General features: G+C 40.5%; 1 protein-coding gene, 1 long non-coding RNA gene and 4 pseudogenes across 5 annotated transcripts in view; 2 read left to right on the forward strand and 4 right to left on the reverse strand.

Moving 5' to 3' along the window:
- Positions 1-33,036: 33,036 nt before the first annotated feature.
- Positions 33,037-34,483, reverse strand: LOC132229728 (tubulin alpha-1B chain-like; annotated as a pseudogene).
- A 19,946-nt stretch (positions 34,484-54,429) lies between these two features.
- Positions 54,430-104,118, reverse strand: LOC132229729 (activated RNA polymerase II transcriptional coactivator p15-like; annotated as a pseudogene).
- Positions 104,119-104,314: 196 nt separating this feature from the next.
- On the forward strand, positions 104,315-240,402 carry ZNF644 (zinc finger protein 644). Of its 3 annotated transcripts, XM_059688880.1 has the most exons (5): positions 104,315-104,625; positions 104,813-104,916; positions 152,182-152,242; positions 237,860-237,962; positions 238,716-240,402. In XM_059688880.1, the coding sequence occupies exons 3-5, from the start codon at positions 152,221-152,223 to the stop codon at positions 238,906-238,908; spliced, it is 318 nt and encodes a 105-aa protein (XP_059544863.1). In that variant the 5' UTR covers positions 104,315-104,625; positions 104,813-104,916; positions 152,182-152,220; the 3' UTR covers positions 238,909-240,402. The 3 variants fall into 3 exon arrangements, with proteins under 3 accessions (XP_059544863.1, XP_059544862.1, XP_059544864.1); XM_059688879.1 differs by lacking the exon at positions 104,813-104,916; XM_059688881.1 differs by lacking the exons at positions 104,315-104,625; positions 104,813-104,916 and adding an exon at positions 105,009-105,366.
- LOC132229730 (high mobility group protein B1-like) lies at positions 114,614-132,941 on the reverse strand (annotated as a pseudogene).
- LOC132229731 (small ribosomal subunit protein uS15-like) lies at positions 135,826-136,345 on the reverse strand (annotated as a pseudogene).
- A 40,791-nt stretch (positions 240,403-281,193) lies between the features above and the next one.
- The window catches only part of LOC132230820 (uncharacterized), a 16,315-nt gene continuing 9,150 nt past the window's right edge, over positions 281,194-288,358 (forward strand). For both annotated transcript variants that reach the window (XR_009451940.1, XR_009451939.1), the window contains exon 1: positions 281,194-281,332. This is a non-coding gene — a long non-coding RNA (uncharacterized LOC132230820). The remainder of the gene's footprint in view (positions 281,333-288,358) is intronic.

The following is a 288,358-nucleotide window of genomic DNA, read 5'->3' on the forward strand; positions in this document are numbered from 1 at the left end:
GCAAAACCTGGCTTCTCCAGTCACTAGTGCTGTGTGGCCTAGGGCGAGCAACAGAACCTCTCTGAGCCCTCCCTACCTCTTCTGTAAAACGAGGCTGATAATAGCATCCGCCCCACAGGGTAGCTGTGAGGCTCCAATGAGGGGGACAGTGCACATAAAGGACGGACTAAGGGGCCAGGCATGGAGTTAGCATCCCTTAAATGGCTGCTGTCGCTAACCGCAGAAACCTGGGCTGCTCCCCACATGTCTCATCCCCAGATAGAAGCTCCCTCTGAGGACAACTGCTTTTCCTCAGCTTACACGCCCAGCCCCGAGGATGGTGCTGGATACACAGTAGATGCTCAAATGTTTGTTGAGTTGAAGGATTTGATAGCACTGAGTTCCTTCTTCCCATTGAGACTTTATCTTTGTTAAGGATAAACATTATATGTTGGTTTGGGGTTTTCTCTTACAGCATGACCTTTTTATATATTGTGGTAAAATATGCATATACAATTGACCATTTTGACCATTTTTAATTGTACGGCCAGTGGCATTAATTACATACACATGGTCTTGCCATCATGTGGTATTTTTTTTAAAAATTCCTAACAGCTGCCTGCAACCAGGAATAGAAACGGAATCCACACAGACTTTGTGGACGTGAATGAGGAAATCCTCCACAGCAGGCTGGCCGCGTCCAGAGAGGGCCCGGGCCTGGCCCCACCACTCGGCACTGGTCGTATGGCTCAGTAATGTGAGTAGAGCCGCCAGCGGAAGTTGCAAGGTGGCAGGAAAACAGGACGGGTCCTTAAGACACGTTGCTCAGGGCCCAGAAGCTTTTTTGTTTCTTTGCCTTTTTAGTTTTTAACAAGTTGCTCTGAGTAAGTTGCAGTCTTACAGGCGAATCCGCCTGTGGAGCGCAAATTAGAAGACTGGCGACTTCGGATGTGTCTTGATTGGCAGCACCTGCCTTTGCTGAGTCACAGCTACTTCTGTGGACGGCATGGGTGCTCCCCAGGCCACTGCGGTCCCCTCGGTTACTCCTCTGGTCCCTCAGGCATCGGAGGTTTTGGCCCCTGCGTTAGAGTCAGATGAACGGGGCTTGCCATCCACCTCCCCAACTCACTGAAGTCAGGCAGCCCTTTGAGCCTTCGTGTCCTCATCTCTAGGATGGCAGATGGCAGTGTCTTCATGGGGCGCCTGTGAAGAGCATTGCTAAATGACACATATGAAGGTGCGTAAGAAAATGCCAAAGCTCTTCTAGAGACGTTAACCCCAAGTCACGGGCCGGCTGCTCCCAGCCCTCTGTGCTTGCATCGAGGATGTATGGAGTCGCCTGCGGTTTGGCATCTCCAGGTTTCATACGTCGAATACTTGTCTGGAAAGACAGCAGCACCTGGAAAAGCGAGGGCACAGCTGACAGGTACCCCCAGCCCCTGCCGGTCATCTTAGGGCCATTGCAACGGCCCTGCCTGGGCGGGACACAGTCAAGGGCCAGTCGCCCAGGCCCAGGCCTGCTCTCCAGCATCTTCCATCTGAGAGCCCTCGACACACTGGACAGCAGCCGACTCCACGTTGCAGCCAGTGCAGAAATGCATGCACCACATGGTAAAACCAGCTCCCAGAGCACCACCGGTGCCCTCTGCTTCCTCTCCCTCGAGCTGGGGCGTGGCTTCTGGGATAACTTTTCCACCTCAAAGCCTGGAGGAAATAAGGGCTCTTTAAAGCCCTTTCAGTCTTTCTTACAAACCCCTTCTCACAATTCACCTCAAAACTCAGGTCAACTGTGTTTCATTAGTAGCAGCTTGATACTAAGAAAGAGTTCAAGACGGGCAATAAATAGGAAGGTAAGTCAGGTGACACGGTTTTGAAATGAAACAAGTTTGCATCGTAACCGGTTCCAGATTGCCTTACAGTCTCGCCTGGCAGGTAGAGATTTAGCCCCGATAGCGAACCAGATGTCACACTTGCTCTTCTAAGACATTTGCTTTTATCTCCGGCAGTTCCTGATGGAATAGATACGAAGAAAAGACAAGAGCCTGTTGAAGCAGGGAGCAGCGTGTTTCCATCCTGACACCGGAGAGGATCTGATCACCGGGGCGCTTCCCATCTAGGTCTTCACAGCTTTCAAAAACCAAACAGAACCAAACGATGTAAAACCGGAGCACAGAGAGGCCGTCACACATTCTGCAATTGTTGGTGTAAGGCCGTGGTGCTCAACCTTCTGGCCCTTTAAATACAGTTCCTCATGTTGTGACCCAACCATAAAATTATTTTCGTTGCTACTTCATAACTGTAATGTTGCTACTGTTATGAATCATCATGTAAATATCTGATATGCAGGATGGTCTTAGGCGACCCCTGTGAAAGGGTCGTTCCACCGCCGAAGGGGTCGCGACCCACAGGTTGAGAACCGCTGGTGTAAGGAGACAAAACGTGTCCATGACATAAAAACCACCTGCAACAAGAGGTGCTTTTAGAAGAAAACAAGGCCTCCAACACGTGGCTAGTTGGTTGTTTGGTTTTTTTTATAGAGAAAACAACCAGTCACTTGGCCATGTTTCACTGTAGCCAAGAGCCCAGACACTCCTCTGAGACTTGTCTTAGCCAGGCCGACGGCCTCCTCCCCTCCGCCCTGGGCCTCTTCTGCACCTTCCTTCCCTCCTGCCCCCCAGGCACAGCACTGCTCAGACTTTCTGAGTCAGCAAACGTAAGTGCTCGGGCTCGTTGGAAAGTCCTGCAAACCCGCTGCAAACAGTGTAAGGAAGAGCAGCACAGTCCTTAGAACCCCAAGGCTCTGGCCCAAGGACCTCTCTCCAGACTCCGTCAGCTCCCGGAATCAGCTCCCAGCCCCCGGTCCCACTTCTCCCGCGTGGCTCCCGTGTCCATCCTGCTCCAGGCAGCTCCACCCAGGTAGGAAGGCTCATCCTGGAGTCCCCGCAGGGCTGTAGCGTGGGCCACGGGCTGGCCAGGTGCTCCGGGGGAATCGGCCAGGCTCCCTGACTTGGCCTTGATTGGCGGCTGTGGCGGGGGCTGGAGGTGCTGTGGAGAGTGACTCCCGGGAGAAAAGCATGGTTTATGGGGAATGGGAGATGGCATGGTGAACTGAGGGGCTGTAGTGGGGAGGGGCTGTGTTAGTGCTCTATTACTGAGATAACAAATGACTGCAAACAGTGAGTGGCTTAAAACAACACAAATCTTTTGCTGTCTTACTGTTCTGTCGTTAAGAAATCTGATAGGTCTCACTGGGCTGAGGTTAAGGAATCAGCAGGGCCTTTCCGGGGAGAATCTGATCCTTTGCCTTTTGAGGCCACCAGGGTGTTCTTGCCTGTAGCACCTCCCTCCATGTTCAAAGCCAGTGATCGTGCCCTTATCTATCCCTCTTCTGTCGTCACAACTCTCTCACTGACCACAAAGGGAAGGTTTCTCCACTTTATTTTGGTGATCCTCACCTGAGGACTTTTTCCCACTGATTTTTTAGAAGGAGTGGAAGGGAGGGAGGAGGGGAGAGAACACGATGCAAGAGAGTCACATTGATTGGTTGCCTCCCACTCTGCCCGCCCCCCACCCCCCAACTGGGCCAGGGAATGAACCTGCAACCCAGGTACATGCCCTTGACGGGGAATGGACTCCGAGACCGGTCCACAGGCCAACACTCTAACCGTGGGGCCCCACCAGCTAGGGCAGAAAGGTTTCCCACTTTATAGGACATGCAATAGATTGGGCCCAACGAGATAATGCAGGATAATTTCCCCACCTCATGGACCCTAACTTCAATCATATCTGCAAAGTTCCTTGTAAAGGGCTGAATTGTGTCCCTTCTGCCCCAAATTCATACGTCAAAGTCCTAAACATAGGCCTCTGTGGGCGGGCCATTATTCTCCTTACCACGGGTTTGACCAGGGAATCTCAGTCGACTGTTACTTGCTTGACTTTGTCTTGGGACTGTATACCACACAGCTTGTATACCACACAGCTCGTGTACCATAAGCGAAGTCATGGACTGGACCACAGGCTTGTGCTCACAAACACCCCGAAAGCAAGAGAGCAGACTCCAAACAGTACGTCTCTGTGCAGGAAACATGATCCAGCTTTCAGTGCTCCACACATTCAAGAATCTATCCCAGTGTTTCTCGAAGTACGGTCCCTGAGCACCAGAGTTAGCATCCTGGGATGCTTACGAAAACTCCCAGTCTTACCAAGTCAGTCTTTCAACAAGGACCTTTAATACCTTCTATGCATGCATGGATGGGGGCTGCTGATCTAGAGTCGTGGACTCTTCCCCTGTCTCACCTGCCCTTCTCCTCGTCCACTTCTCTCGAGGCATTGTTTATACAGCACCTTCTTCTCAGAAGCCAAATAAATTGCTCCCCTATCTCTATTCCCTTGGCACTTTATACAGACCCTCAGAATACAGCTTTGTTTTACAGATGTTTGCTGTGGATCTGCTGGATTATGTTCTATTCGTCTTTTCCCCTGAGTGACTATACAATTTCTCCATTTCTACCCTGGGAGATGTGTAACCGACCATGTTTCCTGTTCCCTAATGCACTAGAGTCAAATTCACAGCTCAAGTATCACAATTGTAAAGGCCGCCATTGGCTATGTATCCATGTCCTCTTTTCCCCTGGATGCTACCTATTTTAATTTATATTCTCCTTGCCCCAGAATATTAAAAACCTATATTTGGCCATTTTATTTTATATGTTTCTGCTACAAACTGCCTCAGATCCTTTCTGGAACAAGATGCAGAGATAAATTATTCATCTCAGTATTCCTACCACCCAGGACAGTGTCTGGCAGATAGAAAATACTCAGTAACTGTTTGCTAAATTTAATCAAAGAAAGAAAGTTATGTGGGTTCTGTGACAGCTATTTTACTCATCCCTTAGGAGATTTTGGTTACGTCTGATTTTGATCACAGTGGTCAAGAGCTGAAGCTGCTAGAAGAATTCATGATGGGTAAGTGCCTGTTCTTATACAAAATTCACTTGATTTCACAACCTAATCATTTTAATTCTCCTCCTCGATCCATGGCCAAGCCATCTTAGGGACTCAGGCTACTCATGAACTCTGTAATATGGAATTAATCTTAAAAGATGGTGAACTGGCAGATTTCTGCTGGGCATTGAGAAGGGGAACAAGGACAATGTGTCTGGGGGAGCAGGGAGAGCGGTATTAAATCTGACTGTGCAAGGATGGCGCCCCGGAGGAACACAGGGTGCTGAGGAAGGGATGTGAAAGCGCAGGGGTAGGTGCCAGGCTCTGTCTCCTGACAACAGCACCACTGTTATGTCACCACGTGCTGGTGGAGAGATGTGTGTTCAAGCACATAGTTAAAGATGTCAACATCAAATCGCTGCAAAATAAAATATAAAAACTTAAGAGAAAATCTAGAGAAAAGAAAAAAAATCACTTTTTATACTCATTTTTCTTCAATTTACATCTCACATTTCTTCAAGAAAAATCATCTTTTCTATCTTTGTGTCTTACATCTGAAGAAATAACAGCAGCACTCAAGTCTCTTTAAATTGGAGATTTTTTCCTAGGAAAACACATGAGCATGTGTAGTCTTGACTTTCAGTTGTCACCTCAGCTTTCTAAACAAGTCCCTCACACTGTTTTCAAAGCATCATTCGACTGGAATTTCTTTCTTTTGCAGAAAAATAAAAAGATGCTAATCTACCAGTTGTTACACGTAACCAACTACATGTAAAACCACATGCCTAATTTAAATTTGTTTCCAACATCTTTGCTTCAATCAAAAGCACCAATACAGTGTGTTTTCCCCATGAAAACCTAGAGAATATGAGATAATTCTTTGAACAACCTAATAAATAGATTAAGATGGAAAGTTTATAGGAACCAGTTTGGTCACATTGTTACCATGCGATATACGATGTGACAAAAATCCTCGTCTGTTATAATAAAACTAGAGGCTTAGTGCACGAAATTTGTGCACTTGAAGGGGAAGGGGAGGGTGGTTCCCTGCACCCTCTCACAGTCTGGGACCCCTTGCTCCTTACTGCCCACCTGCTCGCTGCTCCTTAGCACTGCCAGAGGCGTTGAGCGTCTGCCCCCTGGTGGTCAGTGTGTGTCATAGCTATCGGTCATTCTGCCATTCAGTCAATTTGCATGTTAGCCTTTTATTATATAGGATATGTCTCTTTCCAAAAAATGAAATTAATAGAGGAGCTGATATTATCGTTTGGAATATCTGGAACGTTTATGTTCCTGGGTGAGTGAGCTCAGTACTGGCTGAGAGTTTGGTCTGGGCCTCAAAGGGTTAAATGTGAATGGCAGGACAATCACCCAGTCAGCTGAGGCATGGACGCCTGGTTAACCAGTGACCTGAGGATCAACTGGCAGATTCTGTGAGAATGAGACCGGGGTCAGAGGGTATGTGCCAGCCCTCTGTGAGGGAGGCCACCTGTTCAGCGGCAGCTGAGCTGAGAGTCAGGCAAGTCTCTAGCTTGTCATCCCCAGTCCTAGCCCATGGACCCACACACTCTGACTTGTAGGCCTAGCCTGCCCACATCTGAACTCATGATCACACATATATACAGGCAAGCAGTGCATTCAAGGGGACCCAGTGCAGGGTGTGAGATTAGTCTGGCTGCTCTAAGCCTGAGTGAGGTGGAGGCAGCCTGGAATCTCCCTGTTCTCGCTATGCTATCCCAGCTTTCTTTGAACCCGTCTGCAATCCCCCAAGTCTCATGACTGCTTCTGTTACCTCCATAACGCTCTGGTGTCCCTTCTGGGCCCTCACCTCCTTTCATGGAAGTCCTGACACCTTGTCAGAGTTCGGCCAGCCCCACCCCAGAGCCTGCAACCTGACTTGTTGAGAAACAAACACACCATCCCGCGCCCACATTCCTACTAGGGGCCTGTGTGGTTCGTCCTCTCTCCTAGTGCCTAATAACTTCCTTTTCATGCTGCCTTAAGCCTCACAACTACTCCTGCTGGATGTCAAATCATAATAAATAATACAAGCTACCATGTCTTTAGCTCTTGCCATGTGCCAGGCAGTATGCTCAGAACTTTATATACATTATCTTGGTTCATCCTCACAACAACAGGATGAGGTAGGTACACTGTATTACTTTTACAGCTAAATAAACTAAGGCTCAAAGAAGTTCAGTAGCTTGCTCAAGAGAACAAAACTCTTAAGTGAGAGAGCCACGACTGAAATCCGGGGCAGCAAAAGGCCAGGATCACAGTTTCTGCCTCTTTACCCCTTACAATGAATTAAAAACAGTGAGACCATAGACACAGTCTGGGATCTGAACGCTGTTCCACTGAAATTGTTGTAGATGTCCATGTACCACTCCAAGTACCTGCAACCCTACCTCTTCCTCCAGCCACCGAAGAAGCGACGGCTTCTGTGCGGGCTTTAATCAGCTTCACCCACAAGCACCCTGGCAGTGGCTGGCCTCAGCCTGCGCCTCATCCTCTCACTTTCTGCGTTATGGCTTCTCTGCTATTAAGCCATGGGACAGCGTGGCACAGCATTCCCACATGGACAGCTCAAAACGCAGAAGAGTTAACACCTGAGGCCACTCTTGACTAGGGGCAGATCAGCACTGATAAATAAATGTTTCCTGCTTTCATCCCCCATGGATGTTCCGAAACACATTTCATATGGATCCTCAGGGTCAAGCCCTAGATGCCCATCAATTCAACACTTCCTTACCCGCGTTTTCCTTTGTCTCTGTTGCTTTCCCATCACTTCTGCCTCCCAGGATTACATTCCCAAGACAAACTGCTTCTGTCTCAAGCGCTGCTTTTAGGGCAGCGGTCCTCAACCTGTGGGTCGTGACCCCTTTGGGGGGTCGAACGACCCTTTCACAGGGGTCGCCTAAGACCATTGGGAAAACACATATATAATTACGTATCGTTTTTGTGATTAATCACTATGCTTTAATTATGTTCAATTTGTAACAATGAAAATACATCCTGCATATCAGATATTTACATTATGATTCATAACGGTAGCAAAATTACAGTTATGAAATAGCAACAAAAATAATTTTATGGTTGGGGGTCAATACAACTTGGGGAACTGTATTAAAGGGTCGCGGCATTAGGAAGGTTGAGAACCACTGTTTTAGGGGAACCCAAATAGGTGGACAGAGAAGTGCTCATTTCTCAAGAAAGCCAGTCCATTCATTCATATATTACTCTCTGCTAGTGACCACAGTGGTTTTTCTCTATTGCTGTTCAATTAATTGCTTCATCCTGGGGACATGATGGGATCCCAAATCGCCTTCCTTTTCAGAAGTCACTCCTGACTGAATTGTCCTGAAGAGATTAGGAGGAAGATCTGACCATCCCTGAGCCAAAGCCGTAGTAAGGGCAGGCCTCCCACAAGGCAGATGAAGAATGTGAATCTAGACAGAAGATAAAAGCCTTTCTGGCTACAATGATAGAATCGTTATTCTGGGAAGAAGATTCTCTCAGAACCAACATACAAAGATCACACAATTGCAGGCCTCTGGGTTGGGGCTGCAAGTCTACCTATCTCTATCCTGCCCACCAGGCTTCTCCCTGTAGCGGTCAAGGTTCCAGGCTCCTTGTTCCTTTTCATCAGTGTTGCCTCTTCTCCCCACATACATTCTCAATGGGGAGGTCAGTGCCATCACTGTCAGCCTGAAGATGTGCCAAGGGGAATCAGAAAGATGAAATAAGTAAAGCCAGTCCCCCTTGCAGCCTCTTATCCCAGCAGCAGAAGCAGGTAGGGGGCATCCCTGAGTGCCCTACTCGAATTCCTTCCATCTTCTTGAGCACAGGCAACACTGAGGAGTGTGCCTGCCTCTTTTCCAGCCCTGAAAGAAAAGTTGTTCATTTCCCCAGATGTTTATTTAGAGCTGGTTTTATATGGAGACTTTCTGCTAAGATAAGCTTTAGCCTTTCACTTATTTTCATTCTGGTGACCCTTATTTGCTTTTAGATGCAATGACTTACTCTCGTCTTCTGAGAAACCTAAACTTTAATAAGAGCAGGGCACCTCTAATAAATCACACAAAGAAATGGCACTTGGTTTTGCTAAACCTAGTAACAATATAATACAAGGGTGAGGAACCTTTATTCTGCTAGGGGCCTTTTGGATATTTATAACATTATTCGAAGGTCATACAAAATTATCAACTTAAAAATCAACCTGCTCTATTTGGTCAAACCTTTAATTAATTCACCCCTACTGCCTTGGCAGGGCCGGACCAAATGATTTCATGGGCCTTATATGGCCCACAGGCCAGACGCTTCCCACCCCTGATAATGATTGCCTACAAATATCCTAAACCACCATAGCAATAATCCAATAGCCATTACCCTGAAGGCTGTGTCCCAGGGCATGTGGAGCTATTACAAGAGATTAAATATATCTGATGCTCTCTTTTGTATGTCAAGCATAATTTGTGGTCTAAATACTTAATACCTATTGCACACATATGTATGACTTTTTCAAAGTATTTTTACATGCTGCTGTGATAAAATGCAAACCCATAGATTTACTTCATCTCAACAACTATAGTGGTGAGGCTGGATAGTTTTTTAAAAATGTTTTCAATTTTAAACTGAGGTCCCAGTATCCCAAAATATCAGGGTAATCAATGCCATGGAAGGAAGTCCCGAGGTAGGAGTCAGTAAAGACTCAGGCCTATGTTCTAGCTCCATCATTGATGGAAATTTAAAGAATGTGTCGTCCCCCAAAGATTTTGATTTAAAAGCCATAGGTAGTATCCAGGATTCTATATTTAAAATATCTTTAGCTAATTCTGATATAAAACTACCTTTGAAATGATCTACATAATAAATGTGGGTTAAATTCTTTTGAAGTTGTACACTGCTATGAAAATAGAAAAATGTTATTACTAATAAGTACTAGTAATAAGGAAATTACTAATAAGTAATTAGTAAAAATCTCATGAAACTGCCCTCGCTCAGTGGATAGATCATCGGCCTGTGGACTGAAGGGTCCTGGGTTTGATTCCGGTCAAGGACACATGCCTGGGTTGTGGGCTCAATCCCTAGTAGGGGGCGTGCAGGAGGCAGCCAATCAATGATTCTCTCTCATCACTGATGTTTCTATCTCTTGCCCTCTCCCTTCCTCTCTGAAATCAATAAAAATAGATTAAATAAATAAATAAATATCTCATGAAACTAATATTTAAGGACTTGTTTTCCAGCAAAAGACCCTGTAGGATCCTGGCCAGTAGGATGCATCCGAGATAAGTATTTCAGCACACCAGTTCCATGTTCTTTGTCCAGGGGTGTAGAAAGCAGGGAAAAAATGACTATGTTTGAATCAAGCAAAAGAAACAGGAAGAGAACTACACCAAAGCATATCATAATCAAATTTCTATAAACCAGTGGTAAAGAGACAATATTAAAATTAGCCAGAGATGTAGAGTGGGAAGGGGAAGAGCGTAGAAAAACAAACTAGATATAAATGAACAAAAATAAGAATTATTGCAAACTTCTCATCAGAAGCAGTGCAAGCCAGAAGACAATGGAGCAACAAATTTAATGTACTAAAATAAAAAACTATCAACCTAGTACTTTATTTTTTAATTTATTTTTTATTTCAAGAAAAATTATTTTAAATATAATAATGTTACATGCAATAAACATTAATATTTTAAGAAAAATGATCTTGCCATAACCGGTTTGGCTCAGTGGATAGAACGTTGGCCTGCAGACTCAAGGGTCCCAGGTTCGATTACGGTCGGGGGCATGTACCTTGGTTGTGACACATCCCCAGTAAAGGGTGTGCAGGAGGCAGCTGGTCGATATTTCTCTCTCATCGATGTTTCTAACTCTCTATCTCTCTCCCTTCCTCTCTGTAAAAAATCAATAAAATATATTTTTTTTTAAAAAAGAAAAATGATCTTAAATATACTAAGACACGCAATAACCTAGTACTTTATACCCAGAAAGAATATCTTTCAAAAATGAAGAGGGGAGCCCGGCTGGCATGGCTCAGTGATTGAGCATCGACCTATGAACCTGGAGGTCACCGGTTCAATTCCTAGTCAGGGCATATGCTTGGGTTGTAGGCTCAGTTCCCAGTGGAGGGTATGCAGGAGGCAGCCAATCAACAATTCTCTCTCATCATTGTTGTTTCTATCTCTCTCTCCCTCTCTCTTCCTGTCTGAAATAAATAAACTCAATAAAAATATTTTTTTAAAAAATGAAGAGGGGAAAAACCTTTTGTCAGGTAAATGAAGCTACTAGAACTAATTACGTGAGTTTAGCAAGGTTGTACGATACAAGACACATAAATCAATTACTTTTCTCTATACTAGCAATAAGCTATGAAAAATTGAAATGAACAAAACAATATTATTTAGAATGCCATCAGAAGGATGAAATACTTAGAAATAAATGTAACATACTGCATGCAAGATGAAATCAATAAAAACTATAGATTATTGTTGAGTTAAATTAAAGAACACCTAAATAAATGGAGAAATATACTATATTAATGGATTAATAGATATTATACATCTTTCCCAAATTTTAATCTATAAATTTAATGTAAATCTCATTCAAATTACCATTATCTTCTTTTGTAGAAAGTGACAAACTGATTCTTAGACTCATATAAAAATACAAAGGGCTTAGATTTACTATGAAGCTACTATTATTAAGGGATTGTGGTTTTGGCACAAAAATGTACATAAAGATCAACACAATAGAACAGAGTCTAGAAATAGACTCACACATATAGGGTCAATTGCTTTTTGATGGAGATACCAATGCAATTCAATAAGGAAATAATAATCTTTTCAATAAATGGTACTGAAACAACTAAATAACCATACCATCTGCAAAAAAAAAATAAATGATTTTGACCATTGCATCATACAATAGAAAAAATTTTACTTTGAAATGGATAATAGACCTAAATGTAAGAAGTAAAACTATAAAAATTCTAGGAAAAAAACATAAGCCCAGTTGGCATGGCTCAGTGGTTGAGAGTTGACCAGGCGGTCATGTTTTGATTTCGGGGTTGTAGGCTCAATCCCCAGTGTGGGGCATGCAGGAGGCAGCTGATTAATGATTCTCTCCCTCTCCTTCTCTGAAATCAATCAATCAATATATATCTAAAAAAGAAAAAAAAAACCCGTAAGATGAAATCTTAATTTGCGTTTGGAAGATATGACTCCAAAAGCACAGAATATAACAGGAAAACATCAATAATTTGGAATTCAGCAAAATTTAAAATGTTTGCTCTTCAAAAGGTAAGGAAATAGCAAAAGGTAAGGAAAGGTAAGTCATAGGCTGAGAGAAGTATTTGAAAAACGTATGTCCAACCAAGAAACACCTATTTTACATAATGAACTTTCACAGTAGTATTTTAGTTTATTTGCACTGCCATAACAAAATGCCATAAACTAGGTGGCTGAAACAACAGAAATTTATTTTCTCGCATTTAGAGTCTTGAAGCCAAAGACCCAAGTACAAGCACAATTGGGTTTTTTTTTTTTTTTTACTTTTTTTTTTTTAATTAAATCTTTATTGTTCAGATTATTACATTTGTTCCCTTTTTTTTCCCCCCCCATAACTCCCCTCCTCCCAGTTCCCACCCCACCCTCCGCCCTCACTCCCCACCCACTGTCCTCATCCATAGGTGCACGATTTTTGTCCAGTCTCTTCCCACATCTCCCACACCCCTTTCCCCCCCAAGAATAGTCAGTCCATTCCCTTTCTATGTCCCTGATTCTATTATAATCAACAGTTCATTCTTTTCATCAGATTATTTATTCACTTGATTCTTAGATTCACTTGTTGATAGATGCATATTTGTTGTTCATAATTTGTATCTTTACCTTTTTCTTCCTCTTCCTCTTCTTAAAGGATACCTTTCAGCATTTCATATAATCCTGGTTTGGTGGTGATGAACTCCTTTAGCTTTTCCTTATCTGTGAAGCTCTTTATCTGACCTTCAATTCTGAATGATAGCTTTGCTGGATAAAATAATCTTGGTTGTAGGTTCTTGGTATTCATCACTTTGAATATTTCTTGCCACTCCCTTCTGGCCTGCAAAGTTTCTGTTGAGAAATCAGCTGACAGTCGTATGGGTATTCCCTTGTAGGTAACTGAGTTTCTTTCTCTTGCTGTTTTTAAGATTCTCTCTTTATCTTTTGCTCTTGGCATTTTAATGATGATGTGTCTTGGTGTGGTCCTCTTTGGATTCCTTTTGTTTGGGGTTCTCCGCGCTTCTTGGACCTGTAAGTCCATTTCTTTCACCAGGTGGGGGAAGTTTTCTGTCATTATTTCTTCAAATAGGTTTTCAATATCTTGCTCTCTCTCATCTTCTGGCACCCCTATAATTCTGATGTTGGTACGCTTGAAGCTGTCCCAGAGGCTCCTTACACTATCCTCGCATTTTTGGATTCTTTTTTCATTTTGCTTTTCCCGTTGGATGTTTTTTGCTTCCTCGCATTTCAAATCATTGACTTGATTCTTGCGCTCCTCTGGTCTGCTGTCGGGCGTCTGTATAATATTCGTTATTTCAGTCCGTGTGTGCTTAATTTCTAGTTGGTTCCCCAATATAAGATCGAGGGTCTTATTAGTTTTCGTGTAGATCTCATTAAGTTTATCGGCAGCTTCTAAACAGTTCTTGAGAGACCTTAAAAGTGTGGTTCTGAACTCTATTTCTTCCATTGACAATTTTGTCCTGTTTCTTTGTCTCCGCATTTTGTTATGCTTCCTTGGTGCACCCCCTAGTGGTCTTTGTTCGCAGTCTTATAGATAAATCTTGATTGTTGTAGCTAATTCCAGGGAGGGTTTGACCTCCAGGCCAAGTGGCTATGAGAATCAGCTGTGTCAGCAGTGAGAGAACTTCTGTCCTCTAGGGAGGTGCTAATCTAGCCTTTGCCTGAGGCTATCCGGCAAATGCCTCTGTGCAGGGCGTGGGCAGGGCGGGTCGCACAGGATCAACAGGGTGGGCCGGAGAGAGCAGTTATGGCGGCTCTCAGTCCTGTCCCCAGGGGCTCTGCCTCTCTGAGTCCCAGCACCCGCTGCAAAGCTGGGAGAGAAAGCTGCACTCGCTCTGACCGAAGCCAGACAGTCCCGCTTCTCCCGTTTGAGTCTGGGTCCCTAAAGACTCGCCCGGATCTGGAGCTCAGAGTCTGCGACTCCCTCCTGATTGAAAACACCAACCGCGCCCTCGGCCGCCAGGCCGCTCCGCGCACTCCGCACCTCAGAATTTGACTTCAGCACTGCGCCTCCTCTGAGTGTCCGTATGCGTTTCTCTTTCCTCCTAGTTGTAGGACTTCCACTCAGCCAGCGTTCCTGTGGTTCTGGGTGATGTCCGTTCCGTGTTTTAGTTTCACTTTTGAAGTAGTTGTTCAAAGCAGCAAACTCCGGCGTTAACCTATGCCGCCATCTTGGTTCAAGAATGTCCACAATTGGGTTTTGATGAGGGTGCTTTTACTGGCTTGCACATGGTAGTGTTCTCACTGTTTTCACATGGCAGAGAGAGATGCTAAGCTTTCTGGTGTACCTCTTTATAAGGGCACTAATTCCATCATGAGGGCCCCACCTCAATGACCTCATCTAAACCTAATTACCTTCCAAAGGCCCATATCCAAAAACCATCACATTGGGGGTTAAGGTTTCAACATATGAATTCGGGGTTGGGGGACACAATTCAGTCCATATCAAATAGGAAGACAACCCAATTAAAAATGGGGAAAAGTTTTCAACAGTCGCTCCAGCAAGAAGATACAGAGATGGCAAATGAGGACCTGAGAGATGCTCTGCATCATATTAACACTAACACAAGACACAACTACATACTTACTACAATGGCTAAAATTTTTTAAAAAAAGACAATACCAAGTATTTGGAAGATGTGGACAAACTGGAACCCTCATACATTACTGATAGAAATGTAAAATGACACAGCCAATTTGGAAAACAGTTTGGCAGTTTCTCAAAATGTTAAGCATCAACTTACCATATGGGCCAGCAGTTTCACTCCTAGATATTTACCAAAGAGAAATGAAAGCATATGCCCACCCAAAGGCTTGTGCATGAATGTTCAGAGCAGCATTATTCATAATAGCCAAAAAAAAATAGACACAACCAAATGTTCATAAACATGTGAATGGATAAACAAATTGTGGCATATTCATATATTTAAATTCTACTTAGCAGTAACTGGGAGCAAGCTACTGATAAATGCAAAAATACCAGTGAAATGTCAAAAGCTTTATGTTAAGTGAAAGAAATCAGACATAACAGACAAGATATGTATAATCCTAATGATATGAAATTGTCAAAAGGGAAATTCTGATAGAAAGCTGTTGCCAGGGGGGTGTTGACAGGCTTTTCTGGGATAATGAAACTCTTCTATACCGTTATTGTGGTAATTACATGACTATATACATTTGTGAGACATTATCAAATTACACAGTTAAATTAGTAAGTTTTATTATATGTAAATTATACATCAATAGATTTGATAAAGAAGGAGGAGAAGGACGGGGAGGAGCAGGAACACCATCACCACCACTACCACCACCAAGGAGGAGAGTTACCCTTGAGTTCAAGGCTTTCTATAAATGTATAGAAACCAAGACAGCGTGGTATTATTGAAAAAACAGACCTAGAGATCAATGAAACAGATTGTCTGGCTACCAGCAACTCATTCCCACAGGGCCTATGGAAGGTGGTGGTACATGTTATGGACTACTGAGCACTGTGTTCATTTATTTTCTCTTTTTAAAATGGGGATTAGAAGACCCAACCATCATACCACCAACAAAAACAAAGGTCAACACAATCTTCTTGACTAGAATGATGGACAGATGATAGTGACTATCTAGTTTACTACCCAGGAGTCCTGCATGTCCACAACTGTTAGGGTATAGGTATACAATGTCTAGGACTTCTCTGAGAATGGGAGTCAATTCACAGGAGTGCAGAGCTAAGAAATGGAGGTAGGAACGGAGTCTCTTCTGTCATATTGGTCATATTGGGCTCCTCGATCTATCTATACTTGAAACTGTCTCCTTGGTCTACCTAATTATTTGAACTAATAAGTTCCCTTTCTTTCTAAACAAGTTTGAGTTGGGTTCCTTGTAACAGACAGTCCTGAATAATGTATGTATACTGGAGAAACACTGACTTATGCACATACCTAAGTGGGTGCACCCAGGCAGATCTTTTAAAAGCTCTGAATTCAGCTTTCTCATCTCTTCAGTAGAAGTAGTTGTATTGGGACAGTAGTTTCTGGGAAGAGTTGACAAAAGTGAGGCACCACAGTGACCTCAATAGGAGATGAGGGAGAGGCACAGCAGGGACCCCAGCCTCTGCCCCAATTAAACCAGAAGTAACCCCTCCTTTTAAAAATCTGTTTTAGACATTAGAATTGCAAGAGAGTTTGACTTGAAAAAAAATTCCTTTATTAAAAAAACAAACACACCACACACACACACACACACACACACACACACACACACACACACACACACACAAACACCTCTGTGATCTCTTCCAGTTTCAAAACATCTACTATTCTCTGTTGATTGCTGAGAAGCAGTGTAGCATTGAGCATTGCATTACAGTACATCAGACTGCCTGGTGTCTGAATCCAGCTCCACTTTTTATGAATAGTGTAACTTTGGGCAAGTTTCTTTGTTGCTTGGTTTCCTCATCAGTAAAATAGGAGAATGATAACACCTACTTCAACGGGTAGTTATGAGGATTAATTGATAATGTATATGAAATCCTTCCAACAGAGCCTGACACCTGGTACATGTTCAACAACTGCTAGTTATGGTGAGATTGATGATGATGATGATGATGATGATGATGATGATGATGGGTCTGGAAGATCTCAGTGAATCTGGTTTGCCTTTGTGAATTTCCCCAAAAAGTAAGCTGGGGGAAAAAATAGCAACCTAAATCAGGTCACCACCTTGTTCCCTGCAATTGTGTCAATAGTTTAGGGGTAGTGAAAACTTTGGTCTCTGTTCTTTGTTTTCTGAATATAATCATCTTTTTAACTAATAACGATCCCAAATTTTTTGTGTGTGGTTTAAATAAAACTTTTCCTGATTATATTAATAGTACATATGCAGTGATAAACATTTGAAAAATTAATTTAAAAAATAAAATATGAAAGCATGGGTAATCTTACTACCAAAATATAAATGCTGTTAACATTTTGATTCTTGCATATTTCAACTTAGAGTGTTTTCTTCTGGACTTCCTTTTACACCATTTAAAAAGAATATATAAACACACACACACACAAAACGTTATCTATGTATATGTGTGTTTGTGTGTGTATAGTTTTATGTCCTTCTTCTCTCAAATAAGGTTATATTGTAAGTAACATTCCATGACATTGAATATTCTTTGAAAATAACGTTTATATGGCTTCTTAATAATTTATCACATGGCTCTAACCATGAATTATTTGACAAGTTTTCTATAATTGGACCTTTTAGTAGTTTTTAGTTTAGAGCTAGAATAAATAATGCTATATAAACATCCTTGGATATTAATTTGAAACATATCTGATTAGGGTACTATACCTGGAGAAATTTATGAATTACCAATATATGGTCATTTATAAGACTTCTGATATGTATCTATATAATAAAAGCCTAAGCGACCACTATGGCAGAATGACCAGAACAACCGGTCACTATGATGGGCATTGACCACCAGGGAGCAGACACTCAAAGCAGGAACTGCCCCCTGGTGGTCAGTGCACTCCCACAGGGGGAGTGCCGCAAAGCCAGAAGCTGGGCTCACAGTTGGCAAGCACAGTGGCAGTGGCAGCAGTGCTAAGGAGCAGCCAGCCAAGCGGTAAGGAGTGAGCAGGTGGGTGGTAAGGAGCGAGGGGTCCCAGACTGCAGGAGGGATGTCCGCCTGCCGGCTTAAGCCCGATCCCCAGGGGAGCGGGCCTAAGTCAGCAGGCGGACATCCCCTGAGGGGTCTTGGACTGCGAGAGGGTGCAGGCCGGGCTAAGGGACCCCCCCCTCCCCAGTGCACGAATTTCATGCACCAGGCCTCTAGTTAAAAAATAGTCTTCCAGAAAGTTTGCACCAACTTATACATTGACCAGCACTGTGGCGAATATCTGTAAACAGCAATTATTAGAAATTATAAATGCTGAGTTTCACTATAGAAACTACATTGTGGAAGCAAACTGTTGAATGTATTGCCTTTGTTTGAGAAATTGAACTGAATTTAAAGTTTATGAAACGAGGCTTTTAGGGCTTAATTCAAATCACATATTTCTGGAGCCCTTAAAGTTTACAAAGTTTGTTTTAAAAATCATGCCTATTGGACCATAAAATGAGAAGTCCATCATATCACACAGTGATTTGGAGTCTTTTTAAGCCATAGTGTTTACTAACTAGGAAATAAAAAAGTCATTATTACTATTATTATCATCATCGTTTTGATTACAACTTATTTCCCAGACCTTTTCATGCCATGTCTCATGAAGAACCAACGTCCCATCACTTAATTAAAGTATGGTTAAAAGGATTCTCCATATCACACTAATGTTGACTTCACTCTGGTCCTTGAACAATTAATGTTCTCCAGTTCAGGTCAGTTGGCCTGTGGTTCATTAAACATGAATATTTGAATTTAAATGTGAAAGACGATATGAAGATATTCCTTACACGTCTTTCATTCAAGCCCTGGCAACTTTCAGTAAGAAAATGTTCCAGGGGGCCATGATGTGACTGGAATATGGAGCTGTGAAAAGCAAGATGGCATCATCTGGAATTTAAAATAGTTTTCTTTAAAGGCCTCATAACACCACCTCCTTAGAGCCGTGGCTGTGTCCTGACTGACATTCTGCTTCTCCATGAGACCTGATTGTGCAGCTGATGTGATAGTTTCCTGGCCTCCTTTTTCTGAGCGTGTCTTGTGAGCATTAACTGCGTTTGTAACCTGAAAGCAACTAACAGAGAGGTGGATCTTGTCCAAATCTCAGCATGACAAACAGACCACTAATAACCTGGACTCTATTATTTCAACCCCACAGCCTACCATCCTTCCTCATCCTTCTTGCTAGTCAGGTTGTTCTTTCCACCATTCTCTGGACCCCCTTGACCTTCTGTGCCTGGATCAGCTGTGTTCCTTAGAAGAGTCTTCTCTTCTATGCAGCCTGATAAATTATACTCATCCAATCAGATTTCCGCACACGCCTCCAATCATAAATACTAACGCCAAGATTCCTTCTTTGTTAGGTTCTATTGGTTGTAAGGAATACAGCCTTCAAATTACTTTAAGTAACAGGGGTTTGTGATTAACATGTCTATTACATGGGGGTCATAGACAGGTCAAGAATCCCATGGAAACCAAGGAGCAGCTCCTATTCAAGATCCAAGACAGGCCTAGAATCCAAGTGGTCTTGTCCCCTCTTCAGTTACAAACGTCAAAGGTCTCCATTGTGGTGCTCTGTTGTTATGGAGATTGCTACTCTCACTGGCCCTGTGTATCTTTGTGTGCTAGTTCATTTCTCTTCCCTGGGTCTCTGCGCCTACTCCTTTCTCTGTGCCTCCCCATTCAAACTTACTTGAAGTAGTTTCCTGGGTAGGGCTTTTCAGGCAAGACGATCTCACAGGTATGGATCCGTCCTCTGGAAGGCTATGTTGGGTGGCTTCCTCAGCCTGGCTCCAGTGACCACCTTTCTTTCAACCCCAGCCTAAGCCTCTGCAGTTTTCCTTAAAAAGGGAGAAAGGACAAGTTGAGCATTTTGCCAGATATCTCTGACACACCAAATTCCTAACTTTGACCTAAAGAATATTACTTTTGTGGGTGAAAGATTTAGGACCATAGTTCTAATTTGCTTCATATGTTGTAAAAGAGAGGATTTGCAGGCATCCTCTAAGCACTGTCCTGGAACCATATCAGAGAAATATTTTTGGGAATTCGTTTTACCTATTCCTGGAACAATAAACTGCCACCCAATGTCCACTCATTCCCTAGCCCGTAAATGAGGCTTGTCCACTTACACAGGAAGTGCGTGCAAAGCGGCCTTAGGCTATGACTCCAGTATCAGCTCTCCACCCTTTTTAGCCCATGTGTGCCCTCAATACCTAATCCCTTGGGTTCATTTTCTAGCTTGTTCTGTCGGCCTCTAGGCATCCTCCTCCTTCCCAGGATCCACTCTGCTCAGCATCTGCCCACTGGAGAGATGCTGGTAAAGCCATTCATGATTTGCCAGCATCTCTTTCTCTATCCACCTCCTACTGCACCCCTCCCCCTCAACCCTCCGGAGAGGAGATTTGTAATTTAGGACAAAGTGGGGGATCGCATTTAATGAGCTTATAGCTAAAGAACCAGAATATTCTACTTACCTCAGAGATTTGTTTTGAGGTAAGTAAAGTGCCTTGAATAGCACCAACACTCATTATTGCATCTTGGTGTTTGGAGTCCTCTTAGCCATTTCCTCAGTTGCTCATCCTTTCACAGTAGGATCTGCTCCATGGCCCAGTGCAATTTATGCAGAGCAATTATATTCCCAAGTGATGAGGGTCAAGCGTTTCAAGTAGAAAAAGCATAGACAACTGCTGGTAGTATTTAGTATTTATTGAGAGCTTATTATATATCAGAATCTAGTGCTTTGCAATTTTTACCTAATTTTTCCTCATGAGGTAAGTCCCATCATCAACCCACTGTATTCATGAGGAAACTAAGGCACAGAGAGGTTTAAGAAATTTACCCAAGGTCATAAGTATCAAAGTCAGTATTCAAAATACAGTCTCTTCTGGAATCTGAACTTTCTGCCCTTAAACCACGCTGTCTCCTGTTTAAGCAGGAAATGGCCTTGGCAATCATCTTGCCTCTACCCCTCATTTTACAGGTGAGAAACTGAGGGATCTCCCCAGGATTGCAAGTCTTGTTAGAAGCACAAGAAGGACTAGAACCCAGAACTGGTTTCATTTCAGTGATTTTCTGACTACTCCACTTCATGGTAATGTTTTGCTAGACTAATTTTTATTAGCATCTACAGAAATGCTATCTTCAGATTCATTTTGCTTTGAGGGATAAGTTCTTCTTCCCACTTATCAAAGTAAGGTTCCATATTCTGACATTGTCTCCAAACTTGGAGATATTGGATAACTTCTTAGGAATTAGTTTCTCAATATGTTATATGTAGTGGTTGAGTTAGATGAGTGGTTTCTAGATTTTGGATTTCAAGGAACAACAAAATTTCAAAAAACATAGGGACCAGGATAGAATTGCCATTAATTTTTTTTTTTTTTTTTTTTTTTTTTTTACTGATTCATTGATATTATAGAGAGAGGAAGGGAAAGAGAGAGAAACATAGAGTTATTGTTCCACTCAGTAAAGCATTCATTGGTTGATTCTTGTATGTGCCCTTACCAGGGATTAAACATGCAACATTGGCGTATCGGGACAACACTCTAACCAACTGACTACCCAGCCAGGGTGCCATTTTATTTTTACAGGCAAGGATTTTAAAAAACCCATGTACAAAAGATAAAAACAAACTGCCATCTAAAATACTATTATTATCTACACTAATAAAAGAGAAAAATGGTAATTGGCGTACGACGATACCCTTTTCATTGGCTAATCAGGGCTATATGCAAATTAACTGCCAACTAAGATTGGCAGTTAACTGCCAACAAGATGGCGGTTAATTTGCATATGTAGGCACAATGCAGGGAGGCGAAAGGGAAAGCAGGAAGAAGCCCCCTGCCACTGACAGTGATCAGAAACCCAGGGGGGAGCTAAGAGCTGGGGGGCAGGGCAAAGGCGGCCCTGGGGCCGCCTTTGCCCTGCCCCCCAGCCATGATCGGAGAATCAGGCGCCTTTGCCGCCCTGGCCAGTGATAGCAGGAAGTAGGGGTGAAGCCAGCGATGGGAGCTGGACACGGTCAAAGCTGGCAGTCCCGGAAGCTAGGGGTCCCTTGCCTGGGCCTAAAGCGAAGCCCACGATCGCGGGGCCGCTGCAGCTGCGGGTCCCTGCTGCCCGGGCTGGACGCCTAGGCCAGAGGCCTCAGGCCTGGACAAGGGGCCGATCCGGTGATTGGTGATCGGAGGGTGATTAGGGTCAACTCCTCTGGCCGAGGCATCAGGCCTGGGCAGGGGGCTGAGCCGGGGATTGGGGGGATATGATGGTCCCCTTGCCCAGGCCTGAAGCATGGGTCAGAGGCGTCAGGCTTAGGCGGGGGGTGGAGCAAGCGATCAGAGGGAGATGGGGGTCCCCTGCCCAGGCATGATTCCTGGGCCAGAGGCCTCAGGCCTGGGCGGGGGCCAGAGCCAGTGATCGTGGGGAGATGGGGGTCCCCTGTCCAAGCCTGACACCTCTGGCGGAGGCGTCAGGCCTGGGCAAGGGGCCTATCCTGCGATTGGAGGGTGATGGGGGTCAACGCCTGAGGGCTCCCAGTATGTGAGAGGGGGCAGGCTGGGCTGAGGGACACTCCACCCCCACACACACCCAGTGCACGAATTTCGTGCACCGGGCCCCTAGTTCTGTAAAATAAAGAATAGTTCAACCAAAAACTAGGAAGACCATCTTAGAATGCAGAGTCATTTAAAATGAGTAGCTAATTGTATGGAAGGACTCCATACAATTGGCCTGAGTGTTTTCTTTTCATCACAGACCTGTGACAATTTAATCGTGGATCAGCATTCGAGAATCTGAGTTAGATAACCTTTGAAGTTCTCTCTAGCTTTTAAACTCTGTGATTTTGAGTATCATTTCTCCCTTTACTATATTTTAGAGGTTTCTATCACTTAGGTCTTTATAAATTAATCCTTCTTAAGCTTGTCCTTAAAAGCTTTGTTAGAGTGTGTGTGGAATGACTATTAAAGATCTTACAATCAGAATAGAAAAACAGAGACATATAATTATCCATTCCTCATCTTAACACCCTTCAAGTCTTCCAGTTTCCCTCTCTCCCACCCCTGGGAAGTAGGACATAGATTCTTAACACTGACCTCTCCCTATTCTCCAAGCTCCCTTAGACCAAAAACGTCAGGCTCAAGCTGTAGCTGAGGATTTGTTTTTTTCTACTGACTGAAAGCCTCTGAGATTTGACTACTGCCCAAGGTTTAACCACAGAATTTCACCAACCCTTGGACTAAGAGGGAGGAATTCTTTAAGGAAAGAGCACCTGACTTCATGTAACAACATGGGGGAGAAACAGAAATCTGGCCCCAGATAACTTTTTGAAAATTCAGTTGTTTTCTACATCAGATAGCCGTGTTATACCTATGTGTGTGTTCAGGGGGAGGGGGAGGTTTGGGAGGAGGTCAGAGGTTGCCAGGACCAGAGCACTGATATATCGAGGACAGAGACACGTCCCCCCACTTGCCTCTGCATTTCTAGCAATTTGCCTGGCCATAGTGAGTACTCACGAAATGTTTGTGGGATGCACCAAGTTTTAAGCATACTAATGTAATAGCAGCAGCCTTGAATTGGGTGACCTCTAGTGTCAGGCACTATAACCGTGACCTCTAGTGTCAGGCACTATAACCGTGACCTCTAGTGTTAGGCACTATAACCGTGACCTCTAGTGTTAGGCACTATAACTGCTGCCTTACAAAACTTATTTCTGATTCTTACTAGAACTCTCTTCAGGAGGTGATTTGCTATTTCCATTGCATGGTTAAGGAACCTGAGGCGCAAAGTGGTTAATGGAGTTGGCCAACGTCATGGAATTAGTTTAAGTGACAGCCAAAGAGTCGGCCGTGTGCTGAGCTGCTGAGCTGCACATAGTCAAGCTCCAGGGAGAGGAGGGAAAGGCAGCTGGCACCTCCCTCCAAGGGCTCAGCCGAGGTCTTTCCTGGCCAAGTCCCTGCACAGGCAGAGAGCCAGTTGTGTCATCATCAAAGAGGAAGGAATCACTGACCTTTTCAGACGCTCAGCTTTTTAGAGGCTGAGACCCTTTAGGTCCATCAGGAAGTGAGGGGCTGCCCTCGCAGGTTTGGCTCAGTGGATAGAGCATCAGCCCATAGACTGAAGGGTCCCAGGTTCGAGTCCAGTCAAGGGCATGCACCTGAGTTGCAGGCTCAATCCCCGGCCCTAGCCAGGGTGTGTGCTGGAGGCAACCAACCGATGGATCTCTCTCACATCAATGTTTCTCTCTCTCTCTCTCTCTCTCTCTCTCTCTCTCTCTCTCTCTCTCTCTTTCTTTCTCTCTCCCTCCCTTCCACTCTCTCTAAAAATCAATGGAAGAGTATCATCAGGTGAGGATTAACAAAAAATAAAAAAATTTAAAAGAAGTGAGGGGCAGAGCCTAGTCTAGGACCAGCTCTCCCGACTGCCTATCTGGTGCTGTACCCACCCTGCGGACACCAGCAAAAAAATAGAAAAGCCCATTGTACTCATCAAGATAGGCAAACTCCTACAACCACCACCACAAGTACCAGCAGCTTCACACACTAAGAATTTTCTTCGCATTCATGTCAGAGTCCAAGGTCAGCAAGGAGGTGGGCCTTCCCTCTTTAGTCCGGGCTGGCCCTCTCGTAGGCTCTTGGTGTCCTTGGTGTTTGCTCCATTCAGCCAGCAAATGAAAAAAGAGAGCGAGGATTGTACCTGTGAGGGTTGCCCAGGCCAGGGCTGGAAGAGGCCCTCCTCACTCCATGGTCCAGAGTTTAATCGGGGGCGACATCGAACTGCAGCAGAGGCTGGGGAATGTGATGTGTGCTCAGGAGGGACACTCAGGGACCCTCACGAGTCTGGGAGTCTCTTCTGGGAGCAGCAGCCCTCAAGGGGCCTGGCCTCAGTTTGCAGTTTTGTGCTGAACTTCCTGTGGGCACTTGAACTTTAGGCTCCTATAGCATTTATTTATGCATATGTGTGTGTTTTCAGGTCACTGCAACTAGCATGCTTACAGATAAGGGTGGGAGAGAAGGGGACGGAGGCAGTTTTAAGTAGTTAAAAAGTTGCATCTGAGTCTTGAAGGTTTCTTGTTTTTGTTGGTTTTATTTGGTTGGCTGGGTTTTGTTTTGTCTTGCTTTGTTTTTTGTTTTGCTAAGATGTACTGTATACTTATAGTGGATTATCTGTGTTAATCTTCATAGCAACCCTGGAAGGTAGGTGCTATTATCACCCCCATTTTACAGATGTGAACATGGAAGCTTAATGAGGTTAAGAGACTAACCAAGGCCACAAAGCCAGTAGGTGGAGAGCTGAGGTTTTCACCTGGGGCTCGCCCTTTCCAGATCACATGCCATCCGTGCCACTGTCCTCTGGCGGGCAAGCTTCCGGCCACAGCTGGAGCCCAATCTGAGCCTGGGACAGTTCTCTGAAGTCTACTCCCTCCGCTGTAGGAAGTCACCACGTGTCCCTCTGTTGGTGGAAAATAGAGGCTCCTACAAATGTTCTGGCCAGGTGGACAGATGTAGTGCTGCAGCAACTCTTCCTCGAGTCTAAAACAAGATCTTTCACATTCATACATTTTTTGGTCCACATTTTAAAGACTAATTTCATCCAAAATTAATTAATTTATGTTCAGCCCAATACTTCCTAAAATACTTCTTAATTCAGCAAGATATTTCAAAAGGAATACTATAGCAGTTCTCTTAAACCACCACAGTTACAGACTAGTCAGATCTTTCATTACATGCTTTTAAATACTTAAAATGCCCTGGGAGGGAAGCACTGGATCAATTAGGGCAAACTGACTAAAGGTTAATTTAACAGAGCCCTGAGCAGATGCTCTGCCTGTCCTTGCAGCTCCGTGCCCTAACAAGCTGAGCTACTTCAACTGTGTAAACACCATTAAAAGCATAACTTGACCTGGGTCGTGTACCCACCCCATCATTAGAGAGTAGCTTAAAGAACCATATTAGAAGGAAACCATTGGGTGGGAGGTTGGGGAGCAGAAGCAGGAGAAGGGAGTTGTTGAGCTATTGAACTCTAATTGAACTATAAACAAGGGCTTATTATAAGCACTGCTCCCAGCACTCTCAGCATGTGACCCCCTTCGGGAGTTCCATTGTAAGCAGAATTTAATCACACACCTGTCTTTCTAGGGCATGATGCCTCTGGTTCAAGTAACTGAAAGGTGTGAACAACAGATTTTGAGATCATGCTGCTTGAAAGGTAGATTATGGAAGGAGCACTCAAGCATCACAAGGCTGAGACCACTCAGGGGTGGTCCCATGGCTCAGGAAGCAGGAGTGGCACTGGCCCCAATCCCATGCACGCTTCTCTAGCACTGACGGTCATGGTTGTGACTGACAGTCATATCTTAATTTCTCAGGGTCTCTTTACCTGGTTTTCAAGTACTCTGGCATGAACACTGGAGTCCACTACTTCTTTTCCAGCCCAGTTCTGTATTCTAGCTGCATACCAGAATTACCTGAGAGCTCTTTAAAATATTGCTTCCTGGCCTGGCCGGTGTGCTAGGTGGTTAGAGTGTTGGCCTGCACACTGAAGGGATTCTAGACAAGGGGATGTGCCTGGGTTGTGGGGCTCTCCCTGCCTCTGGTCAGAGTGCATGCTGGAGGCAACCAGTCAATGTGTCTCTCTGGCATCGATATTTCTTTCTCTCTCTGACTCTCTCCCTCTCTCTCCTTTTTTTTCTCTCTCTCCCTCCCGCCTTCCCTTTCACTCTCTCTCTAAAAGTCACTACCCTTGAGTACACATCTTCTTAATGTTGTGTGACAAATGGGAAATATGTATAAAGCACATCTACTGTGTACAGGAGTACGATGGTTGTCTCGAGAAAAAGCAGTTGATTTTTTGAATTGTAACTAGTACTGGCCGCTTTTATCATGGAACACAGTTTTTACTTGAGAAAAAACTACTGACAAACTATGGTTTTTCAAACGTAGGTTCTTGGTAGACTTTTATTTCTTTGAGAGTGAATAATGCGAGACTGTCACTTCAAGGGAGATAACAGGCAGTGTTTGTTGGCAATGATAAAACTGAAGCTTTCAAACAGAAATTAGAGTTTTAGAAAACTTGTGGCTACTACCATGAGCTTGACACATTCCTAATATTTAAAGATTCCAATGAGATGGATGCTAGTAGTAATTAATGTAATTTTTAATATATTGTGTAATGAAATATGCCAACATTTGGAAGATCTCTGTAACTCAGTGAACCAATCTTCTCCAAATAAGCAATGCATGAAGTTACCAAATCATGCACAGGTAAAAGATTCACTCAAAGTGTAAGATTGCATGAAAAGTTCATTAATTTGGTTTCAGATTACATATTGTAACCAACTTTTAAGAAACTACCACTTGTCAAGTTTGAGATAGTATTCCAAAAGAACATCCATAGCCATCAAAAACAGTTATTAAAATACCCCTTTAGAACTACATTTCTGTGTGAGGCCAAATTTCCCTCATGTACCTCAACAACAGCAATGAAGCAGATTGTGGCTGACTGCATGCAGCAGAAATGAGAATCCAGCTGTCTTCAATTAATCCAGAGATTTGAAAAATGTAAAATGTGGTCATTCTCACTAGTTTATTTTAGAAGCTAGCCATTTTTTTTCTAAAAATATGTTATTCATGTTAACATGTAATGGTTTTACGTTGTCGTTTTAAAATTAATTAACATATGTACATTTTAAAAATTTCTCAGTTTTACTCTCTGATACGGAAATATTGCTAGGTATGAGCCACATAAACAAAAGCTCTTTGAGATCATCAATAATTTGTAAGAGTTTAAAGGAGCCCTGACACCCAAATGTTTGAGAACTGCTGGACTAAATTATTTTCCAGTAACAAAATTATCTTGGCTCTTCATGGCTACACAGAACAAATGTTTATTTTCTTCTCATGCCCAGACAGTCAGGCAGCTCTCTAAAGACAGCTGTCCTCTCTGTGCTGACTCAGCAACCAACCAAGTGATCTTGTGGTTCTGCTGCCTCAACATATGGCCTCTACAATTGCAGCTGCAGAAGAGAAATCTGGAAGGATAGCTCTTAAATCTTCTGCTAAGTGTCACTGCTGCTCACAGCTCACTCATCAGTACTGATCACATGGTCCCACCCAACTGCAAGTGGGCTGGGAAATGTGAGAAAGTTTCTGAATATTTGGTGAGCAGCAAATGGCTCTATCCACCATAGAACAAAGAAGTTGTGGTGAGAAACTGAAGCTCCTTAGAAAGAACTGATGGGGCCCATGTAGTGAGGTGAAGCAGAATGCAAGAAAAGGCAGGGGAGATCTGTAGGGGCCAGACTGTGTAGGCTGGCCTCATAAGCCATGGTGAAGATTGTGGTCTTTTTCAGAGCAATAGGAAGACATTGGATGGTTTAATCAGGGGTCCTCAAACTTTTTAAACAAGGGGCCAGTTCACTGTCCCTCAGACCGTTGGAGGGGCAGACTATAGTTTAAAAAAAAAAACTATGAACAAATTCCTATGCACACTGCACATATCTTATTTTGAAGTAAAAAAAAAAAAACAAAAAAAAAAACAGGGACAAATGCAATATTTGTATTTGCATGTGGCCCGTGGGCCGTAGTTTGAGGACTCCTGGTTTAAACAGTAGGTGAAGATAATCAGGGTTATCCGTGGATGGACCACCGCATCTGTGGAAAGAAATGAATAGAGAGGGACAGGAATGGAAGCAGTGCCGTGCAATGCTGATAAATTGGATCTTTAGGGGAAAACAAAAATCTTGATCTGTGGCACTTGCCAATTTCTATAGTGTAAATACTCCCTGCATGGCCAGTTTCAAGCTGATCAATTTGATGTCACTGACTACAGAGTTAGGAAAAGACATCCACAGTCAGCTCTTGTGAGTCAGCAGAGCAGCTTTGGTGCCACTGAGGCAAGAAAGCTAGTGAGGAGGCAAGTCCAGACAAACTATAATGACAGTCTAAATCAGGGGTGGGCAAAGTTTTTGACTCGAGGGCCACAATGGGTTCTTAAACTGGACCGGAGGGCCGGAACAAAAGCATGGATGGAGTGTTTGTGTGAACTAATATAAATTCAAAGTAAACATCATTACATAAAAGGGTATGGTCTTTTTTTTCAATAGTTTTATTCATTTCAAACGGGCCAGATCCGGCCCGCGGGCCGTAGTTTGCCCACGGCTGGTCTAAATCCCTCTTTGAACACACAGCTGGAGCTAACCCACATTCTATGCATGTCAGTGACCAAAACCCTCTGCCTCCTCCACAAACACAACCACCACACCAAATATCACCAAGATTTTTCAACTATTATGACATACTAGAGGCCTGGTGCACAGATTCGTGCACCAATGGAGTGCCTCAGCCTGGCCTGCAGGGATTGGGCCAAAACTGCCTTCTTGCAATCCGGGACCCCTCAGGGGATGTCAGAGAGCCAGTTTTGGCTCCATCCCCACAGGCCAGGCCGGGGTGCGGGTGAAGCAGATTCGGGGCCAATAGTGCCCCAGCAGCAACCTAACCCACCGTCGATTCTGTGAGGAATCGGGCTCCACCCTCTAATGGTCAGAGCATCTGCCCCCTGGTGGACATTGCACGTCATAGCTACTGGGTGAACAGTTGAACGGGCCAACAGTCAAAGAGGTAAACGGTCGAATGGGTGAACGGTCGGACATTTGCTTAGGCTTTTATATATATAGATGAGGGTGAGAGATATAGCTATTTTCCCCTATCCATCCACAGTCTTACCTCCAATACAGAAGTACGGGCCTCGATCCTTTAAGCAAAGAAATACCTCATCCGCCTTTAGGTGATCTTCCCAGTGCCATGACTGCAAACACCCTCAAATATTCTGGCATAACATTTATCCCCAACTGTTCCAATGAGAGGGCAGCCTAGGAAGTTGCCCAAAAGGCCCAGCTTGGCCTGGCCGGTGTTATTCAGTGGTTGAGCATCTACCCTTGAACCAGGAGGTCACTGGTTCAATTCCCAGTTGGGGCACATGCCCAGATTGTGGGCTCAGTCCCCAGTGGGGGATATGCAGGAAGCAGCCAATTGATGAGGTTTCTCTCTCATTGATGTTTCTCTCTCTCTCCATCCCTCTTCCTTCCTCTCTCTCTAGAAATCAATAAAAACATTTTTTTTAAAGGCCCGGCTTGGGTTTTCAGCCTCTTCCAATTTACATGAAGAGTCACAAGAATCAAAATAGTTACAGTCGACAACTACAAATTACAAAAAAGCCTTCGCAAGCTTGTCAATGAGGGTAAAACTTTGGCTGGCTGGCTCAGAACTGAACTAGATGATTGACAAGGATGAAGAATGGAGTGAGGGTTTCTACCCTAGGGTGCTCTCACCCACTAGCAGCCTCATCCACCCAACCTGGGCTTTAGTTAGTTCGCGGAGGCTCCTTTTCCTTCTCCCGTCCCCTCTACTCAAGTTTCCAGAACAGAAGGACAGCTTGTGTGTCCTTGAAGTGGTGCCTGGGGTGCTGTTATGTAAATAGCTCTGCCTCTAAAGACAACAGGTGCCACTCACCATCTAGCTCCCAAATTTTAACTGTTAGTCTTTCTTTTTTTTCTCCAGAGGGAAATATGAATTTTTTATTTCAAGAAGTTGCCTGGCTCAGATAATAATTCCTGTTTTCCTTTCCTCCTTCCCTCCCTCCCTTCCTTTCTACCTTTCTTCTGCCCTCTTACTTCCTCTTTTCATATAAAGCCACAGGCTGAAGTCTTCCTCAACAGAGTCACCCATCTGTCCTGCTGGTTCCAAAGTTCCCTTCTCCTGGCTCTTCCTGCTGGACAAATCTCCAAAACAGGAGCTAGGGGCTCCAACCAGGTTCAGCCATAATATCTGTGTCCCTATTGATGGTCTGACATAACCCAAGTCATGCCACCAAATGCTAACATTCCCTTTTGGGACAGATTGGAAGTATAAGACTGAGTAACACTAAAATTTCATGTTTGAGAAATCTCAGAATTCTTACATTCACAGAAACCATTAACCAAATAGAAGACCTGAAAGTGAAAGAGGGTACACCTTTTCACTTGCCTGGAATTCCTTGATTTTAATATTTGTGCCTGTGCAGGCCCAAATCATGAGTGACTAGATTAAGAGATCCACTTCTTAAACAGCTAAGTAAGGACATTTAAAAAAATAATATGTTTTGCCCAGCTGGCATGACTCAGTGGTTGAGCATCAACCTATAAACCTCCTACGGTTTGATTCTCGGTCAGGGCACTTGTCCAGTTGCAGGCTCTATTCCCAGTACAGGGTGTATAGGAGGCAGCCTATCAATGATTCTCTCTCGTCGTTGATGTTTCTATCTCTCTCTATCCCTCTCCCTTCCTCTCTGAAATCAATAAAAATATATTTTAAAAATAATAATATGTCTTTATTGATTTGAGAGAGAGAGAGAGAGAGAGAGAGAGAGACATAAATGCGAGAGAAAAGCATCAATTGGTTGACTCCCTCAGTGCCCAGGGGCCATGTGCCCTGATCGGGAATCAAACTGGTGACCACAGGACTATGCTCATCCAACTGAGCTCAACCAACTGAGCCACACCAGCCAGGGCAGCACATTTTTTAAAAAGATAATTCTTATCACCATAATTTAATGAAATAAAAAATATTTTAACATTAAATATTTCAATGAATTTAGCATGATGAAAACTTACTACATTGACCTTTTCACCTAGCAAAGGACTTATGAAAAGTACAGTCTACTTAACAACATTTGAGAATCCAAATCTCAGTGCATCCAACACCATTTAAGAGAAAGACTATATTTGTAGGTATCTCCACTGGATCTATGTAGAAATGAAGTCTCAGAAGGTTAAGCAACTTGCCCAAAGTCACACAGCTAATAACATCAGAGCTAAAATTCAAACTCAAGATAAAACTCTTTTCCATGAATAAAAAGGGGTGGGGGAATAGAAGAGGTAACAATATATTTTCCCAGGCCCAATCCTATATAATAAAAGCCTAATATGCTAAGTGTCTGGTCGTCTGGTCAGCTGTCCAACGGATCAAAGGGTAATATGCTAATGATATGCTAAGGCCACTTAACTGCTCAACTGCTCGCTATGATGTGCACTGACCACCGGTAGGTAAACTTGCTGCTGGGGTCTGGCTTATTGGGACAGCGAGATGGGCTAGATACGCTCTGGAGCCCTCCCACAATCCCTCTCCAGCTGGCCAATCTCCCACGTCCCTCCCCTGCCCTGATATTGCACCGGTGGAGTCTCTCGGCCTGGCATGCACCCTCTCACGATCCAGGACACCTCAGGGAATGTCAGAGAGCCAGTTTCGGCCTGATCCCACAGGCAAGGCTGAGGAACCCCACTGGTGCACGAATTCATGCACCGGGCCTCTAGTATTAAATAAGTTTTACTAAGCCTATTCTTCCTGCTATATAATTTTCTGCCTATTAGGCAATTTCCTATTATGTTTTTTTATTTCACAAGGAGGCCTATTACCTTGTAAAGAGATTATGGAATAGACTATCTCCCTTGTAAATTATTAGCTTCCTTGATTACAAATAAACTTCAGCAACTCATTTCATGAGGCCTCTGAGGTACTTCTGGGAAGTAAAGAATGGTTGATGGAGTTTTTATACTCGAAGAACCTGATTTTCCAACTCTAAAACTCAGAAACAACTAACAGGGTAACAGGGCCATGGGGAAGTTCTGGCCAGACTTTGCGAGAGAAAAGCATCAATTGGTTGCCTCCCTCACAGGCTCAGCCACACCTGTGGTGTTGCTCGCAGTGACCCACTGGGATGGACCCTCCACCTGCCAGCCAGATGGGTCTCTGTGACTTTGGGCATGACACTACACCCTCAGCCAAGCTGCAAATGGGAGGGGTTTGGATACAATAATCTTGAGAGCTTCTTCCAGGTTGGCAATGACAGTCACAGGACATTTTTTGCTGTTAAATGCAGGGATCGGGCATTTCTCCTCATTAAGCTCCCCTCAATCTGGGAACCATGGAAGACTTTTCTTCATTTCCACCCCCCCGCCCCAGTGTCCTCATGACAAATACTGGGCCAGCGAAAGTATTTCACTTTTTTTTCTTTCTCAATGCCTTTACTATGAGGTATGAGGGGGAAATCTTACAGGTACACATGGAAAAGACAGGCATGATCACAGGTGAAAGTGAAGACAATCTAACCAGAAAGTTTTAACATCCGTCAGCTAGTGAAGCTGAAGTTCGGAGTACGCTATGTAGCAGGGCTGAAAGAAATGGTGATTAGTATTCCTCTCCTCCCTGCCCTCTCTTTTGACAGTATCCACACTCCCCTCTCATAATCCTTCTCAAGAGCAGCCATGTCTTCACGGGACTCAGAAAACTCTCCTTCCTCCATGCCCTCACCCACGTACAGTGGGCGGCGGCATGCTTGGCGCACATCAGGTCAAACTTGTGGTCCAGGAGAGCCCAGGCCTCCGCCATAGCTGTGGTGTTGCTCAGCATGCACACGGCTCGCTGTGCTTTGGCCAGGTCTCCACCAGGGACACAGTGAGAGGCCACTTTGAAACCAGTGGGGCACCAGTCCACAAACTGGATGCCGCACTTGGTCTTCATGGTGGCAAAGGTAGCATTGACATCTTTGGGGACCACATCACCACGGCACAACAAGCAGCAGCAAGCCAAGGCAAGGGTCATATTTCACCATCTGGCTGACTCAGCAAATGTATTGGTGATCTCTGCTATAGAAAGCTGTCTGTGGTAGGCTTTCTCAGCAGAGATGACAGGGGCATATAAGGCCAGAGGGAAGTGAATGTGGGGTTAGGGCCCCAAGGTTGCTCTTGGGTTTGGTCAGATCAACATTAAGGGCTCCATCAAATCTGAGGGAAGCAGTAATGGAGGACACCATGTGGCTAATAAGGCAGTTAGTGTAGGTTGGGCACTCAATACAGGGTGGGTTTACAGTTGTGAGTACACAAAATGGAGAGTTTATTCTTGTATTATTACTTATTAATTATTGTATTATTTTCCATACGAACAACTGTAAACCTACGTTTGCCCCACCCTGTATTGAGGTTTCTAAAACAGATGTCACAGATGGTCTCGTTGTCAACCACAAAGGAACAGAGTGCTCCAGGTATGGATGGTGAGGATGGAGTTGTTGGGCTCAATTACGGCTATGGAAACCTGGGCGGCTGGAAAATGGAGAACTCTAGCTTGGACTTCTTGTCATAATTGACAAAGAGACAACTGTTCCATCAGTAGGGTGATGAAACCCAGAATTAGTTCCCCCACCAAAGATGTAAGAAATCAAGAAGTCCTGAAGACCTGTGAACTGGTCAGCCAGTTTCCAAATTTGGTCCATGATGAGGTCAGTGATCTCCTTGCCAATGGTGTAGTGTCTGCAGGCATAGTTATTGGCAGTATCTTCCTTGCATGTGACGAGCTGCTCTGGGTAGAATAGCTGGCGGTAGGTACCTGTGGAAACTTCATCAGTGTAGGATTCAGGTCTACAAACACTGCCCTGGGCACATTCTGGCCAGCTCCTGTCTCACTGAAGAAGGTGTTGACGGAGTCATCTCCCCACCTATTGGTTTTTTCACTTGGCATCTGGCCATTGGGCTGGATGCCAAGTCCCGTCAGTAAAGCTCCCAACAAGCTTTGCCCATCTGGCCAACAAGGATGGAGATGTGCTCGTGCATGGCTGGGAGTTAGCAGGCACAGACAACAGGAGAAGACATGGGGTTCTGATTACTGTCCCTGACAAGCTAAGTGTTGAGGTAAGTAATGCATTCAAAGCAATTTCACTTTGAGGAGTTCTTATGTGTGGCTGAAATGTAATTCATGTAGTTCAACAGAGCACAGTATCCTTCAGCAAGCACTAAGTGGTGATGTAATTATAGATCTATATCTACTGCCTGATCACCTCCATTCATTTAGAAGTGTAACCTCAGCCCATGCCCGAAAATGTCCATAGAGGGGGCATGTTTCACACTAAATTGGTCAGCTCATGTTATCACACTGCCTCAGCCCTCTTCCTCCTCTTGTGTCCAAGGACCCCTGTTTTGAGGTGACTCTGTCAATCAGGAAAAAGCCAGTGTTCCCAGCGGGAGTGAATTCTGGATGCTCCCAAGGATTCCAGTCCCAGCATTGAACAAGACAGAGGAGAGGGGAAGGGCCCATCCCCAATCTAGCTTGGCTGGAGTCCAGGGTCTCCAACCTGCCCCTTCAATAGCAATATTGCTTTGGCCTCTATCTTTGTGTCTATGGAGGGAGCCAGTAGGTGACAGATGCCATTCATTCCATCGCCTCCATCCTCTTCCTCCTTGTCCCTTTCTCTCTCACATCAATGTTTCTCTCTCTCTCTCTCTCTCTCTCTCTCTCCCCCTCTCTCTCTCTCTCCCCCTCCCTCCCTCCCTCCCTCCCCCTCTCTCTTTCTTTCTTTCTCTCTCCCCCTTTCCCTGCCTCTATCTCTAGAATCAATGAAAAACATATCCTTGGGTGAGGATTAAAAAACACTAATAAACAAAGTTAGGCCAACCTAGGTTTGAGTCCTGGCACTACCACTTACTGGCTTGAGCAGGATTCTTGAGCTCTCTGAGCCTCAGTTTCTTCATCTCTCTAAAAGAAAGTCAAATTATGTCTTACCATAAGTCATAGCAATAAAGACCATATGGTTTGGTGAGGTTGAAATGGCCCCAGTGAGGTAGGGATGGCCCCGGTGAGGTAGAAACTGCCCCGGTGAGGTTGGGACGGCCCTGGTGAGGCTGAGACAGCCCCAGAGAGGTTGGGACTGCTCCAGTGAGGTTGGGACAGATAATGGGGACCAGTATAGACTGATGAACAGGGGTAGATGCAGAGGCAGAGCAACCTTGAACAGACTGTCAAACTACAGTGGGAAGCCTGGGGAGGGTTTGGGGGGGGGGGTGTTAAGAGATCAACCGAAGGACTTATATGCATGCATATAAGATTAACCAATGGACACAAGACACCGGGGTGGGGGTGGGGGGGGTAGGGGCCGGGGGAATGTCAAGGGGGGGAAAAAAGGAGACATATGTAATACTCTTTGTAATACTTTAAGAAATAAAAATTATAAAAAAATTAATTCATACTTGAAAAAAAACTAATAATAAAATGGAACAATTATAACAATATACTGTATTAAAAAAAAAAGACCATATGGTTTGAAATTGTGTTCAGTTCTTAAAACTGTTCCATCCTAAATGTTTCATCTCTATAAGCCTCAGTTTCCTCATCTACACAATGGCTATAATAAAAGGGTTGGCCTGATTAAGGTGTGGATTTGAAATGAGATGATGCATGGATAGTCCTCAGCAAAATAACCTACATAAGGAAACAGTCACTACATTGTTGTTCTTTATATCAGAATGTCTTTTTGTGAGGACAAAATAAGATAAAGTGTCTGGTGCTAAAAAATATCCATGTGCATTTTTAATATTACTTTTCCTCTAGATTCTTTTTCTTTGTGGAGAAATTCCTTATGGGGCACCCTCTCCTTTGTGGACTCTTTAACTACTCTTAGAGTCAGCTAATGCACTCCTTTTTGTCTGGTCATGATAATGGTCTTTGTGAAGAAATCAACTGAATAGCAAAGGAGGGAGGACTCAAAGCTTCTCTGAAGTGGGAAGATTCCTTGAAATTTCATTAATCCATCCATATCCATCCATCCATCCACTGAAAAGGCTAGGTCCTGGATTGTAGAATTGACCAGCACAGATGTGGCCTTTCCCTTCAGGAAATTTCCAGTGAGATGAGAGAAAGGTGTGAACCCATGTCTGTGTTGGACTGAAAATCCTTTGTATTCCCAGACCCAGAGGCTTGTAAGAGAGCTGCATTGTGCTCACCCTAGATCTGGGCTGAACGTCCCCAGGAAGGACTCCAGTTGAATGAATTACAGTGCAACAGACAACCATGGGAGGGACAGTCCCTTTAATGCCATACATTTAGGATTCAATCTTAAACTGTGGGAAATGATGCAATTCCCCCGGAGTCTACATAATATACAGCAACTTGTTGGCTTTTCAGGTTTTGTGGGCCTGAATAAAAGTGCTAAAGACAAGTCCAGAACCTTTAAGACTTGCTTCACCCTCAGACAAATGTTCACCCTGCAGGGATACTCGAGATTGAATGTAGCCAAGCAAGTGAATAGGTTTGGAAATAGCAAAGGGCCATCTGAATACAGGGAATTATTGCCACTGACGCCGAGGGTGGGAAGGAGCCCAGTCTTCGTGTGACTTCAGTCTGGGTTTCTCTGACTAAAGCTGGGTGGAGGTATATCTCATCCACTCAGTCAATCAACAGTGAGAGAGCACCCCTCACTGCCAGGTGCTGGGATACAGCCCTGAACAAGAGAGACAATACTCTCTGGCCAGAAGAGAGCTCATAGGGGCAATATAAGCAATTACACAGGGCATGTTGACAAGCAGAGGACCTTACTTAGCCTGTGCTGCCTGAACTTGCCCAAAGTGAGCGTAGGTAAGGTCTCCCTTTGTCTATAGCTGTGCTGCCCTAATTGCTCACAGAGTTGGTCAAAAAGGTAGCAAGACCTAAAGAGGGACCCAGGAGTCAGAAATCCTGGGGACCAGTCCCAGCCCCTGGTGACACGTCATTGCACGTCTCTAGGTCTCAGGCTCCTCAGTCATTAAAGGGAGGATTTTGAAAAAAGAAAAAAGGATGTCTAAGGATATGCCACTTCCAACAGAAGCTCTGATCTAGGAGTCAGGGAACAGCCTCTGCCATGTGGGTTCCTGCAACTCTGAGGCTTGTTTGGCGCGCGCGCGCGCGCACACACACACACACACACACACACACACACACACGCTGGTACACACCACTCCCCCAAAGTGAGGACATTGAAGTCACTTGCATCCAGTCATGTCTGCCATCCCAGTATTACTAGATGTCAGCTGGGGGTTTCCTTGACCCTCAAAATCCAGGTAAAATGGTCTCGCCTCTGCCACATATGTCATGCTCCAGTTCCCACGAGCCGTGAGAGTTGGAAGCCCTCCTGAGTATTCCTAAGGACCCAGGGGAGCGGTGGAGAGATGTTCCTCTTCGTAGTTTCTGGCTCCTGAGCTCAGATACTAGGTAGGGAGCCATCCCCCATTTCCCAAATTTGTCTTTGCCAGTGTAAGTGCCACATCCTAATACATGTGCCCATGAGTGATCCCCCCACCTGGACTCTGGAGTGAGGGACTGTGTCATATTCCTTTTCCTATCCTTGGCACAAATACACCTGGCATCCAGTAGGCGTTCAACATTATTTGATGACTATATCAAAAGAAGAAAGGAGTGGTGCCAAAGGTGTCACTGATGTTACCTTGAAGGCAGGTCAAGGCTAGTTTAGGAGAAAAATATGTTAAAGTAAAAAAAAAAAAAAAAGTTGCTTCTCATCCAGGATCATCCCTGCTCTGCCTGCTTCTGGTCCCTTTGGAGGGAAGGGCGGTCCCAGTCCAACCACAAGCTGTTGAGATATTAAGTGACAATGACATTGTTAACTGATAGATGTTCAGCAGGTTTGCTCCCTGGGCTATAAGAGGCTTCCTGCCCCACCCTCCCAGCTGGATCCAGTGACACCGTTCTACTTGTTCTACTTTAACAGTCCGTGCCCACCTGGGCTCAGCCTCAGTTAGCCAGACCCAGAGCTGACTTCCTCGCGCTCTAGCTGGACTCCCTTGACCCTTTGTATAGAACCTGGTTTCAGAAACAGAGGAAGACTTATTATTCCGTAAATGTTTGCAAAATGAATAAATAATGGGGGAAAACTATAATATGGGTGCAATTATTTTGAGGGTCAATGAGCAAAATTAGTGGAAATGCTTATAAGCATACAAAAGGGGAGAATAAAAAAAAAATTAACAGAGGGCCCTAGCCAGTTTGGCTCAGTGGATAGAGCGTCGGCTTGTGGACTGAAGTGCCCCAGGTTCGATTCCGGTCAAGGGCACATGCCCAGGTTGCAGGCTTGATCCTCAGTGGGAGGCGTACAAGAGGCAGCTGATCAATGATTGATTAGCTCTCATCATTGATGCTTCTAGCTCTCTCTTCTTCTCCCTTCTTCTCTGAAATCAATAAAAAAAATATTTTTAAAGAATCTGTAACAGAGGGAAAGGTGGGATGTTCATTCAGCATCATTGCATAGATAAGTCATTTGGCAAAGCAATGAGGGAGAACTGGGTTTTCTAAACCCAAACCCAGCATTTTCTACTGGTGCCTTTATCATCTTGTCACATTATTTTTGTTTGTGTTTTGCAGCCTGTTGGGAATTACAACATCAGTTCATTGTTTGCTGGGTTTCACAAATCTCCCTTCCCATCAGGAACATACCATGAGGAGTGTACAATAATTGCTTTTTATATATCCAAGAATTTAAATCGTATTTTGTTTTGCAAATTTTATGACACCCTTTGAGATAATTGGAAACACCTGGGGATGTTGTGAAACCAGGCCTAAGAATGGCCTCTTCACAATGTGCTCAGCGTGGCTCCGCAGTTAAGGAAGAACGTGTAGTTCCCTGCTGGCACTTTTCCTCTGCATGCACTTCAGCTCTGGTGCTTAGAATCCGGAGTCAACTCAGCTGGAACCTAGGGATGGATGGCAGGATAATCCAAATGATTAAGAAGTCAAAAGTTGTGCAGAAGTTCTTTCCTTCAAAATTTTCCATTAATTTAGGCAAAGAGCTTTGACTTCAGTTATCAAACTCTTTCTATTCTATACTTGGCTTGATTAGGAAAATAAGACATTTGGTGGGCGAGGGGGGTGGGGGGCAGTGCTAGCAGCCTGACTCTGTATCCCTAATGCACATTCCTGTTAGCCTATAGTCTATTCTAGTCCAGTGATGGCGAACCTTTTGAGCTCGGCGTGTCAGCCTTTTGAAAAACCCTAATTTAACTCTGGTGCCGTGTCACATATAGAAATTTTTTGATATTTGCAACCATAGTAAAACAAAGACTTATATTTTTGATATTTATTTTATATATTTAAACGCCATTTAACAAAGAAAAATCAACCAAAAAAATGAGTTCGGGTGTCACCTCTGACATGCGTGACATAGGTTCACCATCACTCCCTTCCTTAATTATCTGGTCTTGCAAGACCTGTTTACCTAAATACTCCCATTTTACAGAGGCCATAAACCATGAACAATACACAACCCCCAGAGGGGTTAACAGCACTGGTGCCAGGCCAGGCCTTTAGGTGTGGTCTCATGGCCCCCATCCCAACACAGGGGCTTTTTGCAAAGCCCGTGAAAGTTCCGGAAGTATGATCCATATTTGGGGGACAAAAAAACCAAAGAGTATAAAGAAAAAGCTTCCTCCATATTGGTTTACTCAGGATTTGGAAATAGGCTCCCCTGAGTCACGGTTCTAGTACATCTGGAAATAAATGGGTTTTTCCTGTATCTCCGGGTACTCCTGTGTATTTTTCGGTCGCCTGGTAAATTCTGTAACAGCTATGTGTAGACCTGTGGGATCCAAAACTGTAATTACTAGTCATTTGCGGTGACTGAGTACTTGAAATTTGGCAACTCTGGATTTTGAAGATTTACTTTTTAAAAAATCTCATTAATTTTAGCATTGATCCCATTAAAATAATATTTTATTAATATATTGGTTAAATAGACTATATTATTACAATTAATTTCACCTGTTTTTATTTTTAAATGTGGCTACTAGAAATTTTTATGTTACCTATGTGGTTTGCATTATATTTCTGCTGGACAGCTGTAGTGGAGACAATGCCTATATATATACTCAGTAGACAAACATCATAAAAATTGGATCACTGACAGAACAGAGTGAAAGGAGAATTTATTCCAGGGGGAAAAGATAGTTTATTTCAGACAAAAACAAAACCTTGCTTGAATGATAAATTATGCCATAATTTCCATTCCACAGTGTAATCTATTAATGAGCTAATGCTCAGAGTTTATAATGGATAGAAATCACTCCTATATTATAGCATTTATGGGCACAGTAAATATATCAGACTGCCATTTCCTCCTGAATGAACACCTATGTATGCTCCTCCATTACCTCTGGACTGTGAGCTCCTTGAGGACAGAGACCCTGTGCTAGTAATCTGTTAGGGTGACTAACCATCTCAGTTTGCCAGGATTGAGGGGTTTCCCCGTATATAGGACTTTCAGTACTGAAACCCAGACAGTCCCAAACAGGATCCGGATGGTCACCCTAGTGCAGCGGTTCTCAGCCTGTGGGTCGCGACCCCTTTGGGGGTCGAACAACCCTTTCACAGGGGTCGCCTAAGACCATAAGAAAACACATATATAATTACATATTGTTTTTGTGATTAATCACTGTGCTTTAATTATGTTCAATTTATAACAATGAAAATACATCCTGCATATCAGATATTTACATTACGATTCATAACAGTAGCAAAATTACAGTTATGAAGTAGCAACGAAAATAATTTTATGGTTGGGGGTCACCACAACATGAGGGACTGTATTAAAGGGTCGCGGCATTAGGATGGTTGAGAACCACTGCCCTAGTGGGAAAAAAGAAATCTCACAAACTCCAATATTCCCTGTGCTTGACATGTAATTAGTGCTCAATAAATGCTAGTTAAACTTGTATTAAAAACTGTGAACTTGTGCTGAATGTTTTCCCATTTGTGTATAAACAGCCCTGATAGAACCAAAGTGCATTCTAAGTCAAAGAAGGATTGGTATGAGGTGTGTGTGTGTGTGTGTGTGTGTGTGTGTGTGTGTGTGTTTAAAATAACAACTGACCAGAGGCGGCTGTAATTGGGGTCCCCTTTCCAGGCATCAGCACTACAAGACCTATCTTTTGTCCCTGTCAATGGAACTTTCATCCTCTCCCCTTGGCCCATTCCCATCACTTCTACCAAGCCCCAATCTAGCCCTGATGACTTAGGGGGGGCCTGGCTGTTGCTAGGGATCCTACTCAGATCATCTACCTTTGGCTAGGGGAGACAGCTGGTTGCTTGAGCTGAGTGAGTTCTAATATTTGTCAAGCAAATACAGTACAGTTATGTATTTGAGGAGGAGGAGGAGGAAGAGGAGGAGGAGCTAGAACAATATGGGAAAGATTGAGTTAAAGGTAAGAAAGAAAAATTCCCTGATCTGTTACTGGCTTCATCCAAAAATAAATAAATAAATAAATTTAGAACATGTGCTACCTGTATTCTGTGACATCAGTTCTGAAACTTTCCCACAATAGCGTCAATCCCAAGAATGGTTAGGAGCCTGGGCTCTAGAATCAGTCTTAGGTTTCAAGTGGCTCTATAAGTTGCTGAACTTCTCTGGGCTTCAGTTCCTTATCTGTAGGTAGTAACAAGAGGACCTACCTCATAGGCTTATTGTAAAGAGTAAATGAGCTCGTGGATGTAAAGTGTACAGTTCCTGGCATGTAAGTGCCAACCACAACTTCCTGTCATCAAGGTCAACAGAGAAAGTTGGTGCAAGGAAAGAGCATGGACTTGGGAGTCAGACATGGAAATTGTTAGGTTTGATCCAGTAATTGAACTGATACCCCTCCCCCAGGAACTGGCTTTTCAGGTCATTTCACTATGGACATTCCTTTTGCTGAGACCACATTTCACTTGTGGTGACCACATTCCATTATCTCCCCTCCGGGTATGCATAAAGAAGTCTCCGCCCAGAAAAAAGCCCGCCAAAAGTCCTTTAAAAGCCGCTGACTCCCGTCACTGGGTGCTGGAGCTATCCAGGCTCAGCCACCTGGTGGGTGGATGATTGAATAAATCCGTGATCCCTCACCATTCTGGCCTCATGCGTTCCTCCTTCAGCAACCTAAGAGAAATATTTCAGTCAGATCCATACAGTCGTGGTCTCAGGTAAGTAATTTAATCTCTCTGTGCTTCAGTTTACATATTTGTAAGAATTGCTATGAAAATTAAATGGGACATATAAATATGGTGCCCAGTACATAGTGATCAGTCAAGATAATTGGAAAGACCTTTCCTGTGTTCAATTCATCTATTTCTCCTAAGACACCCAGCAGATTTCCTATCTCCCAGCACATCCTGCTCCCATTCCCTTGCCTAGACTTCTGCTATCTCATCTCTAGAAAATGACCCTGACACGTTGAATCCTGCCTAGCACTCAAGACCCAGCCGGAACCACCTCCTCAATGTCCTTTCCTCTCCCCAGCCAGAGAAGATAGCTCTCTCCTTAGCCAATCATTCCCTCAACCAATCCATTCCAGTGCATCAAGTGGCATTGCCCTTGGATAAATTCAGCATTCTACACTGGTAGTTCTTAGAAATGGCAACATAGAGAACAATGTTAATACAGTGAGTGCCTTCTTTGTTTTACACAAGCATGGTGATAATCCTATATAATAAAAGGGTAATATGCAAATTGACCGAACAATGGAATGACAGGTCACTATGATGAGCACTGACCACCAGGGGGCAGACACTCAATGCAGGAGCTGCCCTCTGGTGGTCAATGCGCTCCCACAGGGGGAACACTGCTCAGCCAGAAGCCAGGCTCACGGCTCACAGCTGGCGAGCACAGCAGTGATGGCAGCGCTAAGGATGTCCAACTGACAGCTTAGGCCCACTAGCTGTCAGTTGGACATCCCCTGAGGGCTCCCGGACTGCAAGAGGGCACAGGCCGGGCTGAGGGGACCCCCACACCCCCGAGTGCACAAATCTCGTGCACTGGGCCTCTAGTATGTGTCAATGTCCTTACTTGCCAGTCCTATGTTGATCACCGAAATGTTTTTGGTTTTATTTGTTTTGTTGTTTTACTGACTAGCAAACACACACACACACATCTCTAGGAACTACTTTATAGTGCACAATAGAGAGAAAGGAGATAAAGGGACTAAGGAAGAAGAGATGTAAGAGGGGCTAGTCAGAATCCGAGTCTCCATGTGGCCACCTTCTGCTGGCTGACTGGGGGCCCCAATGATTCTGTCCAGGTGCTAACCAGGCACTCACATAAAACAGGCTACAGGTAAGAGTACATTCATTTGCTAGAATCAGTGAATGACCATCTCTAACTCCAAGTGGCAACAGGTAAGACTGGCCCCACCAGTTCTAAAGCAATGATTTTCAAACTTCATGCCTGTAAGGTTAGTTGAACTCCTGGAGTCTGGGGCCCACCCCCCTGGGGCTCTGAGTCAGGCCATCTGGGGCATCTGCATTTTAAATAAGCTTCCTGGGCATTGCAAATGCTAGTGGTCCTCAGGCCAGCCAGACAGTGCAAACACCAATGCTGACCTTTCTGCTCTCTCCTGTAGATGCAGAGGCTCACCCACCCTAGCCTCCACCTTTTCTAGCCTCTCTCCCGATATTGCATCTGCTTTCACATCTGAGTCGCTCTCAGGTGTCCCTACCAGTTTTTTTCTTTCTTGGAACCTTAGTAGTGAAATGGTCCTAGGTGGGCAAATTTCGCTGAATCAAAGTGAGGTCTCCTTTCTGTTTTGGGCAGCCTATGGAAAAGTCACAAGTATTGTGAATGTCTCTGGTTCTGAGACAGAGCGGCATGCCTTCTACCTCCCCCATCACTGCTCCCAGTCCACTTCTAGTGAGAGGCAACTGTCTCCTCCGCACCACTGAGGCTGTGTGTGAGAGGCAGCAGCATTGTGATTCTTAGAGTAGGTGCTTACACGTTTGTTCATGATCAACTATCTGAATTCAGTACCCCAGGTCTCCAAGTGCTACCGGAAAGAAAACATGGCTAAGAGAAGCTATCTAGTCTGCTTGATTTAGGAAAAGCAGAGAAAGAAACTGACTCTTTTGTTTTATCAAAATCACTAATTGCACTGACTTCACCTTCAGGTCATGCTCATGACATTTATCCATTTTCTTGTTTTAATCACCACTACCAGTAACTTAGTGTTACTGTCGGATTTTAACCATCTCTTTGCAAAACTCGTGACCAATATTCAGGCAATTAGCGCCCAAATTAAGGGAAAATAACCGTGGGGAGTAGGGGGGTGGGGTGGGGGGAGGGGTCTGGCATCCTGCATCCTGGAGTTCATCTAGAATCACAAGGACTTTTGAAAAACTTCACAGGTGGAAAAAGCTCACAAAGAGGTTGATTTACAAAATGCCAGCAAGGGCCCAACCTCACTCCTGAAAGACTTGAGTTTCTGGAGGAGTGAATTTTAGGGGCCTGGAAACACAGCCTAGATTTGGTAAGTTTAGGAAGGATAGGTGGAGCAAAGAATTTGTTTGCCTTTCACACAGAAGAATTGAAAAAGGAAGCATGCGAGTGAGGAGTGTGGGGGAAGGGTGTTCATTCCAGTATTGAAAGAACAGAAAGGGACCATATTTTGCTTTTTAATTTTTTTGGTGCAAGGCAGATGGGCTGTTGATTGACACTAAATAAATCCTTGAATAAATGAATCTCTCTAGTACTGGGGAGAGGGTGGTAAGGAGGGAATGGGGGGATGGTGGGAAGTCTCCTGTGCATATGGAACAGATAACTTTTTAAGGAAAGGGGGATTAAAAGCAAGAACCTCGGGGCATTTAATAACTGTGGCATTTTATTCTTGCCTCCTGTGGATTATTGGGGATTACCTGCTAAAAGCAAGAGCTCAGGCTGGTGTTACTGTTTGACTCAACCTTCCTGTCCTCTCATTTAAAATCTGTCTCTTCCATGGTTTTCATTTGGTTAATAACAGACAGGTCTGGAGTGTGAAAAAACGCTTTCCTGGTACATGGAGGCTCTGCGCAACCAACCTTTTCTAAAATCAGGAATGGCTGTTACTGTCCAAGGCAACCTTCATAAAATCATAAAGCCCAATGAAAAGGATTAAAAAGAGATCCATAAACGCTGTCTGCAGCAACTGCAGTGGCCTACAGCGCCGAGCTGCTGAGGCTCAGTAGAGCCAGTTAGTGGCTGGTCCTGGGCTCCCCCCCTCCTCCCACCTCCCCCCGCCAGGCTGGGCGGGAGAGCCCATGTTGTCCCGGCACCACGTGTTCCCTGCGGCTGTGCTAACGCTTAGCCTCAAACATTACAAATCGCCTGACCGAGAAGCTATATTTCAAAAGGGAAAGTCTTTCCTTGTGGAACCAGAAGCAAAAAAATTCTAAACTGAAGCTCAGCATAGAGAAGGTCCAGCCTGCTAAAATTCTAGTTTGGGGTTATCTGAGAAAGTGAAAGATACCATCGCAGTCTCAGGAATTACTATCGCGTGGAAGAGTGACGGGCTTTGGAGCCAGTTCCAAAGTGTCGATTCTAGTCCTGGTCCAGTTACTCATGTATGGTTTGATCTGGGACAATGTATTAAAGTTCTCTCAATCTCAGCATCTTTATTTATATAACAGGAATAACAACATCTCTCCCAAGGGGCGTGAGTACTTACAGCACAATCCACTGAAATCTCCTTCCTTCTATATATAAATACCCAGTAAATATTATTTTCATTACCTTTCTCCTGCCTACCCCCAAACTCCTTAACCATAAAGACTTCTCACTGCTGCTGTGCCTACATGCCTCAGGAATTTATTGCAGTGTCATTGGGAGATCATTTGATGAAACCTACTAACATCGAGGAATTTCCTTAACAAACACATTGGCAAGGTCTGTGAGCTATGAGGGCAGCTGTTCGGGTGGTAACTGAGACAGGCTGGTAAGCCAGGACAAGTGGAATAGGAAAACTGAGACGAATAGTTAAACCATCAAGCAGTTTACAGCCATCTAGCTAATCGCAAAATCCTATCTTCTGTAACCAAGGACGCATAAGAATAAATGGTTTGCACTTTTCCCCAACCAGAGAGTAAATAGCTTCAACCACCCTCCTCAGGGAGACAGATAGCAGAAATCCAATTAGTGCGACATGCCAACAACATCCAGGGACAGATGAAGTTAAGGAAATACATCTCATTTTGGCACATCAGCATAAAGCCGATGAATATTCTATTGAGATCCTCCCCAAGACCTCCCCTAACACCCTTCTCCCCTGCCAGCTTTTAAAAACCTTCAAAACAAAGGTCCCAGCTTGTGTTTTCCCTCCCTGGAGCAGGCCGAGCCTTTCCCTTCCTTCTCTTCTTCCCCCACAGGTAAGGCATCTCCTAAAGTCTAAGGGACCCTTTACTCTAAGGGCTCCACAAGGCTGGCAACCAGGGGCAGTGGCCCCGCCCACATTACAAATCCATTTGGTTAATAACAGACAGGTCTGGAGTGTGAAAAAAAGCTTTCCTGAAAAATGAAGGCTCAGTGTCATTTGGAGATCATTTTTCCCCTTGAATAAATCCAAACCTAAGTCAGCCTGAACTTGAGGGAGATGCCTCACTGTCAAGGAAACCTAAGAAACACCGGCACAGCCTTCCAAATGAGCTCTAGCCAGTTTGCCTCACCCTAGAAAACTGCCTGCGAACTTTATCAGGAAACCTCCGACCTCGCAGCCAGTCATGCTGTTTCCTGATCACCTCTTCTACTCACTCTTGGCCCAAACGCTCTCAGGAAGAGGCACTGTCCTCCCCCAACCCGTGGATGATTCTCCCCTTGAATAAAAGACATCAAACTTCTTACTAAATTATTCTTGTTTTGTCATTTTTGACGGTATAAAAATTGGGGGGAAAAATGTCCCTGAAACCTAACAAAGATGATGAAAAAAGTAATGGTGACGTTTCAGGAAGAAAAGTGACTGAAGCCTCTGCTCCCTGAGCCTTCCCTGAAAAGAAGGGGCAAGGTGGCGGGTACAGTGATTGCTGAGACACAGAGATGTGGGAAAGTGAACCTCAGCCCAGGAGGAGGGAGGTGGGGCAGGGGAGGGGTCCTTGAGCATGTGGAGAAATTTGGCCTGAGAATCTGTGTTTTTTAAGTTTCCCCAAGGATTCAATGGGAGCTCCTTCCTTAGTGATGTCATTGCATGACCCGGAGCCAGCACAACCATCTGCCAGGTCTCAAGTCCTTCTCTCATTGTTATGTAAAGCCCATGCTCACTCACAGTTTTTTCTTTTGCAGGGACATGGCTGTAAAGTAGGATAAAAAACATTGGCAAAAGTAAAATTAATAAATGTTTAACCTAACTTTATGTCAACTATAACTCAGCTCATATTTTGTCATACATAAAGTATAGTCAAGTATTTTAACTCTTTGCCCCAATTTCTTCTATTTAAACTGTATATAATAATAGTAGCTTTCGCATAGGTAATTTTTATTTATTTTTTAAAATATATATATTTTATTTATTTTTTACAGAGAGTAAGGTAGAGTTAACAACATTGATCAGCTGCCTCCTGCTCTGGGGATGTGCCTGCAAACAAGGTAATACCCTTGACTGGAATCCAACCTGGGACCTTTCAGTCCGCAGGCCGACACTCTATCCACTGAGCCAAACCAGTCAGGGCCAGATAGGTAATTTTTAAATACTCACTTGACATTGGTGGGAATAAATGTGATGTTATTTGTATAGCACTGTACAAGGGTTCTGGTACACAGTATGCCAGTGCGGTATAATATTATAAACAATGTTATTAATAATAATGAATATGACAATAACGGTGATGATAAAAGCATAATTGATTGAAGAACTCTCACTATACTAAGCACTTATGATGTTGATATTTCTCTCTCTCTAAAATACAGTGGCATGTCAGTCCCAAGCCAAACCATAGCTCTCTATAAGCAGTCTCTCATTTGTATCACAGTGTTCCAAGAACTTTCACATCCATGATCTTCTTTACTCACTCCCTAGGTAGGCAGCGAGGGCTTAGCAATGTAAGATAGAGCACTGGAGGAATACAGCTTGAGTCCCTGAGATTTCCAACAAGCCCTTTAACTCTTTTTTAGGCTCAATTTGCTCGCTAGTGAGTCAGGAGAGAACTCCGCTTTTTGGAACCAAAAAGGAGGCTTGTATGTCAAAGTGCTAAAGCACAATGCCCATCTAATCTGCCCTTATTTTGGGAACGAAGGAAACAAACATTGACAGAAATGACCTGACATGTGCACAATCTCTCAGTTTACAAGAGGGAGAGGCAGGGCAGGAAATTGGGTCAGTGTGCCTTCCTTCACCGAGCACTGCTTCCTGAATTGCTGACATTCCCTGCAGGCCTTTCACGGCAGAGGCCCAGTACGGAAAGACTTGGGGCAGGCAGACCCCTGTGGGCAGGGTTTTGTAAGGCAGACTTGGCCAATAGAGCCCTGCATTCCCGGACTGAGAGGTCAGGCCATCACCTCTCTGTGGGAAGCGTGGCTTCCTGGATCAGCCTCTGGGCCAACACAAAGCCCTATGGGGGTACTGCACTCTCCGCGACATTCCAATTTATGCTAGTGTTGTGAGGTGCAGTGGGGCCTAATGTTCCTTCTGATGCCCTTAAAGCCACTATGAGTTGGATAATTTATTCCTGCTTAGATTCAAGATAACAATCGCTGCTATTCTTGAATGTTTCCTATTGGTACTTTATAACCACATTATCTCATTTAATTCTCACTACAGCCCTCTGAGGATGTAGGTGCTATTATTATCTCCATCCTTTTAGGCCTTTACAGGTTAGCCTACCCTGCCAAGGTCATGCACCTACCTTTGTAGGCTGTCTCAGAAGCTAGTGCTCTTAACCACCCCACTGTTTCTCAAGAAATGGCCTGTGAAAACCATATATATGAGAATCACTTGATGTCCATATCCTCTCCCAAACCTATGGAATCAGATGGGGATGGATGGGAATAGTGGGGACCCAAGAATCTCTATTTCAAGGAGGTTCACAGTTGATTCCCATGGATATCCAAATTTGAGAACCACAGCCACACTCCTCAGCCTTCTGCACGCATTTCATCAAAAGGTAGGCAAGGAAGGGAGCGATTTGACTTTCAATACCGACGGAACACGTCTTTGGCATCATTTTAGAAAACAAAAGCCAAGTCCCTTTTCCTTTACAATTTTCTGAATAACCTACATAGGTTCTCTTCAGTGGGTTTGAGTGGGGCAAGGTTGTTCCTGTTGATTGACAAGCATTTTAACATGAATATTTAATGGGCAGGGCAGCTAGCACACTTGCCTAATGTAATATTTCAAGCTCTACTTTCATTCTGAAGGGATTTGCCCTCCCTTAATGCATGTCTACATCCTGTCCCAGTCCTTCCAACAGCATTTTCCACACAGATAATGCCAGTTCAGGGAGACACTTGTTCCCAGCTCTCAGCTTAAGATAGCGCTTACTCTTATCCTGAGATAAGGTGCTTTTGTGCTGACGGCATGCCACTGGGCATTGTCTAGATTTTTATTATTTCTTGTCTAGGCGCTCCATGCCTTCTTGGTTAAAACCCATTGACAGACTCATTTTGGCTGATGTCATTCAGACGAATCATTCACACTTTTACCATTCTATCTCTATTTCTATATTTTTCCTTCCAGCCTCTAACGTTTCCCAACTTACAAAATATTTGGTTTAAGTAATCAAATATTTGGTTCAGTATTGTAATTGGGTTTAATTAAACCAATTGGAGGGATAAAGGACTCAGCCATCAAGATGTACAATCTTGTTTGCTGTATTTCTGAAAATTCTTGAACAGTGATTTCATACAACTAACATTATATATAATGGTGAAAGATGAAATACTTTCCCCCCAAGATCAGGAACAAGACAAGAATGTCTCCTCTTAATCCTTCTGTAAAGCAAATAAATAAATTTGTTCAGATTGGAAAGAAATAGGTAAGATCGTCTTCATTCACAGATGGCACAATATTGAATGTAGAAAATCCCAAAGACTCTACAACAAACTACTAGAACTAATAAATTGGTTAAGTCACAAGATATGGGAATCATACCCATTATTATTATACTACTACTGCTAATAAAACAACTACACACTTTAAAACATTTTCTACTATCTGAGAAAATTTTTTGTCATTACCTAATTAAAATTTAAAAAAAACAACAACAAAAAGAACAATGTATTAGATCACCTCATAGACATAGTGACAGAATGCTGTGGGAGAATTAAAGAGGAGCACCACCAGTTAGACAAACTTCAAAATTTGAGGGCATAGTCCTTAAGACTGAGATTATCAACTTCAAGTTGGAGGCTTCCCAAATCACCCTCAAGTTCTACAATTCCTTAGCAGTGGTCTAAACTTCCTAATGCCGCGACCCTTTAATACAGTTCCTCATGCTGTGGTAACCCCCAATTTCATTGTTACAAATTGAACATAATTAAAGCATAGTGATTAATCACAAAAACAATATGTAATTATATATGTGTTTTCCGATGGTCTTAGGCGACCCCTGTGAAAGGGTCATTCAACCCCCAAAGGGGTCGCGACCCACAGGTTGAGAACCACTGCCTTAGAGTGACTCAGCAGCCACAGAAAGCGATTATTCTCCCAGTTACAGTTTAATTGCAGGAAAAGGATATGGATAAAAATCAACCAAAAGAAAAGACACATAAGGCAGAGTCTGACAGGGCTTCAAATGTGAAGCTGCCATTGTCTTTTCTCTGTGGAGCCAGGAAGTGCTACTCTCACAGAATCAGTGTATGACAATGAACGTGGAGTATGCACCACCAGCCAGGGAAACTCACTTGAGCTTTGGTGTCCAGAGTTTTCATTGGGACTTTATTACATAGGCATGGCTGATTGGTTGTTTACTTGATTGCCCCATGGGTGAACTCAGTCTCCAATAATATTACATGATCCAAAGCCCTGACCCTAAGTCACATGGTTAGTCTTTGTTGTGCGGCCAGATCCTACCCTATGATTGTTAGATGTGGTCAGCCTTACCCTATAATCTGGTGTGGCCAGCCCCTGCCCTAAACAAAGATACTCTTATGAAAAAGTGTGTCCTAGAAGCTGAGGGCAAAGGCCAGGCCTTCTCTTTGAATGAAGCCAAATTCTTTTTTGTTTAAATATATTTTTATTGATTTCAGAGAGGAAGGAAGAAGGAGAGAAACATCAATGATGAGAGAGAGTCATCGATTGGCTGCCTCCTGCATGTCCCCCTCCCCACTGGGAACTAAGCCTGCAACCCAGGCATGAGCCCTGACCAGAAATCGAACTGTAACTTCCTGGTTCATAGGTCTATGCTCAACCACTGAGCTGCGCCAGCCAGGCAAATGAAACCAAATTCTTTAGTACACAAGACCTAACCAAGACTTGGAAGCCAGCTAAAGTTTATAGTTAGGACTGAGATAGGTTGAAGTCTTACTGAAGTCTGTGAACAAATCTGGGAAAAGCCACACTGGACTGATTTGTTACTGGTATTGTATATGTTTTTTTAAAGAATCATATTCCTGAATACTTAAATATGAATGGTAATGATTTTTACCCTTAGACTTTTGTGTCATCCTGGACACCTCTTTCTTCTTTTCCTGTTAACTCCTTATGAATATTTCATGTTTTCCTAAAATTAGAGGGTTTTTAAAGATTGTGAGAAAAACTGAACTGAAGGTTAAACAAATACATTTTACTTGGAAGAAAGTAAAAGAATGGCCAAAATCAGGTTTGGGGTTTTATCTGTTTTCAGTAATCTATGCTTTAGTCTATAGTGCTGTAGATAATTAAAAGTTATCTTGAGATTGGTTTTTGTAAATGCTTAATTGTACCTGATTTTTACAAGATAGTCATTTAGCAGAAGAAATATCCAAATAATTCCTCATTTCAGCAGGAATAGGCAACGAAAGAAGATCTAATCCTTGAATTATTTACTTAGATGAACAGAAATACCCCCCACCTCCCTTTTGTTCCCCTTTCTTTCTTTCTTTCTTTTCTTTTCTTTTTTTTTTTTTTTTTTTTTTTTGAAACAATGGCTATGCAAGATTTAGCCATTAAAGGGTTAGGGTAAGATGAAAATCCTCTCAGTAATAGTTGAAATCTGAGAAAATCTTTCAAGGAAATTAAACACTTGATCAAAAAAAGAAAAGGGTTATTGGTGAGAGCTGAGATTAAACAGCAGAGTCGTCTGAGAAGAGGCCTCAATTATAAGAAGCAGGCAGTTAATAATATCCTCTCCGGGATCTGCTTTTCCTCAAGATGTCTCTGTGGGGAAATGCGATAGTTTCATTTTCTTTTCACTAGTATAGGAAAAAGTGCCTTACCTTTGAAAAATGTGAAGAAAACTATTAAATTTTGAAAAAAAAATCAGAACCAACAAGAAACAATTTAGAAGTATGCTTCCAGTATAAGAGAAAGTACCACTCCTCATCAGAATCCAAGGTATTTTAAAAGTATACTTCTATTAAATTTATTTTGCACACTGAACTATTGAAATAAACCAAAAGCAAATAATAGCGATTCACACTTCTTACATGAAGCTAAGCACTTCCATCCGTTTGAGCACTTCAGCTCATAAGAACACACACATTCCCTAAGTGAGCCAGTTATTTGAATCCTTCTTTCTTAGTAACTCATCACATGGACCTGAGGAGAAAGAACCACTTCCCATGCTGTGTTTTTCTATTAAAAAGAAGGAGAACAATTTAGTCAAAATATTACCATCATTATCATCACCTACCGTTATCATTATCAACACAATGACTCCATATCAAGTGCCAACTATGTGCAGGCATTATACCATATCCTTTCCATATTTAATTTAACTAATTCTTATAAAAAGCATTAAAGGTGAAGGTGTTATTATACTCACTTGATAGAAAAACCTAGCACTCAGAGAATTCACAATCTGTAAACAACCAGAGTTAAAACCTAGTTCTGTGGGGCTTTAGATGCCCCTACTCTTTATCTCTGCCCCAGTGGTCCAGTGGTTTAGCATTTCCTATAAGCAATTGTATCTGTACTGCAGGCTGTTAGAACGTTCAAGGACTGACACTCACCATGCGTGTGCTCAGGGCTAGCTCAGTGCCTAGAAACACAGCAATGTCTCTGCCATGTCTATAGGCCTAGAGTTAACAAACGAAGGGTCCCCACAACTCAATGGGGAATGGGTTGGATGAAGTAGATCAACTTAACTTGACTGTGAAGATAATTCTGATTTATCTGGGTCCCAGCAGCAAGCCAACTAATCCCTGCGCTAGGCTGAGTGAGCCACTTGGTCCTGGGCCAATTCCCTGTCACACTCTATCCCAGCACCATATGTCCATAATAGGTACTTAATACTTCATAATATTCAAAGTTCTAATATTATTTCAAGTTCAGCATGCTTTCTATCACCTCATACATTCATTCAGGTAAGTATACAAACAAAAAATATTTCATTGATATATTCAGTCTAGAACTCTTTGGTAGCATGAAACAACCCCATTTTTTGCCTAAGAAAACAAATTAATCGATTGTCTCACATAGCTAAATCATGAGAAGGGCATACCACAGCTGGTCTGAGGGAAGACTGAGCCCAGAGGCTCTGGCACCCCCAGGATAGTCTGTCTCTTCAAGGGAGGCACTGGTGGCTCCAGGCTCGCACCCTCAGAGGGCCACAACCAGGAAGGAGAACGTGGGTGTGAATCTCTGGAGCTACGCTTTGAGGAATCTGAAAGGAGTTGCGACGTTCTAACTTGGACCGTGTGCCAATCTCTTCGACCCATCACTGGGGCCAGGGAAGCAGTCATGTGAGAAGATGGCCATCCCCATTTAGACCACAAAGCAATCCTCCTTAGTAAAGTTGACAATCAGCTTCATTGAGCACATTTTCATCATCCACATTTTTTAAACAGTATTCTTACAGATTGTTCTGCCATCCAAATATACTAGTACAATAGCTTGGAAAACAGCGTTTAGAAAACAAAAAGACAAATTAAAGCAACTAGAACAGTACAGGTTCTATATGGCTCTGATTTTACAGTTTTCTTGCTTGCTTCATCAAAGTCAGAAATCTGTTCCTTCTGCTGGCTCCATTGCTTGGGATTTAAAGAAATACCTTTCCTTCCAGGTGTCAATGCACCTTCTGGATTCATCCGGTATTCTCTAATATCAATGAGGACTTTTCCTTTAAAGTCCCGAACGCTGACGTACCTCGTTTCCCCAGCCTGAAGCATGTTATCGTTTCTGCTGTTGGCAGGGCCTTGACGTTGTACCAGTCTTTTGCTTCTTTACAGGTTTTTCTGAACTAACTTGTTTTCCTCTTTAACTTTTTGTCAACTTCACTGTCAGAAGAGCTTGAAGAAACAAATTTCTTTGATGTAGGTATTGCTTTGCCCCTGCCCCTGAGCAGCCCTGTGCTCGCTCGCTCATTGGCTACTGACCCAAATGAGCTTGCTTCTCAAGAAGAGGAGATACAGACAAAACTCTGAAAGTTTTGAACCATAGGGTACAATCCACTTTTTAAAAATATGAAACTTCTATTACCTTAGTGCATCTCAATAAAACCACTTGTTGTGACAGTAGAGATGTGTGAAAGCATTTAACATGCGGTCTGATCAGAGAAAGTACTCGGTACATGTCTGCTAGATTTAAATCAAAATCTTCCTTGAAAGTCAAAATACGCTGTTTGTTTGGGTTGGCCTTTTGTGTTGCATCCCCTCTAAACAGCAACCATTTCCTGCAAATTTGGGCTTGGTCTCCTGGCCGTCAGGGGAATCACGTTTACAGATGTTCCTTACAGAATGGGTTTTGTGCCAGGAGAGGCAGCTAGAAGGCAGCTTGAGGAGCCTGAGTTCTCTGTGAAAATGAACCATGAAACTTAGGCAAATCTTTTTAGTTCTCTGGGCCTCAATTTCTTCATTGGCAAAACTCCCTACCAATGTCTCCCTACCAATATCTCCTTACCAATAAAGCTGCAGGAGGAGGATTGAATTAGACAGCATATGGCTAACAAGCTAGCTCATATCAAGCACTGAAATAATGGAATTTCTTTCCTTTCTGGGAAAGGATTACATCGCGCCAGACCTCAGGGCAGCAATACCCAAAGAGAGTCTAGAACACCCGCTGAGACATCTGGCGTGAAATGGTTAAAGCAACAAATGACTCAAAAAGAGAAAGGTGGGATGCAGGTCTTCATTGCCCTTTTCTTAGACAAGCCGAGCTAGCTTCTCTCTGCTCCTATCAAGTTGCAAAATTGTTATTTTCAAATATATCGAATTGTGCCTACTGAGAAAAACAAATCATTTTTTAAAATTTGGGTTTGTATGTGTACATGTGATATGATGCCGGTGAAGGTATTCAGCTACTAAGCTTGGAAAGCGTGTGCTTTTAAAAAGCATTCTGGACACATTGCTGACTGTTACATATGTCCATTTGTTCATTCATTTATACTTTACCACTTGTTCTAGAAACAAGTTTTTTAAGGTTTCACCGCTGGTAGTTGAGTTTCTTCCTTTCCCAACACTGGTATTAACCTCTTTAACCTTTCTTCATCGATGGTTCCAAAATAGTTTACTATTGTCCATTATAGTGTAGCTCATGCTTAATGCCTGCTCTGATTATGAGAACCCCTTCTGGCCCACAGAAACCCAGATGTAGCACCAATATTCATAGCACATGGCCTTTGGAAAATACCTGGCCTGGAACTCTAAGCCAACATGGGAATCGTTTGATGTAACTCAATCTCTCGGAAACAATGTCTAATATAATTGCCTTAACATTATAATAGTGATTAGTTAATTGCGATAGAAATAATGTTTGTTGATAAGTGTAAATGAGAATCCCATGCTGATTTTACAGAAGAGATTAGGTTATTCTTTCCATGTTAATGGCCTTTCAGGACGCTAGGTCAATTGTTGGTGAAATACAGGGCTGCTGCCCAGTAATTTGACACTCAGGCTTAATGAGTTTCTTGGGGGAAATTATTACAAGATAGCATAAACCTAAGCAGCAACCCTCATTTTTAAAAAACATATATCATATGTAATTTATTTTCTTGGGCCATCCATTTCCTATAATTGTATCTCATCTCTGAGGTACACATTCTCTAGAACAAACAGAATATTCATCACCATTATATATGTGAAAACACTTACACACTGGAGCAGGCCCAGCATGGGTCTCCAAAAGATACTAGGAACATATCACGATGTTAAGTATTTTTAATTTTTTGAGGAACCTGCATACACTTTTCCATCATGACTGAACCAAATTACATTCCTGCTAATAGTGCATAAGAGTTCCCTTTTCTCCACATTCTCACCAACACTTGTTATCCCTTATTTTCTTTTATTTTTTAATTTTATTTTTCAATTACAGTTTACATTTAATACTACTCTGTGTTAGTTTTAGGTGTACAGCACAGTGGTCGGACAATTATATACTTTACAAAGTCATCCCCCCAATTTTTCAAGTACCCACCTGGCACCATACATTATTATTACAATATTATTGACAATATTTACTATGCTGTATTTTCCTACATCCCCATGACTATTTTATAACTATCAATTTGTACTTCTTAATTATGTTTAAGTCTAATTCATTTTGAATTAATTTTCGTGGTGTTAAACAAAGGTCCAATTTTATTTTACCGCATGTGATGATCCACTTTTCCCAACACTGTTTATTGAAGAAACTATTCCTTATCCATTAAATATTCTTAGCTCCCTTGTCAAATATCAGTTGACCATATATGCAGGAATTTATTTCTGGGTTCTCTATTCTGTTCTATTGGTCTATGTATCTATTTTTATACCAGCACAATACTGTTTTAATCACTGGTAGGATTTACAAAGCAATATAATCCTTAAAGGGTCATTTTGTAAGCTTCCCCGCCACAGGAGAACAAAGACTAGGAAGACTTGTCCAAGGTTCCCACCCCAGGAGAAGGAATACCAGGAAAACTTGTCAGACAGGAAATGCCCAACACTAGGAAGCAAACCCTATAAGGAATCTAAAACTGCTCAGAAGCACCTGATCCCACATTCACATTCTAAACCCACCAACCAAGCCCCTAAAACCCACGGACAAACGTTTCTTGTCAGTGTCTGCGTATATATGGATGAGAGTCCAGCTTCTAGGTGCTGCCATCATCGACCCAATCAAAACCCCTTGGCTAGGTGCTGTGTAGCTCTTCCCTTTGGATGCCCCCCACCCCTGCCCATCCCCTTTTTCTTAAATAAATTCAATTTTCTGTAATCACCTAAGGTGGCTATTTAGCCTGCCCTCATACCACCGACTTTAACCTTTCAATCACTGTAGCTTTGTAGTATACAGGGTGGGGGCAAAAGTTGTTCATATGGGACATAATGCAATTCTTAAAAGTAATAGAAGAATAAACTGTGTTTTGCATATTCACAACTGTAAACCTACTTTTGCCCCTCCCTGTAGTTTGCAATCAGGAAGTGTGATACCCTGTCTTTCTCAATATGACCTTGGCTGTTCACGGTCTTTTGTAGTTCCATACACATTTTAGGATTGTTTTCTCTATTTATGTGAAAAATACCACTGGAATTTGGGTAGGGATTGTTTTAAACCTATAGATAGCTTTGGATAGTATGGACATGTTAACAACATAAGTAGTTTCGATCCATGAACATAGGATATATTTCCACTTGTTTGTGTCTTCTGCAATTTTTTTCACCAAAGTTTTTCATCAATTTCTTTCCATAATTTTCATTCTATATGTTATGCCCAGAATTCAAGATCCCCAAGAAACCACGCCAGGGAGCCAGTCCAATGCAAAAGCAGAGGATCTCTTATACAAGCTCGCTTGGTCCCCCCCTTGCCTCCATTACTGGGTGCAAGAGAGAGCCCCGAATCCCAAGAGAACACAGAATTTATAGGGCTTGGGGTCAGGGGTTGGGGCAGGGTGCAGCTAGGGTCTGGTTACACAAAGACGGGGGGGGGGGGTGGCCAGCATACTTTTGGCCTTGGGCTAGTTTCCCCCGCTTTCCCATTGGCCGAGATAAGGGCAAGCTGAGTAACTTATACACCCTGCGGCTTCCATCAGTCCTGCTCTGTCCTTTCATTCCCCCCTTGTCTTGGAACTCCCGGCTCAATCATGAGACGGACTGCATTTCTATTCCACCATTGCTAGAGGCCCGTACTGGGCATACAGAACTATCAATTGAACTATTCTTATAAGCTTAACAAATGGTCTGGTGGAAGGGAAAGAAATCATTTTAGCTTTCAGGCATTATCTAAGTGTATTACACAGTATTGTGGGGGCTCCTGGTGACAGGAGCAATCGCGAGTCATGTTACCGGCATCAGGCAGGTCAAGCACTCCGTAGCTTGAGCTTGAGCAGGTTGCGTTGATCTCGATCGATCGTTGCTCCATTTGGTGATGAAGTCTTTCTGGATGGGCCCAGGTTGTGAAGCCGTCTACCTTGAGTGCGGTGGGGGTCGTCAGCCCCACAATGTAGGGACCCTTCCAACGTGCCTCTAGGGTCTCCCGGCGGTGCCTTCTGATGTAGACCCAATCTCCTGGTCTGTGCTGATGAGGAGTTGGGGTTGGGCTGGTCTCATAGATGGCGCGGAGGCGTGGCCAAATGTCCTCGTGCGCCCTCTGGAGCCCTCTCAAGGAAAGAGATAAAGAAAAGCCACCCAGTCCTCACCAGTCTCTGAGTCAGATTCCTCCTCTCTTGGAGAACTTCAAAGTCCTGATGGCTTCTAGGTAACCCTGTTTATCAGTTACAGCGCTCTGCTTTCTTGCCTTTCTACCAGTTCCCTTTGTGGCAGAGCAGCAACCAGGCCTCTTTCAAGGGAGTGCGCTAGAAGGGGTACCAGCCCCTCCTTTGCTAGCAGCAACAGGTACCAAACCCTTTCAGTACATTTGACCAGCTTCATTCCTGCCCACCTTTACAGATTCTAAGGCCCATTGTCTTCCTTTAACCAGCAAGCTAAATGACACTGGCCTGTATTATTTAATTCAGCACAGGCAGGGGGAAGGGCCCATGGAATCTCTGCCCTGAGGAACTGTGAGCCCCACCCTTAAATGTCCCAATCAGACTAGAAAAGCCACAAATACCTTTTAAATCTACCCCAGAATTCCAAAATCCCAACCTAGCACAGAATATACTTCCACACTTACATGAACAAATAATTATACCCAAGTAGACATACAAACATCAAATAAACATTTATACTTACATCCTTTCAGTGAACAAATACTTTTACAGTCTTGGGATCTTGAGCAGACAGGAACAGATGGGGAGGGCTCCCTTTCTCACATCCACCATTAGTGACCAGTCCCAGCTCACTGGTATACCATTCATTTAATATTTCTTTTTTTCCTTTTATTATATCAAGGCCATGCTTTTCAGGTAGCTAGAACTCTTAGCCTTAATTCTTAGGTGATTAGCAATACATTTTAAGAGACACAGAAAAAAGAAAAATCTTTCTTGGGTAACCTAGGTAAAACTTAGGAAAACATTTTCAACACTTAAAAACAGTTCTCAACATAATAGGATTTAGTCTTGACCATGGAATCAATTACTCTTAATTTGTTTATGATATTATGTATAACTGTGGTTCTACTGCTATCATACCACTGAAATTATATTAAGACCGTGATTGCTAATTTATTAAGTATTAAATAAATCCGCGAGGCTAGCACACTTTTTGCCCCATCCGCATTTCCGCAGTAAAACTCCGCCTTAAAACTCCACCTCTGAAATTCTATCCTCCCTTAGTAAGCAGACACTCCTTTTGTGATTGGCTAAGTCAGAGGGCGGGGCCTTTGTTGTTCCAAGATGGCGGCCCCCAGGGGTGCAGCACGCCATGTGGCTGACATGGCGGCTGCCAGGTCACACAGCTCAACATTGTGGCTATCCACTGTTCTCTGACAGAGCAAACCAAAACCCCTAAAAGGTAGATGGCCAACATTATATTGTAGACAAACAGAAATCTCATTAGCTGTTTATACCTTTTATAATTATCTTAATATCAATTAAGTTTAAACTGGTTTTTGTATTAAAAATCTTCAGTTGAGGTCACAAAATCAATCCTCTCTTCTCAATCAGATTAATAAGCAAAGGCATTTTCAATTAACAGATTAACTTAGGCATATTTAGATCAACATTTCAATATTATAAATTTCAATGCTTTTAGATGATTTGCACTTAAAAGTTTTAAGTTTCCAGCCAATAAGCCTGGCATAGCTGCTAAAATGGTCACAATTTTCCTGTTAGGGAAGTCAAGAAACAAAACCATAGCTATTCACATGTAAACTTGACTATCAACTTCCTGGTGGTACTTGCCTCAGGGCAGGAAATTTCAAAAGAGCTACTTTAAATCGCCTTGGGAAACCTGTCTGCATTTCTTTCTCAGGTTCATCTTCACCATTTTTAAGACCAAAACAGTCTCGGGTTTTTATTCTGTACACAGCAAAAAGTCAAGTCCAGCTCAAAACTATGCGCACTCGTTTTTAAACTGGCCTTTTCCCTTTACATGTGCACAGAAATCCCGGATGCATTTATAAATTTGTAAATGCTTTTCAATTACAAGAAGGATTTTAATTTTAGAATACTTGGGGAGGGAGTGACCTGTTTCCACAGACCCTCACTCAGGCGGCCGCCCGACCGCCACACAAAGGAGGGGGGAGAGCAGTCCCCCTCCCTCCACATTCATACACTTTCACCAGACATTCATTCAGAGTTTAAACAATCCATTCAATTCCTAACAACTTCCCCATTCCTGAGGGAGCTCTAAAGCCTCCCCCAATCTCCTTGAAATTATTAATCCAGCAAGTCCACAAAATAAAACGGAAACACAAACAACTAAAGGGCCCAAAGAAATACAGCCTTCCAACTCCATGGAAGCAAAAAAAAAACAAAACACAAAACAAACCGAAAGCCAGACGTTGGCTGCACGCCAACCAGCAGGAGCGACCCGCCTTTTCTCAGATTGAGGGGTTCCTACAGACCTTCCGACTCCGCGGAAGCAAAATTTCCCCTCTTCAGATGGAGGATCGGGGCGCCCCCTGACTCCTCCTGCCTGTCTCAGATTAAGGGGGTTCCTACAGACCTTCTGACTCCACAGAAGCAAAGCTATACCCCTTCAGATGGAGGATCGGGGCGTCTCCCAGCTCCTCCCGCCTGTTGATCCCGTGCATCCACTCAGATCATTATTACAGGCATTTACAGGCATTTACAGATTTCAGAAGTGAGCTCACACCGGATAGATACAAAACAAAACACACGACACAAACAAGACCTACCGCGGTCAGTCAGGCCCTCCGGACTGGGGGTCCCCTTGATGGTGTTGGGGATCCCGGCGAGCCCCCAAAATGTTATGCCCAGAATTCAAGATCCCCAAGAAACCACGCCAGGGAGCCAGTCCGATGCAAAAGCAGAGGATCTCTTATACAAGCTCGCTTGGTCCCCCCCTTGCCTCCATTACTGGGTGCAAGAGAGAGCCCCGAATCCCAAGAGAACAAAGAATTTATAGGGCTTGGGGTCAGGGGTTGGGGCAGGGTGCAGCTAGGGTCTGGTTACACAAAGACGGGGGGGTGGCCAGCATACTTTTGGCCTTGGGCTAGTTTCCCCCGCTTTACCATTGGCCGAGATAAGGGCAAGCTGAGTAACTTATACACCCTGCGGCTTCCATCAGTCCTGCTCTGTCCTTTCACTATAGGTCTTTCACTTCCTTGGTTAAATTTATTCCTAAGTATTTTATTGTTTTTAATGCTATTGTAAATGAGGTAGATTTCTTTCTTTCTTTTTCAGATGTTTCATTGTTTAGTCCTGGCCCAGTTCTGAAAGCCATGCCCTATTGTGCCAGACTCCAGGCCACATAATCATGCCTGCTCCCAATCACATCTTTCTTCTTCCTAGCAGATCCATGGGAATCACCTGTAGCACTTTTTGCTTTTCAAAGAAAACTGACTTTTAAAACTCTAAACATCACACTGTTGCTTTTATTTTTATTTTTTCTTACTTTCTTTCCTTCCATAGCAGAATTTTAAGGATTTATCAAAAAGGTAGACAAAAGAAATGGTGAATTTTTAAAAGCTCAAATATCCATGTCCTACAACGGTTCATGAAAATACTTTCACTGTTAAGCCCTAAATGGGGAAAATAAAAATCAATGTACTAAGTTTTCTCATAAACTATTTTTTAAAAGATTAGCTTTTACTAGTATTCAAAGACTCTTTCCTTACTATTTATTTAATATTAAAAGATCTTTCTTTTGTGAAATGGTGATGACAGCAACTGGTAATTTTTTCTTAATGTCCTGTTTTGCCAACTATATGTTTGCCTTGCCCCCATCCCCAACGTCTCACCTCTCCCCATAATTTAACTGCTCTGGAAACTGCTACACTAACATATGCCTTTTTTCTTATTGTTAATAAATTTGCTTATTTTCTCCCTAGATTTTCCTTGTTACTATTTATAAAACCTGATCAAATAGAATAAAATCTCTAAATGCCTTTATAATTGCAACTGTAGCTCGAACAGGCAGGATATTTACAAGCAGGGAGATGTTGACAATACAACTACTCTTTAAAATGTGTTCTCTGATGCCCAGCCAGTGTGGCTCAGTGGTTGAGCATCAGCCTATGAACCAGGAGGTCATGGTTCGATTCCCTATCAGGGCACATGCCCAGGTTGTGGGTTCAATCCCCAGTGTGGGACATGCAGGAGGCAGCCGATCAATGAATGATTCTCTCTCATCATTGATGTTCCTATCTCTCTCTCCCTCTCCCTTCCTCTCTGAAATCAATAAAAATATATGTAAAAAAATGTTCTCTGAAAAGAGTGAAAATGCTGCCTGTTGAGGTATCTCACATCAAACATGATTCTGAATTACACTCAGTCAGCATTATAAAAGCCAAACTGATGCCATCAATGTGTTAGCTCTCTTATAGGAAGTGACTTTCCAATAACAGAAGCATGCACTGAACATAATTGAAACAGAATTATTCTTACACCTTATACAAAGACCTTCAAGAAGAAAGAAAATTTTTAAAATCTAGTTTAATTAGTAAGCTACTTGAAAGAAGAAACTTAGGTGCAGGGCATTCATTACTATAGTGTAATTTTAGAAACAAAAGAGCTTCCATCCCCCAGTTTATCTCCCTGCCAACCTATAACAAAACACAGCTCAGGAAAACTTCGAACTGCAGGACTCCCAGCTTGGCTTGCCTCTATAGAGGTGACTTCCTTCTGACATTACCCAGGGAGCCCAGGTTTCCTGCGCTGGACTTGCATGCAGCCACTCTCCCGGCTCTCCTCCTGCAGCACCCTTCTCCCAGTTGATGGCAATCTCCACCATCAGACTTGTAAAGAATACTTATAGTGCAACTAGAGGCCTGGTGCACGAAAATCATGCACTGGGGGGGGGGGGGCGGTCCCTCAGCCCAGCCTGTGCCCTCTTGCAGTCCTGGAGCCCATGGGAAGCAGGCCTAAGCCATCAGTCAGACGGCCTTAGCACTGCTGCAGAGGTGGGAGAGTCTCCTGCCACCGCTGCTGCGCTCGCCAGCTATGAGCGGCTTCTGGCTAAGTGGTGCTCACCACCAGGGGGCAGCTCCTGCGTTGAGGGTCTGCCCCCTGGTGGTCAGTGTGCATCATAGCAATTGGTCATTCTGCCATTTGGTTGAGTTGCATATTAGCCTTTTATTATATAGGATGAGAAGAAACTCAGTGTTTCTTCTCACTGAGTGAGAAGAATAGATACAAACATGGTAACTGCTCCAAGATTGAATAGTTTGACCCTTGATTCATGTTCCACCTAACACCCCATCCTTTCCCCCAGAGCCAAGCTTTTTCAATCATTTCCAGTCCTCATTCCTAGTGAACTCAGGCTTCCTCTGCCAGGCCCAGCGGAGCCCACCAGAAAAAGCAACCCTGTCATTCAGGTCTCAGCTCCCTTCCCCCCAATCCTACCCAACCCCTGAGTATAGGCTATTTCAACCTGGTTCCCTACCACCAGTGGTATGCTGGAGCTGCTCGGGCTGTCTCGAGAGAGCTGATTGTACAATTTTCAGGAATTTTGCGTACTAGGTATTAAAATAGTTATTATTAAATATTAAAGCATATAAACTTATCATTAAGAAAATTCTATAAAAACAATGGTAGTAAGTAATAAATACTCACCACTATTAATTATGTCACTCCATTTTACTATTTTCTATGTGCTGAAGATTCTTTATGTCTAGTATGTCTGTATGGCTGGAGCATTGTGTGTTACTGGGCATCTCTTCCCAAGGCTGAGTTCAGGGCATCACAAGGGTAGCTTGAAGTCTGTCCTGGGAGTACTTATACCATTGCTACAAATCAAGGTTACTCCCATTGCACCCTCTAAAGCAGTTTTGAAGTACTTACTAGCACACCCTTGTGCAACATGAATGGGAAAACTCAGCTATTCCCTCCCCAGTGCCTGAAGAAAGCCACAGAGCCTTACATCTTGGTCCCAGTATAAATTCAGAGTGATCCGTTTCAGCTGGGCTCACGGCTCTGCTCTGCAAGCTTTTTTTTTTTTTTTTTTTAATATATATTTTATTGATTTTTTTTTTACAGAGAAGAAGGGAGAGCGATAGAGAGTTAGAAACATTGATGAGAGAGACACATCCATCAGCTGCCTCCTGCACACCCCCTACCGGGGATGTGCCCGCAACCAAGGTACATGCCCTTGGCCAGAATTGAATCTGGGACCATTCAGTCCGCAGGCCGACGCTCTATCCACTGACCCAAACCGGTTAGGGCTGCTCTGCAATCTTACTATGTTCCTCTGGTCAGGTTTCCCCTCCATGCCCCAGACCCTTTCTTTTTCTTTCTTTCTTTCTTTTTTTTAAATATATTTTATTGATCTTTTACAGAGAGGAAGGGAGAGGGATAGAGAGTTAGAAACATCGATGAGAGAGAAACATCGATCAGCTGCCTCCTGCACACCTCAAATGGGGATGTGCCCGCAACCAGTACATGCCCTTGGCCGGAATCAAACCTGGGACCTTTCAGTCCACAGGCTGATGCTCTATCCACTGAGCCAAACCAGCTAGGGCTCTTTCTTTTTCTAAAAAAATGTATATATTTTTTATTGATTTCAGAGAGGAAAGGAGAGGGAGAGAGAGATAGAAACATTAATGATGAGAGAGAATCATTGATTGGCTGTCTCCTGCAAGCCCCCTACTGGGGATCAAGCCCACAATCCGGGCATGTGCTCTTGACCGGAATCAAACCTGGGACCTTTCAGTTCGCAGGCCGATGCTCTATCCACTGAGCCAAACCGGTCAGGGCCCTTTCTTTTTCTGACCTTGTCCATTTCCCTCCAACATCTAACCCTCTCCCTCCTCCCTCCTTATGCTCAGAGGACAACTTACGCTCCTACTTCACAGAGAAAACAGAAGCCAGCCAGGAGCGCTCCCTCACCTTCCTGGCTCCAAATCTAAAGTGAACCGTCTGCACCCTGCCTTTTCCTGTTACAACGAAATAAGGTGTCCCTCCTTCTAAGGCTTACCTTTCCACCTGAGCCCTGGTCCCAGCCTCCTCTGCCTCTCTGGAGCTCCCCTCTCCATTATACCCCATCTTCTGACCTTGTATTTTCCCCTCTCTGTTATCTCCACTCCATGCAGTATTTTAACTTCTGCAGTTCTCTCCCAAGCAAACGAACCTTCCCAGTCTCATGTCCTCCTAGATCTCCTTCTCTTTCTCTTCCCTTCCCTTCAGAGCCAGACTTGAAAACATTTGTCCAAATTCCTCTGGTCTGCTTCTTTCTCTCCCTCTCTCTCCTCAACCTGTTGCAAACTCGGTTCCCCCCAAGTCCACTGTAATGCTGTTGCTAAGACCACCAATCGCCTCCAAGTTACTAAGTCAAATGGAAAGGTCTCACTTTACATTTTACTTGATTTCTCTACAACATTTGAACTGGTTTGACCCTTTACAATATTTTGACCGCACCCTTTCGAAATGCCTTCTTCCCTTGGCCTCTAGGAACACCCCCACTGCCTTTCCTCGTACTTCTATGGCCACTATTTCTCAATCTTTGCAGTTTCTTTTCTTCTTTTTGGGAGGGCAAGGGGGGAAAAATCTAGAAAGCCAAATTTCCTTGATAAAGCTGGCACTGATTTTTCTATATTACTCTCCTCTTACTGTGGTTATCAGCAGCAGCAAACCAATCCCAGCCCTTCCACACACAAGCGTGATAGGAGGAGGGGGAAAAATCTAAAATGTGTCTGTATTATGAGTAAGTAGTGGAAGGAAGCAAGGAAGGTAACTAACATTTATTGACATTTATTTTTAAATGTCAGGCATTATGTTAGACATATTTATGTATTTTATTCTATTTAATATCCATAATTATACTGTAAGGTAAATACGATCAACTTCATTTTACAGATGATGAAATTGTCCAAACAGCCGATAACCACCAAGCAAGTGAGTAGCAGAGATGGAATTTAAACCTACTTCTTCTGACTCCTAGGACAGTGCTCTTTCTAGAGATAACATACCCGATTGCTCTTGGTTTATGGAGATTCTGTGGAAAACAAGTAAATATTTGCCGGGAGCCGGTCCATCCTTGCTGTTTCAAGGGACCTGGCATATTTGGCATACGGTTCTTAATATGTTTGCTCACCTTCTTGGCGCTGTGTTTTAACCAAAGTCACCTCTCCGAGAAAGGTTGAATCCCCAGGTAGGGATTTTCCCCTGAAGTTAGGGAGGGAATAAAACCCCTCAACTAAGTGCCAGGCGGGTAATTAATCCCTTTAACTACGAACAATCATGCTTAAACTACATAATCTTTTCTCCCTGGAATGGAGATAAGAAACGCCCTAACCTTTGTAATAGAGATTGATAGGATTGAATCAACTGGTATAAATACAGTTGTAACAAGACAGAAACACACAGAACTCAGAACACAGAACTAAGGACACAGGGCTTGGAAGACAGGACCAAGAGAGACAGAGCCTAGGCACAGAACCTACACAGAACGTTCTCTAGAGACAGAAGAACTTCGCTGGCGAGAGCATGCCGGAGGATCCTGGAGAGGGACTGGCCTCAGAGCCTAGAGACAGAGCCTAGCGGGAGAACATGGCAAGGGATCCTGGACTGAACCTGACTATAGAACATGGCAAGAGAACCTGACTAGAACCTGGTGACTGAACCTGGCTGGAGATCTGAAGCAGAACCTCTCTGGAGATCGAGACCAGAACTTGGCTGGAGATCCTGGCTAGGCTGCTGATCAACTGAACGCTGTCTCCGTGCCCTTCCTTCTTCGCCGACTCCGTCCACACCTTTGGGGACCCCTGGACCTGCTGGGGTTCTACCCCGGCAAATATTCTTTTGCATGTGCTAGCTTTGGGGGAAAATGTCCTACAGTTGTTCAAAAGGAATGGGTTAGTGGCCTGACTTGGTGGCCTCCAGACAAGACTTACCAGCCTGGCAATGAGTCACCAAGGATTTCACAGGCAGGGTATGATTTTCAGTCCTGCAGACAGAGAGCCTATTCTTGCCAGAGCACCCAGAAACCAGTTGTGACCAGGGGACAGACTCATACCACTGGACTCAAGAGACTGGCATGTAAAGCAGACTGCCAATTTATGTAACTATCAAAATTCTCGTATTCACTCACTAATATATTCTGATCCTGTAAAAAATATCTCTATGAGAAGTAAATTTTTAATCAGCAGGTTACTGAGCAAGAAATTGAGCAAGAAATGAGAGCCAGGTGAGTTACACTGATTTCCTTTCTGGCTGGAGCAATTGAATTTCACCTTGCTCACTGAAGGGAGGGCGGGGGAACAAATGCCAGGTACCCTCTACCCTGTTTACCGTAGACTAGAGACCCTTGGCAAGTTCCCACTCTATGAGCCTCCAGGTTGGTCCCCCACCCCCCATTTGCTTGCATGATAGAATAGTTTTGCACCACTCAGATGATATAAATTTGGGCTGAAAAACAGCACAAATGCCAGCTTGTGGCTACAAGTTCCCATACAAGGGCCCTCTTCTCTTGCCCAACTGCTCAGAACCAGGGCAATTTCCCTGTTTACTCCAGCAGTGAGGGTTGGGGGCGTTGCTGCTGGGTCATCCTACCCTGGAGTCTAGCCCCTTGGAGTCCCAACTCTGTCGGGAAGCAGGGGGTTTCCCACTAGACTCCCCCTACCTTGAACGTCCATAGCCAAAACTATGCAAATTGCCCCTCAATTTTTCTTCTTTCAGCAAGCACCCTCAGAATATAAGTAACTTTGGTTCTTAGCAACTCTCAGGATTCCTACCTTCACTTAGATTTCAGGCTGATAATTTCTTACCTAATGGTAAAATGCCTTTAAGGTGCTTTATAAACACACACACACACACACACACACACACACACAGACACACACATTTTATCCATCATTTTAGTTGTTCTTGGCAGGAGGATTGGTTCAAATAACCTGTCATAATATTACTAGTAGTAACATATAACAAGTGCTCAATAAAAGCCCATGAATATCTTGTCTAAATGGATAACTGCTCAAACCTGAGTGCCACAGAGTTGGCACGTGTTCAATAGTTTCTCTGCAAGTGTGCTCTGGCACTGTCTGCATCCTTTGCTAGAAATGCAGGTTCTGGAGCCTGTCCTTGGCCTACTGATTAGAATTTGGGGGATCAAATGAGATCTGCATTTTAATAAGCTCTGCAGGTAATTCTTATGTGCACCGAAGTTTAGAACAATTGGACTAAGGCATAGTTCCAAATTACATCTCACATATTCCCAGAAATGCCTCATTTCTAAAGCCTTCTCACATGCAATATGCATTAGCAAAGCATTCATTTATAGGAGAGAGATTATTTCTCATCACATCTTTTCATGTTATTCATATTTATAATACATATTCAAAACACAGTCTTAGTAGCCTACTTAAATTACCATAAAAAGTGTACAGAACTTTAAAAAATCCTCAGAATGTTTGACAGTATAACCTTCATAAAAATCTAGAAACCGGAAATCCAATTAACAGTTGAATGGGGGAATTTAGACCACCAACTGTAATTTAAATCACAAACCCAGTATTCCTAATCAGCATAAACCCTTTTACAGTGCAACAAAATAAAACAAAACAAAAAATAACAGAAAACAAAAGGCATTTTTTTGATAGATGAAAGCATTATTATAGTCTATAGATTATATTTTTCTATAATAGTGTTTTCCTTTGTTTATTTATACCACAAATGCACCATTAATTTCTTTATATGAGACCTTTCAGAAAATTTTATTCATATAACCTCTGATTCCAGTGGAAGTCTGACTTTGGAAAGAACAATAAAAAAAATGGTAATTTATTATAGCCTAAAAATATCCTTATTAGCACTTACTATTTTTTCTTCGTTTGGAAATTCATATGTGACAAAATAGCATAGAAATATTAATAGAAGGATCTGGGAAGCAGTATACAAGTATTCACTGTAATATTCTTTCAACTTTGTTTTATGTTCCAAAATTTTTATGACCAAATATTTATGATCAAAGGGATCAATAGCCACATGTAGCTAATCCCTGTCTATTGGTCAGCAGCAGTTCTGCCACATGTCCTGCAGCACCACACTGCTTCTCACCCTAGGACATACCCCCCACCCTCCACCCTGTTCACCAGACTAAAGTCTATGCTGCCTTCAAGACTCAGTTCAAAGGTCAGGACTTTTCTGATGCCCCTACCCCAACACAGTCTGGACATGGTCTCTTTCTACTGTATTGCTCCAATAGGTTTTATTTTTTTACTGTTGAAAGTATTACATATACCCCCTTTTGTTCCCCATTGACCTTTTCTAGCCAGACCCCCTCTCTCTACATTTGTTAATGACTCAGTGAATGAAAGCTGCTCTCAAAAGGAGATTAGGCGCCCTAGCTGGTTTGGCTCAGTGGATAGAGCGTTTGCCTGTGGACTGGTTCGATTCCAGGTTCGATTCCAGCCAAGGGCACATGCCTAGGTTGCAGGCTCGATCCCCAGTGGGGGGCGTGCAGGAGGCAGCCGATCAATGATTCTCTCCCATCACTGATGTTTCTTATCTCTCTATCCCTCTCCCTTCCTTTCTAAAATCAATAAATCTACACTAATGAAAGAGAAACATGGTAATTGGCGTATGACCGCTACCCTTTTCATTGGCTAATCAGCAAGATATGCAAATTAACTGTCAGCCAAGATGGCAGCCGGCAGCCAGGAAGCTTGAAACTAACATGAGGCTTGCTTGCTTCAGTGACGGAGGAAACCAATGTTCCCCGCCTGCCGCTGCAGGCCTCTGAGCCTGCAGTTTAAGAAACTCTGTAACAAATACCACCGGACTTCAGCCAGCAGGATTGCAACATTGTAAGCAAAGGCCAGAAACCTACTTTCAGCCGCGGAGGCCTAAGAGCTGGAGCCAAGCCTCAAAACTAAAGCTGGCCCAGAATAAAAAAAAAAAAAGAAAAAAAGGAGCAGTTGGGAGCTTCAGTCACCCCCAGCCTGAAAACAGCCCTCAGCCCCTCACCCAGACTGGCCAGGCACCCCAGTGGGGACCCCCACCCTGATCCAGGACACCCTTCAGGGCAAACAAGCCAGCCCCACCCATGCACCAGGCCTCTACCCTATATAGTAAACGGGTAATATGCCTTCCAGCACCGGGATCAGCGGAGCCACAAGGCCTCCCGGCACCGGGATCAGCATGACAGGGGGCAGCGCCCAAACCCCCTGATCGTCCTGCGGCTCTGTGTGTGACAGGGGGCGGGGCCACAACCTCCCTATCCACCCTGCTCTGTTCGTGACAGGGGAAGGCGCCCGAACCCCCTGATCAGCCCTGCTCTGTGCCTGATAGGGGGGAGCTCCCCAACCCTCCCCGCCCCCACCGGCCCTGCTCTGTGTGTGACGGGTAGAGCCATAACCTCCCCATCGGCCCTGCCCTGAGTGTGAGAGTGGCGGCGCCCCAACCCCCTGATCAGCCCTACTCTGTGGGTGATAGAGGGCAGTGCCCCAACCCCTGATGGGCCCTGCTCTGTGTGACGGGGGCAGCGCCCCAACCCCCTGATTGGCCCTGCTCTGTGCATGACAGGGGGCGGTGACCCAACCCTCCAATCGGCCCTACCCTGAGCGTGACTGAGGGTGGCATCACAACCTGCCAATCTCCCTGCTCTGTGCATGACAGGGGGCGGCGCCCCAACTCCCCAATCGGCCCTGCTCTGAGCCCAATCAGGGGCTGCACCTAGGGATTGGGCCTGTCCTCTGCCACCCGGGAGCAGGCCTAAGCCAGCAGATCGTTATCTCCCGAGGGGTCCCAGACTGTGAGAGGGCACAGGCTGGGCTGAGGGACCCCCTTCCCCACAGAGTGCACAAATTTTTGTGCACCGGGCCTCTAGTATATATATATATATATACCGAAAATTTGTGCACCGGGCCTCTAGTATATATATATATATATATATATATATATATATATATATATATATATATATATATATATATATATATATATATATATATATATATATCCTATATAATAAAAGGGTGATATGCAAATTGACCCTAACAGCAGAACGACTGGGAATGACTGGTCACTATGACACACACTGACCACCAGGGGGCAGACGCTCAATGCAGGAGCTGCCCCCTGGTGGTCAGTGTGCTCCCACAGGGGGAGCTCTGCTCAGCCACAAGCCAGGCTGACAGCTGCCAGCACAGTGGTGGTGGTGGGAGCCTCTCCCACCGCATCAGCAGCGCTAAGGATTTCTGACTGCAGCTTAGGCCTGCTCCCCGCTGTCAAGTGGACATCCCTTGAGGGCTCCCGGGCTGCCAGAGGGATGTCTGACTGCCAGCTTAGGCCCAATCCCCCCCAGGGAGCGGGCCTAAGCCAGCAGGTGGTCATCCCCCGAGGGGTTCCAGACTGGGAGAGGGCACAGGCCGGGCTGAGGGACCCCCACCCCCCACCCCAAGTGCACAAATTTTTGTGCACTGGGCCTCTTGTATATATATATATATATATATATATATATATATATATATATATATATGCCAAAAATTTGTGCACTCAGTGGGGAGGGGGGTCCCTCAGCCCGGCCTGTGCCCTCTCGCAGTCTGGGACCCCTCGGGAGATAACGACCTGCTGGATTAGGCCTGCTCCCGGGTGGCAGAGGGCAGGCCCAATCCCTAGGTGCAGCCCCTGGTCGGGCTCAGAGCAGGGCCGATTGGGGAGTTGGGGCGCCGCCCCCTGTCATGCACAGAGCAGGGAGGTTGGGAGGTTGTGATGCCACCCTCAGTCACGCTCAGAGTATGGCCGATTGGGGGGTTGGGTCACCGCCCCCTGTCACACTCAAGGCAGGGTTGATGGGGAAGTTGCGGAGCCACCCCCTGTCACGCACAGAGCAGGGCCCATCAGGGGGTTGGGGCGCAGCCCCCTGTCACGCACAGAGCAGGGCCCATCAGGGGGTTGGGGTGCCGCCACTCTCACACTCAGGGCAGGGCCGATGGGGAGGTTATGGCTCTACCCCGTCACACAGAGCAGGGCCCGTGGTGGGGGGGGGAGGGTTGGGGCACCGCACCCTGTCACACACAGAGCAGGGCCGATCAGGGGGTTGGGGCGCCGCACCCTGTCACACACAGAGCCGCAGGGTTATCAGGGGTTTTGGGCGCTGCCCCCTGTCATGCTGATCCCAGTGCAGGGAGGCATATTACCCTTTTACTATATAGGGTAGAGGCCTGGTGCATGGGTGGGGCCGGCTGGTTTGCCCTGAAGGGTGTCCTGGATCCGGGTGGGGGTCCCCACTGGGGTTCCTGGCCAGCCTGGGTGAGGGGATGATGGCTGTTTGCAGCTGGTCACACACCCTTCAGGGTGGGGGTCCCCACTGGGGTGCCTGGCCAGTCTGGGTGAGGAGCTGAGGGCTGTTTTCAGGCTGTGGGTGACTGAAGCTCCCAACTGCTCCTTTTTTTCTTTTTTTTTCTTTTTTATTCTGGGCCAGCTTTAGCTTTGAGGCTTGGCTCCAGCTCTTAGGCCTCCGCGGCTGAAAGTAGGTTTCTGGCCTTTGCTTACAATGTTGCGATCCTGCTGGCTGAAGCCCGGCAGGTTTCTGGGGTTTTGTTTAGCTTCTATGTTTGTTACATAGTTGCTTGCAGCTCAGAGGCCTGCAGTGGCAGACGGAGAACGCTGGAGTCCTCTGTCACTGAAGCAAGCAAGCCTCATGTTAGTTTCAAGCTGCCTGGCTGCCGGCTGCCATCTTGGCTCGCAGTTAATTTGCATATCACCCTGATTAGCCAATGGGAAGGGTAGCGGTCGTACGCCAATTACCATGTTTCTCTTTTATTAGATAGGATTCTTTTTTTAAAAAAAAAAAAAAAAAAGAAGATTAGGCAAGAAAATGAATGGCAAAGCACATACAACACTAATGGTTCATTTTTTTTCAAAAAAGGTTTGTAAAATAAAGAACATGTTCATTAAATTTCCACAAAACAAAGACTATCTTGTACTAGAGGAAAGGAAACTATATATGGGCACCAATTTTGAGTCAAGCACTATGATGGGCAAGTAAGTTTTAATGCAATGACTTTTATTTTTTATTTATTTTATTATCATTTTAAAACATGTTTTTACTGATTTGAGAGAGAGAGAGGGAGAGATAGAAACTTTAGGCATGTGCTCTGACTGGTAATCGAACCAGTGACCTTTCTGAGCATGGCACAATGTTCAACCAACTGAGCCACACCAGCCAGGCCTGCAATGACTTTTATATGCTTACTAGAGGCCCGGTGCATAAAATTCATGCATGGGTGCAGTCCCTAGACCTAGCTGGCAATTGAAGCATGAGTGTCAGACATGGAAGGGCAGGTCCCAGCTGATCTCTGGGCCCTGGGCAGCACCTGGGCTCCTGGACCCCTGCACGCCCCTCTCTACGTGAGCCACGAGTCCCCACGTGGAGATGTGGTGATGCATGGGCCAGGGTGCAGCGTGGGCCTCTGGGCCGCCCAGCAGTGCCACATGGAAGTCGGGCGGGCAGTGCGCTCTCTCCCAGCTGGCCTTGCAGACCGGCTCCTGCTTGAACCCACGGGGAGCCTGATTGGCCCTTCTGGTCCCAGCGACTGTGGCCCAGCTCACCTGGAAGAAGCTGCACGGGTGTGGGGCAGGCTCCTCACGGGCGCCAGGCACCTGAGTGGGGGGGGGGGGGACGGGAGGGGGGCACAAGCCCTGGCATCCTGGGGGAGGGTAGCAGGGGGAGAGAGAGTAAGCTCAGCAGCCATCCCGCATTCTCACCACACCGCCGTCCCATCACTCCCGCCCCCAAATAGCTGGTGAGAGGTCGCAGCCCATCACTGATGCCCACCATGTTCCACGCCACCCCCTGGTGGTCAGTGCACATCATAGCAAGTGGTTGAACTCGCAGTCTCCAAGTCGAATGACTGCCTGAGGGGACATTTTGCATATTAGGCTTTTATTATATAGAATTATATTAGTTTCCTGTGGCTGCTCCAACGAATTACATACTTGGTGGCCTAAACCAACACATTTATTCTTTTACGGTTTGAAGGTCAGAAGTCCAAAATCAGTTTCACTGAGCCAAACTACATTGCTGGCAGAGCTGGTTCCTTCTGGAGGCTCCAGCAAAGACTCTGCCATCTTTTTTCAGCTTCCAGTGGCTTCCTATCTTCTTTGACTTTTGGGCTCTTCTCATCCTAAAAGCATCACTCCAATCTCTGGTTTCAGAACCACATGGCCTTCTCTTCTGTGTAGTAAAACTTTTCTTCCTTTATCCTGTAAGTCTTAGAAGATATAGTTAGGGTCCACTCTGATAATTCAATATCCTTTCCTCATCTCAATATCCTTAATTTAAGCATGTCTGCAAGTTCCATTCACAGGTTCTAGGCATTACTTATGACTTGAATATCTTTATTCAGCCTACCACACTGATTTTTTAAAAATAAAAATGTAGGCATGGCTACTTCATTCTGAAAGTCTACAACGCTCTGAATTTTTAATATTCTTTTCGATACATGTATTTGCAATATGGACAAGTAGTAATATAAACATTATAAACAATACAAGTATAGACTGGACCAAATGGACATTCATATATTTCAGAATGTTTTGTAGATAGGAATATTGTGAGCCTAGAAATGCAGACAGGATTTTAAGATCAGGGTATATATTAGGCCTTGGCTGCCCTCCCCCCAACCCCAAGCCCCAATCCCCACTCCCCTACTCCCCACCTCTCCCCTCCTCCTCCCCTCCCTCCCCCCTCCGCCCCACCACACACAGAGTACTGCTCTCCCATTAACAGGAGCAGATTCTACAGCCACATTTGGTTTATGAGACTCTACCCACAGTTGATTAGGTGAGAAATAAACACATCAAGCTGGGCCAATCAGATTCTTTCTTCCAAGGAATACAGAATTTTACATTCAGATGTGCTAATGCTAATCTTAGCTGGCACCTAAACTCAGGTAGCAATCCCTCTTCTTATATATCAAAAAGCTGAGAAAAATGGTCTATAGAAAGAGAAGAATGCAACAAAAGTTTATAATCTTCCAACAACTTCCTCATCTTCCTCTCTCTCCCTTTTTCTTTTTTTCTCCCCCCCCTCCCCCCCGCCCCGCATCAGTTATTTTGAGCCTATATCTGTTATTTGCAATGAAAAAAATTCTTTATAGAGACAGGGTAGAACCTTTAGTGATGCTCACTACTCTGCTATTAAAATAGTGGACAATGCTTGTGGATTTATGCTTCAAATGTAGACATTTCAGGTAGATGGAATCTTAGCTTTAATGAAACAAACTAATTCATATTTGAAGTTTTTCATTTTTTTTTAGGGTAAGACTATTTTACAATGAATTTCTATGTAAAATTTCATATTTAAGAGATAATGTAAGGATCCCAAAAGGAAAATTTTTTGTTATTATTTTATCTTCTGACACCATATATTAAAATCTTAACCAATGATCAACAGGTTATAGTATTAAACCAATCCATTTGTCTACAGCTAAGTGGGTTTTTGCTTTCCTTTGCCCTTAAAAAGGAATTTAGATTTGGGACAATTTGAACTTTTATGCTTTTCCTTTATCTAGAAATTATTTCAAAGTTTAGCTTCCAGAGGAAAAGCTTTCTCTAAATTTTATTTAGAGAAACTCTGGTGTTCAAAAAAATCATTTTATAAATGTAAAGGAGAAACAGAAATAAGTTGTTTGAACACCAGAGTTTAATGAAAGATAATGTTTTAAATTGTTTTCTTCTTTGAACACTAATTAAGCACAAAGGACAACTGAATAATCCCTTCAAATATTAAGTTTTATATTTGTAACTTATTATGAAAAAAAATAGTTGTTGATTTGTTTTATTTATTTATTTTTTGATCTGGAAAATAAAGTGGGGTCTCAGGTTTGTCTCATAAAATTTTATATGTTATAAAAAAGTGATAGCAAACAAAACTTGAGATTATAAAATTTCTTTTATTTTTGCTATTTTCTCAAAGGCTTGTATGATACAGGTACCCTTATATATATTTGGTTGAACAATATAAAACTCCTGATTGTCTACTATTTTTGACTTATAAAAATGGCAATTTTATATTGTTCAACCTAAAAGTTTCCTTATTTAATTACATATAATCTTGGACTTTTTGAGAAATACTTTCCATTGTTTTGTTTTATGTATCTTTTTTTGGACATTTTCTATTTGGTGAAATGTTGATGGCCATCAAATGTATTTTTTGTTCATAGCAGTAAAATGAACAACAACTTATTTCTGTTTCTCCTTTACATTTATAAAATGACTTTTTTGAAAATGTAAGCTACATGTGCTTGTGTAGATTATATGCTAAAAGATTACTTTCGTTTTAAAAATCTTTCTTAGAATAGTTCTATTTTAGCTTCCTTCTCTACGCCTGAGTGAGAAACATCTGTTTCTGTTTTCAGTGTTCTTTTGTTACACAACGAAGTCGAGTATCAAAGTTTTCCTCCTCCAACAAGGAAAGAATGTCTTACTTTTGGCTCTTATTTCCTTTTATTTATTTTCACCAGTTTAAGAATTACAAATATTGTACAAAAAGGATGAACTGCTCCCTGAAAAAATCCAAACAGTAGGAAGTACAAAGTCAAAGCCTTTCTCTCATCTGTTCTACTCCCACTTCCCAAGAATAACCCCTGACAATAGTAGGCATGTATCCTTCCAGACCTTTTCCTACGCACAAACATGTGTACATATGATGTATATATGTGGATGTCTGTATCATTAGAAATGGGACCATACTAAACAGATTATTATACAGCCCGATTTTTAACCCATTATCTCACTACATTAAATGTGCAGTGAACATTGTGACACATGTTTCTATTCTTTTTATAGCATAGATTCCAAGAGATGGATTTAACTGAGTTCAACAGTTTGTATACAGGGTGTCCCCCTAAAAAATGTGTAATTTTTGAATAATTATGTATTCCAATGGGTTAAATCTGAAAAGAAAGAAACAGAAATTGAGCTATCAGCTGTTAAAGTGTGTATACATTTTGGGGGAACACCCTGTATTTAAACCTTTCAAAGGTGCTGCTAAGCTGCTCTCCAGAGAAGAAATTGTACCAATCTGCACTGCTTCCAATACTGTATGAGAGAACGATTTTCCTTTTACTCCTGTTTCATTAGAAATGATCAATCTAACATTTTAACTAACCTGACAGGCACAAATGGATATCTCGCTGTAATTTTTCTGTGTTGTTTTTCTAACCACTGGTAGAGTTAGCTTTTTTTTTTTTTAAATACATTTTATTGATTTTTCACAGAGAGGAAGGGAGAGAGATAGAGAGTCAGAAACATCGATGAGAGAGAAACATCGATCAGCCACCTCCTGCACATCTCATGCAACCCAGGTACATGCCCTTGACCGGAATCGAACCTGGGACCTTTCAGATCGCAGGCCGACGCTCTATCCACTGAGCCAAACCGGTTTCGGCGAGTTAGCATTTTTTAAAAAGTGTATTTGTTGATCATTTGTAATTTTCTGTCTATAAATTGCCTGTTTATATTATGTATTAGTTATCTGCTGCTGCGTCACTAATGAGCACAAATGTAATAACTTAACACACACGCATTCATCAACTCATGGTCTCGGTGAGTCAGAGTCTGGGCATGTTTTAGCTGAGTTCTCTCCTTTAAGGTCTCTCACAAGGCTATGCTTTCATCAGGTTTATCTGAGGAAGGATCCACTTCCAAGTTCTTGTGCTAAGTGCAATGGAAAGCCCTTGGGAGGCTTTTGAGGACAGGGACATGATTTGATTGACATGTAAAGGCCTCAACCTACCTGCTCGGTGAAGAATAGACTGTAGGCCAGTGATGGCGAACCTATGACACGCGTGTCAGAGATGACACCCGAATTCATTTTTTTGGTTGATTTTTCTTTGTTAAATGGCATTTAAATATATAAAATAAATATCAAAAATATAAGTCTTTGTTTTACTATGGTTGCAAATATCAAAAAATTTCTATATGTGACACGGCACCAGCGTTAAGTTAGGGTTTTTCAAAATGCTGACACGCCGAGCTCAAAAGGTTCGCCATCACTGTGTAGGACCATAAGCACAGGAGCGGGAAGAGGTGCTAGGCCATTCCAGCAGTGGGAGAAGGTGGAGGTCTGGCTGAGAATAGTAGCTGTGGGGAAGGAGCAAGGCAGACAGACTGGAAAGATATCCAGGGAGTGAAATCAAGGACATTGCTGATAGATCTGCCAGGGGATAAGCTCTATTGAATATTCCTTAGATCTAGTCCTGCTTCTTGATTCCTTGAGTCCTTTCCTAGGAGCTGACTCCAAGGTTTTAGCATTTAAAGGCCTCTCCACAGCCTATAAGGCCCTGCACCACGTGGCCCTGGCCTGTATCTCTCTGGCTTCATCTAGGTCCACAGTTCCCCTCGGAGCTGCTCTCCCACTTCACTGTCATATTTTCTTTCCTTGGAACATGGGAAGTTCCAGGGCCTTTCACTTGGGGCTCCTTTGTCTGGACTGCCCTTCCATACCTCTTCCACAGGGCCAACTCATTCTCATCCTGCAAACCTGCCCTTCTAGCCTTTTTTATCCATCCTACCTAAAGTTGCTTCTCCTGCATCAAAACACTATCATATTGTCCAGCCAGTGTGGCTCAGTGGTTGAGCGTTGACCCATGAACGAAAAGGTTACAGGTTAGATTCCAGGTTTTGGGCTCAATCCTTAGTGGGGTCTATATGCAAGATACTTCTCTCTCATTGATGTTTCTATCTCTCTATCCCTCTCCCTTCCCCTTTCTCTATAAAAAAACAAACAAAAAAACCTACTATCATATCAACCTATTGATTTCCTTCACAGCACTCATCATAATGTGAACTTACCTTAATTATGTATTTGGTTGCTTATTTTATTCTATGGTCCTCCCTCTCCTCTCAACCAGAATAGAAGCTCCATAAAAGGTTGGATTTTTTTTTAATTGATTTCAGAGAGGAGGGGAAAAGGAGAGAAAGATAGAAACATCAATGATGAGAATCATTGATCAGCTGCCTCCTGCACATACCCGACTGGGAATTAAGCCCACAACCCGGACATGTGCCCTTGACCAGAATCGAACTGGGGATGCTTCAGTCCCCAGGCCGACGCTCTATCCACTGAGCCAAACCAGCTAGGGCAAAAGGTTGGACTTTTAATGTCTTGTTCACAGCACCTAGACCAGTGCTAAATAAGTATTGATTGAGTGAATAAAAGAGAAACTGCCAGGGAGAGTCAATGAGGTCTTCACAGAGGAGGTAGCTCCCAGTCAAGATTTGAATAATGAGCTAAAGTCTGCCAGGTTGACATGTTCAGAAAGTGAGTGAACAACATGCATTCATGGAATTGGGGTGTCAGGAGGACGGAAGTGGGGAGGGAGGTTCTGTTGGAAGAGCGAGCTGGATGGGCAGGTTGGGAATGGGGAATGATGACATTTTTATACTATGCTAAGGAGCTTAGATTTTACCCTTTGTGTAACTGGAGCCTTCCTCACTCCTTTTAAAACTTAAGCGGCCTTAAGTTTTCTTGAGCAGCAACCCCTTGTGTAGTAGCTTCTGTTGTTGCCATAACAAATCACCACAATTTAAAATGACACCTGCAGGTTAGAAGACCAACCTAAGTCTCATCAGATTGAAATAAAGGTGCCAGCAGGGCTGCTTCTTACTGCAGGTTCTGGGGGAGAAACTGCTCCCAAACTCATTCCCGTTGTCGGCAGAATCCTGCCCTTCCTGGTTATAGGACTAAGGTCTGCATTTTCTTGCTGCAGTCACCTGAGGTCATCCTTAGCTCCTGGAGGCATCTCTGGTCCTGCACAGGGGCCCCTACATCTCAGAGCCACTAACAGCACATCAAATCCTCCTCTTGCTTGAGTTCTCTCTGACTTCCCTTTGGCCACATCTCTCTTCTTCCTCTTCCGCTGTATCTCCCTAACTCCAGCTGGAGAAAGTTCTCTACCTTGAAGGGCTGATGTGATTAGACTGGGCCTACGTGGATCTTCCAGGACAATCTCTTTATCTTAAGGATTCAAACCGTAATTACTTTGCCATGTAATGAAAGGTTCCAGGGATTAGAGCATTTCTCAGTGTGGACGGGGCACTCTACCTCCACATTTTGTGATCATGTGTTCTTCTGAGATTACTCAGCAGGCTGTGTGAGGTAAATGAATTAGAATCGAAAGGGGTAAGACCAGTATCCAGTGTCTATTCCAGGTCAATGATGATGAAGGACTGGGAAAAATAAGAAGGGCTGGAACTAAGGAATATTTAACGGGATTATATCTCCAGGCTTTGGTAACTGATGAGATGTAGGGGGTGTGGGCAGCAGGATTCCGGATGGCTCTAAAGCAGGGCCATTTGGTGGGATAGGCAGCAGGGCAGGCTTGAGGGGAAGATGATAGAGTTCCTGAAGCGTTGTAGATACTCCTGCATTTTGCTGACAGGTCATTTATGATTAGCAAATTACTCAAATGGTTATGTTAGTAACTTTCAACGTAGTATCCCTTACAGGAACTCCTGGCATATTAAAAGGAGAGTATTTGAAAACACAGTATTTACTCACTCCTTTCCAAACTTTAACAAATATTGAATGTGCTAACAGCATTAAGTTTTTCTTTGTATAATGTCTATAAAATCATTGTTTCTAGATATTTGTAGACAGTGCTGATAATGGTTTATTTCTAGCCTCTATTTAAGAAGACAAATAATTACAATACCATAGAAATTACTGAAGGGCACCACAGGTGACACTTTATAATTGAAGCTGAAAACATGAAGCATTGACTATAAGAGGAAAAGCCACAGTCCTTCTTGGCCTTGATCTTTGTTCTGGTCTTTGAGGGGCATTGCAGGTTCGAATTTCACAACAGCTGATGAATCAGGACATACTTAAAGCTGGTCACTGTATTTGAAGGGAAAAGCAAGACAAATCCAGAAAAAGTGCTTGACATGGAAGTGACACTTGTGTAGAATAAATTAGGACACATAGGTTCTAGTACATACAGGTTCGTTTGTTTTAAGGAATAGCTATATTTTATTGAACCGTTACTCATAATAAAACGACTCATTTCTTATAGTAAACCAGAGAAGTCGTGTTTTATTATTCCCATGTTCCAGAGCAGGAAAATAAGCCTAAGGGAGGCTACACAACTTGTTCTAAATCCCATAGCTAGTCAGTAATAGACATAGAATTCAAACACAGGACTGTATGATTATAAACTTCATATTCTTTACCCAGAGCCCCCAGGCCTCGCTCTTGGAGACCTAGGGAGAAAAGGGGCTTTCCAAACTACTATTTATATGACTTCACCTTGGGGACTTTCCTTGGTCTACCTGACTATATCATTTTCTTCTACCCACAGTTGTAATTTATTTGTGTAATTAATGTCTATCTCTTCCCACTACACAATAAAAATTCCATAAATGCTTGGGTTAATGTTTGCCCTTGAATTCACAGTTCTTAACTCAGGACTCAGCACATACTAGGTGCTCAAAAATTATTTGTTCAGTAAATGTATGAATGAATGATGTCATGTAACTTCACTGAGTCACCAGTATGTCATCTGTAAAATGAAGCAATCAGGACAGATTAATTTATTCATTCAAAACATTTTTGTGGGCTTATGAAATGATCTGTAGTTTCCTTCACAGAGACAAAATACAGTGAAAAAAATATCTAGTAGAAGTATTATATATGTTTATATCTATATCTATCCATTTATCTCCTTTAAGTGTATAACATTTCTTTTTCAACTATAATTGTTAGTTATTATTGGGCTACTAATGAAACTCTTTAATGTTGAATAAATTACTAAATATGTAGAAATATTTAAACCCTAATATGTTCTACTATTAGTAGTAGCATTATGGTAGTTGATTTTTTGAAATGCATTCATTTATATTTGTGGAAATTTTATAGATTTATGGATGTAGTTTGGTTAGCTTTATATCTTTTGCTTTTTTTAAACTGCAATCTCTTTTTACATTTTCTTTGTAATTGATGCTGAAAACATGAAGCATTGAATAGAGATATGAAGTGTTTATATTTGTTGTGTCTCATTTGTTATTCCACAGTTCTGTAATTGGAGCTACAGAGTGTTACATTTTCTTTTCTGCAGGCCATTGCTTGCTCTTTTTCTTCAGTTTACTCTGTCTTAGTGTCTTAGTGCAAATGTATTTTTCTTCCTCAAGTAGAAAAACTGTAAAGAAAATATTTTTACTCTATGTAAGGAAGGTTTGTTGTTGCTGTTTCATTCATTTTACATCTAGTACTTTAAGGTATATGAACAGATAATAATATTTTAGAAACTCTTCCAATAGGTTTAAGTATTTGCAATTTACTTATATTGGAATTGATATTTGAGTGACATTCTTTAATGTACATAAGTTGCCTGGTTTGGATAACATGATTCATTTCAAGATAATTTACTTTATCAATAAAATGCAGCAAGGAAAGTCTTAAGATACACAATGATCTTTTTTAAATGGCAATATTTTCATGTCTTATTCCTCTTGTATTGAAAATGCTATTGTAAACAATTCTTTCAGAATTTTCTAATGATTTTTTTCAATAACTGAAAACTATTCGGTACTTGAGTACTTATTTTTTTCATTGCATCTCTTTTTTCCATAGTAAACAACCAGTGTCAGCCATGTTCTTCCCTGAGAGCAGCCCTCCCTGTAATTATATTCACCTGTAACCAGTAACTATAGGAGAAATTCACTCTCATTTAAGAGTATACGGTACTGACTGAAAACCAAAAACCAAAAACACTATTTGAGGAAAAGGGGAGACCTACTGGGTTTTTTTTTCTGATAATCAAAATAATGTACATAGACACCTAGATATATGGAGAGCTATACCATGTTCAATAATTGGAAGACTAAATATTGTTCATTCTCTCCAAACTGATATATAGCTCCTATGCAGTCCTTAAAATCTCAGCAGGCTTGTTTTGTAGTAATTAAAACTGATTTTTAAATTTGTGTGAAAATGAAAAGACCCTAGGATAGCTAAAACATTTTTCAAGAAAAAAGAAACATGTTGGAGAACTTTTACACCTTATTTCATAAAGTATAGTAACCAAAACAATATGGTTTTGGCATAAAGATAGATGTATAAATCAATGAAACGAAAGAGAAAGTTCAGAAATAGATATGATATTAGTTGATTTTTTTTTGACAAACGTGGCAAGCCAAATAATGGTGCTAGTATAATTGTACATGTTTATACAAACAAAACAAAACTTTGGCTCCTACTTCACTCATGCCCCAAAATTGACTCAAAATATATAGGTCTACAATATATACTACTCCCAAATGTAAAAGCTAAAACTATGGAAGTTTTAAAAGAAAGCAGGAGAAAAAAATCTTTGTGTTTGGGGGCAAGCATAGATTTCTTAGATATGACATAAAAAGCACAAAAAATATAATTAATTTAAAGTTGATCAATTTAACTTTATCAAAATTAAATGTTTTTGTTCTTCTGAGAATACCATTTTAAAAATTAAAAGGCAAGCCACAAACTGAGAAGAAATATTTGCAAGATATGTATGTCATAGAGAAGTTGTATCCAGAATATATAAAGAACTCTTACAACTCTATAATAAAAACAGACAATCCAATAAAACACTTGCACAAAAAAATGTTTAGTCACTTCACTCAAAAAGATATACAGATGGCAATAAGTACATGAAAAGATGCCCAGCATTACTAGTCATTAGGTAAGTGCAAATTAAAATCACAATCAGATACTGCTTCATACCCATAAGAATGGCTGACATCTAATACTGAGCAATGCCATAGATTTGAAGAAACTGGAAACTTCACAATTTGTTACAGCCACTTTGGAATAATTTAGCAGTTTCTTCAAAAATTACTATATATACCAGAAAGCCCACTCCTATTTGTATCTACCCAAAAGTATGAAAACAGAAGTATGTCCTCACAAAACTTTTTTCATAATAACCAAATATATCTTTACAATGGATAAATAAAAAAGTCAGCAATAAAAGAAACAAACTGTGTATACTAGTATATCTAACAATGTAGATGAATCTCACAAACACCATGCTATATGAAAGAAACCATATATATATCTAATTTATATAAAAATTTAGAGAGGGCTAAACTATAGAAACCAGATCAGTAATTTTCTGGGGCTGAGAGGGAGAGGAGGTAGATGCAAATGGGCACAATGTAACTTTTTGAAGCAAGAAGAGTGTTCTAAAATTTGATTGTATTGATGTTTTCAAAATTGTATAAATTTACTAAAACCACTCATTTGTATACTTAAAGTGGTAAATTTTATGTTAAAAAATAAAGGACACAGTTAAAAGAAGTAACAGACTGTGAGAAAATATTTACAATATGCAATGACCAAAAGATTAATATCCACAAAATATAAAAACGTCATTAAAATAATACCAAATAGAATAACTAGAATATTTAGAAATTAGGTAGATTTAAAGGGAAAAAATCACTCTCCTACTGCTATGAATTTGTTATCACATTTCTTTCCAGCCCTTATTTTAATGTATATTTTAACATGTTGAAATTATAGTTTTGTAAGCCAGACATATTTGGGGGAATCTGAAGATTTCTTTGAATTATTTGGAATTGTGTTGATGAATATAGCTGAGGATTCAGTAGTGACTGAGAAGTTATAGCCTTTCAAACTCTCTGCCTGAAAGGCATTATACAATTGTAATAACTGAATTATTACAAGCTTTGAGACTAAATATGAACCCTGTGTTTATTAGTTAATGCTCGATGTATATATAAACCTTATATCTTCTATGGAGCATCATCCCCATAAGGCTCTATATTTCTTTGCCCCCCCCCCATTTAGTCCTTTGCTTATGGCCTATCTTTTTAATAAATTTTTAAAAAATATATTTTTATTGATTTTAGAGAGGAGGGGAGGAGAGAGAGATAGAAACATAAATGATGAGAGAGAATCATTGATCGACTACCTCCTGTACGTCCCCCACTGGGGATCGAGCCCAAAACCTGGGCATGTGCCCTTGACTGGAATCAAACCTGGGACCCTTCAGTCTGCAGGCCAATGCTCTATCCACTGAGAAAAACTGGCCAGGGCTTAAATACATTTTTATTGATTTCAGAGAGGAAGGGAGAGGGAGAGAGATAGTAACATCAACAATAATAGAGAATTGTCGATCAGCTGCCTCCCGCATGGCCCACACTTGAGGTCAAGCCTGCAACCTGGGCATGTGCCCTGACCTGGAATTGAACCATGGACCTTCTGGCTCATAGGTTGACGCTCAACCATTGAGCTACACCAACCGAGCCCACTGCCCATTTGGAACTGCTTCAATATCAGCAAATTGGCCTACATTCTCAGACTCATCTTCCTCAAACTGGCTATTTAATATTGTGGTTCATTGAAGCTCAGGCCTACTCTTCTTCCCTTCTCTATACTCTCTCCCCAGGTGAGCTCATCCATCCCCGTGATTGTTATGTATATGCTGACAGCTCCTAAAGTTCTAGTCCAGTCCAGGCTGTACCCTTGAGCTCCAGACCTGTATACACAAGTGCCTACTTGACATTTCCATACCACATCTTATCTCAAACTCAAGATATCCCAAATTTTAAGTTTGTGAGTTCTGACTGCCCCATCTGAAAAAGAAAAGACAAGAAGGAAGAAGGAAGGAAGGAAGGAAGTGAGGGAGGGAGTGAGGGAGGGAGGGAGGGAGGGAGGGAAGAAAAAGTATGGCACCATAATCTAGGCATATGTATAAACAAGAAACCCAGAAGTCATCATTGTTCATTGTCTCCTCCTTCCTCTAACCCCCATCTGAGATCTGAATAAAGACGCAGATTAAGAATCAGGAAGATAGAGATCAATGTGTCAGCTTTACTACCGATGAAGGCCAAGTTGAAGAATGTGACTTATGCGTTTCCTAACTCTGAACCTCAGCTTTGGAAGATTTACCTACCTGTTCCCTGGTAACAGCAGACCCCTGCAGCCCTCTCAGAAAACTTGACCCCGTGCAGACCAAGCACATGCTTCTTGCAGGCAGCCAGTCCTAAAGAGAACGCAGGAAGGGCTGAGCCTCCCAAACTCATCAATTACATGGAAGGAAGATGAGAGGAGACAAGAAACCAGGAAACTATAAACAAAATCGTCTTCATGGAAAACAGAGGAGTAGGAAAGCATCCCTTTCCCAATGCAATGCAATACCAAAGCTTATGGATTTCATGTCCAAAATTTCCCTGACAAATTACCTTCTCTCCTTCTATTACCACTTCCCTGATCAAAGCTAGCATCATCTCTCAATAGCCTCCTCACCATTTTAACTATTGGAACCATCCATTCTCACCTATTTGCTATCTGTTCTCCACACTGTCATCCACAGTGATATTTTCCCAATGCAGACCTGCTCTTATTTTTTCCTCCCACCCCTCCCACTTTCCCCCTTTTAGCAAAAAGACCCAAATCCTTTGCAGAGTCTTCAGGACCTTGCAAAGTCTGCCTCCATCTCCTGCTGCAGGACATCTTATAGGTGAACCCTTGTTCTTTGCTCTCCAGTTACACTGGTCTTCTTTCTGTTCTCAAATGCATCTAAATCCCTCCTGTTACAAGGCCTGTGATATGCTCTTCCCCAGCAGGAAATGGCTACCTCCTTTCAACTCATTATTAACGCCCACTCAGCCTTCAGGTCTTGATCAATCGTCAGGTCCTTGGGGGCACTTTCCTGTCACACCAAGTCCTTTCAAAGCATCATGTACTTTTATTTCATAGCACTTTTTATAATTATAATTTTATATTTATGTGTGACTGTGTTTTAATTTCTGTCTCTCCCACAATATTTTGGGCTTTACAAGGAAGGTGCTATATCTCTTTTTTCTTCACTAATACATATTCCTAGCTCCAGACACAGTACCCAGCCCATAGTGGGTTCTTGAAAAATCTCTGTAATAATGAAACACCAGAGTAAGAGAGGAGTTAGCCCTAGAATGAGGCATTGTGAAGGTTTCAGTGGGCATCAACCTTGAAGTTAGACCTGAAGGATGACGGAGAGGAGTTGGGTGAAAAGGAGAGCAAAGCATTCTAGGCAAGGGAACAACTTGTGGGAAAACTCATGAGGCAGGCAAATGCCTGGAGAGTGTATCCCAGGAAACAGCCGTTTCAGGAAGACTGAGCTAGGAGGATAATAAAAAGCTTGGTAAAGAGCTTGGGATTTATCCTTAGGGCAATGGGAAGTCTTTGAAGGCTTTTATTTATTTTTATTTTATTTTTTAACATTGCTAGTATTACAGATATCTCCCATTTTCTCCTCCTTTTCCAATAGGGTTTTAAATAAAGTATTAACATGGATAGATTTGCATTTTCTGGCTGTTGTTCATTGTCTCCTCCTCCCCTCCAACACCCATCCAAGATCTGAATAAAGACGCAGATTAGGTGGGAGTGACATAGACTAAATGTGGGGAGAGAATATGTAATCTAGGTGGACTATGGTGGTGGCAATGGGGATAGTGATACAAAGAGACTTGAGACATCGATATAGAAGAGGTAGAAGGAGTAAAGTTGATGTCTGATTAAATGTGGTGACTGAGGGTGAAGTCAGACATGACTGCTGGGCTTCTAACTTGGGCAGCACTTGAGTGGATGGTGGGGCCCTTAATGAGACAGGGAACCCTGGAAGGGGCTTTGAAAAGGAGGTAAATTAGTTTGAGGCATTCTGATTTTGAAGTGTTCTTAAAACAACCCAAGAAGATAGACACTAAATAATTGGAAATATCAGTCAGTTGGAAATAGGAATTTATGAGATTTGCCATAAATATAAAAATGGGGAATTTCCTGGTAGGGTGGCTCAGTTGGTTGGAGCATCACCCAGTGCACCAAAAGGTTGCAGGTTCAATTCCTGGTCAGGGCACATGCTTCTCTCTCTCCTCTCTCTCCTCCCCCCCCCCCCCCCCGCCCCCACCTCTTTCTCTCAAACCAATACACATATTCTCCGGTGAGGCTAAAGAAAAAAAGGAGAAAAACGTGCAAGTTATTTAGATGGTAATTGAAATCCCTAGAAATTATTGGTAACAGATGAGATACCTAAGAAGAGTGTGCAGAGTTAGGAAAGCATCTCAAACAATCTCAAGGAACTCCAACATATCATGGTAAATGAGAAATATCCCATAAAGGAAATTGAGGCAGACCTACAGAGAAATTGCAGAAAACCCGGGGGAGCACAGTGCCACAGTCGTCAAGGGAACACAGTGTTATAGGAAGAAGAATCCTTTTATATTGACAGTTCCGTTTCTACCATCTACATCTCAGTTTCTGGAAAGAAATAGATCTAAATAATTTTCCACTTACTGAGCCTTTTTTTGTTCCACCTTTTGAAATGTCTTCACCTCCTTTTTCCTGTTTTGGGAAAGAAAAAAAAGTTTCTCCCTACTATTGTTTCTTAGGGCACCTTTCACATTTTACTATAGTCAGTTGCTTCCCTGACTGTCTTACCCATTACGTCATGATCAGCACAACACCTAGCTGGTCATTCAATGAGTGTTAATTGGCTAAATGAGTGAATCAATCAATATAAATAGCATTAAGAATATCTATCATTTACTGAATATTTCCTGTTTCTGGGCACCTGTGATAATGCTTGATTTAAAACTCTTTTAAGCTTTATTAAAACCCTATAAGGCAGTGGTTCTCAACCTGTGGGTCGCGACCCCTTTGGGGGTTGAATGACCCTTTCACAGGGGTCGCCTAAGACCATCGGAAAACACATGTATAATTACATATTGTTTTTGTGATTAATCACTATGCTTTAATTATGTTCAATTTGTAACAATGAAAATACATCCTGCATATCAGATATTTACGTTACGATTCATAACAGTAGCAAAATTACAGTTATGAAGTAGCAATGAAAATAATTTTATGGTTGGGGGTCACCACAACATGAGGAACTGTATTAAAGGGTCGCGGCATTAGGGAGGTTGAGAACCACTGTTATAAGGGGACATGATTATACTCTTCTTATAGATGCGGAAACTGAGGCTAAGAGAGAGAATTCACTTCTCCAAAGTTAGTAAGTTGCAGAGCTGCAATTCACAAACAAGTCTGCCTGATTCCAAAGTCCATGCTTGTAACCACCACCTCTCCCAAGAGAAGTAAACATTCACATTTTCCAGACATCTGTGGAAGAGACATTTTTAAACTGGCAGCTTTCCCAATTCATCGCAAATCATAGCACATAAGCAACAGCCTGCTCTTGTTCCAAGAATGCTTTCCTCTGGGTCTGAGCCCCCACTGAGCTGCCCTCCCTACCTGCAAAACAATATGTTTTTCCTTAATTCCCGCACCTAAACCTGTCAGCCTGAACAACCTCTGGCTTCCTAAGCAGGAGGTCTCTCTTAGGATTAATACCCTAATATTATTTCCCCCTTCCTAACAGTTATTATCCCATTTGACTCAGGATTGCCTAAGAATCCTTTGCTTGAAGTGCCAGAGTAGTTTCTTACACATCAACCCGTAGCGTTGACCTATAGTCAGCACACTAGAATGTAAGTTTTATGAGAACGGGGACCTTGTCAATCTTGCCCATAGGATTGTGCCCAGTATCAAGAACAGTGTGCTCCTGCACCCAGTGGTCTCATGATAGATAATAGCTGACGGAATCAGCCTGATGATGATGCAGCCCCAAACTTGGCTAACTGTCACGGCAACATAGACATGCTGTGCTCTGGTACTTTACAGAGAGAAAACTCATAAACTCATGGCTGCCAAGTACCTATCAAAAGCTCAACTGAGAAAAACGGTTTTCATGAAGGTTTGCCTGACCGCTCTGCTGGCCTATCCTCTCAGACATAAACCAAGGAGGCAGTGAAGGTAGACAGAGTAAGTTGTTTTTTGGGGAGGAGGGGGAATTCTTCACAAGTCACCAAAGAAATTCACAAAGTCATTTGTCTTAAAAATGTTTTAGAGTTATTTATATAAGTACTAGAGGCCCAGTGCACGGATTCGTGCACCAGTGGGGTCCCTCAGCCTGCCCTGTGCCCTTTCACAATCCGAGACCCCTCAGGGGATGCCAGAGAGCCTGTTTTGGCTCTATCCCCACAGACCAGGCCAAGGGACCGCATGGGTGCATGAATTCGTGCACCAGGCCAGTTTGGCCAGATCCCCGGAGGCTATCCAAAACTGGCTCTCCGACATCCCCCAAGGCATCCTGGATTGCAAGAGGGCGGTTCTTGAGTGATGCACCCCAGAATCAGGCTCCCTCCTCTCTGGGTCCAGGGTTCGGGTGAAGCAGATCTGGGGCTGGCAGTGCCCCAGCAGCAACCTAATCCACAGCCAATTCCGTGAGGAATCAGGCTCCCTCCTCTACTGGTTGGAGCATTTGCCCCTGGTGGTCACTGCGTGTCATAGCTACCAGGCAAATGGTCAAACAGTTAGAGACAGTTGCTTAGGCTTTTATATATATACGAGAGGCCTGGTGCACAAAAATTTGTGCACTCGGGGGGGGGGGGAGAGGGGCGTCCCTCAGCCCGGCCTGTGCCCTCTCACAGTCTGGGACCCCTCGGGAGATAACGACCTGCTGGATTAGGCCTGCTCCCGGGTGGCAGAAGGCAGGCCCAATCCCTAGGTGCAGCCCCTGGTCGGGCTCAGAGCAGGGCCGATTGGGGAGTTGGGGCGCCACCCCCTGTCATGCACAGAGCAGGGCGGATAGGGAGGTTGCGATGCCACCCTCAGTCACGCTCAGGGTAGGGCCGATTGGGGGGTTGGGACACCGCCCCTGTCACACTCAAGGCAGGGTCGATGGGGATGTTGCGGCACCACCCCCTGTCACGCACAGAGCAGGGCCAATCAGGGGGTTGGGGCACTGCCCCCTGTCACTCACAGAGTAGGGCCGATAGGGGAGTTGGGGCACTGCCCCCTGTCACACTCAGGGCAGGGCTGATGGGGATGTTATGGCTCTACCCCGTCACACACAGAGCAGGGCCCGTGGGGGTGGGGGGTGGGAGGATTGGAGCGCCACCCTCTATCACCCACAGAGCAGGGCCGATCAGAGGGTTGGGGCACCGCACCCTGTCACACACAGAGCCGCAGGGCGATCAGGGGGTTGGGGAGCTCCCCCCTATCAGGCACAGAGCAGGGCTGATCAGGGGATTGGGGCACCTTCTCCTGTCACGAACAGAGCAGGGCGGATAGGGAGGTTGTGGCCCCGCCCCCTGTCACACACAGAGCCGCAGGGTGATCAGGAGGATGGGCGCTGCCCCCTGTCACACTGATCCCGGTGCCAGGAGGCCTCACAGCTCCGCTGATCCCGGTGCGGGGAGGCATATAACCCTTTTACTAAATAGGATAATGGCTGGTGCATGGGTGGGGCCGGCTGGTTTGCCCTGAAGGGTGTCCTGGATCAGGGTGGGGGTCCCCACTGGGGTCCCTGGCCAGCCTGGGTGAGGGGATGATGGCTGTTTGCAGCTGGTCACACACCCTCCAGGGTGGGGATCTCCACTGGGGTGCCTGGCCAGTCTGGGTGAGGGGCTGAGGGCTGTTTTCAGGTTGGCAGGTGACTGAAGCTCCCAACCCTCCTTTTTTTCTTTTTCTTTTTTAATTCTGGGCCAGCTTTAGCTCTGAGGCTTGGCTCCAGCTCTTAGGCCTCAGCTGCTGAAAGCAGGTATCTGGTTTGTTTGGGTTCTATAATCGAAACACTGTTTCAACTCCAGCTCTGAGATCCCAGCTGGGTGAAAGCAGGTTTCTGGGGTTTTGTTTAGCTTCTATATTTGTAACAATGTTTCAAACTGCAAGCTCAGAGGCTGGCAGTGGCAGGCGGGGAACGTTGGAGTCCTCCGACACTGAAGCAAGCAAGCCTCAATTTCACTTCAAGCTGCCTGGCTGCCTGCCACCATCTTGGCTGGCAGTTAATTTGCATATCACCCTGATTAGCCAATGGGAAGGGTAGCGGAGGTATGGCTAATTACCATGTTTTTCTTTTATTAGATAGGATATATAGATTCCTTGATTATTTAACTAAACAATAATACCGAGAGCATATTATAACATTAAGCTCTAAAAGCTCCCTATTTGACAGTTAAGGCTCCAAAATGCTGGGGGGAAATGAGGAATTCCAGCACCAGTCTTCTCCAATTGTGTTGCTGATCAAATTACAGTAAATTCCTGGATCTTCTCTTATTTTCTATTCCCATTCCAGCAATTTCTTCTGTCAAGTATACTTGCAGGAAAAATATTAATAGTTGGCTAGATGTAACCTTTCTACTTAATTATGAATAGTGACCCTCCTGGAATCTCCAGCCACATTCCTTATCATGGATGGCTACATGGTGGATTTGTGCATTGGCCTGATTTAGGGAAATATCTGGCACATAATTACTTTTCCTATAAAAAATTCATTATTACCCATAGGAAAAGAGAGTAATTCTTTATCTATTTATGGATATTTCAGGCAAAGACCCTTTTCCCCCATTTTATTATTTAGGAAAATTTCATTGAGACAAGAAAGCTTCCCTCAGGCACTATTATAAGACCACTTTGTTTTCCTGTACAATTCAAAAAAAAACTTGTTGCTTTTTGGTTTTAGTGCTTCTTTGCAACATTTTTTTCTTATTAGTCAGATTGGCTATCACTGCTCTTTTCCAAAGCCTGCTGCCAAACTCATCAATTTCTCTTCCCAACCCTTAGGGATTTGTTTTTCCTCTTTTCACTAAAAGAAACATCCCTTATGCATCTGTGCATATTTTTAATTTTAAGTTTTTGGATCACAACAGTAGAGGAAAGAACATGCATATATCTTCTATTAACCTTTTCCTTCTTTTATTACCTTTAGCTCTCTCTTCTGCTGGTGGCCTCACAAACAGAATATTGACAGCTACATGACCACTGTACACTGGATTCTGGCCTAGAATTGTGATTTTATATGGGATTTCTTAGGGTACTTTAAAACAAAGACTTTCAAAGGTAGAAAGAAACTCTTATTTTTCTAATTTGCCCTTGAAGCAATGTGATTTTTAATTCAACATTTCATATATATAACCACACAGCCTTTTGTATTTGACTATTAGGCATCTGATTAAGACAATAAATACAAATAAATAATTTAATGTGGCACTTCCTTTTGAAAGAGTAGTGCCACATTATTTCATATGTAAAGATTTCTTAGTAATCTATTATCCAAGCTGGATGACACAGCTGTTTAGCATTTACCTTTAAGAGAGGTCATTGTGAAGGTTTATTGAATATTGAGGGGAGAAAATACCTAAAGTTCTTACTGACAGTGTACTAGCTGTCTGTGCACATTTCCTTTTGCCCTTGGGTCTCCAGCTATAAAGCCTAGGGCTTCAATGTTGGCCACATATTTCCCAGCTCACAATACTTACACTAGAAAGGAGGAACATGCCAGGAACAGTTTGAAAATTGGAACATGCAATGGGGCCACCTCAATTAAGGATGGCCACGTAATCTGTAGCTCATATGAATCTCGGGGGTGACCTGTATGTGGGAAGTGTCTGGTCTCCTGAGGTCTACAAGGGATCAGGATAGAGCCTGGAGAATCGAGTTGCTTATTTAGGCATGGAAGCCTGAAAGCAGGGACTGCTATATTTAGACTACTGTATATTTCGTGCCATTAGACACCTCACACCTGAGTCAAAGGATATCAATAGATATTTATTGGATGGATGAATGAATGAATGAAAAATTGTCTTGGCATGTCTGGCAAAATGGTGGAGCAGATGCCATAGATAGCTAAGCATTCAAAAGATAAAAGAAGCTTTTAAAAAATAAGACGTGTTCGGAGAAATGAGAAGACTCATCACTGTACTGCTGACTTGTGCTAGAGAAGATTACATAATGATTCAGAAGTGGTGTCACTACAGATTCTTGGTCTCTAATGTCCACAAGAACACCAATGCTGCCCAGATGCTAAGGCCAGGCTCACCCACTCTCAACAGCAGCTGTTTCAAACCTGTTTCACTATCCTCAAGTTTTCTGCCTACCTCCTTCAGGTCACTTTGTGCAGAAAGGTTTGCTGCCAAGTTTACAGAGAAAATGGATAGCATCTAGCAAAAGAAATAATCTCATCTGCCTGACACGACAACTAGAAATGTGTCAAATGAGAGTGCTATTACTCCTTCCATTATCTTTCTCTTTAAAAAAATTTTTAAAGAGTTTTAGAAAAGTTCTTTATTGAAACTGTACATATTTATAGTGTACAATTTGATAAGTTTTTTAAAAAAAATATTTTTATTGATTTCAGAGAAGAAGGGAGAGGGAGAGAGAGATAGAAACATCAATGATGAGAGAGAATCATTGATTGGCTGTCTCCTGCACACCCCCAACTGGGGTTCGAGCCCACAACCCAGGCATGTGCCCTTGAGTGAAATCGAACCTGGGACCCTTCAGTCTGCAGTCCGACGCTCTATCCACTGATCCAAACCAGCTAGGGCAAGTTTTGATATATATTTACAATTTTGAAATCATCATTACAATCAAGATTATGAACATATCCATCACAACCAATCATCCTCATGTTCCTCTACAATCCCTTACCCCTCCTTCTGTCTATTCTTCCTCCTCCACAATAGGCTACTGCTGATCTGCTTCCTGTCACTGCAGATTAGTTTGCATTTTTGAGAGCTTTACAGAAAAAGAGCCATGCAGGAAGTATTCCTTTTGGTTGTTTTCAGTTTGGGGCTCTTACTATAAAGCTGCTATGAACAGTCTTGTACAAGTCTGCGTGGATGTGTCTTTTATTTTGGGTAAATATCCAGGAGTAAAGGGGATAAATCATATTCACTATATGGTGTGTATATTTAATATCTTAAAGAAACTGCTAAATTTTGTTCAAGGTTGTCATACCATATTAGATTTCTACAATCAGGGTAGTAGTGTTCCAGTTGCTGCATATCCTGTCCAACACTTGGCATGGGCAGTCTTGTTAATTTTATCCATTCTCACGTTTGTGTAGTGATATCTCATTGTGGTTTTAATTTGTATTTTCCTAACGACTCATGAACATTTTCCCTGTGCTTTTTTGGCATTAGTATATCATCTCTAATGAAGTTACTGTATATTCATCTACTTTCTAAATCAGGTTATTTGTTTACTTATTGAGTTTTGGGAATTCTTTATATATTATGGATATAAATCCTTTATCAATTACGCGATTACAAAAAACTTCTTCTAATCTGGAGATTTTCATTCTCTTAACAGAATCTTACAAAGAACAAAAATTCCTAATTCTGATGAAGTCCATTTTATCAATTTTTTCTTTTAAGAATCATGCTTTCAGTGTCATATTTCAGAAATCTTTGCCTAACATGAGTTCACAAAGATTTTCTTCCAGAAGTTTTTCAATCTAGGTTTCACATTAGGTTTATGATTCATTTTGAGTTAATTTTTATATATGGATCAAAGTCCAATTTTTTGCATATAGATATTCAATTTTTCCAGTATCATTTGTTGAAAAAACCATTCTTCACCACTTCTCACTTTTGCCTTTTCACCTTTGCTGAAAATTAATTGACCATGTGTTTGTGGCCTATATCTGGACCCTCTATTCTCTTCCATTGATTTATCTGTCTATCATAATGTCATACTGTCTTGATTATTATTTTCCATGTCGTTATGTCATGGACCACGTACCAGCCTATGAACTTAGTTTTCTTTGGATCAGGTTCCCATCCATGGTCCAGCTAGCTGAACCCAAGTGTTAGAGGAACCAGGCTTGCAAAGTACAAGGCAGGGCTGCTGAAGACCATTTCTTCATGTGGGCTGAGAACAGGGCAGCTTCCTTTAACATATGCTATGGCTATATAGGCACCATGCTATATCCTGAAAATATCCCATTCTCTTTCTCTGTATTCAGTTTTACTCACTTCAATAATATTTTCACTCTATAGGCCATTCTAAAAATGCAAATTTGATCACATAATTTCCTTTGAAAAACCTAATCATGGTTACTCATTGCCTTTAGGGTAAAGTTCAAGTTTCTTGACCTTTGAGACCTGACTTCTGCTTCCCCTTTCAGTTTCAATTCTCACCACTCCCTACTCCCCATTCCTGTGCTATATTCCAGCCGTGTGAATTACTTGTCATTCTCCAAACATGCCACACTATCTTGATCTTCCTAGGCTCCTTTCATGTTGCTCCTTCTGCAGAATACTGCCACCCTCCCCTTTACTGAGCTAGCTTTTAAAAGTCTCTTAGGTTTCAGCTTAGATATAACATCCATTCACTTCAGCAAATATTTATTAAGCAACTAATATGAGTGAAGAATTGCACTATGAGTAAAGGATGTAATATGAACTTCTAACATGTTCTCATGCAGTATATAGTCTAGAGGACGTGGACATTAAACAAGTAATTATAGTAAATTAAAGTAAAATATAGTTAAATCATGTTCCCTGATAATGCAAAGCAACTATAATATACCTGGCCATTAATCCTATTCTCTGTTCAGTTCAGCTCAAGTTCTTTTTTTTTTTTTTTTAAATATATTTTATTGATTTTTTACAGAGAGGAAGGGAGAGAGATAGAGAGTTAGAAACATCGATGAGAGAGAAACATCAATCAGCTGCCTCCTGCACATCTCCTACTGGGGATGTGCCCGCAACCCAGGTACATGCCCTTGACCGGAATCAAACCTGGGACCTTTCAGTCTGCAGGCCGACGCTCTATCCACTGAGCAAAACCGGTTTCGGCTAGCTCAAGTTCTTAACTTGGGATGGGGAGAGGCAAGGTTGAATGAAGGAAGTGGGATTCTGCATTCTCAGTATGCTCCTCATCTAATCTTTCTGGGTTAGGCAGATGAAATGGGTGCCAAGTAACTGGAGATTCTTGGAAACAGTGCTGTGATTCTGGAATTCCCAGCTCGTCACAAGACCTAGAATCATTCCTAGTATATTCAAGCTGGAGAAGTAAAGTACTAGCAGCTTCCCCCAACTCCACGGAGACCAGGCTAGATTTTTATCACAAGCCAGATCCTTGGAGTTCTAGCCAGCAAACTACATAGGCTCACCCAGTCATTTCATTAACTTCATAATGATAGGACCTTGTAATTTATGAAATTGAGTTTTGGGGTTCCATTTGTTCATTTATAGTGGATTTTACTGTACACATTAGTGTAACGAAGAGAAAGCAGAGATGTTATGTGGGAGTGAGGTAAAGGGGTGCGGAAGGCCCCTCTGAGAGAGATATTTAGCTGAGACTTGAAGAATGAGTAGGAGTTAGCCCAGGTGAAGGAGTAGGGAGATGGTTCCAGGCAGAGAGAACCTTCTCCAGGAACCCTTCTCTCCTCCCGCACACTGGCTTAGGAGGACCTCCTCCTTGGTGTTTCCAAGTCCCTACTGGGTGCTTAGTCCATAGAAATAAAAACTTAGACTGGGGATCCCAGTCTGCCTTGGTACCATGTGTAGCCTGATTGTCAGCTATGGACATAGCTGTGGCCAATAATGGTGGCGCCCTGTGAGAGCCGTCATTTCTAGCAGAAGGCTCAAACTAGCCACTGAAGACAGCTTGTCAGATCAGGGGAGTAAGGAGGTAGCTGGTAGGACTTATTCTTTAATACACATGAGAATCCCTCAAGGAACTCTGCAGGGGTTTTAAGGGTCCTGTAGCAAAAAGTGGGGTCAAAACCCAGTGAAGGTTACTTCTGGGTTACTTACATTGCAAAGAAAGAACTTGGGTATGAACTACCCTTCAATGTTCTGTATCCCTTGGGAACTTAGCTCAATTTTAACAGCCTGATCAGAGCTTAAATTGAAGAGATTAAAGCTTGACGTAGTTTTGAACTTAGACAGTAAATAATGATATACTGGGGCAACTACTAAGTTTACGGAAGACAATTTACCAAAACAGAAATTAGAATGGTTTCTAAAAATGTCAGGGAGTTAGTCTATCAGAGATCACTGATTGAAAAATATGCTATTATTTTATAAATCTCCTAAGAAATGAAAAAATGCCAGTTATAAACTATAATTAGTAAAATACATCTTGATTTCAGAGATGGTACAATATTTTTAAAAAGTGTTACAGAATTGATAAAATATGGATTATAAAAATAGTCCATTTTTGTGATTTTAATATGTCGTTATATATCTTTAAGGAAAATAAAAGTTATTTTTCTGGTGAGAGCAGACTAATGATTTAAGCTCCCTTGACATCTTTGTGGCAGAGTGCAGTTTGCTATCAAAGTTTCATGACACCATCTGTTAAGATTATTTCCCTATAATTCCTTACTCATTGAGAAAGTAATTTGGTGTTCCTGGCATCCTGCTCTATAGGGGAGGGAGAGCATTAACCAATCTGCCTGAATAGTTCATTGTCTTTGGCATTCAAAACTTTTACTGTAAATTAATATATTAACATGATATATATATCTCCTGCACATTTTCTTGCATTTGAGCTTCATCAGTTCTAGTCTAACTGATTCTGAACCTGCAAGCTAAGAGCCAAACCCTAGAGGAAAATGACTCCCAGCATTCTCATCACTGCATGGGACACTAGTTGGATAATAAACTGAGCTCTTTCTTTGTCAACTTTAAAATGCAAATAGCACTTTGAGCATGTGACTTTTGATCTGTTCTGCCATAAGATATTTGAGAGCTGAGTGTGTTCTATTTGCCTTCACATTGTCTAAGGACCCGGGACAATGCCCAGAACATTAGAAGATTAGAAGAGGGGATGGCTCTATAACTTCAGTGCACCTTTCAGGTCTGGGTGAAAAAGGATTAAATTCATCAGCTGCCTGGAGACCACAGCCATTGTGTGTTGAGGATGAAGTAAGGCAACCAGGAAGGAATCTGACAGAGAGCTTGCAAGAGACATTTTAGTGTCCTGGAATAAAAAGATAAATGAATAATAAAAAAAGAGATGATATTACCATGTCATATTTTTAGACCTATATTTTTATTCCAGACTGTTTCCTAAATCTATTTTTGTTTTAGATTACAACCGCCATTCTTTTCCTTCTTACAACATATTTAAAAAAATTGAAGTAAATAATATATGATAGAAATTTTAAGGTTCAATTTGAAGACATTTAATTTTATTTATAATTAAACTAGAGATATCAAAGTATAATTTATAATTATTGCCATGTAGTTAAAAGAATACATCTGTACAATTATATTTCCCAATTATTGATTACAAGAACATCAATACATATAATGCAATGTTTTGGCTTACTACTTTATGTTCATTTTCTTTAGTAAACCACATGCAATGTTTGAAATAAGAGATGCCCTTTTTACTTGGATGTATCTCAACCAAATATTCTAGAACATCTGGAATCTTTCATTCTGGAAAAAAATAAACAATAAAGGCATTTCTCAAGTTGAATGTATGTGGAAGTTTTAAGAAGGCCTAGTGAGGGCTTTCTTCTTACCAGGAGAAGGCTGGCCAGTTAGTTGCTAAGAATCCTTGAACAGTGGCATTTCCCCAAAGCCTGGATTTGTCTCTCAGTCTGCAAGTCCAGTTGCTTGACTCCTTGTTAGGTTTTCATAGTTGATCACACTCAGTTGCTATTTCCCCTTCTTTTCTTTTCATTTACCCCTGAACCCACTGCAGTGGGCTGAGCCTTAGTCTTACTAGGGTAAGAATGACCTGTATATCCAATGGACACCAGTTATCTTTCATAACCTTTTTTGCTACATTTACACAAGGTGTACAGAGACCCTGCTTTGTGCTCACTAGTCCATTTCCTTTTCCTCTAGGGCATACAGCCAAACCACATTTCCCAGCCTCCACCTGCAGCTAAGTGGGGCCATGTGCCTAGAGTTCTAAGTAGTGGAAAGTGAGAAGTGATAAGCACCACTTCTGGGCTTGGCCCCTCCCTCCCTCCCTCCTCTCTTCCTGTAGAGGAGCCAGTAGTAGAAAGAACTAAGGGATGGAAAAACTATATAATGGAAGAAACTTAGGTGCCTGAATAACTGCTCCCAGGCCTATCCGATCCTCCCCTTCCCAATGACTGCAATAGAGCGTGACATGAATGATAAATGAAGCTTGTGAAGTGATTAGCCAAAGAACATATATAAACATAGCCCATAGACCCAGACAACAGTGCAATGAAGGCCGGGGGGGCGGGGGGCAAAAAGGGTGAAATGGGGTTTAACTGATTCTAACTGTAATAGTTTCAACAACAGAAAGAAAGAAAGAAAGAAAGAAAGAAAGAAAGAAAGAAAGAAAGAAAGAAAGAGAGGGAGGGAGGGAGGGAGGGAGGGAGGGAGGGAGGGAGGGAGGAAGGAAGGAAGGAAGGAAGGAAGGAACAAAGAAAACAAGAGATGAAGCTTTACTGTGTTAAGCTATTGAGATTTTGGGGTTATTACAGTAGTAAATTGTTACCAATACTTCCCTGGCTTCTGTGATGTTAACTCTTGCCTGAATCTCCTCGTATCCCTTTGTCCCTTTATTCTTATTTTCTTGGACTTTTCCTTACTAATTTCTTAAATATTTTTTATGCAGTATTCCATGGCCCAGTGTTTTCTTTCCGTACAGGTATTCAGTGAAAAAGGCTCAAATATTTTCATGGTTTACTTCTGCTATGCTGATGAGTTAGAATAATAAATATGCTCCTAAATACTAGATATAATTTAAAATGTATTTATACTAAACCTATTTTGTACCATGTTTTATAAGATTTTGTTTTAACTATGATTTTGAAATCTTTTTTTAAAAATTAATTATAGAGAAAGGAGAAGAGGGGAGAGAGAGAGAAATCAATTCGCTGCTCCACTACTCATTCATTGGTTGACTCTTGTATGTGTTCTGACCAGAGGTGGAACCCACAACCATGGCATATCTGAACAACATTCTTAAATTGAGCTAGCTACCTGGCCAGGGCCTGATTTTGAACTCTTTATTACTTGTTTCCTCATCTGCCCCATTCCCTGGTAAATTAAGAGTTGATTATATTTTGTTGTGTATTTCTTTTATTGAACAATAAAACTCCTCATTATTCAACTACTACTTATTGAATATGTGCAAGGAACTATCTTATTCTTTGTTTTCCTGACTGTGCCTACCACAGTGCCTTGCATAGAGTAAGTAATTGGTGAATGTTGATTGAATTGCGCAGGATTATTTGTTGCATATCCTCTAGGTGTGAGGCTCTGTGCTGGGGATAGTGTGAGACAAAAATAAATATAAGAGGTTTGATCTCTGTTTACTTCTTCATCTCTGTGTGAATTTCCTCTGATCCCCACCCCAATTAACAAACATATTGTAACATTTGCAGTTCCACAAATGAGACTTAGAGTTTTGGTACTCAGAGGTACCAGTATGTCAAGAATCAGTGAAGTCCTACAATAAATACAAAACTTGACTTTATTACTAGGTAGTGGATTAACCAATGTTTCATTTTTTTCTTTTGCCTGGAATTCAGAAGTATTGGAATGTGGAGAATTGCCTGCTTTAAACCAATGCAAAATTGTTTTCTTTTTGATTAGGTCATTTGAGACTATACCTTATTTGTATGTTTTATTGGGTAATTCCATTCACTGGAATAACTAATGGATTCATATATTGTGCTAATATTGTCAGATTTTAACGTAATAACTACAGCCAGGCCTTGTTTGTCCTCTTTTTAAATTATTTATTTATTTATTTATTTATTTTACATATTCTTCATCAGGTGAATTCATCAGAGAGTAGTTGTGCTTTGTAAATTTTCTCCCAAACTATTTTTCACATCTTGATTTTCATTCTCAACTAGAGATTCGTTTTAATGTCTTTAACTATTTTGGCATTGAGCCACATAACTGGGTATTGGATTTTTCCAGTTTGCCTGCTTTTTTCTTTTTTTTCTGCATTACCTTATTCAAACTTTTTGTCCTTAGCAAGTTTTCTTTCATGCACCGAATTTTTTTGACATGTATTTTGTTTATAAAGAGTTTCATAAATGGTCACTACTTTTACTATAACAATTTACTACTATTATTTCTATGGTATTACAATTTAGTTGCTGACTTCTAGTACCGTATAAGCAGCAGCTTCATTGGTGAGACAAATGTCTAGTTATGATTGAGTTCTAAGTAGTTCTATTTGCTTGTGTTGTGATCTGTCTGCAGATCAGTCAGTGAGTGGTGTACATTCACAAGAGAGCTTTTTGCTGTTTTCGATAACTGTTTTTGCAGTGATATAGGGTTGTCACAATTTCCATAGTACATCATACTTTTGTTTTTAATTGTAAATCCAATAGTAAACGGAGAATGTTTAATTTTAATGGATTCTGTAGGTGAAATGACCCAAAAGGTACCCCCCCCACAACCCCATTGGCTAGAAAAAAAACACACATATTTTATTCTTTACTCATTTGTGTAAATGAAGAAAGAGACTTTGCATTTTGAAAGAGCTCAAACAGCTATGTGACTGGGTGAAAATTACCTTACCTCTCTTTTGCCTTATTAGGTTGTAATGAAATTCAAAGAGTTAAACATTGCTTGGTGCACAGTAAGCGCCCCTAAGCGTTAGCTATTATTATTATTATTAACTAATGCAACAAGTATAAACATCTGTTGTTTGGAATCTATTTTTGCTGATGCTGATGGTGAAGAGACCATCCTATAGGAAAGAGAATGTTTCTCATTCTTCTCCAATAAGTGCAACTATGGTGCATCCCTCTGAACACCAACAACATCTTGAGGATTTGGAGGAACACCGCTCATGGCAGTTGCCAAACTAATAAAAACTTCTTCTTTTTTTTATTTTTAAATGACAGAACAGATTCAGAAAAGCCAAGTCATTTATGAAGGCAGGCCTAGTAGATTTCTCGGGAACTTTTGGTGCACGTCAAGCATGTTAGCAACTTCTGTTCGATTCAAAAGCAAAGACAACCAACGGCCTTTAATAGCTCTGCCCTCAGACTCCTGGTGGAGAATTCTTGTGAAAAAGGAAGCTTTCCAGCACTCTCCTGGGACGTACTGAGTCCTCGAAGGGTTAACCAGCATCTCAGGTGCTTCTTGAATGTGGAGACCCAGGGGCCCCTCCATAATGCAGGGAGAAAGTGTCCTCACCGAGGCAGGTCGGACCTACCCCGGAGCACCTTTTGGGCGGGGACGGCTGCTCCGCTGGTTGAGACGCCACTTGGGCCACCACCTCCCAGTGACCGGCCCCCTCCAGAGCCAAGCACCTTCCCGTGCCATTCCTCTGCAGCTGCAACTGGCAAACTCGAGTTCTCCCGCTGCTTTCCTCCATCGCGGGAGGAGAAAAGGCATCTTGGCGCGCCAGGAGCCCTGGAGACCCAACCCGGGCCTGCTCCACCTTAAAGGGCCTGGGCCTGCCCAAGTATGCGGGTCTTGCGGAGTTGGGCACCACCATATTTGGAGCGTGCCTACTTTGGGGCGGGGACCTCCTTGAGAGTGATTAGGTCAGCACTGGGGGAGGTGACCTTGTTGGGTTTCTGGCACCCGACGACCGAGGTGCGCCCTGGCCGCGGCCGCGCGTCCCTAATTGGCCCCGCAGCCCCTCCTCCACCCCGCCCGGCTCGCGGCGGCCCGAGGGCTCCTCGCCGGCCACCCCCGCGGCCCGCAGCGCGGCAGAGGCGGGAAAGCCACGCGCCTGCGCCGTGGGAACCGGGGCCGGAGGCGAAAAGCGGGGAGCGGAGGGGGGCCTGGGAGCCGAGTAGCGTACAGAGCGGCGTGTGACGCGGGGACGCCGCGCGCTCCCAACGTCGCCCCGGTTTGACGCACACGGCACCAAACTGTGAGTTTCAGGGCTTCTTGGGTCGGATTCCCCGGGACCCGAGTGGGTTTGGGCCTCGGGGCTGTGGCGGCGGCGGGCCTGCGGGTGGCGGACGAAGTTGGGGGACGCGGCCTGGGGCGCTCGGGCCGGGGAGCTACGCCCTTAGGCTGGGTCCCAACCATCCAAAAGGACGCATTTTGCCGCACAGGCTAAGATGGCGGCGGCGGCGGAGGAGGCGGAGCTGGTGCTGCCCAAGGAGCCCGGGCCCCGGGTTCGGGGAGGCGGCGGCCGCGGGGGGCGGCGGAGCCTGAGGTGAGCGGCGGCCGCCGCCGCGGGGCGGGACCCGGCGGAGGCCGTGCGGGGGGGCTGGGGGGGAGGGGGGGAGGACCCGCGGCGGCGTCGGAGGATCCGGTGGCGGACACAAAGGGGCTGAGCTGGGCACTAGACTTGGGGGTTTTGTTTTAGTCACATGAAGCCGAGCAGCCAGTGAGCAGTCGGGGGAAGGGGCCGCGATCTGGCCCGGGCCCCGGCGGCTCGGGGAGCCCGGCGGTCGCCATTGCCTGGCACTGAGTAACGGGGCGTCCGAGGGCAGGACCGGCCCCGGTCTGCGGGCTGCTGGCGCTCGCTCTCCTGCTCGCAGCGCCGGCTCTGGCCCGAAGTGTGCACATCCCTCCGCTCACGTGGGGCCGGGACCGCTGCTCCCTCTCCCCCCGGTTCTGCAGGAGGCTCTGCCGCTAGGTGCCCGGGAAGTAGCCGCCAGAGGTAACTCGCTCCAAGTGCGTGGGTTGCCGGGGCTCGGTGGGTGTCCGCGAAAGCCTTTGCTTCTCCAGGCCTGACCCCCTGGCTTTGTGTCCCCGGGAGCTTACCCTCTCTCTGCCCGAGGGAAGCAGGTGTGCTCCTCTCTCCCGGAGCCCGGAGATGCGGTGCCCCGCACGCACCCTTCTCGGTGATGGGCAGCTGAGTGAGTCGGCGGAGCCAAAGGTTTCTTGTGGCCAGACTTCCGCAGACGACTCTCGTGTCGGGACCCATCCGTGGTTTATTTCGCCACCTTTACTGGAAAACTTTTCTTGAACTGTTTGCAGTCATGTTGACACACATTTCGCTGGTGTATACAGCTTAGGTGTAGGCTGCAAGTTTTATGTCATCCTTCAGAAGTCATTAAGAAGTAACTCACACAAGGGGATCCACCACCGCTGGGGGCCGGAATGATCGTCCTCTTTGGAACACAAATCGATCATTTCAACAGAAATGCCAAAACAACGTCTCTTCTGGCCAGTCCCGACTAATGGCCAGTCTTGTTGCATCTTGATGATAGGTTAGATTGGCTTTAATAGAATATTGCCTCTCTGCAGTAGCTTAGGCTTTTTTTTTTTTTTTTTGTATATCAGAAAACATTTCAAAAAATAGACAACTCAAATTGCTCAAAAAAGGAATCTGGCTGTTTGCCTTCAGTGCCATATGTAAGTATCCAGGGAACTTGATGGCTGCAATACTGCATTAGTAGGTTTGGTAAGAAAAAAATAAGTTTTTATAAAGTTATAATTTAGACATTCTAATAGGTGAAACATGAAGGCTTGACTAATATTAATAAAATGATACGTATATTGCTGTTAAAATCATAGTATTGTAAATTTTAGAATTCCTAACATGACTTAAAGTTATACTGCACTTATGACTTTGTGTATTGATAATAACGAATATTTGAAGTACAAAATTTGGAAACGACTAATGTTTTGGCCAGATCACATTAACAAATTAAAATGATTGAAAGGATGCTTAAACACATTGCAATCACTAACTTGAGATCTCTGTTCAAATTAAAATTTGGACTTTTCACTTTTACCTAAAACTTGCACTTTCTCTGTGTGTGTTTTTCCCCCCCAGTTTTCCCCCCTTTTAGCTTTTTTCCTAACAGAGCATTCGTCTTATATTAATGAATAGGACTTACATTAACACATTGACAAGTGTATTACTGAATCATAGTTTTAGAATGGAAGGAATCCCAAGGAACACTAGTCTCACCTTCTCTTTTATGCTATATTAAGGGCCCGAGATGATTAAGTTGGCATAATGGAATATTCTCTCTCAGCTTCTTCCCCATTGCTCTTTTCATTGCTTATGTTTTCTGGTATTAGAATGCGACTGTCTACAACTAACAGTGGTTAAATAAAATAAGGGAGTATGTTTGAGAATATGTGTTAGATACTGTAATATTCATGAGAACTGTGATAATAACTTAAACACTATTTAATGAGATATGATGACTTAGGTTTTAAAGTGATTTTCATTAAAACCAATTTAATACAAAATAACAGACATTTCAGATAGTTTCACAGCAATATTGTGTTTTGTTTTGTTTTGTTTTTAAATTTTAAGAACCAGTCTTTTTTTTTTTAAATATATTTTATTGATTTTTTTACAGAGAGGAAGGGAGAGAGAGAGAGAGTTAGAAACATCGCTGAGAGAGAAACATCGATTAGCCACCTCCCGCACATCTCCCACTGGGGATGTGCCCGCAACCCAGGTACATGCCCTTGTCCGGAATCGAACCTGGGACCCTTCAGTCCACAGACCGACGCTCTATCCACTGAGCCAAACCGGTTTCGGCCAATATTGTGTTTTAATTGGGGGTTTTCAAAAAGCAATTATGATCCATATATTAAAAAACAGCCCTAGCCGGTTTGGCTAGGTGGATAGTGCATCAGCCTCCGGACTGCAGGGACCCAGATTCGATCTGGTCAAGGGCACATGCCCAGGTTGTGGGCTCGATCCCCAGTTGGGGGCATGCAGGAGGCAGCTGATCAATGATTCTCAACATTGATGTTTCTCTCTCTCTCCCTCTTCCTTCCTCTCTGAAATCAATAAAAATATATATTTAAAAAACAAACAAAAAAACAGGAAGCTTGCTAGACTTCTTGAAAAGTTTGAGATAACTGTCATTACTACCAGTTATTACCTAAGAAATGAGATGCATGCTGAAAACAATGGTGCTAGTGCCTTTCATTTTGTAATAGGGTTGTAATTGTGTAATGGACTTGCTACTTTGGCCCTATTTAAAAACAACTTAACACTAATTACTACTGAGTAGTATATCTGTAAGTTCTGACAGAAATTAAACAAGTAGTAAAATCATTTATGGTGAAATACCACAATTTAACTTTTTGGATATCAAATTTAACAAAAACAGTTAAATCATGTTGAGGTTTTAAAGCTTTTATGGGTTATGTAAGGTACATTTAAATCATTGACTTTTCTAAGAAAGTTGATAAGCTATTTTTAAATTTTCACTACTATGTAAGTGAGTGGGTTTAATTACACACTAGTCTTGTGATAATTAACAATACTCCCAGATTATTTGTAATTATAAAATGACTCCATGACCTGCAATCCTTACATATTTTGCAAGTTTAATTTGTCATTCAGGTTATAAGAGGGAGAGTTTTGGTTGTGGTTGAATTGAGACACTCATAGTAGAAGGAGAAAAGACTTCACCAGAAGTGATTGGATGATACCTGAAATTTAGAGAAATTGGTTGTCAGAAAACATCAAGTTCACCTTTCTCTCATTCCATACACACATTTAGGGTTACTTATTTAGACTCTCAGATTGTGATTCCAAAGGAAAGGAGTGGGTCTTAGTCTTGTAGGAATGTGTTTTTCATAACTGGTTTGCAGGCATATCTTAAAGCATCTGTAGTTTGCACCAAATTCAGAAATTGGTATGTTGAATTATCCAGTCCTAATTTTATAGAACACTCCCCCCCCCCTTTCTTCTTAAAGTAAGGGAGAGAGGGGGAGAGAGAGAAAGAAACATCAGTGTGATAGAGAAACATCGATTAGCTGCTTCCTCCACAAACCCAACTAGAGATCAAACTCACAACCTAGGTATGTGCTTTGACTGGGAATCAAACCCACAACTTTTTGGTGTATGGGACTAGACTCCAACCAACTGACCCACCCAGCCAGGACGAGAATGTCTGTTTTGTAGGTGGAGGATCTGTAAATATTGCACAAAATTAATGAGATGTAGCACTGACTGAAGCAGTTCTAGAAGTATACTGTGTCTTTTAATTCAGGTTTATTAGAGAAAGTATGTTTGAGATTACTTGTTAATTAGATACTATTATATTAATGAGAACTTTTGTGACAATAACTTAAAAACTAATTTAATGAGATATGATGACTTAGTTTTTAAAGTGCAAACCATTTACACCATTGAATTTTGAGAGAATTGAGAATACTCAAACTGATTCTAGCACTGGCTCACCCTGCTGGTTGGCTAAAATATTTCTTTTTCCTGTCATTAAAAAAAAAAAAAAAAATACATAAAGATCATTTGAGCCCTAGAAGGTAGAACACCAAATTCAATTCAGGAAATGGTGCCTTTATGAAAAAGTTTTTATCTCAAGGGCCTCAGTCGCTCTAATGTTTAATTTTTTTCTTAGATCTGCCAAAGTTGAACTGTAGAGTTGCTGTCTTCTTTGAATTTACTAGGAACTCTTACTGTGATTATGGGAAATTAGTATTATTTAGGACATCCTTTGACAATTAGCTAGAAAAACAAGAGTCCTGTGAGATAACTTTCTAGGAAGAGAAAAACAGAGGTTTTCAAGAGGGAGAGAAAGAGCATGTCAGGGCAGAAGCAGCAGCAGTGCAAACTTCTCTTGACTGGGGAAAAATGAGATTGGATTAAGGTTAGTGTTTCCATGGGATTTCCTTAACACTCTCCCTCTACCAATTTTTGTTCTACTCTGTGTCTACAAGCTGTAGGCTTTCCCATTTCACTTGGGATTCTGGGAAACATGATCTTGTAAGTAACTTTGTGAAAAATACAGATGTTATTTGTTCTTTGAAATTTTAGTCTGTTAGTCTAGATTGGTGCAATTGAAGTTGGTTAGAAAAATACAGATTTTAGGTATTGCCTTTTACTATGTATTTATCATTCATATCATTCATTGAAGTTGAAAATACAGCTTCTAAGACTTTTTGTACAAAGTCCAGAAACTTAAAGGTTATGAGCCAAACAGGTTAATTTAAAGTAAAAAACGAATAAAGTATTAGGATGAAAGTAATTGATAGTTTACAAAGCATATTTACCTATGTTTCATCAATTATTTATCAAACTTTTAAGCGTTTAACATTTTTTTATTGATTTCAGAGAGGAAGGAAGAGGGGGAAAGAGGGAGAAACATCATCGATGAGAGAGAATCAGCGATTGGTTGCCTCCTGCATGCCCCCTACTGGGGATTGAGCCTGCAACCCATCTCAAATCGGACCGTGACCTTCCAGTTCATGGGTGGATGCTCAACCATTGAGCCACACTTTCCGGGCATGATTAACATTTTTATCCTTTCATGTTGTTCATCCTTTTACTCAAAAGCCTACTGCATATCTTTTTCATCAGTTTCTGAAGGGAGACGTTAAATATAACTAGTACTTTCAAAACACCATTTATTGGGGAGGAGTGATTTCTAATTGTTAAATGGTTTGTGAAGGTGGATAAAAGCTTTGCCAAAGTTGGAATTAATTGCCTGTTGCTTACTATCTACTTACCAAATAATACACACACACACACACCAGCACACACACACGTGTGTGTATATATACAGAAAGTCATAGTTGCATTTATAATTATGTATAAACTAGAGGCCCAATGCATGAATTCGTGCACCAGTGGGGTCCCTTGGCCTGGCCTGCAGGATTGGGCCAAAACTGGCTCCCTGACATCATCCGAGGGGTCCCAGATTGCGAGAGGGCACAGGCCAGGCCGAGGGACCCCACTGGTCCATGATCGGAGCCGGGGAAGGATGCGGGAGGTTGGCCAGCCAGGGAGGGACTGCGGGAGGGCTCCAGGCCGGACCCCAGCAGCAAGCTAACCTACTGGTCGGAGTGTCTGCCCCCTGGTGCACGTTATAGCGAGCGGTTGAGCGGCCTTAGCATATTAATAGCATATTATGCTTTGATTGGTTGAACGGCCAATCAGACACTTAGCATATTAGGCTTTTATTATATAGGATAAAGAGGCAGGATGAGATAAGCTTTAAAAGTGTAAGCCTTGAAGTAAAATTGGTGCGGTTAAAATCTAGCTATGTGAGCACTAGGCAAATGGTAATGGTAAATGATAATACCATGTACATCCTATATAATAAAAGTCTAATATGCTAAGTGTCTGTTCAACCGGTTGGCCATTCAACCAATCAAAGCATGATATGCTAAGGTCACTCAACCGCTCGCTATGACGTACACTGACCACCAGGGGGCAGATGCTCTGATGCTCCAACCAGTAGGTTAGCTTGCTTCTGGGGTCCGGCTGATTGGGACTGAGTGAGATGGGCTGGACACACCCTGGACCCTCCTGCAGTCCCTCCCCAGCTGGCTAACCTGTGTCTCTCCCTGGCCCTGATTGTGCACCAGTGGGGTCCCTTGGATGGACTGGCCTGTGCCCTCTTGCAATCTGGGACCCCTCAGGAGATGTTGGTTTCGGCTTTATCCTGCAGGCCAACACCCACTGGTGCACGAATTTGTGCACTGGGCCTCTAGTAATTTATATAAAGTACTTAGCTTTCTAGTATCTTTTAGAATAAAAATAGTTATTATTATCATTGTTTAATTATTTTTTCTACTGTAACTTGAAATTTTTTACCTGAGTGATTTGGATTTATATACCTTTGCTAATGTTTTAGACTCCTATTTACAAAGGCAAGGTTGTTAAAAAGGAAGTCAGAGGTAGGTATCACAGTGTGGCTTCTCCAGTTTTAGCTGTTCAGTACTTCAGGAACACTTACCATTTTCTGACCATCAGCTGATGAGTAAATGCACTTGGAATGAGTACATTTTAGTGAAATTATTTCCCAACCAGTGTGTTGGTTTGTCTTTGTTACAACATCCTGAATTTCTTTATCCTTTAAATTGTTGACCATGAGTATGGTGGTGACCATTAGTAGAGAGACTAGGGTTGTGTAGCTATGTGTATTTGTATGTAATGTACATCTGGATGAGAGTAAAGAGTAGCCTCAACAGTAGTTAGGTTGAGGAGAGACATGCTATTTTTTCTTATTTTTTTAATTCTCCCCCAAGGATATTTTTTCCAGTTGATTTTTAGAGAGGATGAAAGGGAAGGGAGGCCGGAGAGAGAGAGAGAAACATCGATGTGAGAGTGACACATCGATTGATTGGTTGCCTCTTGCATGCACCCTGACTGGCCCTGGGGAGCAGACTACCACCAGGTACATGCCCTTGACCCTTTGGTCGTTGGGCCAATGCTCTAACCATCCTGCTACTGGCCAGGGTAAGACATGCTATCCTTTTCATTGCTTAGTGTGAATTGGGGAATTTTCTCAGACAGCATTTCCTTTTGCATTTTTCCTCTCCATACTTTGTATATCTGGGCTAGTATGGTCTTAAACTTATTTTCCTCTTTAATTTTTTTCTACTGTCTACCTCCCCCCACCACTGTCACAAATTTTAAGTTATAAAAATATTTGTAGTAGTAAAAGTAATTTAAAGTTCACATGATAGGTATGAATAGGAAATACTAGAAGTTTCGTATATGCTTAAAAAGTATTTTCAGCAGTTTGGAAAATGAAAGGGGGAGAGAAATTCACCCCTAATCTTATGATCATCACCATATAATCATTAGTATTAAAGGGAAGGGAGGTAAGACTGACATTAATTAACCATCTATTGAGTTCCTTTTAATAATACTGTGATGTATATATATTTCCACTTTATATGCAAGAAAACAAACTCAGACTCAGGTCACAAAGATAATAAATAATAGAGCAGCCAAGTTTAAATCTAGGCATGTCTTGATTTTACAGATGGGATCTTTATTCTGTCTTGTCCTTTCTTTCTATATGTCTATACTTAAACCCAGCAATCTTCAACCTTTTTCATCTCATGGCACACACAAACTGATTACTAAAACTCTGCCATACACACACACAATTTTTTTTGCCTATTTGACAAAAATAATGTAATTTTGATTCATTTATGTATACCAGATGGCTATTGTAATGGCTATTGTCTTTTTTTTTTTTTTTTTAAATCTAAGGCGAAATAGGTTAGTGCCCCTAACTAAATATAGTAAGGATGTTTTAAAAATTCTTTTGGCCCACTTTTGCAGCACACCTTTTGGAAATCACTGTTTTAACCTAATAAATGCAATTTGTAAATTTCATCTCCTACTTATAAAACAACATTATAAAAGCTTTTTTTTTTTCTTTGCCTATTCTCATTTCAAGTGGTGTCTTATTGCCCACATTGTTTATTCATACCACCATATAAAGGCTCTTTGTTTTGGCTGCTAGACTGTGGTATAGAGATATTGGTCAAAATGGAAGCTGCCTTTTTTTTTTACTAAGTGACTAGGATGAAAAATAATCTAGCTTTATCAGAACTAATATTCTGGGATTAGAAATGCTATTGCTTTAATAGCACTATTCTTTCTGGTGCAACATTTAACTCAAAATTTGATATATGTAAAATGTAGATGACATTTTCAATTTATAACTATATGAAAACAAAACTTCTCTTATATTTTCATGCTTTGAAATGCCTTAACCTTTCCCGTAAAAAATCTTTTAAAAATGTTATTAAAATTATATAGGCACTTAAATCCTGTTTAATTACTATTAGTAATTCCTAATTTAATACACTTTAATTTGTTAAAAGAAAAAAAACTTTATTTGGTTTTTACACTCTCATTGGGTGGATGACGTACACTAAAAGATAATTTGCGGGGCATTTATAAATTGTATAGGTCAGCACTACCCAAAAGAAATACTGCATGTTACAAATATGGTCTAAAACTTTCTGTAGCCACATTAAAAAATAAAAAGAAACAGGTAAAATTAATCCTATTAATGTATTTTATTTAACCCATTATATTCAAAACATTTCAATGTTAACATGATTGAGATATTTTACTATTTTCCCCCCTATACCAAGTATTCAGAATCGATGTGTGTTTCTTATGACACATCTCAGTTCAAACTAGCTATATTTCAAATGCTTACAAGTCACATATAGTGCAGATATAGAAAGTTTTGTACAACTTTTCATTTAATATTCACTCAATTATATATGTCACAAGGGCGGGCATCAGGATTTTAGAGATGGTTAGGTAGAGCATGGCCAAAAAAAAAAGGTTGGGAACTACTGATAGAAATATACCAGGTAACTTCTATTCCCATGAAGATGTAACATTTTCTGCACAGAAAAAGGTGCCTCTTGCTCCCTTCTATTAATTCCCCTTTAAAGAAGAAACACTATTTTGACCTCTATCACCATAAATAAGTTTGTCTTATTTTTGAACTTGCTTATGGCATATTTTGTTCTTTCTAAGGGTAGTGGGAATTAATCCCAATCTGCCTCTTTTCTGTCTTTGTTTGACATTGTTGTATGAATTTGGATGAAAATCAGATGATAGGTTGTTGGTACTATGCCCCTTCTGTTTTTTTTCCAGTGTGGTTATGTCAAGATGAGAGAGATGTTTCTTAGACTTCATGAATAGTAACCCTTTAGAGGTTAGCTTTATGACTAAAAAAATTGTTTAGGATATAGAAATTAAAATTGCTTACACAGATAACATGGTTGTCTGTCTTGCTTTTATTACAATATTCTCTAGGCCTATAGCCAAGAAGTAGGTAGAGGAGGTCTTGGATTGCCTCCTTATATAGATGCCTTTTGGCAACTTTTTAAAGTAGCTTCTAGGCATTATGTAGGTTAGCTTTTAGGCATTTCAGGTTACTTAAAAAGGTATTTGAATATTTCTGATTGTGATTGTAGGGGTAGGAATAAAATAATACACTTATGTTTATAGGTAAGTATCCACTCTCAACCAGAAATATTTTTTTGTTTAATAAAAAAAAATTGTATCTACTTAGAAGTATTCATAATGTCAACAAAGCAGTTGCAACTTTTTTTTTGCAATTACAGAGTGATACCCAGTTAATAGAGCGACAATTATTTTGTATAAGCTGTATCAGAGACAACTGAAGATGAATAAACTACCATCCCCATAAATAACCAATTTGTGCTGTGCACCAAGAAGAACCTGCTTTAAATTTCCATGCCAATTTACGACCCCCATACTGTACCAGGGACACAGTGGCTACTGAAAATACCACCAGGACAGGGCTATCTAAAGACACATCCTGTAGTGTGTGAACTATACAAAAAGACACTGCAGTCAAATCTTCCATTTCCATTTTTTTCTTTAAAAGGAGTGAGTTCTGTAAATGCTTTATAGACAAGAAGAAATGCACTAGAACCAACTTATTCATCATCTTCTCCTCTTCATCTTCCTCCTCCTCTTTTTCTTGATTTTTTCAGCCTTGACAACTCCCTTTTTGGATACCCAGGCTTTCCTTTAGCTCAATATGCAGCAATATCCTTTTTGTATTTCTCCTTCAGCTTAGGAGCCTTCTTTTCATAAGGCTGCTTGTCATCTGCAACAGTGTTATTCCACATCTTTCCCAGCTTCTTTGCAACATCACCAGTGGGTAGGCTGGGATGCTCTCCTTTGTTTAAAGGAGACCTCTTGGGTGCATTGGGATCCTTGAATTTCTTTTTGTTTCCCTTTTAGGAGGGCCTTGTTCGTCTTTGCTATGTCTTCAAATTTTCCTTTCTTAGTAGACATGGTCTTCCATCTCTCTGAGCATTTCTTAGAAAACTTTGAGAAGTGGACTGAAGCATCTGGGTGCTGCTGCTTGTGTTCCTCTTAGCAAGTTTGCACAAAGAAAGCATACGATGCTCGGCCTCTTAGGATCACCTTTTATTTTTACTCCTAATTAATTTTCCTCAGCAAGCACACAGTCACCCAGTGCCCAGCCAGCTCACACTTGCCCTGGCATTGTCTCTATGGATCTCAATTTACTGCAATGGCTGTCTCAACCAGAAAGATTTTGACACTTTTATGAGTAAAGAACTAGAATGTTACCTTAAGGACAGTTGCACAAAAAACTAAAATCCATGAAGGACATTTATAAAATGCAAACTGAAATGGAATTATTATTTTTTTGAATTTTTTTATTGATATTTTAGAGAGGGAGAGGTATAGAAACATCAATTTGTTGTTCCACTTACTTTTTTTAATATATATTTTTTATTGATTTCAGAGAGGAAGGGAGATAGAGAGATAGAAACATCAATGATGAGAAAGAATCATTGATTGGCTGCCTCCTGCAAGCTCCCCACTGCGGGGGATGGAACCCACAACCCTGTTATGTGACCTTAGCCTGAATCGAACCTGGGGCCCTGTAGTCCGCAGGCCCATGCTCTATCCAATGAGCCAAACTGGCGAAGGCTGAAATGGGATTATTGATCATGATTTTAACTTCTAGTGCTTGAATCAGTTTTATTTTCCAAATGGAAATAATGGCTACAGCATTGTTTTTTATAAATATAGAGCAGCAGAAGTCTTATTGTATGTAGTATAACAATTGGTACTTTAGGGAGAAGGGTTTTTTTCTGTAATATGTATTATAAAAAGTTCTAAAAAGTACATAACAATGCAAATATGAGTCTTCATTCTAGTATGCCTAGTTTGGAGGAATAGATGTTTTGTATGTTATGTAGAATGGACATGAAAATACTTTCTCATTAACACTTGAATTATGAATGCTTTTGAGGTTATGAATAAAAATATAAAGAAGTTGTTTTTTTAATTTGTAATAAGTTTGCCTAATACACTCTTGCTCCAAGAATTTTAAAAGTTGTCTTGAAGAGCCTTGGCTGGCTCAGTTGGTTAAGCGTTGTCCTGTGCACTGAATGAAGGTTATCAATACAATTTCTAGTCAGAGCACATGCCCAGGCTTTGGGCTCCATTCAAGTCAGGGTTTGTGCGGGTGGCAGTCGATGGGATGGATGTTTCTCTCTCACATCAATGTTTGTCTCTCTCCCCCTCTCCTTTCCCATCTAAAATAAACTTAAAAAATAGTTGTCTTAAGAAATAAAACTGCATCTGTCAGCTTTTCTTACATAGGTTTTGTATTTGACAGGTATAGAAGGCTAAAGCAAAATTGGTTAGATTAGCCCTAGCTGGTTTGGCTCAGTGGATAGAGCGTTGGCCTGAAGACTGAAGTGTCCCAGGTTTGATTCCGGTGAAGGGCACATACCTGGGTTGCCAGCTCAGTCCCCAGTGGGAGACATGCACAGGCACCTGATTCGATTATTCTCTCTCATCATTGATGTTTCTTTTTCTCTCTCTCCTTTCCTCTCTGAAATCAATAAAAAGTATGTTTATTATCTATAAAATATTAAGACTTTATATCCTTTTTGGATAGATTTTAAAATTAAAAATAACGAATGTTATTAATAGCATTAAGAGTTGACTTCTATATGTAGAAAAAAATACACTTAAGAGTATGTCTTATGTTTCTGTGTTTTGACAAAAATGAATGTTATATTTGAATTTAGTTTTTGTATTCAGAAAAAAACACCTTGTTTATCTAGTTGTATTTTCTCTAACCTTCTCTTGTTTTAATTGAGTTAGGTATTATTCATTTACAAGGGGTAAGAATGGGAATGCTATACACAGCAAAGGATATGGTTCCTGCTCTTAAGATCTCATGATCTAAGACAACTTGAAGAGCACTTAAAATGAAACATTTAAATTACTGAGCTGGCATAAAATAATATGAATAGTATATAGTAAGACTGAATTAATAAAGCTTTTTGGCAAAAAACTTCTAATCTATATTTTGAAGAAGTGGTCTGTTGGATTGATGGAGAGGGAAGGGATTATCAGAAAAGGGGAAAGGCATGTTGGGAATTGTGGAATGTGTAAATATTTTTCTTGCTTGAAGTAAAGTGTTTTATACGAATTTAATGAAAAATAAAGTTGATAAGATTGTGTGGCCTGAGCTGAGAATCTAAAGAAGTTTGGATTAGAAATTAGAAATGAGTTTTACTGAAGGTCATTGAACAGAAATATAAGAAGAAAAATGAGAATATTAACAGCCAGATATAACATGATTGGGGAAAAGATTGAAGTGAGAAAGGCCAGTTAGAGGTAATTATTTTGAGATTTATATTTAAAAGTAAGGATGGGTAGTTTTAAAGTAAAGAAGGTGAAATGCATGCCTCCTAAGTTTATGTAGTGCAAAGTTAAAATAAGAATGGAACAATTTTATTTTCTTCTAGTATTGAAAATAAATTTATGTGGTCATACAGTTTGCAAGTAAGTAATTAACACTAATTGAGGCTATCTGCTTTGTTCTATAAAAGAGTGATGAATTTTTTTTCAAGTTTGATTTGAAAACTAAGTAAAACCCCAGAAAGTTATGCTGTAGTGGTATTTTCTGAGTTGCTAGTACTTTGGACTTAAGAAAAAAACAAACTTGAGATGAATACTAAAAAGAGCTTCTATTGTAATTCTGTGTTTTGAGTTATAGTGGTACATTTTAGCCATGTTTTCAGAGACATTCTAATTGGTATAAGAGTTGGTGGACAAATGGGTGATAAGAAAATTAGTAATCTGGAGTATACCAAGATTTAAATTTGTTTTAAAATAGTTACTTGTTTTAACATTTAGGAATAGTTAAAAGCACATAGCTTTTATAGGAGGGAAAAATCCCTAGTATATAGTTCCCTAATAATACTCTGGGCTATAGTATTTTTTTATATTTGTTATTTAAGATATTTATTTTTAATGAATTTTCAAAAGTTTTTAAATTGTATACTATTCCTTATAATGAATACGTTTATTAAAATAGAAAATGTAGAACAATATGAAAAAGTTAATTGAGTAATATAACTTAAAGAATGTTTTTCTGCCTTTTTTAGAGTTAATAAATACAACAGTGTTTGGGAGTTAACAGAGTCTTAGCATTCTGAGAATAGTACGTTAGGCCTTTTTTTAAAATCCTTACCTGAGAATATGTTTGTATTGATTTTATAGAGAAATATCGATGTGAGAGAGAAACATTGCCTGCCTCCTATACGTGCCCTGACAGGGGATCAAACCCAAAACCTAAGTATGTGCCCTAATAGGGAATCAAACCCCAAAGCTCTTGGTGTAGGGGATGATGCTCCTTCCAACGGGGCCTGGGTGATAGTATCTTAGTCTTATTATGACAAGTTTACTATTTATTTATTTATTTATAGCTTTTAGAGCAGAGAGGAGAGAAAGAAGCATCGATTTGTTGTTTCACTTACTTATGCATTCATTGGTTGATTTTTTTTTAAAATACATTTTATTGATTTTTTACAGAGAGGAAGGGAGAGAGATAGAGAGTTAGAAACATGGATGAGAGAGAAACATCGATCAGCTGCCTCCTGCATATCTCCTACTGGGGATGTGCCCCCAACCCAGGTACATGCCCCTGACCGGAATCGAACCTGGGACCTTTCAGTCCGCAGCCTGACGCTCTATCCACTGAGCCAAACCAGTTTCGGCCATTGGTTGATTCTTGTATGTGCTCTGACTGGGGATCGAACCAGCAACCTTGGAGTATCAGTATAATACTCTAACCAGCTGAGCTACTCCGTGACCAGAGCTCATGACAAGTTTACATTTTAACCGTTCTCTCAGTTAATAGGTTTCAGTTAGTAAATAAGTTAGTGAAGTTTTTGGTAACATGGGAAAATAGATTTCATCCATATCTCTGAAATTTGGGGTTTCTGTATAGACAGTACGATGAGAAGGGATGACAGCAGAACTATCTACTGTTCCCTGATTATTCTGATGAACTAGTGGTATTATAATAGAAAGCTTGCCTGAAAGCCCTGCCTTGAACCTCTTTCTTAAATAGTTTCCTGTTTATACCTATTTGTGCTACGTACTTCTTGGAAATAGATGGATCCCACCTGTGTATGCTGCCTTGAGTCTCTGCAATCTGAAAAGCAATGAAAAATCACTTCATGCCTGAGGAGGGGGAGCACTGAAAGGGATGGAGACTAGGAAACCAAGTTGACTTCCATATATGTTGATCCTGCTGGAACAGCTCACACAGGTGGAGAAGATAGAGATAACTTTCAGTGGCTTTGGGGTAACCAATATTCTTGTGCTATGTGAGTGAATGTTTTAATGGTGGCAGTTCCATTAACAGTAATGCAAATGGTATTCTAAATAGATGTCCTTCAGTGTGGTATTGCTTGCCCAACCTACTCTTGGTGCATCCATCTTATTTTCCAAGCCCTCTTCACCAATTTTCCTGTCAAGTTTGACTACCTTATAGTTTTCCAATAGTTTTTTTCTTAATTTAACTGTAATTGATTTCCTCCGTCCCCTGTTCAAATTGGATTAAAAATCTTACTGTGTGGTTTTATGAGTTTTATCTAGGTCAGAATGACACAAACATTGAAAATATGGGAATGGCAAAAATAATACTAAAACTTGCAAGTTTCATTGACATCAAGCAAAGGATAAAACCTTTCTAGGGCAAAACTTTTGAGTGGAAAACATTTTTTAAATAAAATACTAGGACTGCTAAACAGTATCAGGCTTAAACTTTTGTGTGATAAACTCAAACAAATAGCGTTAAAACATATGAAGTTGTTTCTTTAGAGAAATTGGTAAAACCAGTTTTTTTTAGGAGACTTTAATTCACCTCTCAGAATTTAATAAATTAAGTAAACAAAAATTAAGGCTATAAAGATTTGAATAGCAGTATACTTTATTTAATAGATGTATGTCAAACTTTGTTTCCAATAGAGAATACACATTCTTCTCAAATTCCTGTGAATTCTTTTGAAACTGTCTTGGGCTTCAATGAGAATTTGAAATTTTAAATAAGAATAATTGAATAGGTCAGTATTTTTTTACTACAGTATAGTAAAACTAGATGTTAAAGCCACAATGAGTCTACCTGCATGGTTGGGGTGTGTGCAGGAGGCAACCGATCATGTTTTTTTCCTCACATCAATGTTTTTTTTTCTCTTCCCCCCCCCCACCCCCCCTCAAAAATCAATAAACATGTCCTTTGGCGTGGATTAAAAAAACAAAAACCTCTGTGTCTTACTAGAATTTGAACTTAAATTTCATACTATTTAGAAATGTGTAACAATGAGGACATGACACATCAAAATTGATAGCTGAATGAATATTCATTTAAACATGGTGGATTAAATAACCATTTACTTTTTTTTTGCTATCAAATCTAGAATTGATTTTTTTTCTTTTTTAAAAAAATAGGCATAGATGTCAAGGGCAAAGAAAACTGGAAAGTTGATCACAACTAAAATTTTAGGAGCTAGAAAGCAACAAGTGGTAAATAACTTTGTATATGTGAGAAAACTGAATTTATTAGTGGGGAAGTCCTAGAATTGGTTCTCTGTAGTCCTGGGATACTTCAGTATTGGTGGCTGCAGGTACCTTGAAAGATTGTCTAAAAGTCTATAATAACAAGTAAGTAACATATTACCAGGAAAGGGTCTCTTCAGGTTTCTTCTCTGATACAAAGGGATGATCTCGGTTCTTGTCACTGGGCACAGCTGGATTAAGGGTGCCATACTGACAGATAATTGAATAGAAATCTTCATGTTGAAATGAGAATCACCCCAGCCTCTTCCTTTCTAGTTCTGAGAACACTGGGTGTCAGGCTTCTAATTCCAGAAGATGAGATTGGAAGATTCATCCTGTTACAGCAAACCTATGATCAGGGAGAAAAAGACCAAGAGATGATAACATGGCCCAGACTCATCATCCAACAGTGACACCTATAAACACAGAAATTCCAGCAACTTTTTTGTTTCATTTTAAAGTATGAGATTAAGGATCATTAAACATTTTAGGATAATCTTTATGTGAAAGAGAAGAAGGAAATAGAAACAATTCAGGAAGAAAACTTTATTAAAAAGTTATTGATCAACAATAAAAACATATAAAAAGTTATTGATATATTTGGAAGGGGATAATTATATCTTCGAAACAAGAAAAACCAATCCTCAGAAAACAAAGAGCTCTTAGACATTTAGAACATGAAATAACAGAATTGGAAATACAGAATATGAAGGAAATTAAGAATAATGGAACCAGAGAACCAAGATGGCAGCATGGGTAAACGCCTGTACTTGCTGCCTCCCACAACCACATCAAAATTACAACTAAAAGACAGAACAACTGTCACCCAGAACCATGGGAAAGCTGGCTGAGTGGAAGTACTACAACTAGAGAGGTGAAGAAGAAAGCGCACTGAGACTGGTAGAAGGCGCAGAGGTGCGGGACGGGCTGGTCTGGGACCTGGGTGTGCCGATTTTTTAATCGGGAGGGTGATTGCCTCTGTGGAGGCTGCTCTGAGGAGTGAGGAGTCCCAGCCCCACACCAGACCCCCACCCCCAGGTCCCAGAACTGGGGGAAAAAGTCCCTACAGGTAGTAAGAACTATGGACTGTAAAAACCAGTGTGCATTGGGGCTGAGTGACACACGGGCTGAGTGACACACAGGCTGCTGGAGACAGCTGCTGCTCTTAAAAGGCCAGCACTGAACTGAATTTACAAGCTCCCGCTTGCTCTGAGCTCCAGTGCTGGATGAGGCTCTGGGAGACCCAGACACATACAGGGAGAAACTGGACTGTCTGGCATTGGAGCAGGAACTCAGGGCGGCTTTCTTCCAGACAGAGGTGCTCGCCACAGTCATTGTTCTCTTGCCTGGACCTCCTCAGTGCGGGACTGACTGGAAGCCATTTCTGTTTGCTCTGCCCAAACAGTTATTCCCTGAGACCTTGCCCTACCCAATTTACAACCCCACCCAAGCTGTGCAACAACTTTTGCATATGAATGGTCTGTCCTTTCTCAGGCGAAAACTCCATCAAACAAGCTGCAGCTGGGTCGGAGCTGCAAACCTATAAATAAAAGGCCCCCAAAACTGCCACTGGCCCCAGCACTAGCCTACCTTGCTTCACAGCCGGGCCTTGTCTGGGCACTTCCAAACCCGATACAAAGAGGGGGTATCTGCAGATCTCTCTGTAGCTCCTGCTGGGTGGCCTCAGGCAGTGGCTCACTTTGCACCTCCCTGGAGACCCAAGAGCCAGTGTACCAGTGGTCAGTGTGAAACAGTACCAGATTACAGCTCTTCACATCCATAAGTAACACACTCAAAGGGCAGATTCACTGAGCACCAGAGCCCCATGGAAGCAAGTCCTCCATAAGGGTGTCTCCTACATAGCAGCTTTCCCACTGTAGTTGCAGCTAGACCCCACAGCCAATTGGCCTGGAGGTCAATTCCTCTCAGTGATACCAATAGCAATCAAGGCTCAACTACAACAAAACTGTGCACACAGCCCACAAAGGGGTGCACCAAGAGTGTCCACCTCAGGTGATTGGGGAGGCTGAGCCACTGTGCCCTACTGCACAAGGCCACTCTTTTTTTTTTTTAAAATATATTTTTATTGATTTCAGAGAGGAATGGAGAGGGAGAGAGAGGTAGAAACATCAATGATGAGAGGGAATCATCGATCGACTGCCATCTGCATGCCCCACACGGGATCGAGCCTGTAGCCAAGGCTCGTACCCCTGATCAGAATTGAACCCGGGACCCTTCCATCTGCAGGCCGACACTCTATCCACTGAGCCAAACTGGCCAGGGCACAAGGCCACTCTTACACCTCAAAGGAGCCTTAGCAGCTACCCAATACATAGAATCGAACATAGGGAAGCAGCCAAAATGTGGAGACAAACGTGACAAATGAAAGGAATGGAAGAAAGCAAATTACTCAATCTAGAGTTCAAAACAACAATTATAAGGTTACTCAAGAATCTTCTAGAAATCTCTGAGGAACTTAGTGAGACTTTCAAGGATCTTAGTGAAAATTAAAAAAATTAAAATAAAATTAAAAAAAAAAATGGAACAGGACCAGACCAGTCAGAAATTAAGCATACACTGACTGAAATAAAAAACAGGGATTCAACAGTAAATTTGAGGATCCCAAGAATCAAATCAATGATTTGAAATAAAAGGAAGCAAAAAACACCCAACCAGAAGAGCAAAAAGAAAAAAGAGTAAAAAAAATATGAAGATGCCCTGACCGGTTTGGCTCAGTGGGTGGAGCGTCGGCCTGCGGACTGAAAGGTTCCAGGTTCAATTCCGGTCAAGGGCATGGACCTTGGTTGTGGGCACATCCCCAGGAGGTGGTGTGCAGGAGGCAGCTGATCGATGTTTCTCTCTTATCGATGTTTCAAACTCTTTACCCCTCTCCCTTCTTTCTGTAAAAAATAAATAAAATATATATTTAGAAAAAAATGAAGATAGTGTAAGGAGCCTTTGGGACAACTTCAAGCATACCAGCATCTGAATTATGGGGGTGCCAGAAGAGAGAGAGCAAGATACTGAAAACCTATTTGAAGAAATAATGACAGAAAACTTCTCCTACCTGTTGAAAGAAATAGACTTACAAGACCAGGAAATACAGAGAACTCCAAACAAGAGGAATCCAAAGAGGACCACACCAAGACCCAAGGGCAAAAGACAGAATTTTAAAAGCAGCAAGAGAAAAACATTTACCTACAAGGGAGTGCCCATACAACTGTCAGCTGATTTCTCAAACTATGCAGGCCAGAGGGAGTGGCAAGAAGTATTCAAAGTGGTGAATAGCAAGCACCTACCACCAAGAATACTCTACCCAGCAAAGCAATCATTTAGAATTGAAGGTCAGATAACAAGCTTCACAGACAAGAAAAAACTAAAGGAGTTCATCACCACCAAACCAGTATTATATGAAATGCTGAAGGGTATTCTTTAAGAAGAGGAAGAAGAAGAAAAAGGTAAAGATAAAAAATATGAACAACAAAGTGACAACAAATACATACCATCAAGTGAATAAAAAAATCTGATGAACAGAATAAACTGGTGAATGGAATAGAATCAGGGGCATGGAAATGGAACAGACTGACAATTTTCAGAGGGAAGGGGTTGAGGGGATGCGAGAAGAGGTTAGACAAAGGTCTTATATGCATGTATGCATTACCTGTGGACATAGACAATAGGGTGTCAAGGGCCTGAGATGGGGTGGGAACCTGGTGGAGGGGAGCTATGGGAGGAAAATAGAGGGACATCTCTAATAATCTCAACAATGAAGATTAAAAAGATAGGGATATCACGTTAAAAAAAAAATAATGGAACCAGCCTGGCCAGGTGTGGCTCAGGTGTTTAACAACAATCCAGGAACCAGAAGGTCACTGAATCCCAGATATCATGGTAAATTTCAGACACCGGAAATAAAGGGGAAAATCCTAAAAGCTTTTGGGTATAGAGCATATAAAAGAGATTAGGGCCCTGCCTGGTTTGGCTTAGTGGATAGAGCCTTGGCCTGCAGGCTGAAGGGTCCCGGGTTCGATTCCAGTTAAGGGCACAAACCTGGGTTGCGGGCTCAGTCCTCATTAGGGGGTGTGCAGGAGGCAGCCAATCAGTGATTCCCTCTCTGAAATCAATACACACACACACACACACACACACACACACAAGAAGCCCGTTGCACGAAGATTCGCACAATGGGCCTTCCTTCCCCTGGCTGCTGGCACCGGTTTGATGGGCTTTCCTTCCCCTGGCTGCTGGCACCGGTTTGCTTCCGGCACCTGGGACCCAGGCCTATGGCCCAGCCGCAGTGGAGAAGCCAAGCCTCTTCAGTCTTCAGTCTTTTTTTTTTTTTTTTTTTTTTAATATATTTTATTGATTTTTTTTTTTTTTTTTTTTTTTTTTTTACAGAGAGGAAGGGAGAGCGATAGAGAGTCAGAAACATCGATGAGAGAGACAGCAATCAGCTGCCTCCTGCACATCTACTGGGGATGTGCCCGCAACCCAGGTACATGCCCTTGACCAGAATCAAACCTGGGACCCTTCAGTCCGCAGGCCAACGCTCTATCCACTGAGCCAAACCGGTTTCGGCTCAGTCTTCAGTCTTTAGTCTTCACTCCAGCCAGAGCCTTCAGTCTTTGCTCCACGCCTGTGTATGCAAATTAACTGCCCTCTTTGTTGGGTTAATTTGCATAGTTGCTCTGATTGGCTGGTGGGTGTAGCAGAGTGACACCAATTTGCATGTTTCTCTTTTATTAGTGTAGATATGATTAGGAATCACTAACTTTAGTAAGTAATCAATAGTGGAATAATGCCTTCAAAATCCTGACGGGAGTAGGCTAAAATCATGAAACATGAGGTTATTAGACTACCTTAAGTGCATTGTATCTTGGGAAGTTGCTAGAGGACACGATTCCATCAAAATGTTAGAGTAACCAAAAAAGAGATAGGATCCAGTATAGAAGAGAAATGATTACCTAGGGCCGTGGTCGGCAAACCGCGGCTCTCGAGCCACATGCGGCTCTTTGGCCCCTTGAGTGAGGTTCTTCCACAAAATACCACATGCGGGCACGCATGTACAGTGCGATTGAAACTTCGTGGCCCATGCACAGAGGTCGGTATGTTGTAGAAGAGCTGGTATTTTGAGCCGCTATCACCTAGGGTGATAGTGAAGGGAGATGATGAGAGGGTGGCTGTGCAAGTGGATCTGAAGAGTTACCAGTTTAGATTGGGACAGGAGGACAAAGGGCTGTAGAACGGGATCTAGAAACACATAAACAAAATGGAGGGGATTTTTTTCTGTACTTTTTCTGTAATGTCTTTGTCTGGTATTGTTATGAAGGTAATAAAGGGTTCAAAAAAATGAGGAAGTGGTGCCATTTTTTCGGTGTTTTTTTTTGGTTTTTGTTTTTGTTTTATTTTTTGAAGAGTTGGGAAGATTGGTGTCAATTCTTCTATAAACATTTGGTTTAAAGGTACATTTCATCAGAGAAGCCCTCTGGTCCTGGGCAACCTTCTGAAATAGATGTAATTCAGATTTTCTATATCTTGATCAGTTTTGGTAGTGTTTTTCTGGGAATTTGTCTATTTCATTAGGTTTTTTAATTTATTAATTACTAGAGGCCCGGTGCACAAAAATTTGTGCACTCGGGGGGAAGGGGTGTCCCTCAGCCCGGCCTGTGCCCTCTCGCAGTCTGGGACCCCTCGGGAGATAACGCCCTGCTGGCTTAGGCCTGCTCCCGGGTGGCAGAGGGCAGGCCCAATCCCTAGGTGCAGCCCCTGGTCGGGCTCAGAGCAGGGCCGATTGGGGAGTTGGGGCACCGCCCCCTGTCATGCACAGAGAAGGGCGGATTGGGAGGTTGTGATGCCACCACCAGTCATGCTCAGGGTAGGGCCGATTGGGGGGTTGGGGCACCGCCCCCTGTCACACTCAAGGCAGGGTCGATGCGGGGGTTGGGGCGCTGCCCCGTCACACACAGAGCAGGGCCCATCAGGGGGGTTGGGGCACCTTACCCTGTCACACACGGAGCAGGGTCGATCAGGGGGTTGGGGTGCCGCCCTCTATCACCCACAGAGCAGGGCTGATCAGGGGGTTGGGCACCACCACTCTCACACTCAGGGCAGGGCTGATGGGGAGGTTATGGCTCTACCCCATCACACACACAGCAGGGCCCGTGGGAGGGGGGTGGGGGTTGTGGCGCCGCACGCTGTCACACATAGAGCAGGGCCTGTGGGGGCGGGGGGGGGGGGGTTCGGGCGCCGCACACTGTCACACACAGAGCAGGGCTGATCAGGGGGTTGGGGCGCCGCACCCTGTCACCCGCAGGGCAATCAGAGGTTGGGGAGCTCCTCCGTATCAGGCACAGAGCAGGGCTGATCAGGAGGTTGGGGCGCCTTCCCCTGTCACGAACAGAGCAGGGTGGATAGGGAGGTTGGGGCCCTGCCCCCTGTCACACACAGAGCCGCAGGGCGATCAGGGGGTTTGGGCGCTGCTCCGTCACGCTGATCCCGGTGCCGGGAGGCATATACCCTTTTACTATATAGGGTAGAGGCCTGGTACATGGGTGGGGCCAGCTGGTTTGCCCTGAAGAGTGTCCTGGATCAGGGTGGGGGTCCCCACTGGGGTGCCTGGCCAGTCTGGGTGAGGGGCTGAGGGCTGTTTTCAGGCTGAAGAGTGACTGAAGTTCCCAACTGCTCCTTTTTTTCTTTTCTTTTTATTCTGGGCCAGCTTTACCTTGATGCTTGGCTCCAGCTCTTAGGCCTCCGCGGCTGAAAGTAGGTTTCTGGCCTTTGCTTACAATGTTGCAAATCTGCTGGCTGAAGTCCGGCAGTATTTGTTACAATGTTTCTTAAACTGCCCGCTCAGAGGCCTGCAGCCACAGGCGGGGAACGTTGATTTCCTCCAATGATCCTCCGTCACTGAGGCAAGCAAGCCTCATGTTAGTTTCAAGCTGCCTGGCTGCTGGCCGCCATCTTGGCTGACAGTTAATTTGCATATCTTGCTGATTAGCCAATGAAAAGTGTAGTGGTCGTACACCAATTACCATGTTTCTCTTTTATTAGTGTAGATGTTTCCTTATAATCCTTTTTATTATAAAGTCAGTAATAATCACCTTCTTTTCATTCCTGATTGTAATTATTTGTCTTCATTTTTCTATGGTCAGTCTGACAGAATGTCAATTTTGTTGCTATTTTAAAATTCTGTTTCATTTATTTCTGTTATAATTCTTTTTTTAATACATTTTTTTATTGTCTAAATTTTTACATATGTCTCTGTTTTCCCCAATTAACCCTACCCCCCACCCCCAGCCATTCCCACACACAGGGAAGCCTCCACTGCCCCAGTGTCTGTGTCCATTGGTTATGCTAATACTAGGGGCCCGGTGCACGAAATTTGTGCACTGGGTGTGTGTGTGTGGGGGGGGGGGTGTCCCTCAGCCCAGCCTGCCCCCTCTCACATACTGGGAGCCCTCAGGCGTTGACCCCCATCACCCTCCAATCGCAGGATCGGCCCCTTGCCCAGGCCTGACGCCTCCGCCAGAGGTGTCAGGCTTGGACAGGAGACCCCCATCTCCCCCCAATCACTGGCTCTGACCCCCGCCCAGGCCTGAGGCCTCTGGCCCAGGAATCATGCCTGGGCAGGGGACCCCCATCTCCCTCTGATCGCTCGCTCCACCCCCTGCCCAAGCCTGACGCCTCTGACCTAGGCTTCAGGCCCGGGCAAGGGGACCATCATATCCCCCCAATCCAGGGTTCCGCCCCCCACCCAGGCCTGATGCCTCTGGCCTAGGCATCAGGCCTGGGCAGGGGACCCCCAGCTCCCTGCGGTTGCAGGCTCCGCCCCTGCCCAGGCCTAACGCCTCTGGCTGAGGCGTCCGGCCCGGGCAGCAGGGACCCGCAGCTGCAGCGGCCCCGCGATCATGGGCTTCGCTTTAGGCCCAGGCAAGGGACCCCTAGCTCCCGGGACTGCCAGCTTCGACCGTGCCCAGCTCCCATTGCTGGCTCCACCCCTACTTCATGCTATCACTGGCCAGGGCGGAAAAGGCACCTGATTCTCCGATCATGGCTGGTGGGCAGGGCAAAGGCGGCTCCAGGGCCGCCTTTGCCCTGCCCCCCAGCTCTTAGCTCCCCCCTGGGTTTCCGATCACTGTCAGTGGCAGGGGGCTTCTTCCTGCTTTCCCTTTCGCCTCCCTGCATTGTGCCTCCATATGCAAATTAACCGCCATCTTGTTGGCAGTTAACTGCCAATCTTAGTTGGCAGTTAATTTGCATATAGCCCTGATTAGCCAATGAAAAGGGTAGCATCGTATGCCAATTACCATTTTCCTCTTTTATTAGTGTAGATGCATGCATACACGTCCTTTGGGTCCTCTCTAACACCCCCTCCCCTGCCATTTATCTCTGGATCTATTCTTTTTTTTTTTTTTTTTAAATATATTTTATTGATTTTTTACAGAGAGAAAGGGGGAGAGATAGAGAGTTAGAAACATGGATGAGAGAGAAACATCAATCAGCTGCCTCTTGCACATCTCCCACTGGGGATGTGCTCGCAACCCAGGCACATGCCCTTGACCGGAATCGAACCTGGGACCTTTCAGTCCGCAGGCCGACGCTCTATCCACTGAGCCAAACCGGTTTCGGCTCTGGATCTATTCTTGTTCATCAATTTATGTTGATCATTATATCCCACATATGAGTGAGATCATGTGATATTTATCTTTCTCCAACTGGCTTATTTTGCTTAGCATAATGCTCTCCAGTTCCATCCATGCTGTTGCAAATGGTAAAAGTTCCTTCTTTTTTTTTTAATATTTTACTGATTTTTTACAGAGAGGAAGGGAGAAGGATAGAGAGTTAGAAACATCGATGAGAAAGAAACATCGATCAGCTGCCTCGTGCACACCCCCTACTGGGGATGTGCCCACAACCAAGGTACATGCCCTTGACCGGAATCGAACCTGGGACCCTTCAGTCCACAGGCCGACGCTCTATCCACTGAGCCAAACCGGTCAGGGCAAAGTTCCTTCTTTTTTATATCGGCATAGTATTCTATTGTGTCGATGTACCACAGATTTTTAATCCACTCATCTGCTGATGGGCACTTAGGTTGTTTCCAAATCTTAGCTGTGGTAAACTGTGCTGCTGTGAACATAGGGGTGAATATATCTTTTCTTATTGGTGTTTCTGGTTTCTTAAGATACAGTCCTAGAAGTGGGATTACTGGGTCAAATGGGAGTTCCATTTTTAACTTTTTGAGGAAACTCCATACTATCTTCCACAGTAGCTGCTCCAGTTTGCATTCCCAAGTGCAGTGCATGAGGGTTCCTTTTTCTCCACATCCTCGCCAGCACTTGTCATTTGTTGATTTGTTGATGACAGCCATTCTGACAGGTGTGAGATGTATCTCATTGTTGTTTTGATTTGCATCTCTTGAATGATTAGTGACTTTGAGCATGTTTTCATATGTCTCTGGGCCTTCTCTATGTCCTCTTTCAAAATGTGTCTATTTAGATCCTTTGCTCATTTTTTTATTGGATCATTTATCTTCCTTTTGTTAAGTTGTATGAGTTCTCTGTAAATTTTGGAGATTAAACCCCTATCTAAAATATCATTGGCAAATATGTTCTCCCATGCTGTGGGCTTTCTTGTTTTGTTGATGGTTCTAGATAGCGGTTCTCAACCTGTGGGTCACGACCCCTTTGGGGGTCAAACGACCCTTTCACAGGGGTCGCCTAAGACCATCGGAAAACACATATATAATTACATATTGTTTTTGTGATTAACACATTGTTTGCGGGTAGTTTTTATCGCGCGCTAATAGGTGGCGCGGGCCATTTTTGCTAATTTTTTGCGCAAATGGCAACGTTCAGTAAAATTACGATAACTTTAGTTTATGTATTTATACGTTACCCGCATTCTACCGCTAGTCTATAAAAAACGTATTAATACGTGTCCCGTGCTCTATTACACCGGTAGAACGTATAAATACGTAAAACGTATAAATACGTTTTCCGCATACAATGTGTTAATCACTATGCTTTAATTATGTTCAATTTGTAACAATGAAAATACATCCTGCATATCAGGTATTTACATTACGATTCATAACAGTAGCAAAATTACAGATATGAAGTAGCAATGAAAATAATTTTATGGTTGGGGGTCACCACAACATGAAGAACTGTATTAAAGGGTCGCAGCATTATGAAGGTTGAGAACCACTGTTCTAGAGGAAGGCATGCTTCCAAGCTCTTTCTGTGAAGCCAACATTACCCTAATCCCAAAATCAGATAAAGACACCACAAAAAAAGAGAACTACTGGCCAATATCTTCGATGAACATAGATGCTAAAATCCTCAACAAAATTCTAGCAAATCGGATTCAGCATTACATTCGAAAGATTATATACCAGGACCAAGTAGGATTTATTTCGGGGATGCAAGGATGGTACAATATCCACAAATCAATAAATGTGATACATCACATAAACAACTTGAGAGACAAAAATCACATAATCATACCAATCAATGCAGAAAAAGCATTTGACAAAATCCACCACTCTTTTCTTGATAAAAACTCTCAGCAAAGTGGGAATGGAGGGGTCATACCTGAACATAATCAAAGCCTTATATGACAAACCTACAGTCAGCATCATATTCAATGGGCAAAAACTAAACTCATTTCCCCTAAGAACAAGATCAAGACAGGGATGCCCACTTTCACCACTCCTGTTCGATATAGTACAGGAAGTGCTAGCCAGAGTGATCAGACAAGAAGAAATAAAAGGCATCCAAGTTGGAAAAAAAGAAGAAGTAAAACTGTCCTTATTTGCAGATGGCATGGTACTATACATAGAAACCCCAAAGACTCCATAAAAACACTACTAGACCTAATAAATGAATTTGGCAATGTAGCAGGACACAAAATTAACACCCAGAAATCTATGGCCTATTTACACACCCATGATGAACTCACAGAAAGAGAAATGGAAAAAAAAATCCCATTTACTATTGCACCAAAAAAATTAAGATACCTAGGAATAAACTTAACTAAGGAGGTAAAAGATCTGTTATAATTCTTATTTCCACCCTCTCTCTACTTCTGATTTAGTTTGCTCTTTTTTCTGGTTTCTTAAGGTGTAAAGCTAGGTTATTGATTTGAGATTTTTTTTAAATGTAGGTATATATAGCTATAAATTTCCCTTTAAATACTGCATTCATTTCATCCCATAAATTTTGGTGTATTATGTTTTTATCTCAACATCCTATATAATAAAAGGCTAATATGCAAATTGACTGAATGGTGGAACCGGTCGCTATGACGGGCACTGGCCACCAGGGGGCAGACATGCTCAACATAGGAGCTGCCCCTTGGTGGTCAGTGCACTACCACAGGGGCAGCACCGCTCAGCCAGAAGCTGGGCTCATGGCTGATGAGTGCAGCGGCGGTGGCGGGAGACTCTCCCCCCTCCATAGCAGCGCTAAGGACCCCTTGGGGAATGTCCTGCTGGGAGCAGGCCTAAGCTGGCAAGCGGACATCCACTGAGGAGTCCTGGACTTTGAGAGGGCACACGCCGGGCTGAGGGGAACCCCCCCTCCAGTGCACGAATGTTGTGCACTGGGCCTCTAGTATTTTATAATTCAGCATTCATGTCTCATATTTTTTTTTCCTTTGACATATTGGTTATTTAGGACTTTGTTGCTTAATTTCCACATATTTGTTAATTTCCCAGATTTTCTTCTCATTTCTAGTTTCATTACATTGTGTTTGGAGAACATATTTTGTATGATTTAATTTAAGTTTATTGAAGCTTATTTTGTAGCCTAACATATGGTCTATACTGGAGAATGTGCACTTGAAAAGAAAGTATGTTCTGCTGTGGAGTAGAGTGTTCTGTACAGGGATGGGCAAAAATAGGCTTACTGTTGTTTGTATGGAAAATAATACAATAATTAACAAGTAAATAATGCAAGAATAAACTCTCTTGTTTGGTGTACAACTATAAACTTACTTTTGCCCACCCCTGTATATTGTCTGTTAAGTGCTGTTAGTTTAATGTTCAAGTCTTCTATTTCCTTGTTGCTTTTCTGTCTGGTTCTATCCATTATTGAAAGTGAGGTGTAAAGTCTTCAGTTATTTTTGTTTGTTTTGATCTGTTTTCAGTTTTTCTTTTTCAATTTTGTAAGTTTCAACTTCATATGTATTTGTTCTTAGGTATACATGTTTACAGTTGAAATAGAATTTTTGATGGATTGATCCTTTTGTTGTTATAAAGTGTCCTTTTTTTGTCTCTAGTAACAACTTTTTTCTTAATGTCTATTGTGTCTGGTAGTGTATGGCTACTCCAGCGCGTGTGCGAGCTCGCTCTCTCTCTCTCTCTCTCTCTCTCTCTCTCTCTCTCTCTCTCTTTTGTGAATCCTCACCTGTGGGTATTTTTTTCATTGCTTTTTTCAGAGAGAGAGAGAGAGAAAGAGAGAGAGAGAGAGATGCAAGAGAGACACTTCGACTGGCTGCCTCCTGCATGTGCCCTGACTGTGGGCAGGGAGAGAGCCTGCAACCCAGATACTTGCCCTTGACCAGGAATCGAACCCACAATTCTCAGGGCTGACACAGAAACACCAGCTGGGGCACCAGCTCTCTTTTAATTATTGTTTGCATGATATATCTTTTTCCATCCTTTTGCTTTCAATTTATTTGAGTCTGAAGTGTCTCTTAAAGGCAGCATGTAGTTGAATTGTGTTGTTGTTTTTTAACTGATTTTGCCAATCTCTGTTTTTTTATTAGAATGCCCAATTAATTTGCATTTAATGTAATTACTGATAAGGTAGGATTTATTGTCTGTCCTTTTGCTATTTTTTTTTTTTGTATATTTAAATAATTTTTTTTGCTGTTGTTGCTCCTCTCTGTTCCTGTACTATTGTGGTTTTTTTTTTTTTGTCCTGAATAGCTTATTATCTAATACCATTGAAATCCCTTGTTGGTTTTTTCACTATTTATGTTTTTCATTTGATAGAGATTGACCTGGGAATTACAATTAACAGCTTTATTCTAATCAAATTCAGATTCATATCAACATAATTTCAATAATATACAAAAATTTCCTCCTGTATAGTTCCACTCCTTCTATTATTATTTTTGCCATGGTAATTACATCTTTATATATCTTTTAAGTCAATATGAGTAAACAAGTTACAAATTTAAAAATGTCTTATATATTACCTTTACCATTCTCTTTATTTTTTTCAAGTGGAGTAGAGTTATTATCTAGTGTTCTTTTATTTCAGCATTTTGAAAGACACTCTTTTGTATTTCTTATACATTAGGTCTGCTAGCAACCAGTTACCTTATTTTTGCTTCTCTGTGAATGTTTTAATTTTTCTTTTATTTTTGAAAAGTAGTTATAGATTCTTGGTTGACGGTCTTATGCGCCCTGCCCCCCCCATTCCCCCCCCCCTCCCCTGCAGTACTTTGAATATGTCTTCCCATTGCCTCTGGCCCCCATGGTTTTTTATGAGAAATTAATTTAATTACATGTGACAAGTTTATCTCTTGCATCTTCCAGGCTTCTTCTTTTATTTTTGACAGTTGATTAGATATGTCTATGTATGGGTCTCTCTGAGTTTATCCTTGTAGTTTTTTGAGGTTTTTGGTGTTTAGATTATTGTTTTTCATTAAATTTGGGGGAATTTTTAGTTATTATTTATTCAACTTTTTTTTCCCTCTCTCTTCCATTATGTGTATGTTTTGATATGTTTAATGGAGTCCTTAAAGTACCCCTTTTTTCCGTTGTTTTTTTTTTTCCTGTTTCTCAGTGGATAATCTCAATTGACCTATCTTCAAATTCTCTGATTTTTTTCTCTTGCTTGTTCATATCTGCTGCTGAAACCTTGAAGTGAATTTTTCATTTTAGTTACTGTACTTTTCAACTCCAGAATTTCTTTTTTTTTTTTTTCATGATTTCATGATTTCTCTTTATTGGTATTTTCTACTTGTTAGACATTCATCTCATACTTTCCTTCCGTTCTTTAGACATAAATTTCTTTTAGTTCTTTGAACATGTATAAAGTAGCTGATTTTAAAACTTTGTCTAATGAGTTCTAATGGGTTTCCTCAGGGACAGTTCCTATTGACAGTTCTTTTGCTTGAGTATGAGCCATACTTTTTAAAAAATGTCTTCTTTATTTTATTGAAAACTATACATATAAAATAATGTGGCAGCCCTGACAATCAGATATTCTCCACTCCCCAGTGCTTGTCATTGTTAGTGTGTTGTTGTTTAGTGTTTTTTTCTGAATTCTGTAAATCTATATTCTTTGTTGTGTATGGCCCCTACAGTGTCTCTACTCAATTAACTTAGTGGTCAGCTAATGATTGGACAGAGGTTTCCTTAAATGCCTGGGACCACCAGTAAGTCTCCCAGTCTTTGTTGGGGCACAGCTTCAGCACTCAGCCAGGAAGTTTGTAACTTGCTTTACTGTTTACTTTCTGCTTGTGTAGAACTTGCAGGTTAGCCAGAGGCAAGCCCTTAGGGCCTTTGTAGGTCTTTCCTGAGCATGTGTACACCCCTGGATATGTGCAGAGCCCTTTGCTATGTGTAACCATCTATATTTTTAAGTATATATTGGAGCTTTTCTATGTCCTCGGTTTTTATGTTTTTTAGTTAGCTTATTATTTGCCTCAACTGTTATCCACTGCCTTGGTCAGCACAATATATTAAACAATTGCCTCTGATTGTTTTTGTCATACTTTTTTGCACTGACTGAGCTCTGTGTCAGATTGAATTAGGATAGTTTTGGGAGTTGGGTCTTCCAGGATACCACTAAATTTGTCAAATAATGACAGTACTTGGGGGATGGGGTAGTGAAAGAGCTCCCACCCTCTTCTGCCCACCTTAGGTGGCTGCTAGGCTACTGGTTTTCATAAGGCTTATGGAGTGTTGGCTTTTTCCCTAGTTAAACAATGATTTTATTGCTTGAGTACATAGACATTTTATGCAATCAGGGCAAAGGCTATGGATGACTCGTATTTCCAGTTGAGAAGGGAGAACTTGTTGGTCTTAATAATATCAAGCCCCAACCAGTGAATATGACTCTCTATCAGAATCAGATGGAATTTACTGTCCTTAACCTTTCTGTTCCTCTCAAGATGCTTTGAACAACAACAGCTTTCTTAAATGGTAGAGATCCTAAGGAAGATCAGGAGCAACTCCTTTGGACTTAAGAATTCTCAAGATTATATTGCCTGTCACAAAAACATACTTGTGCAACACCATGTGAGTCAACATCACACAGATTTGTGAGGGAGTCAGGTCCTTCTTTGTCAGTTTGTAGATCTACTCCTGCATGTCCTAAGATGGCAACTTCAGCCAGGTGGGGATGCTGTGGCGGTGTGGAGGAGCCTACTGGGACCAGCGCTTCCCAGGACAGGAGCATGCATTCAACTCATGATGGCTGTCAGGCAGTGAAAAAGAGAGCATCAATTGGGAACACTGCAGGAAGCCACCTAGCATGCTGGAGATCAGATGTTGGCTTTCAAAATTACTGTGGATCTGGGTGGGAGGATGGGAATAAGGCAAAATAATATGCCACAAAGTTTGCTGGTCTTATCAAGATTTAGCCATCTTTCTTAATAAATTCTTCCCAGATTGCTGCAAGCCTTTGGTTAATATTTAGAGTTTGGAAAAGTTGACTCTATTTTTGCCAGTGTTCTTGTTGTTTTAATAAAGGAGATGATTTTTGAATGTTCTTATTTTGCTAATGTCTTACTGTTGAATTTTGAGAGTTCTTTTATGTGAGCCTTTGTTAAGTATGTAGTTTGCAAATATTTTTTCAAATCTGTCACTTATTAAGCCTCTTAACAGTGTCTTTCACAGAGTAAAAGATTTTTATTTGATGAAATCTTGTCAAATATTTTCTTTTCTGGATCATGCTTTTGGTGTTTTTCTAGCTCTAGATCCTAATGATTTTTCTCTTCTACAAGATTAATAGTTTTACAATTTACATTTAAACTTATAATCTATTTTGAATTAATATTGATATAGTGTGTGAGATTTAGGTCACTATTCCCGTCCCCCCCCCCCCCCCCCCACGTATAGCTAGTTGCTCCTGCGACCAAATGTTGAAAAGACTTTTTGTTCATTTGCGTTTGCACTTTTGTAAAAAAAATCAGTTAGCCATCCTCATGTGGGGCTGTTATATAATTTGGGGGAGTTACAGCAGGATATAAAAGAGTTAAGTCATTTTCACATATTAGATCCAAAATGAGGCAACCAGATCCAAAATGAAGAGTTAAAATACTGCTACAGAAGTACTGTTTAGAAAGGGGTGTGGGGTGCTGTCTTTCATCATAAGCTTCATTTGATTTTTAGAATATGCATTTATATAACTTTGAAATAAAAACAAAATACTGGAATGCCAGCGCCTTAGGAGAAAATTCAAGCCTTAAATGTTTAGTTTTACTTTTGAAACATTTTTACTGTGGGAAAAATACTCAGAATAATGCATGGAAAAATATACAACTTAAGTATTCAAAAGTACATATCATACCTCCTTCCTTAGGAGAAACTAACTATCCTATCTTTTATGGTAGTCCTTTGTTTGCTTTATATTTTTACCATTTAAAAATACATTTTGAACTGTATATATTTTTCTTGTTAATGGAAGTTATATAAATGGATCCTACTTCCAGCATTCTTTGTGATTCATCTCTATTGTTGCATATATTACTGTAGTTCATTCATTATCATTGCTATACAGTATGTTATTTGAATATCCACTGCTTATTTATTATTGATGGAAATTTGGGATGTTAACACGTTTATGAATAATGCTGCTATGCATTTTCTTGTACCTGTCTCCTAGTACACAGTTATATTCAGTAAATACATACTAATATGGTTAGAGTGGATCTATGATAGATTTTAGGACATACTCAGATTTCCCCCCCAAAGTGTTTGTGACAGTTTATAGTCTCATCAACAAAGTTCTTTTCGCACTTCATCTTTACCAACACTTTGTATTGTTAATTCTACTTTTAGCCATTCTAGAGGGTGTGTAATGTTGCCTCATAGTTTTTATTTTTATTTTTAATTTTCCTGTTTCAAAATGTAGTTGTACTTTTTTGTTTTTATTAGCCAGGTTTTGTAAATATTTTCTGTGTATTTGAAAAGAATGTGTACTCTGCAGTTTTTTGGATGCAATATTTATATGTATTTAAGTCAGTTTTGTTAACCATGTTAAAAACTTCTACATCTCTACTAATTTAATTTCTGCATGTTGGTTCAATTTTGAGAGGTTTGTTAACTTTTTCTATTGCTATTATGGATTTGTCTTTCTTATGTTGCTATTCATTGTTTTACAGATATATATGAATCCATGATATTGGGCACACAAATTTAGAATTGTTCTTTGTTTCTGATGAGTTGAATCTTTTATCATTATCTCTGGTAATGCTTTTTGCTTTGAAGTCTACCTTGATTGATAATATCATAGCAGTGCCAGCCTTCTTATAACTGGAGTTTGTGATTCCTTTTCTTCCCCAAATTTTTGTTTAAAAATTTTCTGTGCATTTATGTTTTAGAGCTATTTGATGTATACACCATATCATTTTACTTTCAATTCCATCTAACACTCCTGTCTTGTAATTATAACATAAAGTTCATTTAGATTTCATATAATTACTGATGTATTGATGTTTACAACTGATCTTATGTGTTTTCTATTTATTCTGACTTTGTCTTCTTTTTCTCACCTTTCTTGCCATCTTTTGGATTAAGTATTTTTATTCTCACCTTCCCCCACCTTTTTAAAATCACTGTTTTGTCTATGGCCTGAAGTCTGATTTTTATCTAAAAATACCCCTCTTTTCACATTTATTTTTGAAGGATAGTATCATTAGATATAGAAGATGTTGTTCCAACACCTCCATTATTTTCTGATAAGTCAGCCATTACTTGTATTATCATTTCTCATATGTAAACTCTTCTTCTCTGGTGGCTCTCAAGGTTTTCACTTTGGCCGTTAGCAGCTTGAATATGATATGTATATAGAACTGGTTCTTGCCAGAACCGGTTTGGCTCAGTGGATAGAGCATCGGCCTGCGGACTCAAGGGTCCCGGGTTCGATTCCGATCAAGGGCATGTACCTTGGTTGCAAGCACATCCCCAGTGGGGGGCGTGCAGGAGGCAGCTGATTGATGTTTCTCTCTCATCGATGTTTCTGGCTCTCTATCACTCTCCTTTCCTCTTTGTAAAAAATCAATAAAATATATTAAAAAAAAAAAAAGAACTGGTTCTTTGTGTTTTTTTCTGCTTGGGTTTGTTGAGATTCTTGGATGTGTAGGTTAATGTTATCTACCAAGTTTGGGATGCTTTTGACTATTCTTCAACAAAAATTATTTTGTACCTTTTTTGCTCTTCTTTCATTCTGTATCTATGTTGAATGGGTTATATCTATATTGGACTATCTGAGATTGTCCTACTGGTCTCCGAGGCTGTTAAATTTTCTCCAGTAATTTCACTTTGTTTTTTGGATTGGATAGTTTTATTGCCCTATTTCAAGCTTCCCAGTTCTTTCTTCTGCCTTCTGGTGATTTTAAATTTTATGTAAAAGCTTTTTCTTTTTTATATAAAGTTTCTATCAATACTTTGAATATGTTTCTTTTAATTTTAATGATAGAATGTTTTAAACTCCTTATATCTATATATATCCTATCTAATAAAAGAGAAACATGGTAATTGGCGTACGACCGATACCCTTTTCATTGGCTAATCAGCAAGATATGCAAATTAACTGTCAGCCAAGATGGCGGCGGGCAGCCAGGCAGCTTGAAACTAACATGAGGCTTGGTTGCCTCAGTGACGGAGGAAACCAACGTTCCCCGCCTGCCGCTGCCTCTGAGCTGGCAGTTTAAGAAACATGGTAACAAATACGCCCAACTTCAGCCAGCAGATTTGCAACATTGTAAGCAAAGGCCAGAAACCTACTTTCAGCCTAGGCCTAAGAGCTGGAGCCAAGCCTCAAGCTAAAGCTGGCACAGAATTAAAAAAAAAAAAAAAAAAAAGGAAAAAAGGAGCGTTTGGGAGTTCAGTCACCCCCAGCCTGAAAACAGCCCTCAGCCCCTCACCCAGACTGGCCAGGCACCCCAGTGGGGACCCCCACCCTGATCCAGGACACCCTTCAGGGCAAACCAGCTGGCCCCACCCGTGCACCAGGCCTCTACCCTATATAGTAAAAGGGTAATATGCCTCCCAGCACCGGGATCAGCGGAGCCGTGAGGCCTCCCGGCACTGGAATCAGCATGACAGGGAGCAGCACCCAAACCCCCTGATCGCCCTGCGGCTCTGTGTGTGACAGGGGGCGGGGCCACAACCTCCCTATCCACCCTGCTCTGTGCCTGATAGGGGGGAGCTCCCCCCCCCCCCACGGGCCCTGCTCTGTGTGTGACGGGGTAGAGCCATAACCTCCCCCTCGGCCCTGCCCTGAGTGTGAGAGTGGCGGCGCCCCAACCCCCTGATCCGCCCTGCTCTGTGGGTGATAGAGGGCAGCACCCCAACCCCCTGATGGGCCCTGCTCTGTGCGTGACAGGGTACAGAGCCCCAACCCCCCTGATCGGCCCTGCTCTGTGTGTGACAGGGGGTTGCTCCACAACCTCCCCATCGACCCTGCCTTGAGTGTGACAGGGGGCGGCGCCCCAACTCCCCAATCAGCCCTGCTCTGAGCCCGACCAGGGGCTGCACCTAGGGATTGGGCCTGCCCTCTGCCACCCGGGAGCAGGCCTAAGCCAGCAGGTCGTTATCTCCCGAGGGGTCCCAGAATGCTAGAGGGCACAGGCCAGGCTGAGGGACCCCCCTCCCCCCCCCCCCCTGAGTGCACAAATTTTTGTGCACCGGGCCTCTAGTATATATATAAAAGACTTAGTGACCGGCCCACTGGCCCATACATACGATGCACACTGACCACCAGGGGACAGATGCTCAACCTAGGAGCTTCCAAGCTGCAGTGACTTTGCAGCAGCAGTTCTCAGGTGACGCACCCTGGAACCAGAGAGGAGGGAACCTGATTCCTTTCAATGTGCACGAATCTGTGCACTGGGCCACTAGTACTAGCTATAACATCCAGGGTACTCAGAATCAATATCTACTGACACTCTTTTTCCCCCTCTGAGTATGAATCAAGTTTTCTGTTTTTTTTGTTTTTGCATATCATGTAACTTGTTTGAAAACTGGACATTGTGAATATGTTTTAGTGACCATGGGTTGTTAATGTTCCTCTGAGAATTATTGGGTGAAGTTTAGAGTCAGATTTTGAATCTTTCTCTGTGGTTTTCTTGCTTCTAGGGATTTTACTAATTATCAACTATTCACCTGGGCGTGGGTTCTTTCTTCTGACACTTCAGCCTTGTAGGGCTTCAGCTATCTGCTGCCCAAATTGTGCACAGCTGAGGAAATGTACCCTTTTGAAAAAGCATCAAATTCAGTACAGCTCTGTTTTTCAAATGTAGTTTTTTTTCCTCTGGCCTCTACCACCTTTTCTGCTTTTAACGCCTTTAGTTCTTCCCTGTGCATACATAGTTTATTAGTCATCCAGTGATTTGGGCAGTTCATACTGAGAATTTTTGTTTCACTCTTTTGCTTCTCTTGCTGCCATGTTTTCTCCATTTAAATTTTTAGCTGCCTTTCCAGGCCTAAACTCTGAGTCCTATGGTGATACTATCTTTTTGCAGAGATGGTTTTTGTTTGCTTATGCCATACCTGGGGTCTCCAGCAGTTTGGAGTTATCTTAATTAAATTTTAGGGATTGGAAATTTTTTTTTAATGTGGCCATCTAGATGTCTTCAGGTAAGGCTGCAGTATGTGCAAGGACTTGTTTAGTTCTGACTCACTAGAGTTAAGTCCTTTGGTATCTCAATTCAAATAGTGGGCAGCATTTAGTATAATTTCCCACCATACGAAACCTTGGACTCCCCTTTTAGTTCCCCTTGCTCTACAACAGTGTGAGAAACAATCATCAGTTTCCCAGCTGTGTCATCTGGATTGGCAAATAACTCCAAGGCAAAAGCATCCTTGGGTACTGGGTTTATATCTGTAGGTTCCCATCTTGTCTTGGATCTTGGCCTGGTCATTCTTTACTGTTGTATTAGCTCCTTGATGTCTTCAAATTGATGATTTTTAATATTCTGTTTAGATTCTCTAGTACAGCCGTGGGCAAACTACGGCCCGCGGGCCGGATTCGGCCCGCTTGAAATGAATAAAACTAAAACTAAAAAAAAAAAGACTGTACCCTTTTATGTAATGACTAGGGGCCCGGTGCACGAAATTCGTGCACTGGGTGTGTGTGGGGGGGAGTGTCCTTCAGCCCAGCCTGCCCCCTCTCACATACTGTGGGAGCCCTTAGGCGTTGACCCCCATCACCCTCCAATCGCAGGATCGGCCCCTTGCCCAGGCCTGACGCCTCTGGCTGAGGCATCTGGCCCGGGCAGTGGGGACCCGCAGCTGCAGCGGCCCCACGATCGTGGGCTTCGCTTTAGGCCCAGGCAAGGGACCCCTAGCTCCCGGGACTGCCAGCTTCGACCGTGCCCAGCTCCCATCGCTGGCTCCACCCCTACTTCCTGCTATCACTGGCCAGGGCGGCAAAGGCACCTGATTCTCCGATCATGGCTGGGGGGCAGGGCAAAGGCGGCCCCAGGGCCGCCTTTGCCCTGCCCCCCAGCTCTTAGCTCCCCCCTGGGTTTCCGATCACTGTCAGTGGCAGGGGGCTTCTTCCTGCTTTCCCTTTCGCCTCCCTGCATTGTGCCTCCATATGCAAATTAACCGCCATCTTGTTGGCAGTTAACTGCCAATCTTAGTTGGCAGTTAATTTGCATATAGCCCTGATTAGCCAATGAAAAGGGTAGCTCGTACGCCAATTACCATTTTTCTCTTTTATTAGTGTTGATGTTTACCTTGAATTTATATTAGTTCACACAAACACTCCATCCATGCTTTTGCTCCGGCCCTCCGGTCCAGTTTAAGAACCCATTGTGGCCCTCGAGTCAAAAAGTTTGCCCACCCCTGCTAGTATGTCTCAGTAGATGGAATATTGCCTGTTGATAAATATTGCCTATTCTGCTATTAAGTTATTTCAGGAGTGCCTAGATCAATGGGTGCATATGATATCATTAGGATAATGCCTCTGTTTCTTGGGTTGGATTTTGTATGTGGTGGCTTCATTCCTAAATATGTTATCTTCATGAGGTAGCAAAGATAGCCAGCCACTGGCTGCTCTGACCTATTTCATTCTTATAGCTGTTATTTCCACTGAAGAGTGTACCTTTTCCAGTGCTTGAAAACAACCTGAGAAGGATTCCAAATGTCTCTCTTTGAGCCATACTCCTATGCATAAACAAATTAAAAGGTATTCCTCTGATCAGCCTGGGTGTCACCTGCTCATGCGTGTATTCAGGGACCTAGAATTGGCACAACTTGACAGTTGAGTAAGAATGTTTTCTTGCCCAGCCAGTGTGGCTCAGTGGTTGAGCATCGACCTGTAAATCAAATAATAACTCATCTAGGGCTAAGAATAATTTTAATATGGTATCTTTAAGATAGAGTTGTTGTGTCAGCTACTGCTGTGTAACAAATTACTTTAAAACTTGGTAGTTTGAAACCAACATTAAAACAGTAAGTCTATGAGTCAGCTAGGCAGCATTTCTGGTCTTCACTGGGCTCATTTTTGAGTGTACATTCAGTAGCCAACCAGAAAGGTGGCTCTGCCCCTCTTGGCTGGGTTCTTTAGGATGCCCTGGGATGGGATATCTAACTGTCCTCTCTCCTCCAATAGGTTAGAGAGGGCTTGTTCTCATGGTGGCAGGGTTCCAAGAGGACAAGTATGCAAGGTCTCCTGGGGCTTAACTCAGAACTAGCGAACTGACATCTGCTTTATTTTACTGGTTGGATTTCCTTATAAGGTCAAGTCCAGAGTTAAAGTTTGGGGAAAAAGACTCCACCTCTTGATGGGAGAAACTGCGAAGCCTCCTTGCCAAATGAGTGGATAAGGGTTGCTGCAGAATTGAGGCTGTTTTTTTTGCAGACAGACTTTGTGGCTCATGCTGTGTAATTAATTTTTATTGTGTATTTAGTTCTAGGTTGAGCCTTGTTATATTTCAGTAGGAATTGTGCTTGAGAATTGAACTTGGGGCAAGTATAAATTAAATACATCTATCTGTTCAGTATACAGATGACTCTAGTTATACTTGTTTCATTGGATGTGTTTGTTAGGATTTTGGAAGCATTGTTCATACATAGAATTACCAGTTGTAGGGTAATTGTAGTACCAGTTACAGATATAGAAAGATGATTCATTTGTATCTTTACTGTTTTGGTTATAAACTACAGTGTTCTTTTTGTGTTCATTATTACCATTCTTTTTTAATTTGAGAATTTAACTTTTCTTTTCTTCTAGTTTATTATTTTCATATTGTGGTTTTAAAAAACAGATTTATTGAAGTATAATTGACATAGTAAATTACAAATTTTAGAGTGTATAGTTTGAACAGATTTGACATCTATATAAACCTATCAGTAGTTGCCTATCTAAATATCTGAAAACTATCATTTCATATATGTTTCTGGTTTCTAAGGTAGAGGACAACCTCAGTCCCTGTTATTTTATCTTGCCCTTGTATTAATTTCTCCCCTTGATATTTTTAAAACTGTAAAATATATAACATTAATCATTTTTAAGTGTACCGTTCAGTGGTAAGTATGTTTACATTGTTGTGCAACAGGTCTCTGGAACTTATTTTTCAATGCAACTTTTTACTCATTAAACACTATTTTGTTTCCTTTCTACTTTATTTTTCTCTGATTTTTGACTACTTTAGATATTTCATGTCAGTGAAATCATACAGTATTTGTCCTTTTGTGATTGGCTTATTTCACTTAATATAATGTCCCCAAGGTTCATCCATCCTGTCTAATAATAGACAAACATGGTAATTGACCATACCTTCGCTATGCCTCCCATTGGCTAATTAGCACGATATGCAAATTAACCACCAACAAAGATGGCGACTAATTTGCATACTGCGGGCAGTGCGGGCCAGCGTGAGCCACATCCGGGCCCCTGTGTGCCGCCTAAGTCCCGCCCCCAGCTAGAACCCCCGTGTGTGGGCAGGCGGGACCCCCGTGTGTGGCCCTTGCTGGCGGGACCCTCATGTGTGACCCTGGGCAGGCGGGACCCCCGTGTGCAGTCCTGGGCTGCGGGGCCTGGCGGCGCAATCAGCCCGAAAAAGCCCTTTTCTTGCAGGAGCTGCTGGGGACCCAATCAGAGACACAAACATGCAGGCCCGGCACTCAGCAGCCCCAAGCCCTGCCACCATAGTGCTGGGGCTGCTGGGGGCAGGATCGGAGACACAAACCCGCAGGGGGGCCCTGAACCCTGCAGCACCAAGCCCTGCCACCACAGTGCTGGGGCTGCTGGAGGCAGGATCGGAGATACAAAGCCACGGGGGGCCGGCACCCAGCAGCCCCAAAGCCCACCACCTCGGTGCTGGGGCTGCTGAGGGCAGGATCAGAGACACAAACCCTGCGAGCCCTGCACAGGACGGGTGCTCTGCTCCAGGCAAAGTGCTTTCCCTCCAACCCAGCTCTCCCTGGGAGTCCGGTGTGGAGGGCGCTCTCCCTGGGAGTCCGGCGTGGAGGGCGCTCTCCTTGGGAACCCGGAAATCCGCCTCTGGGGCGACTGTGCAGCAGCCACGCCTGGAGAGCCATGGAGAGGGTGCCTACCCATGCGGATGTGTACACTGGTGGAGGCCACACAGTTGCCATAGTTGAAGTCATCCTTGATGTAGGAGCGGGGGTAGTGGGGATCAGAGTGGGCCAGGTTGGCAATGGAACCCCAGCTCCTCACCGAATGACTAGAGCACACGGTCCTCAGTCACTTCCTGAGCAGCAGTCAGCCCCAACCGGGGATCAACCTGAAACCTAAGTAGGTGCCCTGGCAGAATGGAACCCAAACCTTTGCTGTAGCAGAGGAGCTCCGACCCATGGCAGGGGCCAGGGCAGCTGGTGAGTGCAGCGGCAGTGGTGGGAGCCTTCGCAGCAGCACTAAGGAGCAGCAAGCCGAGCGGTAGGAAGCAGCAAGCAGATGAGCAGTAAGGAGGGAGGGGTCCCGGACTGCAAGAGGGCACAGGCTAGGCTAAGGGACCTCCCACCCATCCCCAGTGCACGAATTTCGTGCACCGGGCCTCTAGTCTATATATATAAAAGCCTAAGCGACCATCTGACCGTCCAACCAATAGCAATGATGCGCACTGACCACCAGGGGGCAGACGCTCATTGCAGGAGCTGCTGAGCTGTGGTGACTTGGCAGCTGCGATTCTCAGGTGACACGCCTGGAACCAGAGAGGAGGGAGCCCGATTCTGGGGTGCATCACCTGAGAACCACCCTCTTACAATCCGGAACCCCTTGGGGGATGTTGGAGAGCCAGTTTTGGCCTGATCCCTACAGGCCAGGCCGAGGGGCCCCACCGGTGCATGAATCAGTGCTCCAGGAATCTAGTAATGTAACATGTTAACAGGATTTCCTTCTCTTTATTTTGTTAATCCTCACCTGAGGATATTTTTTTCATTGAATTTTTAGAGAGTGGGAGGGAGGGAAGGGGAGAGAAGATAGAAAGAGAAACATTGAAAAAATGGGCTAAGGATCTAAATAGATACTTTTTGAAAGTGAACATACAGAAGGCCCAGAGACATGAAAACATGCTCAAAGTCACTAATCATCTGAGTGATGCAAATCAAAACAACAATGAGATACATCTCACACCTGTCAGAATGGCTGTCATCAACAAATCAACAAATGACAAGTGCTGGCGAGGATGTGGAGAAAAAGGAACCCTCATGCACTGCACTTGGGAATGCAAACTGGGGCAGCCACTGTGGAAGACAGTATAGAGTTTCCTCAAAAAGTTAAATATGGAACTCCCATTTGACCCAGTAATCCCACTTCTAAGACTATATCCCAAGAAACCAGAAACACCAATCAGAAAGGATATATGCACCCCTATGTTCATAGCAGCACAATTTACAGTAGCTAAGATTTGGAAACAGCCTAAGTGTCCATCAGCAGATGAGTGGATTAAAAAACTGTGGTACATCTATACAACGGAATATTATGCTGCTATAAAAAAGAAGGAACTTTTACCATTTTCAACAGCATGGATAGAACTGGAGAGCATTATGCTAAGCAAAATAAGCCAGTTGGAGAAAGATAAATATCACATGATCTCACTCATATGTGGAATATAATGATCAACATAAATTGATGAACAAGAATAGATCCAGAGACAAATGGTAGGGAGGGAGGGGGGTTAGAGAGGAACCAAAGGACTTGTATGCATGCATATTAGAATAACCAATGCACACAGACACTGGGGCGGGGGTGGGGGTGGGGAGGGCTTGCCCAGGATGGGAATGGCGGGGGGGGGGGGTCAATTGAGAGAAAAGGAGACATATGTAAAACTTTAGACAATAAAAAAAATAAATACATAAAATTTTTTTAAAAAGAAAGAGAAACATTGATGTGAAAGACACACATCAATGGTTGCCTTCTGCACTTAATCCAGGAAATCGAACCTGCAACCCAGGCATGTGCCCTTGATCAGGAATTGAATCCAGGACCCTTTGGTGTACAGGCCAACACTCTAACCACTGAGCACACTAGTCAGTGCATAATATTCCATTTTATGTATATACCACATTTCCTTTATCCATTCACCTGTCAATGGACAGTCAAGTTGCTTCCATCTCTTGGCTATTGTGAATAATGCTGCAGTGAGCTTGGGTGTGTAAATATCTTGGAGACCCTACTTTGAATTCTTTGGATTCATACCCAGACTGGGATTGCGGGATCATATGGTAATTCTATTTTTAATTTTTTGAGAAACTTCCATACGGTAATGGCTGCACTATTTACATTCCCACCAACAATGTACAAGAATTCCAATTCTCTGCATCCTTGTCGACATTGATTTTCTGTTCTTTGGATTGTGGCCATCCTATTGGATGTGAAATAATATCTCATTGTGATTTTGATTTATGTTTCTCTTATAATTAGGAAGGTTGAACATCTTTTCATCTACTTGTTGGATATTTATATATCTATTTTGGATATTTGTCTAGTCCAGTGGTCGGCAAACTGCGGCTCATGAGCCACATGCAGCTCTTTGGCCCCTTGCGTGTGGCTCTTCCACAAAATACTGGCTCTTCCACAAAATACCGACTTCTGCGCATGGGCCACAAAGTTTCAATTACACTGTACATGCACACCCGCACGTGGTATTTTGTGGAAGAGCCACACTCAAGGGGCCAAAGAGCCGCATGTGGCTTGAGAGCCGCAGTTTGCCAACCACGGGTCTAGTCAAATCCTTTACCCATTTTTTTGAGTTTTTTTTTTTTTTTAATGTTGAGTGTTAGATGTTCTTTTTATATTTTGGATATTAACCTCATCAAATACATGATTTGCAAAAATTATTCTCCACTTCTGTAGATTGCCTTTTCCTCTGTTGATTATTTCCTTTGATGTGCAAAGATTTTGGTAGGGATTGCATTGAACTTTAGATTATTTTGGGTAGTATAGATATTTTAACAATGTTAAGTCTTTTAGTTCATGAACATGGGATGTCTCTCCATTTATTTGTATCTTTGATTTATTATAGTAATGTTTTGTAATTTTTTTCATGTATAAGTCTTTTGCCTCCTTGGTTAAGTCTGTTCCCAAGTATTATTTTTTATGCTTTTTAAATGAGATTTTTTTCATTATTTAGTTTTTCAATTTGATCATTTTTAGTATATAGAAATAACTCATTTTCATATGCTGATTTTATATCCCGCAATTTTGCTGAAATCATTTACTGATTTTAACAGTTGTTTTTAAGAATCTGTAGAATTTTCTACCTAAAAGATCATGTTATCTGCAAACAGATAATTTTATTTCTTCCTTTCCAATTTGGATGCCTTTTATTTTTCTGATTTATTTGCTCTGGCTAGTACTTTAAGTACTGTGTTGAATAGAAGTAATATGTATAAGTGGGCATCTCATCTTCTTGATCTTAGAGAAAACGTTTTCAGCCTTAATTTGTTTTCACCAATTCAGTAGGATGTTATTTGTGGGTTTTTCACATATGGCTTTGATTATGTTGAGGTAGTTTCCTTCTATTCTTAGTTTATTGATTGTCTCTATCATGCTTTTTCAGCATCAGTTGAGATTATTGTGATTTCTGTCGTTCATTCTATTAATGTGGTGTATTACATTGATTGATTTTTATTTGTTGAGCCATTTTGCCTTCTAGGAATAAACCCAACTTGATCATTATGGTATAATTCATTTAATGTGCTGTTGAACTTGGTTTGCTGAGGGTATTTTTTTGAGTATTTTTTCTCAATATTCATCAGTCCTATTGGATTAGGGTCCACACTTACGATTTCATTTGAACCTCATTTATGTCCTTAAAGGCCCTGTCTTCAAATATACAGTCACATAGGGTGTTAGGGCTTCACAGTATGCATTTTATAGGGACACAATTAAGTCCATAACAACTTTCATGTTGTGGTTCTAATTTATTTCCTAGAGAGCCTACCATACTCAGTATATTAGTTTTTGATGACTGGTCTAACAGATTACCACAGACTGTAGATGGCTTAAAACAACAAAAACTTAGCCTCCCATAGTTCTGGAAGCCAGAAGTTTGAAATCAATATCACTGGACAGAAATTAAGCTGTCAGCAGGATTATTCTCTCTCTGAAGGTTCTAGGAAAGAATTCATCCCTTTCCAACAAAAGATTTTACTTGGCTGATTTTTGCCAATCATATTTTCACTTATACATAGTTATTTCATAAAGTAACATGACTAGATCCAGAAGTGATGTGAATTTTTCCCCTCCGATCTTTGAAAATGTGACTTCAACTCAGCCTGAATTTTACTTGTTTTTCTTCTATATTCCTATGTACATTTTAGGATACAACACAGAATTTCTGTAGTCAGTCTACATTGTTATGCTTTTATAATGTGCTCATCCAGTGAAAATGCTAAAATGAGAATAAATTTTTTGTCCACATTGTAGTTCAGAAAATACACAAGTAAACAGATAGGGTTGATACAGAACTGCTACCAGTCGCTGTAGCAGTTTAGAAACACAACTATACATAGCTGGAGAAATTAAAGAAGGATCTGTCAGGGTGACTGGGCTAAATATTTGAAAAACTAGTAAAAGGGTATTAGTGAAGTTAAAGAGAGATATAAAGTGGGCATAGTTCACCCTGTGAAAAGGTATGAAAGCTGAGAGCAGGAGGGTGTTCTGAGAGTTGAAGAATTTGGTGTAGTAGAAGCATGGGGTAAAAGTGAGAGTAAAAATTAGGGATAGATAGAGATGCAGTCATTGATGGTACTGTTGAAGGACTTGAAGCATAGATATGACATCTTCAATATAGACATTGCAAAAAGATTACTTTTATAGTTCTGGAAAGGATGAATTTGAGAAGATAATCTGGAAATAGAACAGTTATAGTAATCCTATCTAATAAAAGAGAAAAATGGTAATTGGCGTATGACGATACCCTTTTCATTGGCTAATCAGGGCTATATGCAAATTAACTGCCAACTATGATTGGCAGTTAACTGCCAACTGATTGGCAGTTAACTGCTAACTATGATTGGCAGTTAACTGCCAACTAAGATTGGCAGTTAACTGCCAACAAGATGGCGGTTAATTTGCATATGGAGGCACAATGCAGGGAGGCGAAAGGGAAAGCAGGAAGAAGCCCCCTGCCACTGACAGTGATCGGAAACCCAGGGGGGAGCTAAGAGCTGGGGGGCAGGGCAAAGGCGGCCCTGGGGCCGCCTTTGCCCTGCCCCCCAGCCATGATCAGAGAATCAGGCACCTTTGCCGCCCTGGCCAGTGATAGCAGGAAGTAGGGGTGGAGCCAGCGATGGGAGCTGGGCACGGTCGAAGCTGGCAGTCCCTCCCGGGAGCTAGGGGTCCCTTGCCTGGGCCTAAAGCGGAGCCCACGATCGCGGGGCCGCTGCCGCTGCGGGTCCCCGCTTCCCAGGCCGGACGCCTCAGCCAGTGGCCTCAGGCCTGGTCAAGGGGCCGATCCGGTGATTGGTGATTGGAGGGTGATGAGGGTCAACTCCTCTGGCCGAGGCATCAGGCCTGGGTGGGGGGCGGAGCCGGGCATTGGGGGGATATGATGGTCCCCTTGCCCAGGCCTGAAGCCTGGGTCAGAGGCGTCAGGCTTGGGCGGGGGGTGGAGCAAGCGATCAGAGGGAGATGGGGGTCCCCTGCCCAGGCATGATTCCTGGGCCAGAGGCCCCAGGCCTGGGTGGGGGCCAGAGCCAGTGATCAGGGGGAGGTGGGGGTCCCCTGTCCAAGCCTGACACCTCTGGCGGAGGCGTCAGGCCTGGGCAAGGGGCCGATCAGGCGATCGGAGGGTGATGGGGGTCAACGCCTGAGGGCTCCCAGTATGTGAGAGGGGGCAGGCTGGGCTGAGGGACACTCCCCTCCCCACACACACCCAGTGCACGAATTTCGTGCACCGGGCCCCTAGTCTAGATACAAATGGCAATAGGTATGCTGGTGCAGTTTTTTGAGAATAAGAATTCAGAAGCGTTACAAGCCTGTTTGAGGCAGGGGAAAGAGATGTTTAGAGTTCAGGGTAGGACATACTGAGTCCTCAGAATTTATAGAATGTGATAAAATTAGAGATAAGTAGATTTTTTACAAGTAAATTTTCAGTGGAGTTTTGGGGTGAAGGTTACATTATACTAGATTGAAGATTAAATTGAGGAAATAGGAGGGTATCAATATATGCTATTCTCTGTAATAATTCCTGGTATTTATTAAAGTACTTAATCAACGTTAGCTATTATTATAACTACTATTAGTATATACTTTTATGTATCTTATTCTGTATTTTTTTCTTCAACTATTTGGCATTTTTTTGATATGTACATAATAACATTAGGTAAACATTGATCTAGATATTATGTTTTATGAACAAATTCTGATTTTAATTATAGCTATTGACATACTATTAAAGTTATTACAACAAATTTTGTAAAATGTTTTGAAGAGAACTAGAAATTATTTCTCATTTAAATAGATTATTTTTCTAAAAAAATAATAGGACTTAGCCAGTTTCATGAAGGTTAAAATAATCATGTTTTAGTTGAACAATTTTTCAGATAGATGTCTTACCAAGAAAAATTTTGATTTATAGTTTTTAATTTAAAAGCATTGTGTGTCATAGATATAATTATTCATATCTGGAGTGGAAAATTAAATGATGGTTTTACCTGTATTCTTTCAGGTTTGATTTAATTTTGAATGAGGTTGCTCCTGCAGCAAGATGTTAATAAGACAAAATCTAGGTAAGTAGAAGACTACTTTTTTAAAATAGTACATACCAAACAAGGAATAATACCAAAAAGAAAAAAAAATTAAGTGCCTTCTAGTCCAGAATCAATGAGTTTTTTAATAAAATTCTGAAATACAAAGAATTGACTTTTTGATGCACTTGACCCAGTTGATTTGGTGGGAGAAAAATACAGCTATCAAATTGTGGAACTGAATAATTTCCTCTTCTATGTTGAGCTATATAACTTAGGTGTGCAGTTTCTAATAACTATGAAACATGTTAGAAAATCAGATTCAATAAAAGGTTTATTAGGTTGCTTCACTTGTGGATTATAGTACTTGAGTAGTCTTTGCTTTTGTGAACTTTACTTTCTTATTTCCGTTAATAAAGTTAATAAAGTACTTCCACAAATTGGTTAAATTATCCAAATTGTGACTTTTTAACATAATATTCAGAATTATAAATGAATGGTTTAATATTTTCTTGTGGGTATCTCTGTTTTTTAAATTTAGCATTTTGATTTGCTTTTATTTTTTTTTAAGGCTGTTGACTTTCAAAAAATTGAATTTTGGCCATGTACTTTTGGTCTGGCATAATATAAGACTTTTTGTCTTATATTATTAAATAAAAAGAGTGCTTTAATATAAAAAGCATAATAATATAAATATTATTAATATATTTAATAATATATAAATTAAATATTATTATATTTAATAATATAAAAAGTGCTTTTTAATAATATAAACTGTTGAAATGTTAAAAAATAGACATTTACTATCTATTGTTAAGTGTATATGGTTTCAAGACATAAAATAAGAATACTTTGATAAAATTACATAACTTGATCTTTCTCTAATCTAACCAGATGGTTCAGCTGTCAGAAACTTGCTGATCTCAAAGTTAAAAAAACACACCTGTTATGAGAAGTGCTATAATTGAGTAATATGCAGTTAAATATTGTATTCTCAATAAGTGGTTTAGACATAATTTAAGCAGTTTCCCTTTTATTGCTATTTTATAATAACCAGAGACCCGGTGCTCAGCCTGGCCTGCATCCTCTCGCAGTCTGGGAGCCATCGTTTTTCAGCTGGAGCGGGCCTAAGCTGTCAGTCAGACATCCTTAGTGCTTCCACAGAGGCGGGCGAGGCTCCCACCACCGCTGCTGTGCCCGCCAGCCGTGAGCCCGGCTTCTGGCGCACTGACCACCAGGGGGCAGCTCCTGCGTTGAGCATCTGCCCCCTTGTGGTCAGTGCGCATCATAGTGACCAGTCATTCTGCTGTTCGGTCAATTTGCATATTAGGGTTTATTATATAGGATGATAGTAATGGTAGTTTGAAGAATATTTATTGTCTGTATATTGTATTAAGTGCTCCTTATGCCTTATTAATCTTTATATTACCTCCTATGAGATAGGTGACTGCAGTGTAGAAAATATTTATTTTTTGGTTAATAGGGCACTATTCCTTTTTATTTAGGAAAAGCATTTTATTTTGCTAGCATGCATTATAAGGAACATTTGCCTGCATATCTTTCTGAAGGAGAGAAGCTACTGTACTTAAGGTCTTACAGGGATTTTGTTTGCTAGTTGAATATACAGGGTTTATTAGAAGCTTTATTTTGATTTCTTATAAGTTAGGTATTACTCAAGGGATGATACTGGTTTAATTTACTCTGACTTTATCCCACCCCAATTGTATGTGCAGTTTTCTTTTTATATTAAGTTCTAATGTATGTATGGTAAAATGTGGAAACTTTAAAGTACAGAACTGAATGACTTTTAAAAATATGTGTTTATATATATAACCACTATCCAGATCAAGATGTAGAATATTTTTATTGTCCCAGAAAGTTCCTCTTGCTCTTCCCTTTCAAATCCAATATCCTTTCTCTCTGAGGTAAGCATCATCCTGAATTCTATCAGCATAGCTTAGTTTTCCTTGAACTTTGTGTATATAAAACTATACATTCTGTATTCTCTTGTTTCTATTTTTCATACAACATAATGCTTTTTGAGATTTCTTCCATGTTGTATCAGTAGTTCATTATTTTTTAATGTTGAGTAATATTCTGTTATATGAAAATACTACAAATTTTTTATGCACTGTCTATAATTTTGTTTATTGGATTCTCCGAGTGGCAACATTCTACAGCTGCTTTCCTTCCTCTAGTTTTCCCGTTCATTTTCCTCACCACCTGCACAATGAAATGTAAGCTCTATAAAATGCTATACAATGTTATCACTGTAGCTGTTTCAGAATGCCTAGCAGTATCTGAGTAAACAAAATATGATGCTTTATAGTCTTAGTTTTAGTCCTAAGTATATGTTGTCAGTCTTCTCCAACCACTTGCATCCCCAGTTGTCAGTGTCCCTCCCTCCTCATCAGCTTATCTCCTGAAATAGTCCCATCTCAAGCATCATTTTGTTTTTGAGCCAGATCTGGCCATACCACCATAGTCGGTTTTCTTTATTAGACTGTGAGCTCTTTGAAGGTAGATACCTTCCATGTTTTATTTATCTCAGCACAGTACTTAATGAATGTTTATTAAACATAGAACAACGAAAAGCTACCTCTCAGACAAATAGAGATTCAGAATATTTGCTGGAATATGATGGGGGCTTTAGCACTTCAGCTGCTATTGAGTTGTATGAAGGAGCCTACGAGCAATATAAGGCAGCATTATAGACATTTTGGAAAGAGAAATAAAATATCCCCTGTCTTCTTTCAGTCTAGTTGGTATAAAATAGCTAATCATTATTGATTTTGATTACTCTTCCCAAATGAAGGCATTAATCCATGTTACGGAAATTGGAGTGTTTGTTACTAATAGTGTTTATACTACTTATTTCTTTTGTACTAGTTTGTAATACTTATTTTTCTAAAAATTTAAAAAGATGTGTTAGACTAATAGAAGTAGAAGATCAGGAAGATTGGTCACTTCTGTAAGAAGTAAAGAAAACTTTTTCTCATTTTCCTCAGGGTAAAAACTGTTGGAGTGGAGGAAGAAATTGAATTATAGCCTGGAATTGTGATAACATTTTCGTTTCCTATAGCTTAGGAAACTTGCTGTTTGCTGAAAAGTATTTTTTAAAAGTTTGTTTTATCAATGTAAATCTGTAATATACATAAATAATATATATCTTTTACTTTTTTATTGAATTTTATTGGTTAATAAAATTACATGGGTTTTAGGTTTATAGTTCTATAATACATCATCTGTATATTGTATTGTGTTTACCACCCCAAGTCAAGTCTTCTTCCATCACCATTTATCCCCCTCTATATTTTCTTAAGAAATGAATCTTTATAAAACTTTAAAGCATTTCGCACTAGTTTTCTTCCATATTTGAAATTTGGCTAGTTGGGTTGGATATCGTAGTCAGCTGGGGAGTTTTTATGCCTGAAGCTTGATTGCCTTCTAGCAAGTCCAAAGCGAAGAGAGGTTCTTTCCCACTGGGATCAATTTGTTGCTTTTCCTCTTTGCAGCTTCTGCCATAAAGGTTGAACACAGAGTTGGATGTTGACCCCATCTCATGCTGTTCCTCTATCTCTTTACAAAGGTTTTCTTAGACACAGATTCTTATTGAATGTAGGACCCCAGTTATTTCTTTTATTTCATCATGGATGTTAAGTGTGTTTAGTTTTTTTGTTGATAAATTTTGAGTATTCAGAGAAATTTAATCTTGTGATTGCTTGATTTAGTGTCTTTATTAGATTTTAGACTAGTGCATTCCCCTCCCAGAGGCTGATAGGTATATTTGAATTCAGACTCTTCCTCTTCATTTTGTGCTTGAATATTTTAGTCAACTGCAGCTAAGCTTTTCCATTTTGCAGAATTCCTAACTCCAAGGATTTGAAGTTCTTCACAAAAGTGTGTCTTTTTTAGCTTAATTTTCTTAATTTCCAAATTACCCTCTCTGTGTTAGTAGCACTGTAGATGTGCTTTCCGTTGTTGTAATGTGAAAAAACACACCTTTTAATTAATAAGATTATTTGTTCTTCACTCTTGATGACATTGTACAGTGTACATTTGACTGTTTTCAAATATACTGCCAAGCAACATTCAGTATTTTCAAAATTGTATTTTCAAATAAAAGTTATATTCCTTATATGTGTGAGCAAATAGTATAGAAATATTTAAAAATAAGAAGTAAAACTCTCTTCTCTCCCAGCACTGTGCTTCCCATAAATTATCAAAAATAGCTTGTATATATTGTGCATCTTTCTCTTTCCATTTAGCGATATATCTTGGTCTTGGACATTTTTTCATATATACATTACATATAATATAACTGTTTAGATACTTGGGTAAATCTCAGGGTTTTATTTTGTTGGTTTTTTTTGCTTATATAAGCAATACTGCAATAAATATTCTTGACTCTATCATTGGGATTGTGTGAGTTGTCTGTATGGTAATTTGTAGTAATGGTTTGCTGGGTCCCTGTGTATGTCCTTTAATTTATGATATATATTGCAAAATTGCAATGAGATTGTATCATAACATTCTTATTAGCAGTTTTTGAGAATATGTTTCCCCACACTATGCTAAATGTTAATTTGTGTTTTAATTCTTGCCAGTCTAATCAGTGAAAAGTATATTTATTTGTGCATTTCTTTAATTGTGATATTTTTCAAAGATTTGAAATGTCACCTGCATTTCATTATTAAATCCATCAATTAACATACTTTCATGGTTTAAGTACAGTATTTAGTTTTTAATATTGAATAACCAGATTTTAATAAAAGCTACATATGCTGACATGTGAGCAAATAGCCTTCTTTGTTCCCTTCATATTTATTTAGGATAAATATTTCATAATGATGAATTTCTTTATAATTTGCCACAAACAAATGTTAACATAATATGTACATAAATAGAAAGAAAATAAAAGCCATTACTAAGTATTAGGTTTATTAAATCTGGACTAACAGCATGCCATTCATACTCTCAGAGTATCAGGTTGTTTCTTGCAACCTGAGCATTAAGAAAACTTTCCTTCTTTGTGGTTATGCTTTTGTTGTCTTTAACATGTATGATAAGCTATAATTATTTGTATCAGATCAGCCTTAAAGTCTATGAACTCCTTTTTTCAAATTCTTTAATTCTAGAAATCATTAAATTTAAGAATTGAAAAAAAGAGCTGAGAAAAATCCTTAACATATAATAGTTTTCTCTGAGTTATTTTTAAGGATTAAGATATTGCCTCTTTTGGGCTTATTTTCTGTACAGTATTTCCCAGTGTGATGCCTTTATTCCTGGGTATATTTGTATTTATCTTGGTTTCATCTCTCAAAACTTATCAGGCTGGCAGGCAGAAGCAGTTAGGGGCTGATCAGGCAGGCAGGCAGGTGAGTTGTTAGGAGCCAGTGGTCCCAGATTGTGAGAGGGATGTCCAACTGCCGGTTTAGGCCCTATCCTGCTGGGATCCAGCCCAGATTGGAGAGGGTGCAGGCCAGGCTGAGGGACACCCCCCTACCCCCGTGCACGAATTTCGTGCACCAGGCCACTAGTATGATTATATTATTTACTTGCTCAAAAAACATTAACGTTTTAATGGATAAATTTTCATTCTTAGATCTTCTAATCAAGAGCTTCCAAAGTTATGTTTCAATCACTTTTATTAGTTTCATCTACTGTTTTATCAATAAGCATTTGTTGCGGCCAAATTGATTATCATTATTTTTTTTAATTCTGAACACTTCTATCTGTACTTACATCTTTCTCACCAATTTTATCCTCAATTCATCTATAAACTTGAAACTTAACTTTCCAAAAAAGTTCTGCTCAAATCCTGCCTTGTCTTGAGGTGACATAGTCCCTAGGAGGTCATTTTCTCTCTATATCTTCTCCCCTGGTTGTAAACTGAACCACCTATTGATTGAATGACTTAAAAGTATGACAAGATAGAAAGATATTAAATATTTACATCTCCTACAGCACCCTCTGCAGTTGGCAGGGTCTTATGTTATTTTGATTAATTGAAAACTAACTTGTAACCTTAGATTTTTTTAAATAAAAGTTCATTGTGCTTACTTTTTCTACACTTGATAAGCAGTTAGATATTTTTTTTGCCTGATTGATTAAAAACCCAAAACATGACAAGCCCAGATTTATTTTATTTAACAATTATAAGTGTGCATATTATATGCCAGGCTTTGTTATAGGTCTTTATAAGTATTAATTCAATCCTCTGTTTTTAGATAAGGCAACAGAGATATATGAGTGTGTAAACTGAGATACATTGAGTTTAATTAACCTTCCAGTGAAAGAGTTATGATTTTAATCAGGTAATTTAGCTTCCTTAAATATTATTAGTACTGCCTCTCATTAGAGCTGTAAAATAATTAAGCTGTGAAGAGAAGTCATACAGGAAAAAGCTATAATCAAATATATAGTCTTATTTCATTTAGGTTCTTATTTCTCCTTTACCCTCAGGTTATTTTGGAGCAAATCTAGACACTTTATTGGTCCACTCCTGACTCTCAGTGGTAATTTTTTTTAAAGTTTAATATTGATATACTTCATACTTAAAAAAAGTTTAAAATAAGCCTGCCTGTGTCTACCAAAATCTTTTCTAGAATTTTGTACGGTTTACAATAAACCTATAGATTGATTTGGGAAGAATGAGTCTTCTAATATACATGTATAGCTCTCCATTTATTTAGGTCTTTGATTTATTTCATCTGCATTTATAATTTTACCATACAGATGTTTTACATATTTCATTAAGTTTATACCTGAGTATTTTGTTTTATTTGAATTGATTATAAGTAGTATTGTGATTTTAATTTCAGATTTTATGTTTATTGTCAATATATAGAAATGTAATTGATTTTTTTAGGAAAAATTCACCTAAAATAATCAATTTTAAGTATAAAATTAGGTAACCTTTTAGATTTGCAGTATTTTGCAACTATCAGCTCGAACTAGTTCCAAAATATCTCATCACTCCAAAGGCAGAGATCCTGTACCTATTAGGTAGGTACTCCTTATTCCTTCCTGCTCCCAGACTCTGGCAATCACTAATTGGATATATTTCTGTTTATATGTGTCTTGAAAAAAAATTCAGCAGTATATTGTTGTTTTCAGTGCACAAATATTTCATCTCCTTGGTTAACTTTATTCCTAAGTATGTTATTCTTTTTGATGCTATTATAAATGAGATTGTTTCCTTATAACTGTGTGTGTGTTTGTGTGTGTGTGTTTGTGTGTGTGTGTTATCTTTTGAGTTTTCTATATAAGGTCATGTTGTCTGTGAATAGAGGAAATTTTATTTTTTTCTTTTCAATTTGAATGCTTTTATTTTGTTTTCTTGTCTAATTGCTCTTACTGGAACTTCCAGTACTATGTTGAATTGAAGTAGCAAGAGCAGATGGTCTTGTTTTGTTCCTCATCTAGAGGAAAAGCTTTCAGTCTCACAACTGAGTATGACTTTAACTGTGTGCTTTTCATAAATGGGCTTTATTATGTTGAGGCCGTTTCCTTTTATTCTTAGTTTATTGAGGTTTGGTTTCTTTGATCATGAAATGGTGTTGAATTTTGTCAAATGTGTTTCCTGCATCAATTGATGATCATATTTTTGTGTCCATTCTGTTAATGTGGTGTATTACATTGGTTGATTTTTATGTGTTAAACCATCCTTGCAATGTGGGAATAAATCCCACTCGATCAAGGTATAGTAATCCATTTAATATGCTGTTGAAGTCCATTTGTTACTATGTGGTTGAGGATTTTTACATCAGTATTCATCAGGAATATTGGTCTCTAGTTTTCTTGTTGTGTCTTTGTCTGGCTTAGTATCGGAGTATTGCAGGCCTCATTGAATAAGGTTGGATATATTTCCTCCACTTTAATTTTCTGAGGGTTTCAAGAGAATGGGTGTTATTTCTTTTCTTTTTCTTTTTTAATTAAATCTTTATTGTTCAGATTATTACATTTGTTCCTCTTTTTTCCCCCCATAACTCCACTCCTCCCAGTTCCCGCCCCACCCTCCGCCCTCACTCCCCACCCACTGTCCTCATCCATAGGTGCACGATTTTTGTCCAGTCTCTTCCCGCATCTCCCACACCCCTTTCCCCCCCAAAAATAGCCAGTCCATTCCCTTTCTATGTCCCTGATTCTATTATGATCACCAGATTATTTGTTCACTTGATTCTTAGATTCACTTGTTGATAGATGCATATTTGTTGTTCATAATTTGTATCTTTACCTTTTTCTTGTTCTTCCTCTTCCTAAAGGATACCTTTCAGCATTTCATATAATACTGGTTTGGTGGTGATGAACTCCTTTAGCTTTTCCTTATCTGTGAAGCTCTTTATCTGACCTTCAGTTCTGAATGATAGCTTTGCTGGATAAAGTAATCTTGGTTGTAGGTTCTTGGTATTCATCACTTTGAATATTTCTTGCCACTCCCTTCTGGCCTGCAAAGTTTCTGTTGAGAAATCAGCTGACAGTCATATGGGTATTCCCTTGTAGGTAACTGAGTTTCTTTCTCTTGCTGCTTTTAGGATTTTCTCTTTGTCTTTTGCTCTTGGCATTTTAATGATGATGTGTCTTGGTGTGGTCCTCTTTGGATTCCTTTTGTTTGGGGTTCTCTGCGCTTCCTGGACCTGTAAGTCTATTTCTTTCACCAGGTGGGGGAAGTTTTCTGTCATTATTTCTTCAAATAGGTTTTCAATATCTTGCTCTCTCTCATCTTCTGGCACCCCTATAATTCTGATGTTGGTACGCTTGAAGCTGTCCCAGAGGCTCCTTACACTATCTTTGTATTTTCGGATTCTTTTTTCATTTTGCTTTTCCGGTTGGGTGTTTTTTGCTTCCTCACATTTCAAATCTTTGACTTGATTCTTGCGCTCCTCTGGTCTGCTGTTGGGAGTCTGTATAGTATTCTTTATTTCAGTCAGTGTATGCTTAATTTCTAGTTGGTTCTTTATCATAACATCGAGGGTCTCATTAGATTTCTTGTAGATCTCATTAAGTTTATCGGCAGCTTCTAGACAGTTCTTGAGAGACCTTAAAAGTGTGGTTCTGAACTCTATATCTTCCATTGACAATTTTGTCCTGTTTCTTTGTCTCCGCATTTTTTTATGCTATCTTGGTGCACCCCCTAGTGGTCTTTGTGCGCAGTCTTGTTGTAGTTAAGCCTTGATTGTTGTAGTTAATACTGGGGGGATTTGACCTCCAGGCCAACTGGCTATGAGAGTCAGCTGTGTCTGCAGTGGGAAAACTTCTGTCCTCTGGGGAGGTGCTAATCTAGCCTTTGCCTGAGGCTATCTGGCAAATGTCTCTGTGCAGGGCTTGGGTGGGGCGGGTCGCACTGGATCAAACAGGGCGGGAGGGAGCAAGCAGTTATGGCTGCTCTCAGTTCCTAGGTGCTCTGCCTCTCAGAGTCCCAGCAACCGCTGCAAACCTTGGAGAGAAAGCTGCCTTCGAGTTCCAACCGAAGCCAGACAGTCCCGCTTCTCCCGTTTGAGTCTGGGTCCCTAGAGACTCGCCTGGATCTGGAGCTCAGAGTCTGAAACTCCCTTCCGATTGAAAACAACAACCACGCCCTCCGCCGCCAGCCCGCTCCGCGAGCGCGCACTCCGCACCTGAGTATTTCACTTCAGCACTGTGCCTCCTCTGAGTCTGGGTATGATATTCTCTTTCCTCCTAGTTGTAGAATTTCCACTCAGCCAGCCTTCCTGTGGTTCTGGATGATGTTCGTTCAGTCTTTTAGGTGTACCCTTGAATTGGTTGTTCGAGGCAGCAATCTCCAGAGTTAACCTATGCCGCCATCTTGGGTTCTCCCCCATTTCTTTTGAACTCTCCATTGAAGCTGCCAATCCTGTGTTTTTCTTTGCTGGGAGGGTTTTGATTACTGCTTCAATCACCTTACTCATTATAAGTCCGTTCATATTTGTTACTGCTTCATGATTCAGTCTTATTGGTTGTGTGTTTTTAGGAATTTATTTCTTCTTGTTTATTCATTTTTTTTGGTGTACAGTTGTTCATAGCATTTCCATAATCCACTTTCTGCGATAGTGTTTGTAATGTCTCCTTTCATTTCTGATTAAGTCATTTGAATATTCTCATTTCTTTATCTAGCTAAAGACTTGTTAATTTTGTTGACCTTGTAATAAAGCCAACCCTTTTTTCATTATTTTTCTATTTTTTGTTCACTGTTTTGTTTATCTCTGCTATAATCCTTATTATTTCCTTCCTTCTAACTTTGGGTTAGATCAGTGGTCGGCAAACCGCGACTCTTGAGCCACATGCGGCTCGTTGGCCCCTTGAGTGTGGCTCTTCCACAAATTACCACATGCAGGCGCGCACATACAGTGCAATTGAAACTTCGTGGCCCATGCACAGAAGTCGGTTTTCGGCCGGGGCGAGTCTATTTTGAAGAAGTGGTGTTAGAAGAAGTAGGGGGTGTCGGTCGGTTGGGCGACGGGAGACGCGGCGCGGGAGAGGTACATTGTTTTGAGGTACGTTCGCTGAGGTTGACCCCTTCCAACTCTCCCATCCACACTTGTCTATCTGAAACAAGTATACAAGTCTCTTAAGCTCTGTTTATTTTTCTTCATATTTTTCTTTCTACTCTTCAGACTGCATAATTTCAATTGACCTACTTTCATGTTCACTGTCTTCTGCTTGCTCAAAACTACTTTTGAAAGCCACTAGTGGATTTTCCATTTTAATTATTGATTCTTTATGTGAAGACATTATTCGTCTGGCTTCATTTAGTTCTTTTTACTGTGGTTTCTGTTATCTCTTTAAGTTTATTAAGACTTAATGTAAAAAAAAAAAAAGACTTAATGTAAAGGTTTTGTGTAGTTAAGTCCTATGTCTGTGCTTCAGGGACAATTTCTATTAACTTCTGCCTCTCCCCCCCAATGAATAGGACATACCTTCTTGCTTGTTTGCATGCTTTGTAATTTTTTTCTAAAAAGCTGGACCATTTCAATATTACAATGTGGTATCTCTGGATGACCCTCCCCTCAGGGTTTCTTGTTACTTGCTTTGATTTGTAGTTGTGGCATTTCAACATTTTTTAAAAACTATATTTTTGCCACTTGTCTTTGAACTCTGTATTCTTTTAATTGTGATCACCTAATGGTTTGACAAATTTTTTTTTTTAATTCCTGGAGAATAGAAAAGGAACGGAGGAAAGAAGGAGAGGAAAGAAAAGAAAAAAGTTTAAGGAAACATATACCATTTCATGCATTGCAAATAGGCTTTTTGTTTGGGCACTTTTTCATTTCTTAGCCAGATTATTTAGAACTCTTCCTTAGCCTTCTCTTCCTGTTTGCACTGAGTATAAAGATTAGCCAGAGGTGTAAGCTAAAGATTTTTTTCTGGTCTTTTCTGAGCAGGCCCTGGGTGATGGGCAGGGGTTTCTAGATCTTCCATTCTATACACAAGCTTTTCAAAGACCTTTCCCATAGTGCTCCTCTTCCCATATTTTCCTCCCAGTCTTTCTAACATCCTCTGCTTCACTGCTTTTCTGTCTTGAGACATTTTTGAGTTAGGTGAAACAGGCATATATGTGCATTTTCAGTCCTTCATTGAACCTCTAAACAGGTCAAAACAAACATATTAAGTTGCTTTTTTCTTGATTCAGCATTTGATTTGGTGCTATAAACTTTTTACTATTTTCCAGAGTTTGGACAGAGTTGCTTCTGACAATTTTTGTTCTAGTTTCCTTTGGAGGGATGGGTTCTTTTAATTTCCCTACTGTATTTATCAGTTATACAGAGACACAGAACCAGTAGATCGTGTGTGTGTGTGTGTGTGTGTGTGTGTGTGTGTGTGTGTGTGTGTGTATGGAAAGAGATTTATTTTAACGAATTGACTCGTATAAAAATAGAGGCTGTCAAATCCAAAGACTCAGGCTGGCAGGCTGGAGACCAGAGAAGAGCTGATGCTGGTGTTCAAGTCCAAAGGCTATTAGGCTGAAGAATCAGGAAAGATGTTGGAGTTCATGTTTGAAGCCCATTTGTTGCAGAATTCCCTCTTGTTCAGAGGAGGTCAGTCCTTTCTTCTATTCAGCTTTTCAACTGATTATATGAGGACCAACACATATGGAGAGCAGTCTTCAGTATTCTCCAGTGAAATCATCTCGGTCTATACATTTCCTTTTTGGAGTTTTACAATTCTAAAATTTAATGTTATGGGCTATAAAAGATGAATTTAATATTAAGGGAGTTGTGCTTAGTTGTGTTTTTCAAGATATTGGGCAATTTCATCCAAATTGTTAAATTTATGACTGTAAAGTTATTCATAGTTGTTTTGTAGGGACGGTAGTGATAGCCACTGTTTCATTGTGAAATTCGTAATTTTTATCTTTGTCAGTCTTGCTAGAAGCTTACTTTATTTTTTCATATAACTTTTTAGTGATTTTTCAGTTATTTGTTTTCATTTTTATTTATTTCTACTCATATATATTTCTTTCTGCTTACTTTTAGTATATTTTGCTGTTCTTCTCCTATTATTTCTATGCAGTGTTTCTCTTCTCATTTGTAACGTTTGATGCTGTAAATTTCCCTGTCAGCATTGCTTCTGCAGCATCCCCCATATTTTGATATGTTGATATGTATTTTCATTTTTATTAAGTTGTCTTAATAAGGTTCCCCTTTTTTGGAGATTTTTTTGAGGCATGTATTGTTTAGAAGTGTGTTAATTTTCAATTGATAGGAATTTTCCTGTTTTAATTCCTGTTATTGATTTCTAATTTATTCCATTATGTTCAGAGAACACATTCTATATGATTACCATATATATATATATATATATATACATATATATATATATATATATATATATATATTTTAGTTTGTTCAGGTTTGTTTTATTGCTGTGGATACTGTATATCTTTATGAGTAATTATTTTATGGACACTTGAAAAATGTTTTCCTCTGTTGCTAGTTGCAGTGTTCTATATATGTCAGTTAGATCTTTTTTTCTTTTTCTTTTTTTTTATTCTGGGATTTATTTACCTTCTATGGCTGTCACTGGAACTGAGAGCCGGCTTTAGCTCTGAGGCTCGGCTCCAGCTCTGAGACCTCAGCTGCTGAAAGCAGGAATCTGTGTTTGTTTGGCTTCTATAATTGAAACACTGTTGCAACTCCAGCTCCACTGGCTGGCTGAAAGCATGGGGTTTGTTTAGCTTCTATAATTGCAACATTGTTTCTTAGAGTGCAAGCTCAGAGCCCAGCAGCAGCAGGCGGGGAACCTTGGCTTCCTCCGTCACTGGAGCAAGCAAGCCTCCTGTTCGTTTCAGCTGCCTGGCTGCCGGCTGCAATCTTGGTTGGCAGTTAATTTTCATATCGCCCTGATTAGCCAATGGGAAGCGTGTCGGAGGTATGGTTAATTACCATGTTTGTCTATCATTAGATAGGATGATTATTTCAAACAGTTGTCAGATATAGTCTAACATTTGATTTTTCTCTTTGTTGGTATCAAGTGATTGTCTTATTAAAGTTGTGATTTTTTTTTATTCTTGTCCTGACAGGTGATTATTTTATTCTATACATTTTGGCTATTTTTGGAGATTCTGGACTCTCAAAAATTTGTGTTTGTTTTAACAGGTACATTTACTTATTTAGACATAGTGTGCAGATCTTGGCCTACTTTTGTGGGCTATGGTTTCAGTGACTATTTAATTATCTGAATATTGTTTTTATTTACTTGATTTATTTTATGCCCCTGAGGCTTCCACTGGTCCTGTTGGAGCTCCTTTAGGGAGTGGAAAATACTTTCCCAGACCAGGCCACCTGTTGCCTTTAAGTGAGGGAAGGTTGTCTCTGGTAGGATAAAGAATATTTTCTGGATTTGGTGCTTGTTGTGGTGGGATCCCCTTACTAATGCTCCCCATCTACACACTACTTCTCAGTGGAGGAAAGCAATCTCTTACCTGGCAATTAAGGATAGTTAGTGCTTTTATTATCAGCAGAGCTTTCAATTGATAACTCTTGCTGCTTCTGCTAAGTTTATCTGGTTTGGACTACTGATCAGTCCAGGGAAGGAATGAGCCCAATTGGGCTACCTTCTGGTGCTTTATTGGAAAACAATGGGCCTGGTCAATCTTCAGTTGAGCACAGAGTCTTAAGGTATTCTTCCACTATCCTCTAGTACAGCGGTTCTCAACCTGTGGTTCGCGACCCCTTTGGTGGTCGAATGACCCTTTCATAGGGGTCGCCAAGACCATCCTGCATATCAGACATTTACATTATGATTCATAACAGTAGCAACATTACAGTTATGAAGTTGCAACGAAAATATTTTTATGGTTGGGTCACAACATGAGGAACTGTATTTAAAGGGCCAGAAGGTTGAGAACCACTGCTAGTCCCAAGGTCCCTAACAAGCTCATCTTCCTCTTGACTTCTTTCAGATTTCTCCTTTAATTATCTTTTGTGTTATTTCTGGTATTATAGTTGTAATGAGCAGTGGGGAGATAAGTATACACCGAAAGTGGCATGATTATAACCCATGTTAATTACTGTATTTTATTTATCCTGTATAAGATTATTTTCATAAGTCCGTTAGGTTTAAAATCTTTAAATGATTTGCCTGTTAAAAAAAATAGTGGCACATGTAATTAGTTGATATACCATGAATATAGCATCTGTTATAGAGTGATAGTTTTCTAATGTTCTAAATGACAAAGGTGACTTAGATCAGAATAATTTGCCTGTTGATTTTTGGTAAGGCTTTGAAAAGATCTAAGAAATTTTACAGATACATACATTTCAATTTAATTTAATTTTACATATAACAATAAAACTTCCGCTGTTAATATTTATTTGTCTTATCTACTCCTTCTAATGTCTTAGAATGTGCCTAACTAGTCTTAAGTAAATTATTAGGAAATGGAAGCAAGAACACAGTCACACCTGCCACAGGTAAACAGGTACACCAAATATACAGGTTAAAGAAATATTTCTGATTTCTATGATTCGCTCTCTTTGAAGATCTCTACCTTAGTAGTAACTGCAGTTCAATACCTATTGTACCGACAGTGATGATGACAGGATTTTAAAAATTTGTTTCTAGGTACATATTTAGTCTGGAGGGATGTTTGGTGGTTGAAATATGGAAATTTCTAGAATATTGTCACCTAAAAGGGGTATGAAACAAAATATGTAAAAAATTGGGGAGTTTTATGGATTCTTGATCACATAGGCATGATCTGTTAATAACTTAAAGTTTAGTCATTTTTTCTCCCCCAGAGGATTAGGGGCGGGGGCTAGAAAGTTCTAAGCTTCTAATCATAGCTTAGTCTTTCTGGTGACCAGCCGCACCCAAGAGCCCATCCAGAGTAGCCTCCTTAGAACAAAAGATCCTCTTATCACTAAGGAAATTCCAAAGGATTTAGGAGGTCTGTATAAGATTTTCTTATCATCCAGGAAATTACAAGGTAAGTTTTAAGAGCCCTTTGTTAAGAATGAGGAGCAGAGACCAAACATATATCATGTGTCACAGAGTTCCTTGTATATTCAGGATATTAACCCCTTATCAGATATATGATTTACTAATATATTCTCTTCATTCCATAAGTTGCCTTTTCACTCTTATTATGTCCTTTGATTCAAAGACGTTTTTAAGTTTGATATAGTCCCATTTCTCTATTTTTGCTTTTATTGCCTTGCTTTTAGTGTCACATCCAAGAAATCATTTCCAAATCCAATGTCATGAAACTTTTCTCCTATGTTTTATTTTACCAGTTTTAAAGTTTTAGCTCTCATGTTTATGTCTTTGATCTATTTTGAGTTAATTTTTATATATGGTTTATCTTAGTCCATTTGGGCTGGTATACAAAATACATATTTTGGGTAGTTGATAAACAACACAAAAATTTATTTCTCTCAATTCTACAGGCTGGTAGTCCCCAGATCAGTGTGCTAGCATGGGCAAATGTGCCCAGGGTCCTTTTCTGGGTTGTAAACTTCTTGTTCTATCCTTACATAGCAGAAGGGGCAGGGAACGCTCTATACCAGCGGTTCTCAACCTGTGGGCCGCGACCCCTTTGGGGGTCGAACGACCCTTTCACAGGGGTCGTCTAAAACCATCGGGAAACACATATATAATTACATATTGTTTTTGTGATTAATCACTATGCTTTAATTATGTTCAATTTGTAACAATGAAATTGGGGGTCACCACAACATGAGGAACTGCATTAAAGAGTCGCGGCATTAGGAAGGTTGAGAACCACTGCTCTATACCTTCTTTTATAAAGGCATTAATCTCATTGATGAAGGTTCTTTCCTCATTACCTAATCACTCTGAAGGCCCTACCTCCTAATAACATTACATTGAGCATTAAGATTTTAACATACAAATTTGGGGGAAACACTAACATTCAGACATAGCATGATGTAAGCTAAGAATCCAGCTTCATTGTTTTTGCATATGTTTTCCAGTTTTCCCAGCACCATTTGTTGAAAAGACTGTTCATTCCCTATCAAATGGTCTTGGCATCCTGGCCAAAAATAATTTGACCTTATATGCGAGGATGTATTTCTGGGCTCTCTCTTGTATTCCATTAATCTGTATGTCTGTCTTTATGCCAGTACCACACTGTTTTGATTACTGTAGCCTTGTAGTAAGTTTTTGAAATAAGGAATTACAAAATCTTCAACTTTGTTCTTTTTAATGATTGTTTTATCTATTTGGGATCGTTTACGACTTTAGGATTAATTTTTCTATGTCTGCAAAAAACTCCATTGGGAATTTGATATGGATTGCATTAAGTCATCTTTGGGTAGTATTGACATTTTAACATTATTATGTCTCCCAGTCCATGAGCACTGGATGTTTTTCATTTATTTTGTCATCTTTAATTTCTTTTGGCAATGTTTGTAGTTTTCACTGCACCAAGTCTTTACCCTCCCTGACTTATTCCTAAATATTGTATTCTTTTTGATGCTATTATGAGTGGAATTTTTTTCTTAACTTTTTCTCAGATTGGTCATTGTTAGTACATGGAAAAACTGCTGACTTTTGCATGTTGGCTTTTTTCTATCATTATAGTTTTTCTGTTTTTTCCAATTTTATTGAGATAGAATTTACATTCATCAGTGTATACATTTAAAGTACAGCATAATGGTTTAGCTTATGTATATTGTGAAATAATTATCACAATAACTTTAGTTGGCATTCATCATACACACACACATACACACACTAAACAAGAAAGCAAAACAGAAAAAAAACACATTTTATTTGTGATAACTGAGGATTTACTCTCTTAAGTTTGTATCACACAGCCGTGTTAACTATAGTCATCATATTATACATTACATCCCTATTTTATTTATCTTGTAACTGAAGTTTGTATTTCTTGACCACCTTCCTCCAATTCCTCCTTCCCCTACCCCCTGCCTCTGGCAAGCACATATCTGATTTCTTTGTTTATGAGTTTGGGGGGTATATGTGTCGCACACTTCAAGATTCCACATATAAGTGAGATCATACACTATATGTCTTTGTCTGACTGACTTATTTCACTTAGTATAAATTCCACCAAGGCTCATTCATGTTGTTGCAAATGGTAGGATTTATTTTTTTTTTTAGTGGCTGAGTAATATTCCATTGTATCAGTTAGATATCCCCTCGTCCCCCTACCCCCAATCTTTATCCATCAATTGGTACTTAAGTTGTTTGCATTTCTTGGCTATTGTAAATAATGCTGCTATGAATATGGGGGTGCATATATCTTTTTGAGTTAATGTTTTCATTTTCTTCAGATAAATACCCTGAAGTGGAATTGCTGGAACCATATTGTAGTTTTATTTTTAATATTTTGAGGAACCTCCATACTTTTTTCTGTAGCAGCTGTACCAATTTATATTTTCACCAACAGTTTTCTTTTCTCCACATCCTTGCCAATATTTGTTACCTCTTTTTGATGATAGTGATTCTAACAGATGTGAGGGGGATGTATCATTGTGGTTTTGATTTGCATATTTCTAATGACTAGAGATACTGAGAATCTTTTCATTGGCTATTTGGATATCTTCTTTGAAAAAAATGTCTATGCAGGTTTTTCAGACATGCTGAGTTCCATGCACACAGTCAGAGATACAATTCCCTGGGCGAGACTTGAATTCACAACCTCAGCATGACCTGCACATGTACTGCAATGGTTTTCTCCATTTTTGAATTGGATTTTTTCATACTGAGTTATGTGAATTCTTTATGTATTTTGTATATTAACCCTTTCTTGAACATATAGTCTGCAAATATTTTTTCATTTCTTTTGCTGTTTTAAACTAAAAGAGTTTTAGTTTGATGTAGTCCCACTTGTTTATTTTTTATCTTGTTCCTTGTTCTTTAGATGTTCATGTCCAAAAAAATTGTTGCCAATACCCATGTCAGGGAGCTTTTTTTTTTTTTTTTATGTTTTCTTCTAGGACGTTTATGGTGTCCGGTTTTACATTTAAGTTTTTAATCCATTTCAAGTTAATTTTTATGATTGATATAAGATAGGGATCATGTTGATTTTGTATGCTACTACTTTGCTGAATTTACTTATTATTTCTGACAGCTTTTTTGTGGAATCTTTAGAATTTTCTGCCTATAAGATTATGTCATTTGTGAGCAATGGTGACTTTATTTCTTCAAAAATTGGTTGCCTTTTATTTCTGTCTTGCCTAATTGCTCTGAGTAGGACTTCCTGTACTGTGTAAAATAGAAGCAGTGAAAGTGGGCATCCTTGTCTTCTTTCTGATGTTAAAGGAAAGATTTCTTTCTTTTGCCCTTTAGTGTGATGTTAACTGTGGGCATTTCATATATTGCTTTTATTATGTTGAGGTAGTTTCCTTGTATTCCTATTTGTTGAATTTTTTTAAGTAATGAGATGATATTGAATTTTGTCAAAAAAAATTCTGTATAATTGAGATGGTTATGTTATTTTTGCCCTTCTGTTGATGTGGTATATTATATTGATTATCATATGTAGAACTATTGTTGCATTCCAGGAGTAAATCCTACTCAGTCATGTTGTATAATCTTTTGACTATATTGTTGAATTCTGTTTCCTACTTACTTTGCTGAGGATCTCAATCCCTTTTGCATTTGGATAGTTGGAGCCATATTGCAAGTGTATACTGTATTTTACTCTTTCTTTACTAAGGAAAATATGATGAATGAAATGTGATAATATATTTTATCAGTAGATAATCACCCATATATACCAGTATTTGGCTGCACATACCTTATATTAATAATCACGAAATAATCATGATACCTGGATTCTAGACCATGGTTTTCAATTTTGGCTGCACATTCAGCTTCCTAAAAGGTTTTTAAAATATATACATTCCTTTTATCTATATACGTATATAAAAGCATAATATGCAAATTGTTCCCTCTGGAGTTCAACTGGGAGACCAGGAGCTCACTATGACGTGTGTTGACCACCAGGGGGCGGCGTGGAACAAAGGAAGGCCCTGGCCAGCAACCGGGGAAGGAAGGCCCCAGCCAGCAGCTGGCAGCAGGGGAAGAAAGGTCCTGATCAGCCCTGATTGCCGGCCAGGCCTAGGGACCCTACCCATGCATAAATTTCATGCACTGGGCCTCTAGTATATAATATAATATTTTAATATATATTAAAAAAAAATAGTGCCAGAGCCACATTCCCAAATTTGTTAGAGGGGAACTGAGCATTTGGATTTTTTTAAAAGTCTCCAAGTGCAGATATGTTTGAGAAACCTGTTGTAGATGATCCTGACTGCATATTAATAGTTGACTGGGTGTACTTAAAAACAAACAAACTATGGATCTTAGCAACATTGAATCAGAAATTTCAGGAAAGAAGTTCTCCAATCTGTATTTTTGAAAGGACAAATTTTTCTGATGCATAGCAGGTTCCTGACCACTAGTCCACAATTTTCTCAGCCATAGAAAAGGACAAGTGGCAACTTTTTTTTTTTCTTAAAGGAGGTATTTGGGATATGTTTTGTTTGTTTAAAATTATTTTTTAATCCTCAGCCAAGGACATGCAAAGAGAGAGACAGAGAGAGAGAGACATTGAAGTGAGAGAGAAACATCAATCAGTTGCCTTCCCTGTGCTCCCCAACTGGGGATCAAACCAATGATCCAGGTATGTGCTTTGACCGTGAATTGAACTGGCAACTTTCTGGTGCAGGAGACAATGCTCAACCATCTAAGCCACTCTGGCCAAGCATTGGCAAACTATTTTAGTTAGGATAACTTGCAAGGGCCCAAATATAAGTTTTGTATATTATAGGCTGAAAGGAGATACATGTTTTATATAGCAGGTATATATTAGCTAAGTTGTTCTCTTTTGATCATTAAGGAAATCAACATAGGTACCTATCCAGGTAGAGTAGAGATTCATCTCATTATTTCATAGGGTTGCAGTAATAAGGGTAGGCAGTACTAAATTGTTTTTTAGGCATGCTTGCTCATATGGACAAATATTGTTTTTTTAAGTCCTAGCAATTAGCATATATTACAGTAGAATATAACCTTTATAATCAGTATAATATAAAACATCTCATTGGTTCTGTTAGGATGAATGTATGTCTACCAGGGCTTCCATAAAAAAATATCATGGTCTGGGTGGCTTCAACAACAGAAATTTATTTTCTTACAATTCTAAAGGCTGGAAGTCAGGGCAGTTTAGGTTTCTCCTGAAGCCTTTATCCTTGGCTTCACTTTTTTTTTGCTCTGTCTTTACATAACCCTTTTTTTTTTTTCTGTGAGCATGTTTCCTTGATGTCTCTTTGTATGTTCTAATCTCTCCTTACCAGGGTGTGGAACCTTTTTTCTGCCAACGACCATTTGGATATTTATAACATCATTCTCGGGCCATACAAAATTATCAACTTAAAAATTAGCCTGCTATATTTGATCAAACCCTTCGTTAACTCACCCTTAATGCTTTGACATGGCCAGACCAAATGATTTCTTCGGCCATAAAGGGCTGGACGTTCCCCACCCCTGCCTTGTGAGGACACCAGTCTGATTGGATTAGGTAATAACCTCCTTTTAACTTAGTTGCCTCTTTAAAGGCCTTGTCACCATGGTTACCTTCTGAGGTACTGGAGGTTAGAGCTTTAATATCTGATATTTTGGTAGGGGTGGTACCTTCAGTCTATAAACAGTGAGTTAAAAATGTTCTGTATGATTGAATGAACTAATGAATTAATACAATTACTTGGAATTTTTTTAATGAATATTTAACCATACTCTTAGAATGTAGTATGATATAATGCATGGTCAGATACGTAGCTTTTAGTTTGCTATGACAAGTAAGTATGTATCAGTGTCATCTGAAAGATATACTAAAGTGTTCAGAAAAAAAAGTCATAAAGCTGGGAGGGAGTTATAGCCTTATTTTTATATATCATTCATGATATGAGTTTTATCATCCTAATATATAAAAAGATAGGGGCCGTCATGACCTAAATGACTGGACAGACGACCAAACAGCATGCTGGCAGCAGGAGGGAGCTGTGGGCCCCGGCCGACCGGGGTGCAGTGGCGGGAGTCAGTCTGGATGCTGGCCTATGCGATGGGAATCAGTCTGGGTCCCAGTCAGCATGGCGGGAGTCAGTCTGGGTCCCAGCCGTCCAGTGCGGTGGGAGTCAGTCTGGGTTCCGGCTGATGCGGCGGGAGGGAGCTCTGGGCCCCGGCTGGGGCATGGCAGTGGGAGGGAGCTATTATTGTAATAGATCTATTATTGAAGCTACCTTTGGAAATACTATATCTATAGATAATATTAAAAATCTAAGTAAACATGCGATTCTTTGTCCAAAAAATGAGCACGTTCAAATATTAAATGAAGAAATTTTGGATATACTTGATGGAGATTTTCACACATATTTGAGGGATGATTCCATTGATTCAACAGATAATGTGAAAAGGAAAATTTTCCAATGGAATTTCTTAATAATATTACTCCTTCGGGAATGCCGTATCATAAGTTAAAATTGAAAGTGGGTGAAATCATCATGCTATTGAGAAATCTTAATAGTAAATGGATTCTTTGTAATGGTAGTAGATTTATTATCAGAAGATTGTGACCTAACATTATCGAAGCTGAAGTATTAACAGGATCTGCATAAGAAGAGGTTGTTCTGATTCCAGAATTGATGTGTCCTCATCTGACACTGGCCTCCCATTTAAATTAATTTGAAGACAGTTTCCTGTGATGCCAGCATAAGTTTAATCAATTTATCAGTCATTGTATCAGTGTTGTTTTTACATCATGTTTTTGTTGTTTTTATAGCATATTTTTGTTGTTATATCATGTTGTGATTATTTATTAAATTTATTATTTTCATATACATTTTACTAATTTTCTTTTATCTATGACACTTCTATTATAGAGAAAGGAAAATAGCAATATTAAAATATTTCCTCTAATTTCCTTTTAATGTGGATGAATTTCTAGCACCGGGCCACTAGTATTATCATAAAGACAATAATTATTGTTTTTAATACTTTTTTATTATAAAATTGTCATAAGGAAACAAGGTTTGTACTATATATCAAAATTATACAGTTTAATATGGAGATAATTGTTGTTTAGGCACCTGAAAGTTAAAGATAGAATAATAAATGTTGCAGAGATTTATATTATGTATTCTTACTTTCATGTTAGTTAAAATATTAAATGAGCGTTTAGCTTTTGTACAAACATTGATGGCTATTTTTTTTATTTATTGATTAAGGTATTACATATTTGTCCTTATTGCCCCATTGTCCTCCCTCACCCCCCAACTCATGCCCTCACCCCTTGATGTCTGTGTCCATTGGTTAGGCTTATATTCATGCATACAAGTCCTTTGGTTGATCTCCACTATTGGCTATTGAAGGCTACCCAGAAGATGCAGTGTGTCTGGATACAAAAGTTAATAAAAAGACAGTTTGGGAAATTAAAAATGGCAGTGGTGTAAGTGGATGTTACACTGACACACTCCCAGGACCAAACTGGAATTACAACCAAAATACAAAAAAAAAAAATCCTGAATAATCAACTGAAGACTAGCTAGAGAGAACTCCAATAACCAAGGAAGGAAAGTGGAGACCACATAGAGACTGATAGGAAGGGCAGAGGTGCAAAAGGACTGGCCAGGCTCTCACTGACAACAGCTGAAGTTCTGGAGAGATATCTCAGCAGTGGGAGGTAGCCACTGAGAACTCTGGGGTCTAAACCCCAAGCTGGACCCCTCAGCAGATAGCACCAGAGCTGAGAAAGGTAACCATATAACATCTAGCTATGAAAAGCAGCAGGGTTGCTGTCTGCTGGGGAGAGATGGCTGGAAATTCAGGTACTCTTAAAGAGCCAATGCACAAAATTTTGTATGCAGCCACTCACCTTGGACTCTGGCAGAGAGTGGGCAGAGTGGTTTGGAGTTGTGTGAACATAAGCCAGAGTTGGGGGCTCTGCGGTTAGAGCTCGGAAGGCAGATACCCATTTCCTATGCGGAGTAATTCCCTTATGCTGTGCAGGACATCTTTCTTAGTCAAACCTTTGCTATCCAGGTGGATTTTGCTGGAGGGGAGGGGAGAAAGTTGCCTCACCATATTGGAAAGCCCCTTGCCCCACCGTGTGGAGTTCCTGAGGCCCATTAAGAGACTGAGTATAACAATTAGCCTCCAGTCAGAAGCAATTGCCCCACCCTGTTGGAAAACCTCTTGCCCCATCTGTAAACCATTGCCTAAGGCTAAATACAGTCAAACTGCTGACAGAGGCAGGTCTCTGGAGGATTTCAGTCTTTGCCTGATCTAATTAGTCAGAAAGAGTGTTTGACACTGTCCTTCACTAGAGATTGGGAGGCGTAAGTAGATCTACCTAATACATAGTCACAAACCCAAACAGGCAGTCATAATGGGGTGACATGAAAACAACCCCCAAATGAAAGAATAAGAGAATTCTCCAAATAAAGAGCTAAATGAAATGGAAATAAGAAATTTATCAGACATAGAGTTCAGATTAATGATGGCAAAGATGCTCAACAACATGAGAAAATATATAGTAACTATGAAGAATGACATAGCATTAATAAAGAACACAGTGGAAGGAATATAGAGCAGATTAGGGGAAGCCAAGGATCGAATCAGTGAATTAGAAAACAGGTAGGAAAAATGTCAGAGAACCAAAAAGAAAAACTGGAGGACAGCCTAAGGTTGCTGTGGAACTACATGAAACAACAATATTCTCATAATAGGTGTGCCAGAAGGAGAAGTGGGCAAGGGATAGAGAATGTGTTTGAAGAAATAGTGGCAGAAAACATCCATAACATAGTGAAGGAAAATGTCACACAAGTTCAGGAGGCACAGAGAGTCCCAAGCAAGAAGATCCCAAACAGGCCCAAACCCAGACACATCATAATTAAAATGCCAAAAATTAAAGACAAAGAGAAAATCTTAAAGGCAGTAAGAGAAAAACAATTTGTTATCTACAATGGAGCTCCCATAAGGCTGTTAGCTGATTTCTCATCAGAAAATCTACAGGCCAGAAGGGAATGGCATGAAGTATCAAGATCATGAAAAGCAAGGATCTGAAACCAAGATTACTAATATTCAGCAAGGCTACCATTCAAAATACATGGTGAAATAAAGACCTTCCAGACAAAAAAAGACAAAAAAAAAAAAAAAAAGGCTAAAGGAGTTTATCACCACCAAACTAGCACTGCAAGAAATGCTAAAGGGACTGCTGTAATGAGAAGAAGAAATATATAGAGAGAAACATAGGCATTAGAATTAAAATGGCAATAAATAAGTATCTATCAATAATAAACTTCAATGTAAATGAATTAAATGCTTTAGTCAAAAGACATAGGTTACTGAATGGATACAAAAACATGACCCAATTATAGGTTGTCAACAGAAGACCCACCTCAGAACAAAAGACTCAAACTGGGTGAGAGTGAAGGAATGGAAAACAATTTTCCATGAATTTGGAAACAACAACAAAAATCTGGAGTAGCCGTACTCATCTGACAAAGTAGACTTCAAAATGAAGGCCATTCCAAGAGACAACAAAGATCACTACATAATACTAAAGGGATCAATCCAACAAGAGGATATAACTGTAGTAAACATATATGCACCCAATATAGTAGCACCTAAATATATAAAGAAACTTCTGGAGAACTTTAAGGGAGAAATGTAATACAGTCATACATCCTGCTAACTTCACTGGATAGATCTTCCAGACAAAAAATTAACAAGGAAACAGTGACTCTAAATAACATACTGGATCAGATCGATTTAATTGACATTTTTAGAAAATTTTACTCCAAGGCTGAAGAATATACATTCTTCTCAAGTGTACATGGGTCATTCACAAAGATAGACCACCTGTTGGGATATAAAAGAAGTCTCTAGAAGTTCAAGAAGATTGAGATCATATCAGGCATCTTCTCACATCACAATGGAATGAAATTAGAAATCAAGTATGGTAAAAACACTCAAAAACATTCAAAAACATGGAGGCTAAAGGCTAAATAGCATGCTATAAACAATCAATGGGTTACCAATGAGATCAAGAGAGAAATAAAACTACCTGGAAACCAACAAAAATGAACACACAACAACCCCAAATCTCTGGGGCACAGCAAAACCAGTTTGAGAGGTAAGTTCATAGCACTACAGGCCTACCTCAATAATAAAAAAAAAAATTATAAATGAACCCTACAACTTAAAGAATTAGAAAGAGAACAATAAGAAAAGCCCAGAGTATGTAGAAGAAAGGAAGTAATAAGATTAGAGCAGAAGTAAGTGACATTGAGACTAAAAAAACAATACAAAAAAATCAAACAAAGAGCTGGTTCTTTTGAAAAGATAAACAAGATTGATGAACAATTAGCCAGACTCATCAAGAAACAGAGGACTCAAATAAATAAAATCAGAAACGAATTTGGAGAAGTAATTACACCACAGAAATACAAAAGATTGTAAGAAAATACTGTGAACAATTATATGCCTACAAACTGGACAACCTTGATGAAATGGACAAATTCCTAGAAAAATACAATATCCCAAAACTGAATCAGGAAGAGTCAGAAAATCTGAATAGGCCAATAACAACTGATGAAGTAGAAGCATTAATAAGAAAGAAAAAAAACCAAACAAAATTCCAGCAAACAAAAGCCCAGGTCCAGATGGCTTCATGGGAGTTTTACCAAACATTTAAAGAAGAAATAACACCTATTCTCCTCAAACTATCCCAAAAAATTAAAGAGGAAGAAACACTTTTAAGCTCTTTTTATGATGCTAACATTATCCAAATTCCAAAACCAGATAACGATACTACAAAAAAAGAAAATTACAGGCCAATATCCCTGATGAACATAGTTGCTAAAATCCTCCACAAAATATTAGCAAATCAGTTACAGCAATTTATTAAAAAGATCATACACCAAAAATTATTCCAGGGATGCAAGGCTGGTACAATATTCGTAAATCAATAAAGGCAATACATCACATAAACAAATTGAAAGACAAAAATCACATGATTATATCAATAGATGTAGAAAAAGCATTCAATAAAACTCACCCATTTTTGATAAAAACTCTCAGCAAAGTTGGAATAGAGGGAACATGCCTCAACATAATGAAGTCCATATATGACTAACCTATAGTGAACATCATACTCAATGGGCAAAAACTAAAACCATTTCCCCTAACAACAGGAACAAGACAGGGATTTTCTCTTTCACCACTCATACTCAATCTAGTACTGGAAGTCCTAGGCACAGGGGTCAGGTAAGAAGAAGAAATGAAAAGCATCCAAATTGGAAAGGAGTAAGTCAAACTCTTATTATTCGCAGATGACATGATGTTGTACATTGAAAACCCTAAAGACTGCACCAAAAAACTACTAGATTTAATAAAGGAATTCGGTAATGAAGTAGGATACAAAATCAGCACCCAAAAATTGATGGCTTTTTTTTATACCAATGATGAATTTCTCAGAAAGAGAAACCAAACAATCACATTCACCATTGAAACAAGCAAGATACTTAGGAATAAACTCATCCAAGGAGGTAAAAGACTTGCACTTGGAAAACTACAGGGAAAAAGAATAGAGGGCGATTAACCAGGTGTAACAATGTATGTTGTTCATGGATTGGCAGAATTAACATCATTAAAATGTCCATATTACCCAAGGCAATCTACAGGCTTAATGCAATTCTTGTTAAAATACCAACAGCATATTTCACAGATCTAGAACAAATACTTCTGAAATGTATATGGAATGAAAAAGACCCCAAATATTCGTAGCAATATTGAGAAAGAAAAAAAAAGTTGGGGGAACCACAATATGTGATATCAAGTTATACTATATAGCCACCGTAATCAAATTAGCCTGGCACTGGCACAAGAATAAGCATATAGATCAATGGAATAGAACAGAAACCCCATAAAGTGACCTAAGTGATTGCGCTCAATTAATATTTGACAAAGGAGGCAAGAACATACAGTGGAGTAAAGACAGTCTCTTCAATAAATGGTGTTAGGAAAATTGGACAGGTACATGCAAAAGAAATGAAACTAGGCCACCAACTTAAACATTAGAATAACCTCAAAATGGAAGTAGTGAAACCATAAAAATCCTAGAAGAAACTATAGGCAGCAAAATCTCAGACATCTCTGTAGTAATATGTTTATGGATATATCTAGAGCAAAGGAAACTAAGGAGAAAATAAGCAAATGGGACTACATCAAAGTAAAAAGCTTCTGCAAAGCAAAAGAAACCAACAATGAAAAGGGAGCCCAATCTATGGGAGAACATATTTCTCCCATGATACAATGATACATCTAATAAAGGGTTACTATCTAAAATGTACTAGTATAATGAAATCATACAACTTAACAAAAGAAGACAAACAACCCAATTAAAAACTGGGCAAAGGACCTAAATAGACACTTCTCCAAAGTGGACATACTAATACAGGCCAAGAGACATACGAAAAAAATTGTCAAAGTCACTGATCATCAAAGACATGCGAATTAAAACAACAGTGAGGTATCACCTCACACCTGTCAGAATGGCTACCATCAACAAATCAAGAAATGACAAGTGCTGGCAAAGATGTGGAGAAAATGGAATGCAGACTGGTGCAGTCATTGTGGAAAACAGTATGGAGTTTCCTCAAAAAATTAAAAATGGAACTCCCATTTGACCCAGTGATCCCACTTTTAGCAATATATCCTATATAACCTGAAACACCAATCAGAAAGAATATACACCCCTACATTCATAGCAGCACAATTTATAATTGCTAAGATCTGAAAACAGCCCAAGTGCCCATCAGTAGATGATGGGATAAAAAAGCTGTGGTAAATTTATACTTAGAATGCTATGCCACAGTAAAAAAGAAGGCTCTCATACCCTTTGATGCAGCATGGAGGGACCTGGAGAATATTACTAGGTGTACTGATTAATAATGGCAGTTTTTGTAATCAAAGAAAACACGATAATTTCAAGAGAAACATCAAAAGTGCTTTATTCAAAGTAATGTCCATAGCTAGCTACACATTTCCCCCATTGTTCTGGTAATTTGTGGATACTGTCTGAATAGAACTTTTCTTATTTTGAGGTAAATCATTCAGAGACCCAATTTTCCACTTCTTTGTATGTCTTGAAGTGATTCTCATAAAGTGCATGTGCCATCGATCGGAGCAAGTGGTAATCTGAAGGAGCAAGGTCTGGTGAATACAGCGGGTGGGTGAATACTTCCCAAGCAAGATCTTTTAACGTGTCTTTAACTGGTTTTGAAGTGTGTGATGGTGCGTCATCATGAAGTAAAATTACTTTGCTGTGTTTTCTGGCACATTCTGGTCGTTTCACTATCAAAGCATGGTTCAAATTGATTATTTGTTGTCGGTATGATCAGTATTAATGGTTTCACCTGGTTTTAGAAGCTCATAATACACCACACCTTCCTGATCCCACCAAATGCAGAGCATTGTCTACTTTCTGAAGCTGTTTGGCCTTGCAGTCAATGTTGATGGTTGACCTGGATCAACCCATGATTTTGTGCATTTTGGATTCTCAAAATAAATCCACTTTTCATTGCCAGTCAAAATGTGATGCAAAAAAGACTTTATTTCGTGCAGTTGAAGCAACATTTTACTGATGACTTTTTGGTTTTCCATTTGTCTTTCATTCAGTTGATGTGGCAACCATTTTTCTTCCTTTAAGATCTTTCCCGTTGCTTGTAAATGATTGGAAATTGTTTGCTGAGCAGAGTTTAATCTTTCTGCAAGTTGTTTTTGAGTATCTTCATCCAATCTTTCTGCAAGCATCTTCATTCGATAATGCTTGTAATTGTTGGTCTTCAAACTTTTTCGGTTGACCTGGACATTCTTTGTCTTTCACATCAAAATCATCACTTCTTAAGCGTTTAAACCAGCGTTCACAAGGATCTTGATGGAGCATGTTCACCACAAACTTCCTGAAGTATACAATAACTTTTTCTTCAAAATAAAGTAATCAATTAAAACTTCCTGCAAATGCTCTTTTTTTGGCACGAAATTCAACATTTTTAAGTGTAAAAATATCTATGATAACACCTTCAGAAAATTTGACATAAGAAGTTTTGAAGCTTGCTGTCAATACAACAAAATAGCATACATATCAAATCGCATATATATCAACATATGTGTAACTCCATCTATTGAAAAAAATCCGGATTAACTGGTACACCTAGGATGCTAATATCCAATCAAAGAAAGTCAAATATCACATGCTCTCACTCATATGTGGAATCTAATGAACAAGATAAGCTGATGAAAGGAGTGGATCTAGAGACATAGAAGCATTGAACAGACTGGGGAATTTCAGAGAGAAGGCAGGGGGAGGGTGGGTGGTTGGAAGTGATCAACCAAAGACCTTATGTCCATATATACATAACCTTTGGACACAGACAATAGGGTGCTGAAGGCCTGGGGCAGGGGGTGAGGGTGGGGGGAAAAAGAGGACATGTAATACTTTTAACAATAAAGATTTAAATTTTTTAAAATGTTTGCTGTGTTTAATTTTTATAACTGACTGGAGGCCTGGTGCACGAAATTTGTGCATGGGTAGGGTCCCTAGATCTGGCTGGCGATCAGGGCTGATCTGTGGGGCAACTGGTGGGGCGATTAGGAAGCCCCCACTGGCACCTCCCTTGGCCAGCCTGGCTCTGCCCCCTCACCAGGCCCATGCCCCGCCACCGCCTCCCTCTGTGGGGTGACCAGCGGGATGATTGGGGGCCCCCGCTGGCACCCACCTTGGCTGGCGTAGGGCCTGCGAGCTGGGGGCAGCTCCTGCATTGAGCATCTTACCCTGGTGGTCAGTGCGCGTCATAGCGACCTGTCATTCCGCTGTTTGTTCTGCCATTCAGTTGATTTGCATATTAGGCTTTTATCATATAGGATTACAGGCTTTATTATTCTTACAGTTACCCTGCACTTTGTGCCCCTTCATTTAGATACTTGAGCAAAGCAGTGTATACAGCAAGAGACATGGTTCCCATTCTCTTGGAACTTTGTTTCATTGGGAGAGATACATTAATCAGTAATTATAATCAATTATTTGAAAGACATTAGAGCTTAAAAGCAACAGTTCTTCAACAGCATGTGACAAAGGAAGTTTATATGTAGAGTGGTTGAGGAAGGCTTCTCAGAGTAAATGTTGTTTAGAGCTGTGATGTGAAGGAAGATCATGAGTCAAAGTTATGTAAATGTATGTGATTGAGGGCTGGAGAGAGGAGAGCAGAGGATTCTAGACTAAAGAAACTGCATGTGCCAAGGCCCTGTGATGTTTGAGAAGGAACGTGTTGGCAAATTTGAGAGAGGGCCAGTGTGGTTGAATCTCTGATAACTGTTTGTTGTGAAGTGTGAGACCAGACTGGGGCAGGGACCATCAAAGCCATTTCAGATATGTGTAAGATATGGGACTCTGTCCTAGGAGAGGAAAACATTGTGTTTCACAAAGGAGTAATGAACTTGCAAAAATCACTGTGAGTATAGTTGTGAAGAATTGATTAGAAAGGAACCAATAAGTCCACTTAGAAAGCCAAGATACATTAATTTTTTAAAAATTCACTTTTTTCTGCTTATGATAATACACAAAAATGTAGTCACACTAAGTAGTATTTTATATGCCAAGGGTGCATCTGAACAAAACATTAGTCAGGAAACTTTTTAGTAGTGAGAGAGAAAACAGATAATTAAATAATTATAATCTGTCAGTTGTTAGTAAATACTGTGAGGAAAAATAAAACCAGAGAGGGAGATTAAGAGTGACTAAGAGCTATTTTATTTAGGATGGGGTGGTCTAAGAAGAACTAAGAAGGAGATTATTGAAATTGAAGGGGACTGATCTATTCATTCATTTGGAGGAATTCCAGGTAGAGAACATGTTCTTGGGGCCTGGTGAAGGAAATATAAGAAGGCCAGTGTGGCTGGGGTACAGTGATAAGAGGAAAGCTGTTTAGGAAATGAGGTCTAAGATTAAATGCATTAGGATGGACATGAACTAGATTATAACACTTCCTACTTTGATTTCATATATATTTATTTTATCCTAAAACTTAATAATTTCTTTTATTGGTAATAGTTCATTAAATGTAGCATTATTTGGATTCTAGATCCAAATTCCATTGTGTGAGTGGGGATTTTCCCCACACCACCAAGCAGTTTCCAGGCACAGGTGGGTTGTCATACAATTCACCTCAATTCTGACAATATCCATCCTGAGACAGCGTCAGATTCCACAGGTTAAGGGTTCAGTCCTACAGGACTCTCGCACGCAATCCTAACCCCGTGATAGCAATCCCAAATCTAGCTTGTTACCTGTCCTTTTGATCATGACCCCTGAGTTCAATTAATTTGGTAGAGTGGCTCACAGAACTCAGGAAACTCATTTATTCACTAGAATACTGGTTTATTTTAAAAGGATATAACTCGGGAACAGCCAAATGGAAGAGATGCATGGGGCAAGGTGTGGGGAAAGGGCGAACAGAGCTTCCGTGCCCTCTCCAGGTGAGCCACTCTCTGAGCACTTGCATGTGTTTGCCAACCCAGAAGTTCTTTGACCTTTGTCCTTTTGGGGTTTCATGGAGGCTTTATTATGTAGGCAAGATAAATGAAAACATTGGCATTGGTGATTGACTGAACTTACAGTCTCTCTTCTCATTAGAGATCAGGTGAGTGGGACTAAACATTTCAATCCTCTAATCATATGGTTGGTTGTCTTCTCTGGCAGCCAGCTCCCATCTTTAGGTGCTTTCCAAAAGACACTCATTAACATAAAAAAGACACCTTTGTAGCTCTCTGCACATAGAAAATTCCAAGGGTTTTGGAGCTCTACACCAGAAACTGGAAGACCAAACATTAAGTTTCTTATTATAAATCACAATATCAAAAGTATTCTATGATTTAACAAATTTCAAGAGCTATTTTTGTCTTCTTTTAAAATAAGAAAATTATAGTCTTCTCAAACTTATTCAAATACAGAAAGATAGTGTTACTGCTTGAATTGTCATACTCCCCTCCCCCAAACCCAAATTCAGGTACTAATTTTCACTACTTTAGAGTAGGACCCTAATTGGAAATAAGGTCTTTACAGAGGTTATCTAGTGAAAAGTGGGTCATTAGGGTGAGTCCCTATTCCAGTTATGACTGGTCCCCAAATGAGAAGGGAAAATTTGGACACAGACATGCATAGAGAGAAGACAGTTTGAAGAGAAATGGGAAGATCTACAAGCAAACGAAAAGCCTGGAACAGAGATCCTTTCCTATTTCCTCACTCCCTATACTTAGAAGACTGTTAACATTGTTATAAACCTTCAGGTCTATTAAGAAAATATGGAATTAAAAAAACAACAAGCAACAAAAAGTAAGCACTACTTCTAAGAAAAATTTAGTATTGAAACTGTAAGTCCGTCATAATAATACATACTTTGTTCACAAAAGATTGACTTCTTTTGTTTTGCTTTTAAATTTCTGTACCAAGATATTTTACAATGTTATTTAACTCATTGAAATACTGATTTCATTTCAATATTGTGTTTCAGTGTAATGTTTTCTGTTGCTTCAGAATGGTATTTTGGAATGGTGGGGGTGGGGAGAATGGGGAACATCTGTAATAGAGTCAACAATTTTAAAAACATACGAAGCAAAAAAACTGATATTTTGGGAAAAGAATTTGCTACCACTTGGTGGCACTACTCGGCTTAAAAATGAATCAGAATGTTTTAACTGCTGTTCTACATAAATGATTAAATCCAGAGGGGATCTTTTTGATATTAAGTTACTTAATATTATAAATATTTGATTCTGATTTTGTATTTACAGAATTGTTGTAAAATTGAGTTTTATTAAAATATCATGGAGTATAAAAATAAAATCAACTCTTGAGAGGGGAAGCATACAAATTTTTGATACAAATCATTTATATTCTGCCTTAATCCTCTTTGTTTCTAAATCTCAAAAAAATATTTTTAGTATTAGTAACAAACTCTTCAACTTCCCTTTAATATTAACGTTTTCCATGATGTGCATTTATTTTGTCCTACATAAAGCTAAGATTTTTTTTAGGTGCTCAAGGTAAATGGAACATAATAGGGAAACAAAGTTTAAATGTATTTAATTATGTCTTCCACAACATTCTGAAAACTCAGACAGTTCTTTTATTTTATTTATTTTGATTAATTAGACAAAGGATCCTGAACTGTAAGATGTAGGAAGTTATTATGATGTTCCCAGATATTATTTTAATAGCTAAAGTATTTGTAATTATTGATTTCTAGGTTTCATATACAGCATATAAAATGTCTTTTTTAAAAGTTGGAATATAGTAGGTACAGGAAAGTACACAGAGTATAAGTCTAGAACTCAGTGACTCACCACAAAGTAAACACTCCATGACCACCACACATCAAGAAATAGAATACTGCCAGCAGCCCAGAAACCCCCCGTTTTCTTTCCCAACCACTCCTTTTCCTCTTTCCTGGAGTAACCACTGGCCTGGCTTGAAAGACTATAACGCTTTTTTTAAAACTTGTCTTTGGACTTTTATATAAAATAGAATTCTGTAGTAATATTAGTCTCTGCTTAACTTGTTTATTAGCATTATGTTTGGGAGATTCATGAATGTTTTCACATGTAGCTGTAGCTGATTTGTACATTTTATCACTTTTTTTTTTACTTTCGGACATTTGTATTGAATAATGCTGTCATGAGCATTCTTGTACATGTTGCTTGGGCACATGTACAACATTTATGTGAGTATATACCGGAGTAGAATAACTGAGTCATCAGTATGTATGTGTGTGTATGTGTTTGTGTGTGTGTGTGTGTGTGTGTGTATGTTCTAATTTAGAAGATAACACAGAATTGTTTTCAAAGTGCTTGTATCCATCCCATCAATAGGATATGAGGGTTCCTATCGCTCTGTATTCTCACCAACACTTGGTATTAATAGCCTCTTTGATTTTAGCCTTTCTGTAGGATGCATTTCCATGATTCCAAATGAGATTTAGTACTATTTCATAATTTTTTTGGCTGTTTGGATATCCTTTTTTGTGGAGTCTTCTCTCCCCTTACATCCCAGCATTTTTTGTTATTACTATTGAGCTTTCTATATTACTGATTTATAGGCATTACATATTTTATGGATATGAGCCCCCTTTTTTATTGGAGTTTTTGTGCTTTTTCTTTTTTTGTTTTTAGGAGATTTTGTATATGCTAGATACAAGCCCTTTGTTTATTTACATTTTTCAAGATTTTTTTTTTAATCTACACTGGAGTATATGTCTATTGATTTGAGAGAGGGGGCGGGGAGAGAGAGGGAGAAAGAGAAAGAGAACGGTAACTAGTTACCTGTAGGTGCCCCAACCAAAACCTAGATACCTGCCCTGGCCGGGAATTGAACCTGAGACCTTCTGTGTTGTAGGAGGGTGCTCCCACCAACTGAGCCATACCCACCAGGACTGTTTATTTAAATTTGTTGGAAAAATATATCCCACTTTGGCTTGATTTTTCACCCTATTTATTAGTACTCTTTTGATGAAAGGAAGGTTTAAGAGATCTTTCCTTGCTCCATGGATATGAAGATATTCTGTTATCTTCTATATAGCAAGTTTCAACCTTTTTCATCCCATGGCACACATAAACTAATTACTAAAATTCTGCAACTCACCAAGAATATATTTTTTGTCTATATGACAAAAAATAAATAGGTATAATTTTAATTCATTTCCACCAGACAGCTATTGTATTGGTTGTAGTCATGTTTTATTTGACAATCTAAGGGAAAAGAAATCAGTGCCCCTGACCAAATAGTCAGGTATTGCGTGTTTTGAAAAATCCTTTTAGCACACTGCCTGAAAATCGCTGTTCTAGCGCAAGGGGTTCTCAATTAGAGGCAATTTCCCCTTCCCTCACCCCTCACCTTTGACCCCAGGGCAGGGTATTTGGCAGTGTTCCAGGAAATTTTTAGTTTTCACAATAGGGTAGATAGAGTACAAAACAATTCCCTCTCCCAAAGTATCACTGGTGCTGAAGTGACTCTTCCCTAGAGGCTTTATTATTTTGCTTTCTACTTTCTCCCTGGAGCTGATTAATTGTTGTCTATTGTTTGTTATGCATTTATATTTATCTTCTACCTAGACCTGCTTCTGAGTATTATGTGAAGTAGGGAGGTCACCTTTTCCGTATATTCATCTAGATATACATTTTATGCAGCACCATTTATCATAAAGTTTGTCTCCCCACTGCTCTACAATATCACCTTTGTCCTAAATCAAGTCCATATATACATGGATCTGTTTCTGGGCCAATAAATTTTTTTTCTATTGATCTACTTCATCTACCCTTGCACCAAAACCACAGTTTTAATTTACAGGGCATTATAACAAGTCTTTATAGTCGATAAAGCAAGTCTTTTCTACCTTGTTCTTCTTGACTCTTTGTACTTCCATATAAATTTTTATAGTCACGTCAGTTTTACAAAAATTGAATCTATTAATTTGAGATAGAGGTGACATCTTTTTGGTATTAAGTCTCCTAGTCCATGAAGACATTTCCTTTTATTATTTAGATCAGTGAGTCTCAAACTGTGTTCTCAAGACTCATTCAAATATCAGTATTTCTCAACCTTGGCACAATCCACTTTTGGGGCCATATAATATTTTGTTTGGGGTAACAAGAATATTCCATTAAATGTTAACACAGCATAGTTTTGTGAAAAATATACTTTCCAAAACAAAATTTATTTTAGAGAAGAGTAGCACTGTTTTACATTTTTGCAAATCTCTTTCATGTCTAGCTTAATAGAAGACTTTAATAGGATCCTTAATAGAATTCATATACCTGCTTCTACTTTAATCTGTTGGGATATTAACAAGTCATATTCCGGAGAACTTCATTGTATAATTGTAAGAGAATGAGTGAAATAGGAAAATACGGTCCTAATATTATTATGAAATTAGTTGTGATTTTGAAGATTGCCTCATAAGGTCTCAAGAACTCCCAGATGCCCTACAAACCACACTTTTGGGAACTGCTTGGCAACATATATCCTTGACCTATAACAGTCTAATTATTTCATATCTTTTCAGATAATGCAAGGGACCGAAAACACTTTAATTCCATTAGTTCCCTCCCCTTACCCTTTGCTTAATTTATTTACTATAATGCTCATATATTTTTAACTTCATATATATTTTAATTTCCATAAGACATCATCATTGTTTTATGTCATTATTTTAAATTTACCCACATACTTAACCATTTATATCACTTTTTATTCCTTTCTGTATCTTCACTTCTCCATCTGCAGTCATTTTTCTTTTCTTTTTTTGAAGAACAACTTTTAGTATATAGTCTTTGCTATAAATTGGTGCTGAGAAATTCTCTTAGTTTTTGTTGTCTGGTCTGTTCTGTATTTACCTTCACTTTTAAATGATAATTTTTTGTTTTTGTTTTTTAATTCTTCATTGTTGAATGATAGCTTTTTACTGGTTAGCATTTTGGATTGGCCGCTATATTCTTTCAACAAGAACATTATCCCTTTGTGTTCTGTCTTCTGTTGTTTCTATTGAGAAATTGTTAGTTTTGTCAATGCCTTCCAGGCAAAAAGATCAACAAGAACACTTATAGTTGAACAAGTTTACTTGTTGCAGAGGAATTTTGCACACTAAAAGTACCTTTATCTTTATAAGAGGGTATTTAGTTGGGTAATTTTCCAGAGGGTCCAAGGAAGTAGAAGCTTGCTTTACATTGAATGTTGTCAGAGCATGGGGCCATTTTATGATGTCATCCTTCCTTTTTATTTGAGGTGAAATTCACATAACATACATTAATCATTTTAATTGTACAATACAGTGGTATTTGGTATGTTAGCAATATTATGCAGCCACCAGTTCTTTGGTTTCAAAACTGTTTCAACACCATTATCTCCATTAAATAATCATCTTCTAGTCTCCTTTCCACTATCACTTGGGTGGTACCCTTTACTTACTATCTCTATGGATTTTCCTATTCTTGATATTTTATATTAAAGGAATCAGACCACATGTGACTTTTGTGTCTGGCTTCTTTTTCTTAGCATAATGTTTTCAAGGTACATCCAAGTTGTAGCATGTACTTCGTTTCTTTTTTGGCTATTATGAGTAATGATGTTATAAACATTCATATACAAGTTTCTGTTTATGCATGTTTTCTGTTCTCCTGGGTATATATATCTAGGAATTGAATAACGGGGTCATACAAATTTTTACTAGAATGTTACCATTTTTAGGAAACACCAAACTTTTCCACAGTGGATACACAATTTTACATTCTCACCAGCAATGTTTAAGGGTCTCTATTTCTCTTCATTCTCAATAACACTTCTTATTTATTTATTTATTTATTTATTTATTTATTTATTTATTTATAATTAAAGCTATTATAATGGGGGTTAAATGGTATCTCAATGTGATTTTTGTTTGCATTTTCTTAATGACCAAGATGTTGAACATCTTTTCCTGGATTTGTCAGCTATTTGTATATCTTCTTTTGAGAAATGTTTATTCAGGTCCTTTGACCATTTAATAAACTTTTTGGTCTTTTTTTGTTGAATGTTTATACATTTTGGATATTAAACCCTTATCAAATATATCCTGTTAAATGTCCTTTGATGCATAAATTTTTAATTAATGAGTTCCAAATTGCCTATTTTTTGTTTGTCATGATTATTATCAAATCTGATAATCCATTACCAAATCAGACATCAGAAAGATTCATCCTTAGGCCTTCTAAGAGCTTTATAGATTTAGCTCTTATTATATTATTGAACTATTTTTATTTCATTTCTGTATATGATATTAGGCAGTGGTCCAACTTCATTCCCTTGTGTGTGATTGTCCAGGTGTTTCAACACCATTTATTGAAAAGACTATTTTTGCCCTATTAAATGGTCTTGGCATCTTTGTTAAATATCAGTTGGCCACAGATATTTCCATTTATTTCTGGATTCTCAAATCTGTTCCATTGGTCTATATGTCTAACCTTATGCCAGTACCACACTGATTATAATAGTTTTGTAGTAAGTTTTTTTCTTTAAATCCTATCCAAGGTTATTTTTTCTTTCTTTTTTTTTTTATATTTTTTTTTATTGATTTTTTTTTTTTTTTACAGAGAGGAAGGGAGAGAGATAGAGAGTTAGAAACATCGATGAGAGAGAAACATCGATCAGCTGCTTCCTGCACATCTCCTACTGGGGATGTGCCCGCAACCAACGTACATGCCCTTGACCGGAATCGAACCCGGGACCTTTCAGTCCGCAGGCTGACGCTCTATCCACTGAGCCAAACCGGTTTCGGCTAAGGTTATTTTTTCATTGGTTTTGTTTTTTAGAGAGAGTGGAGAGGAAGTGAGAGGCAGGAGGGGGGGGAGACAAACATTGATGTGAGAGAGACACATTGATAGGTTACCTCCCACATGGCCCCATTTGGCAGGGGATCGAACCTGCAACTGAGGTACATGCCCTTGACCGGGAATCAAACCTGCAACCCTTCCATCCACAGGCTGATGCTCTAACCACTGAACAAACCAGCCAGGGCTGTAGTAAGGTCTTTTAAAAAAAAAATGTTTTATTAATTGCAGAGAGAGGAAGAGGGAAGGGAGGTGAGAGAGAGAGAAACATCACTGATGAGAGAGAATCATTGATCGGCTGCCTCCTGCATGCCCCTTCCTTTGGTAATTGAGCCCGAAGGTGGCATGTGCCCTGACTGGGAATCGAACCGTGACCTCCTGGTTCATAGGTCAAGGTTCAACCACTGAGCTACACCAGCTGGACTGTATTGAGTTTTTAATATAGTGATTACTACTACCTTCTTTTTTTTTCAATATTGTTTTTGCTCTTCAGGCTCTTTGTAGTTCCATATGAATTTGAGGATCAGTTTATCTATTTCTGGAAAAAAAAAAAAAAAGAGCCGTTAGAATTTTGATAGGGATTGCATGAGTCTGTAGAACATTTTGGGAAGTTTTGCCGTCTTAACAATATTTCCTGTTTGAATCCGTGAGCATAGATATCTTTCCATTTATATAGGCCTTCTTTAATTTCCTTCAGCAATATTTTGTAGTTTTTAGTGTATAAGTCTTTTACCTCCTTGTCCTAGGAATTTTATTTTTGGATGGTTTTATAAATGAAGTTATCTTCTTAATTTCTCTTTTGGATCATTCATTTCTGGCATTGAGAAACACAACTGATTTTTGTATGTTGATCTTATATCTGCAAGTTTGCTGAATTCATTGATTATATTGGCTCTAGTAGAGCGTGTGTGTGTGTGTGTGTGTGTGTGTGTGTGTGTGTGTGTGTGTGTAGTCTATGGGTTTTTCCATATATGGAATCATGTCATCGGCAAATAAAGATGGTTTTACTTCATAATTTCCAATTTGGATGCCTTTTGTTTTTCTTGCATAATTGCTGTGCCTAGAACTTCCAGTACAATCTTGAATAGCAATGGTGAAAGCAGGCAGTCTTGCCCTCTTACTGATTTTAGAGGGAAAGCTTTGTCTTTCACCATTACTATGTATGATGTTAGCTGTGGGTTTTTCAAGAATGACTTTATCATGTTCAGGAAATTCCTTTCTATTCCTACTTTGCTGAGTGTTTTTATCATAAAACAGTGTTGGTTTTTTGTCAAATGTCTTTATGTACCGATTGCGATCAAGTACTTTTTTTCTTTGTTCTATTAATATGATGTATTACATTGATTGCTTTTCTTATATTGAAACAACATTGCATTCTTGGAATAAATCCCACTTGGTTATGATATATAATCCTTTTTACGTACTGTTGGGTTCAGTTTGGTAGTATTTTGTTGAGAATTTTTGCATCCATATTTATAAAGGTGTATGGTTTACTTTTGATAACTGGCTTTGTTTTAGGGCAGTGGTTTTCTCATGACACATAAACTAATTACTGAAATTCTGCAGCACACTAAAAATATAATTTTTGCCAATCTGACAAAAACAAAAGGTATAATTTGATTCGGTCACACTAGACAGTTGTTGCTGTGTTGGTTGTTGTCAGTTTTTTATTTGACAATCTAAGGGGAAAGAGGTCAGTGCCCCTGACTAAGAGGTCAGGTATTGCATGTTTTAAAATTTTTTGTCACACACCAGTTAAAAATTGCTGTTTTATGGTAATGCTGGCCTCATAGAACAGTGATGGCGAACCTATGACATGCGTGTCAGAGGTGACACACGAACTCATTTTTTTGGTTGATTTTTCTTTGTTAAATGGCATTTAAATATATAAATTAAATATAAAAAATATAAGTCTTTGTTTTACTATGGTTGCAAATATCAAAAAATTTCTATATGTGACACGGCACCAGAGTTAAGTTAGGGTTTTTCAAAATGCTGACATGCCGAGCTCAAAAGGTTCGCCATCGCTGTCACAGAATGTGTTAGAAAGTGTTCTGTGTTCTGTGTTTGAAAGAGTTTGTGAAAGATTGGTGTTAATCCTCCAAATGGTAGAATTGCCAGTGAAACCATCTGGTCCTGAACTTCTTTTTGGGAAATTTTTGATTAATGAGTTAGTCTCTTTACCTGTTATAGATCTGTTTAGATCTATTTCCTCTTGAGTAAGGATTGGTAATTTGTGTGTTTCTGGGAATTTGTTCATTTTAATCTAAATTGTCTAATTGGATAACATTCAATTAGACAATTTAGATTAAATGATAGTATTTTGTGACAATTCTTTTAATTTCACTAAGATCTGTGTAATGTTCCCATGTTTGTCTCTGATTTTAGTTATTTGCATCCTTTCTTTCTTAGTTTCTTTGTCAGTTTTGTTGATCTTTGAAAAGAACCAACTTTTGATTTGATTTCATTTTTATATTCTCTTATCTGTTAATATTTATTGTTTCCTTTCATCTGCTGGCTTTGAGTTTAGTTTGCTCATTTTTAGTTCCTTAATGTCTAAAACTAGGTTATTGATTTGGGACTTTCTTTAATGTAGGCATTTACAGCTATAATTTTCCCTCTGAATCTCCTTTTGCTGCATTCCATAAGTTTTGGTATGTTGTGTTTTGTTTTCAATCATATGAAGATTGCCTTCTTAATAAATTTCATCTGTAAGGAAGGCCTACTGAGGCTGGGATAAGCTTTCATTGGTAAAGGCAGCAGTCGACTCATTTAGTGAAAGAAAGGTGTGTTGGTAGTTTGTGTTGCACAACCTTGTCTGAGTGAATTTTTGTGAGATTTTTATGTTTAACAGGAAAACAATATGATTTAGTTGAAAGTATTTGATTAGTTGTTGGACATCAGGAGCTGCTTTTTTTCCTAAGTCTACTTATTGTCTTCTTTGTAGGCATTCTTTTTTCTGTGATTACTTTTAAGATTTTCTCATTGGTTTTCATTGTCATCAGTTTTACTGTGATCTATCTTAGGTGTAATTTTCTTTTTATTTATCCATCTTAGAGTTCCTGGTGCTTCCAGAAACCATGGCTTGATGTCAGTTTTAGAAAATTCTCAGCCATTATCTCTTCAAGTTTTGGTTCTGTTCCATTTTCTCCCTATTTCTAGGATTTTCACTAAATAGATCATTCCACTGTATCCTTTTTTTTTGGGGGGGGGGGGGGCCTTCTTCATTTTCTATCCTTTTGTCTCTCTGCTCATTCTAGATTTTTTGTTCTGACCTTTCTCTTTTTATTTTTTTATGTTGTTATGTTCACTAAGTCTTTTTATTTTTTTTAGTAGATATTTTTTTCAGTTTTATTGCTATACAGTTGACACGATATTTAACTCTTTAATTGTATCTCATTTTTAGTTTTGTTGCATGGTGGCCAGAGAATGTGATTTATATGATTTCTGTCCCTGTTTGAAATTTTCTGTGGTCATTATAATAGATTTTTTTTCCCCAGAAAGGAAAGGAGAGGGAGAGAGAGATAGAAGCATCAATGATGAGAGAGAATCATTGATTGGCTGCCTCCTGCAGGCCCCACACTGGGGATCAAGCCCACACCCCAGGCATGTGCCCTCACCGGGAATTGAACTGTGACCTGGTACATAGGTCGATGCTCAACCACTGAGCCAGGCTGGCCAGGCTATACTAGATTTTATAAATGTTCCACTTTAGTTTATAAGTAAGAATGTCTATTTCTTGTATAGACCTCTATGTATTTGATCAGTGGTCTTTAAACTTCTTTTTGTCATATCCCCTAAGAGAAGTTTGAAAAACGGTGGCATTTTTTAGTTGTTTCTCTCAGAGAAAAAAACACAGGGAGGCTTTGAAGGGTTCTGAGGAATATTATTATATGTCTTAGGTTTTAAGATGATTTGTGATATTGAGAAAAGATAAAGGAAGATTCACTAAGACCAGATTAGGAAGGTGTTGAAATAATACAGGGGAGAGACAACAGTGGACCTAGATGTAGCAGTAGTGAGAAGTGACTGCATCCTGGATGTAATTTTAAGATAGTAGAAATAGGATTTCCTGATGGTTTGGATGTGAAGTGTTGAATACAAGAGAATAAGGAAGATTGCTCCAAGGTTATTGACCTGAACAACTGCTGGGAAGGGGAAGTTGCACATTTGTGTTTGTGAAGTAAGAGAAAAGTGATCTTAAAAGAGGAAGTGGTGCCTTGGCTGGTGTGGCTCAGTTTTTGGGAGTTGTGTCCCATATACCAAAAGGTGATGGATTTGATTTCCCGTCAAGGCATATACCAAGGTTTCTGGTTCAATCCCTGGTCACCACATGTATGGAAGGCAACCAGTTGATGTTTCTCACATCAATGTTTCTCTGTCTCTCTCTCTCCCTAAAACCAGTTTTAAAAAGAAGAAGAGATGGGAAGAGAATATTGTCCTTGATCTGTTTGTTGACTTTTGTGGAGAATTTTTTTTAAAAAAATATGTTTTATTGATTTTTTACAGAGAGGAAGGGAGAGAGATAGAGAGTTAGAAACATCGATGAGAGAGAAACACCAATCAGCTGCCTTCTGTACACCCCTCACTGGGGATGTTCCCGCAACCAAGGCACATGCCCTTGACCGGAATCAAACTGGGACCCTTCAGTCCTCAGGCTGACGCTCTATCTAACGAGCCAGATCAGTCAGGGCTTTGGAGAATTTTTTAAAGCCTCCCTTTGTAACTGTCAGTTTCTTCTAATACTTGTAAAAGTTTATGATTTATATATTTTGTATCTATTTGGTTGTGTGCAAATGGAGTAATGAATATTGTATATTCTTGGTATATATTAATAATATGTACTATTAATTGGTATATAATAATAATGTATAATTTTCATCTTTAGCGGGTTTACTGTTGTTTGCCTTAAACTTCATTTGATTTTTTGATAGAGATATCTTTTTTTTATTATTAACATTTGCATAGTTTTTTGTTTCATAATCTTATTTTTAATCTTGGTATTTCATAAACAACATACAACATCCTTAAAAACAAAATAAATATGAATGCCTTTTTCTTAATATATTCACAATAAATGTGAAAACTGATGTGTTTGGAGTTTTCCTGCTTTCTTATTTTTATTTTCTGTTTGCTGTTTCCCATTGTTGCTTTTTATTTTTAATTGATCAATAAAATTTTTTTCATTTTTTAATGCTAAAGATTTGAAATTATATATATTATTTCACTATTTTAGTTACTTGTAACATTTTAACACATTTTTAAAAAATATTTATTTTATTGATTTTTTTACAGAGAGGAAGGGAGAGAGATAGAGAGTTAGAAACATCGACCAGCTGCCTCCTGCACACCTCCCCCTGGGGATGTGCCCGCAACCAAGGTACATGCCACCGACTGGAATCGAACCTGGGACCTTTCAGTCTGCAGGCCAGCGCTCTATCCACTGAGCCAAACCGGTTACGGCTTAACACATTTTTTAAAAGATTTTCTTTTAATAAGTGTCCACTAGTCTAACCTCCCATGTTGAAATCTTTTTGGGATCTTAATTCTCATGTTATTAATATTATATAATTTCATTTCATAGGAATTCGTTCTGAATATTATCAACAGTTACTAGATTTAATTGCATGTGTTAGTGGCTTAATTGCTCACTAATTATATTGATTCTTTAAAAAAATATTTATTTTTATTGATTTCAGAGAAGAAGGGAGAAGGAGAAATAGAAACATGAGTGATGAGAGAGAATCACTGATTGGCTGCCTCCTGCATGCAGCCCCTCACTGTGGATCAAGGCCAAAACCCAGGCATGTGCCCTGACTGGGAATCAAATTGTGACCTCCTGTTTCAGGGCTCAACGCTAAACCACTGAGACATATTGGTGGGGCTCTCTTCTTGCCCCTTAAACAAAATCTGTGTTCTGGAGGAATACCTCTTTTCTTCATCTGTATTCACTCTGCTCTTCCACTTACCTTTTGAGGGTTGTTTTGGGGGAGGAGAGGTTTGAGTTTTGTTTTTGTTTTAGTAATTTTTCATTTCAAAGTTCTTTGTCAGCTTCCCACTCAAAGCATATTATACTTTGTTATTTAAATCTGAAGATACTACATATATTGAGTATATTTAATTTTTCATTTTATTCTTCTAGTGATGAACCTTATAATTTTAAGAAACATTTAATTTATAATTTCAATCACTATTAATAAATAATATGTATAACCTTATCTACACTAATAAAAGAGAAAGATGGTAATTGGTGTACGACTGCTACCCTTCCCATTGGCTAATCAGGGCGATATGCAAATTAACTGTCAGCCAAGATGGTGGCCGGCAGCCAGGCAGCTTGAAACTAACATGAGGCTTGCTTGCTTCAGTGACGGGAGAGGACTCCAACGTTACCCGCCTGCCGCTGCAGGCCTCTGAGCCTGCAGTTTCAAACATTGTAACAAATATAGACACGGCTGGGATCTCAGAGCTGGAGTTGATACAGAGTTTCGAGAACCGAAACAAACCAGATACCTGCTTTCAGGAGCGGAGGCCTAAGAGCTGGAACCTCAGAGCTAAAGCTGGCTCAGAATGAAAAAACAAACAAAAAAAAGGAGCAGTTGGGAGCTTCAGTCCCAGCCTGAAAACAGCCCTCAGTCCCTCACCCAGACTGGCCAGGCAACCCAGTGGGGACTCCCACCCTGAAGGGTGTGTGACCAGCTGCAAACAGCCATCATCCCCTCATCCAGGCTGGCCAGGCACCCCAGTGGGACCCCCACCCTGATCCAGGACACCCTTCAGGGCAAACCAGCCGGCCCCCACCCGTGCACCAGGCCTCTATTCCATATAGTAAAAGGGTAATATGCCTCCCAGCACTGGGATCAGCAGAGCTGAGAGGCCTCCCGGCACCGGGATCAGTGTGACAGGGGGCAGCACCCAAACCCCCTGATTGCCCTGCGACTCTATGTGTGACAGGGGGCGGGGCCACAACCTCCCTATCCGCCCTGCTCTGTTCGTGACAGGGTGCAGCACCCCAACCCCCTGATTGGCCCTGCTCTGTGGGTGAGAGGGCGGCGCCCCAACCTCCCGATCCGCCCTGCTCTGTGCATGACAGGGGGCGGCGCCCCAACTCCCCAATCAGCCCTGCTCTCAGCCAGACCAGGGGCTGCACCTAGGGATTGGGCCTGCCCTCTGCCACCCGGAAGCAGGCCTAAGCCAGCAGGTTGTTATCTCCTGAGGGGTCCCAGACTGCGAGAGGGCACAGGCCGGGCTGAGGGACCCCCTTCCCCCCCGAGTGCACAAATTTTTGTGCACCGGGCCTCTAGTCCATATATAAAAGCCTAAGCGACTGGCTGATCATTTGACTGGCCAACCATAGCTATGATGCGCACTGACCACCAGGGGGCAGACGCTCAACACAGGAGCTGCTGAGCTGCGGTAACTTGGCAGCTGCAGTTCTCTGGTGACACAACCAGAACCAGAGAGGAGGGAGCCCGATTCTGGGGTGTGTTACCTGAGACCCACCCTCGCAATCCGGGACCCCTCAAGGGATGTTGGAGAGCCAGTTTCAGCCTGATCCCTGCAGGCCAGGCTGAGGGACTCCACCCGTACACAAATCTGTGCACCAGGCCTCTAGCCCATTGGCTCCTCACTTCGGTCTGGCTCCCCACCAGGCCTCTAGCCCATTGCAGAGGTCATGGGTCTGGCCCTTACAGAAACTTTTTGACTCGATTAGCTAAATAATGAGACATGCAGGACCTACTGGCTGCGTCCCTGACATCTGGCGCCCATGCCAGCCCATCTGCTTAATATCGATTTCCAGTAAGGTAGCGAATTTACCTGCTACCACTCTCGACTAGGAAACAGGCCAGGGCTTTCCATCTTCCTGGTGGACAGTAGCGCCAGCGGGCAACCTCTAGGGAGGTAAGGAAGCAAAGGGGCAGCTCAGGTGGGAAGAAGGAGGTTCCCACCATCACAGGACTCTGCCTGGCGGAAGGGCCTTGGCAGGAGCCTGACATTGAGCAGGGTCCTGCCCTAGGCTGATTAGATTCCAAGCTAAGTAAATCCTGTTTGCTAAATAATTGCATTTTGCAGCTAAATGCCCACAAGTCATCAGTTACCGCCAAATTTAAGGTAAAGTGAGATGAAAGAAGAGAGACAGGTACAGAGAGAAAGTCACATAATATTGGGAGAAGAGAGCAAGGAGCCCAACCGTAGCTATGATGCACACTGACCACCAGGGGGCAGATGCTCAACACAGGAGCTGCAAGCTGTGGTGACTTGGCAGCTGCAGTACTCAGGTGACACAACCAGAACCAGAGAGGAGGGAGCCTGATTCCGGGGTGTGTCACCCGAGAACCACACACTCGCAATTCCGGACCCCTCAAGGGATGTCCACTGGTTTTGGCCCGATCCCTGCAGGCCAGGCTGAGGGACTCCACTAGTGCACGAATCCGTGCACCAGGCCTCTAGTTATTGTATAAAATAATAAAAAATATACTTAGCACACTACTTTCAGCCATTTTCAGATCCCCTTACATTCAACCTTTTGGAAAATGTTTTCTGAGATGGTAGGTGAGTGGGTAACATTTAGAGCAGTGGTTCTCAACCTTGGCTGCACATTAGAATCACCTGGGAATCTTTTTCAAATCCTGATTTCTGGGCCTCATCCTCCGGAAATTCTCTTTCTTTGTTACTAATGTTGTGGCCCCACTCCATAACAAAGAAATAGAATTTCTGGATGAGGCCCAGAAATCAGGATTTTAAAAAGATTCCCAGGTGATTCTAATGTGCAGCCAAGGTTGAGAACCACCGATTTAGAGGCTGTGTGTCCTCACATTTGAATATTATGTATTGTATCTCCATAGACAGTGGTTCTCAACCTGTGGGTCGCAACCCCTTTGGTGGTCGAACGACCCTTTCACAGGGGTCGCCTAAGACCATCCTGCATATCAGATATTTACATTACGATTCATAACAGTAGCAACATTACAGTTATGAAGTAGCAACAAAAATAATTTTATGGTTGGGTCACAACATGAGGAACTGTATTTAAAGGGCCAGAAGGTTGAGAACCACTGCCATAGAAGATTCTATAGTCAAAATAATTTTACTCCAAACTCTTAAGTTATTACTCCATTCACTTAACACTTAGTCTTGACAGAATATGCTATTCTAATTTATATTCTTTTGTATGCTACCTTGGTTTTATTTATTTTTTTAAATATATTTTTATTGATTTCAGTGAGGAAGGGAGAGGGAGAGATAGAAACATCAATGATGAGAAAGAATGATTGATCGGCTGGCTCCTGCATGCCCCCCTGCTGGGGATCGAGCTCGCTACCCGGGCATGTGCCCTTGACTGGAATCGAACCCAGGACCTTCAGGCCACAGGCCAACACTCTATCCACTGAGACAAACCAGCTGGGGCTGAAACCGGGTTTTAGTTTTCTTGTTTGTTTGTTTTGATATCATTCCATTCTTTTCAGTAGTCCTTCTCAGTGACTGTTCTAGTTTATGGTTTTAGCTACCTTGGTATATCTTTCTCTTCCAGTCCATCTGCTTTCATTTCATGGTGTTTTATGAGAGAGGGAAGGTAAATTCATCTCCTTGAGAGACCTTAAGGAATCAGAAACTTCTAAATACTGAATGGCCACTTCATGATCTTTTTCCTTAGAGCACTGAGTCAAGCACTGTAATTCCCCTGATTGCTTATTAAATACTAGTGACCCAGTGCACGAAATTTGTGCACATTAAAAGGGAATTAGAGGAAATGTTTTAATATTGCTATTTGCCCTTTCTCTATAATAGAAGTGTCAGAGATGAAAGAAAATTAGTAAAATGTATATGAAAATCTCCCTCCTGTCAGAGTCTGGGGCTCACCATGGGACCTAGAATCAAGTCCCCGCCCACCACCTCCATACACTTAAAGCATGTAGGAGACCCAGCCCCAGCCTGCCCCACCCCCACTGGGTGAGACCCAGACTCAGCCAGCCCCACCCCCGTCAAGCCCCTCCGGGCAGGGGATGCAGCCTCAGGTCCCCCGGCCCGGTGCCAGGTGGGGGCACAGTCTCAGGTCGCCTGGTCCAGTACTGGGGTGGTCCTGAGGTCCCCTGTCAAGCCCCGTTGGGCAGGGGGGCGCGGCCTGAGGTCCCTCGCCCCAGCCAGGCGCCATGCAGCCTCAGGTCCCTGCTGTTTGGTCATGATGTTATGGTATCCCTGCTAATTTGCATATTCCTCTGTTACATATATAGATTACTAGTGGCCCAGCTCATGAAATTCGTGAGCGGGTACAGTCCCTAGGCCTGGCCTGCGGTCAGGGCCATCTTCCCCAGCTGCCTGCAGCCGGCCCCACACCCACCCACCTCTGGTTCCCTGTTCGCCATCAGGTGATTGGTGCTTGATGGCTGGGAGAAGGGACCGAGAGGTGGTCAGTGCACCTCCAGTGGTCATTCTGGTCATTCTGCCTTTAGGGTCAATTTGCATATTACCCTTTTATTATATAGGATAGAGGCCTAGTGCATCGGTGGGGGCTGGCTGGCCTGCCCTGAAGGGAGTCCCGGATCAGGGTGGGGGGAGCCTGTAGGGGGGTGGGGCCACAAGGGCAGGGGCTGCAGGATATGCAGGCCAGCCCTGCCCCCGATCAGGGTGGGGGTCCCCGCTGGGGACGGGGTTGGCCTGGCTGAGGGGCCCCCTGAAGTTTGCAGGAAGGCCACGCCCCTAATCAGGGTGGGGGTCTCTGCTGGGGGCGGGGCTGCCCTGGGTGAGGGGCTGATGGCTGTTTGCAGCTGGCCACACCCCCTTTAGGGTGGGGTTCCCCACTGGAGTGCCTGGACAGTCTGGGTGAGGGGCTGAGGGCCGTTTTCAGGCTGGCTGGTGACTTAAGCTCCCAGCCTCTCCTTTTTTTCTTTTTTTCTTTTATTGTGGGATTTATTTACCTTCTATAATTGAAACTTCATTGCTGTCACTGGAGCTGAGAGCCGGCTCCAGCTCCGTGGCCACAGCTGGCTGAAAGCAGGTATCTGGAGTTTGTTTGGCTTCTATAATTGAAACTTAGTTGCTTTCAGAGCTCAGAGCTGGGCTGCGGCTGGCAGGGAACCTTGGCTTCCTCCATCACTGGAGCAAGCAAACCTCCTGCTTGCTTCAGCTGCATGGCTGCCAGCCGCCATCTTGGTTGGCAGTTAATTTGCATATCACCCTGATTAGCCAATGGGAAGCATAGCGAAGGTATGGTTAATTACCCTTTTTGTCTTTTATTAGATAGGATTATTTCACTGAAGCCCTGCTTTATCCCCACAAGAGTGTTATTATTCTAGCCTCAGGAACTCTTTAAGATACGCTTCTTCTTCTAACTCTTTAGCTTCTGCCCATTTATCCTGTTTAGTATACCTTGGGAGTAGTATAAAGTCCCAGGTATCTCCTCCCAGAATAAATTTCTGCTTGTAAGGGCCTCCATCAGTAGGAGCAATACAGAAATTCACTGTCATCGTTCCATAAATGAAATAAGTTAATGGCAAGGGTCATAGGGAATTACACATAATGAGTAATTACTAAATGCCAGGCCCTGTGCTACTTGCTTTATGTACATTGTTTTATTTAATCCTCACAGTCTTATAAGTAGACACTATCCTTATTTTATTGATAAAGTCATGGAAATTTAAGGAAAGTGGAGTAACTTTACCCCACGCTAAAAGTTATGGAACCATTCTTCAGACCCAGGCATGTCTGCCTCCAAAGAGTCTGTTGGCACTGCAGTATAAAATTTAGCCCAAACCCTCTCTTTTCTGTGAGGCTTTTCTTAGCCATGGTATTTTATAGTATCTTCTACCTCCTCTGAACTATAGAATATATAATTCTTATTACTCACTGGGGACAAAATGTATTACTTTTTATTGATAGCAGTTTTTCATACATATGTATCTTGTATGATCTTCCTCAGTTACATAGCAGTACTGTAATAAAAAAAAACTGCCAGCAATACCATTTGATTAGTGTTAAGAATAATTAAAAATTTCCCTGTAATCTCAGTTTTAAATGTGCTGTAGTTTCCTTTTATTAAATAATAGTGTATTATTGATAACATTTTGATTTTTATAGGTTGAATAAATTAAAAATCATGCATTCTGTAATTATGGTTCAAAATTGCTACTCTTAACTATGCCATCATTCTCTCTTCCTATGAGTAAACCTGAAAAAAAAATTTTAAGTCATATTTGCTTGAATAGAGCTATACACTTGATTATTAATAAGTACTTGCATTTTCTAAATATTATGTAATACCTTGTATAAATTTGGGTGAAATTTTGTAACTATTTCAATTCACGATAAAAATATTTATGCTTTTATAAATGAAACTACAAAATTGTACATGTAATAAGTAAAAACTTGTTAGCAGTGCAGTTGTTAAATGAGCTCTGTGGCCTTAGTGTTTTAGTCATTTGGTGCCATACTTTTCCTTGTTCAATAATCAGCTTATCAACATGTTACAGGTTGACTAAAGGCTTATTTCAGGTAATTTTGAATTTAGAGAATGTATATATTTCACTTTTTTTAGCTCATTATTTCAAATAATATTAAATGTTAATAATGTAGTATGCAAACATTAAATATATACTACATATGAGGAAGGGCCTTAAAAATTATTTTATCCAATCTCCATTGCCATATTCCCTTCTGCATTGTTCCTAACAAATAGTTCAACATGCTGAGCCATTCAGTCCACTGTTGTGAAAGACAGCCCTTTGTAATATTGAATTACTCCTCTTTCTAGTTTTTCTTATTCTTGGGATGAAATCTACATCTTTATGATTCAAACACGTTGATTATGTATTCTTCCTTCTGTACTCTAAAGTTTCAAACATTTGAAGATTGTTAATTGTATTGACTACTTGTTAGGCTAAGCATACCAAGTTTTCTCCTTATTTCATCATGTGGTATGCTGGAACTCTTATGAATGTTTTGTATTTTTTTAGTGTTTCCTCTCAATATATATCCATAGTAAGGTACTACCTGGATGATATGGATATATACAGTGTACTCTTTTTATCTTGCATTATAAACTAGATGAGAAGTAGGCATACATTTGTACATTGTATATAATATATATAGGCCTAAATACTACAATAATCTTAGCTATAGTATTTCAGTTAAGGTTTGTTTTGTAATTAGAATAATGATTGTGAATGGTTTTCTCTTCTTAACCCAATTGCGTATATGACTTACTGAAGTTGTCATGTGTTCTCAAGGATAATTTAAATGGACATAGGATTTGTGAAAATTTGACAAATCCTAACTGTAACTCAGCTAGTAGGCAACATTATAATTTATTTATAGCTGTATAATATAGTTTTTAATGAACTAATATAGAATAATGACAAATTGTACTATATTTTTGTGTGAAATTATACTGCATGACAAAGGTTGGCATAATGTAATAAGTACCCACAAAATATTAACCTACTTGCAATAAATACAATTAATAATGTACATAAAAGAATGAAATTAAGCTTATTTTCTATCAGAAAAAGAATTATTCATGAACAGAAAGTGGACAGCATAGATTAGATGACAGGAAGATTGTATATAATCTGAATTACTGAGTGACCTAGAAAGCTTGCTCAGAGGGATTACAGAATAATTATGTTAATATGCAATTATCACCTCATTTCTTCTGTAGTAACCTCAAGATGTAGTGTAGTGAGGGTGTTATAGCAAGTGCTGATAGTTTGCAAAAATACTGATGTTTGAAATTTCTGAGACAATAAGTCTAGCTTCAGGCATATAAGTGATGATCTGTCATCTTGAAGACAGATCTGACCTTTGTGCTTTTTTTAATGCTCACAGTATATAACTACAGGCAGTTATAGCTGTAGAACTCATTATAGTTTTCTAGGCAGTGAAATATGTTTTATGTAGATTTAAAATTCCATTTGCAGCTTTTTATAAAGTGTGTGAGTTTTCTAAAAGAACATTTTAAAATTCAGTTAAAAGAAAAATTCTATGATTATGTGATTACATGTAGGACACAGTAAATGACATAGCAAATTCATTGAAATTTAGGGATTCCAAACAATATATACCAAGTTTGTTTATTAATTTATTAGTTTCCCTTTTTTAAACTTAATGAATAATGCCTATCTTCAAGTATATCCCCTACTTAATAATAATATTAACATAAAACGGTGTTGCTGGTTCTGTTATGTGTATTTGACTATATAAAGACAGTTGGAAAAGCTATATGAGACAGTGTGAAATTAGCTTACAGGTCAAATGCTTTCTTTCCTGGATGTCACATAATCAGCCATGAATGTAGGGAAATACTTTTATGTTAAAATTCTAGATCCATTCAGTACAACATATTTTGATGATCCATTGTTCTGCATTGTATCTCGATGCAACAGCTGAGTCTTGAATATTATTAAAAATGTATTTTGAACATTTTCACTTAAAATAAATTCTGAAAATTAAAACAGGAAAATTGTTTATTGTTGCTAAAATATCAGCTTAGTGAGTGAAGTGTTTATTGCCTCCTTTAACTGATGGAGTAGATTTTTAATATTTGTGTATTAATAATAATTCAGAAAAAGAGTAACTTCTCTGTTTTTGAGTAGAGATTGACAATCTTTAGTTTGGGGGCATGTCAGGTATATTTCATTATATAGGTGTGAAGTAAAACTTTGATTGTTAAAGACCTCATTTTATTTTTTTAAATGCTTAATTTGATCTTTTGTTTTTCTGTTTGCTAGGTGTATTTTGTAAAGAAAAGATCTGTTATGTACATATATTATTTTTATGTTTCTGAGCAAAACAGTTTGGTATCTTCAGAATGGGAACTTATGTAAGGCTCTTATAAAGCCATTCTGGTAATGAGGATGCAGTCTCCAAGCCAACATGAATGTAGTTTGTCACCCTGCTGTTCAGGGGTTACCAATGAAGTTGCTTTAAATGGGAAACGTCTGTTCTATCTTTGAACCTCTAACACCAGAACAGATGGGTAGAACATGGAACATGGAAGGTTTTACCTCTGAGGTGGTAACAGTGAAGCCACTCATTAACACTGAATTTACCACTTCGTTAGCAACGTTGCTTCCTGTTGAGAAAAGCTAATATAGGATTTCAAATTGACTGAGCATATATTTGTCTACCTCTGTGATTATAATAAGTAGGAACAAAAAGTAAGTGTCTTTCAGTCTAGTTTTAAAAAATTCTGTTGTCCATTTCGGATTTATGTAAGATTGTTCCTATTTGGGCATTTGACTTTTCATACCAAATGTAATGAGAAATATCAGGAATGAATAATAGTATATCATCAGTGTTTGCTTTTCTTTTCACTGACATTTGCACACTCTATCCTAACACATGTTTATGTGCTGCCCATTTTTAACTTCTGTGTATGTGATGAACAGACTCCTGCTGGGTGCTGCATTAGCACCATTTTGGGGTGATATCATTGAATATGATCTTATTGAAAGTCTGTTTTTATTATTTGGAAGTTTGCCAATCTCAGAACAGAATTCTAAGACCTATGAGGGACGGAAAAATGATTGTTTGTATAAATAATAATGCCAAAGAAAGATATTTGTAATGTATATTGTATGAAAGAACGCATCTGTTCATAAGATAAGATTGTATTTATAAGTGCTTGTTCCAAGTTCTGAAATAAATAATTAGAAAATTGTTTTTATTTTTGAATTAAACTTAATGTTTTTCCAAAGCATGTAATTGGTAGCCTAGAAGATACTAGAAACAATAATCTTTATTGAAAATGTTTTATTTCTAATTTTTGGATTGTAAATTCCTGCTGTCTTAAAACGGTATTACTTATTATACCAACTTAAAATACTATAAAAATGGAAGGTTTTATTCTTTATCTGAGAGGAGGAACCTAGTCTGTCTTGTTTACAAATGTATCCTTAATACTAGAGCAGTGCTTGGCATGTAGTAAAAGCTCAATAAACATTTGGAGAATGAATGAACTATACTTACTACTATGTACAAAATCAAAAGAAATATGAGATTTTATGGCAGTATTTCAAATAGTTAATACCTAAGGTTGCCAAATAGCGGGTTCTTTAAGTTGTACTTGAGGATTATTGGGTATTTTGAAGGCCTTGCTACAATAGGTGAGTCAAGAAATCAGGACCACAATGAAATTGGCATTACAGATAGTCCTCGGGTTATGTCGGACTCCACATACGTTGTTTCGTGGTTACGGCGCCATCTCCCATTTATAGTATCTATTAAAAAGTTCTGTCATTTCAACGTATGTATATATGTGCTTTATGTTTTTTATTATTTATTTACCACAAGTACAGGTCAGGAATTATCTTTCTTTTAAACTTTTTTTTACTGTTTCACTTCATTACTGCTGTGTATGTGCTCCATGTGAGTGACGTAGGTGCTTATGTAGGTGGGTTCCACTTACAGCGAAAATAGAGTTACGTTGCACCGTAGGAACTGATCTCCGATGTAACCCGAGGACCTGCTGTATTTGAATAGGCAATCCAGATTTCATGAAAGAAAACGGTTTTGTTTTGTTTTTCTATACTTTAAGAGCTTTTGCTTTGCAGTTGTGTTTTTATTCATTCAACACTATTCCTTTTTTCAACGAGTTGTGCCTCAGCACCTATACCAAGTGCTGTGTTAGGTTTCAGATACATGAATATCACTAGGTCACAGTCCCTGCCTTCTAAGAACTTACATCCTTTTAAAAAGACAGATAATCCCTGTATAATGTGGCCATTTCTAAGTGCAGAGTAAGAACAGAGTGTAAGGGAACTCTTAATAGTAGGGGCAGTAATTATAGCCATGGTATGTATGTATGTCTCCCAAACATTCAGCAGTCTTTTAAAAAAATATTCTGTCTTCTCAGAAAGATTACATCTATTGTCAAAAATGTCTAAAATTTTTTAACCTATATTTTAATATGAAGTAACCTAAAATTGTAACATACATTGTTTCAGAGTAAAAAGTTTTAGGTCATTGCCACAGACTGTCAGATGACAAATGAGATAACTGCCTTTAGGGAATGCCTAGAATTTGGGGGACTCCGGATATGAAAATTTGAAGTTACATAAAATTTTATTAATTTTAACTTGACTAATTTAGAACTAAGGGTAATTTATGTATGGAATGAACAAAACCCTGTGAATAAGACATTTTTAAATTAGTAGAATTTTAGGAGAATGTGAAACATTGAGAGCAAAAGCAGTCTTAAATTTAAAAAAAATAAAAAATTTGTTACATACATTAGTCATTGATGTCAATAACAAGTTTCTTTACTGAATATGTCTTTTTACCTTCCTTCAGGAATGAACTCTTAAGTGACTAAAATTACTTCTCTGCAGTGTTTAACAATTTACATTATTCCCTAGTATAGAGGGACTGTCCCTAATAAACCTTCTTAAGTAAGATGATTTTCTTTTTATTAGCAACCTATAAATGAGATTTTAAAGTTTTTTTTCACCTGTAGCATATTTATTTATATCATGTGTGTCTCTGTATATGTGTTTATGTTGCTTTTTCCTAGGGATTTTGGAAATATGTGGTATTGAGTTGTTGCCGAGCACAAAGAAAAAAATAATCTTTGAGACACTTTTAAAGTCTTTCAATTTTTAAAAGTATTTCTTTATTCTTAGGAAATGTTTAGGATTCCAATGTAAAGAGTATAATTAAGCTGATAAAAAATGTGTACTTTCAACTCTCCATACATTCTAATAGTATTTTTTTTCATGCAAATCTAAATATTTTTTTTCCATTTTCTAGACTAAATGTGTTAAATGGCTTGCCAACAATATGGATGATTTGAAGATAAACACCGATATTACTGGTGCTAAAGAAGAACTCCTGGATGACAACAGTTTTATCTCAGACAAAGAGAGTGGAGTTCATAAATCAAGAGATTGTCAGACATTTCAGAATAGTAGCACCTTCACTCTGCCTGAAGAAGTGTCGAAGGACAAATCAGAAAAAGCCTTAAGTGGAGGCCAGTCTGCTCTATTTATACATGCTGGTGCTCCTACTGTTTCTAGTGAAAACTTGATCTTGCCTAAAGGAGCTGCTGTTAATGGACCAGTTTCACACTCCTCCGTAACTAAGACTTCCAATATGAATAAAGGCAGTGTTTCATTAACCACTGCACAGCCTGTGGATCAGCCAACAACAGAATCTTGTTCAACTTCGAAGTTGGCAGCTGATCTTCAGCTGTCTACACCACAGAAAGCAAGTCAACACCAAGTTTTGTTTTTGTTATCAGATGTACCACATGCGAAGAATTCAACTCATTCCATTAAAAAACTACCTACCTCTGCTTCAGTTGGTTGTGACATTCAGAATTCAGTAGGGAGTAGTATAAAGTCAGATAGCACTTTAATAAATCAAGTAGAGGTGGGTGAGGATAGTGAAGATTTATTGGTAAAAGATGATTGTGTCAATACATTAACAGGCATTTCCTCAGGTACAGATGAATTTAGGGCAGAAAATGATACAAACTGGGACCCCCAAAAAGAGTTCATTCAATTTCTTATGACTAATGAAGAGACCGTGGATAAAGCTCCAGTTCATTCTAAAGTTGGTCTAGAAAAAAAGAGAAAGCGAAAAATGGATGTAAGCAAGATAACTCGTTATACTGAGGATTGCTTTAATGATTCTAATTGTATACCCACGAAGTCAAAGATGTTAGAAGTAGACTTTCTGGAACAGAATGAAGGACTGCAAGCAGTAGATTCGCAGAAATACGCATTATCGAAAGTGAAGCCTGAATCGGCTGACGAAGACGTGGAATCTGTGGATACTTTTCAGCATCTAATTTATAGTCCTGATAAGCGTGGAGAAGACAGTCCGTCTGTTCATACTAGCACTTTTCTTTCAAGGACTTTTAAAAAAAAATGTGAAGAAAATGATTCCGAGTCACCTGCTACTTTCAGCACCGAAGAGCCATCATTCTACCCCTGTACAAAGTGCAATGTGAATTTTAGGGAGAAAAAACACCTCCACAGGCATATGATGTATCATTTAGATGGAAATAGTCACTTTCGTCATCTTAATGTACCAAGGCCATATGCTTGTAGGGAATGTGGGCGGACATTTCGAGATCGGAACTCACTTCTAAAGCATATGATTATTCACCAAGAAAGAAGACAGAAGTTGATGGAGGAAATTCGTGAATTGAAAGAGCTTCAGGATGAAGGAAGAAGTGCACGGTTACAGTGCCCTCAGTGTGTATTTGGTACCAATTGCCCTAAAACATTTGTGCAACATGCTAAAACCCATGAAAAAGATAAAAGGTACTACTGCTGTGAAGAATGTAACTTCATGGCAGTTACAGAAAATGAATTGGAATGCCATCGAGGCATTGCCCATGGAGCAGTGGTAAAATGCCCTATTGTCAGTTCTAATGTAGCCCAGAGAAAAACGCAAAAAAAGTCTTTCATGAAAGACTCTGTTACAGGATCATCCAAAAAATCAGCTACCTACGTATGTAAGATGTGTCCTTTTACTACTTCAGCCAGAAGTATTTTGAAAAAACACATGGAGTACTTGCATTCATCATCATGTGTTGATTCATTTGGTCGTGCTCTTGGACTTAGTAAAAGAAAAAGTAACATCCTTGAAGAACCTGAAGACAATGAGAGCGCTAAACCATTAAGCAAGCAACAGTCAGCCACATTTCCAAAGAACTCTGCTTTAAAACAAGATGTAAAGCGAACATATGGGTCATCCTCACAATCAAGTAATTTTTCAAAATTACATAAGCGGCCACACAGAATACAAAAAGCTCGGAAAAGCATCGCCCAGTCAGGTGTTGTAAACGTGTGCAATCAAAACAATTCTCATAAGACTGTAATGATTAAAAGCAGCATTGACCAAAAACCGAAGTATTTCCACCAAGCCACAAAAGAAAAATCTAATGCCAAGGCAAATAGCAACTATTTATATAGACACAAATATGCAAACTACAGGATGACCAAAAAATCAGGTGAATCATATCCTCTGCATTTCAAAAAAGAAGAAGCTGGTTCACTAAATTCTTTACATCTGTTTTCATCATCAAGTAGTTCTCACAACAATAGTTTTATTTCAGACTCTCATAACTCTAACACCAAAAGGCCTGAAAGCTTCAAAGACCGCAGGCGTGTATCTGCAAAGAGAGCAGTTAAGGAATCTAAGAAGGGAAGTTCTGCTGGAAGGGAAGACTTAGATAGCTATCCAGATTTCTTACATAAAATGACTGTTGTTGTTTTGCAGAAACTTAATTCTGCTGAAAAGAAAAATAGCTATGAAACAGAAGATGAAAGTTCCTGGGATAACGTTGAGTTAGGTGACTACACTACACAGGCTATAGAAGATGAAACTTATAATGGTATTAATCAAGAACATGTAAATTTATTCCCTCTATTTAAAAGCAAAGTGGAAGGTCAAGAGCCTGGAGAAAATGCTACACTTAGTTATGATCAAAATGATGGCTTTTATTTTGAATATTATGAAGATGCTGGAACTAATAACTTTTTGCATGACATACACGATTCTCAGCATTTAGAAAATGCAGAAACTTCATTGTCAAAGCATAGTTCTGTTTTTCATTGGAGTGATTTGTCTCTTGAGAAGAAATCATGTCCTTACTGCCCAGCAACATTTGAAACAGGTGTTGGGTTGTCAAATCATGTTCGGGGACATCTTCACAGAGCAGGATTGAGCTATGAAGCCCGTCATGTTGTGTCACCAGAACAAATAGCCACCAGTGACAAAATGCAACATTTCAAAAGAACTGGCACAGGGACACCTGTTAAGCGAGTTAGAAAAGGTAAGTTTTCCTATAGATACTTTGGGCTGATATGTCTGTATTCAAATTCAAAGGATTTAAAAATTTTACTCAAATGCAGTCTTTATTAACATCACATAATTTCATATTTCAGAGTTAATTGGCTTTAAAGATGGTCAGTTTATAAAAAATTCTGATATCACTCTTAAAAAATTTTTTTTAGCTATAGAGAAGTCTGAAACCACTTCTGAACATACTTGTCAGCTCTGTGGAGGTTGGTTTGATACTAAAATTGGATTATCAAATCACGTTAGAGGCCACCTGAAAAGACTTGGAAAGACCAAATGGGATGCTCACAAATCTCCAATCTGTGTTCTGAATGAGATGATGCAAAATGAAGACAAATATGAAAAAATCTTAAAGGCATTGAACAGTCGTCGTATTATTCCCAGACCATTTGTAGCTCAAAAACTTGTATCAAGTGATGATGACTTTCTATCTCAAAATGTTATACCTCTTGAAGCATACCATAATGGCCTAAAGACTGAAGCTTTATCGGTGTCTGCATCAGAGGAAGAAGGGCTGAGTTTCTTAAATGAATATGATGAAAAAAAACCAGAACTGCCCAGTGGAAAAAGGAATCAGTCTCTTACATTGATAGAACTGCTTAAAAATAAAAGGATGGGAGAAGAAAGGAATTCTGCTGTCTTTCCTCAAAAGATCCATAATCAAACTGCAAGAAAGAGATTTGTTCAGAAATGTGTTCTTCCCTTAAATGAAGATAGTTCGTTGATGTATCATCCACAAAAAATAGACTTGACTATGCACTCAGGTAAGAGGACATTTATGACTATCTTACATAATTTAAACAATTTACTTATGCTTATTTTAATGGAATATTTATAGAAAATACTTTCTTTGAATCTTCTCAAGCTGCTTTTTTTGCAGAGCAGAAATTGGTTATACTGTTACTTCTATAAAAATCATCAGTTGATGCTCACCAGTACTGAATTCTCGGTGCCTCATTTCTTGGTCAAAATGTAAGGTGAGAACAAAAGCAAAAACAAAGAAAAAACTGATCTGTAAAAATAAAATTTGCTGTCACTGGGGCATGGTTCTATGGATGGGAGGTTGACATTCAAAAGCGTAACATTACCCAAAAGGAAAACCTGTCATATTTTTTTTTTGCCAGTGGTACAAAGTGAAAACAAAACAAACTCAACTGAGTAGGTTGGTGCCTGTTGTGTGTGGTGATGAACTGAAAGAAACTTCTCCCTTTCCAATTTCTCATTGTACCTTGGGATAGTTTGGTTTTGGAGAACTGTTGTATGAAACATTTGTTTGGGGCTTTAGTTCTTACAATAGTGTTCAAATGGAACAGAACAGATGGTTTAGTGTAGTGCTTGTGCACAATAGTTCTTTCATTTTCAAAGGAGTATTTTGTATGTGTGGCAAATGATGTGGTAGATAAAGTATCCAAACTTTATTTGGTATTGCTAAGTCTGGTTTATACTTGTGGACTAGAAAAAATTTGTGTCTTTATAGGTTTCTTTTGGAGGTTAAGAATGTTGAAGATTAACTTAGATAGTCTCATCATTTTAGCCCTGAGTTGAATGTGTTTAAGGTAAAAGTTGGTCAGTGGGTTAATACTGAATAAAATTACTGTATGGTTGATTTGTTTACTTTGGGCAGACATTGGGACATCCCAAATATTTATACGGCAGTTTTGATTTAAGGAAAGATTACCTTGCTCTGTAAGTGGTCTGAAAAATAGTTTATCTTATAAGGGCTTCCGTTAGCTGTGTTAATCAAGGTGTAGTACACTTCAGAAAGATAAAGCACAATGTTGAAGATACCAATTGAAATGTGTTGGGAGAATGAGAGTTGTCTGAGAACTTAGGGATTTCTTATTGTTTCAACATGTTTTCTTTCCTGTGATGACTAAGATGTTAGTTTGTTGATCATTTATTTAACACAAAGAATTTAGCAAAAAACCTCAAATCATTAACTTCCAATATTGCACAGAACAATGAAAATAAAATGTTGTGTCTAACAGCTGTTCAGTGGTGGGTTTTACCACCTTTTCACCTAGCCTTCATCAGAAAGCCTAATTTAGCATTGAGCCTTTTCTGGTTTTGTGGGTAAAACACTTCAATTACCACTTTGTTAACTAGACTTTTTAATTTTTTTTAAATTGATAATGTTGTGAGCTTTGAAACTTCTCAACAGAGCTGTGCTATCCAAATCACAGGATTGTATTTTAGGTTTAGGAAATGGTCTGCGTTAACACAGAAATCTGCAAGAAAGTGATAGTAGGTGTTAAGTCTAGAGAAATTCCAAGGTTCAAGACACTTCTCTTCTACCTTTCCTAAGAGCATGAGTTGGCTCTAAATACTAACTACAAACTAATAATAATTAACTAAATTTCCTCTCCTTACGCTATTTCAGTGAACGCTTTTTAAACCATCCATATTGTCCTACTTTTCTTCACACTTCTAGCTAAGAAAATTTCACTTTTTGAAGTGAGAACTGGATTATAGTTTTCTTTTGAATGATAGGTATGCCTGTGAAGCTTAGAACATGTGTGCATTGCAATACGACGTTTACAAGTGCTGTTAGCCTGTCCAACCACTTACGCGCTTATGTACGAAAGAAGAGTGCTGGACTTTTGACTGGTACAGGTACGTTTGAACAGATAACACAGCAAGTCTGTTTGATACCATGCACTTTTTTTCTCAACAGACTGGTGCTATTTTAGATGATATTTATGGCTTTCTTTGGTACGTAGCAGTTGAGTCTGAATACACATTAAAGTTGTAGCAACTTGTAAACTGGTAGATATAAGTTTAAACAAGTTTTTTTGTTTGTTTTTTGGGGGGGTTTTTTTTGGCTCTTATTGACTTAGGAGAAAAATACCACCCAATAGAGGAGTGGAACTTCTGAGTATATATTATTCCCATTGATCAATAAATGATACTATTTTTGACTTTTGAATTTATTTTTGTTAATAGATTCTTTTTGGTTTTTAAAAAAAGAGATTGTAATTCTAGCTTGGGGAAATGTTTTATTAGGTAAGAAAGGAAATTATCATGAAATTTCAACTATGTAGCTTGATTAGAAAGCTAAGCGAACTAATGAGTTTTTATTAGTCTATAGATAAAATCTTTAAAGGGGCAGGCCTTAGTAATGGCCCATGTTAACAATTGAATAAATTTTTCTTTCAATGCCCCTGCACTGTTTTTAGGATAAATAAATATAGCTATCCACATAAATGTTAACATGCACATTTCTGTGTTATTTTTGGTTGGTTAGCAGATACCTTTCATATTGCTAGTTTGTGAAATTTTTATTAGCTTACTCATGTATAGCACTGCTGCTTACACAACAAAATGTGTTGCTCTTTTCATTTGTAGCTTTTCAAGCTACTCTGCTTTAGCAAATGCCATTATCTTACATCTTAAAATATACTATCTTTACTAAATATATCTACATTAATTCTTTCACCTAAAATTCTCCTTCCAGTCTTCTTATTTCTCTTGCTTTCTGCTTTCTAGTTATTCTTTTCCCAATTTTTTGTTCTTTCTCATGTCTTCCTATGGCTTACATCAGTGTGTTCTTACTACCAAAGAAATACTTGTATTCATACTAATTTCTTTCTTCTGCTGCTTTGCTTTGTCATTTGACTTGGTATACAAATGACTAGGGATGACTGTTGACCATTTATATTAAAAGGAGGGAAATAGAGTTTTACTCCTACTCTGAGGTTTTAGTTTTAATTATATTACTCCTACCTTCATCAAACTTGAAAGGTGATTACAGACAGTAGAGGCAGGGAAGCAGTGAAAATGAAAGGTGGTAGAAACAGAAAATCATCATTGTTATCATAGCCACTAACTTTTATTGAAGTTTATATACATAACATCTATCTTTATAGCCACCATGAGTTGTATGTACTGTAATTCTCTCAGTTTTACCAGAAACACCAAGGTTTAGAGAATGTAAGTTGCCCAAACTTATATAGTTATTAATAGCAAATTTGAAATTTAAATCAAGGCTGACTTACTCTAGACCTTTGTTTTAATCACTATTATCTACCACATATAGAATGAAAGTAATTGAAAATCCTAAAATAAAGTTGGGTTTAAGGTGGGGAGCATTCTGGTGAGACTGAATAAACAAGAGTCTAATTTGTAAATGCAAGGATCCAAAAAATGGTTAGGCCTGGATTAGATTTCAGAGGACTTTAGAAAATGTTCTATTCTGTCAATTCAGATACATTACTCAAATATTCACCAAGTCAGATGTATTAGTACAGATTTTGTAGTCCATTAAAAGATGCTTTTAGCTCATGTGAAAATCTTGTAAAACATAGAACTAACTGCTTATAAATAATTGATAGTAACTCTTCATTGACCAAAGGTGCATTCTAATAAACATTCCATTGTCTAAAAATTTCATGATTAGAGAAAAAAGTAATATAAGATGAATGGGAATACATTTCTTTGGGCATCAGGAAAAAAGGGGGCTGTTATCTTTAAAATATCATTAAATACTAACCAATATGTCGGACATGTTAAAAATATAAAGCGTTTGGCAGTCCTAAGATAAAAAGAAGGGAAATGAAAAGCTGAAGAAAGTGTGGGTTATTTCCCACAGCCCATACCCACTTTTAAGAAAAATAAAAACTCATACTTTATTTTCCTGGAAGTTCCGAAACTTTCCCCCTGATGTTTAAAGTTTTCTTGACCAGTAGAGCTATATAGATGATGTCCTTGCTGCTTATTCATGCCAACTAAGAAGTTTTTTGAGAATGGACCTATGAACCAAGAGGTCCCCATGCCCGGATTGTGGGCTCGATTCCCAGTAGAGGGCGTGCAGGAAGCAACTGATCAATGCCTCTCAATGTTTCTATCCCTCTCCCTTCCTCTCTCTCTAAAAATCAATAAAAACATATTTAAAAAATAAATATAACAAATCAGCTTCAATAATGTTTTTGTTTTCCAAATAGAGAATATTCTTTATTATATTTAAACTTCACATGCCTATTCTCTTCGCCAATATCAGTTTCACTGATATAAAGCAGTGGTCCCAACCTTTGGTCCTGGAGGGTTCCACTGGTACTGGTAAGGGGAGCTATACAGAAGATGTCTTATAAGGGATTCATCAATTCATATGAGTAAAAAGCAGTATTTTTCAAGAGTATGTACATAGTGTTTTGAGGAATAAAATACAAAATCATTTTTTAAAAACCTTACTTTAATCCAATTATATCACAAAACTGGGACAATGTAAAAGGAAAATAGATAGGACTAATCCTCCATAAGAATGTCCAGAATCTGGAGCTCCAGTGGGCAATCGGTTAGCGCGCGGTACTTATAAGAATGTCCAGAATCTGTGTTCCTAGTTCAGTCTCCATTCATGTAGATTTTAATTATGTGGCCTACTCTTGAAGAAAAAGCTTAGATAAACCAAGACTAAATGCTAAAGGTCTTCTTGGTTATCTGTGATAGAATAAAAAAATCCCAAATTTTCTCAGAAGCCACCAGCTCCTAGCCTGTTCTATGGGAACTGGCAGCCTTTTGAGGAGGGAGGAATATTCTAACTGGCCTGAATAAACTGAAAAGATGCCTCTCAGCTTCCCCAAACAATTATTTACTGATGACTCAAATGCTTTTTTGTGGGTTTTTTTTTATTTTTAATCCTCACCCAAGGATATTTTTTCCTTTGATTTTTTTTTTTTTTAGAAGAAAGTTGGGGTGGTGGTGGGGGTGGTGGGGGTGGGGAGGGAGAGACGCATCAATTGGTTGCCTCTGGCATGTGTCCTGACCCAGGGCCAAGGATCAAGCCTGCCCTTCACTGGGATTCAACCCCTTGACCCTTTGGTCCACAGATCAACCCTGTAACCACTGCAAAACGAGGGTGACTCAAATACTTCTTTTTTTAAAAAAATATATTTTATTGATTTCAGGGAGAGGAAGGAAGAAGGAGAGAGAGAGAGAGAAATATCAATGATGAGAGAGAATCATTGGTCGGCTGCCTCCTGCATGCCCCCTACTGGAAATCAAGAATGCGACCTGGGCTTGTGCCCTGAAACTCCTGGTTCCTGGGTGACACTTAGCCACTGAGCCACATCAGTCAGGTTACTCAAATACTTCTCATATAATGGTTCTCAATTTTGGGGGAGTCATTGACCCCTTTGAGAATTTTATAAAAGCCATGGTTCACCCCAGAAACATGCATTTATTCATCCAAGGATAAAATTGTTTCTGTATATAGGCTTTGCATATTTTTTGAAGGTTATCATTCATGGACCCTTCCTCTGTGGAAAACTGAGAAAAGGGAAGAGTCAAAATGAAAATGAGGTGGAAAGAACACAGAACTGGGAATCAGGCGCCTTAAATATTTTTTTTTCTTAAGAGTTAAAATTAAGAGATGCTTGAAATGCCAGAATTGTGTAACATCAAAACTAACTTCTATGATCACAAATACAAATTAAAATGTAACATTCTTCCTAATTTTAGTAAAAGGAAATGATGAAGAAAGTAGTAAAGCTTTGGAATTGAAGAGATGGAAGAGGTAGCCATTCTTGGGACAGAGTTAATTTGCCAAAAAAGAATAAACTTCACAGATTAAAATTTTGCCCAGAACTGACCCAGTTTATCATCTATTGGGTAGGTTCAAATAAATTGTTTAATTTCCATGTGCCTTCAATTGTGAATAATTACTTATGAAGCTGTTTTACTTTTATTTTTAAATGGATTTTTGTCTAAAGAGACTAGTGCCAAAGGGTTTGCTTTATATTCTGTATGGTAAATTCAAGGCATACTTCTAATTCAAAATTTATTCCAGTTAATATAGACTGCACTATTATTGGTAGACTTCTTTTACAGGTTTTGTTCTCTGTAGATTGTTTTACATGCTCATACAAATTGGTTCCTGGTTAATTCCTTATGCAGTCTAATAAGAACATTTAATTTTCATTAAAATTAGAAATTCCATATAGTTCATATTTAATGCCTTTGGATTTTTAACTATTGGCTTTTTTGTACTTCATATTTTAATTAAGTGATATACTTTATATACTGGCAGTATTAAAAACACAATGTTACTAAGTTATTAATATAATGACCATACACATTGTTTTAGCCCTATTTTTCCAACCAAATAATAGTACCTCTTTCGTAAGTGTCCTGGATTGGACAATAAATTATATGGTCACCCTGGTTATTAAAATTTCTAAAAATATTTTGAATTAAGCCCGGAAGAGTGTATTCTATCAACTTAATCTACAATCAGGAACTAAAAAAAACTGAGCTCAAAGTACAATAGGTAAAGAAAGGGGAGTAATTAAAGTGTGTGTAGAAGGAACCTTATGAAAGAAAATATATCAGTAAGATGAATGCATGTTTGCACAGTCTGTTATCTCTTGAAAAGAATAAAGAATAACAGTCATGTTCAATATTTTTATTGGGACTCCATTTTACATCTTGACCATTCATACAAACTCAGTCATACATACACCTACTCATTCATTCACCTCAATTGACTGTGATACACTCTAATATGTCCTATTTTATTCTTTTTCATTAAAAATTAATGGTGGTCATGACCCAATAAATTGATTTGCTACCCACTAAGAAGTCACTTCCCAGAAATTGAAAACATTTCCCTTAAGTGACTCTTTCTTTTAGGGACAGATACTAACTAGAATCAGTAGTAGTAATAATTTAGAAATCATAACACTTCTGTGGCAGCAAATGAATTTTCTTTCCTCACTGAATTCAAATTTATATGTCATATTTTAATCAGAGGCTGATCTTTTGGTATTTAAAGAAAATTAGAAATTTCTAGTTAAAATTAATGTAAGAAAAAATATATGCAGGAATAGTTGGGGGAAGGGCTTTATTTCATTATTTTTAGAACACTTTCATGATCACATTTTGGAAGTAAGTCATGATTATTGCTATTCTCCAACAAAAGACTCAGCAACAATTTTCAATGAGGAAAAAAACGTAAAAATTGGTGCTAGAGCCTTTCAGTTAATATAATACCACTAATACAGTATATCTACATTCATTTTTAGTAGAGTCAATGTTTATTTTTCATACTATTTACTTTTAAGTGGAATAGTAGGTTGCATGTTACCTAATAGGATCTTTTGCTTATTTTCAACTATAGTGACATAATTGGTCATAGAGAACTGCAACAAGTGCTAGTTCAACATATAACACAGTGCCAGGTGCTGAGTTGGCTGTATAAGCCACCAGAAAAGTAATTCTTATATTATGGAAAGTGCTATAGTACCATTTTCTGCTTTGATGGAAAGAAAACATAATAATATTGTGAAAGCTTCTCAAGGTACATTAAATTACTTGTCCTTTTTATGAGCGTCTGCATTGTCTTTTTAAATATTAATAAAATTTGCATTTTTTAAAAAAATTTCATACTTAAATGAGTCATTTAACCCAGAAGACTACAAGTAGAAAGTTTCCATTGTGATTAAACTCTAAAGAAGGAAATCAGCTTCTAGTTACAAAACACCTTGTAATTCCTTCAGACTAGGCTGTGTGAGGAATATGTGATAAGTATGAAACATGCCCCTGTCATCAAAGAACTTAGAAAACCATATTGGTAACACATATAAAACTATCAAAATTACAAAATTGTGCAAGGTAGTATACAGATAAATGGTATATTGGATATAAATGTTATAGGAGTTGAAGGTACTTTAGCCCTTTTGAGGAAAGTTGGAAATTATGTTGTACTCTTCCTTTTGCCTTTACTCTTTATTTCATTGTTAAATAGAGCCTAAAAAAGAAGAATGCTAGTAGGTTTCTTTTCATTATGTTTAAAATGAAAGAGAAATGAAACCAGTAGTCAAAGAAAATTTTCATGCATTCAACAAAATAGTTATTGTATCTGAACAGTGCTAGCTCTAAGGCTATAATGACCTTACACACCAAGCTGCATAATCACCATCCAGTGGGATAAATACAAGTGTTAAGATATATAATGTTTCAGCTAGGCCCTGAACTTGAAGGATGAATAGTTTTAGGAAAAAGAGATAAAGTATACCATTCCAGGTAGAGAAAAGAACATAGTGTGGCACAAGGGGATGAAATTTGAAGTTCAAGAGGTGCTGGGAGATTCAGTTATAGGTGTTTGGAAAAATGGAGATTTGGAAAGTAGGATGGATGCTTTGAATGTGTGCTTAAAATTTAAAGTTATGGAAGGATTTTTAAAAAAATAGTGGGGGGAGGGATAAAAATAAGGAAATGATAGAATCAATCTTATATTTTAAAATGCTATTCCTGATACAATGAAAAATGGGTTTATATGTTTTCATGGCTATAGCTTATCCCTGTAGTACTATTTTTACATTAAAGTGCATATCTGTATATATTTATCTGCATAGTAATGTGTTATTTATTCAGGATGAGCAAGGTAATGAATTGTTCAAGTTAAGTAAATTTTTCAGGTAATAGAAGACTAGTGTCAAACTTGATTTTGTCCTAACCATGTTGATGGTAATGTTTCTAAAGTGTTGTTCTTATTTCTGCCTTGTGAAACAGTAGACTGGATATAATTTAATCATCAGAGTATTTAGAGCCAACCTTATGGATACTAATTGTTTTAGCATGCCAGCAAGAATTGGACCATTTGCCCACTATACTAAAAAGTTACTGGCTGATTTATTCACTTATTTGATGAGATTTTTTTTTTTTTGATGAGATTTTTTTCCAGCTCTTACTGTGGTATGTGCATTGTGCTAAGTAGTGCAGAGATAAATTGGATCTTACAACATAGTAGAAGCACATCCTATCTAATAATAGACAAACATGGTAGTTAACCGTACCTCCAACACGCTTCCCATTGGCTAATGAGCAGGATATACAAAATAACTGCCAACAGAGATGGCGGCCTGAAGCCACGGAGCTGAAGCGAGCAGGAGGCTTGCTTGCTCCAGTGATGGAGGAAGCCAAGGTTCCCCGCCTGCCGCGGCCCAGCTCTGAGCTCCGGATGCAACAATGTTGCAATTATAGAAGCTAAACAAACCCCAGATACCTGCTTTCAGCCAGCCGGCCTCAGAGCTGGAGCCACAACAAAGTTTCAATTGCAGAAGGTAAATAAATACCAGAATAAAAAAGAAAAAAGAAAAAAAGGAGAGACTGGGAGCTTCAGTTGCAGGCTTGGCCCGCCTGAAAACAGCCATCAGCCCCTCATCCAGGCTGGCCAGGCACCCCAGTGGGGACCCCCACCCTGAAGGGGATGCAGGCAGCCTGAAAACAGCCATTAGCCCCTCATCCAGGCTGGCCAGGCACCCCAGTGGGGACCCCCACCCTGAAGGGGGTGCGGGCAGTCTGCAAACAGCCATCAGCCCCTCACCCAGGCTAGCCAGGCACCCAAGCAGGACCCCCACCCTGATCCGGGACACCCTTCAAGGCAAACCAGCTGGCCCCCACCCTTACACCCGGCCTCTATCCTATATAGTAAAAGGGTAATATGCAAACTGACCCTAACAGCAGAAAGACTGGGAATGACTGGTCACTATGACACACACCACCAGGGGGTAGACACTCAATGCAGGAGTTTCCCTCTGGTGGTCAGTGAGCTTCCACATGGAGGAGCTCTGCTCAGCCACAAGCCAGGCTGACGGCTGCCAGTACAGCGGTGGTGGTGGGAGCCTCTCCTGCCTCCTCAGCAGCGCTAAGGATGTCCGACTGCAGCTTAGGTCTGCTCCCCACTGGCAAGTGGACATCCCCCAATGGCTGCCGGGCTGCCAGAGGGATGTCTGATTACCAGCTTAGGCCCAATCCCCTGGGGAGCAGGCCTCAGCCAGCAGATGGTCATCCCCCGAGGGGTCCCAGACTGTGAGAGGGCACAGGCCAGGCTGAGGGACCTTCCCCCCCTCCCCGAATGCACAAATTTTTGTGCACCCAGCCTCTAGTAGATACATAACTGTCATACAGAACAAATTTTGCCATTGGAGACATGTGCATGAAACACTATGGAAGATGGGAGGGAGAGGAAGGTACTTTCAGCTAGACTAGGACCCAGCAAGGCTTTTGGAAGTCACATTTGATTTGTACCCTGAAGGGTCACTGATTGAAATGGAAATGAGGGTTTGGGGTAGGGAAGGAGCATACTTGTGGGAGGGAACAGCTTGGGACAATGTGGGAAGTTTATTGAAAATACTAGGAAGCAGGAGATAAAGGAATAGAGGTAGACAGGTCAAGGACATAGCATAGAAAGTTAGAATGCTAATCTATGGTGTTGGAATTAATTTTGTCAGGGCCCAATAAAGATGTTTGGTTTTTGTTTTTTAAAGATTTTACTTTTAAACAATTTTTTTTTTAATTTATAAAAAGGTAAAGGATTTGGTGGGGAAGTGAAGAAATTGTAGGTGAGGTTACATTAGTAATCTGAACCAGGACAATGACAATAAGAATGTAAAGGAGGCATAATAGATGTCTGGATGATGGGAAAATAAAAGTAAGCAAAATTTGGCAGATTAATTAGAGGTAGAAGAAAGAGACAGAAATGGCTCAAAGTTTTAAATCTTGTTACTGGGAGGATGAATATACCAGTAACAAGTTAATTCATCAGCTACCATGATATCTGGTAACAGAAGGGAAGGCTTCATGGCCTCACAGGGGTTCATTTATCAACAATGCCTCATCAGCCTGTCCATCATAACAAAGCAAATCATCACACTTACTGAATCAGTAAGTTTGTTTTCAGTTGAATGGAGCCTAAGATTTGTACCATGGTGGCATGTATTAATATTTTATGATGCCTAGTTTTTTTTGTTTGTTTTTTTAATATATTTTATTGATTTTTTTACAGAGAGGAAGGGAAAGGGATAGAGAGCTAGAAACATCGATGAGAGAGAAACATCGATCAACTGCCTCCTGCATACTCCCCACTGGGGATGTGCCCGCAACCAAGGTACATGCCCTCGACTGGAATTGAACCTGGGACCGTTCAGTCCACAGGCCGATGCTCTATCCACTGAGCTAAATCAGTCAGGGCTATGATGCCTAGTTTTACTTGTCATTGGTTATAAAATTTAGGAATTCTATTTGATAATCTTTTTTGACCAACATTTTTATTTTCCATAAAGTGTTAACTAGTCCCCTAGTATTCTTGTTGGTTCCATTATTTCTTGAGTTTTGCTTTTTATATCTTGTTTTCATTTTTTTAACAATTGACTTAACCTAGATTTTTATGTGTTTGGATTCTTTTAACATATCTAATATCTTTATATATTCAGCTGTAGCATTGTGTTTGCTATGACTTATATTCTTTTTTTTTAAATGATTTCTAACATTAATTTTTTGAATGTTTTTTATAATCTGGATTAAGATATAGTTAGGCCTGCCTGGCCGGTGTGGCTCAGTGGTTGAGCATAGACCTATGAATCAGGAGTTCATTGTTTGGTTCCCAGTCAGGGCACATACCCAGGTTGTGGGTTGCAGGTTCAGACCCCAGTGGGGGGCATGCAGGATGCAACTGATCAATGATTCTCTCTTCATCATTGATGTTTCTAACTCTACCTCTCCCTTCCTCTCTGATATCAATAATAAAAATATTTTTTAAGAAAAGATATGCCCTAACTGGTTTGGCTTAGTGGATAGGGTGTCAGCCCTCGGACTGAAAGGTCCCAGGTTCGATTCCAGTCAAGGGCATGTACCTTGGTTGTGGGCACATCCCCAGTAGGGGGCATGCAGGAGGCAGCTTATCGATGTTTCTAACTCTCTATCCTTCTCCCTTCCTCTCTGTAAAAACTCAATAAAATATATTTTAAAAAAAAGAAAAAAGAAAAGATATAGTTAAGCCTTACAGTAACAAGACATTTTCCTGGCCTGAGCTAACTTCTAAGTAATCTGCTTTAAATGACTTTATGGAAATAATAAAATAATATACAGTTGTTCTCTTGTGGATGTTAGAGCAAGAGGATGGCTTGGTAGAGACTGATGGTCCCTCACTTATCTAAGAAGTGGAAAAGTAGGATTTACTATTTCTTTCTTGTGTTTGCAGTCTGAGGAATGAGGTTAATTCTTGGTATCCAATGTTTAGAACATCTGTTTAATTGTGACCTTAACTGGAAGTTACTTCAGACAGAAGATACCTACCTGTTCAGCACCATGTTTGATTATAGATTGAATTTTGGCTGGAATGTGTAAAGTACTTTAAAATTATAAAAAGCCAAATCCAATCTATGTGATATTTGTAAGTGCTATGAGCCCTATCTAATTTAAGTTAAACATGCGTATCCTATATAATAAAGAGCTAATATGCAAATGGTCATCACGCCCTCGGGGCGGGGCCGGGGAACCTGAGGCCAGGCTGGGGGTCCTGAGGCCGTGCCCCAAGCCCCAGCTCCGGGGCTAGGGAACCTGAGGCTACGCCTCTGCCCAGTGGGACTTGACGGGGGACCTGAGGCTGCACCCCCCAACCTTGTGGGGTTTGACGGGGATGGGGGCAACCAGGTCTGGGTCTCACACAATCTCGAGGCGTGCGGGTGGGCGAGGACTTGACTCTGGGTCCCGCAGTGTGCCCCAGACCCTGACAGGAGGGAGATTTTCATATACATTTTACTAATTTTCTTTCATCTCTGACACTTCTATTATAGAGAAAGGGCAAATAACAATATTAAAATATTTCCCCTAATGAATTCCCTTTTAATGTGCACAAATTTCATGCACCAGGCCACTATTATTAAAGATAATTTAATAGACATTTTAAAGTAGTTTTCCTTTCTTAATTAATTTTGTAATCAGAAACAATTATTTAATTACTCCTACTAAATATGAAATGATATTTTGGAAATACTGAGACTTTTAGAAGGCAGGGAATGTGATTTATTTATTAACAGAGAGTCGCCCCAATTGGAGGAGGCTCACCCTGCTTGGCTCTTAACACGCTTGTGAGAGAGAATTCAGACGAGTGACAGAAAGCAGTGTTGAAGCAAAGCAAGCAAATTTGTTAAGAAAGCAAAACAAGCAAATTTATTAAGTATACACTTAGCATATAGCACAAGCAGGCAACTCAGCTAGTCTGAGTGGCCCATGTGGAGGGTTCAAGGGTTTTATACTTCCCCCTATAGGTTTCAAGGTTCGCCTGCCAGATATCTTGGGCAACAGACTAGATTTGAAGGTCGCCTTTTTACATTGTTGTGGCTTTTCCCAGAATTGATGAGAACATTCTGGCGATTTTATCTTGGCAATTCCCAAGACTGCTAACTTCTTTGTTCGGTGCATGAGATAAACTGCCCCCCCCCCCCTCCACACACACCCCCATTCCCTTCCTCCTTCTTTAGCAGCTATCTACCCTGCCTAACATGTTCAGGTAATTCTAAACAAAAGTGATTTAAAACAGATTTGTCATTATGTATTTAATATTTATGGCAATTTTAGATGTGTCTTAGAAAAATGTTTGATATTGATAAGTGCTTAATAAAACACCATGCAAGTCCAACCCACCTTGAGAATTTTTAAATATTTTTTCTTACTTGTCACCATAGAAGTAATACGTTTATTATCCTGACCAGTTAAGCAACTTGTAGCTTGGGTATGGTTAGCTTTTGGCTTCTGGCAAGCTAGAAAAACTAGTCTGCCTCCAATTCTCTGTTTATAAAAATGTAGGATAGCCGATACCGGTTTGGCTCAGTGGATAGAGCATCGGCCTGCGGACTGAAGGGTCCCAGGTTCGATTCCGGTCAAGGGCATGTACCTGGGTTGCGGGCACATCCCCAGTGGGAGATGTGTAGGAGGCAGCTGATCGATGTTTCTAACTCTATCTCTCTCCCTTTCTCTCTGTAAAAAATCAATAAAAATATATTTTAAAAAATGTAGGATAAATAAAGTATCATATTTATGTTTAACTTTTCCCTTCACATCTTAAAAATACTTACTCAAAATATTCTTTTACTTGTCATTCCCTCTACTTTGAATTAACAGAAGCTTCTACAAATTGAATGTACTTTTTCTTCTCCCTGGGAGACCCTAGTTTAAATAAAGGTTTGCCTTCATTTGCTTTAATTTTCTCTGAACCAAGCATATGAGGCTGTTGCTACCCTTATTACAATCTCTTACTTTATAGGACAGGGGTGGGTAACCCCTGGCACAACTGCCTAACATGGCATGCCAGTAACTTTTGCTGGCACGCGAAACCCTCTCTTATAATCGTCCATTTACAACTTTTTTCTTAGTATCGACTTTTTTATTTTTCAGATAAATTTAGGGTAGGTGCATCTTGTATAAATAAATAATTTTACATGGCAAGTTATCTTAAAGACCATAGACATGGATTGACGAGAGAAGGGAAGAACAATCTCTATGCCTCTGTCTTAACTCTCCCTGCCTTCCTAGATCTGACCAGTGTTTTGGTTTCATCCACATACGCTTGTGAATCTTTGTTCTCTGTGATGAATTTTGTTAAATCTTGTAATAGGAATAGCCTGACGGATGAAAGTAGCTCGTGCATATCTCTGAAGGTCACGAAATATAAGCCTGATGTAAAATCTCTGTCATCAGTGATGCAGCAGCAAAAGTCCCACTGATAATATCAAACGGAGTCATAAAGTTTTCTGTCAGACTATCAGTGTACCTGTATACATTAAAAAATAAATGTATTTTTCATCATCATATACTGTGTTTTTGTCGCTCGATGAATTTTATTATTTCTTCAAGGTTCTTCACATAGGTACACCTTAAGAGATATCAAGTAGGCATAACATGTTCTCAAAAAAATTGGGGTTGGCGCACAGAAGAATTTTGAGTCAGAGATTTTGCTGGTTTTGGCATGCACTCACAAAAAGGTTGCCCACCCCTTTTATAGGACAACCTCAAGCTATCTGTTTTTTCTAGACTAATATTGTTAAGCCATAAACCTCATAGTTAAGGCAAAGGAATTCTCCTTTTCAAATATTTTATATTTCATTTTATTCCAGGTAAAATGTTAAACCATTCAGGATCTAATGTACTTTACCATGATTGCTCTTTGATTCTAGGTTAGTGATTTGATTTGATTTGATTTAGTTATTGAGAATGCAAACTCTAAAAATCAATGAAAGAAAATTAGGGTATTGAAAAATTTTTGGAAAATATCAAGGTAAAATAATGGTGAAAATATACTTCTGAGGTTACTAATTGTGTATCTATATACATGCCTAATTATGATTAGAAGGGAACATTGCTTTTCATAACAATAAACCAGATAAACTGCTTACTATGTACATTTTGGGAATATGACTGGTTTGATTATGGCAGTATATAGCTAGAAATAAAGAATTGATATTGGTAGTAGGGAAGTCTTTTACAATTTTAATGGACTACAGTGTGGAATTTAACAGTTGTTCTTAATAGTTGTTGGTTTTCCTCTATAAAATGCTGATCCTAGTACCGCTTCAGTTGGTGCCACCAACTGATTTGTTGCTTCGATTTTTCTCAAGCGTCTCTATTTGTAGGAGACATTTTTTTCCCCTATGAGGAATATGAAAAATATCCTCTGGTTAATCTCCGGTGATGAAAATTACCTAATGTGTGTGACATACAGGTGCTAGCCAAGGAATCTTCAAGTTGGGCAAAGAAACTTTTCTGTTGATCAGTTTAAAGTAAGTTTTATTCTGCTTGTTCAGATGCCGGGGTCCAACCCCAGTAGGTCCAGGGGTTCCCAAAGGTGTGGACGGAGTCGGCGAAGAAGGAATGACACGGAGACAGTGTTCAGTTGATCAGCAGCCTAGCCAGGATCTCCAGCCAGGATCTCCAGCCAAGTTCTGGTCTGGATCTCCAGAGAGGTTCTGCTTAGGATCTCCAGCCAGGTTCTGTAGCCATGTTCCCTCGCTAGGTTCTCCAGCCAGGTTCTGTCTGAGATCTCCAGCCAGGTTCGGTCACCAGGTTCTAGTCAGGTTCTCTTGCCATATTTCTGTAGTCAGGTTCAGTCCAGGATCTTTTGCCATGTTCTCTCCAGCGAAGTTCTTCTGTCGCCAGGCTCCGTGTAGGTTCTGTCTTCTGAATTCTCTTCTAAGCTCTGTCTCTTTCTGTCTTGTTACATCTGTATTTATACCAGTTGATTCAATCCCATCAATCTCTATTCCAAAGGTTAGGGCGTTTCTTATCTCCATTCCAGGGAGTAAAGATTATGTAGCTTAAGCATGATTGTTCGTAGTTAAAGGGATTAATTACCCGCCTGGCACTTAGTTAAGGGGTTTTATTCCCTCCCTAACTTCAGGGGAAAATCCCTACCTGGGGAAACAGCCTTTCTCAGAGGTGACCTTGGTTAAAACACATAGTGCCAAGAAGGTGAGCAAACATATTAAGAAAAGTATGCCATATATGCCAGGTCCCTTGAAACAGCAAGCATGGACCGGCTCCCGGCATTCAGAGGCAACATCACGAGTTGTTTATGGTGTTCAGAGATTGAGGTGTCTTGGATACAATATTTCTTTTGAAAACGGATTTCCTTTTCTTTTGTGACTTTGTAAATGTTGCATCAGTTATACTTCATGCATTATTACATCTTTATTAGGTATATGTAATGTCTAGTTCATTTCCAATAAATACATTGCTATAGTTAACAAAAACAACAAAACGAGATAAAGAAGTGGAACTAAGGGCTGGCTGCCTTTCTCATTTAGGTTGGTGGATACTCAGTATCCAAAATTGTCTACATAATTTGCCAGATCCAGTGAAAAGTGAAAATGTAGCACTCTGTGTTCAAAAATTAAGAATTTCAAGTCTGTGGCAGTAGATCATTAAACGAAGTGTAGGACCCTATGTGCCGTACCCCCACAAAATGTCTTTTTTAGGCACTTTATGCAAAGACAAAAGTATACACTGAAGAAATAAGAATTTATCTTTTCAACAAATGGCTTTTCCTACCCCCATCCTTATGTTACACAAACTCACATGTTTCTTAAACCACCCCCCCCCCCCCCGCAAATCCGTGCTTCTTTTTTTCCCATGCTGCTTTTTCAGTTGAGGCTGAGAGAAAGAAAATGCTATTTGCACAGTCTTTTGTATATTTGGGACTTATGAACCTTGAATAATTAATGGCACCAAGTAGATTTGTTTATTTGTCCATATCACACTGTGTACCCCTTGGGGCCATACATCCTCTTTCCTCACCACTGCCACTATCACCTCCACCAGCAGGTTATTAATGGTGGTGGAATGATGGCTTACCTATCTATGTCATTTTTATCCCTACTTTTTCCCTACATAATTTGCCAGATCCAGTGCAAAGTGAACATGTAGCACCCTGTGTTCAAAAACTACTATTCATAGCTGCTATTTCCTGCCCAGCTTATACAGGCTGATTAGATGAAGAAGAAATTTTCTTCTCTCAACTAGGGCTACTTTATGTCTCATATTTTAGATATATGTAATCTGACCGTTATATTAAGTTTCACTTTACCCCAGCGATGCCAACAGTTAGGAACAAAACAGATGAAATGGGGGCTTTTAACTAAGTGGACAGGGGAGGATGATTGCAAGTAAGAATATTCTGTGGTGAATATTAATTTAGTTATGATGTGCTTTTTTACAACAGATGTTTTTTAAAAATGAATCCTCATTCTTTGAGGTCATTTGTGTAGTGAATTAAAAAGAAAATGAAATTTATTGAAACAGTTATCCTATATAATAAAAGCCTAATATTCTAAGAGTCCGGTCAACTGTTCAACCAATCAAAGCATAACATGCTAATGATATGCTAAGGCCGCTCAACCGCTCGCTATGATGCCGGGAGCCGGTCCATCCTTGCTGTTTCAAAGGACCTGGCATATATGGCATACTGTTCTTAAAATGTTTGCTCACCTTCTTGGCACTATGTGTTTTAACCAAGGTCACCTCTCCGAGAAAGGTTGAATCCCCAGGTAGGGATTTTCCCCTGAAGTTAGGGAGGGAATAAAACCCCTCAACTAAGTGCCAGGTGGGTAATTAATCACTTTAACTATGAACAATCATGCTTAAGCTACATAATCTTTACTCCCTGGAATGGAGAAAAGAAACGCCCTAACCTTTGGAATAGAGATTGATAGGATTGGAATCAACTGGTATAAATACAGATGCAACAAGACAGCAACAGACAGAACTTAGGACTCAGAACTCAGAACACAGAATTCAGAAGACAGAACCTACACGGAGCCTGGAGACAGAAGAACTTCGCTGGAGAGAACATGGCAGGGGATCCTGGACTAAACCTGACTATAGAAATTGGCAAGAGAACCTGACTAGAACCTGGTCACCAAACCTGGCTGGAGAAGTCCCTGTGTCATTCCTTCTTCGCCGACTCCGTCCACACCTTTGGGGACCCCTTGACCCGCTGGGGCTGGACCCCAGCACTATGACATGGACTGATCACCAGGGGGCAGACAGTCGACCAGTCAACCAGTCGCTCTGACATGCACTAACTACCAGGGGGCAGACGCTCTAACTAGTAGGTTAGCTTGCTGCTGGGGTTCAGCCAATCGGGACTGAGCGAGACGGGCCAGACAAGCCCTAGAGCAGTGGTCGGCAAACTGTGGCTCACGAGCCACATGTGGCTCTTTGGCCCCTTGAATGTGGCCACAAAGTTTCAATTGCACTGTACGTGCGTGCCCGCACATGGTATTTTGTGAAAGAGCCATACTCAAGGGGCTGCAGTTTGCTAACCACTGCCCTAGAGCCCTCCTGTGGTCCCTCCCATGTCCTTCCCTGGCCCCGATCGTGCACTGGTAGGGTCCCTCAGCCTGGCCTGTGCCCTCTCGCAATCCGGGACCCCTTGGGGGATGTTGGAGAGCCAGTTTTGCCCTGACGGTGAAACAACCGGTCACTATGGCACGAACTGACCACCAGGGGGCAGACGCTTAACGCAGGAGCTTCCCCCTGGTGGTCAGTGCACTCCCACAGGGGAGCGCCACTCAGCCAGAAGCTGAGCTTCTGGCTGGCAAGCACAGCGGTGGTGGCAGGAGCCCCTCCCTCCTCCGTGGCAGTGCTAAGGATGTCCAACTGCCCTACTGCGAGAGGGTGCAGGCCGGGCTGAGGGACCCACCCCACCCCCTAAGTGAGCAAATTTTGTGCACCAAGCCTCTAGTTGTACATAATGGGCAGAAAAGTGGAAAGGGCAAAAGGGCTTATTTAATAATGTAAAAAAAGCCCAAAGTAAATTATTTTTCTTCTGTGTATAAAACTAAAATAATATCTCAGAAAACAGCCTTGAATTTGTATCTGTATTATTTATTGGTTTGCTTTTCACTGATCCAGTTTAATGCTTTAGACACATATGTTGTTGTATTTTGTAGCATAGCAGTATAATGTTTTTTTGAGGGTTTATAATTCTGTTGTATTTCCCTCTCATTCTTATTGATCAAAATAGCTATTTACTGCAAGGTATATCCTAAAACTTTTTGTATATGACTGTACAGCTCGATTCATTCTTCTTACAAGTAAAATATTTCCAATAGCAGTTTAAATGCTTTATAAATCAGGAAGTAACTGCAATAAATAAATAAATAAATAAATAAATAAATAAATAAATAAATAAATAAATGTGTGTGTGTATGTATATACACACATACACATATATATTGATTTCAGAGAGGAAGATATATAGAAACATTAATGATGAGAAGAATCATTGATTGGCTGCCTCCTGCATGCCCTCTACTGAGAATCAAGCCGATAACCTGGGCATGTGCCCTGACCAGGGATCAAACCATGATCTCCTGGTTCATAGGTCAACGCTCAACCACTGACCTATATTGGCCAGGCTGCATTATTTTATTTTAATTTTATTTTTTTACAATCTTCTGGTTAAAATTGATCACTTAAACATTTTCTGCCATCTTGAATAGTAACCTTAGGAATGTTAGAGTGACTGAGTTTGTTCCTTTCTAAAAAAGCAGTTATACTCATGGAGAAGAAAATTAAGATTTTCTAAAACCAATCTAGTGTTTTTTGTAAATTTCAAGTACAAAAACAATGTTAGATTTAAAATTCTTCAAGAGGAAAATGGCATGTATATGTTTGGGGGGGTTGGTACTAACAAGTGCAAATAAAGGCTTTGTATAAAGTTATCTATTTGGCAGATTGTTAATGTACACAACTTTGTTAAACCTTTGGCTATTTATCACAAATATTGATGAGCCCTGTTATACTAAAACTAGTGTTAGTGATGTTCTTTTTTTAAAATGCTCTAGTGACTCCTGGTACACCTCCCAGAATGGAACTGCTTTTCACTCTAGATATAATAAAAATCTATTAAATTAGAACATTTGTGTTCTAGACATATTTGTACATCATCTTTTTCATTTAATGGAACATGCTGTGTAAGTCAATCTTTTTCATATAGAGAATAACAGATGGTTGTCCCCTTTGTGTTCATATTAATAATATGTTAAATACTCAAATTTTTTACAGATTTTTCTAAATGGTTTTAGGCAGTATTGCAAGGGAAAACGTTGAATATTGGTATTACAAAAAATTGTTCTTGCAAAATGTATTTATGTTTTACTTTATAAATAAGTGACATTTCAAGGGGTAAGACATTTAAAAATGATAATGGAGATATTAAGACACTGAAATATTTAAGTATAATTACCAGAGGTCCCAGGTTTTTAATATCTTTACTTTACAGACAAGTTTCCAAGAATTCTGAGTGTATGTGATTCTCTAAACTTACTTGGAACTCGATACTGGAGATAATCGTATACGGATAGAGTTGTCCTGCTTTCCAAAGTCACAACACCTTCAAATATTAATTACTACAAAACCTGTGGTATGCTCATTGAAGTTTTAGAGCTGATCATTTATAAACAGCCTAAAATTCAGGGTTTTTAGAGTTTATATAACATCAAAAGTCAGAAATATTCTTTTTTCCTCTGTTAAAATCAAGAAACATTTTTATACTTCAGAGTAAACCTATCCAGTTCCATTTAAAAAATATCACAGCATCCGAATGTAACTTGAATACTTTGTAACTGATAAAACATTATTTTGCATACTTTCTCATCGCCCTGTGCCCTTCTCCCTCAATTTGTTTTACATACCTAGCATTAGCATTCTGTGAACAATTTTTTAAAGGATTGCTGTAATGTATTCTATTTCTATCCCACAGTAATTTATTTACATTTTAAAGGGAATTTGAATACAGTGGCAATTTTGACAACCAGCAAGCTCATCAAAGTAAGATTCTATCTGTAATCTCATGATATACCAAATACCTGCTCTGTTCTATGTAACAGAGACAGGGATTGTGTGTGGTTTACCTAACAAATAGGGAAAGAGTAGCTGACATCTAGCTTTTGAGTGTCCTAAAATCTTTACTTCTAGTGTATCCATTGCTTTAAAATTCATTTAAATTCAAATTGCTCACCAGTGCAACTAGGAAAAGGAAGGTGCTGATTACAAAGTACATAATACCTCACTCTCCCTACTAGTTGTGAAGAACCTAGCTTCTATACATAAGCTAGACTGATCAGTGAAGAATTTAAGTGTGACATTAACAACATATTCACTTAAATGATGCAGAGGTGTTCTACATGAATGTTACCTACATTACATGCTGATAGAACAAATTTCCATTTATATGCTCTAAATGTCAGAGGTTAAATTACTGGGTTTTCTTTTATTTTTTACTTCAGAAGTATTTGTTGAGTTCCTATTATGTGCCAGGCTCTTGACTGAGATAAGTAATGAGAACCTTACGATTTTTCTATTCCAGGTTTTTGTTGAAGCTTTGAATTAGCCATTCTTTAATACTTACTTGACTTCCTGTATGTAATTCTTTACTTATGAGATTCTTCTTCTGAGGATAAGCAGAGAGAGACTGTGGGCTCTGGATTTTACTTTTAAAGAGGCAGATGACAGGAAGCATAAACCAGTGGCTTGAATGAGATTTAGGCTTCTTAAGGTTTCTAATTTTCTATGACATTTTCCTTAGCACTGACCACTTGACTACTGTAAGGAATTGTGTATTACTGGTTTTGTAATAATAGTGTCTGTTCTTTTGGAATCTGGACTTTGAACAACTCATTTTACGGAATAATTGAATAGCCAGTTCTTATTCTTTCTTACCTAGAATTTTTCCAGGGGATTTCACATGGTAGGTTAAGAGAAGAAAAGCTGTTTGTGTAACACTTCTGTTACATTTGTTTCCCTCCCCCTTGGATTCCTAAATATAACTTTCTTACCTTCTCTTCCTGCTAATTGACCAGCAGATCCTGAAGTACTCTCATCCCTTTGTCTGTAGTTGTATTCAAAGACCAATAAAATAATATTTCCTGTCTATTCCTACCTCTAAAAATATCTTTTTCCTTTATTAAATTAGATTTTGTGGAATAACTGATTGAAGGAAAAGCAATAAAAATTTTTCAAGAACAATTAGCACTAAAATTTTGATCCGCTTTAATATAAAAGTCTTGTTTTTTTCCTTTTAATTACATTTTTAAGTAGCTATGGAAGAAAACAAAATGAAAGCATGTAAGGAATAGTTAACATTGAACTTCTGGTCCATTTGCAAACTTACTTAAAAATTACAAGCTTTTTTTTTTTTTTTTACTCTTTCAACGTAGGGTCATCATACAATTTTGAGCACTATCCTATCTAATAAAACAGAAACATGGTAATTGGCGTACGACCGCTACCCTTCCCATTGGCTAATCAGCGAGATATGCAAATTAACTGACAGCCAAGATGGCGGCCCGCCAACAAAGATGGCAGTTAATTTGCATACTCGCAATGATGAGAGGCAAAAGGGGAAGGACTGAAGAATGGTGATCGGCAACCCAGGCAGCAGGCAAGAGTTGGGGGGTGGGCAACGGCTGCCTTTCCCCACCCCCCAGCGGGTGATCGCCATGGGAAAGCTGGGGTTGCCGGCTGGCCTGCGGCCCTGATCGCCATGGCAATTGAAGGGCAGGAGGGCCGGAGCGCAGGCCAGGCAGCAACCGCAGACCCCCGCCATGGCAATCGGAGGACGGGAGGGCTGGGCGCAGGCCAGACAGCAACCCCTGACCCCCACCATGGCGGTCGAAGGGCGGGAGGGCGGGGTGCAAGCCAGGCAGCAACCCCGGATCCCCGCCATGGTGATCGGAGGGCGGGAGGGCCGTGTTGCAGGCCAGGCAGCAACCACGGACCCCCCCCTTGGCAATTGAAGGGCGGGAGGGCCTGCGTTCCTCGATCGCCATGTCGGAGGGCGGAGGACCATGTTGCAGGCCAGGCAGCAACCCCGGACCCCCACCATGGCAACTGAAGGGCGGGAGGGCCTGTGCCCCTCGATCACCATGGCGATCCGAGGGCAGGAGGGCGGGGCGCAGGCCAGGAAGCAACCAGGACTCCCCGAACCTCTCTTAAAGGTTCTCTTAAGACAGTTGGCGAGGGACCTCGGAGAGCCCCAGGGGGCCCTGGTGCCAGCAAAACTGAGACCTGGGACGGCTCTCCCCAGAAGGTCCAGAGAACAGCCACTGCAGCCCGCCCCCACCCTAGCGCAAGGCATGGCACGCTGGGCCCGAGGACCCACCCCCTCCCAGAGGCCCCTGGCTTGCTCATGCAGCCGTGGTCACATCACCGGAGCAGCTATAAGGCACAGAAAGCAGCAGGGACAGCCGCTTGTCCCCACCCACATTTGCAAAGACAAGGCCGGAGGGTGTGAGGGCCAGCTCACATCTCCTTCTCCCTCCTTTTGCTCCTCCTCTGGCTGCTTAGCTCGCCCAGTTTCTTCTTATCCAGGCTCCTCTGCAGCTGGGCCCACTTGGCAGGGTCCAGGGACCGGTCCTTGGCCCCACTGCCAGCGTACAGCACTCCCTCCCAGCTGATTCTCTGCGGGTCGTGGGTGCGGGCCCTCTCCCCACAGCCATGGATCTTGGGCAGGCAGTGGCTGAGGCAGTAGCGGTGGCTGCAGTGTGGGCAGAGCAGTCCCGGATTACGAGAGGGATGTCCGACTACTGGTTTAGGCCCAATCCCTGTAAACTGGCAGGACATTTTTCAAGGGGTCCCAAATTGGAGAGGGTGCAGGCCAGGCTGAGGAACACACCCTCCCCCATGCACGAATTTCGTGCACCGGGCCACTAGTTTATTATAATAGAATTCAAAGTGAATTACTATAAAATTTTCATTAAAACTTATATTACATTGTTGATGTTCCCTTACTAAGTGTTTTGTTTTGTGTGTTTTTTTTATTGATTTTTTTACAGAGAGGAAGGGAGAGAGATAGAGAGTTAGAAACATCGATGAGCGAGAAACATCGATCAGCTGCCTCCTGCACATCTCCCACCGGGGATGTGCCCGCAACCCAGGTACATGCCCTTGATCGGAATCGAACCTGGGACCCTTCAGTCCGCAGGCCGATGCTCCATCCACTGAGCCAAACAGGTTTCGGCCCCTTACTAAGTTTTTAAAGCTTGTAAGATCTTAATGAAGTAGTACAAACTTAAATAAAAAGTTATAATTTTCCTGGAAGTAAGGAAGATTTAACCAGATGTTAAAATGGATGTATGATCATCAGAGAAATACCATTATTGTAAATATTGACCAACATAGTAACTTCAAGTTATTTAGTTACATTTTCTCATTTGGGTATAGTAAAGCATTATTTTAAAAAGCAGTACAGGAAGAATGTATGTAGATAATGTTACTGCTATTAGAGAAACAGCTGCAAATTAGTGCATGCTTTAGGGCAGCGGTTCTCAATCTGTGGGTCGCGACCCCTTTGGCGGTCGAACGACCCTTTCACAAGGGTCACGACCTAAGACCATCCTGCACATCAGATATTTACATTACGATTCATAACAGTAGCAACATTACAGTTATGAAGTAGCAACAAAAATAATTTTATGGTTGGGTCACAACATGAGGAACTGTATTTAAAGGGCCAGAAGATTGAGAACCACTGCTTTAGGGAATACAAAGAAATGCAGACATTTCTAACTTGATTTAGATGGTCTGACCTCTAGAAATACAAGTATATCTGTATGTGTATATTTAGGTATATTTGGGAATATATAAAAAATGTCTTTCTCTTCTTCCCTTTTTTAGTCTTAGATTGTAAGCAAAAGAAATCAAGGTCAAGATCTGGAAGCAAGAAGAAAATGCTAACATTACCTCATGGTGCTGACGAGGTTTACATTCTCAGATGCAGGTACATGCTTATATTGCCAAATCTGCTTAGTTCAGATTTTGGATTGAGGTATATTAACTCTTTTATTCAGGGTTTTTCATTTGTAGCAGAGGTACATTCTCCACAAGTAAATTATAAATGAACTTTTGGAGACAAGCTTAAAACCTTAACTCAGTTCATAAATGCTGTAATACTTCAATATCTAACGGATCAACTTTTTTATATTAGCCAAGAAGCTCTGTGATATGGTGAATTATAAAAATAGCTTTTTTGTTGTTTTATTTATTTGCTTTGGTTTGATTTGATTTGTTTTGATTTTTTAAAAATTGTCTTTAGTTTTGGGACACGTTTAGTTTCTGCTTATTGGGAACATATACTTCTAAGTATAGCTATACAGTTATTCATATCTCCCTTCCATACTCACCGTTATGCAGTTTAAGGAATTCTGAATTGTGTAAGGGTCTTTTAAAAAGAAGATACATTTTGGAAATATAGTTGTTTTAAATATAGGTGTTAAGACCTTTTATTTTATCCTAATAATGTTCCCATTTATATAAATATTATTGGAGTTATTATAGCTGTTCAGTATATGAATTGGCATCTTTGATATTGTAGTAAGTCATTTTGACTTTATATGTATTCAGAAACGATTGTCAAGAACTCTCTCCAATATATGGTAAAGTTTATTTCTTATGTGTATTGATTTTTTAGGAATTGGTTTTAAATAAAGGGAATTGGTCAGGTTAAGACAACTGTCATTAACTTCTTCTGTAGGTTTTGTGGCCTAGTCTTTCGTGGACCATTGTCTGTTCAGGAAGACTGGATTAAGCACTTACAACGACACATTGTAAACGCTAACCTTCCCCGGACTGGAGCTGGCATGGTGGAAGTCACGTCACTGTTTAAAAAGCCTGCTTCTATTACAGAAACTTCATTTTCTCTACTAATGGCAGAAGCAGCTTCATAGAACAAGGAAACCTTTTAAATAGCAAATATGAATTGGGTGTAAATTTGAGATTTTTTGTCTTTTTTTTAAGCCACATTAAATTATCCATTTATAAATACTAAAGCAGGAAAAAGGGGAAAAGTGAATTATGGTGACATCAGAACAAATAGATTGCTTCAAACAGTAAGTGGTCTATATATTTTATATAGGACAGAAGATGTGTTTTCAACGTTTACTGGATTTTGTCAGTTAACTGTATTCATTCAATAAAAGATCAGTACATGTAAGCAGTCATTAATAAACTGTTGCACATGGATATTTAAAGACAGACTTATTGGAAAGTTATGTTTTCTGCAGTGTTACCAGAATCAAGGTTCTGTTTATTCCCTACAAGACTTGCATTGAAAAATAAGATATTATATTTTGTTTGTATGTAGTGTTTTGTATAATACCTGGAACCGCTAACTAAATTTACTCAACTTAGGGCATTAAATACCATGTACTTCATAGATTGAGACTGTTCACTCATATAGGGCAGAGTACTATTCTATCTAAATGTGTTTAAGTGTTTTTTTAAAATCACATGGAATGGTTTTTTTTATACTAAAAAGTGGAGGGAGATTTGTTTAAACAAGTATTTCTAAAAGAAATATGTACATAGTCCTGGAAATTATTTGTGGTAAGGAAATATTCTTTACTCCAGTTGCATTTCTCAGACAATAAAGTGGTGCATCCATGCTACCTCCTACTTTGTCAACAAAGATGCTATTTACCCTTTACATTTTTTGTATCATAATAGATTTTAAAATCTAATGTTCTTTATTGCAAGGCATCCTTTTGTTAACAGATTTGTTTCTTTTTAATGTTTTACCTAAAATTTGACATGCTTACAGGACAGGTTTGCCTCTTTATTTAACATTGTAGAAATGTAATTAATAAATGATGCTCACTACACACTTTAGAATAGGCTTTCTCATTTATATTCTCTTCCCAAATTGATCAGTAGCAAAACTTAATATACCAATTGAAATATTTCTACATATGATGAGAATGTTTACAATTTAAATTTTAGAACTTGTTTTGGATGTGATTATATGTACGAAAATCGTGTAACACTATGCTATGCTAAGAACCGACATAACGGAATTACTGAAATAAATGTGCTGTGAGGAATGGAAAATATGGTGCAGATGTCTTGGTCATGAAATTGTGATTCTTCCTTTCAACTTTTCCAAAAACAAATTAGTTCTTTTAATCTGAAGTCAGATTCCTTTACAAATGACAGTTTTTATATGCAAGCACCATTTCATTTTATTTCACGTAGTATGGCTAATACTATAGTTGAAACAAGGATATGCATTGATACTTTTCTTCGTATGTAAATAAAGTTTAAAACATTAACTAAGGAGTATTTTGGTAGAGTATATACATACCTCACTGCCAGTGAAATTGCTTTCCTATGGTATATCTCCTTACCAGAAAAATCTCTAAATAAAAAAAGACTTAAAATTATAATGTGTATAGTGTGAAGCATTTCTTATTATAATCACTGGTGGGAGTAGCCCACTTGAGGTTGTGTTTCATTTGATTTAAATTGTTTCTACTTAGCAGGTTACTTTATTCACATACCTTAATAATATGTGAAATTAGGAAGTTGGACTAACTGGATCATTCAAGGGTCTCTTGATCCTTGGGGTGTACTAGATAAGGGAAAAGTACTTGTAATTTATTTTCATTTTTCAAAAATGCCTAATAGAAACTGTATTTTTTCTTATAAAGATGAGATTAAAACATCAAATTGCTTTTGACTAAAAATATACTAAATCGGTGTATACTAGTTGTCTCTTATTGAGCAAGTTTCATTGATATTTATGGGTATATTTATTTATTTATTTAACTGGAAACATACTACATGGCAATAGAGTCAGAAGTTTATAAAAAAGATTCCTGGCCTGGTTGGTTGCTTGCTTAGTGGTTAGAGCATCGGCCCTTAGACAGAAGAGTCTTAGGTTTGTTCACCAGTCAAGGGCAAGGACCTTGGCTGCTGGTTCACTTCCCGACCCTGGTCCAGGCACATGCAGGAGGCAACCATATTTTCCTGTGAGGATTTAAAAAGAAGATTCCTGTGGCAAGACTAGCAGTTATGAGAATCCCTTTTAACTCTAATATTTATATGATTTTATCTTTTTTAAAGCATGTTTTTATTGATTTGAGAGAGGCAAGGAGAGGGACAAACTTTGATCAGCTGCCTCCTGCACACCCCCTACTGGGGATTGAGCCCACAGCCGGAGTAAGTGCCCTGTCCTGGAGTCAGTCCTCAACCTCTTAGTGTTAGGGATGAAGCCCAGGTAACAACTGATCCACACCAGCCGGGTTAAGGAAATATTTATGGCAAGATGTAGACATTGCTAGCATTCCCAGAAATCTTTATGTTCTCCACCCCAATTGAATTCTCTCCCTCCTGCCGGAGACCAGTTCCAGCATGACAGCAGGGCTGCATCTGGGAATGGCTGAAGGCATTTCCCCAAACCTGAATTGGATACATTAAGTTGATTTCTTGGCCGCCAGACAGCTTAAGGGCTTCTTAATCTACATGTTATTGCCTCCTACTGGCCAAATACCTGAACAGCCGTAGGCTAATTCCCTCATTCTGACAATGGACTCTGTACAAACCCTGACCCTTATCTCTGCCTCGCCTCAGGACAAGTTGTGTTAATAAAAAGCATGGGGTCCTGGGACAAGGAGACTTTTAAGACCTTAGAGAACAGACCTTAGACCAGCTGTGAGCAAACTACGGCCCGGCCCGTTTGAAAAAAAAAAAAGACCGTACCCTTTTATGTAATGATGTTTACTTTGAATTTATATTAGTTCACACAAACACTCCATCCATGCTTTTGTTCCGGCCCTCCGGTCCAGTTTAAGAACCCATTGTGGCCCTCGAGTCAAAAAGTTTGCCCACCCCTGCCTTAGACCTTAGAACTTAGCTCCTTTAGCTAAGCTCCTCTGACCCTCAAATGCCTTTCAAAATTATGCTTCGTCTCTGGACTCCTATTTATTAATCTACGCACAGTCTTCTCCAGATTCCTGAACCCTTCTTGTTTCTGGGACAAGAACCCCGGCACCTCCCATTACCATTATTCTAACTTCTATAATAATCATTTGTTTTCTATTCTTAACAGTTTGGCCATCTATGAATACATAGTTTAGTTTTGCCTGTTGTATTGAATAGAAATGGAATTACACTACATGTATTCTTTTGTGACTTGCTCCTATGTGGATTGGCAGTTATTTTTCCCCCTGCATATCATTGAAAATATTATTCTACCATATTCTACTTCATTTTTGCAAGTTTAACTGTTGCTCAGTTTTAAATAAGCTGTTAATGTTTATTTGTAGTTTTCTAAAGTTTTATTTACAGTATATCTAAATGGGAATTTCTTTTTTTTAATATATTTTATTGATTTTTTTTACAGAGAGGAAGGGAGTGGGATAGAGAGTTAGAAACATTGATGAGAAACATCAATCAGCTGCCTCCTGCACGCCCCCTACTGGGGATGTGCCCACAACCAAGGTACATGCCTTTGACCAGAATCGAACCTGGGATCCTTCAGTCCACAGGCCGACGCTCTGTCCACTGAGCCAAACTGGTTAGGGCGGGAATTTCTTTTTATTATAGTCAGGGTTGGGATCTCTGCTGAGCTTCTAGAAATTTCCTGGCCATTATCTCTTTTATTTTTCCTGCCTCATTTTCTCTCACTCGTTCGTTAGGGACTCCACTTAGATGTATATTAAATCCTTCTCACTGTGTCCTCTAGGTTTTTTACCTTCTCTTATCCATTCTTTATATCTTTGTCTCTTGGTGCTACATTTTAGATAGTTTCTTTTGATCTTTCAGCTTACTTATTTTCTTAGCTACCGTTAAACACCATCAACTAAGGTTTAAATTTTGGTTATATTTTTCAGATCTAGAATTTCCATGGATTCATTTTTAGATATGTTTCTTATTGTTTCTGGTAGTCTGGTTGGCTGGTGTTTCTTTAAATATGGTGTACATAATTATTTTTGTATTCTTGTGCTTCTGATAATTTCAGAATCTAAAATGATTTGGGGGCAGAGTTTATTGATAATTGCTTTTTCTGCTTTTTGTTCATGGTGTTTTGTTTTCTTATGTGCCTTATATTAACAATATGTGCCTTATATTAATATTTAGAAACTACTGTATAATTATTTTGAGGTCTAGAATAGTATCTTCTCCCAATAAGATTTTCATTTACTTCTGCCAGGTACAACCAGTTTAGAACACCTTAATCCAGGTTCAATGTTTGTGTTTTCCTGGCCTATCAAGATGACCTGATGTCAGGCTATAAGAGGTAGATCATGGGAAGGCTCATACATCTCTGGTTCAGCTTTTACCCTGTGAATGTGGTTAAGTTCTCCAAGCCCCATGAAGCCATCGAAAATGCAACTGAGTTTCATAGCTTTCTTCTAGGTAGGAGGGTATGTCCTCAGGGCAAACATACTTAAAAGGTTTCATTACAGGGTAGTCCCATTGGATTTCTTGTCTTCTCTTAAGAGGGTTTGACTCAGTAATTACTCTCTTTTTATTTCTTTTATGCTCATATGATGGGTTTTTTTTGTTGTTGTTTTAATTCAACTTTTTTAGTTGACCTCAGTGAGAGAGGATTTATAGAAATTACCTAACCTACCCATATCAGAATCCGAAGTCTATATATAAATTCTGAGGGGGGCGGGGGGAGTTGTATGTTTCATTCACTTTCATTTTCCTAGAAGAGTTCTGGTATATTGTATGCATCCAGTCAATATTCATTGAATGATTAAGTGAGTAAGCTATTATTTTAAAGCAAATTTAAATACATTATGGGATGTGTTTTCCTTGTTTTTCTTCTTTAAAATAAAGTTCGACTATTCTTAAGCATTGTTCTTGTCCAGGTGTATTTTAGAATCACTTGTCAAATTCCATTTGAAAACTGAAGGGGATTTTGCTTGGAACTACATTGAATTTATAGAAAGTAATTTGTGGAAAATGGGAAAATGACTCTTTCTTTTTTAGGAACATGGTGGTTTTCCATTTAGCATCATTTTTTGGTGTCTTACAGTTTTCTTTATAAAGAATTGAACATTTAAAATTTTTTTTATATATTTTTTAATGTTTATTGCTATTTGTGAATGAGTTTTCCCAAAAAATTTCTAACTGAATATTGCTGATATAAAGGGAAACTCTTGATTCTCTATATGGCAGTCTTATTTATATCCTCTATCATTACTGAACTCTTATTCTAATATTTTTGAAATTTCTAAGTAGCAAATCACATCATCTGCAAATTGTGACATTTACCTTTGCTTTCCAAATTCTTCTTTTCTTAACATTAATAAGGATTTCCAGTACAATGTAGAATATTAGTATTGATAGCTGGCATTTCTCTTTTGCTTCTGATTATAATGGGAATACTTTTATTTCATCATTTAATATAATTTAGTAGGATTTTTTTGTGTAGACATAAGAAATTTTTGGATAAGAATTTTTAAGTGGCTTTTTAAAATAAATTTTTTACCCTTAAAAGTTTTACAAATACTAACTTAATTTTAATTAGCATCTACTTCAGTCAGTATCTGTATCTTTTCTCTCCAACAGCACAAGAATCTTAGCATGCTTTACTCCCTTCCCATTTCAGCAACCTTTTTTTTTATCACCTGAAATTTGGCTTCCATATTACTTTAAAAATTTATTACTTGTATTAAATCTTGACCTTTCACTGCACATCGCTTTAATATTCTACGTGAATAGCACATAAAGCACTTTTGCTGCATGCTAAAGTACAGTGATTGCCTCAAAGAAAAACACTTGTATATAATAATTGTTTGAGTTCCAAGCTGGACTAATTGCTTTTTTCATGGAAATTTTTTTTAATTGAGGTAAATTGATATAAAAATAACCTTCAAAAATAAACAATCAAGTGACATTTAGTGCTATGACACAACAGTCACCTCTACCTAATTCTAAAATACTTTTATTACCCCAATAGGAAACCTTGTACACATTTAGTAGCTGCTCCCTGTTCTCCCCTATTTCTGACCCCTGGGAACCACCAATCTGCATTTTGTCTCACTGGATTACCTATTCTACTTTTGTAGTATTTTTAAATCAATACTTTTTGTTTTAACTCTTAAATTATTATTAATTTCTCTGCCCTTCATGGTTTATATATGCAAGTTATCCTCCTGGAATTATGTATCTTTTGTTCTAATAAGGCCTCAAGGAACCTTTTAAATGTAGGACTCATGGGTAATAAGCTCTTTGAGTCTTTATATGAGGATATATTTCTTTCTAATTTGAGAGGGGCTAGAATGGTTCTCAACCTTCTGGCCCTTTAAATACAGTTCCTGATGTTGTGACCCAACCATAAAATTATTTTCGTTGCTACTTCACAACTGTAATGTTGCTACTATTATGAATTGTAATGTAAATATCTGATATGCAGGATGGTCTTAGGCAACCCCTGTGAAAGGGTCGTTCGACTGCCAAAGGGGTCGCGACCCACAGGTTGAGAACTGCTGCCTTAGACTTTTGAAAACAGTATTCCATCTTATATCCAGTATCATGGGTAATCTTATACCGATTCATTTTTTGTGGATATTTTAACATTTTTATCCATCATATTCTGAAAGTCCACCATGATGTATCTTTATTTTTCATTTATGCTTTCTAGCACTTATTGGCCTCATGTCTGTTTTCAGTTCTAGGATATTTATTTTTATTATTTCTTTGCTTATTTTTTAAGTTCTTTCTATTATATCCCTGTGGAACTTCTTCAGGGGGATATTAGAACTCCTGGATCTATCTTAACTTTTTTCTTGTATACTTTTTATCTCTTTTACACTGTGCTCTGGGAGAATTCCTTAGCTCAATCTTCCAATATACTATTTGACTCTAAAGCTATGTTCATGGCTACGATTTCCTCTTGGCCTTCTTAGGATATTAATTACATATTTTTTAAGTCTCCTTTTTGCTCTATTGCTTTCTCAGGGATTAGTTTGTCAGATAGGACAATGGTCTCAAGGTCTGGGCAGTTATTACTACATCCTAGTTTTGCTAAATGTTGGATAAGAGCTTTTAAGTGGTTTTTTTTTGCAGATGCAGCTGTAACTGGATGGGCTTGGCAGGAACCAAACTGAATAAATTTAAGCCAACTGCAAAAAAAAAAAAAAAAAAAAAAAAGGACGAAATCAACATGTAATTAACCAAAACAGGGTATATAAACAGTGGCTAAGTCTCCCTTTGGGGAAACAGATTTGGATGTAAATCACCTTCAAGTAAATAAAACTGTCTAAAGACAAACGTGTGACACCTTGAGTTCGGTAACAAGTTCTTTTTGTTGAGTTTGCCTTTCATTCGTGGTGTTGATTTTCTCAAATATTTGGTGATTTTTGCTTGTTCATTCATCTTATATTTCAAATTTCTTGTTAGTTTTTCTGTACATGTTTCATTTATTCAGCCTGTTTCTGGTGATTATAGAAAAGGAGTACAACCAATATAGGGTCTTCTAGAAGTATAGACTGTATTACTTTTTTGGTATTGTCGAGCAATACCATGCCTCTTCCATGGGTGAGCTAAAAGCACCCAAACCTCTGGAGCCTTTCCCACCATTTGGAGCCATCTTCCCATTCAAAGTTTAGATTAAGATTTCTTCCTTCAAACACACAGCAACCCAAAATCTATGGGACAGTCCTAAGAGGGAAATTTATAGCATTATAGGCCTACCTAAAGAAATGCGAAAAAGCTCAAGGAAATAATCTAACCCTACACCTAAAAGATTTAGAGAAAGGACAATAGAAAAAGTCCAGAGTAAGTAAAAGGAAGGAAATAATAAAGATCAGAGCAGAAATAAATAACATAGAAACTAAAAAACAAACAAAAAAAGCCAATACAAAAGATCAATGAAACCAAGAGCTGGTTCTTTGAAAAGTTAAACAAGATTGATGAACCTGTACCCAGACTCATCAAGAAACAAAGAGAGAGGACCTAAATAAGTCAGAAATGAAAGAGATGAAGTAACAACTGACATCACAAATAAATACAAAGAATTGTTAAATATTACAAACAACTATATGCCAAAAATGGGATAGCTAACCTGGGTGAAATGGACAAATTCCTACAAACATACAATCTTCCAAAACTCAAACCAGGAAGAAGCAGAAAACCTGACTAGACCAATAACAACTAATAAAATTGAAGTAATAATCAACTCACAGTAAACAAAAGTCTTGGACCAGATGGTTTCACAGGCTAATTTTATCAAACACCCAAAGAAGAACTAACACCTATCCTCCTCAAACTATTCCATAAAATTCAAGAAGAGGGAAGACTTCCAAGCTCTTTTTAAAATTAGGCCAACATCCTAATTTCAAAGCCAGATAAAGACACTACAAAGAAAATGTTATAGGCCAATATCTCTGATGAACATCGATACCAAAATTCTTAAAAAAATATTAGCAAATCAAATCCAGCAATACAGTAAAAAGAGCATACACCATGACCAAGTGGGATTTATTCCAGGAAATCAAAGCTGTTATGATACTAGCAAATCAATAAATGTGATACATCTCATAAACAAAATGAAGGATGAAAATCACATGGCCATATCAATAGCTGCAGAAAAAGCATTAAACAAAATCCAACACCCATTTATGATTAAAAATTCAGCAAAGTGACCATACCTCAAAATAATAAAGGCCATATATGAAAAAAAGCCTACAGCCAACATCATACTCAATGGACAAAAACTAAAAGCATTTCCCTTAAGATCAGGAACAACACAGGGGTGTCTGTTTTCACCACTCTTATTCAACATAGTACTGGAAGGTCTAGCTACAGTGATCAGAAAAGAAAAGACATCCAAATTGGAAAGGAGAAAGTAAAACTCTCATTATTTGCAGATAACATATTGTATATAGAAAACCCTAAACACGCCACCAAAAATACTACTAGATCTTATCATTGAATTTGGTAAAATAGCAGGATATAAAATCAATATCCAGAAATCAATGGCATTTCTTTTTGTTTTTAGAGAAGAATGGAGAGGGAGAGATAGAAAGATCGATGAGAGAGCATCACTTAGCTGCCTCCTGCACGCTCCTCACTGGGGATTAAGCCTGCGACCCAGACATGTGCCCTGACTAGGACTCGAACCATGATTATTGAGCCACACATGCTGGGTTTGATGGCATTTCTACACACCACTAATGAACTATCAGAAAGAGAAATAAAAAACAAACAAACCCCATTTACCATTGCAAAAGGAAAATAAGAATAAACTTAAGGAGGTAAAAGACCTGTACTCAGTAAACTGTAGGACATTGAAGAACGAAATTGAAGAAGATACAAATAAATGGAAACATACACCGTTTTCATGGATTGGAAGAATTAACATCATTAAAATGTTCATACTACCCAAAGCAATCTGTAGATTCAACCCAATCCTTATTAAAATGCCAAAGGCATATTTCACAAATCTAGAAAAAATATTCCAAAAATGTATGTGGAATGATAAAAGACCCTGAATAGCCCCAGCAATCTTGAGAAAGAAGAACGAAGTTGGAGGGATCACAATACCAAATATCAAATTATACTGCAAGGCCATTGTAATCAAAACAGCCTAGTACAAGCATAAGAGCAGTCATATAGATCAATGGAACACAATAGAGAGCCCAGAAATCAATCCATGCCTTTATGGTCAATTAATATTTGACAAAGTATGCAAGAGCATACAATGGAGTAAAGACAGTCTATTCAATAAATGGTGCTGGGGAAATTGGACAGGTACATGCAAAAAAAAAATGAAACTAGACCACCAACTTACACCATACACAAGAATAAACTCAGATAAAAGATGTAAGTTATGAGACCATAAAAATCCTAGAAGACATAATCAGTAAAATCTTAGCTATCTCATAGCAATATTTTTGCTAATATATCTTATAGGTAAAGAAAAAAGAAACAAGTGGGACTACAAACTAAAAAGCACAGCAAGAAAAATGGAAGAAATATTTGCCAATGATACATCTGACAAGGGGTTAATTTCCAAAATATATAAAGAACTTATATAACTCAACACCAATTGGAAGACAAACATCCAATTAAAAAATGGGCAAAGGACGTGAATAGACAGTTCTCCAAAGAAGACATTCAGGTGGCAGATAGACATGAAAAAATGTTCAACATCACTAATCATCAGAGAGATGCAAGTTAAAACCACAGTGAGATACCGCCTCATACTAGCCAGAATGGCTACCATCAATATATTAACAAAACAACAAGTGCTGGAGAGGATGCAGAGAAAAGGGAACCCTTGTGAACTGTTGGTAGGAATGCAGACTGGTGCAGCCACTGTGGAAAGCAGTATGGAGTTTCCTCAAAATATTAAAAATAGAACTGCCTTTTGACCCAGCGATCCCTCCTCTGGGAATATATATCCTAAGAATCCCGAAACACCAATCAGAAAGAATATATGCACCCCTGTGTTCATAGCAGTGTTTTTGACAATAGCCAAGATTTGGAAACAGCCCAAGTGCCCATCAGTAGATGAGTGGATAAAAAAGTGGTGGTACATTTACACAATGTAATACTACGTGACTGTTAAAAGGAAGGAACTCTTACCTTTTGCAACAGCATAGATGGGCCTGGAGATTATAATGCTAAGCAAACTAAGCCAGTCTGAGAAAGACAAATACCATATGATCTCACTTATATGTAGAATCTAATGAACAAAATAAACTGACAAAAATAGAACCAGGTTCATGGATATATGATACTGACTAACAGATGTCCAAGGGGAGGTAGGTGGGGCAGACAGGATGGACAAGGTGAAGAGAGTAGCCCATGGACACAGACAACAATGTGATTAGGACCAGAGGGAGGGGTTGGCGGGGTCTGGGTGGAGGTGGGCAAAGGGGGGAGAATGAGGGACATATGTAATATCAACAATAAAAATTACATTTTTAGAAAAAGATTTCTTCTTTCAATCAGATTCCATTTATACCTTCTGTTTCTTTAGGGATTACTCATAATTTCTGATTAATCAAAATATACTTTTTTCCTTCCCAACATTGTTAAAGACTTCAAATTTATGTCAGTTTTTAAGGATCCTAAATATATGTTCAATCCAGATCTTGCTCTAAAATTAAGAAGCTAATACATAAATGGTTGTGAATTTATAACCTTCCTTATTACCCTAAATCAATTCAGTGATTTAGTAGTCATTGGTAAACTTTTCAGTGTGATAGTTTTAAGACATACTTTTACATGAAAGCCTTTTTTGTACTGATAATTCATGTAAATAGGCATATTACTCCCTTAAACCATTATGAAGTCATGTTATAAGAAAGACATAGTTATGCTTCAAAGCAGTGTTCTTTTTAGCTTCTCAGATCCTCTCTCTCTTTTATTTTTTTTTAATTTATTTGCTTATAACTTCTGTCAGTCTCTTTAGAGTATCAGACCAGTGCTTTCTACTCACTGTAGACTTAGAAGTATATTTCGTTAAGATACACAGAAATAGATAAGGAATGAAAGTATTTGATTTTTTTTGGAAGTTAATCTAGAACATGGATTTTTAAAATGAGTAAGTTTTTTACCCTGTGATTTAAATTTTGTATTCTACTTTTTCATTTCACGGTTTTTAGGTGATATTGTTACTCATTTCTCTTTGTTCCATGTGACTACGTTGCAAATTTGAAATGTTTGTTATGGCATCATTTCAGAACTGAAATATTTACTAAAGGTAAAAAATATTATGGTTTGTTGAGATCCCTGCTATTATTCATTTAGTGTTTTCAGGCTCTTTGATGAGATCTCTTGTCACTCAGAAGGCTAATACAATAAGTACTTCAGGTCATTCACTGGAAATATGGGAGAAACTTCGGTTTTCTCATATATTTAAAGATCCATTTTTCTTTGCTATATCCTCCTCCAACACAGCAGGCAATTGCCTTCTCCCTCAGACAAGCTCATATGGCTGGCTGTTTGGATTGCTGATCGGGAACTAAAATCAAAGGGTTGTAAATAGTAATACTGGCACAACAGTAAATTTTATTTTGTTCTCATGTCTTATTTTCTACTGAACTGCCTAAAACATCCAACATGAAGTATTTGCAATTAATACTGAATAAATTCAGCTAGGGCTCACTTTATATAGGATTTACCATTAACCTTAACAAATTTATTAAATTTTATACCAGTAACCTTATAAATTTCATAACTCTTCAGAGGAATGTCTGATCCTGTATTCTTCATTGCTATTTCTAGACTCTTCTACCTCTTTCCTCTGAAGATCTTCAGCTTTGAAGCACATACTATCAGACTGTATTACTTCTGCCCTTTGTTACAGTTATTTAACAATTCCCCACTGTGTCACAGCCCCGAAGATTTGTGGCTCCTCCTCAGTCTCTGCAACACTACCCATATCCTAAATCTTGAAGAGTTCAATGTCCATGTGAAAGTGACAGCAAAAAAAGATTAATTTAGTCATGAAATTATCTTGGGGAAAAGTGTAATGGGTGAGGGAACAAGTGCAAAGACTGAAGCAGAGCATGCTTAGTGTGCAAAAAGGCTGGAGAAAAACAAGGAAAGTAGGCGATAAAGTTAGAGAAATAACATAGAGCTTGGTCATATAGGGCCTCTATGTCAGTGTAAGGCATGTAAGATAAGATCTTTAACAAATTTATCCTTCCCCTCTTTTAGTCTCTCATGATCATGTATCCAGAATTGCATCTTTTTCTCAGTTTTAATATTCCTACTCTCTGAATTACCACTTTCTGCCCTTGCAGTTTTTTATTCTTACACTGACTAGTAATTCTTCATCCCCATTGATCTTACCACCTTTTTACTGACTCTCAACAGCTCCTCTTCTTCCCACTCCCGCTCTCCCTTACTCTCTTGATCCAAATTTTATTCATCAGTCCATCAAGATCACTCTCTTGTACTTCCTTATTCCTCTCTCACTTTGTGTATTCTCTTGGCAAAATCCCAACCCCCAAGTAAAGCAACTCTGCACACTTAGGATATTTTCTTCTCCCATTAAAACAAAACAAAGCATCCTCTTTTGGCCCCCACTATCATCTCCAGCTACCAACCATTTCTATTTTTTCTTTTAAAACAAAGTTATTTGTCAGAGCCAGATACATAATAATCATGATAATCTATAACATAAAAGCCTAAGCCGCTGGACAACCTGCCAGTAGCTATGATGCACATTGACCACCAGGGGGCAGACACAACACAGGAGCTGCCACCTGATGGTTAGCGCGCTCCCACAGTGGGAGTGCTACTCAGCTGACAGGCGCCAGACCCGGCTGATGGCTGGCCAGTGCAGCTGCGGTGGTGCACGCCTCTTCTGCGTACACTCCCCCTGCGTGCCAAGCAGCAGCAGCAGGCACAGCGGGGCCGGGATGAGCAGGAGCCAGGGCTCGAGCTCCTCCCCGGCCACCTGCTGCTTCACGCATTACTTCATGCTGTGCAGGATCAACATGGACAGCGGGCTGGAGCCCAACGAGCTGACAGGTAAGGTCAGGCTGCGGGAGTGGAGTTCACTCATCCCCGCAGGCCAGGCTGAGGGACCCCACCAGTACACAAATCCGTGCACCAGGCCTCTAGTACATAATAATAGATAACATTTATTGAGCATTTTCTATGTGCCAGGCACTATTCCACATATTTTACATACATTAACCATAATTTATTCTCATAGTAATCCAATGACGCAGAAAATACCATCTTTTGCAATGAGAAGAATGTGTGAAGTGCTTACTTTCCCAACAGCTGGCAAATAATGAAGCTGGAATTCAAATCCAGGCAATCTGGTATCAGAGCCTATCTGTGCTCTTAACTATTAAGACTAACGCTAAGTATGTTCTAAATCTCCATTCATTCACATTAGCAGCACACTCCAATTTCCAAGAATGAGTAGCCTACCCTAATCTCATTCCTCATGAGTGGTAATGCTAAGCCTAGCAGGTTCTGGCTGCTAGGCGTATTATAAGGTGGAGCTTTTCATTTATCAGCTTAGAAGTGATTGCTTTTGGCTGAGAACTCTTTCTGTCTTGTAATCTTTTGACTGTAACTCTTTTGGGTTTCCTTGTGCTTTGTATTTCTCTCTTACATATCCCATAAGTTAGTAGAAGCTTATAGGATGCTAAACAGTAACCAGAGTGGGGTCCAGGGAAAGGGGGTTATAGATTTTTCTCGTCCTGATCTGTAGCCCAGAAAAGAATCCCTGAACTGAATCAGATTAGTAAGAAACAAAACTTTATCTGAATTGCACCCTCAGCGGTTGCTACTTTGGAATCTGATGGCAGTAGGTGGCAGATTTTTTTTTTTTTTTTGAAAGCATATCTACCAGGGTGGTGGGAGACAGAACCTACTAATTACATAATGGGGTTACTTTCTTAGATCCCACTGACACTTCCCTAGAGAACAACTTACTAAAGAAGTGCCTATAATCCATTACTAGTCACTTCTTTCTTTGGAGAGGAGGAATTCAGTTAAACATTCAATAGGAATATTTTGTAAATAACTACTGAAAGTTTTAAAGAGTAATCCTCAGGATCGGTTCAGTTTTTAAGTTTTAAGAGCAAGGAAACTTCAGAATCACTGTAGCTGACTACTAATCTCATTCTCATCGGCAGACCTGGCAGAGGTCACATGCCCCTTCCTAAACAATACTGACAAGGGGAAAGGATTCCCGTGATTGGCTTTTCCCTTTCCTGGCTGAAACAGGTTGTGGAATCAAACTCCATCCCTGTAGGAAAGTTGTTAGTGTTTCTTATTTACTGTCTTTTGTTCACTTAGTTTTTTTTGACTCCTTAAACATTATCCTCATGTCAGAGATAGTTTAAAACTCTCATTATAAAGAGCAGGCAAACTTTTCCCAGCCATGTTGTTGCCTCTCCCACCCACCCCTGTACCCCATTAAATGTAGTTTTACCTTCCTGAACCCACACATGTTTTAATTACATTCAGTTTGCAAAAAAAAAAATGTTGAATTTTATTAGTTCACAATGAACATTCTAACCCATTCACAAGGAACTGATGTTAACGTGAAGTCACTAAAAGATAATCAAGAATTGACCTACAAACTCTCATGCTGAATGCAAATCCAAGCATTTCCCAAGTGGTTTCTTTTCACTGTGGAACTTTTATTTCTTAGAAAACAAAGCTGAACAATTTCGCCAAACCAGCTTAAATTTGATAGACGATCTCCACTGGTCCTTTAGGAGTCTTATCTAAAACATTTCTCTCTTGAATTCTAAAGAAAACATATAACTTAGGAGAAACTCTTAGCATAAGAATTTTAAATCCTATATGCCTTTTTCCCCTTAAGTTTAAATTCTTTATTGTTTAAAGTATTACATATGTCTCCTTTTTCCTCCATTGACCTCTCCCCAGCCACTCCCACCCGCCAGCACATGCCCTCACCCCCCTACTGTCTGTGTCTATTGGTTATGCTTATATGCATGCATACAAGTCCTTTGGTTGATCTCTTACCCCTCCCCTGCCTTCCCTCTGAGGTTTGACGGTCTGTTTGATGCTTCTATGTCTCTGGATCTATTTTTGTTCATCAGTTTATGTTGTTCATTATATTCCACAAATGAGTGAGATCATGTGGTATTTATCTTTCTCCAACTGGCTTATTTCAATTAGCATAATGCTCTCCAGTTCCATCCATGCTGTTGCAAATGGTAGGAATTCCTTCTTTTTTACAGCAGTGTAGTATTCCATGGTATAGATGTACCACAGTTTTTTAATCCACTCATCTGCTGATGGTCACTTAGGCTGTTTCCAAATCTTAGCTATTGTAAATTGTGCTACTGTGAACATAGGGGTGCATATATTGTTTCTGATTGGTGTTTCTGATTTCTTGGGATATATTCCTAGAAGTAGGATTAGTTGAATCTTTAGAACTATGGCCTCATTACTTTTAGTAAATAAAGCATTTTCATATTAATAGTTTAAAAAAGAGCAGTATTATCAAGAGTTGCAAAGATCAAGAATATAACAATCTGGCCCAAGATTTTTCTGTGACGAATCCAGTTGTGCCAGTGTTGGATGAATGTTGCCACGTCCTCTTGCAGAGAAGGGCTTTTTGTATGCATTTAATGTAAATACTAATCCTTACCGCAGGTCCTTCAGGTTGATGCCAATAGTGCGGATGAGGACAAAATCATGTTTATACTAAGAAATACTCCAGAGGAATTACATATTGAGTAAGAGTGGTAGAGAAAACGAGGTTTGGCAAGGCTACACAGGTGAAAGTCTTATTTCTGAAAGAGATCATGGAATAGAAATAGCACTAATAGGTGCTAGGAAGGAGACTTGTTAGAGCAGTTTCCATCTCCACCCAGTGGATATACTTGAATGAAGAGTTAACCAGAAGACAAAACAAAAAACAAATGCTTTGTTTTCTTATGGACTAGAGCTGAGGGAAAGGAAGTATTCTACGGGGAAATTTTTTGTTTAAACTGATGAAGGAAAGAAGAGAACTTCTATTTCGAGAGTACTTCTGTTTCACCGTCATTGCCACCGATTTCCACACAGCTACTTTCTCTGATACTGTAACACTACTGGAAACATCCAAATGGCAAATACAATTTTCTCCTGACCATAGGAAAGAAGAAGTCCTTTTTCCATGATGTAAATAACAAAATGATGGCATTTCTCGCTGTGGAGGCTGATAATGGTGAAATGATGATGATGACAGTGACGAAGGCATAGTTGGAGTCTAATGGCTGTTAGGGGAAGGAAGTGGGAGTAGTGGGAAGAATACCAAACCAAGTATCATAATTTGATTTTTAAGACTGGGTTGTTCCCTATTTTAGCCAAACACAAGACCCTGAATTCATAATTGTGTTTAGTTTTCCTATCGTGAGGAAGAGGACTCTTTGAGCTCCTGTTCTTCTACCTCTAAAATTCTGTAATTACAATAGAAAGTGTCCATGCTAACCCTAAAAACTAGCCTGAATGGTATCAAGAATATAAAAAATAGCATGAAGAGTAAGGTGTCATTTAAATAAGTTTATGCATACTTATAATTGGTTTATGTAACAATTGTTTTTTCTGGAATCTACCTCAGAAAAGGCTGTAGAGTTCATTTAAGCAAAAATAAAAGGCAGAACTGATAACACATCATATCACCACATGGAGGCTGGCAATTAGACATAAAGCCAGACAAAATCACAGAGAGCCATAAATAAAAAAGAGTCTTAATGTGATTTAAATACCGTGACTGAGTTGCATTCAGTGTCAGCCTGGTCACCAAGTCCAGTGCGACATAGAGATGTATTCTAGCAAAAGACTTCTGCATCCACCATCTGGCCCCTGACTCGGGGAACACATCTCACTGAATGACACATAACCCAGTGGGATGCCCCAAATTTGCTTAAACATGAGCACACCCTCTCCTCATAACAAAGGCCGCTTATAACCCTAATTTTATATTCTGTAAACTATGTCCCAAAAATTATTAAAGCCACGGTCTTCTGGGTAGGACTATAAATGTTTATAGATTTTGTTTCCTTTGTGAAAGCCACAATTTCCAAAAATAATACTGTAAATTTCAGCTTACATTGAAAAGCCCCATTAGATGCACTTTAAAAATTCATCCTTTGTGTGGTAAAATAGAACTAAGCTGTGTGTGACTAGGTAATCTGACCCTCCAAACACAAGAGTTTGAGCAGAGAGTTCCAAAAATCAGAGCTGCTGTTCTTTGTCACAACCTCCTGGTAGGTATGTAAAGTGAATACTACTAAGGAAAAATTTCTCTAAGATTTAGACTTTTTGGTTTATGCCATAAACTGTTTTCAGACATGTTCCAGTATAAAGGCAATCATATCAGTCTCTAGTCTCTAAGAAACCATCTACTGGACTTCTTTTAGTTTTTATTAGTTTGGAAATATTGTACACTTCAGGATGAACAATATTACTTACCTAAATGGAAAGGGGTGTGTGTGTGTGTGTGTGTGTGTGTGTGTGTGTGTGTGTGTGTGTGTGTTTTAAGTAAATCATTGGCATTCCTCAGACTACTAAATATTTTATTGGCTGTTGGAAAGGAAGGAGATTACATTATAGCCTTTTCTGTTATTTACTTTATTATTTTAAAAAAAATTTTTTATTGATTTCAGAGAGGAAGGGAGAGGGAGAGAGAGATAGAAACATCAATGATGAGAGAGAATCATTGATTGTTTGCCTCCTGCACACAACCCAGGCATGTGCCCTTGACCAGAATCGAACCTGGGACCCTTCAGTCCGCAGGCCGACACTATCCATTGAGCCAAACTGGTTAGGGCTGCCTTTTCTGTTATTTTAAAAGTATTTCAAATCTACGATCACTAGTTTAAATACTCAGGACTTTTTGATGGTCTGTGGTGCCTTTTTGACAAAGATAAATGCTGAAAGAAGGAGCAATATGTGGAAATTGGGGTAACAGTTAGTCATTTTCTTCACAGTTATATAAAACTGTATCCCACTGTTGGAATAAGATGAGAAAACCTTACTCAAGAACTGAACTGCCTTTTTTTCAATCCTTACCCAAGGGTATGTTTTTATTGATTTTTAGAGACAACGAGAAAGGGGGAAATAGAGAAACATCCATGTGAGAGAAATATTAATCAGTTGCCTCCTGTACATGCCCAGACTGGGGATAGACCTTGCAACCTGGCATGTACCCTGACCAGGAATGGGACCTACAACTTTCTGGTGTATAAGATGATGCTCCAACCAATTGAGAGCCACCCAGCCAGAACTGAGCAGCTTGCATTTTTTTGAAATTTTACTGTTGAGAGTATTACTGATGTCCTTCTTTTTTCCCCCTTTTGTCCCCCCTCCTCCCATTTCCCACCCTGTTCAGGCCTTCACCACCGTATTGTCTATGTCCATAGGTAATGTATATCTATACTAATAAAAGGGTAATATGCTAATTAAACCAGGAGACCTTCCAGACAAAGCCATGGTGGCGGGGCAGAGGTGGTTAGGGGCGATCAGGCCAGGAGGGGAGGAAAGTTGAGGGTGATCAGGCCGGCAGGGTGGGGCAGTTGGGGGCGAGCAGACTGGCGGGGGTGGGGGGGCAGTTGGGGACAAGCAGGCTGGCAGGCAGAGTGGTTAGGGGCAATCAGGCAGGCAGGCGAGTGGTTAGGAGCCAGCGGTCCCAGATTGCGAGAGGGATGTCCCAGATTGGAGAGGGTGCAGGCCGATCTGAGGGACAACCCTCCCCGCCCTGCCCCTGGCACCGGGCCACTAGTATGCATATAAGATCTTTGATTAATCTCTTCCCACCCCACCTCCCCCCTTTTCTCTGAGATTTGTCAGTCTGTTCCATGCTTCTGATTATATTTTATTCATCAGTTTATTTTGTTTATTAGATTTCTTGTTCATTTATTTTGATTTTTAGATTCAATTGTTGATAGATATGTATTTATTGCCATTTTATGGTTCATATTTTTTATCTTCTTTTTCTTAAAAGATACCCTTTAACATTTCATATAATACTGATTTGGTGGTGATGAACTCCTGTAGCTTTTTCTTGTCTGTGAAGCTCTTTATATGACCTTCAATTCTAAATGATAGTTTTGCTGGGTAGAATAATCTTGGTTGTAGATCCTTGCTGTTCATCACTTTGAATATTTCTTGCCACTCCCTTCTGGCCTGCAAAGTTTCTTCTGAGAAATCGGCTGACAGTCATATAGGCACTCCCTGTAGGTAAACTGCTTTTCTCTCGCTGCTTTTAAATTCTCTCTGTCTTTACCCCTTGGCATTTTAATTATGATGTATCATGGTGTGGACCTCTTTGGATTTCTCTTATTTGGGACTCTCTGTGCTTCCTGGACTTGTAAGTCTATTTCTTTCACCAGGTAGGGAGGTTTTCTGTCATTATTTCTTCAAATAGGTTTTCAATACCTTGCTTTCTCTCTTTTATCCTTATGAGATCCCTATAATGTGAATGTTGGTACACTTGAAGTTGTCCCAGAGGCTCCTTACACTATCTTCATATTTTTGGATTCTTTTCTTTCTGCTCTTCTGATTAGGTGTTTTTTCCTTTTTCGTATTCCAAATCGTTGACTTGATTCTCAGAATCCTCTACTCTACTGTTGAATCTTTGTAAATTATTCTTTATTGCAGTTAGTGTATGCTTAATTTTTCATGTTTTTGAAATTCTTACTAAGATCCTTAAAAATCTGACTCAAAGTCCCTTGAAGCTCTCATGAATATTCTTGAGCAACCCTATAATCATTGTTTTAAACTCTGTGTTCAGTAATTTGCTTGCTTCCATTTCTTTAATTTGTGCTATATTTCTTTGTCTCCTCATTTTGGCTGCTTCCCTGTGTTTGTTTCTTTGTATTAGATAGAGTTGCTATGTATCTTGGAATTGGTAGAGTGGCCTTATGTAGTAGGTGTCCTGTAGGACCCAGTGGCTCAGCCTCCCCAGTCACCTGAGCTAGACAGTCTAGGTGCACCCCTGTCTGGGCTGTGTGCACAATCTTGTTGTAGTTGAGCCTTGATTGCTGTTGGTGTCATGGGAGGAATTGACTTCCAGGCCAATTGGCTGTGAGGACCAGCTGCCACTACAATGGAAAAGCTGCTGTGCAGGAGACACCCCTATGGAGCAGAACTTGCTTCAGTGGGACTTAGGTGCTTATTGGGTCTGCCCCTTCCCCTTAAGTGTGTCACTTGTGGATGGGTAGAGTTGTAATCTGGTGTGGCCTGAAGTTGTCCACTGGGTGCCCTGGTTCTGGGCCTCCTGGCAGGAGCTACAGAGCAATCTGCAGATTGTTGCTACTTGTATTGGGCTAGCAAGTGCCCAGGCAAGAGCCATGTGTAGCAAGGAAGGCTGGTGCTAGTGCTAGATCTTGGGCCTTTTACTGGTAGTTTTGGGGCATGCTGGCATCAGCTGCTGCTTTGTTTGAGAGATTTTAGGAAAGTCTGAAGCCTGAGCCAGGACAGGCCATTCATGTGGAAAAGACACTGCAAATAGCTTGGGTGGGACTGCACATTGGATGGGGCAGGGTCTCAGGGAATCACCAGGGCAGAGTGAACAGTGTGGGCCAGGCTGATGGAGACTCATATATGGCTGCCAGTCAGCTCTATGACAGAGGGATTTCCCAGCACAGGAACAGTGACCCCTGCGAGCACCCCCATTTGGGAGAAAGCTGCCCCTGAATTCCTGCCCTGATGCCAATCAATTTCCTCCCTGTGCTCCCCCCCAACCCCCCCCCCCCCCCCCCGAGCTGTTGGAGCTCAGAAGAAGCAGGACTATGTAAGAGGAACTCTGTGGGACTCCAGCAGCCTCCATGTCACTCAGCCACAATCCCTGCTGGTTTTTACAGCCTGAAGTTATGGGGCTTCTCCTCCCAGCTCTGGAACCCTGGGCTGGTATGGGGCTGGGACCCCTTGTTTCTCACAGGAGGCCTCTTCAGTGGAGATATCCCTCCTGATTTAAAAAAAAAATGTATACATGGGTGTCGGACCAGCCTGTTCTGTGCCTCCGCCCCTCCTGCCAGCCTCAATGTGCTTTCTTCTTTACTTCGATAGCTGTAGGACTTCCATTCAGCCATATTTCAGGTGGTTCTGAATGATGGTTGTTCTATATTTTAGTTGTAATTTTTTTAAAATATATATTTTGTTGATTTTTTACAGAGAGGAAGGGAGAGGGATAGAGAGTTAGAAACATGGATGAGAGAGAAACATCGACCAGCTGCCTCCTGCACACTCCCTACTGGGGATGTACCCGCAACCAAGGTACATGCCCTTGACTGGAATCGAACCTGGGACCTTTCAGTCTGCAGGCCAACACTCTATCCACTGAGCCAAACCAGTTAGGGCTAGTTGTAATTTTGATGTGGTTGTGGGAGGCAGTGAGTACCGAGGTTTACCTATGCCACCATCTTGGTTCTCCTGCTCGAGCTGCTTGCTTTTAATAGAAGTAAAAAGAAATAGAAACAGAATCCTTTAGACAATAAACTCAAAGATGAAGGAATTAGTATCCTCATAAATGAGAAACAAAAAGTTCAAAATGATCTGAGAAAGAAGAAATATTGATAAATGTTAATGCCAATTTCATGTAATCTGTTAATTAGAAATAGAGTGAAAATGTAGCACGTGACTAATAAGGTAAGAAATAATACAAAATTCTGGGGAAAGCCAGAATTTAAAAGTTGGACTTCTTCAGGTTTACAGTATTGATAACATCTCATGTTTCAAGAATTGACTTGAAATATTGTAGAGCCAATTGATAGTGGAGCCACTATTGTTGTGAATGAAGGCGAATGAAAATTCTAAAAGAGCATCATAGTGCTGGCATTTTTAAATGTCTAGTCACTTGGACTTCCTTGCCTGAAAAACCACTGAAATTAGGCAAAAACAAATAAACCTTAACTCATAAACTCATTCAAAAGAGCAGTAGCCTGGGTAATAGCAGTTTTAACATTTTAGAGAAAAGGGCTGTTCAACCAGTCTAATATTAGGCCCTAAGCTTCTGTCTTGAATGTAAACCCCACCCAAATATTAAGGGGCATTATATGGAAGAGCCTGAACAGCTGTTCTCTTTCTTCCCCGAGTTCCAAACAGTAAGAAATGGGCATAAGTTTCAGTGTGAAGGATATGGGCAAAGAATGAAGAATACTGTTAATTGTAGTGGGTTAATGAATGAATCTTACTCTGTGTAAGTCTTTTGCCATCACCCAAAGCATTTTCTGCCTATGACGTGGGTGGCCCCAATAGTGAGAGGAGTGATGAATTACACAAGGTTCTGAGTTGGGGGATACTCAGCACAAACACCACACAAATGAGAGAGAAAGAGAGACATGTACCGATCAGCATAATGACAATATTTAGCTCCTATAACTCTCCGGAAATGTTCTAACTGCCTTTGGATAGCAAAGGAATCTTTGTTTTTAGCTTTGTCAGTTGACACAGTTTTGAGTTGAGTCTGATTCTCATTGGCATCTATGATTTTATACAGTTTCTGGAACAGGCTTCTGTAGAAACTTTTCAATCAAACTTTTGGCATTAATGGGATATTTTTATCGAACTATCAATCTTTTTTATAGTACAGCCTTTGACTTCCAGGAAAGTCAAGCTGTCTCAGAGACTCTGAGAGCCCTAGGGCCTGAGACCAGTGCCAGGTCTAGTACCCTGAAAGCTTGGATGTGGCGGACTAGAATCCCAAGTACGAGGTACCTGACTGAGATCGGAGTGTTCCTGCTGGCCTGGAAGATATAGGGAGATAGTGGCATTTTAGATTAGAGTTTTTAGACCTCATTTGGACAATCCATTAAAATCCATATCTTCGTGTACCTATAGAATCACAGATTCAACATACGTGATAATATATTCAAGAAGTTTTAGTCCTCTGTGCAGTGATGTGCTGGTAAATATTTAATATCTGTTTTTCTAGGCAAGGACTGGGTTGGGGGTGGGGAATGGGAGGGCGTGTGGGGAGGGGCACACAGGTACCTGATTTGTAGCATTTGCTAATTTCTTTTTAAAGAATAGTCTATTGATTTTTAAAGAGAGAGAGGGAGAGAAAGAAACATCAATGTGAAAGCACAACATCAATTGGCTGCCTCCTGCACTCCCCCACAGGAGATCAAGCCCACAGCCTGGGCTTGTGCCCTGACCAAGAATCGACCAGCAACCTCCCGGTGCACGGAACGTCGCCCAATCAACTGAGCCACCCTGGACCAGGGCCCAATCTCTGTGATGTAAATGCCCTCACCTTGGCCAACTGGAAATTATCAAAATGACATCGCAGAAGGCAGAGTTGGGGAGAGATGTAGGTGCACAATTGCCTCTGTTGCTCCAAATACCCTTGGTCCTCGGTCAAGTGCACAGAAAGCACCGAAGTTCGGAAGCATCACTATCTTTCAGCAACAGCTACCATTGTCACTATCAATAGACCTCCTGCCTGTGGCAAATGCTCTAAAAGCAAACCAAATATGCCTTCTCTGAGAACTGTGATTTTGGGGTCATACAGACTTTATTATTTAAAAGATTCCCTCATGATACTACTACTATTGTAATATCACCCAGTCCCTTATATGTTCCAATCACTATAAACAGAAAATGAAATGTGTACAGCTGGCATGTGAAACTTGTGGCCTCATTTATTTGGCCCGTGTTAGCCTTTGAGTTTGACATGCTTGGTTTACAAGTTAAGAAATGATTTTCAGGAACAGTAAGCACCACCTTCAGAATAGGAAAGTATTTTGAAGGCTTATTTATTTTGTATTGGAGTATTTTTTGTTTAAAAGACTGGTAACACTAAGAAATACTACTTTTACCATTCAGTAAAATGCCTGCCAGGAAATAACATTTAACAACAGTTTCAGAAATCTCCACTTGCTGTTTTTTTGGGAAACAGTAGAACTATTACATCAACATGTCAATTCCTGGCTCAGCTGTCTTCATTCCCAAACCTGGAAATATCTCTATGACCCCAGAACACATGTATCTCATATCTTCAATTTCTCTGTAAAAGACTTTTTATAAAACAAAAAAAAAATGGCATTTATCTTCCCCAAAGCCAGAAAACCCAAATGGCTTGAATTTCTACCCACAAAAACAAATCTTTGGTAAGGACTGGAAAAATCTATGCTTTCATATTTACTCGCGTATTTAAAAGTCAAAGCCACTTGGCAACTTGCCCCAAACCTCCCCTGAACCTTAGGAGAGGAAGGAAATGATTTTAGGACATAGTCACTCCAATCAGTGTGGTTAATATTCATTCTAAACGACTGATAATATTCATAACACTTACTGCCATTTTCAATGAAGTTTCACATGCATGTCCTTCCCCCCTATACAATACTGAATAACACTGGTAACAAATGTCATCTTCCAGTTCAGAGCCTCTACCAATGATTAATATACATTTACTCAATAAATAGGTGATCGGTGCTTCTGTGGTGAGGCACTGTGGAGTCTATCAAGATTAATTAAACCAACACATTAGTATTGGACTTGGGCTAGACAGGGATTAGAAATGTTCACACATACTCAGGAATTTTTATTTTCTCTCCTTTTATCAGTGGGAGAGAATTTAAGCTCAAACAGGTCATCACCATGGTCCTAATAAAGTTATTGGGTTTGTTTGGTTGTCTGGTTTTCTTCTGGGCGAGTTATTTAATGAAAATAATAATCATAGTTGATGAACATATCTCTAAGTCAATGAATTTTATATACTACACACCTAAGGTCCTACTCAAGATTTATTTCTGTGATGAATATTTCCCTGAGAGTAACAGTTAATGGCAATGTGACCCAGTCATCTTAATTGCTGTGAGTTAGCACAGCTATTCTGCATTGCTTTTGGCTAATGAATTGGAATCATTGCCGGCTCTGACAAGACATGTCACTGATAAGGTGGCAGTATAGAAGAGAGCCAGAAGGAGAAGAAAGAAGCAGGAGGAGGAAAGCAGACTTCAGTCAACACGCTAAGCTCAGAATCTGTGCACGAGGAGGAAAGAAAACATACAGCAGCCTCCTGACCGTTTACTTACCACATTTTGATTCTCTGATATTAAAAAAATGGTGGTAGGAAATGAGCCATGAATGAAGTTCTGAAGCTTCACAGTAAGGCTTTCTGCAACACCTATACTCAGACCTCCAGCTCATTTCACCCAGTGGTGTTAGCTACAGCTGTGAGCTCCATACGTGGATGAAACAAGTTACTGGGGGGATCGTAAATGCTTCACTGTGGGGGCTGGTGAGCTCCCTGATTCAAATCACATTGTTGCCAACAAACTTTAAATTTTTTTTTAAAATATATTTTATTGATTTTTTACAGAGAGGAAGGGAGAGAGATAGAGAGTTAGAAACATCGATGAGAGAGAAACATCAATCAGCCGCCTCCTGCACACTCCCCACTGGGGATGTGCCCACAACCCAGGTACATGCCCTTGACAGGAATCGAACCCGGGACCCTTCAGTCCGCAGGCCGACGCTCTATCCACTGAGCCAAACCGGTTTCGGCAACAAACTTTAAATTTGACACACAATGAAGCAGTGGCTTTCCTTGGTGACAAGGGATATTCCCATGGCTTGGGTGTTCCTCTAGGACATCTTTCCCTTCCATATCTTTCGCAGATGTTTGGAAGTGAAGAGCTGTTTAAAGGAATCAGCTATACACAAGATAACTCATTATCATGGTCTCCCAACTCCAAAACCGGAGGTTTTCCAAGACAAACCCTTCCCCTGAGGTTCTGGAATGCAAGGTCAGCCCTGGGCCACTGCCAGGGTGTGTAGGTGTCGATAAATGATCTCCAAACACTGGGAGAGCCAAATCTGGAGCCACAGTTCTGTATTTTTATCTCGTATGCCAACTTGTATAAATGGAGGCCAGAGCAAGAGCCAGGGTCTGTGTGTGGAGCCACCAGATGGCACTATGTAGAGAATGAAAGGGCATTTCCATCCTCTGGAATGCAGATGCTACTTTAAATCATCTTAGTTCATAAAGGACTTTCTTACACATCTAAGCCCAGTGATTAAGAAGGAAAAGAGAAAACAACTGCCTACTTCCAGTGACGGTGATAGATAGCCTTTTTACTGTGACTTGGTGACATTTCTGATACTGCCAGAAGACCGTTTATAAACTATTTCCAGGAGAGATTAGAATAATTGCTAAGCAACATGGGGTGAGGAGGCAAGGAGATCTTTTTTATTTTTTAATATATTTTATTGATTTTTTACAGAGAGGAAGGGAGAGAGATAGAGAGTTAGAAACATCAATGAGAGAGAAACATCGATCAGCCGCCTCCTGCACATCTCCCACTGGGGATGTGCCCGCAACCCAGGTACATGCCCTTGACAGGAATCGAACCTAGGACCCTTCAGTCCGCAGGCCGACGCTCTATCCACTGAGCCAAACTGGTTTCAGCGGCAAGGAGATCTTAATAAAAATTAAGTATTAATTTGGGGAGGACCAAGCCAAAGCATGGGAAGATAAGTAGGAATACATTGGCTATTTCCACCAAAAGCTAATCCATTTAAGGAGATAACACCAATTCTTATTCATGAGGTAATTATGTGGGACCATATGAAATTGATGATATCCAACCATCTTTGACCTTCAAGAATGGTCATGACCTGTGTGGTTCAACCTAATAAAACTAGAAACTATTAGAAACAAGGTAAGTTTGTAAAATGTGCAAAAGACTAAATTGTGGCTTCATAGTAAAAGTGCTGAAAAAAAAATAATCCAAAAATATTTTTTTTTCCAAAAGCACCATAGTCAACTCCTTAACCTCAAATACCAATGGACTTTTAATCTAAAATATTCTCCAGATGCCCATGATGAGAAAACTGCAAGTTTGCAAGTTTTCCTTAGTTTATTTTGGAGAGAAAGCAAGTCTAGTTGTTAAGCAGGCATGTTCTATTAGCCCCAAAGGAATTTAACACCAAGCTATGTTTGTCACTGTAAAGAATCTGGGGGATTCTAACTGCAGAAAAGACCAAGAACAGTCGCATGCTGGTAAGTATTAATCTTTCTGTACTCTTGGTGCAAAACCTGCTCAGCTGTGGAGTACCCCACCCACAATGTAACCTTGACCTGGGATGCCATCCACAGATCCCCTGCCACACTATCGCAGGAGAGTCTGTGGGTGTCTGCAGGCAAGTGTTGGGCTTGGCTGTGCCCGCCGTGCCCTGGGCACAGGTGGGATGTGAACGCTGTCTGAGTAGGACCACTTCTCATCCATGGTTTCTGGGTCATTTGAGCCCAGCATTCTGTGTTTGCGAACAGATCTGAAAAGGCTACAGAAAGCAGTAACAGTCTGTCTTGGTGGTAAACACAGGAGGAAAGCAGGCTTAGCATTTGAAAGGAATATTGAATTAAAATATTCTATCTTCTCTACATAGGGAATTTAATAATTTGATGGTATAAAGGAAGGCAAACAGTATCTTGATAGCATTTATGGGATAAATAGCAAAAAAAATAAAATAAAATAAAGATTCCCTAGAAGTATGAGAGTACTATGGAAATAAACCAATTCCTTAGAATAGTTTTGATAAAGGTAAGTATAAGGCACTTGATGGTTGACTATGTTCTCTCATACACATTAATCTGTGTGGTGCTCCTATAACATGTGTATCATTTTTCTCACTTTACAGAGTAAAACACAGGCATTCCTAGAGATTTCCTGACTTCTCTAATGTCATAATGAGTATGCTGAAGAGGCAAGTTTCAAATCCAGGTTTTGCTGAAGTTTAACGCATGGTGGAAGGAAAAAACCTGTGCTTTGGTATTCTACACACAGGGTTTGATGCCTGGTACTGTTTCTTATTGTAATACCTTATTTCTTGACTTATTCTCAACCTAACTCCTTGAGTTTCATCATTTGCAAAATGGCAATGATAACCCCTCCTTTAAAAAGTCATTGTGAAGATTAACGATAATATATCAAAAGTGCATCGAACATTGTAGGTACTCGAAAACAGTAACTACTTTTCTTGGCTTTCCACTAATGTGAGTACAAAATTCTACCAATTATTCCTTCTTAGTAGAGCTTCAAATCTGAGTGAAGGAAATCTCATTCAACATCATAATACCTGCTAATAACAGAATCAAACAATATAAAACCATAGTGCTCAACATGCCTAATCATCAGAAAAATGCAAATTAAAATCAGGAGATACCACCTCACACCTCTTAAAATGTCTTATCAAAAGGACAAAAGAATGTGGCGAAAAGGGAACCCTGTACAATATTGGTGAGGATGTAAATTGCTACATCCATTATGGAAAAGAGTATGGAGGTTCCTTTAAAAATTAAAGAAATGAAATCAGTGTCATAAAGAGGTACCCGCACTCCCACCTTCATTACAGCATTACTCACAATAGCCAAAACATGGGGACACCATAAGGGTCTGTTTAGATAAAGATTCTATATAGATGATGAGAGATTTTATACAAATGATGAGCCTGAGAAAATCATCTTTCCATTTGCAATAACATGGATGAAACGAGAGGACATTATACTAAGAGGGGAGAGCCAGATACAGAAAGAAAAATACCACATGTTTCACTTATATGTGGGACCTAAAAATGTTGAATACATAGAAGCAGAGAATAGAATGTGTACCTGGTGGGGAAAATCAGACAGTGTCGCTCAAAGCGTACAAAGTTGTAGTCACGTTGGATGAATAAGTCTGGAGAGCTAATGTGCCACATGGTGACTATAGTTACTTTACTGAACACTGGAAATTTGCTAAGAAACATTTCAGGTGCTCTGACCATTACAAACAAACAAACAAAGATAACTATATGAGGAGATGGCTATGTTCATTAGCTTGACTTTAGTAATCATTTCACTATCAAGTCGTACACTTCAAGTATATACAATTTCTATTAAGTAAACAACATTGTTTTTAGCTTCAAAACTAATTTGAGCAGGACTCAGTGGCGGAACACTCTTTCCTCCACCAGTTGGGGCTGCTAGAAGGTGAATTTACTGAAGCTTATTCATTCATGTGCCTGGTGGTTAATACCAGCTATCAGCTTGGACTTTATAGCTGGGCTGTTGCCTTGAACACAGTCATGTAGCCTCTCCATGTATTCTGCGCATTCTTCCAAAACGGTGGCTCTCAGCATTTATCACTCATTCCGAGGATATGAGTCTCAGGAGAGCCAGGTGGAAACTGCGTCACCTTTGCTGGTCCCGCCTTGGAAGACATTGGGCATGACTTCTGCTGCATCTGTTCTTTAAAAGGTTGGAAGCTGCCCTAAGCCAGTTTGGCTCACTGGATAGAGCGTCGGCCTGGGGACTGAAGGGTCCCAGGTTCGATTCCAGTCAAGGGCATGTACGTTGGTTGCGGGCACATCCCCAGTGGGGGGTGTGCAGGAGGCAGCTGATAGATGTTTCTCTCTCATCGATGTTTCTAATTCTCTATCCCTCTCCCTTCCTCTCTGTAAAAAATCAATAAAATATATTTTAAAAAAAAGGTTGGAAGCAGCCCAAGTGCCCATCAGTAGATGCATGGATAAAAAAGCTGTGGTACAATTACACAATTAAATGCTAGGAAATCTTACCTTTATGCGACCGCATGGATGGACCTGGAGAGTATTATGTAAAGTGAAATAAGCCAGTTAGAGAAAGACAAATACCATATGATTTTGCTTATATGTAGAATTTAATAAAATAGAAACAGACTCAAGGATACAGGGAGCAGACTGACAACTGTCAGAGGGATGGAGGGCTATGTGAAATGGGTGAAGGGATTAAGCAAAAAACAAACTCGTAAACACAGACAACAGTACGGTGCTTACCAGAGGGAAAGGCGAATGGGGAGGTAGAAGCGGTCAAAGGGTAGATAAATGGTGATGGAAGGAGACTTGCCTTTGGGTGGTGAACTCACAATACAGATGGTGTATTATAGGATTATACACTCGAAACCTATATAACTGTATTAACAAATATCACCCCGATAAATTCAATATAAATTAAATTTTAAAAAGTGAATCACAAGTGATGTCCGTGAAAACAACAGAGTGAGAAACTGAAATTTCATCCCTTCATAAAAGTAATGTAAAAATGGGCCCCCAAAAACTGTCTGAATCAACTTTGGAAATTAACCAAAGCCTGGCAGCAACTTAAAGAGGGGCTATTCAGGAAAAACAGCTGAGTCAAACTAATAACAGTGAGTTTGGTAATACTTAAATACATTCTAGTCTCCTCCTTCCTCCTCAGTGCAGCAGTAGCTTTGACAGTAACAGCCCACATTTCAGGAACTTCAGGAAGCAGAACAGTCTCCTTTTGTAAAGAATTGTCATTATTTGAACTGTCGGGTAGCTTTATGGAAGAACAAATAGAAGCTTCTACCTCTGTAACCTGACTCAGAATTGTTTACCTTCTACAGCTGATACATAGGCAGTGTTTGTTGAAATATTTACAGGTGAATGTTTTAGTTGCTGCTGCTAGGGGTGATAACAGGTGGGGAAAACAATATACCAGTATTAATGGAAAAGCTTAGAAGAAAATACAAGGGAATGCAATGTCCAGGAAGGCTTTGAAAAGTTCTTGACATATTCTGGAAATCTAGAAGGCCACACACATGCGTTGAGCTGTGTGCATACTCAAGAAGACACAAGAAAGCCTCTGGCTGACGTTGAGGCTCTGTACACGCAGAAAGTGAAGACTACGGCTGAGTTGTAAACTGCCTGATTGAGTGCTGAAGGTTTGCCTCAACATACACACCAAGTTCCTCAGCAAAGATTGATGTCTTATGGCTCCTGGCATTTAAAGAAATCTCAGTGCAATTATTAGCTGACCACTAAGCCAAATAAGTAGAAACTGAAATTGTCTCAACCAACAAAGAATATAGCTTTATAAAATTTGTTCAGAAAAGTCACTAAACAAACAACAGCAGACCTTAAGGAAAAAGAGAAAATCTGATTTTCAGACTTACCACATTATAACATTCTGTATATCCAATTTTCAAAAAAATAACAAGTTGGGGGGGTAGAGGGTAACGTGGGGACAAGGACACATATGTAATATCTTAATCAATAAAAAATATATATATAAAAAAATAAGTTATTAGGCATGCTAAGAAACAAGAAAGTTTGGCTTCTGCTCGTTGGGCGGGGGGGGGGGGGGGGCGGGGGAGGGAAGTAGTCAATAGAATGTGTCCAGAAGACGCCCAGACATTGGACTTGTGAGACCAAAACTTCAAATCAGTTATTTGAAATATTCAAAGGAAATCCCATCTAAAGAACTAAGGAAAAGTATGAGAAGGATCCTCACGAATTGAGCCTATCAATAGTTAAAAATCATAAAACAATAAGCAAATGGAAATCCTAAAGTTAAAAAGTACAATAACTGAAATAAAAATTCAATTGAATAGCTCAACAACAGATTCAAACTTGTGAAAGAATGACACAGAAAAATTCAATAGAAATCAATAATAAAAGGAAACTTGGGAAATTCACAAATATGTGGAAATTAACATCCTAGATAATAAAAGCATAATATACAAATCGACCAAACAGCCGAACAGCAGAACGACCATCCGGATGGACCATCGGGACCACGCTATGACACCCACTGGTGCCAGGCCAGCCAACGCGGGTGCAATGCAATTGTTCAAGGGCCTGGCCATCGCCCCATGATCACTCTGCAAAGGGAGGCCCAGGCCACTGGTGGGCTGCAGTGGGTGGGCGGGGCCTCCCTCTGTGAGGGAAGCCGGGGTCCTGGGTGCTGGCAGGAAGCCGGTGCTGGCAGTCGGGGGAAGGAAGGCCTACTCTTGCACGAATTTCGTGCATTGGGCCTCTAGTACTTCTATAAAACAATGGGTCAAAGATGAAATCATAAGGAAAATTAGGAAATACTTTGATATATACAGAAGTAAAATCACAATACACAACACTGATGGCATGCAACAAAAGCAGTAAGTAACAAGAGGGAACTATATAGCTGTACATTCCAATAACCTAACTTTCTACCTTAGGAAACTAGAACAAGAAGAGAAAACTAAATTGAGCAAGAATTAATAAAATAATTAATAGAAAAAAACATATTGAAAAAAACATGACCAAGTGGAATTGATCCTAGGAATGGAAAGTTGATTCAAATATGAAAATAATGTATTAATAAAATAACAATAGAAAAAATATAACTAACATTTAATTCTTTGGGGGGAAATCAAAAAAAATGACAAAACTCTAGGTAAATCAAGAAAAAGAAAAAAGACTCAAGTTTATAAATTCAAAAATGAAAGAGGATATTACTATTGACCTATAGACATTAAAAGGATTATAGGGAAATACTATAGACAATTATATGCCAACTAATTCAATAACTAGGTGAAATGGATAAATGCCTAAAAACACACAAACAACCAAAACTGATTCAGGGAGAAATGGAAAACCTGAACAGACCTATAACAAATAAAGAGATTGAAATAGTAATAATTAAAAAAAAACTTCTAACAAAGAAACCCAGTGCTGGGGTCCAACCCCAGCAGGTCCAGGGGTCCCCAAAGGTGTGGACGGAGTCGGCGAAGAAGAAATGACATGGAGGCAGCGTTCAGGTGATCATCATAGCTGGGTTCTCTTGTCAGGATCTCCAGCGAAGTTCTGTTCAGGATCTCCAGCCAGGTTCTGTGTCCATGTTCTCTTGCTAGGTTCTCCAGCCAGGTTCTCCAGGTTCTCCAGCCAGGTTCTGTAGCCATGTTCCTTCGCTAGGTTCTCCAGCCAGGTTCTGTCCAGGTTCTCCAGCCAGGTTCAGTCACCAGGTTCTAGTCAGGTTCTCTTGCCATGTTCTATCCAGGTTCTGTAGCCAGGTTCTGTCTCTAGGTTCTTCAGCCAGGTTCTGTCTCTAGGTTCTGTCTCTAGGTTCTGTGGCCAGTTTCTGTCCAGGATCTTTTGCCATGTTCTCTCCAGCTAAGCTCTTCTGTCTCTAGGTTCTGTGTAGGTTCTGTCTTCTAAGTTCTGTCTTGTTACATCTGTATTTATACCAGTTGATTCCAATCCTATCAATCTCTATTCCAAAGGTTAGGGCATTTCTTATCTCCATTCCAGGGAGTAAAGATTATGTAGCTTAAGCATGATTGTTCGTAGTTAAAGTGATTAATTACCCGCCTGGCACTTAGTTAAGGGGTTTTATTCCCTCCCTAACTTCAGGGGGAAATCCCTACCTGGGGAAACAACCTTTCTCAGAGAGGAGACCTTGGTTAAAACACATAGTGCCAAGAAGGTGAGCAAACATTTTAAGAACAGTATGCCATATATGCCAGGTCCTTTGAAACAGCAAGGATGGACCGGCTCCCGGCAACCCAGGACCAGATGGATTCACTGGTGAATTGTTCCAAAGTTTTATAGAAGAATTAGCACCAATCCTTCTCAAACACTTCCAAAACATAGGAGAGAGGGAACACTTCATATCGCATTCTCTTAGTTCAGCATTACCCTGTTACCAAGACCAGTTAAAGTCACTATAAAAAATGAAAACTATGGACTGTAACCCTTGTAAATATAGATGCAACAATCTCTCGAGAAAATAGTTTCAAACCTAATCCAGCAGCATAAAAAATGACTACACATCATGACCAAGTGGAATTGATCCTAGGAATGGAAAGTTGATTCAAATATGAAAATAATGTATTGCACCATATTAACAAAATAAACTGAAAGAAACATGATCATCTCAGTAGATGCAGGAAGAGCATTTCGGTATCTATCCAGATAAAATTAAATCAGGATCACAAAGAGGTATTTGCACCCCATGTTCATTACAGCATTATTACAATAGCTGAGCTATGGAAACAGTATGTCTCTAAACAGATAAATGGATAAAGAAAATGTAAGATACACACACACCACATACACAATGGAATATCATTCAGCCTTAAAAACAGAGAAATACTGCCATTTGCAACAACATGGATGAACCTTGATGATATTACTGAGAGACTAAATCAACTCTTGAACCACAAGATTCCTCCCCCAGTTTTATTGATATAATTAACATATAACATTGTACTAATTAAAGGGGTACAACATGATTTGGTATATGTATATATTGCAAAATAATTACCACAATAAGGTAGATTAATATCCATCACCTCACACAGTTACAAAATATTTTTTCTTGTGATGAGAACTTTTAAGATCACCTTCTTAGCAACTTGCAAATATACGATACAGTATGTAAACTACACTCACCATGCTGTACGTTACATGCCCAGAACTTATAACTGGAAGTTTATACCTTTTGACACTTCTATCCATTTCCCCCACTCCCCACCACCACCACCTCTGGCAACCACCGATCTTTTCTCTGTTTCTATGATTCCACATATAAGTGAGATCATACAGTATTTGTCTTTGTCTGACTTATTTTGTTTAGCATAATGTTCTCAAGGTCCAACTATGTTGTCACAAATGGAGGAACCATGAGATTTTGGCTGTTCTGTTTTGTGAAATAACTTTTACTTGCAGCCTGGTGTATTTTAAAGAGAAAGAAGTTAAAACAGAGGTGATACTGGACTCAGAGTTATCAATCCTCTAATTAGATATGCTGAAAGTTCATGATTGGTTGGAGAAAAGATATTAAATACATGTATGACTACAGTGCAAGTTACCAGGCAAGCAAAACACAAGTATGAATTTACATTTTTACTTTATAAATCAAATTAAAGCCAAAGAAACAAAATCATTACTTTTCCTCCAAATGGCATCATTACTGTGGAACCACTGCTGGTAACAGAGCTGACCTTACATAGAGCTGGAGGTAAGAATCATGTTGTCAGAAAAGATTATCTTGAAGTTAAAATTATGGTGAAGATTTGGGTGTAAAGATCCATAACTGCTTTATCAAGATAGAGCACAAAAGAAAAACCTTAAGCTCCAGTGACTGGATCTTAGTCCAATGCAGTCACACACATCGCAACGATTGCTGTCTTAGTCACAAATATTTTTACTTATAGGCAGTCACAGGACTCTAATGGCTTGAATTTTAATAAGGTGCATTAATAGCTTATTTAGAATCACTTATTCTTTTGGTTTCCACAAAACAGAAATTTTTAACATTGAGACCAGTGCATGACTTTGCCCACTTTTTATCTTGCCTTGTCAAGTATGGATATGAATTAAAAACATCTTTCACCTATCATAATTATTTACAAAAAAATATACAATGTTTAACACCCCAAAAACATATCATCTTAGACTTTCTAAACGATTAGATTTTACTTTATAAAATCACATTAAGTTCGTTTTGTTCACATATTTATCAGAAAGTGAAAATTCTTTATGGACTGGCATGAGCCATTGATTCTAATAACTTTCTCCTAAATCTATTACAGACTGGAAAATGTTTACCTTCATTTTTCTATACTTATAAGTAGCTTTTTCGCTTCTTCATTCAGTGACTGTGCATTGTGTCTGTGATATGTAAGGCCTTGTGGCCGCCACTCTGGGGAACCCTAAACACATAAGATCTAGCCACTGACCTTGAGCTGCGGATGCCTTGGCTGGGTGATAAGATGTGTCACAGAATCGGGCATATCCTGTGTTCTCTTTGCCAAGTGTTTTATATTTATTAAAGCCCAAATGCCAGTGAATTTTTTTTAAGTCTAGCTTACTTTCTTTCAGATCTCAACCTCGTGTGTCTTTAATAATAGGCAGCTGAACAGTTAGCAACGTTGATTTTCATAGCACCAGAGATGTAGTTGCGAGGAGTGAAGCAAATCGAAAGCCATAGAGGGACCATTAACGGAGAGTGTGAAGACTGCAGCATCCCACGAATAGGAGCCCAGCCACACAGGACTCACCCCCTCTGGGGTCTGTGCTTCCAGCTCCTCGCGGAGACTTCTGTCTCCAGCCCTCTTTGAGAAAGCGGCTGGGGAAGCACCCCTGTTATTTCTTGCTCTCTGATTTTTCTAGCCCTCCGAGCTCTTTTCTAAGAGGTCTGAATTTGATCAGGGCCATAAGATGATTATGTTCTCACTACAAGTGGATTGTGAACTAAATGTATCAGGTTGGCAGCCAAGATCAATAACCTTCCTTCTTCTTTTTTTTTTTTTTTTTTTTAGAAGAAAATTCCCTTCAGCAGAGACCATTAACAGACATTCTGTCCATAACTCAGCACAGAATCCTCGTTCAGAGTTTTCTGGACTTGTCTACTGGGCAAAAATTAATTCTAACCCATTGTTAATTTGGTTCAAGAAGAAACAGCTCTAGTCCCTGAAGAAAACATTGCACAATTTTGAAAGTTTTGAAATGATCAACTATGGAAAAGAGTGTTTTAAAAACACAAAATAATAATGATTTTCCCCAACACCCACCCAAGATACCTCTTCATTATTTTCAAACCTTCCTTTCTATTATAAAATAAAACAGGCAAGCAGAAGCAGTCAAAGAGCTTACCACAATTTCATACATCAGGACTCTTTGAGAACTAATATAGATGGTTTAATATCAAGTTATTGGCTTCTTGTTTGGGGGCGCTTGTTTTATAATACATAAACATTTTAAACATTTTCTTGCCAAAGTGCCTCTCCTCAAGTATCTTTTCTAATGGTATATTAGGCCCCAATTTGGCTAATAGGCAATGCTAACCCCCACTTTATTTCATATGCAAGGCTTGGCATTAAAGCTCTGATGAACTAATAGGGTTCATTTAAAGAAAATACCAAAGAAATGAGCTTCTTCTTACATGTATTCAGTGAGATTTTGAAACACTATGTTCAGGAAATACAAGCAATCCCTGAAACTTTTCTCCCCTGGGTTATCAGAGTCCAAGACAATTGATGACATTACATTGGTTGTTCATTGTAGATTCGTGGAGCCCACAAAAATCAATAGTTTTCCATTATCAGGTCCAGCTGGGTCACTAGTCTGTCAATGAGCTGTTACAATTGCTGTACAGGGGTGAGCCTGACCAGTCAATTGCTGCTGACAAGAGGAAAACATGCTGACAGCCACGGGAACAAGTCAGAACACAGATTTGCACTTCACTTTGCCATCCAAAGAGACTCAGAGCAAGGCCATTTTCAAGACACAGGGCATACTCGGTGGGAGGCTCGGGCGGGGGGGGGGGGGGCAACCCCCATTTTTATAGCACAAGTACCTAAGGGTCTGTCCTGGCTCCAGCCAACCATCTCCTGTAGAGACTATCCCGTAGTCAACGCTTTGTCAGTAAGAGGGCATGCACCAGCCAGAACTGTCCCTAAAATCATCTTCTATCCCACAATGTACCCAGAGGAGCAGGAGGAGAGAATTCCATTTTACTATCACCACCTCAGATGTCACTGTACATATCTTGGAGAACATAAGCTCATAAAGAAGAAGTAAAAGGCATCAAATATGAACAAATGTGACCAAACATGTTGTAAATAAGTATTGACGGAAGGACAGGAGATCCTTCGGTGTTGGTATATAGGTTGTTCCTGATGCCTCGTTATTTATAACATTATCTGTACTTCTAGATCAACTTGGATATTTTACTAAATCAATGAGTCCCCCATTGCAGACTCGCCTACAGCTATGCGGGGAACTGAGGTCTAGTCTTGCCCTGCACATAATTAAGAGGTACAGAGTGGTGAGTTTGGACAAATCTCCTAACTGCCCCACAATAATAAAATGGAGATGCGCTTGCCTTACCTCTTAGGTTACAGGTTGTCATGAGATTCAAAATGAGATCAGTTGAGAGAGAGTGTGAAAGTCCCACATCCCGCGTGGTTCAGGGTTCGGCTCTGAAGAGGGGCTGCACGCAAATGACAGAGACGAGGCAAGAAATGAAAATTTGGAAATCGGGGGGCCAGGCGAGAGCCCAACGCAAGAAGATGGAGCACTCTGCTTGTGCTCAGGCCTTGCCACCCTTTTATTCAGTGTGGGATACACCCAGAGCCCTTAGGCAGGCAATTTCCAGTAACAGACAATCTTATCAGTAAGGATTTACATGACTATCTGGTGGGGAAGTTGCTTCAGGTACCATTGTCTCCACTGAACAGTGGGTGCATAGCCCTGACCTTTGCCAGGGCTCAAGGGCCACCAGCATCCCAGGCTCCTTGTCCACACCTCTCTGCTAGAGAAGACAATAGGCGGCTTCCCACAAGAGAGCTCTGTTCAAGCAAATGAGTGTGTGTGTGTGTGTGTGTGTGTGTGTGTGTGTGTGTGTGTGTGTCTTGATCTCTGGAAGCTATCCAGGCAGCAAGAAGTTTGGGAGCAACAGAAAGAAGTCCTTCTGTCTCCAGAACAATGCATTTTTGGTCTAGGGCCCTGTGGTCGGCAAACTGCGGCTAGCGAGCCACATGCAGCTCTTTGGCCCCTTGAGTGTGGCTCTTCCTAACCCTTAGGAGGACCCTAATTAAGTTAATAACAATGTACCTACCTATATAGTTTAAGTTTAAAAAAATTGATTCTCAAAAGAAATTTCAATCGTTGTACTGTTGATATTTGGCTCTGTTGACTAATGAGTTTGCCGACCACTGGTAGGCTAAATGTTTTTCTCCTTTAGGCGAATATAGGAACAATCTATCATGTTTTCCATCATAATGAAAGCCAAAATGTGGAGGACAGCTCTGAAGTCTTAGTGGGTGATGTGGCCTCCTTAGTTTGTAGAGGCCTGAGAGGCAGCGGAGAAGGCATACACTGCGGGCCCTGGTGCTGAGGGACTTCCAAGGCACCTCGAGTCAGTGCGTGCACTGACCTCCTCATGCTGTCTTCATTTCAGACACCAAACTTCAGAGCTCAAAGGTAAATATTTGTAACTTGTTTTAATATTATGATTTTTAATGTTTCACTTGTATTAATATCTTTCAAGTATTAAAGTCTAGCCCCCCTCCCCCCTTTTTTTAAATGCCTCCAGTCTTGGGTTTGATTTCACTTGTGTTCCATCATCAAACAAAACTGGTAATCAACTCTATTACTGGAAGCCAACTACTAGGGTTTTTCTTTTTCTTTTGTTTTTTTCTTGTTGCAATGCCCAAAAAAGCAATTTTCTTTAAATGAGTAAAAAGGTAGTTTTAACAAGAGCAAATTTGCTAGTAATTAGATGAACCAGTCTTATGTCTTCCAGCACTTAGGAGCATGAAATTCATCAGAACTCTCATAGCATTAATTAAAAAGAATTTATGTTTTTTTAATAAAATGCTTCATGTTTTAGCTCCTTTATTCCTCCACCAAATGTGATTATGTGGGGGCTGGAGGGAATTCAGGTTAATATGTTGACACACTTAACAATGCAGGGTCATGTTGCACAATACGCTTCACTGGTTAGTTCAGCACACCCCCTGACAGGGCCCAATCATCCCCTGCCCTAAAGGCAGAGAGAAAGAGAGGATTTTAATTACTGTTCTGTATGCAAGTTTGCCAGCATTAAATTGAGACATAATTAGGCCTCTGAATTTTAATAATTGTCCTAGCTAATTGGGCAGACAAGTATGTTATGCAGCATGGTGTGATTAGATAATTAGTATTTCCAAATGACAAAACTGGGCTCTTGATTACAAATTCTACATGAAGGGGGAAAGAGGTAGCAAGCAGATCTTTACAAGTCTATTAAGGGAGAGTTTAGCGATGTTGATAATTTAAAGTCCATTAGGAAGCAACATTTCATCCTCAGAGCTGGGGGTCTGGGACAAGGGCCTCTGGCCAACTCTGGCTCTCACTAAGGTTCCTCCCCAGCGTGCTGTGCTTTCTGTGAGGCCTGCTGTATCTACCCCACCCCCTTCCTCAGAGCTTAGCAGCGACCACTGACCTTGGGTAAGTCTCTTTGGCTAGACACCAGATGGCAGGTAATAACTCTAAAAAAGAAGTCATAGGATGTAGGAAGGGTAGAAGAGGTAATCTACCCTCGGTGTGGGTATAAGCATTTATAGCGTCTTTCCTTTGAAAACAGCTATTCTTTCATTATTTTCCTAGAGTTGACCACTTTCATTGTAGCATCAGCTCTACTGAAGTCTTTTTTGGTGAAAAATCTTAAATTTTGAAATATTATGTTATTGGGGTGAAGAGCATGGGCATTGAGAATCACCTGGGTTTGAAATAATCACTTACTAGGAGTGTGACCTTTGTTAAATTAATTAATCTTGCCAAATCTCAGCTTTCTTATTGGTAAAATGAAGAACCTTCCCCATAGGAATGCTGATGGGATTAAATAAAGTGATGCATATAATTTAAAGTACAGTGCCTGGCATGAAATGCTCAATAAATGCTGTCTATTAAATGCAAATTAAGCAAATAATGTTAGAAGTACAGTTTGAAGGTGCTGGTTCTGGCTCTTGGCTACACTGATATACTCCAACAAGGCAAACGTCCAGAACCCCTTTGCTTTCTGAGGACATGGTGCCCATGTATGCTGCAGCAGGCCCAATGTCAATAGCTACCCCCCAAACTCAAATACCCCACCAATTTCCTTCCTCTTCATTCTTGCAGGTAAGCCCTGCTGTGCAGAAATCATGGGAGTAGCAAGTCTAAGAAGTTGTGGTGTAAACTCTGCATCCTACACCCCCCAACACACACACATACCTTGTGACTCACTCTCAGCAAATACCACTTTATTGCCCACAGAGGTATACTTCTAGCTGCTAAACTTTTCTCAGATTCAGTAATCAGTAGGCTGGGCTCCAGAGCTATATTTTTCAGGCAAAAGGAATATTAACTGGATACAAACAAGAACCAATCTAAAAATGATTTATAGGTGGCTACTGGATGACAATGTGATGCTAGTTTGTTAGGGGAAACTCAGGAGTTCTGGATGTATATTCATGACCATTGAGGATAACTATAAGGAAAATAGCAGTGTCTCCATAGCTTGGTCCAGTCAAGACAGCCTACCAGACTGAGAGAATTTCTTATGACTTTCTCAGAACTTTGTGCTATCTCATTTATGAAAGATAAAAGCATCTGGCAGAGATTCCAATTCAGAATGCACAATTCTCTCCGTGGGTAAACTTGGTATCACCCTGGCATAATCCTTACAGTACATAACACCTAAATAACAGAGAGAGGAGGGCAACACCCTGAGACCCAAGGAGAAAAGAAACTCAAGAGTAAGTATAGGATGCAAACCTTTTGCTAGAAGCTTAGAATCAGTATGATATTATTCTCCAGGATGGGAATGAAAACAGTGAGTGATCCTTACGCCTGATCTGTATTTACACAATAAATCTCTCCTCTTGGGGCTCATACTGGTGTCCCCTGTCGTTCACAGGTACGCTGCTCGCTGCTCGTGGGGTCACACGCGTGGCCAAGACGGTCATTGCAGAGCTGGAAACATCACCCTTGGCCGGAGGGAGGGAAGGCAACAGCTGTCATGGGGACTTTCTCCCCTGGCACACAATGCTGTAGCTTCTCTCCCGCTCTTTCTGAAGAAGTGCGTTCCTGACTGATCACTCAACACCTTGTTGGTTCTGAATGCAGAAAACACACCTTATAAATATATGATAACCATTCTGTAATAGAGAGTGTGACAATTTACTTCGCAGCGCGTTTCGGGCTGCTAATTGATCGTTTCAGTCCAGGGACGATTTGGAATAAATTATAGCCATCAAAAGGATATCACAGCTCATTCTGGTGGAAAGATCTCCTCCCCGCGCGCGCTGGTCTCCCGGAGAGGCGATTGCACCCGGCGGGCAGAGAGGAGGGGAGGAAGCCGGAGGAGAAAAGAAGGCCGGGGGGCGGGGCCGGCTGCAAGGGGCGGGGCCAGTGGGAAGGGGCGGGGTTAGGGCAGGTCAGGTGGGCGGGGCCGGCGGCAGCGCCCGGGGCTGCAGGTCCGCGGCCGGACGGTAGAGGCCTCCCTTCCGAGGAGGCGGCGGGGGACGCTCCCCGCTGGGCTCCACTCCCCGGCGCGTCCTTCGCTGCGAGGTCCGGGCTGGGCGGCCCAGTGTGCGTTTCCCCGCCCGCCCTCCTCCTCCCGCAGGTGGCAGCGCCCGTACATCCGAGGTGAGAGTCTCCCCGGCGCCGGGCCCTGCTGGGGGCGGGTGCTCGCGCGCGCGGGGTCTCAGCTCGCGCTGGAGGCTGCTCGGCGGGGCTTCCCCGCGGGAGCGCGGCGGCGACGGCGGCTCTCGAAGCCCCGGGAGCGGAGCGGGGGAGGCGAGGCGTGGAGGCCCCGCGGCCCCGATGGGGTTTGTGTGCAGTGGGGGCCCGCGGCTCGGGGAGCGCGGGTTCTCACGCCGCGAGTGGGGAGGAGGCTGGTGGACTCAGCCCCGGCACAGCCGTGCCCACCGCCGGCCCCGGGAGGGCGAGGAGAGGCGGGCGGCGGGTCCCGCGCTGAGGGCCGCGGGGGGTGCGGCGGCCTGAGAGCGGGGCCGGGCGGGACGCCCCGAGCGAGCGGGGAGCCAGTGCCCCCGGCCCTGCCGCACCCCTCAGCCCGCAGGGGGACCCGCGCGCCCTCCAGCCTCTCGCCTCGCTGTCATGTCCCGGCAAAGTGTGTGCTGCTGCGCGGTGCTCATGGGGAGAGAGACCCCAAGCCTATTCCTGGGTGGGATTCGAATTTGAAAAAATACATAATTTTTTTCCTACTTTTGTCGCGGGGACTTGCCTATCTGGCTCCCCATCTTGTCCACGAGATCTCCCCTCCCCCGAACTTTCACTCTTCTCCTCGGAAATGGGAGCAAAGGGGGGCGGAGGCCCGGCTCGCGCACAGCACACCCTCCTCCCGGCGCTGGCCGTCGGCCCCGCGCGTCCGTAGCTTCCGGCCCTCGGTCACCCCAACGCCCTGTGCAGACCGGGGCGCGAGGTTTCCTGCGGGCGATTCTGACGGCGACCCTCACGCCGAGCCGCTAGGAGGTGTGATGCCCGTGCGTCCTGGAGGCGGGTGATGCGTAAGCCCCTTCCGGACGCGCTGTCTTACAAGGAAACATCTGAGCCGCCAGTAAGGAGCGCTTTTAATCCACACACCAAAAGATATTTTGCGATTGGTTGACATCTGTCAAAACGCTGAAAGAGGGAGTAGCATTTATCACAGTGCAGGCATTTGCCAGTACTCACTGAAGCTTCACCCCGTAGGACGCAGGAGGGCTTTGTTTTATTCCTGTTCTTTCACCTAAACCCAGGAGCAGAAATGTTATGTGACCCGCGCCGTAGTCCATCATAAGTCAGTGGGAGAGTTCTATCCATGAAACCAAACATCTTCTGAAACTGGACTAATTGAAAAAGTGAGGAAACTAGAGATGTTTATACCTCTATTGCGAAAGATAAGTCATCTGCTGGTTTAAATGAGAGACCATATATGCTTTTAGCACAAGTGTTGAATGTATAAAATGATCAATTTATCTCAGGAATGGAAGTCAGGTGAATTTTCTGTAAAACTCCACTCTTAATGACTACTACTTACTCATGGGTATTAAAGACTAATTATATCAAGAATCACTTGAAACAAATGATTAGGTTTCAAAGTATGGCTAGGGCCCTAATGAATGAATTCTGCAATCTAAAGTAATCCAAATCTAAGCAAATGCTTTAAACTTGGTATTATATAAGAAGTTTGATTTACATAGACCAACTCCTGTTAGTTTTACAGCGGACTCTGAATGTGTTGACCCTTGATATGGTTTTTTTTTCTTCATTTATTAGTAAGTTATTCCGTACCTACTATGGGCCCTCCACTTCCCTGTGACATTGAACATGATCCCTATAGGCATTTAATAAATCATTGTTAAAATGTAACTAAAACATGTATATCCTCTAGCTCCAAAAAACTCAAGGAGGAGGAGTATGAAAGAGTTAAAAACTGCGCATTTCATTTATACAAATGGAAAGTTATTTGGCTACTCTCAAGTAGTAAGTCAAGGGAAGAAAATAAATTAGAAATCAGAAAGTTTTCTCCACACTGTGCCCTATTCACAGTGCTGTGTTTTTTCCCTTAAAAATTTTAAAACAGAAGTTTTGAAGGACTTGCATGACTGAAGAGATTAGCAACATTCTTTTAATTATGTTAGAATGTAAAGTTTTCATAAAAAGGTTTAACTCTTAATATGGTATGCTGGACTCTGGTTTTATGTGAATGAAAGCACTATATTTTTAGGTAAAATAAAAACCACATATTCTCCAACCCATCCACCCACACACATACAACCTGAAGTAATAATTGCCTGCAATTAAGGCAAGCAAACAAAACACATCCCAAGTAGCCACAAATTCACCTGGTTAAAATTCATTGTTTTAACTAAAATAGAAAAACATATACCATGTGTTTATCCCAATTATTTGTAGTTTTAATTTTTCTTGGATAATGCTTGAAGTCATTCACAACAATGCCAAGGTCCTTGAATAAAGACATTTTTGTGTGAAATCTGTAAAATGCACCTAAAGAATGTAAAATTTTGTGAAGTATGATAATAGAAGCCAAGATGTTAAGAATAATTTTATCCTTAACATTCATAATGTGCTGTAGGGCTGAAACTATGTAATCGTGCTATAACTATGACTAACAGTCAACTATAACAGAACATACACATTTTAACAACTGTGTTTTAGCAACTATACCAGAACTTACCCGTACATTTCAGTGTATCCTTATCCCCCTTGCCATCTTGGAAGGCTGTCACTTATTGCATGATGCTTCCATTACTGCCATTGCTCAAGCCTGTTTTGGAGCTGTTCTTTGGGTACTGTTTTCAGAACCCACAGCACATCTTGTTAAAAAGCTTTGTAGATGGTAAGTTGTCTTCCTTTGAAGACCTTCAGTCCCATGAAGAGTAAGGTGGGTCATCAAGGCATGGTAATATAATTGGGGTCAAAACAATCAGAAAGACATTAGATGACTTTCTTGAGTAACTTTTAAACTGGTTCTAAAGTCATTATACAAACATAGTTTGAATGATGGCAGTGCCATTGGAATAAAGCTGCCAATGGATAGCTTTAAGAAAAGTACTCATTTGGAGTTATACATTCTTTGATTGTCAATGAATTACTACTTAACCATCATATATATGTATAGTACATTGGTATGCAGTATAGAGACAGTACTTTAGAAAGTTATATTGTCAAGAATTTTATTAATCTGGATTTTATGAGAGTTCACTTTTGCTACTATGATTACAAGCTAAGTTCTAAATATGGAAGTGGGTAGGAGAAATTCAAGATATAATGGGCTAAAATCAGGATTGTCCTATATAGTTCTATAGACTTAGTGCTCCACATTCTTTGAAATATAAGAGAATCATACTCAATTAAGAAATGACTTAACCTGTATTTTATTTAGTGAGCAAGGCATTGGCCATTACCAAAAATCTCAGTAATCCTTAGACGGTAGATGAAGTCTAACTTGTGGGATAAAACATTTGTCATTTTAGTAGTTGGTTGTGAATATAGACCCTAAAGTACATATGTAGTAGAACCACTGTGTACTGCTTTAAGTTAGTAATATGCTATCTACTGTACAAAACACAGAATCATGAAATTCCTCATCAACTGAGTTTAAACTCTTTATTATATTCAAGACTAGAATATGGGAGAGGAGATAGAAAGACACTCAAGGAAAAGAGAGAGTGGGAGAGGGAGAAAAGTAGGTCATGAGGCTTTTGAATCATAATTAGTTGAATTCATCTGAGGGAAGAGTTTACAAGAGCTTCCCAGAAACCACCAGCAAACAATTTAAAATCTGAGGAAATAGGTATGGCTCAGTGGTTGAGCGTTAATCTAAGAACCAGGAGGTCATGGTTGATTCCAGGTCAGGGCATAAGCCTGGGTTGTAGGCTCCATCCCCAGTAGGGGGCGTGTAGGAGGCAGCCAATCAATGATTCTGTTTCATCATTGATGTCTCTATCTCTCTCCCTTCCTCTGAAATAAAAAAATACATATTTAAAAATAATAATAAGATCTGAGGAAATAATTCAACTCCAACTAAGACTACATGGAGAACCAAGAAAAGCAGATAGAATGTAATTAGCCGAATAGGAAACTTTCTAAGAGTTCAGATCTAATATCCTATATAATAAAAGAGAAACATGCAAATTAACTATCCCTCCACTATGCTCAAGCCACGCGCACAAGTCATGCCCACCAGCCAATCAGGAGTGAGTATGCAGATTAACCCAACTAAGTTGGCTGCAGCCAGGGAGCTGGAGCGAGCAGGAGGCTTGGGTTGCCCCCAGCGATGGAGTAACCCAAGCTTCCCACCTGCCCTGGCCAGCTACAAAGTTTCAATTATAGAAAATAAATCCCAGAAAAAAAAAAGAGAGGCTGGGAGCTTGGGTCGCCAGGGGGCGTGGCCAGCCTGAAAACGGCCCTCAGCCCCTCCCCAGGCTGGCCAGGCACCCCAGTGGGGACCCCCACCCTGAAGGGGGTGTGGCCAGTCTGAAAACGTCCCTCAGCCCCTCACCCAGGCTGGCCAGGAACCCCAGCAGGACCCCCACCCTGATCCGGGACACCCTTCGGGGAAAACCAGCCAGCCCCCACCTGTGCACCAGGCCTCTATCCTATATAATAAAAGGATAATATGCAAATTGACCCTAACAGCAGAATGACTGGGAATGAGTGGTCACTATGACACATGCTGACCACCAGGGGGCAGACGCTCAATGCTGGAGCTGCCCCTGGTGATCAGTGCGCTTCCACAGGGGGAACTCTGCTCAGCCACAAGCCAGGCTGATGGCTTCCAGCACAGCGGTGGTGGCGGGAGCTCCCGGGCTGCAAGGGGGATGTCTGACTGCCAGCTTAGGCCCGATCCCCCCAGTGAGTGGCCCTAAGCCAGCAGGTGGATATCCCCTGAGGGGTCCCAGACTGCGAGAGGGCACAGACCAGGCTGAGGGACCCCCCTGAGGGACCCCCCTGAGTGCACAAATTTTTGTGCACCGGGCCTCTAGTCTTTAGTATAATAGTAGAGGCCTGGTGCACAAAATTCGTGCACTGGGGAGGGGGGTCCCCTCAGTCCAGCCTGCACCCTCTACAATCTGGGACCCCTCTCACAATCCAGGATTGCTGCCTCCCAACCGCTCGCCTGCCTGCCTGCCTGATTGCCCCTAACCGCTTCTGTCTGCTGGCCTGATCACCCCCTAACCACTCCCCTGCCAGCACGATCGAAGCCTAACTGCTCCCCTGCCGACCCAATCGCCCTCAACTGCCCTCCCCTGCCTGCCCGGTCACCCCCAACTGCCTTCCCCTGCCTGCCCGGTCACCCCCAACTGCCTTCCCCTGCTGCCCTGGTCGCTTCTAACTGCCCTCCCCTGTTGGCCTGATTGCCCACAACTGCCCTCCCCTGCCAGCCATCTTGTGGCTGTGGGTGCCGCCATCTTTGAGGGTGTGGCTGTCAATTAGCATATTCCCTCCTTATTGGATGTGGGTGCTGCCATCTTTGAGGGCATGGCAGTCAATTAGCATATTCCCTCCTTATTGGCGGTGGGCACTGCCATCTTTGTGATGGCGTGAGGGTCAATTAGCATATTCCCTCTTTATTAGTTAGGATACAGGGTCGGGATCATTAGTGATTAGCCGGGATCCAGACCATAATGATCAGGAGAGATCAAGACCAGCAGATAAAGAGAAAAGACCTTGCTTAAACTGAATGTTGCAAATGCTGATGCACCTAATATAGGCAAGGTCAGCCAGCAAAGAAATAGGGCAACAGTTACAAAGCAATAAATATGTTTCTGTCTTTCACCTGAGTTAGACTGGGTGGAGATTAATCAAGTTTGAGCTGAGAGAGAAAAAATATTCTTTCCATGGCTGGTGTGTTCAGTGGTTAGAGTGTCAAACTGCACACCAAAGGGTCATGAGTTCGATTCCTGGTCAAGGGCATGTACCTGGGTTGCAGGTTCAAGCCCCAGCCTTGGTTGGGGTGCGTGCAGAAACATCTTACATTGATGTTTCTCTCTCTTTCTTCCCTCCCTTCTACTTTCTTTAAAAATTAATGGAAAAATATCCTTGGATGAGGATTGGCAAAAAAAGAAGAAGAATGTCCTTATGACAACCATTTATAAGATCTGGAACTTTACATCCTGCCTGCTTTGATGAGCATGGTTGTTGCCCAGAAATTAGGAAAGGGAACCTGCTGGGCCCTAGATAGCAGGTTCACACATCTAACTAAAGGGTCAGGGAACAAGGTGGACAGATCCAATTCCAGATCTTTTCTAGGGAAATACCCTCAACTGTTTGTCTGTTAGGTAGACAAAACAGCTCCAACATTTTATGTGACAAGTACAAGAGAGAATCAGGTACCCAGCAAACCTCAATAAATAATGACAATTGTAGAAAAACAAGTGACAGTGATGCTGGCCTTTCTTTGGAACCAGATAGCCTAACCATCATGCCTGCTCATCTTCTATAGACGTAAGAACCATCCAAACATTTCTTAACTTGAATCTGTTAAATTTTGTATATAGTGTTTATAGCTTCAGGATTAGGGTGGAAGATTCTTAGCATGGCCCAGTAAATTGTAATAGAAGTTGGATTAGTGTAGCTTAAAGCCCATTTCTTTCAGATTGAAAGGTTCCTGGTTTTCAGTTTATAAAATTAACTTGTGAATCCAGACTTTAGAAAAGTGCTGGGGTCCAACCCCAGCAGGTCCAGGGGTCCCCAAAGGTGTGGACGGAGTCGGCGAAGAAGGAATGACACGGAGACAGCGTTCAGTTGATCAGCAGCCTAGCCAGGATCTCCAGCCAAGTTCTGGTTAGGATCTCCAGCCAGGTTCTGTGTCCATGTTCTCTTGCTAGATTCTCCAGCCAGGTTCTCCAGGTTCTCCAGCCAGGTTCTGTAGCCATGTTCCCTTGCTAGGTTCTCCAGCCAGGTTCAGTCACCAGGTCCTAGTAAGGTTCTCTTGCCATGTTCTATCCAGGTTCTGTAGCCAGGTTCTGTCTCTAGGTTCTTCAGCCAGGTTCTCTCGCTAGGTTCTGTCTCTAGGTTCTGTTGCCAGTTTCTGTCCAGGATCTTTTGCCATGTTCTCTCCAGCAAAGTTCTTCTGTCTCTAGGTTCTGTGTAGGTTCTGTCTTCTAAGTTCTGTCTTGTTACATCTGTATTTATACCAGTTGA

This window comes from Myotis daubentonii, chromosome 3 (assembly GCF_963259705.1).
Source record: "Myotis daubentonii chromosome 3, mMyoDau2.1, whole genome shotgun sequence".
Classification (NCBI taxonomy): Eukaryota; Metazoa; Chordata; class Mammalia; order Chiroptera; family Vespertilionidae; genus Myotis; species Myotis daubentonii.

What these genes read in the sequence shown, in the direction of transcription:
- ZNF644 (XM_059688880.1), top strand. Translation starts at nt 152,221, where the DNA reads ATGTTAATAAGACAAAATCTAG. An exon ending in GTTAATAAGACAAAATCTAG is followed by an intron (nt 152,243 to 237,859) that starts GTAAGTAGAAGA and finishes TCCCTTTTTTAG; the next exon opens with TCTTAGATTGTAAGCAAAAG. An exon ending in GTTTACATTCTCAGATGCAG is followed by an intron (nt 237,963 to 238,715) that starts GTACATGCTTAT and finishes CTTCTTCTGTAG; the next exon opens with GTTTTGTGGCCTAGTCTTTC.